The sequence below is a fragment of the Zalophus californianus genome, chromosome 13, assembly GCF_009762305.2.
Source record: "Zalophus californianus isolate mZalCal1 chromosome 13, mZalCal1.pri.v2, whole genome shotgun sequence".
NCBI lineage: Eukaryota > Metazoa > Chordata > Mammalia > Carnivora > Otariidae > Zalophus > Zalophus californianus.
The window spans coordinates 84,297,592-84,550,603 of NC_045607.1; the positions used below are offsets into that span (position 1 = coordinate 84,297,592).

The window sequence follows — 253,012 nt, forward strand, 5'->3', positions numbered from 1 at the left end:
ATAAAGAAACACTAATTTCTCCAGCATTAGTGGGGAATTACCCACCATGGGGATTAAGAGATGAGTGCCCTTTTAATCAAAGGATGAGAGACCCGCCCTCAAATAACTGGGGTTGGCTAAGGGTCTCACCCAGCTCAGAAGAGCAAGCCCGCAATGAGAAGCCATTCCTTCCTGCATTACACAATGCTGTGTTTTTAGGTTAATCCTCCAAGGATATTACGGTAACTTCCAATGGTTAATGAATAGCTTCTAAGTGCCTGCTTCACTTAATTGTCCAAAGGCCAGTTGGTCCCAGAGCATATAAAGCGTCGAGCTGGCTAATGACAGCATTCTCTCTGAGCGAGGAAGCAGGGGAGTGGAAGAGTTCCAAAGGAGCAGGGATGCAGAACAGAACTAGTCTCGTTCTCTGTGCCCTTGCTCTCCTGATGGGCTTCCTGATGATCTGCCTGGGGGCCTTCTTCATTTCCTCAGGATCGATATTCAACTGTCGAGGGAAACTGATCCTGGCCTATATGCTTCTGCCACTGGGGTTTGTGATCCTTCTGAGCGGAATTTTCTGGAGCACCTACCGCCAGGCAAGGGAAAGCAAAGGGGTGTTCACCCATGTGCTCAGAAGACACCTTTCTCATGGGGCACTTCCCCTGGCCACAGTTGACAGGTATGTACGGGGAAGCCAGAGGATGAGGAAGGCTGCAATGGGGCCGGATTCTGGAAAAGCAGAATGAACTTAATCCCACTGTGGAGAAATACCCATGTCCTGCAGGGCTGTATGTCTCGAACTGAAGTTTTCCTGTTGGGATATTACTCTGGGCTTAGTCCTTAGGAAGAATGGTGTTGCCTCTGGGGAAAACCATGAAGTAGAGGGTATTTAGATCTGAAAAACCACTTCTCCCCCCCACTGAAAACCTACCTAAGCCAATAGAAGAGGCCCAACTCTTAGGTTCTTTTTTTGTATCATGGAAGCTGTCCTTAGAGGCAGATTGTGGTGAGTTATTGCCCATAATCCGGCTACCAGGTTATAAGGAAAGGAAGTTCCAGACCAAATTCTGCCATACAAATGGCATTGTATGAACAAACAGGCATTGAATGAGTCCTGCAACCTCTTCATGAACTCAGTGAGGTCCCAGCTTACCGTCTTTCTAGGTGTTCTGATCACACCTTGCATGACAGATTTATTCAAGGCAAGGCAGTTAACATTCCAGTGGTAATTTGGTTAACCTTACCACCTCATACCCATTATGATGGCTCTTACTTATAAAAACACACAGAAAACAACAAGTGTCAGCAAGAATATACAAAAATCCGAAACCTAGGGGAGACCAGGTGGCTCAGTTGGTTAAGCATCTGCCTTTGGTCATGATCTCGGGGTCATGGGATCGAGCTCTGCATCGGGCTCCCTGCTCAGCTGGGAGTCTGCTTCTCCCTCTGCCATCCTCCCCCCCCTCCCCCACCGCTTGTGCTCTCTCTGGCTCTCTCTCTGTCTGAAATAAATAAATAAAATCTTAAAAAAAAAAGTCCAAAACCTTGTGCACTGCTGGTGGGAATGTAAAATGCAGCAATCATTTTATGGGAAATGGCATGGAGGTTAAATACAGAATAATTACCATTCGATCCAGCAATTCTACTTCTGGGTATGCAGACAAAAGAATTAAAAGTGGGAACTTGAACAGATAGTCGTACACCAGTGTTCATAGCAGTATTCTTCATGATAGCCAAAAGATGGAGACAACCCGAATGTCTGCCAGTGGACGGATGGATAAACAAAGCGTGGTCTATCCGTACAATGGAATATTATCCGGCCACAAAAAGAAGGACGTTCTGACACGTGCTAGAGCATGGATGAACCCTGAAGACATTATACTAAGTAAAAGAAGCCATTCACAAAAAGACAAATACTGTACGATTCCACTTACATGAGATATCCAGAGCAGTGAAATTAATTCATAGCCAGAAAGTGAACAGTGGTTATCGGGGTCAGCGGGGAGGAGGGAACGGGGACTCATTGTTTACTGAGTACAGAGTTTCAGTTTGGGATGATGGAAAAGTTCTGGAGAGGGATAAGGTACCGAATGCCACTGATCTGTACACTGATCTATACACAGTGGTAAATCTAATGTTACATATATTTCACTACAATAAAACAAAATTCAGTTCACGTTATGGTCAGTATCAGACAACCAAACGCTCCTAATTCTTGGCTGAACACAGGACCATTTAGGGATAAAACTTCAGGCATCATCCTCAAGACACAGGCTGTAAGACTCCATAAATTCTTCTGCCCTCTACATCTAAAATATCTTAGGTACTCCACGTATCTTGAATATAAAAAATTTTACCCATGAAGGTTGATTTTTGACATTATTATGCTAATTAATAAGATGCTAATTACAATAACCAACCCCCATTTCCAATGTTTATTATACTAGCTGGCAAGGTCTCTGGGTTTGATAAAAGATTAAGATAACTAAAGTGATCACGGATGGTGCTTCTTGAGTGATGATTTGTTTTTTCTTGTATAAATGTTAGATGGTTGCCTCCAGAGTGTGAATTCCTGATAAGAGTAACTGATTGCAGGGACGCCTGGGTGGTTCAGTCGGTTAAGCATCTGCCTTTGGCTCAGGTCATGATCCCAGGGTCCTGGGATTGACCCCTCTGTCAGGCTCCTTGCTCAGTGGGGAGTCTGCTTCTTCCTTTCCCTCTGCCTGCCGCTCCCCCTGCTTGTGCTCTCTGTCAAATAAATAAATAAAATCTTTTCAAAAAGAAAAGTAACTGATTGCCTACAGGAGGCAGCTTAAATTTACTAACATCACACCACGCCGTGCTATTTCAAAGGGATCTGTGATATGGCTATCGTGACACCCCATTGAACTGTCTCTTCCTATTGCATCTAAGAGATGCCCAACCTACCCAGAATGGCCAGGAAGTCAGTCAAGAAAAGGTTGCATTTCTCAGAAGCATATGCATTCAAAATGGGGACCCATATTGAGGTGTCGGAGCAAACAAGTGTGCAGTGGTGGACCTCAGAGCCCTGGGAATGTGAACCGGTCGGGGGGCAGATGGGACTGGAAGAGCCGGATGGGATTTGGGGGCAGGTGGCCGTCATCCTGGAGCCTTTCAAATCACTCCAGGGAAACAGCTCACCTTTCTGTCTTCAGTGTCTTTACAAGTGTGCCCTGTGACACTGCCTTGGCTATTCTGAGTGAAGGCTGAGATTTATGCCGTACAGTAGACCACTCCTTCAGCTATCTGGCTTTGCGCCTGGTAATATTTGGAATGGAGCTGTGGCTACAAGTGGCGGGCCCTGTTCTGTTGTGGTTACACACCATAAACACTCCCCGTGGGCACAGAGGGATTCGCTCTATAAATACACAACTCAATCAAGCTCACCTTCACTCTTCCTCACCTCATACCACCCCCGGTCCCATTCATGGTAGAGAAGCCAGAAGGATTTAGTAATTAGCAACATTGGGCAAGATGACCAATGAATACATCACCTTTGGCATGAATGGCTCCTTTTGCCATTGACCTTTTGGCATGGAAAGGGCTGCCAGTGAGATCTACATGAAGTTGTCAATTGAAATGGTTTGAGAAATGAGTATGTTTTTTTTGGAAACTAGTCACTGAGACTTGAAAGAGTGAGAAGAAAGAAAGAAGCATCAGATACAGTTGAGGAGACAGAGCTGGGTTTTTAAAAAGTTTTATTAGAGCGCCTGGGTGCCTCAGTTGGTTAAGCGACTGCCTTCAGTTCAGGTCATGATCCTGGAGTCCCAGGATCGAGTCCCACATCAGGCTCTCCGCTCAGCGGGGAGTCTGCTTCTCCCTCTGACCTTCCCCCCTCTCGTGCTCTCTATCTCATTCTCTCTCTCAAATAAATAAATAAAATCTTAAAAAAACTAAATAAATAAATAAAAAGTTTTATTAGACTGTAGTTGACACACAATGTTACATTGGGTTCAGGTGTTTAACAGCGATTTGACAAGTTTATACATTGGTTTTCACTCATTATTTTGTTGGCTAGGAGGATTTGAAACAGTGAGCATGAATGAGGTGTGTGTGAATGGGGACAAGGTCATGGATGGACTAACTGGGTGTAGGGAAGTTGAACAGCCGAGGCCCCCCCACATCCCTCACCCTGGTGATGATCTCACACTAAAAGTCCCTGGTTCCCATGAGGGAGAGAGAGGAAATAGCTTGGAATAACCCACTGGGAAAAACAGGACTATAGAGGCACACATCCGATGGCTGATAAGGAGGGTTTTGCTGGAAGAGCGGCACATTTTTTTTAAACTGGTGATGCCAGGGAAGAAGTACATCTGTTTCAAAATCAATGTTTCTTAACAGTTTCACTTCACACAGTGTGATTTGAGAGAGGCAGGCATATGCCTCTTTGGCATTAACCACTTAAATAACACATGTATGTTTGTGGCATTTTGATCCCCAGGCCAGATTTCTACCCTCCTGCGTATGAAGAGAGTCTTGATGCCGAGAAGCAACCTTGTCCTGCAGAGGGAGACGCCTTGGATGTACCTCCACCTCTGTACACAGAGATGGGCCTTGAATTTGAGGATGCAACGGATGCCCACCCTGAGGCCCCACCTTCCTATGACGAGTCTGTAGCAGGTGGGGTGCTGGCAGCCACACCATTGCAAGATGCTGAGGGGCAGAGCCGGGGATGCTGAAGCAGGGGACACGCCCTCGTGCTCAGGATGCACCTTCATGGGCTACAGCTGCTGATAATAAACGTGGCCACTGGACTATGGGAGGGAAAGCGTCTTCTGGGACCCCCAGGAGTGCCTGCCGAGGAGATGCTGGGGATGACTGCCGTGCAGTTCCACCGATGTGCTTGGCCTGAAAGGGCTCCAGAAGGGTGTGGTCGGCAGCCGGCAACATTTCAAAGGATTCGCACTAATCCCAGCCCAGGTGGGCTTTGGGACTGCTTTTAGAGCTCTGCTCCAAGAGGCTTTTGGCTCTCACTCTCAGCCCGCAGGGGGAAGGAATAGGTGCTGCTCGTGGGGCAGCCAGCCACCTTCAGGCACTGCATCACCCAACAATCGCAAAAGGAAAGCAGGCTGGAAACAAAGGGTCATTGTGGTTTAATCTGCGGCTTTGGTTGGCTGGTGTCACAGTTCTCTCCATTCACCGTATTACCAGAGTGGCACCGTAATTCGCATTGTGGGAGGTGTGCTCTTGGAAGCCATGAATGTTACTTCATACTACTTAATTTTAATTATGTGTATTTTACTTCTACGTGGAAAACAACTACAATATTTCCTTTCAAAATGGCTCGAACACAAAATTTTCAATGAATATCTTAAAAACAGGATGGTTGTACAGCAGAGATGACAAGGTTTCTTGGAGACTCGAGTGGGACAGACATAACACTTAAAATTCATAAGACAGAATACAGAGGGGAAAACTGTACTAGTCATAAGTTGTATTAACATAGATTTTGACGTAAATATTCAAAGGCATTAAAATATCCATGTGTATTTCAACAAATCCCCCCCCACCCCCGCAAATCTCTAGCATCTGAAAGAAAAGAGACTATATTGTAGTACTTTGATCCTTAACCGAAAATTCTTGGGGGTCTCAAGATACAGACCCATATGCATTTTTAGACTTGGGACATTTATTTTAAAAACCACGGATTCGTCCTCAGCTGTATTATATTTTATTACATGTTTTAACACACGAGGACATGTTGGGTGGCAGGGCAGTGGGAAGAGAGGCAGCCTGATGTTTTAGAGCTTGGACAAGAATCTTCATCTGTCTGGGCCTCAGTTTCTTCCTCAATCAAGCGAGGAATTTATGCTACGATTGTTATCTAACAATTAGGGAATGTCTTTTATATGACAGGTTCTGTGCTGTGAACTTTTTTGTGCTTTTTGTTTAGCCCTCATTATACCCTTCAGAAGTAAGTGCAATGGTTAGTCCCATTTTACAGATGCATAAACTGAGACTTTGAAGGCATTGAGAAACTTTGCCAATAGCGTACAGTTGTTTCCAGTAGAGGGGCGTGAGTGTATTTACTTCAAACATTTGTGCTAGGTTAGCCCTGTCTTAGCTCCCTTCTCCCACGGAGCAGTCTGGACTTCTCTCCAGATTCAGAAAGTGGGCCCCATCAGGAAGTGGAGCCCCAGGATTGGTACAATACCTTACAACCCTTGGGGAAGCCAGAGAGCTTGCTCTAGCATTCTCTTTTATATTTTTTAACTTAAAAAAGACTTAAAATTTTTTCATTGTCGTTGACATATAATAGGGTTCTCTTTTAACATGTAAATACGCCCTCCATGTTTTCTGCCTAGGAGCTTGGCCCCCACCTCTTTGTGCAGTTTCCTTCTCTCTGATCATTCCATCGATGATGAATAGTGGCTCCTACTGGTGACAGGCAGCCCTCAGTGAATGGGCACATTCAGTGCCCATTTGAATAGTGGTGGCGAGGATGAAGAGCTTTCAAGGGCTGTCAAGATGGAATGGGGCCTCCATGGCCTCCTCTTCCCATTTTTGCCAAGTGCACAGATGAAGCATGTCCTGACAAATACGCAGGAAGCCACATGAAAGGAAATCCTGGGTCTTTTACATGAAACATGCATTTGGGCATCTGGGATTTGAATCCTTGACCTCAAGGGCATAACTGGATATGAAGGTCACTCATGGCTGTCCAATGGGAAGGTGACCATTTCTTAGCAATGCAATTTATTGCATTGCAATTTATTAGACATCGCATTTCTTAGCAATGCAATTTATCTCTTTCTATCCCTCTACTGAGATTGTTACCCTGAAATTTTCTCTGGGGTCTGAACACATCCATGGGCCTTAACCAACTCTGTCACTAGGCTTTCATCCAGAGTTTGCATTTGTCATAAATGGATTTTTCCAACTTCTGGTAGTCATATGAAACATGTTATTTTTGGTTTACATAAGAAAATTGTTTTGATCTCTTTACTGCAGTAAATTTTGTACTTAAACTTCCCTCTCTTTCATCTCTGTTTTGTATCAGAAAAAAGAAATCAATAGGGGAACGTAGTCAAAGATTGATTCTCCATGCAGAACTAACAAACCATCCAGATGAGTTCATCTTTTTGAAAACCCAAACATTACTGAACATCAACTATTGATTTCAGAAGATAAGCCAGGTGCTTTCTGAAAAGAAGTACTACTAATAGACATTTATTGCTTTTTTGAAAATAGATGTACTCTGAAGCCACCATCAAGGACATGGGTGTTACTCCAAACAAATCCTACCTTTGAGAGGCCCAGCAATTAAAACCCGCTGGGCAAGGCAGAACAAAAGCGTTCTGTTGTGCTTAATAAGAATTCACTGGCCACTCCTATGGTACTTACTCAAGGAGGCAGACATTGTATCCAGTCTCCCTCTTTAAGTTTATGGTACATACAGTTAGAGGTGATGGATGGAGAACCACAATTCCCTGAATGGCAAGGAGGGCACGGAGACTGTGAGAGAACGAAGAGGCAAATACTCACTACAGTCTTTGCTCATTCCCTTCTCTCACACGGGAATGGTAGGCTCACCTGTCAACGACGATGGGAAATTCTCGGAGGTGATGGCTCCTCCACTATTTTCATCTTACAACCTTCCTCTGAGTGGTGGCTCTAAGTACTCCCGCCATCCCCCAGAAGGTGAGCATGACAAGGTCAGTTACAGAATACATTATGCTGCATCTTTTGCGTATCTGAGATGTAGCGTGTGTATTTTTGACCTCTCCACTCCAAAACGCGCAAGTACTTTTACTGGCAATTCTACCCATTCCTCAAGATTCTACTTAAACACAGAGTCTTCGGTGAGGTATCTCCCCAGCTTGCCCATATTGCAGGGCACCTACTAGGTGCTAAAAGTCACGAAAAAAATGATAAAGACATGGATTTATAATGCATACCTTCATCATATTCTATAATTTTCCATGACAGGTTAGGCTGATTCACATACCAAGTGGGCCGCGAACTGCATGAGCCATTTCCACCGATAAGGGCTCCAGCTGGTGGGAGTGGGACAGGCATCCACTAAGCTCTGCTGCCTCTGATCATCTCTTGCTGTCTGTAACTGTTGAAGGGCTAAACACTGGTTTACTGGCAGTTACATCATTTCGAAAGGTGCACGATTTCTCAGGCCCTTCTCCACTCCGGGAGGGAAACCTCATCAAGGCAGGTGTCTGGGATGTCAGTGTCCACGTGTTTCAAGACTACCCGATGCATGATCAAGCAATAAAATGGAGTCACCTGTTGGGCACTCCCCTCTCCCGCAGGTGCTTTTCAAATTCCCCACACCTGCCATGGCTGATGGCTATCACTGCCAAAGTAAATCCCATGCCTTACACGGACCCACAGCTGGCCAATCAGAAGTCAGCACACCATTTTCCCCGGGGATGTCTATATTACCTGCAGAGAACACTGGATCGGCACAGCCAAGCGTCAGCCCACTGTGCCGCCGTGGGACTGGTCATCGATCTGAGGCTTCCTGTGTAGAAAGCCTTCAGGAAGGGGTGCCTGGGTGGCTCAGTCGTCGTTAAGCCTCTGCCTTTGGCTCAGGTCATGATCCCTGGGTCCTGGGATCGAGCCCCGCATCGGGCTCCATGCTCTGCGGGAAGCCTGCTACTCCCTCTCCCACTCCCACTGCTTGTGTTCCCTCTCTTGCTGTGTCTCTCTCTGTCAAATAAATAAAATCTTAAAAAAAAAAAAAAAAGGCTTCAGGTCATGTCCAAGCCTGGTCAGCCCGAGGTGCCATAAAAAACTATTTGTTCTGTGAATCCTGTGGATAGAGGCTGCACCTTGGATCAGGAATACTGGATAAACATTTCATTTTTTTAAATTTTTAAAAATTTTTTGTTATGTTAATCACCATACATCATTAGTTCTTGATGCAGTGTTCCACGATTCATTGTTTGCGCATAACACCTAGCGCTCCACGCAGAACGTGCCCTCTTTAATACCCATCACCAGGCTAACCCATCCCCCCACCCTCCTCCCCTCTAGAACCCTCAGTTTTAAACATCTCATGTTAATGATGGCTCCCTGCCATGTTCAAGGTCAGCTAATGAACCCAAGAATCATGAATGAGGCAAAACAATTTTTTGTTCTAAGGGACTGGTGGACCCCCGGTAGGATATTTAGAATCCATGGTCCCGTCCCCTGAAATGCCTCCCTGGCACATATACACACATTTCCAAACACTGCTCTGGTTGGGAACCGCTGCATTGTAGACACTGTTGCTTGTCATTGTCCTGGGGGCACACGGTGTCGCGAGTGAATCCCTCGATATTAGCCCATCACAAGAGTGGCCCGGCAGTTGCCACACTCCATCCACCCTCTCCTCTAGGACTGTCTTCTGTGGTCCCCACAAAAGTCTCGGACCTCTCCAGTCATTTACTCTTAAGAAAGGCTGGTGGCTGGAGCTTCATCTTTAAGACATAAAGACCATTACGTGCAGAAGAGTGACTTCCTGCCTTCCACCTCTCCCAAGGAGAAGACAAGAGGACTAGCAGGCATAGCTCAGCCAGAGAAGCTCGGATTTTATGTAAAGCAGAAATAATACCTTGGCAATGTGAATCTGAGCAGGTTCCCGAGAGAAAGGCTGTGTCCCAGAGCCACCACAGGATCTCCCCTTGGCAACCTAGCTAAGAAAAAGCTCTGTAAAAATCGGTGGTCATGCAGCTGCTTCTTTCCGTAGCTGGGCCCAAACGTGTGCTCCACCTGCTATTTCTACCTCTGTGCCTCCTGCACTCGCGCTCATCCGCGCCATTCTCTCCCGAGACCCAGCGCAAGCCTCCCCTCCAGCCATCCTACCTCGCAACTCTGTCTTTGCTCTGGCTACGTGGACGCCTCGTGAAATCACATACGTAATTACAAGTCTCAGGAAACTCCACTCTTCGGGAAACCCCTCAAGTGCTTAGTGTCCTGCCATCTCAGAGCTAATCCCTCTGCGTGTTCCCATAGCACATTGCTGGCGCCTCTACTAGAACATTCACGTCCTCCCGCTTCTTCGTGTACGTATGTCCTAGCCTCCTGTGTCCACATTCCAAACTCCTGGGAGCAGGAATCCTGTTTTGTGTATCTCCTCGCTGCATCACAAACAGGACTCTGCAGAGAGTAGTCGTTCAACCAGCGTTTGTTGAATGAATGAATGAATGAATACTTGGGCGGCTGGGCACACAGGCTGGAAATAAAAAAAATAGATTTTTAAAATGTGGATTACCTTACATTTGAACTTTGAAACTGGAGATGATTCAAAGTTCAGCAACTTGAGAAAAAAACACCTATTTTCTGACCTGGAGCTAAGCTTTAGAACGCATCCAACTGCACGGACCCACACAGAGCCGAGCAGTAAACGGACGGCCACCACGGACCCCACGTAAAGCTTTAAGGCAAATGACATGCATGGTTGATAAATTCCATGACTTTAGAATCTCTGCTCGAAGCCACCCTCTGTGATTATGAAACGAAGATACTTACGATGAAAGACCAGTTGCCAATTTTGTCTCTGCTGGCTCCCAAAGGCAGTTTTGAGCCATCTGCCTTTTCTGGTCCCACTTACGTAATAAATTCCCAGGTCCTAACAACGAAAGCCAGCCCTTGCCAGTGTTCTGAAAGACAGACTTATCAAAATGTGACCACCCATGGCAAGACAGACACGCAAAAATCCACAATCCATGTGTCAGGTTGAAATCAGGAATTTCTTTTTTATTGGCTACTACATGTCGGAGCAAGTTTCTGACAGAAGCAGAGATAGAAAGTGGCCACAAATCCCTTCCCAGGAACGTCTCCCTGCTTGCGCTCATCTTGACTACAGCAAAACCCCCTTGCTTCACGGCGAAAGAGCACCACGTCATCTGTGCTAATGACAGGGTGAGTGAGAGGGTCGTTCCCAAGGAAGCAAAACACACGCAAACAGGTCCCACGCACCGAGTGTCCCAGCTGGGTGCAGACAGAGGCTGCTAGAGCTGCAGTATCCTTCTCCTGGGCACGGCGAGCCGGCTGTGACCTTCTGGTTTCCGGCAGGGGTGCCGCCCTCCCCCACCCCTATCTCATCAGGTCCTTAAAGACCACCAATAAGGTCTTCTTCCAGCAAGCACTCTGTTCTCTACTTTGCTAGCATTTCATGGTCTCCTTCTAGAGCCACTGTAAGATCTGAACTGGGTCTCAATGACTGCTTTAAAACAGGCCCTTACTGGGAGATAAGGGAGTGGAGAGAAAGAGACATAGCAGACATGGTGGTATTTTGTCTTCCCAGGAGGAATGAATATAAACCCCTGTATCACGCTACGGGATGTCGTCAAGGGAGGGCCGGTGAAATGTTAAGCATTCATCTGCAGCGTCCTGCCAAGAAATGGCTTTCTACCTGCACAATGAATGGCTGAATTTGAAGGAATGCAGCCGGCTTAAGAGCTAGAATAGTATTATTTACAAAACAAGAGAGGTAAGCACCCTTGGATGTGTTTCGTTGAAAGTGTGCCGTGGTGATCTGGAGAATGCTTCCGAAAATGTCAGAGCAGGTGGCACGGGCACTCGGCAGGGGATGGGAGGGAGTGGGCCATCCGGTGGCCAGAGGCCGTGAGGAGTCCCACACCGTTCCCCCTGGGAGACTTGACCCCGGATGGAAAGCTAAGGCCTCCACCACGCCAAGGAGAGTCTTCCTAGGTCTGCCCAGCGGCACCCGTGGCATGCGGGGAGCCTAATTCTGGCAGTGCGCTCTGTGCGTGAGTTCAGAACCTTTCCTCACCTAACACCATGATGGACACCTTCCCGGCCCACTTACTCTTTCTCAAAAGGTGAGGGTCCTTTGTGTGATAAAATATAGATACCAAATGATAGTGCAGCTTTAACAGACAACTGAAGACACTGTTGCATTTGGAAGAACGGACCCAAACCCAAACAAAACAGATTTTTCTCTCTTCCCACCACCCCTCCCCCACCCGCCAGCAAATTATCGTGTGTGTGTGTGTGTGTGTGTGTGTGTGTGTGAGTTTCAAAGTCATAAAAGGCACAAACAGGTAGCAAGAAGGTGTGGGTGAAGTGTCTCCCGCCAAGCGCTCTCTTTTGGCCCTGGTGACTGATCTTTCCTCCATTCAGGTGATGACTGTGGGGCCCCTCCGGCCGGTTCTCTCATGAATCTGGGATATTTTCAGCGCGATGGCTATAAGAGGACTCAGCACGGCCTGGAAAAGGAGGGGAAAAGTCTGTGAACAACTCATGTCAGTCACAGGAGGGCCACTGTGATTGGTTTCTGTCACAGCATCTGGATTCAACTCCAATTTGCCGCTTAAAGACAGAGTTCCCACTGGCTGGAAACCTGTTCCCTAAACCCTGGTTCCTCATCCATAAGAGGAGAGTAGAGTGGGTAGGGCGCGGTGAGGGGGGGCGCCAGGGGAGGAGATGGTCTCCAGAGTTTTGTCCAGCTCCCCCAAAACACCGATCTCAGACAGGAACCCACCAACTCAACTCTTAGAGCACCGGGGCATTTCAGAGCTTTGTGAATTAAGGAAGTTCAGAAAACCCCCCAGTCTTCCTCTCCTACTCTCTCCCTACAGCATGTACACCCTGCCCAGACACGTACACGCATGAGAACTTGAGGGAACACACTCATTCTCCAGCCTAAGACCAGAGGCCTGCAGAACCTACTATCTTGATGTTTCATAGAAGACAGACCAATCCATGGGCTAGTGCTGCAGAAATATCTACTCCTTTCTTCCCATCAAATAACACGGTGGCTCATGAGGTACCTCCGTGTCCCTCAGAAGGAGGGGGGTTTAGAAGCCTAAGGAGTAGATTCTCAGAAAGGCAAAGGACATGGAGAGGAGAATCATTTCTTGCCCTCTAGCTGCTAATCATTTCACAGGAGTGAGGCACTGTTTTCCAAAGTGTGGAAAACATACTCATACACACAGACGATACGGGAGATTGTTTTAGATGGTGCGTGGACATGACATTACCTACAAAACAGTGAGAAAGTCACCCCGTTTTCCATTCTTCTTCCATCCAAGAGGATGGAAGAATTCCATCGAATTCATCGACGGAATTCGATGGAATTCTTCGAATTCTCCTCGAATTTCACCGAGGAGAAACTCTGTTGGCTGCCAATCTTTAATACATGAACCCAAACAGAGCATGCCTCAGGCAAGGGTAACCTAGATGGAAGGTAATATCACCGTATATCTTAGTGAATTCACTTTTGTGAATTCAATTTTATTTATAAAGGGATACTGTTTTTTTTTTTTCACATAGATGCGAACTTTCTATAATAAACAAACAGATTCAAGTGAAAACAATGTAAGTCCATTGAAAGGACAAATCCTAATACAGGGATACTCATGGAAGAGAAGTTTAGGAAATACTAGCAGAAGGGAAGAAACCAAGATACCATGTTGAGAAAAATAAAACCTGTCATTTTTGAGAAGGGAGAGGGGGATTCTGCTACTTGCAACCCTCCCCTAAGCCTAATAGGTGCAGGGGATGAAGGGAATGCATGCATTCTAAGCAGACAACAAGAGCACAAGCAGAGGCCCAGGGTCTGAGGACCAAGCACAGGCAGGGCCGTGTGTCCTGAATGGAGTGTATACACATGGCAGTCCTGAGTAACAAGTGAGCAAGCCTTGTTTGGAGGGATGAAAACGCCAGGGCAAGGCATGAGGATTCAATTCATTAGGCAAGGGGACATGCTGGAGTTGTCTGAGTTAAGGGGTGACATTATCAGAGCTGTGCTCTGGAAAGATTGTTCTAGAGGTAAGTCCAGGAGTTTAACACACTTATGGCTAAATGGGTGAAATCATCATACTCTGTGAAGATAACCAGACAGAGAAGCTCAAATATAATCTTGGAAGCTAGAAGGGAGATGAGAATCTTGAGCCATTTCATCACAAGTGCACAAGCCAACTGCACTTCCCTCTCCTTCCGTATCCATGAACATGGCATACAGAAACAGAAGGTTTTATGTTCTTTTAATAACACTCCTGGTGCCCAGAAAAATTTCCTACTGGCACATTCTGCGAGGTCATATTCCACGTGATGCCCATATAGGGGCATCTGGATCCTTGAGGAGCCAAGCATCCATTTTGTACGGAAATCAGATTATTAGCTTTCGTTGCCTTTCCTGTCTTCTCTTCCCTCTCCTCACACCCCCAGGTTTTTTGGGCTACATAACTCTTCATTAACACCTATAAAGGAGGTTAAATAAGGACAGAGAACAAGAATGAAGTGAAAACTCAATCACTTTAACTGAGGCCCTGGAGGGCAAATAAAGATAAACTTTATCCCATCTATTTAAGAAAATGCAGTGAAATTGAATTTAAACTTAAGAACTGAAAAATTAAGACATGTTTTGTTTCACGTCATTGTGAATTTCAAGATCAAAGACTTTCAACTCTACATATTTAAGTGACGGTGGCTATTGGCAAGAGGGAAGGGAAGCACAGTTTTAACCAGTACCGTAAACCCTGCCCGAGTTCTCGTAATGGATTTCCACCGAACTCGGAAGATACAGCTCTGCTTTCCATTTCTTCTGTGAAACATCCTGATTGATGTCCATAGCACAGGAGCTGTCTGTGAACCAGTCCGTCTCTTTCTGATATGCTCACCTACTGCCTCCAGCAGCTGAGTTATGTGCTTATCAGGAGTCAGCTAAATTTGTTCCTCACTACGTAACACACGAGCTCTTCTGAATAGGCACTTAGACTACATGTAAACCAGTGAGATATGAGTATACACAGGAAGGGTTCTTTCTATGAAAATTAAGTGGAATGTTCTGGAAAGAATTAGGTAATGGCACTTAGCTACTCCTGTGAAATTAGTATGAGTGAGATACAGTGAAGTATTGGAGAGGAATAAAAAAAAAATGTCTAGAAAATTCTTTCCTCAGATTGCTTCCTAAGTGTCTTTAAGTTCCCGCTCAGTATAAAGAAATTAAAGGTGAACATTACTGATGAAATATGAATGGGAATCTATTCAAGAGAGATAATGACAACACAAAACAGTGTCAGGATTTTTGCGGTCCTGTTTTTCTTCAGAAATCACAGCTTTGATACATGGGAATCCCAGACTCTCCTCTCCTATCATCCACCATCCACCATAGAAAGGAGCAAGGGGAGATGAATTATCCTGAGACAACTGGAAAGGCCCTCAGAATCGGGAGTGAGATGAGGAGTTAACAACGAGAAGCCTGTGGCTGTGAGATATCTGAGGTAGAACTGGAAGCACAGAGCTCGAGAAGCAGAGAGGAACACGGGATGATCTAGTTTTGAGATTCTCTTGTCACAGACGAGGAAACCGAAGCACAGACAGGAGCCCTGAGGGGCCCCGGGGCCCATGTCCGTTTGGTGGCTGAGCTAAGAACACAGTAACACCTCCTCTACTGCTCTTCCCATCCCACAATGCAGAATACAAGGAATGAGAGGGAAAACAGAGTGGATAAAAGGAGTGAAGGGGAGAGATGAGGGGACAGTGGGACCGTCACCTACTGCACCAGCCAAGTCCCACCTCAGATGAGGGGTCAGACAGGACTGACCAGCCATCTGCACCGACCGAGAACAGGAGAGCAGTGCTGGTTAGATGAATGTATCCGACATTCCAAGACCATTCTTTGTGAATAAAGAGAATAAACTAATGGAGACTTTAATGAATTAGGAACGTAGCATCTTCTTTCTAGGAAGTGCCTGACACAGCTTTTCTATGCTCAAGAGTAAGGAACAGTGAGTGCCCCTCTTGTGGCAAACTGAGTTGGCAGCGTATCCATCCAACAGCGCTCTCACTCGGGCTCCAACGTCCTTCCTCCATCTCGGAGAGTCGGGAGGGTATCTGTTGCCATCTCCAGGTAATAAGCCTACCAGACTAAAGAGGGATTAGGAGCCTGTCTTGACTTAAAATTTGGATGCTTTGTTTATTACAGGTTTTAACTGCACCGATTTTGATTTTTAAAAATATTGCATTGCAATACTTCATTTGATTGCTGAGGTGTTTTGGTGCCTCTTTAAATTTTGCATCTAGCTAACCTCACCCTAGGCCCGGTCCTGTATTAGGTTTTAACCTATTCGTGTTCCCTGGAAGCACAGAGAGGGTTTTTCCTTTCCCTCTTTCTCCCATCTCCTCTTACTTTATGTTGCTGTGGTGGTGGTTCTGATCCATGTGCATGCAAATTAGGGCCATAAAAACAAACCCTAACCAAATGAACTTCCCCTGACCAGCAATGGACAGGAGAGGTGTAAATGATCTGAATGTCACAAGACTCAAAGCAAATAGTTAACTGATTTTTTGGAGAAAAACAAAACCTAACTGGAAACACCATCATTTATTAAGCCAGATTTGTCAGAATTTGTGGAGGAAACCCAGCGCCGGGCTGGCCTTGAGGAGGAGGGAGCATTCGGATGGTCAGGAATTGTGGGTGCAGGGAGGCGGTCGCAGGATAATAGTACTTATCCTAGCTCCTCATTCGGGGCAGATAATACCACCCAAGAGAAGGCAGATCACTCACCAGCAGAAGACACAGACCTAGTGCCAAGAAAATAGGAATTTATAACAAATGCCACTTTCTCCTCATTCTTAGGGGTAGCTTGCATCAACACCCCCACTGAGCGGCCTGACCTCCTCTCATGATTTTATTCCAACATTTGGTTTTAGTCTATATGCTGTTTGCTTAGTTTTAGGCAGTGGTTCCCGAACTTCAGCATGCATCAGAATCACCGGGACGGTCTGTCAAAGCGCAGACTGCTGATCCCCTCCCTGAGCCCCTGATCCAGGAGGTCTGAGGTAGGGCCCAAGAATGTGCGTTTCTAACAAGGTGCAGGTGATGCTGATGTTGGGGATCCAGGGACCACACTTTGCAAACCACTACTCTAAGGCGTGCTGATTCCTCTACCTGTCTAAGTTCTTTGCTCCAGCCCAAGGCTCAGTTTTCTTGCTTGCATCACACAATTCCATCCCCTGGCCACAGCTGACTGGACCAGGAGTGGGTCCCTGACCTTTAGGCAGCCATCAGAGGCCTGCCAGATGGCCAGGGACAAAACTTAAACGAGCTGATTGGATTCTTTCCCTCAGGGGTTAAACTGATAGGTAATGAAAGAATGAGCCAGTTAGCAGTGGGAGCTAAATTAACCACGAGGTTATAATTGATTAACCATGAGGGTATAAGGCGCCATGGTAATCCAGGGGTTGTACGAAAACAGGGACTCTGAGAAAGATGACAAAAAGTTACAAGAAAGCAGAAAGAAACCAGAGAGCAGAGGGAAATAATGAAGAGTTGGTGGAGAGAAAAGAATGGTGTGAATCCCAATAATCTCTCAAGTAAAGGTCCATTCACTCCTGCCTAGGGGGCTGAGTCTATAACTCTGCTCGAGGTCTGGTCTCTAGGACCTTGGATTTCTTGAGCTAACCTTGGTCTCTGTGTGCCCTAAAACAAATCAAAATTTTAAAATGAATGAAGACAAAGTTACATTAATCCAATAAACTCACCCAAATTATGTTTTTCTTGGATCATTTTGAGGTACCATCATGGCTCAGCTTTTTACCACCAGTGAGAAAAAGCTTCCTTCCTTATAAAAACAAAACTTCTTGCGAACCCAAATTAATTCCTCATCAACTCAGCTCAGGGCCGCACCAGCATACCCCACTAATGTCTCCAACAGCTGGGCCGGAAGTGCTCTTTGGTGAGTCTCTCTCTCCTCACATTCAAACCCATCGATCATATTTCCACCGCGGCTCCCCATCCACCCACTGCTCTTCGTCCCATTGTTCCCTCCTTAACACAGTCGCCCGCATCCCCTACCTGTTCTTAGCCTCACTACACTGAGCTTTTCGGACCAGACTCACTCATGACGCCCTCCCGTAAAAGTACCAGATGATCCCTCCCAAGTCCCGGAAGATCCCTCCCAAGTCCCGGAAGATCCCTCCCAAGTCCCGGATGATCCCTCCCAAGTCCCGGAAGATCCCTCCCAAGTCCCGGATGATCCCTCCCAAGTCCCGGAAGATCGCTCGAAGGCTACTCTCAGTCCCTCTTGGCGTGGCTGTCAGGCTCTTGATGGCTGGGTCTCACTCCCTCCGGTGGGCAGAATAATAGCCCCCAATATGTCAGGTCCAAGTCCCTAGAGTCTGTAAATGTGATCTTCTTTGGGGGAGGGGGGAAGGTTCTTTGCAGATGTGATAAAGTCAAACACCTCGAGATGAGGAGATTTTCCGGGATTATCCAGCTGGGCCCTAAATGCAATCATGGCTGCCCTCATGAGAGAGAGTCAGAGGGAGATCGCATACACACACGCACAGAGGAGCTGGTGGACATGGAGCCAGAGGTGCGAGTGACGCAGCCACACGTCCGACAGCGTCAGCAGCTGCCGGAAGGTGGAAGAAGCAAGAAGCGTTCTCTCCCAGAGCCTCCAGAGGGATTGCCAGCCTGCAGACCCCACGATTTCAGAATGGTACCCCCTGAGCCAGGAGAGATCCATTTCTATTGTTTGAAGCCCCCCAATCTGGGGGGAGGGGGACGGTGACAGCAGCCACAGGAAATGACGCTGCCCTTCCTTGCCACGAGCCCTCCTCAGTCTGCTGCCTGCCCCCTTGTCTCACGCCGCTGCACCCCTGAAACTGTGACACGCCCCCTCCCAGCCTCTCGTCTCCACTTCCACCTGGTCGTTCTGTCAGTTTAGAACCTGGTTGCAATCTCACCCAGCCCTCGAGGCCTCCTTCCTGAGATCTTCCGACAACCCCACCCCACCCAGCTAGGCTCCCTCCATTCTCCCGACCTTCCCTTGCTTCTCTGCTGATTGCTTTTTATCTTCACTTAGAGGAATTTGTAGAGTTGTTCCCCGCCCCCCCCCCCCATTCCTCTACACACTTCCCACTAAACTCTAAGTGGCTAGAAGGCAGAGTTTTCTTACGTATGTCGGTTTCCCCTACAATATGTGTCTTGCCCATAAGAGTTGCTAAAGAAAATGGCGGGTTTGGGAAATTAGGTAATCAGGTGAGTTGCCCAGTGTTTAAGGCGGTGGGTGATTACCGAGAAACTACCCTGTGTTTGTACCCCCTTCATCAGGAAGATCCAGCAGGAAGAGATGAAACTGTCCATCAATTCCCCCACCTACCTGTTCCTCAACCCAAGGGAGAGGCCAGGTTTGTGTCTCTTAGGCCAGGAAGCCCTCTCCACTTGGGAAGGGTTACTAGGTTCTTGGGGCATTCGAATTAACACTAAGTATTAACGTGGATCAAGGGCTGGGGTGAAGGCTTCATCATCCAGAGCTGAGAGCAAAGGAAAGTTGTCAAACCCAGGAATACAGGAAAGGAAAAAGACTCGGTGTTTGGGAAATGGTGGGCACCTGAGCCCCCTTGGATCAGCAATGCCGAGGAGGGAGGGAGGCCTGTGGGCAGTGGCAAGGACCACGGGGTTAAAGAGCCCATGCCCCTGCTCAGAGCAATGCCCCACACAGATGGCAGGGACAACACACAGACGTGGTGTCACAGAGCAGCAGAGGAAACCCGCATTCTCCCCAGGATGGCAAGCACCCTCTCCAGGCCTCTGTCCCTTCTGCACGGTCTTCGATGTTGCGGAAAAGGGACGAAGCCCCAGATGGCCACTACGGAGCTTCCTGACAACTCAGGCTGGGGTGACCAAGTTAGAGACCGTCTGATCTGTACACCAGAGCAGTGTGACATTTCTTGTATCCCAGGAGTTGTGGAGTAATTAGTACCTGTTAGGATTATAAACTTGGAGTCATCCTCTGACTTTGTTTCCAATATATCTGAGCACTGGAGACAGCTTCTGATGATAGTGCCTTTTAAATCCTGAACACTCACACAGTGTGACAGAGAGAGTCGAGGACAGGGATCTGTGATCCCCAAGCCCACTTTAGAAGGGCTCCTGCCCATAGGGGTAAGTGGGGGTGGAAACCCATCCCAAGCCCATCTCAGAAGATGGCGAGAGGTGGCATCTTCCCAGAGGAAGGGGCGCCTTTGTCTTCCCACTAAGATGCCATCCGCCAGCCTCATCATCCTGGACACTTTTTACAGTTTGCACAAGGGTGCCCTAGAGGCTAGATGCCACCCTGGCTACAATAACCCCGATTTTAGATAAGAAGAATGACTGGCTATTTTAAACCCATTTGGGAAACATCTAGAACAGGAATTATTACTGAAAACAAAATGAAATGTTTTTCCGGATAAAAATTAAGGGTGATGGGCATTAAGGAGGGCATTGAAGTGATGAGCCCCGGGTGTTGTATGCAACTGATGAATCACGGACCTCTACCCCAGAAACAAATGATACACTATATGTTAAATTGAATTTAAACAAATAAAAATAAATTTTAAAAAAATAAATAAAAATTAAGTGGAAATGCTAAACACTGCAACATTCTGCTCTTTATTACAATCCATACAACCATGGCCCTGACTTTAATTCCTTTTTCATGCAACACGTCTACCTGTCTTGGTCTACAATAGAACTAAAATTAGCCAAAATGGACACTGTGAAAAATGACCACGTAAGTCTGAATTTTGAGCCCAACACTGAAGGAACCATCGATCTTGTCACTATCAGAAGCCTGGCGTCCACAAAAGCTCTCCTCTGAGGGGCAGAGAGCCATCCCAAGACATCAGCTGACGAAACACTCCCAAAGAAGTTCAATCAAAGTGGAAACTACACAAGCCCTTTGGATTGGCAGTGACAAGTCTACTAGAAACCACACTGACCAGGCAGACCCGGCCCCCTTCCCCACCACCCTCCCCACTCTTGCGACTGCGGTAAGAGGTGAAATGCAGCCCCTAGACTGCAAATCCAAAATACAACAGAAGAGTCACGAAGCTGATTTTCCTATCTGTTCAAATGTGAGCTCCATTTGGCTCCAGACTCAGAGGTAGCTGCAGAGATGGTGGGAGGGGCAGAGCCAAACCACTGGCACCGATGACAGGCATCAGGCAGAGTCTCAGCACCCCGCCTTCATCCTGTGCTGCAAACACAGACCGACATGCAAGATGTGACAGCTTACGTTTCAGAGAACTGCCCCCTGGCCACTCTTTCTCTCCCTCTCTTTTCTCTCCTCTCCCTTTCGAGCCTCCTTTCTGCCATCAAAGACATTGTGACAGGCTGGGAAACGATTAGTTGGTTCAGATCGCCACAATTTCTGCCCACCCTCCTCAGACACCCATACTGTGTCTTCCACGTTTCTCTTCGTTCAGCACCTTCACAACAGACTTCAAGGGTTTCCTTGATGTGGAACACACTTGCCAATTCAGAGGGAAAGTACGGTTGCCCACCCTGCCACCGCCACTCCGGAATTGTTAGCAGAAATACAACCGCATGATGGAAAGCAGGGGCTAAAAACAAAACAAAACAAAGGACCACTGTCCAGTTGGTGTTGCTCAAAGGACTCTCCTTGAAAGCATTTACCTCTTGTTTGTCCCTCTGTTCCAACCACTTCCAAAAGCCATGGTCCAGGTCATAAGTTACTTCTTAAAAACACGGTTCCTAGGGCTGGAACAATAATGAGGTTCAGCCTGGCTTTCTGCATTTGGATGCCAGGAAGCCTTGCGCCTGAGAAATGGGTTAAAAGCTTCAAAAGAAATTCCCCAAAGGTTGGTCAGAAGACTGTTACCTAAGGACAAGGGGAGAAGCATCATGGATGCTACTCTGGGCTCCCATCATGGTGATGCCCTCTTGGTGCATCTGGGGACCAGTCAGGGAGTGTAGAGCCCTGGCAAGCTCCCAAAGTGATTCTGATGCATACCCAGGTCTGAAGACCACACTTAAAAAGGGTCACGCTACTTATTCTAGAAGGAGCGGTCCAGAAGAGTGATTACAAGCACGGGCTCTGAAGCCCAGTGGCCGGGCCCTACTCCTTGCGTGCTGTGCGAGCTTGTAAGGCACCTACCCTCCATGAGCCTTCGTGCTGTGTGCACAAAAAAGGGGACCCTGACCCATAGGGCAGCTGTGAAGATGAAATGAGCTAATGAACAGGAAACACTCAGAACAGGCATGGCACACAGTGGGGGCAGGGGTGGGTAAGTATTGCTGTCAACCTCCAAACCAGGAACTGAATGGAGCTAAGCCCGGAGCACCGGCCATGCCACTCACAAGGCTACGCTGGGGTATACAAGGTGGCAGTCCATGGCCACCCAATCTCCTCTGCCATCTCTTATTTTTGCTAGCCCAAAATGTGTGTGTGTGTGTGTGTGTGTGTGTGTAAATATATACATATATTTTAATATGAACTGAACACCTTTAGATGGCACGCCAGTTCTAACCAACAATTCCCTCTGTTTTATGCCTGGCTGTCCTATGCACACTGGTGAGTTATTTGCCTGCCATTTGAATTTCTGACTCCAGGGTTCGCCATGGCGTGCATGCCCTGTCACAGGAAGCTGGGTGCTCTAAGTCATGTGATGGGTGGGAGGTGTGTGGGTGTGAGGGTGACACACATCCACAGTGCTGCTTCTGAGCATGCCTTTTGCTCCTGAGTGTGTCTTCACACGGAGAAGAGATCTATGGGTATATTACCAGAAAGGTCCCAACGGGGCTTCAAGATGTGCTCAAGCCATATCTTACACCCTCTTCACCCTGGAAGGGCATCTGGGCTTTATGGCTACACAACCCAGGGCCCCATATGGAACCTATACCAAGACAATGGGGGGTATCCCTAAAGACCAGTGATTCCTAGATACAGGCAGTCGTGGGTTTTTCCTCAAGGGGCACTTCAGGATCATGAAACCCCAGCCATCTGGGAGCCCCCCCCCGACCTCCCCACATCTCCCCAGATGTGTGGTGTTCACTGGACTTTTACATATGGTTTGTGTAAGAGAATCTGAACACATTCACATACTGGTTCACATTCATCCAAACTAGCTCACATTTTTTTTTTTAAAGATTTTATTTATTTATTTGACAGAGAGAGATAGAGAATGAGCAGGGGGAGCGGCAGGCAGAGGGAGAGGGAGAAGCTCCCCACCGAGCAGGGAACCCAACATGGGGCCCGATCCCAGGACCCCGGGATCATGACCTGAGCCAAAGGCAGACACTTAACTGGCTGAGCCACCCAGGCACCCCCAAACTAGTTCACATTTGTATGCTTCAAAAAGATTAGTTAACAGATATTTGGTTCCAAAGCCCTCATAGGTCTAGGCTCAGAAAAACTGTTCACAATAACAACTGTAAGCTCCATTTCTTTAATGGCATTAGTCAGTCACTTTGGTACCCATTAGAGCACACACTGGTACCTGGCGTTCCTCTCCTCCCTGACACAGGTTGAACTTCCAGGTCCTTCTACGGCCTTCTTTTAACAATTTCCAGCCACTGGGTTAAAGGTGGAGGAGATGTACTCAGAAAACTATAAAATCCTCATGAAAGAAATTGAGGAAGACACAAAGAAATGGAAAAACATTCCATGCTCCTGGATCAGAAGAACAAATATTGTGAAGCTGTCAATGCTACTAGAGCAATCTACACATTCAATGCAATCCCCATCAAAATACCATCCATTTTTTTCAAAGAAATGGAACAAATAATCCTAAAATGTGTATGGAACCAGAAAAGACCCCGAATAGCCAGAGGAACGTTGAAAAAGAAAAGCAAAGCTGGCGGCATCGCAATTCCGGACTTCCAGCTCTATTACAAAGCTGTCATCATCAAGACAGTATGGTAGTGGCACAAAAACAGACACATAGATCAATGGAACAGAATCGAGAGCCCAGAAATAGACCCTCAACTCTATGGTCAACTCATCTTTGACAAAGCAAGAAAGAATGTCCAATGGAAAAAAGACAGTCTCTTCAACAAATGGTGTTGGGAAAATTGGACAGCCACATACAGAAGAATGAAACTGGACCATTTCCTTACACCACACGCAAAAAATAGACTCAAAATGTTTGAAAGACCTAAACGTGAGACAGGAGTCCATCCAAATCCTAAAGGAGAACACAGGCAGCAACCTCTTCGACCTCAGCCACAGCAACTTCTTCCTAGAAACATCGCCAAAGGCAAGGGAAGCAAGGGCAGAAATGAACTATTGGGACCTCATCAAGATAAAAAGCTTTTGCACAGCAAAAGAAACAGTCCACAAAACCAAAAGACAACCGACAGGAAGGGAGAAGATATTTGCAAATGATATATCAGATAAAGGGCTAGTATCCAAAATCTATAAAGAACTTCTTAAACTCAACACTCAAAGAACAAATGATCCAATCAAGAAATGGGCAGAAGACATGAACAGACATTTTTCCAAAGAAGACATCCAAATGGCCAACAGACACATGAAAAGGTGCTCAACATCGCTCGGCATCAGGGAAATCCAAATCAGAACCTCAGTGAGATATCACCTCACACCAGTCAGAATGGCTAAAATGAACAAGTCAGGAAACGACAGATGCTGGTGGGGATGAGGAGAAAGGGGAACCCTCCTACGCTGTCGGTGGGAATGCAGGCTGGTGCAGCCACTCTGGAAAACGGTATGGAGGTTCCTCAAACAGTTGAAAATAGAGCTACCATCCGATCCAGCAATTGCACTGCTGGGTATTTACCCCAAAGATACAAATGTAGGGATCCGAAGGGGTACGTGCACCCCGATGTTTATAGCAGCAATGTCCACAATAGCCAAACGGTGGAAAGAGCCAAGATGTCCATCGACAGATGAATGGATAAAGAAGATGTGGTATATATACACAATGGAATATTATGCAGCCATCAAAAGGAATGAGATCTTGCCATTTGCAATGACGTGGATGGAACTGGAGGGTGTTATGCTGAGCGAAATAAGTCCATCAGAGAAAGACATGTATCATATGACCTCACTGATAGAAGGAATTCTTTATCTCAGGAAGCAAACTGAGGGTTGCTGGAGTGGTGGGGGGTGGGAGGGATGGGGTGGCTGGGTGATAGACATTGGGGAGGGTATGTGCTATGGTGAGTGCTGTGAATTGTGCAAGACTGTTGAATCACAGATCTGTACCTCTGAAACAAATAATGCAATATATGTGAAGAAGAAAAAAAAGAAGATAGCAGGAGGGGAAGAATGAAGGGGGGGAAATCGGAGGGGGAGACGAACCATGAGAGATGATGGACTCTGGAAAACAAACGGAGGGTTCTAGAGGGGAGGGGGGTGGGGGGATGGGTTAGCCTGGTGATGGGTATTAAAGAGGGCACATTCTGCGTGGAGCAGTGGGTATTATACGCAAACAGTGAATCATGGAACACTACATCAAAAACTAATGATGTGATGTATGGTGATTAACATAATAATAATAAAAAATTAGTGGAGGAGATGTGGTCGTTTTCAGTCAAAGCTCTTCTGATTACAATAACCAGCAAAGTTCCAGATGCCCGGACCCTAGACGACAAGCAACATGGAGGAGAGCACCACCCAAGGTGTGGTGAATATATAATGTGAGTAAGAAATAAACCTTAGTTTTCACTGGTGGTTTTAAGACACTGAGATTTTGGAATTGTTGGTTACCATGACATTATCCAGCCCATTCTGGTGGGAATAAAAACACTATTCCCTAAAATGAAAGCATTTCAAAAACAATTTCCAGGGGTGCCTGGGTGGCTCAGTCTTTAAGCATCTGCCTTCGGCTCAGGTCATGATCCCCAGGGTCCTGGGATCGAGCCCCACATCGGGCTCCCTGCTCCGCGGGAAGCCTGCTTCTCCCTCTCCCACTCCCCCTGCTTGTGTTCCTTCTCTCGCTATTGTCTGTCAAATAAATAAAATCTTAAAAAAACAAACAAAAAAACTAAAACAATTTCCAAATCAGAAGGTAGGAAAAAAAAGAATATGCCTTGGAAACTCTATGCTGCTGAGCCATCTTTTGCTTTTAGGTGTGGGGCCATCTTTTTTATTATATCTGATATTCTGAAGCCAGTTAGAAGGATAAGATTCCGAGGTAGCAATTTTAAAACATGGCTTCAAATCCTGTGAAATTCTTCCCATTAAGAGGTGGGAAGAATTTCCCTCTTGTCCCTCTTCCCTTGAAACCTGGCAGGCCTGCTCAACCAATAGAGTTGCAGACGTGCTGGTATGTGACTTCTGAGCCTGGGTCACAGAAGGTTCTGCAGCTTCCCCATATTGCCCTGAGCAATGCTATGTGTGAGAAGTCTGACTCTCCCATGGCCAAAAAGTGAAGAGGCCTCCAGAAGATTCCAGGTCCCAGCCATTTGAGTCCCTCTCAAACCTTCCAGTCTTCCCATGGAAGACCCCAGACATCATGGAGCAGGGGTAAGCCACCCCGCTCCATCACGTCCAAATTCCTGACCCATAGGGACCATGTGCATGCGGAGATGGTTGTAGTGTGCTGCTAAGTTTGGAGGTGATTTGTTAAGCAATAACAGCCGGCCAGAGTAAAAGGCAAGCAGTCTCAATAGTGCTTTGGGCTGATCCATTGCTTGACTATTCATTAGGTGGGGAAAGGCAGCTCAGGCGTAAGTGAAAGGGGAGAGCACATAGTTGGTGTGTTGAATGCATGAATCAGTCAGGCTTGCGTTTAATTCCAGCTCTGACACCTTACTAGACAAGGTTCTTCATCTCTCTGTGCCTCATCTTGAAGTTGGGAGGCTAATAATAATTCCTGATTCACACGGTTGTCATAAACATGAAATGAGATACAACATGGCCCTCGGCAGCATCCCCAGCCCTGCATTCAGGGCTCTGTCACTGAAGGCGGCCACGAGGCTTTGCTTGCTAAATACACAGCTTCCAATTACGAACATCAAATTCAGGCCTGCTCTTGCCTCAGCAATCTTGGAAGCCAGAAAGTGTTATGTTTCCCGGCTGGGTTTAGGTCAAAGGCAACAGAGTTGGCTCCACAGCCAGACGGAGAATTGATTCACTGGCTTTGCCAAAATCTTGGGAAGAAGAAATGCTTCCTTTTGCCTTCATCCATAGTTTGTGCCTTGGGTTCTAAAGTTTTGATTCTTCTTTAGCAATTTTTTTTAAGTAGTCTCCCTACCCCGCCTGGAGCCCCACGTGGGGCCTGAACTTGACCCTGAGATCAAGACCTGCGCTGAGATCGAGTCAGATGCTTAATAACCGAGCCACCCAGGTGCCCCGAACAATCTTTAATAGCTGAGCCTGAGTACCCACTATGTGTGGACCACTACTCTAATTCATGTTTTGAGTTAATCTTCTTAAAGGCCTATGAGGTAAGTGGTATGATCCCCCTTTTACAGATGAGGAAACGGAGGCTCAGGGATGTTACATAACTTGCTCAAATTCACACAGCAGACAAGGGGCAGAGCTAAGCTCCAAACCCAGTCAGTGCCTTGATTTTAATTGCAAAGGTGTGGGGTATCTCAGTACCCTAGACTGACCTTCTCACTTTTTTTTTTTTAAGATTTTATTTATTTATTTGACAGAGAGAGACACGGCGAGAGAGGAAACACAAGCAGGGGGAGTGGGAGAGGGAGAAGCAGGCTTCCCGCAGAGCAGGGAGCCTGATGCGGGGCTTGATCCCAGGATCCTGGGATCATGACCTGAGCTGAAGGCAGGCGCTTAATGATTGAGCCACCCAGGTGCCCCTGACCTTCTCACTTTCAAAAAAGTTTAAACACAATTTGTCTTCATGCCTTAAAAGTTTCTCTGTTCCAGGTGCACTATTTGAAAACTGCCTTTTTGGGGCACCTGGGTGGCTCAGTTGGTTAAGCAACTTTGCCTTTGGCTCAGGTCATGATCCCAGGGTTCTGGGATTGAGCCCCGCATCAGGATCCCTGCTCAGTGGGTTTCCTGCTTCTCCCCTCTCCCCGCCGCCCCCCCCCCCCGGCACCAGCCCCCACCGGCTTGTGTGCTCTCTTCCCCAAATAAATAAAATACTTAAAAAAAAAAAAGAAGATTGCCTTTTTAAGAACTATGGAACATAGCCATCACCAGGAAGCACATAAAAGTTACACACACAAATTATATGTAAAGTTGATGCTTGTAGTTCTGGAGGCCCAGCCTATCTGAACTCTAAATGAATTCGTCAAATTCAGCACGCGTAGCATACCTCCAAGATTGTTCTGCAGTTAAAGGGCTCTCTCTGGATTCCTAGCGGCAAAACTTTTATCGTGAATAGATGATATAAAAATGCATGTTGCCAAATGCTTTTCCCTATCCATTCTGTTACTACTTTCTCTTCTTAATTGCCTTTGTGGTAGTACTCTGGATTACTTCATTCCCCAGCATATAGTTAATTTTTAGATGCGTTCCTGTGGCATGCAAAGAATTTATATGTTGGTGCTTTTTAGTGTAGTATCTACATATGCCCATTGAGTCAGGCATGTTAATACTGTTGTCCAAATATTCTATAGTTTAATTTTTGTATCTACTTGTTCCAGTAATTGCTAAGGGGGTGTTAAAATATTCCAGGGTGATTGAAGATTTCTCTATTTTTTCTTAGGGTTTTGTCAATTTTTTGCTTTGCAGTTTTAAGATTGTTAGGTCTAACTGGGGGCATTAAACCTTTGATCATTATAAAGAGTTCCTCTTAATCTTTAGCAATACTTTCAACCTTTATCTGAAACAAAGCTAGATTTTTGGTTATTATGTGTATATACCTTTTATTAAAGCATGGGGACAGAACCCGTGGGCAGAAAGAGCTGTTTATTTGCATGTATCTTTGAACTGTCAAATTTTCTATTTTTTTTTTAAGATGTGTCTCTTGTAATGCGCTTTTGTCTTTTTAAAAAATCTAGACTCTGTCTTTTCCCTAGGGCATTTATTTCACCTGCATTTAAAGGAAGCATGAATATATTTGTGTTTAATCTTACCCATCTTACATGCTTTTTGACCCACCTGTTTTTCTTTCTTCTCTTGGCCTTTTTTTTTTTTTAAGTTGTGTTCTCTGTGTTTTCCTTTCTTAGGTTGGAAGCTAAACCCTCTTCTTGTATATTTTTTGTGATGGTTACCTAGAAATTGCAAGACGAATCCCTGACTTATTAAGGTCTAATAATGATCTATGCCTTTACTTTCCTCCCAGCTCCGTAAGCATCTTAGCACACCTGAACCAGGATTCCTCTCGTGATGCTTACGGCTATTTGTGGCTGTGTATTCCACTTCTCAGTACTAGAACATGCTAAATATTTTCAGCACTGGAAGGCATTTTTATTCATGTTTTATACAGCCAATGTTTATACAAATCGACCCTTCTTTTCAGCCTTTGTTTGCTTTTCATTCCTCCCAACTGAAGGATGTCCTTGAGAACTTGTTTTTTGTGTGGGTCTGAGAGCAGCCTCTTTGCTCAGTTTTTGTTGCCTAAGTGTCTTTATTTTGCTCTCAGTTTAGAAAGATCATTTCTCGACTGTCAGTTCTTTTCGTCTTCTGATTTTCAATATTGCTGTTGAAAAATTAGTTGTCAGACAACGGTACCTTTGACTTTTATTTATTTTTTGGCTGTCTTTGATTTTCTGCAGTTTTAGTCTGATGTGTCTAGATGTGGGTTTACATTTATTTATCCTGCTTGGGCTTCTAGAACCAGTGGGTTGATTTCTTTTGGTTCTGGAAATCTTCAGCTATAATATCTTCCAGTTTCACCAATATGCCAGTCCCTCCTCTCCTTTTGAGACTCCAGTTAAACTCTGTTACACCTCACTGCATCCTTCACGTGGCTTACCCTCTATTCTGTATTTTCTATTGATTCTGGTGCACATCGCTTTGTCTCTTCAAGTGCCTTGTCATCTTTCAAGGTGGTCTGGCCATTTTGTTCGAAAAATTGCTTACAGAAATAACTTGAGACTTAGAATAGCTTCCTCCATCTTCAGAGGGAGCTTGTTGTTCAGAGTTGTGGATTTAGAGCGCTCTGGACTGCAGTCTGTACTAGATACTTTTGGGATGATTCCCTTTGAGTTTACAATGGAGAACAGGGGTCAGTGTGCCAGGATCTCTGCCTTGGGTGAGTTCTTAACTCTAACCATTTTTCCTTCAGCCACATCAATCTGCCACACGAGTGTGCCTCTTAGCTGCCCCCCCCCATTAGTCCTTTGTGTGGCAGGGACAGATGGTAATAGACCAGGTTTCCACCTGGACCTGAGGCCTGTCACCCACACCTTATGTAATTAGCCAATAGCAGCTTCTCCTAGCACCTCTCCTTGACAGGCAAATACCTTAGCATAGAAAATGCTCTGGCTCATTTCCCTAAGCTCCAACCTTTTCCCTATTTGACTTACCAACTTATTATGTCATTGGTCACTGATGCTTTTCCCAAAATGCTTGTATATATTTCTTTCAGCCTCTTTTTTTTTTTCCCCCCCAGAGGGAGCGCTGGATTGAATCACCTAGCCAACAATTACTAGGAGTCCTTCACACAGGGCTTTGCTTTTTTTGTATTCATTTTCCTGCCAGTATTTAAAAATCAAATTTTGATGTGAGGTGGTATCTCAGTATGGTTTTGATTTGTATTTCCCTGATGCCAAGTGATGTGGAGCATTTTTTCATGTGTCTGTTGGCCGTTTGTATGTCTTCTTTGGAGAAACGTTTGTTCATGTCTTCTGCCCATTTCTTGACTGGATTATTTGTTCTCTGGGTGTTGAGTTTGAGAAGTTCTTTATAGATCTTGGATACCAGCCCTTTATCTGATATGTCATTTGCAAATATCTTCTCCCATTCTGTAGGTTGCCTTTTAGTTTTGTTGACTGTTTCCTTTGTTGTGAAGAAGCTTTTTATCTTTTTTGGGGGGGGTACTAGCAGTATTTTATAATTTTTTTTATTATGTTCAATTAGTCAACATATAGTACATCATTAGTTTTTGATGTAGTGTTCAACAATTCATTAGTTGCATATAACACCCAGTGCTCATCACATCGCATGCCCGCCTTAATACCCATCACCTAGTTACCCCTTCCCCCCCTACTTCAAGAATAACACCCCTTCCCCCTCTCCCTTCTGTAACCTTCTGTTTGTTTCCTGGAGTCCAGAGTCTCTCATGGTTTGTCTCCCTCTCTGATTTCTTCCCATTCAGTTTTCTCCCCCTTCCCCTATGGTCCTCTGCACTATTCCTTATATTCCACATATGAGTGAAACCAGTCAGAATGGCTAAAATGAACAAGTCAGGAAACGGCAAATGGTGGCGGGGATGCGGAGAAAGGGGAACCCTCCTACACTGTTGGTGGGAATGCAAGCTGGTGCAGCCACTCTGGAAAACAGTGTGGAGGTTCCTCAAACAGTTGAAAATAGAGCTACCGTATGACCCAGCAATTGCATTACTAGGTATTTACCCCAAAGATACAAATGTAGTGATCCAAAAGGGCACCTGCACCCCAATGTTTATAGGAGCAATGTCCACAATAGCCAAACTGTGGAAAGAGCCAAGATGTCCATCAACAGATAAATGGATAAAGAAGATGTGATATATACATATACACATACACACACACATACATACATACAATGGAATATTACTCAGCCAACAAAAAGAATGAAATCTTGCCATTTGGACTGCCGTGGATGGAACTGGAGGGTATTATGCTAAGCAAAGTAAGTCAATCAGAGAAAGAAAATCATCATATGTGGAATTTAAGAAACAAAACAGAGGAGCATAAAGAGAGGGAGCGAAAAATAAAACAAGACGAAATCAGAGGGACAAACCATGAGACTCTTAACCATAGGGAACAAACTGAGGGTTGCTGGAGGGGAGGAGACGGGGGGATGCGGTAAGTGGGTGATGGGCATTAAAGACAGCACGTGATGTAATGAGCACTGTGTGTTACGTAAGACTGATGAATCACTGAACTCTACTTCTGAAACTAATAATACACCATATGCCAATTAATTGAATTTAAATAAAATAAAGTAAAATAAATCAAATTTGGGGGCACCTGGGTGGCTCAGTAGGTTAAGCATCTGCTTTTAGCTCAAGTTGTGATCCTGGGGTCCTGGGATTGCGCCTTGTGTCCGGCTCCTTGCAGGGGGCCCGCTTCTCCCTCTCCCTCTGCCTGCTCTTCCCACCCCACCCCCCTGCTTGTGCTCTCTCTGTGTCTAATAAATAAATAAAATCTTTAAAAAAAAATCAAATTTCATGTGAAAACCCAGATGTCTAAAAATCCAGAAAATCTGGCCACCCTGGACTCCTATATTAATAAGGCGATACCTGGAGAGAGCAGTGTCCCCACAGAGTTCCTACTGTGCTCTGTTGCCTTAAAACTAGCCCGAATCGAAGATGTGCCGCTTGTCTTGGCGGCATCTGAATTTGCTACCACGGAACAATCAATCACGGAGCAGAAGCAGTGAAATTATTTTGATATTAATGAGTATACAACTTACCTGCACAGTCACATATCCAGGAATCTAGGACATCCTAATTACAATTTTCTTTTTTTCTGAAATAGAGGTTCTCATGGTAAGGAGCTTGAAGATGGCGAGGGAAGGTTGGCAGATTTGTGCAAGAAGTCCAGGAGACTTCTGGGGACCGAAGGGACGGAGATCCCCTCCCTCACACCACCCCCCGAGACTAGGTTATTCAAATTCTCAGCATGGACTGCGCTGACCAGGATGAAGATGCAGGACTAGAATCCAGGAACGGTCTCCTCTCAAGCCAGCCCCCTGGGGGCTATACCAGAGCCTGGCAGGGCAGCCACGTGAAGGAAGCCACAGAACAGAGCCACTGAGACCCCAGGCCCACCTGGGCAGGAAGAACTCCTGGCTGAGGGAGCCCGCAGAGGATGGGTTCTTGTCCTCTCCCTGCTGAGGCGCTGCTAAGGCCCAGGAAGCTAGATGGTGGAAGCCCAGCCCCACCCCTACCTCCAGGCCCACCCATGCCCCCCAAGGGCCCACCTGGGGTGGTGATATGGCTTCTCCTGGGAAAAGTGAAAGTCTCTGCATTTCCCACAGCTGCCATGGCACAGCCCACTGGATAGAACTGGTTTCAGTCAGCGTTGTGGTGTTCCCTAGCTTCTAGAAGGTACAGGTACAGCCTTCTAAGAGAGGACTAGCCCTTTGGAAAGGACTTGAGGACATATACGGGGTAGGGCGTCTGAAAGAGAGACTAGACTTCCCGCTACTCCAGAACTGTGAGACTCAAGGACTGCACCTGAGAACTCTCAGAGGATGCGCTGGGGGTGCGGGTGGGGTGGCGCACATCGACGGTGTGCCAGACCAGGGATAGGCACCCTGGTTACTCTGCTTTCTTTTACACAGGTGGGTGTGCAGCCCCAAAGTTCTGGACAGTTAAGACCATGGTCTTTGGGCGATGGACTCTGAAAAACAAACTGGGGGTTCTAGAGGGGAGGGGGGTGGGGGGATGGGTTAGCCTGGTGATGGGTATTAAAGAGGGCACATTCTGCGTAGAGCACTGGGTGTTATGCACAAACAATCATGGAACACTACATCAAAAACTAATGATGTACTGTATGGTGATTAACATAACAATAAAAATTTAAAAAAAAGAAGAAAGAAAAAAAAAAAGACCATGGTCTTTGGGGTCAGAGTCTAGGTTCAAATACCAGCCACAGTACTTAGAAATAGGTTATTCAAATTGTCAGGGATACAGTTCTCTCGTTTGTAAGACGTGGATGGATGAGTACCTATCACATTGGATTGGGATGAGAATAAGACATCACAGACACAAAATGTGTAGCTTTCTACCTAGCCGGTGTACAGGATACATGGGATACATATAATGAACACTATTATTATTATTCTTGAAGCAGGAAGCCTGGCTTGCTAGAACAGCAAGGTGGGTGGACCAGCACCCAGTCCCAACAGGTTGACCTTTGGAAGACAGACAATATTCCCTTTGGGCTTCTACTTCCTTGCCCATAAAATGAAATTCATATTATCTTTCCTGATGGAAGATCAGATAAAAAAAAAAGGATTAAGAACAGCAGAAGCATCCTAGCTCTTTGAACGAAAGGCACCCCAAGTCACTCCCGTCAGAAGTAACACCTCTCTGCATCAGAGAGACAGGCCCAGCCCCAGGAAACCTCGCCTTCCCCGGTGTTTGCACCACAGCCCCATCTCTCCAGCCGGAGGGAACGCAATCAGGCTGCAGTTGGACAACATAATGCTGAAAGCAGAAGGAACAGACGTCACTGTGCTTGGAACACATCCCTTAAGGGTGTATCAGTTTCCGAAGCTGCTAGTTAGCAAGGACTGTTACACGAAGCGTGAACGGCAGGAGCAAAGTGGAAAGAACATTTCTATGGGGCTGCCTGAGTTGCAGGATGGAGGCAGGACAGCAGAAAAGTCATTCACACCAGGCACTAAAAAGAGAGAAATGACCCTCTACTTGAAGAGAGATTCTTCTTCGTGATATAAAGACTTATCAGTGGAATTTATGGACAGTTCATATACATGTTACGAGTGCAGTGACTGAGCATTTCTTCCACTTTTGACGCAAGAACATGTTCTTTTGGACTTTGCCTGTAAGACTTAGCTGCCATATAACCCTCCAGTATTTTAAGTACATTACTGACCTTTACCTAGTAATTGAAATAGTGCTAGACTGTCTACCCACACTTTTTAGCATGTCTCCCTATCTCAGCAAAATCAAATTAGAACTTTATTTACTTCATCCCTGGGTTATTTTGAATCGCTCAGTTTCCCTGGTATAACCGTGCAAAGAAAACACAGTCTAACACTGCGGAGTTGATACCAAGGCAGGGTTTCTATGGAGATGCAACGTGAAACTGATTTTCTTGTTTCGCCTTTTGTCAATTATCTGAGAAGCAGAAACAGGTCTTCAAAGGGCTTGGGATATTTGTCTGAGTTAGATTCTATACTTTTTGTAACTTTCTAAAAGGAGGAGGGAAGAGCAGGGGCCAGTCACCCTGCTTCCTAGTGGCTTGGTATTCGAGGGATTTTTCTGCTCTAGCAGAGGTGGAAGTAAGGATCATGAAGGTCATCATAGCAGGACTTCTAAAACTTGACTGTGCACATGGATTACCTGGGAAGCTTGTTAAAATGCAGAATCAGATTCAGCAGGTCTGGCAAGGGTGGGAGAGGTGCAGAGAGTCTGCATTTTAAGAAGCAACCAGGTAATGGTGATGCTGATGCTGCCGGTCCTTCGGGTAGCAAGAGTTTAAAATGCTGATAGAAACATTCTAAATTACAGCTGCTTTTAAGCTTTTTATCAAACCTTATTCATTAAAAGGATGATGATTGCAAATTCTGAGCAATATCGGAATGAAACATATCATGTGACTGTAAGTCTAGGTCAGGGGCTTGATTCACCAATATCAAAATGCCCACATGGCTAAACAAAGTATAAAAAAATGCACAGCTCGGGGGGAGGGTAGCTCAGTCAGTTAAGCATATGCCTTCGGCTCAGGTCGTGATCCCGGGGTCCTGGGATCAAGCCCTGCATCAGGCTCCCTGCTAAGCAGGGAGCCTGCTTCTCTCTCTCTCTCTCCCTCTGCCTTTCCCCCAACTCTCTCTCGCTCTTGCTCGCTCTCGCTCAAATAAATAAAATAAAATTTTTATTTAAAAAAATAAAATGTGCAGCTGGAAAACCTTAGTAAATCATCCAAGCATCTTAGGGTTTGTCGTACACCACACTGGACGTCCTAAATGTAATTTCTGAGGATGTAACTAACAGCAAACAAAGTACAAAAAGTAACAATAGACTTGTTGCTTCCTTCGGGGACTCGGGGCTTCTTTAGTGAATGGGTTTGAGGATCAAGGATAAAGCATCTGAAGTGCAAGAGCGCCTCCTACCAACTCCTGGAAGCCCCATTCAGCTCCACAGTACAATGTCAAGGTTCCGGTAGCTTCCCGCACCTGCGGAAATGCTTCTCAGACATTCCAAGTATTCTCCAGAGCTCTCCCTCATGCTTTTCTTTTTTCATCCCACTTAGCCACAAATTCTTCCTTAATATTTTTCCTTTTTCTTCCAAAATATAGTGCTGCTCATCTGAAAATTATCTGTAAGCAACTGCTTTAAATAGGAAGAAGAAACTTTCTTCGAAAAATATAAATAAAAAACCTACAAAAGGAATTGAATTTCATGAATACAAACATGCTCTAAGACACTTTCCTCTCATGTTTCATTGCAACCAAAAGCCAGGGAGTTCAATCTCTGAACGTCAAGTTTGGGGATTTCCAGAGATATTTGATACTTTTTCTGAAAACTTGATAATTTTTATCCATATATAAACACACACACACAGGAATACAAATGTCATTTTACCTTTTATGAAATGTATTGTTTGGCCAAACTCACTTTGATGTATGCTTCGGTGAAAGAAATCAGAAATCATGCATCATGTTTAAAAATCTATAAGACCAGGTTCAGCATACTATAGTCCGTGTCCAGCTCACCACCTGGATTTTATACAGCCTATGGGCAAGAATGGTTTTTACATTTTTAAATGGTTGAAAAAAAATCAGAATATTTTGTGACACATGAAAGTTATATGCCATTAAAATTCGATATCCATAAATAAATTTACTAAATGATTTATGCATTGTCTATGGCTGCTTTTCTGCTTCGATGGCAGTTGAGAAGTCACAACACAGACCATAGGACTAATGTGATGGGTTGAGTTGGGTCCCCCTCCCGAAATTCCTATGTTGGAGTTCTGACCCCCAATCCCTGAGAAAGTGACCTTCTTTGGAGATAGGGTCTCTACAGAGACAATCAGGTTAAAATGAGGTCATTGGGGTGGGTCCTAATCCAATATGACTGGTGTCCTTCTAAGAAGGAAAAATCTGGACACACACATACATAGAGGGAAGATGATGTGAAGAGACAGAGAGAGAAGAAGGCCATCCACAAACCAAGAAAGGTCAAGCACAGATCTTTCCCTCGAAGCCCTTAGAAGGAATCAACCCTGTTAATGCCTTGCTCTTGGACTTCTAGCCTCCAGACCTGGGAGACAGTCAATTTCTACCGCTTCAGCCACCCAGTCTGTGATACTTTGTAATGTCAGCCCTAGCAAACTAATACAGCCAGCAAAATTTCAAAGTATTTACTATCTGGCCCTTTATAGGAAAAGCTTGTTTATACCTCTTCCATGGGACTCGTTTTTTGCATTGAATACTTTGAAGCCGGCAAGCACCTCATAACCAGCAACAGAGATTCCAGAATCTTCTCTCCAATGAGCCTACACGTTGCCTCACACCTGCTCTTCTCTTTAAATCATTTCTCTCTATACTATATGTTGGCTAATTGAACATAATAAAAAAAATCATTTCTCTCTGGCAAATGAGCTGGGAATAACCAACCAATTGTACGCCATCTTGGATAAAATAGGATTATTGAACAACCCCAACTCAGTACTTCTTGCTTCAAGCCAGGAGGGCAGCAAATTTGTTCCATAAGCCCCGTCAGTGTAGGGATTCTAAAGGATGGGAGGAGTGAGAGGGGGGAACAGAAAGACAGGTAGAGAATCTCAACTTCACTTTTGAACCTTTCTAGACAGTACAGCATATCTAACACACCACATCACAAGGGCCCGGGCACCCTCCTGTAAGACCAAGATCTTTAGAAGCTGCCATTTCTCTTAAGACATCATCTCCCACAGATCCAGGTGGCCTTCAGAGAATTTAATGGGAAAAGACAGGACAAGTTAATTCCATTATAAAACAGGTTACTAATTAGTCTGAGACTCTTTGATCCTCACGTGATCAGAAAACTAGTCAACACTGCTAGTAATAAAAATAATGACAAGAACAATGATAATAGTAACTAACATTTACTAATAAGCATTTTGTATGTGCCAGGCATTGTCCAAAACACTTTGTATGAATGATCTCATTTAATAATCACAACAATCCTATAAAATAAAAAGTATTTTGATCCCCCTATCACTGAAAAGTAACTGAAACTTACAGAAGTTAAGTTACCCAAGATCACAATACTGGAAAATGGCACATGTAGGGCTCAAGACCAAGGATGCATGATTCCAAAGCCCAACCTTTGAACAATGGGCCATTGGGCCAAAATCTTAGTACCCCCAAGCAATTTTATCCACTTGAAAAAGTGTGGTTTTCTCTTTTCCTCTCCATATTATACAAGTCTTTTACTGTGATGCTTTGACATCTTGGGGCCTTGCTGATACTGCAAGGGACTGCCCCTTCCAGGGTTAGCTAATTGCTAGAGATAGCAAATGGGTGCCCTCGTTACACACCTTTCATATGCAGACCAAGTGATCCAAAGTCCTATCTCCAATCATCTCCCGACAGGGCTCTCATATTCTGGGCCACTCTCTACCAGCCCTCATCACCCATGGGCCAGGTATCAGACAACCAGGGACACCCACCTTCCCCAGAGCCTGCTGAAAATCTTCAAACTAGCGAATCCTAAGCCTCCTTACACTGCCTGGTCTCTTCCTTTCTATGGAAACCACAATGAAAGCTCTTAGCCCACATTTCCCCCTACTCCTTCTGCCTCATAACTGACCACGGTGTTTCCCCCTGTGGCCCTGCATGGAGTGCTGTGCCGCTCCTCTTGAGAAGGGTGACTAACGAGCTCTCCTTTCAATGGCAATTGTCATCTGATCTGTTGGCCTCACCATACCTGAATAATAATAAAACCCGTATACTAAAACACTCTCATAGCCTCATTACCTCCCACACCCCTATCATTAAGTCTAGAATACACAGGCCCCAACCTACAAACAGTACCTCACATGATGATTTCTATGAACCAAAATGCTTAGAAATAAAACCCAAAGCAAAAACAAACAAACAAAAACCCATAAAGCAAGAATTTCATAAAACCCTTCATTGTTTTCTCTCATGCTTAAGACCTAAGCATTCTGGTATGGAAATGCTGCCCTTCTGGAGTTTGTCAGATGGCCTACCTTTCCTGGGAGGCAAAAACAAAGGAAGGGGGAACTCCCTCACGTGCATCTTCAAAGGGCTTTCTCTTTTGGGGATTAGGATGTCAACTTAAAATCATCTAAGAGCAGACAGGAGAGCTAAAACAGGCACACTCCTCCCCTCAACCACCCACATCATCATATGTTCCCCAAGAAAAATGCGTGACCACGGCGGTGAGCCCAGGCAATGCCTCCTCCTGATGCTGCTTGAGTGCATGGTCTAGTCCAGAGCCTTCTCCTGAAGGTCACGGGCAATCTCCACCTTCACCACCACCAGTATTCATTTACCAAGATACACTTTTATTTATGAGCAAAGCAAATGATTTACTATCCACCAAAGAAGGGCACCTCTTCAAAGAAAGCCTGAATCACCACCAGCCAATGAACTTTGGGTAGCTTTTTGCTGAAGGGCACAGAAACTTGGTTGTGCTATGTATCTAGGCTGGAACAAAGAGGATGCTGGGAAAGCCAGATTGTGCTAGCCACAGTTGTCAAACCCATTCATCTGGTGAGAGGAGTTATGGCCAGTGACCCTGTGTACTTGTGTGACCAAGGCAAATTCATTCATGCTCCCTTTTCAGGCTGAGTAAACAAGATCCTGCAAGACTCTGTGATTTGTGGACATAAACAGTGCCAGGTTAACCAGTAGTTGGTTAGGCATGTGCTTTGGACACAGCAAAGCAGAGACACCAAAATAAACAGCATCATAAGGCCAAAAAAAAAAACAAAAACCCCAAATTTTGTTAATTTCCTTACATTTACTTTCAAAGTTAATTTTATTTTTGAATCACGTATGGGGAGATATTATTGTTCTATTTTTGAATTATGTATGGGGAATTATGTATAGGGAAACAGGGAGGGGGAAATATTTTTTTTTCCAGAGCTTTGGATCTCTAAACCTTCATTTAAAATTGACTCAAAGCCAGGATTAAGGCACGACTTTCAGTTCTTCTGCTTCTTAAGGCCAGCAGGTTCTTGGGATAAATTGACAATGTCAGATAGCCTTCAAAGATTTGGAATAAGGGTCTCTTTTGTGCTTCCTCCAAAAAAGGGGGATTTGAGCTAGACTCTGTCTGTGGGCTCAACATGAGTGGTTTACAGCAGCAGTCAGCTTTCATCAGGGCACACACTTTCCCACACATGCTAGAACACCCACTCAGGACCGTGAAGGGAGTTCTGATCCCAGCAGAGGCAGGGAAAGGCCCATTGTCATCAAAGCCCTAATCATCCCTGTACCGTGACAGACACTAGCCCCTGCGAAACACCTGCCAAACTCCCAGTCCAAGGGAGTTTTTCACACACCAGCAGATGATCACCCCCAGTTCTCAGTTCCAAGGAAAACAACCCATAGTAATAGCAGAGCATGAGTCCAGATTGCAATGTCTAAGGGAGAAAAAGAAGGACTGTTTCGCCCACACTTTTTAGGAGGCTATTCACCTAAGTGAGTAGAAATAAAGAAAACCCATACATCTTGGCTTCTTTCTCAAGTTTCATTCAGTTCCAAGGGACGCTGATTTGTCAACACACAGCTGTACTAAATTCCTTTCTATGCCACTAGAGGGAAATCTAACCCACCTGACCAGAACTTTTTTCTTCTTTCCTTTTTTTTTAAATAATTATCACAAAACCCCAATTTTAAGGTTCTAGAAAATGTTGAGACATTGCCTTGTGCGATCCTTTCCACGCCTGCCTATATTTAAAAATTATTTGAATCTCTGCGGTCCTAGAGACTTGTAGAAAAGCACAGACCAGCCATCTTCACTGGGCAGGTGCCCTCACAGTTGAGAAATTGTTCTAACAGTCAGTCTGAATCCCTTCCAGTTCAGCTTGAGTTTATTTCACCAAATTACATATTCCTTAGTTATGGAGAACAGCTGGTCATCTTTCTCTGCATCATATTATTCTTTAAATTCCTGAGGACCTCCAGGTCATGCCTCTCTTACAAGCAAAATAAGCCAGCTCTTTAACTTGGCCAGAGAGTGTATATCCCAACCCTTTAACCACGTGTTTCTTTTCTAAACTCTCTCTACATCACTGCACCCTCCTCCGTATTTTCAAATTACAGCAAGCACAGACTAAACTCTGAGGCGAAACAGAAAATGAAATATTTCATCTTTTTCTTCATGTATGGCTATGAATAAATCTCTGTGCAGATTTTCTTTTTAAATAACATGTTTTTGATATATATGATGAATCCAAAATCATGTGTGTGCATCTAAACATGTGTGTATATATGTACATACATTTACAAACATACACACACACGTACATACATAAGCATCCATGCATATACATATACACACATGTATACATTTTCATCTCGTCAAGAAATTGAATACCTGAGTATCCATTTATATGTCATTTCTGAACTCCATTGTTTCTAGCTCTTCAGCATCACGCATATTATTTCAGTTTCTAATTTTATTCTCCTAGTTTTTAACCACTCACTTTAGACCCCTGTTGAGTATAAGTCCTAACATGTATGTAGAACATTATTTTTTAAGTAATTTTTTAAAACCTATTCATTCTCAATTCAAATTAAGGGAGAGAAACCTGGTTGTTTTCAAAGCACTCACATGTATCCACATCCATAAGTGTGGTCTAAAAACAATAACAACAACAACATATATTTTGTCTTTCTCTCTGGTTCCAGGCACAGAGCTCCCCAAATCCTTTGAGCTTCCTAAGTGATAGGAGTGGATTTGTTAATTTGCCCCTTTCAACCACACCTGAGTTTATGCTGATGGGATGACTCTTGTGGACCCCAAGATGGCTTCAAAATGAGGGCTGTAGCCTGAGGAACCAACCAGGGGACTAGAGGGCTGGAAATCCCCGCCTCCCAGGAAGGGAGAAGGGCTGGAGGTTGAGTTCCATCACCAGTGCCCAGTGATTTAATCAATCATATCTATGTAATGAAACCTCTATAGAAAACTCCTAAACAGGGTTCAGAGAGCTTCTGAGTTGGTGAAGACCTCCAGGTGCTGGAAGGGTGGCCTGCCAGGAGAAGCCATGGGAGCTCGGAGCACCCTTCCCTCCATACTTTGCTCTATGATTCTCTTCCATTTGGCCATTCTTAAGTTGTGTCTTTTATAATAAACCACCAATAGTAAATAAAGTGCTTTCCCGGGTTCTGTGAGTCATTCTAGCAAATTACCAAACCTGAGGAGAAGATCACAGGAACCCCTGAATTTGTATTCTAATGGGCAGAAATGTGGGGAAACTGGGCACGCCATTTTCCACTGGTATCTTAAGTGGGGGCAGTCTTGTGGGACTGAGCCCTTAATCTGTGGGGCCTGGGCTAACTCCAGGTAGTTAGTGTCAGAAGTGAATTTAATTGTTGGGTACCCAGTGGTGCCTAAGAATGAGGGAATTGGTTGGTGTGGGAAAAAAATAAAATATATATGTATCTCAATAAGAAAACACTGAACTAAGGCTCCAGGTGCAGCCTTGGGTTCATGCACAGGTAAGAGGAAATCCTCCCTCCCTTGGACCTCAAGGATTAGCAGGTTTTATTAAGACCTAGTTTGACTCTCCAATCCAGAAATTACCTGCTCCCTGAGTATTAATGGCTCCCTGCAACAGTTTACTCACCCGCCAAAGCAGGATGATAATTCCACCCTGGGGGGGCCCCGCTGGAACGATTAATACAATAATGGATGGACCTAAAGTATCGAGAATGGTGCCTGGCACATTGTAGGGAACCTTAAAAATGACAACTGATTTTATTCAAACTTTCAAGCATAGGCGAAAACCGAGGATAGCACCAAGGTTCATACTGAGTACAGAATATTTCAGTCTCTCATGTGATATCATCAGTCTGAGATATTCCAAAGTAATTAGCACCGAATATTTCATTGGTTTGGCAAAATTCTGTTGGGCATGTACCATCTGCCAGGTAGTATTGTATGCACTGGGGATACAGTGAAGAATACTGACAAAGTCCTAGCCGCCTGGTGTTTACATTCCCCTGGGAGAGACACAATAAAACAAGTAAATATGTATGTGAGATGGGGGTAAGTGCTATGGAGGAAAAGTAAAGCAGGGTGACAAAGATCAGCGGTACTTGAGTGTCGGTGATTTTACGTAGGGTGGCCAGGGGAGGCCTCATTGAGAAGGGGGAGGGCTAGCCGTGCAGTTATTGGAGGGAAAGGCATTCCAGGCAGGGGAGACAGCCGTTGTAAGTGTCCTGAGGCAGAGTATTCTTGGCACATGCACAGAACAACAGCTGGAGCGCAGAAATAGGACAAGACATAGGAGATGCAGTCAGAGGGAGAAGGGGACCATTTCCAGGAGGGGGCCTGATACCACGGTAAGGGTTCTGGCTCTTCTGTGAGTGAGATGGGGTGCCACTAAAGGATTTTAGTGGCGCAATGAGGGGATCTAACTTTTTTTTTTTTTAAATCATTCTGGTTGCTGTGCTAAGACTAAGGTATGGGTGGGGAGTGGGCAAGGGTGGAAGGAGGGAGACCAGGTAGAAGACCAATGCAATAATCTAGAGGCCAGAATACTAGGTTGGCCCTGGATAGAAATGGTAGAGGTGGCAAGGTGGGGCCAGACTCTGGTTGTGCTTTGAGGGTCACGTTGGTAGGGTTTGCTGTTGGAGATGGGATATGATATAAAGGTAAAAATAAACAGTCAAGGAGGATTCCTAGGTTTTTGGCTGAACCTGCCACTTCCTGAGTTGAAGACGCTGAAAGAAGCAGGGGTCTTCTGGAGGGAGGAGGAACAGGGGGAGGCTGACAGGAGGTCACTTTTGCCTAAGTCAAGTTGGGTGGGATACCGGAGAGAGAAATCCAGAGGATGGTGGCCCATGCACATAAGGGCACCAAAAACAGGTGTTGCATTGCTTACAAAGTTAAAGAATTCAATGACTTGTCTTTAAGGCTTAGCAGTTCATCTAACTCTTTGCTATTTAAAGTGTGGCTGCTGGACCAGCAACACAATATTGCCTGGGAGTTTGTGAGAAATGCAGACTCTCTGGCCTTCATCAGACCGAGTCAGAATCTGCATTTTTAGCAAGATCCCCAGGTGATTTAAATAAACACTAAAGTTTGGGAGCACTCACCTAATTTGAACCATCTGGGAAACTGTTCAAAAATGCAGTCCCCACCCTAGAACAATTAAGGTAGAATCTCTGGGAGTGAGGCCCAGGCCCAGATAGCTTTACCAAAGCCCCCAAATGGTCCTGGTGTGTAGCCTGGGTTGGAACCACGGATCCAACTCCTCGTTCCTGGCACGTTCCCTCTGTAACTACTAGGCTTATGCTGCTAGTGCCCTCAGAAGCCCATCTCTGAAGAGATGGTCAGATTTAGGGTAGCATGAAGGTATGTAACTAGAGTAACCCAAGTTCTGCTTTATTTGGGGCAGTCTCAACATAATTGTTATTAGTGCCCCCTTTCACTCTCAGATGTATCCTGGTTTAGGTGAAAAATCATATTCTCCCAATGTAACACAAAATGGCTCTGTACTTAATATTTCTGGATTATAAAGTCATAATAAGAACACGTAGAGCAAAATGGCCACCAGCTCTTGGTTGGACAGATGAATTCCCTATATGACTCCTGGTGCTTAGATAATTGGTTCTTAAAGTAGTCTATATACAGACTATCAGAAATACATAAATTCCCTCAACTGTAAGGAGGGTCGGGGAAAACTGGTCTCCTTCCAAAACTTGGGGTGGGAGAGGGTGCGGTTTTACTCTGCAATTAAAGTAGCAAAGCCAACTGTTGATTAGCCACAAGCTCATTATCAGGATGTGATTATCCAGCCCTTAACACAACTTCTTCCTTTTCCTTTTGGATCTTTTATTGTTCAGGAGCTACTCCACCCTCAGGTTCAAAGGGAAAAGGAGAGAAGGTAAATAAAAAGTTAATTGAGCAGTCCTGCTAATAAGCTTGGTGGGAAACAAAGTGAAAAAACAATGGGACTGTTTCTGGTCACCTGTGAACTTAAATCCTTTTGGCTCATCCCTTTTTCCAAAATTATTACCAGCTGGTTTGAGGGCTTGTTGAAGGTCTACTGAGTGCCAGTAAATTTAAAGTAATCTTGTATTTTCAAAACTATGTGATCTTCCAGAAACGGGTCTTGAAGGCTTTCCTTCCTGATTAACCAAGAACACAGAGCAAGGGCAAGGCAAGCACCTTCTCCTCTCTCCAGAGCCCCTCATCTTCTTCCTCCCCTCACCACCCATTCCTAGAGGTAGATGGACAGAATTCTTTAAAAATATTTTTTGATGTAATTAAATTATTTTACATCATTTAAAACAAATACCATAATAACTGTTGTAAAAATGGACCCAAATAAATCTATAGGCAGGAGCAGGGACTTTTCCGCACAGAGACTATACCACAGATTTTCCTAGCTGCATCCCCAGGATGGTTACAAACACTTTTATGAGGCAACCACAGTATTAATATTTCAAACATGTTCTGTTCCCATGTGTTTAAAATGTCTGGACCAAAGTGTCCACTGATTGATAAATGGATAAAGAAGTTGTGGTATACACACACACACAGACACACACACACACACACACACACACACAGACAGAGACACAGAGGAATATTACTCAGCCATAAAAAAGAATGAAATCTTGCCATTTGCAATGACATATACGGAGCTAGAGAATATCATGCTAAATGAAATAAGTCAGTCAAAGAGAGACAAATACTACATGATTTCATTTATATGTAGAATTTAAGAAGCAAAACAAAGCAGCAAAGGGACAAAAAAAAAAGGAAAGAAAGGAGCAAATCAAGAAACAGACTCTTAACTATAAAGAACAAACTGGCGGTTACCAGAGGGCAGGTGGGTGGGGGGATGGGGGAAATAGGTGATGGGGATGAAGGAGGGCACTTGTGATGAGCCCCAGGTGATGCATGGATTTGTTAAATCACTATATTGTATACAGTGTATTGAAACTAATATAACACTGCATGTTAACTGGAACTTAAATAAAAACTTTAAAAAAGATGTATGGACAAGAAACTCTTCATGCAAAGTACAATAGCCAGATGCTGAGAAGCCAGTTGAAGAGAACTCTCTAGTCCTTATGCTATTGACTGGAATGTAGGTGGGTATTGAGTTAAGGCAGGTAAAACACGAATACCTGTTGAATTAGACAAGTTTATCAGTGGATTCTCTACACATTCAAGAGGTACTTTACTGGGTGTCTGGGCGGGGGATGGGTATTTGTTCTGTTTTCCGGGCTGCAAATTGGAACAAGCTAGAAAGGAGGAAGAGGTCTCTGCAGTTGAGGAAGCAACACAGCTGGTCTTTCCCCATCAGGCCACAGATCAGTAATAACCTCCCAGTAGCATGCTGTATCTTTGATAGAGATCAAAGGCTTAACAGTTGACCAAAGGCTTTTCCTTCCAGAGCTCTTCAAAGGCAGAAGCTGGGGTCCTGGGAGGCAATGCTGTAGGGAGGCCCCGAACAGTCAAACTTAAGTGCCTAGGTGTGATTCAGCAGTGTTGAGACAGGTGAGTCTACTGAGAGTCTTCTTCCTCTTCCTTAGGGGTGTAGATGTCTTTTCAAACCTTATTCTAAATTATACCTTGACTTACATGTATTATGCAACAGGGCTTCAGTTGGTGAGTCAATGATATAAGGGATTTTAATAAGGAATTCTAGCTTAATGTAAAATTTTGAGCTGGATCCTGAGCTAAACACAGTGAGGCCCAGTTGGGCAAGACCCTCGCTCATAGTTAAAAAGGGAAGGCAGATTATTGATCAGAAGAACATGATCAACAAAAGGATTCCTCAACCATTCAAAATGGCAAACTCTTTGAACCAACAGGATGGAAGATAAACAGTACTGGCCACTGAAACAAGCATTACTTATGTTTTCTGTACCCACAGACTGAAGCAATACTTCACACACAACCTTCTAGCAGCAGGCCTATGGAGGTTTGCAGCTTCAAAGGAAGCTCTGAAAAAAAAAAGTGGCACCACTTGGCTGTTATGGAACACTTCAGAGAGAGACTCACTTGTGCACAGGATTGTTTTCACACATGTCTAAAGGCCCAGATGTCACACTCCTGCAGTCAGTGTGGAAGGTAAATACAAATAAGCAAGTATCATTACTACTTATCATAACTACTTACCCTGTGCAAATAGGGAAAAGAATGTTGAGAAAAAATAGCCTCGAGTCAGAGTGAGTCAGAGTTGGTAAAGCCAGGAATATCATTCCTCACCCTGTATGTAGCTCTGGAGTTTTAGGACCTTGCTTTAATCTCCTATCCCAACATGAAAAGTAGAAGGGTTTTACATGGAAAGAGAGGGTAAGCCTCCAATTCTTGCATGATTTGGTACTATCTTGGGTGAAATGTACTCACTGACAAATTATGTTGGCAGGGCGTGGCCCATCCTTGCATGGAAAGCCTGTGATCCTGACCGGAAAGGGCCAAGGACCTTATATTAGCTTCATGTTCTTAGCTCCCAGCCTCCTAGACCTCTACTTCCCCATCTGAGATGATCTGACCCCAAACAGATCTTCTGGTTCCATCATCAGCTATAAGGATCCATGGCACCATATTTATCAAGTTCTTTGAGACTCTCCAAAGAAAGATACCATTTTAAGAAAAACACTAAACCACTAAGAAAGAAAGAAAACCCTTTCTGGGTCTCATTCTAGGGCATAACTTTGGCAAATTATCACTGGAAATTTGGAGTAACTCTAAAATGAGAGGCAGTAAGTTTTTCTTTGCTTCTCTACTTCTCCACAAAGGCAGCTCTGCAGATGGAGCCACTAGTTCATCTCAAGGAATCACCTCATCAAGAACTCTGCTTCAAAACCCAGGGTGAAGTAAAGACCAAGGGGGGCAAGGGACAGCCCGCAGTGTAGCTGAAAGTATCCGACATTATGGTGGGTCCTTTCTGCTATTAATTAATGTTGCCTGCAGCTTTAATGAATGTAAGAGTGAGGATGCCTACGGTTAAGCTATTTGTAATTTTTTCTGAGTTCTTAATTAGCCCTATTGTTGACAACATGAAGGGGCTTTGCCAAACACAGGGTGGCCCGGCCTTGGCTGATCTAGCTTAGCCTCCCTTAACTTTAAATGCAGACCAGCCCTCGCCCCTCTTCTTAAGAGAGACTGGGCTCTGCAGCAATCTCAGACAGGGGGGCCTGCGTAGCATCTACACTTGCACCTCAAGGTCACAGTCCAACCCAGAGTTTGCCAAACACCTGGAGATTCATTATTTACATGCACAGAGTCAAGGCTCTGAGGAGTTGGACCAGCTTGACTCTAACTAAACATTTCTCTATCTATACAAGGTGCTTTTTCTTGAGGTCGCCCCAATTCAACAAACTGTAGAACAATCAAGAAAGGCAATTCACTTGGGAAATGCTGGTCTAAACTCATCATAGAGGCTAGAGCCCAAATTTTCTGTTCCAAACAGTCATGAGTGAGTGAAATTTTGTCTGCAGTTACCGTAAACTCGTCCTTCAGCTGCATCTATCAATATGGAACTGTGATTCCAGAAAGTAAAATCACCCCCACTAAAGGCCCACAAGGGCTCCCTAAATCTTCCAGGAACGATGAGACACACAGTGCTGAGGGTACCTGGGGCTCCTGGTCATGACCACTGGGGTCCCTCTCGTAGCTCTCAGCATACAGTCTGACGGTGGCCCGCACACCGCTGGAGGAACTGAGCCGGAAGATGAGCCGTGATGCATCTGAGAAAATGATCCTCAGGCCCTGAGACCAAGAACACCCAGAATGGATCAGAATGGATCAGTGAATAAAGGGATACACAGGTAGTAACAATTAATACCCACGTGTGGTTAATGTTGGGGGAGACTTCAGGGCAAAACTATGAACAGATGCTCAAGTTCCTTTGGTCAGGAGATGTGGGAGCCAGAGAGAGGTGGAGGGACAAGGAGGGGATGATACTTAATAATTGTCCCTGGGTCCAAAGTTTGTCCCTTAGGAACCTGCCGGATGCCGTGGGAGTAGGCAATTTCTCTATTACAGTAAAGCAAACTGCCTGTGTTAAGCTTAACCCCACGTGATACTAGGCTCTGCTTTAAGTTCATCTCTCTTGATTCTTTCCTTGTGCCCACATTCCCTTGTAGCAACCAAAGCCTACAATGACATGCTCAGGTCTGGAGCCTCAGCTGGGTTCTGGGCTTCCTGCGTACAACCCCATCCCCTTAGCTCTGTCCTTCCTTCTTACTCTCCCGCCTGGCCGCCAGGGTGGTGGGGGGCAGAGCTGCAGAAGTATTAATGGGTTCTTGGCTCAGAAGGCCTCCGTTCTCTGTGCATCTGTTTTCATTAGTGGCAGGGATATTTGAAAAATAGGACCGTAAGATTATATTGTAACGCTTGTTGAAGGAAATTTGTTTTCTTAAGACAACTGATAAAGCCCTTGGTATAAATAAGCATATTGGCAAGGGCCAGAGGAAAGAAGTAGAGGAAACAAAATAATTAGTCTGGTCACTTATTATTTCTGAAAAAGGAGAAGTCCCAGGCAACTTTGACATCAGACATTTTCCCTAAGAAATTTGCCCTTAGAACTCGTCTGGCCTTAAATCATGGTTGTTAAGAATAAGCCATGATTAAAAATATACCTGCCATATAAATCTGACTGCCAATCCCTTACCTCACCCCCATATCTGCTGGGGTGGGGTGGGGGCCACTATATTCCATCTGAATGGTTTTCTGCTTTTTAAGTTTTGTAGGCATATTTTGTTCCAACCCCAAAACAACAGCCTTAGTCTCTTTTGGAGCGATTCAATGTCGGCCACGATTTGTGTAACAAAACTCATCTCTCTCTGATACTAGTTTTGCAAATATGATGATACTAACCAGGATTCATTCGCTGGGCAAATATTTTAGAATAGCCCCTGGGGATCAAGTCCTGGGCTAAGCCCTGAGGATATGAAGAGAAAGACACAGTCCTTGCTCTCCCTAAGCCTGGACTAGTCACTGCAACCATATTACAAGGAGCAGCAACCGTTTTCCTAATAAGAACCTTCTGCTGCTGGAGGAGTGAATACTTAGGACATTCCGAAGGGAGTGTATGCCCCAATTCCCTACTACCCAGTAAGTATCCTAGACCAAATTATGTTCAGACAACGAGGCTCCAAAGGTTTCATAACTGCATCCATGGTCATGTTTTTACAAACTCTTCCAAAGCTGGTTATTTCTTTATAAGTTGCATTCCCCTAGTCACCATATATGGGACATATGAGTAGGTAATTGGTCACTCACGACTATGGGTTATGCAAAAGTTGGTTAAAGCAATATTTAAGGCCGAAGCCCTAAGCCACCTATTCTTGTAGATTCCAAACCACTTGAGGCCACCCCTTCCAATGACCACCCAAACTCAACCCTTTCCTATAGCTTCCATTACACCATGAATGTGATTAACCAATAATTAATAGCCCCAGATTCGTATGCAGCCAGTGGGAGGCATTCAGGAACTCAGGCCATAACAAACCGTCAACATGTATTATCAACTCACAACTAAGCTTTTTTACAGTGAAATTATGTTATTTTTTTTTCCCCTTGTGGGTCACCATATTTTTGGCTGTACTTCTAGAAAGCTGGTTAGAATCTACATCTGGTAGCCTGGAGTAAATTTTGCGCTTGAAAAGATGATAAAGGCATGCATGAGATACTGCTGATGGTCCAACCTCTCTCTTTTCTAAGGAACCAGCCAGGACATCTTACCAGAGAACCCCTGTTGCTTTGTGAGACCTCCAAGTGAGAAATACCACAGTTCTCCTCCACATGACAGGACAAAAGTTCTAGACCCAGCCCAGTTCTGTGCTGCATTAACCCCAGTTCCCTGTCCATTGAGTGTCACTATGGTGTGCAAAGATGTACTGGCTTGCTTTGGTGTCTGCATGTTCTTTCAATGAACTTAATGAATGTGCACCCTGAACACGAGCCATTTTTGCTCCAGCATGCATCATCACCTACTTTCAATTAAGTTACAAGGCCAGAGTCACCACGGAGCAAGACTTGCCAAGTTTCTAAACGTTCTGTAATTCCAACAAAAGCATACCAATCATACATTTTGCTTTTTTAAGTATTCAGATTAACCCAGGGGTTGGCAATATAGTTTGTCAGCCAAATTTGACCTGCCAGCTATTTGTATAAATCAGGTTTCATGGGAACACAGCCAGCCCTGTTGCCTTATGTATTCTCTAGGGCTGCTTTTGTGTTATAACTGCAGAGTTGAATCTATATGACAGACACTATCTGGCCCACAGCAGCTAAAATATTTACTATCTTTTACAGAAAATGTTTGCTATCCCCTGGTATAAACCCTTACATTATCCACAACATGGAATACTTAGTCTTCAGCTCTACCCCAGAAAAATATTTTATCTATGTGCCTTATCAAAATCCCAAGAAAGAAAAATTATGAAGGGTGTCGAACCCAGGCACTTCCCCAGGTATTCTAGCCATAGATTGATATGGACGTATATGTGACCTGCATCAACTTACTTCTGACTGACTACTCATGACAAAAATGGGTTTATTAAATCGCATTTTTGTTTCATGTCCTCCCTTTCCTTGCAGGGTCTACAGGGTACTGCCTTATAAAACCCACTTTTGCAGTCACTCTAGGAATATTCTTGGAGACTGTATAAAATTCCACATGAGACATTTCCTTAAGAGCCAAGTGTTAGAAAGCCTCTCCTTCCCTGAGGAACTGGTATTTTTTTGTCTCTCTAACAATAATAACTAACCATAGTTCCCTTTTCAATATGGCTGCCAGAACACTTAATGCCAAATTTGAGGTTCAGCCCAAGCGGATCCTTATGACTTGCATAACTATGAATTTTTCTTCTGTTCTTGACTCTCTACTCTTATTTATGTTTTTCCCCAGTTTTGATTTCTGTTTCTTATTTATATCCTAACAACTTCATTATGCATGTTTTTGCTGTCACAAATCCTCCTAAAGAAACAAGGCCCAGCTAAAGATGAATAAAACAAGTTCCCATCTCAGCCTTAACCCTAAAGTGTTGGAATTGCTGAAATGGGTCTTTGTGTCCTTCATAAGGCTTATAAGCTCTGGTAGGGCAAAGCCTTATGTCCCTTGTTCACCATTTATTCCCACAGCTGGCACACAGTAGGCCCTTTGCAAACACTTCAGTGAATGTCACTGCATGTTTGACACCTGGAGTGAGCACCACAGGAGTGCCTCTTTCCACGTTTAAGGAGGGCTCACAGGACAAATGAAAACACTTAGGTTCTCCATCAGTGAACTGGGGTAAACATATTTACCTTGAAGGGTAGTCGTGAGTGATGCTGTATCTACTCATCCTTCATTTTTAAGGCAAGCGTCCGTTTCGGCTAAAAACAATGGAGCTGAACCATGATAGGTTCCTGTCCCCACTTGTGTGATGTTAGACAAATCATAAGCCCACGGGTTGCAAAATTTGCTGCACACTGGAATCGGCTGGGTTCTTTCAAAAATATTGCTATCTGGCTCTTACCCCAGACAGTGTAATTTAATTTGAATAGGTTATGACTTGGGCACCGGGATTGCCAAAGCTCTCCAGGTGATCCTACGGTGTAGCCAGATGAGGACAGCCCAGTAGTAGCCACTTTTGTCTGGGTCACCTGCCTCACGGATCAAGTGCCTGACTATAGTACACGTCAGTCTTAAGGAAGATCCCTTTAAGATCTCAGGTTTCACCCGTATACTCCCATTGGATTGGAATCTCAGGAGGACCGCAACATGGTGAGGAGGTGCTAATAAAACACCTTGCGGCTGTGTCCTGAAAGCCTCCTCCTAATGCCTTGCCAACAGCAGAACCATTACAAGAATCTCCTTTGAGCCAGCTGACACTAAGAACTTTTAGCACAATCTCTTCGGGGATTCCTAAAGCAACAGTGAAGGAATCCATGCCACCTCTGTAGTTATAGCAACAACAGAGGCCAGAACGTCCAGGATAACATAACAGCCACAAGCTCAAAGAAGGGGAAGAGATGCTGTCTTCCATGCTAAGATCATGTTAATTATGGAGCGGGGTATCAAAGGGGCACTGTCAGTGCCAGCCTAGCATTTTCTTCCCATTGAGCGCCTGCAGTTGTATGCCTCAGTGACAAGAGGCGGGTTTTGCCCACCCTAGCCTTGTCCCAGCACTGTTAAAGGGCCATGCTTTCTTGCAGGTTTCTCCACCCCCAAATCCTCCGACGTGCTTCCATGTATCACTAGAGCTTTTGCTTTTCTCCCCACATTTGCCCCTCTCTGATTTGCTGCCGTGGAGAGTCAGTTTGGAAATGATAAAAGGGTGGAATTCTGTCTCAGCTTATCAGCTGGTGGTCTTGGGCAAGTCACTTTAAGCTCTGTAAGCCTTAGTTTCCTAAAAAGGGATGAAAAACAATACAGCCTGGCTCCCTGGGTTGTTGTGAGCATCAGATCAGAGAATATATGTGAAGAGTGCTTTGAAAATTATAAATCAGTCTATAAATACCATTCTTATGTTAAGCTTTTAATGAAAATGGTACTATGCTCTTAGTCATCCAGCCTTCCAGATTTTGCAGAAGATTGCCAAATAAAGCTTGAATGGTGATGGTTTATGGCACATTTATTTTTAAATTAGGCAGAATTAAGATTAATTTTATTTTAAGGACTATGCCATGTTCTCTGAAATCACTACTAAACTCATGGATCTGTTACCATTTATCTTCTCCATCCCTCCCACTGAACTGGCTTCTTGGACCATAAAATGTCCGTTCTAAGTTGATCTATTTAGACATTAGGGTCCTGAAGGAAGGACCTCAGAGTCATCCAGGCTACTTCCTCCCTTCACTGGAAAGAAAGGGGAAGTTAAAAACTGGTCAAGAGAGGAGCCAGAACTTTAGGTCTTCTGACCCCAGGCTTATACTTTTAGGTTGAACCATATGACACTGCTGAGAGTCACACATTGCTTCTCGTGACATATTTGAACAATATCTCATATGTTTTCTATGGTCCCCCAAACAAGCACAGAGCCTTACGTAGAGCAGGTATCTGATAAATGTTGGATAAATAAGTGTTGGGTTTGTTTTTTTTTTTTTTAAACGCTTGTGTTTTTAAATCAATGCAGGGAAATCTGCAAGTTGCTAAATACACACAGAGCTGCCAGATGTTTGTTTGGAGACCATAGGACATGTTGCAGCCAGGCGGGGAAGGAGGAACTGTACATTACCAACAGTTATTTGGCAGCATCCGACCCAGTCAAATACGGACGTAGGATGAGTTCCAGGGGAACACAGCACATGGCCCTGAAAGCTAGTACAATGTCACATATACAGTCAGTTGGCCACACCAGGCACGTGAACCTGGAGACAAGACAGGCATGGAAGAGAGAGACTCTTAAACTTAACTCACATGTTATCTCCCTTGGGAGATCCCAAAGATTTATCTGGAAAGTTTCAAGGTGAAAATACTGCTGTGTAACATCTGAACCATATTTTGTAGAAGAAAGCATGCAGCCTCTAAAGCAGAAGATTTGGACTGGACAGAGCACTCTCTCCATGAAAAAAATGAACTAGAATTACCCATTTTTCTTTGTTGAAGTCATAGAGTTAGCTGCAAGCATGAGTTCAAAAGGGGTTGAGCAGGGCAGCAGCTAGTCCATACTGTGCCCTCATAGAGATGACAAACAGGAAAACAAATTAGAGAAAAGTATCTTTCCTCTGGGCTGGCCTGGACTTCAGCTGCTCCTCCCCCATGAGGCCAGGAGCCTTTGTGCAGCGCACTGACTGCACAGCCATTCCCAAGTGCCCTCCTTGCTGGGAGCAAATTCTCATCTAGTCTTGTTCACCACCAACCCAGCTCTCTTGGAGACCAATAATTGCAAATAATTATTTGGGGGAAATCAAGGCCCAATGACTTCCTAAGTGCTCTTTTAAAACACCCGCCCAGCAAAAACCACATTAGGTGATGTGAGTACTGCGTGGAGAGAGAAGACTTAAAAATTAACCAGATTCCAACTATCAAATTTGGAACAATGGAGCTAGGTCACACAGGTTCCATTTCCCTTTGTCTTTGGCCAAAATGGCTGCTGATCCCTGTTCACTCAACACCAGGCCCAGTTCTGGGATATTTTGGAATCAGACATACTTCACCCAGACAAAAGGGGTAGCTTCCTCTCTCAGTTCCTGTGATAGTCCATGGATTTTTCCTTTAATATTTATGTTTCCTGGTGACGGTCACCTCCTGACTACGCACAGAATTAGTAGTTTGGTAGGAAGTAACTATGATGTCATTTATTCCAGAATGCTCAGATTCTTATCACACATCTTAGCGGGATTCAACTACCAGCATTTTGGAAGATAGTCCCAAAGCAATCAACTTATGGCAGGGGAAGGTGCTTCATCATAACAAAACTCCAATGAACCAGAAGCAAAGGAGTAAGAACTTCCTAACTAATCAGAAACACTGTCTCCCTCTCCTTATTTCCTAATCAGCCAATATGTCCTTAAGAAGCAATGAATATGTGTTTGGTCTCTGGAAGACAAATAGACAAAAATCACAGGAAAAGTAGCTATTGTTAAAAAAAAAAATTTTAATACACGGTTTTCTTTTTTTAAAAGATGTATTTATTTATTTAAGAGAGAAAGAGAATCCACACAGACTCCCCACTGAGTGCAGAGCCTGACGCGGGGCTCGATCCCAGGACCCTGAGATCGTGACCTGAACCGAAATTAAGAGTCGGATGCTTAACTGACTGAGCCGCCCAGGTGCCCCTAATACATGGTTTTCAAGGTGTCCTACCAAAAGGCCCGGCTGTATTTATTTAGCACAACTGCAATGTTGTAGAATGAACACCGAAGTAGAGAATTCTAAGTATTGTAACATCCCAATGAGAACACTATTGCCTATAGGAAATCCCAGTTCTTTATCTGGAAAGCCAAACAATGGTTTAGCTACATTAGATTGAAGAAAGCCTTTAGTCTGACAAGATGGTTTACCCTGGGCCAGTTCCCACTCATTCTTCAGGGCACAGCTTAATTATCACCTCCTCGGAGCCCTACTTGAGGCGAGCTTCCCCCGCTATGCCCTCCCAGATAAGTTCTTTCTCTGTAATACTGTTCAATAAACCCTATAGTGATTACAAGTTTAACGTCAGTTTGTCTTCCCTGCGAGACTGTTCTGTATGCCGGTGTATCCTCAGTGCCCAGCAAGCTGACTGGCGTATAGTAGGCGTTTGGTTAATATTCAGTGAACGGATGAAGGCATGAATGAATCACACTTCCACTATATTCACTGTATTGTACTAAATACAATACTGAAGGAATATATATTTATTACAAGGATTTTTTTTTCAACATCACAACTTGCAACAGAGAAAGGATTTCTTCACCCAGATTTTATCACAGTATACATGTAATGACAACACCTCACTACCTAAACATTTCTGTCGCTCAACAGAGGAGGACTATTTGTAGGTACTAACTTTCAGAGTCAACTAAACTCCATAGGTGGGATAATCAGCATGACTGAGATGATTTTTTTAATTCCACTTTGAGATGCACAAGCCACACTCCAGCAAGTGGCATAGTACAGAGATAAGGTGTTCACAACAGTCTCTCCCTTGGTTCATTGGTTAGAATGTGAAGAAAGCTGAAGGTTGACCAGCTAACTCTAAATAGAGAACTCAGTCCTTGGCCCCTAGATTCTCCAGCTAACACCAATCAGTTGTCTTCATATGATGCCCCCAGAAACGAGGTCATGATAAATTTCTCTCTCTCTGCGTACCAAGGGTAGTAGCACTGCGGTATATATTAAAGCACCAAAGGCCAGGCTAAAATGTGATTTCAAGATTGCCAATTTACTTGCTTCATTGTTTCTAAATATTGAACTTAAAAAATGCAGACACCTTCTTGCATATTAAAATAACAACTCTAAAAGCGAATTGACTTTGCAATCAGTCTTCAAAGCGTGCTTTTTCTCTGAACTAATTTCAAATGGTTCTTTTTTCCAGGTTGAGGACAACATCAAAATGTTTCCACACAGGCTGCATAATTTGAAGAGGTATTAATAAGCTGAGAGTTAGCCTGACATAATCCAATTGGATTTGGTTTTCCACATCAGGTAACTGGTATGCTTTTATTTACATCAGGTTTTTTAATATCAGCTGAACTGTTACCAGCAAATGACTTCAGCACTGGTGGAAGTTCATGATTTTTTATCTTGTTAAGCAGCAATACAGGCATGGGACAAGTCATGAGGAGAGACTCAGTTCCTTAAATTTTGCTCCTGGTATCAGGGTTTCTCTCTTCAAAGGTAATTCTCAAAATACAGGTCATGGTTCCGGATCGATGCCCACCCTAGTAGCCATATGCCATCACTTGATGCTGGCACCATCTGTCATATTGTCCATTTTTCACACCACCAGGATTGGAGGATTCCTTCTGTCAAGAGCTGGAAGAGTCTCATAACCATGAAGCACTGAGTGGGGACTCCGGGAGATTTCAGCTACAAGGAGGAGATGGGGAGGATAATGATAAGAGGTAATCTGGTGCTGATGATATTCCTCGGGTTGTTGATGGTTAAGGAAGAGAGAGAGTGCCTGGCACTATGGGAAATCTTGATGTTTGTACAAGGAACTCATCCTTGAGGAAAGAGTGGGCCACCTGCCAAGCCTTAAGGAGCTACCCACCTGTCCCTCATCTTTCCCATCTCTTTACGAGGCATAAGGTGGGAATCTCTTGAATTTGTTGGCAACTGGGTCAAACTGCTCCCTGCTCTCGTAGGAGCTACTGGTTTATTTTTCCCACTCCTATTTGAAGAAGCCATCATCATTCATTCATGTGACTAGATTTTACCTGAAAATAAACAGTGACATACCCTTACGGGACAAGAAAGGATGAACTGCAGATGTTGAACCACCTCATTAAATTGCTATTTCTAAATCAGAGTTCCTCGTGAGTCCCGCTTAATGGAGGACACACATCAGCTTTCCTCTTGGCACTCAACATCATAGAAACATCAGCCACTTGGAGGCAGCCATGGTAAATTCCATGAGACCTGGAGAGGCCACGGGAAGCCAGTGGGGTCCCTGGGAATTCAAGTCAGGGGTTTAATCCTTCAGGGGTTTCCTTCTTGCTCCTTAAATGACCCCCACAGGGTCTCACAGGCAGAACAGACTTTGCTGAACATTTCCACAGCAGTGAAGTAGATAGGGGGCAGGACTTACCACTAGAACAGGATTTTAATTTCATTTTGGATGGAGGAGCATTTCTTTATTTCTAGAGATATATGTGAAACCACTTTTATCCCCACAGTCCCTTCCCTGACTCTAACCCCAAATCAAGGACAAAAAGGAGACTGAGCTGCCTTAAAAAACCTTTTTCTTTCTGGACCAAGTGGGATGGAGGAGATGAGGGGGGAGCAGACTTAGGGAAGGCAGAGAAATGTGACTTTGAATCAATTCATAGATGACTCAGAAACTGAGGAGGCCTCCCCATGTCTTCACATGACACCCTGCAAAGTTGTATTCTGTTCAGTGTTGTTTTCCCTGCTTTTCTCATCATATGTGGCTCATTAAATATCAAAATCCTTCTTTCCCAACGATGCTCTTTTAACATAACTTCTTTTAGTCAACCATTTATTAGTGGTTATTATGTATCAGGACTTCATATGTATTATCAGATTCTCCCAAGGGCTATATGCAGTAGCCACAAAGATTATTTCTATTTTCACAGATAAGGAAAGGCACAGGGACGTTGAGTAACTTCCTAAGATCACCCAGCAAGGAGATGGCAGAGCTGATTCAAACCCAAGACTTGCTGATCTCAAGGCTGTACACTTGAACGCCACTCACACCCTTTCCTCAAACTGAGACACAGTCAAGTTGAGGACTCTGGCAAGGCGGAAGCAACTGATATTTCTTGAACATCAAATGGATACCAGCCACTGTGCCTGGGGCTTTAGAGGACTTTCTCTATAACCCACCTTCTCTATAACCCTATATGATAATTATTACCAAAATGCCACCTGCCCGCCCCAACAAGTTGAGAAAAGAGGAATTAAGTAATATGCCCAAAGTCACTGATCAAGGCAGTGACAAAGCCAGCCTTCAAATCTATGTCTGCTTGACTCCGACATAATACAACACTGGAGAAGCCACAGCAATCTGCTTCCCACAGCAAACAGAGATGCTGCATTATAATGTTTCCTTTGGGTTTTGCTAGGCAAGGCATACTTTGTTTGTCCTTATAGGTCAAGTCTCTTCCAACTTAATTTTAAAATAATACATAATTTAGTATATTATTTTAAATTGCAGTATTCTCTAACCAAAAAGACAGATAATAACAAAGGTTGGCAAAAGCGTGCAGAAACTGGAACCCTCATTTACTGCTGGGGGGGATGGAAAGCAGTACAATTGCTTTTGAAGACCATACGGCTGTTTCTTGGAAGGTTAGACCTAGAGTCACCATTTGACCTAGCAATTCCACTCCTAGCTACACAGCCACAATAACAGAAACTCTATGTTTGCACAAAAGCTTTATGTGAATAGTCACAGCAGCACTATTCATAATAGTCAAAGAGTGGAAACAGCTCGGGGCACCTGGGTGGCTCAGTCGGTTAAGCGGCCAACTCTTGGCTTCGGCTCAGGTCATGATCTCAGGGTCCTGGAATGGAGCCCCGTGTAGGGTTCCATGCTCAGTGGGGAGCCTGCTTCTCTCCCTCTCCCTCTCTCTCTACCCCCCACTCGTGGACTCTCTTTCTCTAAGATAAATAAATACATCTTAAAAAAAAATGTCCATCAGCTGAAGAATGGGCAAACAAAGTGTGGTCTATCCACACAATGGGACATTATTTGCCAATAAGAAAGAATGAAATACGGATATGTGAACCCTAGAAACACTCTGCTTAGTGAAAGAAGCCAGTCACAAAAGACAACATAGTGTGTGGTTCCATTTATGTGAAATATCCAGAATAGGCAAATCCAGAGAGACAGAAGGTAGGTCAGGGATTGCCAGGGTTGGAAATGGAGATTATAGCTCACAAGTACAAGTTGCTTTTGGGGGTGACAAAAATGTTCTTCAACTGACTGTGGTAATGATGGTACAACTGTATAAATATACTACAAACCACTGAATTGTACACCTGACATGGGTAAACTGGATGGTGTGAGAATGATATCTCAATAAAGCTGTTATACATTTATATTTAAAAAAAAACTGCTCCAGGGGCGCCTGGGTGGCTCAGTCAGATGTCCAACTCATGATTTCAGCTCAGGTCATGATTTCAGGGTCATGAGATTGAGCCCCACGTTGGGCTCAATGCTGGGCTTAAGATTCTCTCTCCCCCTCTGCCCCTCGGGCCCCCTTCTCCCTCTCTAAAACAAACAAACAAAAAATCCCACAATGCCCCATGACAAAAACCAATTACTGTGCATTTAGTAGGCTCTCCTGAAATATCTATTGAATGAATGCGCCGAAGTGCTTTATGGCTATTTAAAAATAATACATGTTCATTTAAATTCAAATATGTCTTTTAGGAGTAGATAGATGGTGCTTGCTTTACAACAATGTCACATGAAGTGTGCCCAGACTCAACCATCCCTGGAACCAAGTACTGATGATTTCTGACTTCTCAGGGGGCGCTGAGATGTGGGCTTCGGTGGTAGAAGTTTATCAACAGCCCCACAATGCAGGAACTCTCCCTCTGTGCCAACAGGACCAACTGCAAGAACCATACATGACTCACTGACGATGAGGATGCTGTTGAGTGTTAACTGCCTCCCCAAACCCTCAGTGAGCCAAACCCAGAGCAGCGGGGAAGCTCCAGGGTGGCTCAGGACCACCAGCTAATAAACTGTCACTTGGGTCTTAGAATCTGGGAAAATGAACAACAATCTTCCTTTGTTGCTAAAGAAACTCCGAGAGCAGCTCCTGATAGCATTTACTATTTATGGCCACATTTGAGCTAATATGAAAGAGTATGGAAAGAAAAAATAGTAAGTTCCAGGGTAAAAATGGAAACCAATATTGAGGGTTGCAGGGGAGGGGACATGGAATAAATAGATGTCTGAACTTGAGCTCTAGCTGTGGAGTTAGCCTGATGTGAACTGTTAAAAGAGCCAAGAAAAAAGGATATGAATGGTGAGTGCATTGGGGAAGAAACAAGGTAGAGTATGAGTGGATTTAACAACAAAACAAATTAGCTCAACAGACAAGCTTCTCAGGAGCAGATAGAGTCCAGAACCCAGCACTGACTAGATAATCTTCTCAAGGAATGGTTTTCAAGCCTTCCTCACCAGGGGAAAAAACCTCCCAAGAATAATTTAGAAAGCACAGATTTTATGAGCCTTGGATTTACGAAATGTTTGTTCTGATGTTCCTTTACAAAATGGAAGTAGGAATATGGTACAGAGTTGAAAAAGATTCATCTGAGGCATAGAGGCTCTGAGATGCCACGTGCTGAGCTCCTGACTTCACATCTCCGAAATTCACTAGTGTTATTTTGGAAAGGATTCAATCTCATCTACAAAAAAGCATCCTCGTGAGAAACAAAACACAACTACAAAAAACGTAGTGTGTACTCCGTGTATGAAGGATCGCTGGGAGCTATTGTGTCTTTTATTTCATTGCCTTTCTAAAACAGCTCTGTGAGATAGACATGCTACAAATGAGGAAGGAACTGTGGCTCAAGGAAATGAGGCATCTTTCCTGAAGTCAAATAACTGGTAAGTGGGGCAGGGAGAGGATGTGCTTCTGAATCTTCAAACTTCTTTTTTTTCTAACTTTTTAAAAAAACATTATTTATTTATTATTTGAGAGAGAGAGAGAGAGAGAGAGCACAAGCAGGGGGGACGGCAGGCACAGGGAGAAGCAGACTCCCTGCTGAGCAAGGAGCCCGATGCGGGGCTCAATCCCAGGACCCTGGGACCATGACCTGAGCCAAAGGCAGATGCTTAACCAACTGAGCCACCCAGACGCCCCCTGGCTCTTCACACTTCTTAACCACTCTTATCTCCACTACCCTACACCTTCCCGAAGTAAAGCAGTCATCAATTTGTCCATCCATGGAAGGCCTTCTAGAATGAAAGACTAATGACATTCTGACTGAGATGAAAGACCACCATGAAACTCAGCAGACCAGAGGGAGAATACCAAGGAAGTAATAGGAGGGCTCCAGGCTTTAGAACATCTACAAGTCGGGGACCCCAAAGAAAGACTATGTGTGAAATATTAGTCAAAATAAAAAGATCAGTAACTACCATTACATCTAGTCCCCCGAATCCTACAGCTTCTGATGTATTTTGTTGTCTGTTCTTGAAGAGTGTACCAGAAGATGAGAATCTGGGGATTTTAGAATAGAACTTTTCTTAACATTACTCAGTGTCTTATTTGAACTGTAAATGTTGAAATGTGCTCCTAGAGTGGTTAGTTTTTGCCACAGCCAATAAACACACAAAATTGAGAAGAAAAAATATTTGTAATAGCTTTCGACTTTTCTTACACAATTCGCACAGATGAGACCATGACAGAAGTTGTTGATTTTGTCACTGACATTTTGTAATCATTCTCCACCATAAATCTTCCTTTTGGGTTTGGTGGGACAAGTTTTCCCACTGTTTCTTCCCCTACAAACCCATCTGGGTACGCTCCTATCATTCTCAATGACATACGATCATAAAAGGGGAAACACACCTGCACTTGACAGGGGTGCCAAGGAAAAGCAATATCTTGCCCTGGAAACCTTTTCTGAATCCGCAATGAGCCCTCAGGCTGCAGACATTTCAGAAGGAAATATTGGGTGTCTATCTATGTGCCGTTATTAGCCTGTCAGTTACAAGCAGAAAGAATACTGGACAGACAGGGCGCTATGTTCAAATGCATCCTCTGCCGTGAATTAACTAGGTAAGTAACCTTCACCAAGGGCTTTCTTCTCTCCTGGCTGCAGGCTCTCGTATGTCTAATGAAGCGCTCAGCGTAGAGCAGCCCTACAGAACTCTCCAGCCGTCGGACACTTTGGCCCCTGGCTTTGCCCTTTCTGGTGATTTCCTAGCAAGTACCTGTTTCTTGGTCACCGTGCCATCCACGGGATCCACATATTCAAAGCAGTCTGTTTTTGCCACACTGTAGACATGGTTTCCCACGGCGAACTGCTGGCCGATGAAGGACTTGTCCGTGACCAGGGCCTCCAGGTCCCTCATGATGTAATATGTTGTCTTGGGCTCTAGCCCCTCATAGTCAAACCTGGCGAGGGAAGGCAGGACACAGGGTGAAGACAAACCTAATCAGAGAGCCAGCAATGGGGTGGACGTCTCAAGGTCACCTCATCACTGGTTTTGTTTTCCTGGAAGAATGGCACAGAAAAGCACCCCAACTGGTCCCCACGCTCTTCTACCTGGCCCATATAACCCAGGCCCTATACAGGAGCCCAAGTGATGTTGTAAAAATCACATCAAGTCATGTCCTTTCTTTTAAATCCCTCCCCAAGTGCCCATCACGTTGAGAACAAGACTCTAGCCACAGGCCATAAGGCTCTGTGGGATCCGGCCCCATCTACCCCCTTGACTTTGTCCCACTCTCGCCCTTGTTCCCTATGCTCCAGCCACAGGGGCTTCCTTTCCAGTCCCCAGAGACACTTTGCCCTGTCCTGCCTTTGGGCCTTTGCCATTGCCGTCTGTTCCCTCAACCTGATATATTCTTCCCCCGACCATTCGAATACCTGACACATTCTCCTCCGTCACTTTTCCAACTTAGTGTCACCTCCAGAAAGTGACCTTCTCCGACCATCCATTCAAGATACTTCCCTCTATCTCTCCCTCTCTCACATCACTGTTGATATTTTCTTGTAGTCGTCATCCCGATCTGCATCGACTTGGTGTATTTGTTTCCTTATTTCTTATCTGCTTTTGCCCACACGAACCACAAGCTCCAGGAGGGCAGAGACCTTATCTGTTTTGTTCTCTGCTGCTTCTAGTAAGTGTTTACCAAGCAGTGGGATGAAAGATGGGAGGAAGGGAAGGGAGGGAGGAAGGAAGGAGAGAGAGGAATCAAGGGAGGTGAAGAGAGAAGGAGGAAGGGACCTCAACGTACCATAAAACTCTCTTGGAAACTTGGAAGAAATACCACAATTGTTCCATTAAAAAAAAGTCCTCCTAGCCAAGAACATCAAATGTAACAATGGGGCTGGGAGGTGATTAGGAAAAAAAAGACTAAAAATAACACCCATCTCATTTGTTGTGGCAGGGTTTAAATACCATAATGCATATCAAGTAGTCGGCCCAATGCCAGACACCATTGCTTAAAACTATTAATTGAGTTTATTCTTAGTCACTACCATAAGGAAACTGTAGAGTCTTTCCCAGTGTCAGGTAGTCTTGACCAAAACTGAATGGCACACCCAGGGGGGTCTGTTTAAGAAGGAAGCCCTCGAGGGGCAGCTGTGCCCAAATGGCTCCGGTGGGATCTCACACTGTGCTCTGTGTGACACGGGGACCAGATGTGAGCTCCCAGCCAGCTGAAAGAAGGAAGACTTGAATCACTGTTACTTTTTCTTCACCCAAGATCTTTTAAGACTTTGAGTAAACATCAGGGTATTAGCCAAAATGGAAAACATGGAACGATGCCATTTCTAGCAGTGGGTCCCCTTGTCCCTGTATCTCTGTCTTGTAATCTCTCCCTCCTACATGGATGTGCCCTCCCCAGCTTCAGAAACAAAACAACTGGGAACTCTCTCAGAACATTCTCAGCAGTGCGTGTGTTCTGAGCCTAAATTCTCTTTAAAGATAGTATTCTGGGGGAAGATCAAGACCCAACCAAGCAGAGAGGGGCAGGAGGATGGGATAGAGGGTTTATTAGGGGACAGAGGGGCACTGAAAGAGATTCAGAGGTTGAGAAAATCCACTAAGGGGACAGTTCACATTCGGTCTATGGCTGAGGTGGTCAGACCAGCCTGCCCAAATGCTCATCTTCATACACAAGCAGACTCTGCAACGGCCCCCCCTTCGCTACCACAAACTACCCCCTCTGACCACCACAACACACTTTCAAGGGAGGAAATCTTGCAATGGAGAGTACCTTCTAGGGTCCACTCACACAAGGAAAATCATCTGGGTTCCCAGACACAACTTCAGGCTCAGAAATAATTAAAAAAAAAAACAAACAAAAAAAAAAACAAAAAAACTGTGTGATTATCTCCTCCCCACCAAAAAGAACAGCCTAGAAGTCATTTTATTCCACAAGGATCTCTCAACCTACATCTGCTGGAGGCTGGAAAAAAAAAAAAGTGTTTACCCTTCATTCTACTTATACCCTCGTCCCTTTTTCTTTATCTCTGGGATCTCTTTGGACAGAAATCTGAAACATAAGTCAATGTTCTAAAGAATTTACATCTCCATTGCATTATATTCTCTAATATGGTATTTGTTATGAAAAAAGTAATTATCATGTAAGCTCTTGGCCACACAAAAAAAATGAACTATATTATAAATACACTTATCATAACATCACATCTTCAAAACACTGGCAGAAAGCTAGATAATCACTGCACAAATTATGAGGAACACATCCCTAACTCAAAGTGATCTCACTAAGCCAGAGGTTGGCAATCATATTTTATCAGGTTGGACTTTTTTGGAACAGCTTCGTGAACAAAAGTTTTGTTGTGCCAGTTATTTCCCTGGTATGCCAAAAAGGCCCACAAGAATCAGGGTATTTTGGCACTAGTTAGAAATACTAGTAAGGAGGGGCGCCTGGGTGGCTCAGTCGTTAAGCGTCTGCCTTCGGCTCAGGTCATGATCCCAGGGTCCTGGGATCCAGCCCCGTATCGGGCTCCCTGCTGAGCCGGGAGCCTGCTTCTCCCTCTTCCTCTGCTGCTCCCCCTACTTGTGCTCTCTCTCTCTGTCAAATAAATAAATAAAATCTTTAAAAAAAATAAATACTAGTAAGTAAAACAAATGCCCACTTGCCTTGAGAATATTTTATGATACAAGGAATCATTTGAGGGGCGCCTGGGTGGCTCAGTCTGTTAAGCATCTGCCTTCAGCTCAGGTCATGATCCCAGGGTCCTAGGATCGAGCCCTGCATCAGGCTCCCTGCTCAGTGGGGAGCTTGCTTCTCCCTCTCCCACTCCCCCTGCTTATGTTCCCTCTCTCGCTGTCTCTCTCTGTCAAATAAATAAATAAAATCTTTTAAAAAGAAAAAAAAAAACACAAGGAAATCACTTGAGGTGGGGTTTTCAGGCAATTAACAACCTCTGCCTTCTTGACTAAACTGGAGAAAAGACTATTAGGGCACTGTCAACATTTCCCAGAGCACTGCAATCTTTTTGACAGTAATGAATCCTATCACGGGCTTTCTTATTCTCTGATATTTATCTAAGTAAATGACTTGTTAAGAGAAGAAACAATCACCTTATAAGGGAAGTCTAAGGCTTTCTTTCTGTTCTTAAACTCTTAAAACATAACTAAACACTCAAAGTAGTTAACTATTCATAAACAAAGCAAAGGAGCCACAATTTCTGTTTTCCAAACAGAGAGAGTCTCTGAGGACACCCAAGGATTCCCTTGCCCCATCCTCAGGTTCTCCACAGTTAACATCCTTGCCTATCACTGCTCCCCCAAGACCATGGCTTGGTACCAGGAACACAAACCTATCATACCTAGGTACACATATCTAGCAGGCAACCAGGCAGCCAGAAGACTCTGCCCCCTCACTTATTTCAAAAACAGGAAAGTAATATAGACCCGCCCCCCCAACCCTGAGCTCTTAGCCAGACCTTTGCCCTCCCTCCCTCCCAGGGTAACAGTTCCCTCTTCTGTATCTCCTTTCACAGGGACAACACTTTAGCAAAAGGTGGGGCTCCTGAACCCTATGGCCCCTTCAGAGGGTACCTTAGACATTGTTGGACCGTTAGCGGGCAAGTAAGACAGAGGGAAGGAGAGGATTACGAAAGCAGTCCGACCTGTCACAGCTTTGCCTCTGCCTCCCTCCCTTGATAATTATGGGTGGAGAACTAACAAGGAGAGCCCCCGATTGGACGATAAAACTGTCATGGGCACCAAAGGACTTTCAAGGTTCGGCAGTTCAGAGTCCCCCTTGGAATGGCTGCCCACCTCATAGGCATGGATGAAAAGATCACAGAGGAATGTCACTAGGGGAGGGGAAATTTATGCCTTCCAGTCTGGATGTCCTTGACAGGACCCCCAAACACCTATCAGGGGCTCCAGCCCCTGTGTTCCTCAGACCGTCCTGAAACCTGCCTCCTTCTTAAGGTTCTAGCCCACCGCTTTTCTTTAAGAGCAGTTCCCCAGGGTCCCTACCCTTCTCACCTGCAATAATAGTGGCGGCCAAATTTGGCCCAGTGATCTCGGACGATTTCCTCCACACTCTGCTTCCGGGCAGCCAATATGGAAAGCCAGACCAAGACAGCCCAGAGGCCATCTTTTTCCCGGAGGTGATCGGAGCCTAAGGAAGAAAGAAGTATGCTGCTGAGGAATTGTTCCTGGGGGAAAAGTAAAAGCTAAATGAACTATGAAGACCAGTTAGCAACTGAATGTTGAAATGGTTGGATATATTTATCCATCGTGATTAAATACATGTCCCATCATATACTTGCATTTCCAAAAAATATCCAACTGAAATTCAAATAACATAAAATACCATCAAAAAAAATAAAATACAATCCTGGAAGTTCTGGAAAGTACCAAAGAGCCAAGTTGACATCACATTTGCCCAACACCATCATTCATTCATTCATTCATTCATTCAGTAACTTGGTGATCCATACAATAGACCAAGCACTGGTCTAGGTGCTAGGGATACAGCAGGGAACAAGACAGCTCTTTATTCATAAAGCTTGAATTCAAGTAGGTAGAGACAGGCAACGGAAAAGTAGATGAGAGAACAAGAAGCATTAAATAAGGACAAGGGCTATGCAAAAAAGTCACGGAGTATGACAGCAGCAAAAACTCTATTACCTAGAGTGTAGTGTAGTTTATCTACAGGAGGGTTAGTGGTGGCTTTCCCAAAAGATATGCTCACCCAGATCCTGTGAATGTGACCCTATTTGGGGAAACAGTCTTGCAGATAGAATTAAGGACCTTGAGATGAGATTATCCTGGGTTATCTAGGTGGACCTTAAATCCAAAGACAAGTGTTTTCCGAAGGAGAAGAGAAGACACAGAGAGGAGAAATACAAAGGAGCAGGTTATGTAAGGAACTTCTCAAACTCAACACCCAAAAAACAAATAATCAAGTCAAAAAATGGGCAGAAGACATGAACAGACACTTCTCCAAAGAAGACATACATATGGCTAATAGACACATGAAAAAATGTTCAACATCATTAGCCATCAGGGGAATTCAAATCAAAACCACACTGAGATACCACCTTACACCAGTTAGAATGGCAAAAATTGACAAGGCAAGAAACAACAAATGTTGGAGAGGTTGTGGAGAAAGGGGAACCCTCTTACACTGTTGGTGGGAATGCAAGTTGGTGCAGCCGCTTTGGAAAACAGTGTCGAGGTTCCTCAAAAAGTTAAAAATATAGCTACCCTATGACCCAGCAGTTGCACTACTGGGTATTTACCCCGAAGATACAGATGTAGTGAAAAGAAGGGCCACATGCACCCCAATGTTCATAGCAGCAATGTCCACAATAGCCAAACTGCGGAAAGAGCCGAGATGCCCTTCGACAGATGAATGGCTGAAGAAGATGTGGTCCATATGTACAATGGAATATTACTCAGCCATCAGAAAGGATGAATACTCACCATGTGCATCGACATGGATGGGACTGGAGGAGATGATGCTAAGTGAAGTAAGTCAAACAGAGAAAGACAATTACCATGTGGTTTCACTTATCTGTGGAACATCAGGAACAGCATGGAGGACATTAGGAGAAGGAAGGGAAACATGAAGGGGGGGAGTCGGAGGGAGAGACGAACCATGAGAGACTATGACTCTGGGAATCAAACTGAGGGTTTTGGGGGGAGGGGGGTGGGGGGATGGGTGAGCCCGGTGATGGGTATTAAGGAGGGTACATATTGCATGGAGCACTGGGTGATATACGCAAACAATGAATCATGGAACACGACATCAGAAACTAATGATGTGCTGTATGGTGACTAACATAACATAATAAAAAAATTTATAAAAAAAAAAAAAAGACAGAGACAGAGATTGGAATTATGCTGCCTCCAGCGAGGGAACATACGGAGCCACCTGAAGTTGAAAGAGGCAAGGAAATGTTCTCCCCTAGAGCCTTCAGAGGAAGGATGACCCTGCCAACACCTTGATTTTGGACTTCTGGCCTCCAGGGCTATGAGAGAATAAATTTCTGTTGTTTTAAGCCACTCAGTTTATGGTAATTTGTTATGGCAGCCTCAGGAAATGAATACAGGTCTTCAGATGATGACATCTGAGCTGATACATGAGAAGGAGTCGGCCACGCTGAGATGTGGGGACAAAGCTTTCCAAGCCAAGGGACAGCAACCACAAGGTCCCCGATGCAGGAATAACCTGGGAAACTGGGAAGCCTAATCCTACAGCTACTCCATAGAAGGAGAAGCAGTTCATATCGTGGCATTCACACGAATGATGAATGCCAGCTGAACAGGTAGGTTTCTGAGCAAAAAAGAACCAGAAGGAAGTGCAGAGGCCCACTCAAGCACCTGTCTATTGGCCAACTCTAAGCTCTCTCCAAAATGAATAGAGCCCCGAATACAAGGCACATGTAGCAGCGTAAGGAACATGGTGTAATGGGAAAAGCATGGGAAGGCTTTGGAATGAGGGTTTGAAACCAAACTCTTGCTAATTCCCATGTGTGTGAGAAGTTGTTGCAAAGTTATTAACCTTTCTGGGCCTCGACTTCTCATCTGTAAAATGAGGATACTGTCACCAATCTTGTGGAGTTGTCCTACCAATTTAATCAAGTCCAGAGGACAGGCTCTTGAGTCAGTTTGCTCATGTTCAAGTGCTGGCTCTTTGTGTGACTGGCTGTTCTCATCTACAGCATAGGGACAATGATGACTCACACCCCACAGAGTTACTGTCAGGGTGAAGTGATTACACATGCCTAGGTATTTAGAGCACTGACTGGGATGTCACAAGTGACTGTTGTTGCTGTTCATCTTACCATTGGTAATTCACACAATGCACCAACATGGTGCTAATTCCTTAAGACACACTTTAAGGCAGATTGTTCTCAGTTATTCATATAATGTTATCCTCTGACACTAGCAATAACCCTATCGTAAGAATGGGGACTGGGACCAGGGGCTGGACCATCGCTTCTTGCAATAGAGCAATGAGAATGGACAAGAACACTCTTCAGTTTCAGGGCTACGAAACATACATAGAAAATCAAAAAGGGAGACCCGATGTCACCAAGCTATTTAAACCTTGGAAATGGGATGAATAATACTTTAGTTAAGTTAAACATTTTTGACAACTTCTCAATGAAGCTATGAGCCATTTGCTCTTGTTACATTTATGGTGTTAAATGTTACAAGCTTTTCCTCAAAAAGGAAACATACGACCTTGAGAGAGCAGTGAAGATATTTAAAAGCAAAAACAATCAGTTTTTGGTCTTCCTCTATGCTGATGATCTGCTGATGACACTTTTAGACATCTGGTTGCCGCTGCCTCTAGGTTGAATGGACCCCAGGCATTAATCATCACACCAGGGGGTGACGCTCATCTTATCCAGAGAACTCTTCACACTGCTACAAAAATGGAAGAAGTTTGGAAGATGCTGGGCTGGCTCCATGGCTAAATGCCAAAAAAACAAGTCTAGGAAACCCTGCCCGATGGGATAATGTCCTTTTATAGCTGAAAAATCACTTTTATTTACTGGCTAGAGAAAAATACTCTTTTGTTTTAAAACATGGGCTTCGCATACCTTTGCATTTCCAGCTGGATTATATTACCTGGAGACAGAACCATTAGATGCTATTAACTCTGTGAAATAAGATGTCATAATTTAGTGGTAGAAGAGACATAGTTCTTTTAGCAGGACTTAAAAAAAACACATCTCGCCCCTTTGTCACCAACTTCACAGTAGATTGTGAGTTGGCTTCGGATATACTTGCCTACAAGTTAAACATCTGCCAAAATTCATAAGGGCCCATAATGATCTAGTAAAATTGCGCTCTTTACAGCTTTCTGAGGTGGGGACAGAGACACTGATGATGCTGCATTTACACACGTTTCCCTGGATGCTCATGGTATGCTTTGGAGAGGGTTTGGGGGATACAACCTTCTTTTTAATAATTCTTTAAAGCAAATGAACTATAATGCCATATCAGTGATAGGTATATTAAACAAGAAATGCAGAAAACACAAAGGTATAAAATGGTTTTCTGAAACCCCACCATAAACAGTAAAAACAGAGGGGAAAGCTGTTCACATTATATATTACATGGCTAATGCACTTCATATTTATAAATATTTTGAGTCAATGAGAAAGAAACACCCCGACAGAAAACTGTGCGGAAGGGCACAAATGAGCAATTTTTCAAGAGAAAAATATTAACAGTTAAAAACATTGGAACAAATGTTCAGTCTCACTGTGGTCAAATCTGTAAAATGGGATAATATTTGGAGACTACCAAATTAGCAAAGGTCAGTTAGGGGAAGAAGAATACCAGTACCAGTAAGTATTAGTATAAATGTGTGCAGTTTGATAGCATAATTTGGCAAAAATAATCAATAGTCTTAAAGTATCACCCAGCTTTGGACCCAGCTATTCTATTTTTTTTTTTAACCTTTAGCCATAACAACATTTACTAAAATAGCTAAGAGAAGAGAGGAAAATTGGAAAAATAGATGCTAATCGTTAAACATCAGGATAATTGTGGAAAATCCATCCAAAAGCTTGTTTAGATGTTTTCATAAATGGAACAAATCAGTTTACCAAGGAAGTATATTCAGTATACTTTTATAGCAAAAGATATGTAGATATGTCTATATATGTGTGCACAGGTAAACAACAGGAGGACCACCTAACCACTAACAATAGTTAACTCTGAAACGGTAGAATCACAGGTGTTTTCTTCTTCTTCTGCCCTATTTCCAGAAGAAACATGTGTTTTTTTTTTCATTATAAGACATTTTCGGTGGTGGGTAGAAATTCACATTTGAAGCCATTCATTTCCATTTACCAAAGAGCCAGGGATATTACAGGGATCGCTACCACTTATGAACAGGTGATAAACTTTGAACCTATCAATCATCCCATTTCTCATTTCTTCCTCTGAGTAACAGCTTTTTAAAGCACAGAGACTGAATATGCTCCCCCAACCCCCGCCATGGGTCTCACAAATCTTGAGATTAGAATCAGGAATGTCCTGTAAGGTTTTAGTAACTCACAGAAGTTGAGGATGGGGAAGGAAGTGTGCAGCTGAGCTGTCAACATCGGCCTTGGGGGCGGCTAGGGAAGCTCATCGTGTAGCCTACCTTTAGCTTCACAGCAAAAATGGAATGAAAAGTACGGGGAGTCCCCTATACTCCCTGTCCTCACACAAATACAACTTCCCCCACTATCAACATTCCCCAGCAGAGTGGGACATTCGTTATAACTGTTGAACCTACACTGAAACATAATTATCACCCAAAGTCCATAGTTTATGCTAGGGTTCACTCTTGTGTACAGTCAATGATTTGGACAAACATGGCAAACTACTAATATTTTTGCCATCTTCATAGTTATGCCTTTTCCAGATCACCATATAGTTGGACTCACACAGTATGGAATCTTTGCAGTCTGGCTTCTTTCACTTAGTAATATGCATTTAAGGTTCCTCCATGAATTTTCATGGCTTGAGAGCTCATTTCTTTTTAGCATTGAATAATACCAGTACAATTTTTGAAGCTTGCTTCCGCTGGTATCCCGGCCACCTGGTTGGGGACCTTGCCAGGAGCTTTTAGCCATATTCTCAAAGCCCAAAAGTACCCTTCACCTTGTCTTCCTCCATCCAGGCCAGCCCAGCCTAAAGCCTAGAGAAGCTGCCATTCCCACCCGGATACCAGAAAGAGGGCACTCAGCTCTTTCCCACCAGGACTCCAGCAAAAATAGGTACAAAAAAGAGGGTCAATTTTTTTTCTCATCAGAAATATCCCTAACTTCCCCTCCACCCAAATTCAACTTTGATTTTTCTCAAGTTTTAAAACCATATGACTTTCAGCTAGGAAGTACACCAGGAAGTACAGTGGCCTCATGAAAGGGGGAAATAAAGAGCGTACTCAGTCTCAAAGGGATTTTCTTCGAATGGAAATCCCAGCATGGGCAAATCAACTCAATAAAACATGACACAAGTTCCTAACAGATCAAGTCATCTCAGCTGAGACTCAGATCAGGAACATCTGAACTTGTCAATTAGGAAACTAGACATTATTGCGCACCTTTTGCAGGCCCCAAGCTGGAACAGGGGTTATGATTCTCAATCCAGGCTGCGCATAGAATTGCCTAAAGAACTTATTAAAAATACCAAATACCAATGCACAGGCCTCATTCCTGACCACTAAAATGATCATTTTTTGGCAATGGGGCCCGGGCATCAGTAATTTTTTTTTTTTTTTTGAAGTTCCTCAAGTGATTCTCATGGGCAGCTCGGGTTAAGGACCACTGCTTTTGGAGAAGAATAATCAAAATAGGTCCATGTTAGGGGCCGATTGCTTAGGGGTAGCAACTTAGGCCTCTTCCTCTTTTTGTCCAAATTTGGTGCTAAATGAAAGTGGCCTCTGGTCTCTAGTTCGGTGGATGCCACAGGTCCTGCTCGGGTGGGTGGCTCTTGCTGGAACCAGCATCAGGATTATGGTCTCTCCCTGCTCCCCCCCCAGCCTTTTTTTTAAGATTTTATTTATTTATTTGACAGAGAGAGACACAGCGAGAGAGGGAACACAAGCAGGGGGAGCGGGAGAGGGAGAAGCAGGCTTCCCGCGGAGCAGGGAGCCCGATGCGGAACTCGATCCCAGGACCCTGGGACCATGACCTGAGCCGAAGGCAGACGCTTAACGACTGAGCCACCCAGGCGCCTCCTCCCTGTCCTTTTTGTCTGGAAAACTTGCGAGGGTTTTGCCAACTTTGGGGTAACCAACTCGTCCCAGTTTTCCTGTGACCTTCCCAATTATAGCAGCAAATGTCCCACCCCCCAGAAAACCTCTCAGTCCCCGGCATGCCAGGATGGGTGGTCATCTAAAAAGAAGGGCCACTCACTCCAATCAGTCCCTGGTGATTTTTAGGATTCGTGCATGTTCAGCACATACGGTAGCATCACCGCTCCCGGAACCAGAAGTGACAGGAGGTATATGCACTTGCTCTCGGAGGAGGATTACAAAGTGAGATAAATTCCATTCTTAGAGGCATAATAGCAAGGCACCAGACACTAGACTCAGTATCTCACACATCCATTGTATTCCATTATCCAATTTACACAACAGCATAGCTCCTTTTTACAAAGAAGAGACTGTGGTTAGACCATTTGTATGAGGTCACACAGCAACGAAGTGGTGAAAACAAGATTCAAACCTGGGCAGTTTGGCTCTGACACAGACGGACTTCGTTACTACCAGCAAGCCCAGGAACCACAGTGGTCCTCGGGGGCTGCAGGATGACAGAGAAAATGCCCCAGGTGACTGGAGCCAAGGCAACCCTCCTGAAGATGTGGGTCACAAATGCGCACTTCTTCCTTTGCACACAAGACGGTCAGGAAAAGTTGCTGATTTCCCTTTTCTTCTTTTCTCAGATCAATTCATCCTTCCATTTACAAATGCAGTTTCCCCTAGTTGGTGGGGAAATTCTCCCCGTCCTCTTTTCATCCACTCAAGACAAGGATTTGTCTTTTTTATAATAGCAGAGTTAGAGGAAAATTGGGAGACACCCATTGCAGGTGATTCTGAGATTTGAAAACATGCTATAGAATTGTGACAGGTTGGTTTTGGAGTTTTGTTTTTTCATGTCTCAAATCGCTTATGTTCAGCTTTTTAAATCTTGCCAAAAAGCAAGGCTCATGGAAAAATCGCCACTTTTCCATGCTTAAATATAAATGCTTTTTCAAAAACAAATGCCCTAAAATTTTCATCAACTGGAGAACAAATTTATTCTGTATATAAGCAGGTCAGGATATAAATGTCCTGTGTATAAGAAAGGTAGGAAGGCAGTAACTGACCAAAGTAGCTCATCTGGGGCTGTGGTCAACATGAATCCCAATGAATAACACTACGTGGCAATGAATTTCATGATTATAATGATTATGATGATGATGACGATGACCATGATGACAGTGTTTGACACAAATATCCTGCAGGGCATTTAGCTAATATCCTGACCATGGCAACACCCAATAAGCTCCATGAGGGAAAGGACTGTGTCTGAAATTACTCATCACTCTCTCCGGGCCCTGGCTCATAGAAGGTGTGCAGTAAATATTCGTTGAGTGAATAAATCAATGACTGAGTGAAACTTTAGCATGTAGCTTGATCTAATTCACTGGATTCACTCCTCACTAAAAGTAGCTAGATAGCGAGAAGCCACCTGGAATGTTACATTGAAAAAAATGTTACAGATCATCCCACTGAATATTCATCTTATAAATGAGGAAACTGAGGCCCAGAGAAGTGAAGCAATCTACGTAAGGTGGTCCAACCACATAGAGGGGGAGTCAAGATTGGAGCCAGATCTGTCAACTCCCGGTCTGGTGTTGTTCACATGACACCCATTCTCCCAAGTCCCCTGGCATACACTCCATCCCCATCTAAAAGCATAACCACAGGGGAGGAAATGACCCCTCTTCCTGCCCTGAACCGGGGGCAGTAGGGTACGGGGGAGCCAGTGAGACTGGGTTTGAATCCTGACTCTGCCAGTGTTACCTAGACCACTGGCTTGACCTTCTTCCCTAAGCCTCAATGATTTTCCCCTTATCTGGAAAATGAGGGGCCCTTATGGTCCCTAATTCACTTCATTGTTGAGAAGTGTCTGTGAAATAATGTATAGGAGGCCCTAAGCATGGTATCTATCACTGAGGAGGTACTCAATACATCAGACGTATTAGCATGATTTCATTAACACGTGCCCCAGGGCAGTCAAGCCATCCACCCTGGAGGAGGTGAGAGCATTAAAAATACGGTGGCCAGCCAGCTGACACAACTCTCTCTTGTGAGCACACCAGCATAGGAAGATAAGGGACAGTAGGACCTCCTAACTCATATGTCCCGTCCTGTTTCTTTGTCACCAGCACTGATGAAAACAACACGACTCCCTGAGAACTGCCCCTTGACAGGTCATAAGCTGAACTGGAAGTCATTCCGGTGGGTTTATGGTCTGCACTACAAGGCTGAGGACCTGTCACTCCATAGTCATCACACTTTGTTCTCATGGGGTCATCTAGCAACGAGTAGAGAGCAGGTGGGGAAGCCTCCAAGCACCATTTTAGGAACTGCATCTTAAACACCAAGGGATGGGCCCCCTTGTTAGAAGTCCCTTAGTAGACACTGTGGACAGAGAAACCCTTAGCTACGGACCGCGATTTCCCAGGATTCTCGGTCCCAGAGTGCCCTGGTAAGTGTGGACACAGCCTCTGAAACTCCTTTGTTTCTGCTCCACACGCAGGCGCCACATTCACCCTCCCTCGCCACTTTTCAACAGCCTGGGGGATGAATTGAAGGGTCAATGTGACTGGAACCGGGGAGACCCCAAGAACAGGATTTTATGTGATGGGGACATTCTTCCCTCTCCAGGTGGAGCTCTGTGTCCCAGCACAGGAGTAGAGAGTTTGTGCAGGGTCCAGAAGGGAGTTTTGGTTTTCAGTCTTTACGAGGAGGCTGTTGGGGATGTCAATCATGGCGCCTCGGCACTCTGGCCTAGCTTAGATTGAATTGCACATGTGCGCACGGTCTGTCCCAACTAGCCCAGCAGAGAAACCGCTCTCCCAGCACTGATGGTCCTGTCACCACAGCCTTCTCACATCACATCTGCTACCCAGACAGATTTACACAAATTGGCCCCGAACAGGAGAAGGAAACATGGTAGAACCTCAATAATCTGAAATTCACATGTCCACGGGCCCCTTTCTCTGCCCTAGAGACTGAACTGACGTGGAAACAGCCAAATGTAGAGTTTGTGATCATCTAAATAGGGAATGGACTAAAGTGTTCCTTTATTTTACCTTTTTAAAAATGTAAACTATTAAGTAAAATCACTGTATAAATAAGGGACGGTTAAATCTATGCAAGATTTGATCAACAGCAATACTATGAACCCAGTCTTGAGTTAGGATGTACCTAGGTCATGTGTGAAGCATAAACAAAGGAGAAAGCATGGCCTTGAAAATGTTGTAAATTATATAACTATTAGGGGAAATAAAATGTCCTTTCATAAAGCAACTAGAGAATAAGTCAATAATATTAACCATAAGACTATACGGCAGAGAATGTCTGTGTGGATGGCTGTAAGAACTTAGTACGTAACAAAAGATCACTGAAGCTAGAACCTGACCCGCCACTGAACATGTGGCTCTTTACAGGTAATTGTCAGCAACCACACACACAAGAAATAAACAGGTAAATAAGATAAATTGCAAATAGTTAACAGTACTTAACATTTAAAATCTATTCTTTAACACAGGTGTTGATAAGGAGTCTTCCCAGAAGCACTTTGTTAGCTATTAATTTGTGCCGACAATTACATGATGACTGAAAATATCAAAATCTTAGTCTTAAATTTTCTATAACTCTGATTTTACTATAATTCATAATATCCCTCCCCTCTCCCTACCAGCTGCTCTATATTTGTATGGTTTTGTCTTTCTAAACCCTCCCAAATCCTGGGACAGAAGTGCCCAGATCTCCAGAAATACATCCACTCAAAACTGCCAAAAATATAACTACATTAATAAGGCAAAGAAGAAATACCAAAATGGAAATTCTTTGTTTCTTCCTTATTTCTTTCCTTCTATCTGTCCACTTTCCACCCATCGTTCGAGCCTTCCTTCCATTCTTTCCTCTTCCTACCTTAACTTCCGTCCATTCCACCATCGCTTTCTATCCTCCCATCACTCCTGCAAACACTCAAGACCTGCCATATACCAAAGAAACAGAGCTGAACAAAAGAGTCATGGCCCCTGTTCTCAGGACATTTAGGATTTCTGCACAGCAAGGATCAAGAGTAGATCCTAGATCGAGAGGGATCTAACCAATCTCAAAAATGTGAAATTACTTGTGACACGGAATGCAAACATGGGCTAGGTTTCTCCCTTTTGTGCTAGAAACTGGGAAGATGTAAAAATAGCCTACTTCAAGAGCACCAGGCTGTACTCCAAAGTTCACAGTGGAAAAAGTTGGTGTGACAATGATGGACAAGTCATGTTGATGCCAGGAGACCTGGATTCAATTCCAAATCTTCAGAGAGAGAGGGAAGCATACAGAAGGTTTAGCAATGCTCTGGCACATACTAAGTCTCACTCAAAGTGATTATTATTATTATTATTGTGAAAAACTCAACAGAGAGCACTTTCTTGGAAACAATACACATTGTCGTATTGCTTGATTTTATTCAACACATTTGTATGGCTATTGACATTAGCTTTTTAAGAATATGTGATCAACGTAATAGTAATACTCAAAGTGATGTTCAAGTTTAGAGCTCATGCAGGCTTTCCCAAACACAACAATTCTTCAGTGTCACTTGTAAAGGAAGAAGCTTTAGGCTGTGACAATTCATACATTCCCAAAATGGTATGACTTCTTAGAAAACTGCTGTCAATGATGGAAACCAGAAGAACATCAACCGATGCCAAAACAAAAAACAAAACAAAACTTCAAAATTTTTGGTTTTATAGATCTTAGGTTTGGTTGTTTCATGTATCCCCTTTTGTGTATGGGAACAAGTCCAGATTCCTTCAAATTTGGAACTTTAGAAAAGTAGCCAGAATGCCACTTAGACGAACAGTTTTCTTCTCTTTACATCTGAGAATTTATAAAACGTTCTTCTTTCTCTCTGTAAAGGAGTTTTCCAAGGCTCTTCCCAGCAGGTGGGTGAATACCTGGTCCCAGCACAAAAGGTGATCTGGCTTAAGGGACTTTGGCTCTCTGACAGAGCCAGAAATACAGGTTTCCTATTGTCCAGGACCTGGACCTTTCCATAGGAGAGAAGCCTGAACTCTGATCCTGTCACCGGCTTGTTACCTTGGAATGTTCTAGGAGCTCAAGGAGCTGGCAAGGGAAACCTCCACTCACGATCTATCTTGCTCGTCTTGGAAAAAAAAGCTTGACATTCTTGAGCCTGAGTCAGATCCATATTTTCAAGCTTTCTTGGCACCAAACGATGCATTCCTAGTTGGTACACAGCTCCATGCCCCAGGGACAAAGGAAAAGGCCTCCGCTCGAGAAAGCTTGGGTACATTTTCAGAGCACCTCCCCAGCTGTAGATCTAAAACCTTTCCGTCTGTCCACTTTCTCCTCCCTTGGATCACTTGCTTCTGAAAACTGTATCTCAAGGTAGATAGGGGGTTCCTATGATCAGCTGACTTTTACAGACTGGAACTGAGGGTCAGAGAGGCCACGAGGCTTGTTGTAACTGGCAGGTAAGAGTCCTTCTTGGCAGGTACTCATCAGCCTCACATTTTTGGGCCTCTAGACTTCCTGGACCATACCCCATGGCACCTCAAGGATACTCTTTCTACCAAACTGGATGAAAAAAATAAATACTGGTTTTCACTAGAGCAATATTTCTTACTCCTGACTGCACATCAAAATCACATAAGGGGGGTCCTGGGTGGCACAGGCAGTTGAGCGTCTGATTCTTGGTTTCGGCTTGGGTCACCATCTCAGGGTCATGAGACTAAGCCCCGCACTGGGCTCCAAGCTCAGTGAGGCATCTCCTGAAGCTTCTCTCTCCCTCTCCCTCTGCCCCTTCCCACACTTGCTTGCACACACACATACTTCTCTCTAATAAATAAATAAATCTTTTAAAAAAAATCATACAAGGGGGTGCCTGGGTGGCTCAGTCATTAGGCGTCTGCCTTCAGCTCAGGTCATGATCCCAGGGTCCTGGGATCGAGCCCCGCATCGGGCTCCCTGCTCGGCGGGAAGCCTGCTTCTCCCTCTCCCTCTCCCACTCCCCCTGCTTGTGTTCCCTCTCTCGCTGTGTCTCTCTCTGTCAAGTGAATAAATAAAATCTTTTCCAAAAAATCATATAAGGACACTTATTTAAAATGCAGATCCTCAGGCTCCACCCTTCTAGAGACTCCAAGTAAGAGTAGGATAGAATATATGTATTTTTAGCAAGTTTCCCAGGCAATTCTGACATACCAGCTCAGGGCTACTCAGAAACTGGCATTAATAAAACCTGTAAGAGCAGAATGAAACTACTTTCCCCTTATAAGGCAGAGTGGTCCCACTCCTCAGGCCTTTTAACAGTCCCTTACTGTTGGGTGCCTGCAAGATGCAATTAGTCATCGCTTTCATCAGAAAGACTGGTCAGCATGGTGGAAAACAGCACACAGTGTAGGGCAGGAGACCAGGCTTTTAGTTTAACTGTAAAGTCATTCAAGTGGGGGCCTTTTCCAAGCCCTGGGGCCCTGGGTGAGTCACTCAACTCCTTCTCGGGCTCAGGAGCTTCTTCTGTCAAATCAGGCTCCTGAGGCAAATGTCACCCGAACCTGACAAAGGGTCCTTGCGCTCCTTAAAAGGAACATGATAAACAAGTATAATGGTGAGAGACTTTTAAAGTTCCCTCCTAGGCCAGCCTACAAATTGCAATCAGCATCACTGAGAGCAAGGTTTGCTGAAAGGTGTCTGTTAGCAGACCTCCCTCCAGTGCAGACCATGGTTCCCTAGTTCCCGTTGAATCACGTACCCGTGTCTAAGCCAGGCCCATGGAATTGTCCCCTCCTCACTTGTATTTCTGGCACCGCTTCTTGATAACCCCTCCTCTGCCCTACCGTAGATGTCAGAGGTTAGTGAACTTCGGCCCACATGCCAAATTTGGACTTCGGTCTATTTTTGTAAATAAGTTTTTATTGAAACAGCCATTCTCATTCACCGATGTATTATCCATGGCTGCATTTGTGCAACAGTGGCAGAGCTGAATGTGAGAGAGACAATACGTATCCTCTTGGTCTGCAAAACCCAAAGTATTTACTATCCAACCCTTTACAGAAAAAGTGTGCTGACTTCTGCGACAGCCAGTCTTTTTCAGACATTTTTGGCCATGACCCACAATAAGCACAATTTACAATGAGACCTAGTATACACAAAGATATTTATGTGTGTATTTATATAGACATATTTCTCAGACTAATATTTACCTTTACTAAATGCAATGCATTCTAAGAGGTTTCTAGTCTATTCATTTTTTTTTTTTTTACAAAAGCTGTCATGACATTTTATTAATTTCCTGACCAAATGAGTCTTGATTCATATTTGGAAAACACTGCTTTAGACAAACTGAACAACGGGCTACTTGCAACACATGTCCCCTGCTCTCCAGCCTCTATTTCTTTCTTGGCATTGCTCCCTCCATCTGGCAAGGCCTGGTCCTTTCATCTCTATGTATACAAATCCTTCCCATTCTTTAACAACCAGCCCAGCTTCCATCCCGTTCCTGAAGTCTGCTTTGAACCTCCAGTCCCAAAGCATTTTCTCATCTCCCACAGCATTTTTTCTCTTCCTCTCTTGTAGAAATTTAAGGTTTCTGCATTGCAGAACAGTCATCTATTTTTAATCTGTGCATCTTTCTAATGATGTACTCAAAGATCTTGAGTTTCTTAAGGGTATGGTCATAAGCCTTTTGTATTCTAAATACCATGCAATACAGTGCCTTGTACTGTGTAAGTACAGAATAAATGTTTATTAAATTGAAGTAAGCAAATATTTGTTACTAAGGGTATAATATGGTTTATGCATGTAATATTTTATCCTGCAAAGTTAAAGCCTGTCAATATATGATTTGTTGTAAGTGCTCAATAAATGCTTACAAGACAAAGGGAGGGATAACCTGGGCTTGCCAGTATCCATTCCAGTTACTAGATTTGTGTTGTTAGAGAAGGCATCACAGCTTGGACTGACCTAAGCACAACTACCAGCCACACATTTTGAGTCTAAACAGTAGCACTTGAGAGAGCTTGATACAGTCTCTCCTTTCCCAAGGAAACAAAAACGTACACCATCACTCCCAGACCATTAACAGTAATGCCACTAGCGTAGATAAGAGAAGAAAATTCCCCAGAATAAAATTTCTTCAGGAATCCCAGCATATCCTGAAATGCTGTCATTATAATCAGGTCAAGTGGTTTTACTGCAATCTGTTTAACCATGACCAAATAGGACTTATTCTCAGGAATTCAAGGATGGTTTGATATCAGCCAATCCATCATGGTATTTCATTACATTCATAATAAAAGAGAAAAAAGTATTCATATATCACTAGATTCTGAAAGGACACCTGATAAATCCAGCAGCTGTTTCTACAAGGTTCTAAGTAAAATGAAAATAGGAAAAAAATATCTACATAGACCTGATAGAGATTTTACCAACATTAAGAAGCAATCACCGGGGTGCCTGGGTGGCTCAGTCAGTTGATAATCTGACTCTTGATTTCCGCTCAGGTCATGATCTCAGGGTCATAGGGCTCTGCACTCAGCACAGAGTCTGCTTGAGATTCTCTCTCTCCCTTTTCCTTTGCCCCTCCCCCCAAAATAAATAAATAAAATCTTTTAAAAAAATTTAAAAAGCAATCACCAAAACAGATGGTAAAATGTTAAATCCATTTCCATTAAAATCATGAATTATCACAATTATTATTTAATATAATTCTGAAGACTGTACCTAATGCAGTAAGAATATGACATAAAGGGTAAAAATAATAGAAAAGGAAACATACAAAGTCTTTTAGTCACAGATTATATGACCGTATACCTTTTAAAAATCACAAGAGATTATAGAGTTTTCAGAAAAGAAAATATAATTAATACTAGAATGTCCTAAGGTGGTTGCAAAAGAGAGAAAAGAACTCTCTATATAAGCACCAAAGAAATTAGAAAAATAAGGATATCAACATTAAAATCAAAGCTGTTAAAAGCTTTGAACCAGTTTCTTCAATTAATAAATTAGAAAGAGAACATGTGAAAGGGAGATATGCAGATTAAAAGATACTTAAGAGGTATCAACCAGAGGGGGCGGAGCAAGATGGCCGAGGAGTAGGAGACCTGGGTTTCCTCTGGTCTCAGGAATTCAGCTGAATAGGGATCAAACCATTCTGAACACCTACGAACTCAACAGGAGATCGAAGAAAAGAATAGCAGCAACTCTCTGAACAGAAAAGCGAGCACTTTCTGGAAGGTAGGACGTGCGGAGAAGTGAATCCGAGGCGATATTCGGGAGGATAGACGGCGGGGGAGGGGCCTCCGTCGGCCACTTCTGGCAAGTGCTAGAGCTGCGGAGCACAAAATCGGACGTTTTAGAAGTCGGCTCTGCTGAGGGACATCGCTCCAGTGGCTAAGCGGGAGGTGGAAACCTCGCGGGACAGTGTGGTCTCAGGACCCTCGGGGTCACAGAAAGACCGGGGGTGCCTGAGTGCGGCAGAGCTCCCAGGGATCGGAGCGGGAAAGCCGGCTGCAGAGACGGAGCCGAGGCGCGGGCTCTCAGCTCGGGGTTGCCATAAACTGTGATCTGCGGCCCAGTCAGGACACGGCTCCTCCAGCAGGGACCCAACAAGCAGCAGAGCCGGGGAGACTCCCCTTCCTCCTCCAGGAGGAGCGGCGCGGGAGCGCACCGCAGGGATCTGCTGGGTTTGGATACTACACACGGGGTCAGGTGCCAGAGATAGAAACGCTCGATCACAGGCCGGGTGAGCACGGAGTGCGGCCGGAGACCGGGGACACAGGAGTGACTTCTTTTCTCTGGGGGTGCACTGAGGAGCAGGGCCCCAAGTTCTCAGCTCCTCCGGGCAGACATTGGGAGGCCACCATTTTCACCCTGGTCCTCCAAAGCTGTACCGAGAGCTTGGAGGGAACAAAAGCATCGGAGAGCAAACCCGAGCAGCTTGCTTAGCCGGGACCGACAAGGGCAGGGCAATTCCGCTTCCGGCAAAGACATTTGTGAACCACGGCAACAGGCCCCTCCCCCAGAAGATGAGCACGAACAGCCAGCAAGCCAAGACCAAGTTTACCGATCAAGGAGAACGGGAGAACTCCAGCGCTAGGGGAATACTGCACATAGAATTCATGGCTTTTTTACCATGATTCATTAGTTTTTCAAAGTTGATTTTTTTAACTGTTTTTTTTTTTGATTTTTTCTTTTTCCCTTTTTCAACCAACATTTTATCAATCCCTTTTAAAAAAATTTTTTTTTATTTTTCATTTTTTAGAGTCATATTTTATCCCTTCATAGTAGTTACCCTTATTTTGGGCATATATATATAAGTTGTTCTCTCTTTAAAATTTTGAGATACAGTTTCTTCTAACAGATCAAAATATACCCAAATCACTAGTGTATGGCTTTGTTCTAGTCCCCTGCCTGATCACATTCTCTCCCTTTTCTTTTTTCCTTTTCTTCTTTGTTTTTTAATCTTCTTTCTTTTCTCAAACAACTTCTTATCAATTCCTTTTATAAAATCTTTTACAATTTTCATCTTTACACTCATCTTCCATCCCTTTAGTGTATCAACCCTTATTTTGTACATATATAAGTCTTTCTTCCTTTAAAATTTTAGGAGGCGCTTTCTTCTAACAGACCAAAATACGCCCAAAATCTAGTGTGTGGCACTAATCTATACACTAGTCTGATCATATTTGATCATATTCTTTTTGTTTTGTTTTGTTCTGTTTTTGTTTGTTTTTATCTTTTTCTTTTTCTTTTTTCTTTTTTTCTCTTTCTTTCCCTTTCTTTTCCCCTGGTTTCAGGTCTTTTCTGATTTGTATAGAGTACATTTGCTGGGGACGTTGTTAACCTGTTAGCATTTTGTTCTCTCATTCATCTCTTCTCCTCTGGACAAAATGACAAGACGAAAAATATCACCTCAGCAAAAAGAACAAGAGGTAGTACCGTCTGCCAGGGACCTACTCAATATGGACCTTAGTACGATGTCGGACCTAGAGTTCAGAATCATGACTTTAAAGATACTAGTTGGGCTTGAAAGAAGCGTGGAAGTTATTAGAGACACCCTTCCTGGAGAAATAAAAGAACTAAAATCTAACCAAGTCGAAATCAAAAAGGCTATTAATGAGGTGCAATCAAAAATGGGGGCACTAACTGCTAGGATAAATGAGGCAGAAGAGAGAATCAGCGATATAGAAGACCAAATGATGGAAAATAAAGAGGCTGAGAAAAAGAGAGAGAAACAACTACGGGATCACGAGGGCAGAATTCGAGAGATAAGCAATACGATAAGACGAAACAACATTAGAATAATTGGGATCCCAGAAGAAGAAGAAAGAGAGAGAGGGGCAGAAGGTATATTGGAACAAATTATAGCAGAGAACTTCCCTAATGTGGGGAAGGAAACAGGCATCAAAATCCAGGAGGCACAGAGAACCCCTCTCAAAATCAATAAAAATAGGTCAACACCCTGACATCTAATAGTAAAACTTACGAATCTCATGAGACAAAGAGAAAATCCTGAAAGCAGCTCGGGAGAAGAGCTATGTAACCTACAATGGTAGAAACATTAGATTGGCAAAGACCTATCCACAGAGACCTGGCAGGCGAGAAAGGACTGGCATGATATCTTCAGAGCACTAAAGGAGAAAAATATGCAGCCAAGAATACTATATCCACCTAGGCTGTCATTGAAAATAGAAGGAGAGATTAAAAGCTTCCAGGACAAACAAAAACTAAAGGAATTTGCAAACACAAAACGAGCCCTCCAAGAAATATTGAAAGGGGTCCTCTAAGCAAACAGAGAGCCTAAAAGCAGCACAGATCAGAAAGGAACACAGACAATATACAGTCACAGTCACCTTACAAGCAAAACAATGGCACTAAATTCATATCTTTCAATAGTTACCCTGAATGTAAATGGGCTAAATGCCCCAATCAAAAGACACAGGCTATCAGATTGGATTAAAAACCAAGACCCATCGATATGCTGTCTGCAAGAGACTCATTTTAGACCCAAAGACACCCCCAGATTGAAAGTGAGGGGGTGGAAAACCATTTACCATGCTAATGGACACCAAAAGAAAGCTGGGGTGGCAATTCTTATATCAGACAAATTAGATTTGAAAACAAAGACTGTAACAAGAGATGAAGAAGGACACTATATCCTACTTAAAGGGTCTATCCAACAAGAAGATCTAACAATTGTAAATATCTATGCCCCTAACATGGGGGCAGCCAATTATATAAGGCAATTAATAACAAAAGCAAAGAAACACATTGACAACAATACAATAATAGTGGGGGACTTTAATACCCCCCTGACTGAAATGGACAGATCATCTAAGCAAAAGATCAACAAGGAAATAAAGACTTTAAACGACACACTAGACCAGATGGACTACACAGACATATTCAGAACATTCCATCCCAAAGCAACGGAATACACATTCTTCTCTAGTGCCCATGGAACATTCTCCAGAATTGATCACATCCTAGGTCACAAATCAGGTCTCAACCGGTACCAAAAGATTGGGATCATTCCCTGCATATTTTCAGACCACAGTGCTTTGAAACTAGAACTCAGTCACAAGAGGAAAGTCAGAAAGAACTCAAATACATGGAGGCTAAAGAGCATCCTACTAAAGAACGAATGGGTCAACCAGGAAATTAAAGAAGAATTAAAAAAATTTATGGAAACCAATGAAAATGAAAACACAACTGTTCAAAATCTTTGGGATACAGCAAAGGCTGTCCTGAGAGGAAAGTATATAGCAATACAAGCCTTCCTGAGGAAACAAGAAAGGTCTCAAATACACAACCTAACCCTACACCTAAAGGAGCTAGAGAAAAAACAGCAAATAAAGCCTAAACCCAGCAGGAGAAGAGAAATAATAAAGATCAGAGCAGAAATCAATGAAATAGAAACTAAAAGAACATTAGAACAGATCAACGAAACCAGGAACTGGTTCTTTGAAAGAATTAACAAGACTGATAAACCCCTGGCCAGACTGATCAAAAAAAAAAAAAGAGAAATGACCCAAATCCACAAAATCATGAATGAAAGAGGAGAGATCACAACCAACACCAAAGAAATACAAACAATTATAAGAACATATTATGAGCAACTCTATGCCAGCAAATTAGATAACCTGGAAGAAATGGGTGCATTCCTAGAGATGTATCAACTACCCAATTTGAACCAGGAAGAAATAGAAAACCTGAACAGACCCATAACCACTAAGGAAATTGAGGCAGTCATCAAAAATCTCCCAACAAACAAAAGCCCAGGGCCAGATGGCTTCCCAGGGGAATTCTACCAAACATTTAAAGAAGAATGAATACCTATTCTCCTGAAACTGTTCCAAAAACTAGAAATGGAAGGAAAACTTCCAAACTCGTTTTATGAGGCCACCATTACCTTGATCCCAAAACCAGACAAAGACCCCATCAGAAAGGAGAACAACAGACCAATATCCTTGATGAACATGGATGCAAAAATTCTCACCAAAATCCTAGCCAATAGGATCCAACAGTACATTAAAAGGATTATTCACCATGACCAAGTGGGATTTATTCGTGGGCTGCAAGGTTGGTTCAACATCTGCAAATGAATCAACGTGATGCAACACATTAACAAAAGAAAGAACAAGAATCATCCGATCCTCTCAATAGATGCAGAAAAAGCATTTGACAAAGTACAGCATCCTTCCTTGATCAAAACTCTTCAGAGTATAGGGATAGAGGGTACATACCTCAAGATCATAAAAGCCATCTATGAAAAACCTGCAGCGAATATCATTCTCAATAGGGAAAAGCTGAGAGCTTTTCCCCTAAGGTCAGGAACGCGGCAGGGATGTCCACTATCACCACTGCTATTCAACACAGTATTAGAAGTCCTAGCCACAGCAATCAGACAACAAAAAGAAATCAAAGGCATCCAAATCGGCAAAGAGGAAGTCAAACTCTCACTCTTTGCACATGATATGATACTGTATGTGGAAAACCCAAAAGACTCCACCCCAAAACTGCTAGAACTCATACAGGAATTCAGTAAAGTAGCAGGATATAAAATCAATGCACAGAAATCAGTGGCATTCCTATACACCAACAACAAGACAGAAGAGAGACAAATCAAGGAGTCGATCCCATTTACAATTGCACCCAAAACCGTATGATACCTAGGAATAAATTTAACCAAAGAGGCAAAGGATCTGTACTCAGAAAACTATAAAATACTCATGAAAGAAATTGAAGAAGACACAAAGAAATGGAAAAACGTTCCCTGCTCATGGATTGGAAGAGCAAACATTGTGAAGATGTCAATGCTACCTAGAGCAATCTACACATTCAATGCAATCCCCATCAAAATATCATCCACTTTTTTCAAAGAAATGGAACAAATAATCCTAAAATTTGTATGGAACCAGAAGAGACCCGGAATAGCCAGAGGAATATTGAAAAAGAAAAGAAAAGCTGGCGGCATCACAATTCCGGACTTCCAGCTCTATTACAAAGCTGTCATCATCAAGACAGTATGGTACTGGCACAAAAACAGACACGTAGATCAATGGAACAGAATCGAGAGCCCAGAAATGGACCCTCAACTCTATGGTCAACTCATCTTTGACAAAGCAGGAAAGAATGTCCAATGGAAAAAGACAGTCTCTTCAACAAATGTTGTTGGGAAAATTGGACAGCTACCTGCAGAAGAATGAAACTGGACCATTTCCTTACACCACACACAAAAATAGACTCCAAATGGTTGAAAGACGTAAACGTGAGACAGGCATCCATCAAAATCCTAAAGGAGAACACAGGTAGCAATCTCTTCGACCTCAGCCGCAGCAACTTCTTCCTAGAAACATTGCCAAAGGCAAGGGAAGCAAGGGCAAAAATGAACTATTGGGATTTCATCAAGATAAAAAGCTTTTGCACAGCAAAAGAAACAGTCCACAAAACCAAAAGACAACTGACAGAATGGGAGAAAATATTTGCTAATGACATATCAGATAAAGGGCTAGTATCCAAAATCTATAAAAGAATTTATCAAACTCAAAACCCAAAGAACAAATAATCCAATCAAGAAATGGGCAGAAGACATGAACAGACATTTTTCCAAAGAAGATATCCAAATGGCCAACAGGCACATGAAAAGGTGCTCAACATCGCTTGGCATCAGGGAAATCCAAATCAAAACCTCAATGAGATACCACCTCACACCAGTCAGAATAGCTAAAATTAACAAGTTAGGAAACGACAGATGGTGGCGGGGATGTGGAGAAAGGGGAACCCTCCTCCACTGTTGGTGGGAATGCGAGCCGGTGCAACCCCTCTGGAAAACAGTGTGGGGGGTTCCTCAAACAGTTGAAAATAGAGCTACCCTACAATCCAGCAATAGCACTACTGGGTATTCACCCCAAAGATACAAATGTAGGGATCCGAAGGGGTACGTGTACCCCAATGTTTATAGCAGCAATGTCCACAACAGCCAAACTGTGGAAAGAGCTAAGATGTCCATCGACACATGAATGGATAAAGGAGATGTGGTATATATACACAATGGAATATCATGCAGTCATCAAAAGGAATGAGATATTGCCATTTGCAACGATGTGGATGGAACTGGAGGGTGTTATGCTGAGCAAAATAAGTCCATCAGAGAAAGACATGTATCACATGACCTCACTGATATGAGGAATTCTTAATCTCAGGAAACAAACTGAGGGTTGCTGGAGTGGTGGGGGGTGGGAGGGATGGGGTGGCTGGGTGATAGACATTGGGGAGGGTATGTGCTATGGTGAGCGCTGTGAATTGTGCAAGACTGTTGAATCACAGATCTGTACTTCTGAAACAAATAATGCAATATATGTTAAAAAAAAAAAGAAGAAGAAGATAGCAGGAGGGGAAGAATGAAGGGGAGTAAGTCGGAGGGGGAGACGAACCATGAGAGATGATGGACTCTGAAAAACAAACTGAGGGTTCTGGAGGGAAGGAGGGTGGGGGGATGGGTTAGCCTGGTGATGGGTCTTAAAGAGGGCACATTCTGCGCGGAGCACTGGGTGTTATGCACAAACAATGTATCATGGAACACTACATCAAAAACTAACGATGTAATGTATGGTGATTAACATAATAATAAAAAAGAAAAAAAATTAACAAAAAAACAAAGGGGTATCAACCAGTTATAAAGTAAGATCTGTTGTATCCCAATCGGAAAAAAAAACTATTAAGGAAGGGTGAGAATAGGAGAAATTATTAAGAAATTACTTTTGGAGCTCCACTTCTGCATTTCCGTTTAGGATGTGGATATCAATAAGAGAATGTCACTCCTGCCCCACTAATAAGAAAAGGCCAGGAACCTACAAAATCAGAACTTTTCTTGAACTCATTAGAAATATGAGGTCATAAGGCAATAAAGTAAGCGACTCCCAAAAGGTGACAAGCCCCTTCAAGAAGAAACAGGACACAAAACCATCTCTCCTTTGGCAGATCACAGAAAAAAGAGAATGCTTCTATAAAAGTGAAAAATAAGAAGTCACTTAAGAGTTTCAAAAATGCTTAAAGGCCAAGAAGAGCCTATCATGTTGGTTTAAAATTGCTAGGAGTCCCAGATACAAGGGACACATTTCCAAGTCATTTCCCACAAACCTTCACTGGGTGCTCACAAAAAAGACGGGAGACAGAGAAGCAGACCTAATAATGTTGGCATGCGGCTGAGACATAAGCATGAAGCCCTTCCAGGTCTCCAAACCTTTTTTTAATAGGAAACAAAAGGCTTAAACTTTTGGATATATGAGTTGCAAACTTTCTCATCCCAAGAACCCATGCAAAAATCCACTGTTACTGGAATAGGGATTGAACTGAAAACCCTCTGCCCTTGGGAGGAAGGGTAGGGAAACTTTTTGGACCCAGCATCTTACTCCAATACTAAGCAGAGATCTGCTGCCACTAGAGAAGGGTCAAGCACCTGACAACAGAGGTCTATCTTGTATCACAGACATGCGGGCACTGTTGAAAGCTGCAAATGAAACAGAAACACTGAAAAATGTCCTCCAGCACCCCATCTTTCCTTTTGGCACACAGTAAAAATATCCCACTTCTGGAAGAATTTAAACCCTATGCAACACTAAAAATTAAAATAGAAACAATAAAATCCAAACCCAGCTCAACTCCTGATTAGATTAATTTAACCTTGCATAGTAATGGCCTGAAAAAAGAAGAGGTATGCCCATTTCTGTGTATAAATATTTTTTACTTGAAAAAAAATAAAAAACAAATATTGTTTACCTGAGTCTCTATTGTTCTTATATACATTCTGTCCAGTATTCAGTGATAAATTATGAGATACAGAAAAAGCAAGAAAGACTAAACCATTGCTTTATTTCTCGATAAAGAGACACCGGGTTCAGAGAGAAATCAGATATTAGAAATAACAAACAGGGAGTTTGGAATAACTATGTTTGATATGTAAAATGATCTAATGGAAAAGGTAAGCAACATATTAAACAGATGGGGAATTTTCTCACCAAGATGAAAATTATAGAGTCAGAGAGAAATGCTGAAAATAAAAAACAATATCAGGGATGAAGAATTCCTTCACTAGGCTCATCAGAAGACTGGACACAGCTAAGGAAAGAATCAATGACTAAAAGATAATGACAATAGAAACTACCTAAACTGAAACACAAAAGAAAAAAAAAAAAAGCAAAACCAAACAGTATGTGTAAAGAGCTCTGAGACAACATATGGTCACAAATCATCTAACACATGTGTAATCAGAATCTCAGAAGAAGAGAGAAAGAATTGGGAAGGAGAAATATTTAAAAAGATAATGACGGAGAATTTTTTTTTAAAGATTTTATTTATTTATTTGAGAGAGAGAGAGAATGAGAGATAGAGAGCACGAGAGGGAAGAGGGTCAGAGGGAGAAGCAGACTCCCCGCCGAGCGGGGAGCCCGATGCGGGACTCGATCCCGGGACTCCAGGATCATGACCTGAGCCGAAGGCAGTCGCTTAACCAACTGAGCCACCCAGGTGCCCCATGACGGAGAATTTTCTAAAATTAATGAAAGACAATAAGCAATAGATCCAAGAATCCCTCAAACCCCAAGCAAGGTTAAAAAAAATACCTAGATATATTATAGTTAAACTATTGAAAACAAAACATAAAAAGAAAATATTGAGGGCAGCCAGAGGTAGGGGTTGGGAAGAGTTTAAACATAGAGCAACAGAGACAAAAACTGAAGCACCCTTCTTGGAAAGTATGCAAGCCAGAAGACAATGAAGTAACATCTTCAAAATACTGAAAAAAAAGAAATGAATTTTTAACATCTTAGATGTGATAGTAGTACTGTGGTATTACATATTTTTTCTCAACAGCCTTTATACTTAAAGATTCACACTAGGGATTGTTTCACACTAACCGGAGAGGAGAGCTCACCTCGTAGATGAAGGTAGAGATAAAGCAAGATTGACCATGAGTTGACGATGATTGAAACTAGGCGATAAGCAGGTGGGAATTCAATGATATTCTCTCTACTCTCATACAATTTTTTGAATTGCCATAATAGAAAATTTTGTAAAGAAATGGAAATTTTAAAATATTTTTTATTTGAGTACAGTTGACACACAATGCTACATTAGTTTCAGGTATACACATAGTGATTCAACTTCTCTATACGTTATGCTATGCTCACCACAAGGGTAGACAGAATCTATCACCATACAACACCATCACAATACTACTGACTATATTTCCTATGCTGTGCCTTTCATTTCCATGACTTATTCATTCTATAACTGGAAGCCTGAATCCTCCACTCCCCTTCACTTACTTTGCCCATCCCTCTACATCCCCTTCCCCTCTGGCAACCACCAGTTTTTTCTTTGTATTTAAGAGTCTAGTTTTTTTGTCTCTTTTTTTCTTTATTCATTTGTTTTGATTCTTAAATTCCACATATGAGTGAAATTATACAGTACTCTGGGTCCATCCATGTTGCAAGATGGCAAGATCTCATTCTTTTTATGGCTTAGTAATATTCCACTGTGTGTGTATATATATATATATATATTCCACATTTTCTTTACCCATTCATCTATGGATAGACACTTGGTGATTTTGCTTTTTGTTTTTTTATTCATTTGTTTTGTTTTTTAGATTCTACACTTGATCTTAGCCAAAAGGCCAAGAAACGATTGTGTTTTACATTCCACATATGAATGAAATCATATAGTATTTATGTTTCTCAGACTGACATTTCACTTGGCATAATGCTCTCTCAGTCTATCCATGCTGTTGCAAATGGAACAATCTCATCCTTTTTATGGCTAATATTCCATCACACACACACACACACACACACACACACACACACACACACACACACACACATCTTCCTTATCCATTCATCTGTCAATGGACACTTAGGTTGCTTCCATATCATGGCTATTGTAAATAATGCTGCAATGAACATAGAGGTGCACATATCTTTTCAAATTAGTGTTTTCATCTTCTTAGGGTAAATACCCACCATATACAAAAGTAAACTCCAAATGGGTTAAAGACCTAAGTGTGAGACCTGAAACCATAAAAATCCTAGAAGAGAAAACAGGCAGTAATTTCTCTGACACCGGTCACAGCAACATTTTTCTAGATATGTCTCCTAATGCAAGGGAAACAAAAGCAAAAATAAGCTATTGAGACTACATCAAAATAAAAAGCTTTTGCACAGGAAAGGCAACCATCAACAAAATGAGAAAGGCAGCCTACTGAATGGGAGAAGATATTTGCAAATAATATATCTGATAAGGGGTTAATATCCAAAATATATAAAGAACTTAGGCAACTCAAGACCAAAAAACCCTAAACAATCTGATTTAAAAATGGGCAGAGGACCTGAATAGACATTTTCCCAAAGAAGACATACAGATGGCCAACAGACACATGAAAGGATACTCACATCACTATCATCAGGGAAAGGCAAATTAAAACCACAATGAGATGTCACCTTACACCTGTCAGAATGGCTAAAATCAAGAACACAAGAAACAACAGGTGTTGGCGAGGATGTGGAGAAAGGGGAACCCTCAACGCACTGCTACTGGGAATGCAAACTGGTGCAGCCACTTTGGACAACAGTGTGGAGGTTCATCGGAAAATTAAAAATAGAATTACCATATGATCCCAAAATTGATTTAAAAAAGAGAGAGAGAAACATGGCCAGAAGATATGAGTGTATCATTGCACATATCCCATCAGGTTTCTCTGATTTTTTTTCCTCTAATTATCTCTCCCCATACATAGCCTTTGGTTCACAGTGGGGTCACAGGTCTCCAAACTGGGGTCACACAGGGCTGCAGCCACAGCCGCCCTCTCCAGTGATGTCACCCCAGCAAAACCTACCAGTGCCAAAGCTCTCTTCTCCACACAGAGAGCACCGTCCCGAGTCCATCAGATTGGAGAAGAATCTCCATCCCGCTGGGGTCTCATATACAGGGACCTTCATTGATTTGGCCACTCTGAAAAATGAAATTCAAGGCAACAGTCAATTCATATATCTCTTCTCCTTTCTTTTCTCAGCACAGAAGTAAGTCTTTAGAATTTATTAATTCTATAACTAGATTTCAGAACATTCTGGACAGTGTTGACATTTTTCAGGATGTTAAAAGCCATAAGGTAGAAAATGATAAATAATCTATTCCAGTGGTTCTCAGTTTTGCTTTCCCCATAATATAGAAAATATTGAATTAATGTAGAGGATATTCTCACATTTATGTTTCCCTTCTATAAATGTTCCTTTATCTTCACGGTAAGATCCCACTTGGGGATCTCAGAATCTAAATTAAGAGGGAGTTTGGGTCTAAGCACATTGGAATATTGTTTGACAATATCTACTAAAGATGAATATACACATATCCTATGACCCAGCAATTCAACTCCCAGAAATTACTAATGACATGTAGTGGACACTGTGGTGTACAGCTCTGCTTCACTGCCCCCCCCACCCCCACACAAGGACTTTTAGGATTGGAAAACTCATTCTACCAGCTCCTAGAAATGTTGATGGCTAACAGCTCACAGACATGGCCTCCACTCTCTGCCAAAGAGAGATGTCACTCTCAAAATCATGCTTCCTTTCCTGGGTCAATCCACATCCAATGGCTGGTAAATGGGGATGTATAAAGGTCTAGCCTCCTTGCACCTGTTTGGCACAACTCTGTGGGACCATTTCAGCTCTAGAGCTCCCCATAAGTTGACTGAGGCCTTTGCCAAGACTGCACTGCAGTCCAGTTTCTCTCTTGGGGTCCTAGTCCCCTTCCGCGCTCCCCCATAGGTACTGATCTTAAAGACAACTTTGGTCTTGACGGCAGAAAGGAATAAACTTCTTGCAAGCAAATCTCTCTCAGGGCTACTACCTGGGGAACCCAGTGTGTGACATTACTCAACAGAATATATACACAAGATTTTACAAAAATGATCACAGAATCACAGTTCGTAAGAACCGAACAAACCAAATGTCCATTGAGTAGGATGGACAGATGATTTGTGATATATAATGCACTACCATAAATTTCATGGAACAAACTTGCTACATGCAACAACTTGGATGAATCTCACAAACATTATGTTAAGTAAAAGAAACTGGGAACAAGAAAATATACACTGTATTGTTCCACATAGATAAACTTCAAGAACAGCTAAAACTAATTGGTGCTGTCACAATTCAGGCTCAGGGGATCAGAGAGGTCAAGTGTTTTGTTTAAGGTTTCACAGAGGTAAGAGGCAAAGCTAGAATTTGGACCCAAGTCTGCTTAATTTCTGCTCATGTTCCATTCCACCATATTATGTTGTCTTCCCACATGTTCTAAGAGATATGTAGAACTCAGATTATGTTGGGGAATGATCTGCTACTGTACCATTGACCTAAAGAGTTTCAGCTTTCCCACATGCAAGCAACCAAAAAGCAAAAACATCAAATGTCTGCCACCAGCAAGATTTAGTTTTTCAAAGGCTGTAAGTGCAGAGAAAGGAACCAGTGAGGGTATCTTGGTGAAGAAGAGGAAGAAAGGTGCACAGAGGACAAAAGACACAATGTAATAATGATTTCTTTAGGTTTGTTTTGTGGCCAGCTAAAGAAAAAAAATATCTAGAAACTCTTGCTACAGGAAAGTGAACACCTTCCCTTCCATAATATCTAAATATAACTGGATGTGTTCAGGATCTTGAAAAATTGTGTGCTAAATCTCTTTCGAGTTTGCTTTGAAACGAAGCACTTTTTAGATGTTCGGGTATTACATCAAAGGTTCTGTTGTTGTTGTTGTTTTAATGGGCTAAGAAAGATATACAATCATACTTCTAGCCTGGTAGGAACAATGAAGTAAATCCTCCCCGAATTGTAGATCAAAGGTAAATTTTCATAGCCATTAATGTCATAGTCAGAAGCTGAAGGAAGGGGGAATAATTCACACAAAAGCTTCCCAGAGTCAGCACATAGAAAGCCTAGGTCAAAATTAATGTAGCAAATATGAAAGCATATGATTACCAAATAGAATGTGCAACATGGAGTAGATGTAAGGGTGAGAAAAAGGGTAGAAAGTCTGGGGACATATATTTTCTAGCTAAAGCGTTCTTGTAGGTTCAAAGCCAAGTTGGCAGATCTGAAGGGAGGAGAAAGGATTTCCCTTGCTCCCACCCTTCCCAATTAATCACTGTCAGGAGGTCACCAGGCTGAGGGCTGAGGCTGGATTTTAAAGGACCGGATACTTCTATAACTAAGCCACGGTTGTAGCTACACAAGCTAGGATAACAATGTGGGTAATTAAATTCTGGGATCCTGAGCATGAGATGATTGTGCCCTAGAGTCAGAAAGGAATTCCCCTCCCGCCCTCCCTCTACTGAACCTGGGATCCATCCCCAACACTGCATTCAGCAGATATGCTCTAGGCTGGTTTTTGGCAGGAGACCCCTGGAGATTTTCTGAAAACTTAAAATGAAGCTGCTCCTAGTATCCAAAATCTATAAAGAACTTATCAAACTCAACACTCAAAGAACAAATAATCCAATCAAGAAATGGGCAGAAGACATGAACAGACATTTCTCCAAAGAAGACATCCAAATGGCCAACAGGCACATGAAAAAGTGCTCAACATCGCTTGGCATCAGGGAAATCCAAATCAAAACCTCAATGAGATACCACCTCACACCCGTCAGAATGGCTAAAATTAACAAGTCAGGGAACGACAGATGTTGGCGGGGATGTGGAGAAAGGGGAACCCTCCTACACTGTTGGTGGGAATGCAAGCTGGTGCAACCCCTCTGGAAAACAGTATGGAGGTTCCTCAAACAGTTGAAATTAGAGCTACCGTTCGATCCAGCAATTGCACTACTGGGTATTTACCACAAAGATACAAATGTAGGGACCCGAAGGGGTACATGTACCCCAATGTTTATAGCAGCAATGTCCACCATAGCCAAACTGTGGAAAGAGCCAAGATGCCCATCGACAGATGAATGGATAAAGAAGATGTGGTATATATACACAATGGAATATTATGCAGCCATCAAAAGGAATGAGATCTTGCCATTTGCAACGACGTGGATGGAACTGGAGGGTGTTATGCTGAGTGAAATAAGTCAATCAGAGAAAGACATGTATCACATGACCTCACTGATATGAGGAATTCTTAATCTCAGGAAAGAAACTGAGTGTTACTGGAGTGGTTGGGGGTGGGAGGGATGGGGTGCCTGGGTGATAGACATTGGGGAGGGTATGTGCTACGGTGAGCGCTGTGAATTGTGCAAGACTGTTGAATCACAGATCTGTACTTCTGAAACAAATAATGCAACATATTTTAAGAAAAAAGAAAAAGAAGAAGATAACAGGAGAGGAAGAAAAGGGGAGTATGTCAGAGGGGGAGACGAACCATGAGAGATGATGGACTCTGAAAAACAAACTGAGGGTTCTAGAGGGGAGGGGGGTAGGGGGATGGGTTAGCCTGGTGATGGGTATTGAGGAGGGCACGTTCTGCATGGAGCACTGGGTGTTATGAACAAACAACGAATCATGGAACACTGCACCAAAAACTAATGATGTAATATATGGTGATTAACATAACAATAAAAAATTAAAAAAAAAAAAAATGAAGCTGCTCATGCTGAGGGTCATCACCCTTCTTGACTGCTGCCACCATGTGTTGGAGACAAACATAAGAACTCACTTCCTAGGAAAGACCAGAGTATGAAGAAAAAGAAAGAAAATCAGTCTCGACCACAATTTTCCTGCAAGCGGGAGTTGAGTTCTGGTAATTAAAAAAAATAAAAACAGGGGCACCTCGGTGGTGCAGTCAGTTAAGTCTTTGACTCTTGGTTCCAGCTCAGGTCGTGATCTCAGGGTCCTGAGATTGAGCCCTGTGTAGGGCTCCACACTCAGCATGGAGTCTGCTTAAGATTCTCTCTCCCTTTCTCTCTGCCCCCTCCCTCCTCGTGCTCTCTCTCTGTCTCAAATAAGTAAACCTTTAAACAAACAAACAAACAAAAAGAACCATGGTGGATGCAAACTGCTCAGTGTGATTTTTAAACTTCTAAAAATGTGGCTCTGGGTTGGAAACAGCCTCAACTTATCTTTCCAACAGTTTCTCTCATGAAAGTCACTACAAACTCCTAATAACTGGACAATCTCTTATTTTTAAAATTTGCTCTTTCATTTTTGCTATTGTTGGCTACTCCTTAGTCCTTCTTCATGCTTTCCATTTTACCTGGATTAATCCTTTCCAATCTCTGTCAAAATCCTTCATGTTGCTTCAAGACCTATCTTAAATGCCCTGCCACTGTGAAGACTGTGGCAAAGGCTGCTAGGTGACCAACAAACCCATCTCTTCTCCTGGACACACAGCTGGACTATACTTCCCAACCTCCCTCCCAGTTAGCTGTGGCCACAGGGTGGAGTTCCAGCCAATGGAACTTGAGTGGAAATGACATACACCCTTTGCAGATCTGGCTATTAAACTTTCCCATCCTCCATATTCTTTCTCCTTCTGCCAGCTTACAGTGGACAAGCCGAGCAAACCCAGGAGCTATACATTGAAGATGGCAGACCCACAGTATGGAAGGATCCACGTCTCTAAATTACCATTTGGAGCAGAATCAACCACCAATCAGAAACACCTGTTTTTAACTTTTGATGACTGAGAATATTGTCTTATAGAAGCAGCTCCATTATCTTAGTCAATATAACCCTTCCTTATCATTACAATCAATCCAAAGTAAGCCTTCCTGCTACATTTCCTCTCACTTGGTATAGGTCTTTATGTTTACGTTGTCATTGCTGATGTTGTCACATCCTTAACACTTTTCTTCTACACACAGATACACACTACTGTCACCACCAGCATTAGAAATTCTTTGAGGCAGGAACTACATCTTATATACATTTATAGCTCTTCAATGTTTAGGATAATATAGCATGTTGTCAGATTTGCCCTTAATAAATTCTGTATCATTTCAGTTGACTAATATCTATTATTTAAGGGGTGTTATTGGATAGCAGGGGGCAAAGTATCTCTAATTTTGTGGTCTTTTTTTCTTGTAGTTTCCTAAAAATATAACTAAGTCATCTCTGCATGTTTTATTTACTTATTGACTTTAAAAGATTATTTATTCACTTATTTGAGAGAGTGTGAACGGGGAGAGGGACAGGGAGAGAGGGAGAGAGAGAATCCCAAGCAGACTCTGTGCTAAGCGTTGAGCTCCACACGAGGCTCAGTCTCACAACCCTAAGATCATGACCTGAGCCAAAATCAAGAGTCAGACGCTTACCAACTGAGCCACCCAGGCGCCCCACCATGTGTTTTATTCAAATTCGTCATTTTGAGAAAGAGAATTTCACAAGATGTTGATTAGTGGGATTATCAGGATGAGACAAAGGCATTTCTTGGAAATAGAGATCGCACAGATTTAGGGCAATGACTAACTGAAAATCAAAGGTGTGAAGAGCAAGAGAATACATTTTTCTGTTTTACCAGTCTGGCCATCACCCTACCCTCATGTGATCAAACAAGATAACAGATACAAAAGCATCCTAACCATACCCTAAAAGCTCACCAAATTAAGGGGGTCTGACATATCCATCTTTGTGCTTCCAGCACAATGCACGGTCACAGTCGCTATTCAAATATCTATTAACCTAATTATAAAGTACTACATCATTATGTGTGATATACTCTACTGGAATATCAATGATTAATGACTCTCTTTTAGCATGTGAGCCAAATAAAAAATGATTGGTTATATCAAGCACATGAAGCATACCCAGCTGCTCTTGGAATCCTACTTCAACAAAGCTGCAGTAGACTTAAAGAGAACAAGATCCAGGTTCCTCTTCTTTTGATTTATCTTCAAACGTCCACTTTCTTGAAAGCCAAGCAGGGCTCATGACTCTGTTTTCTACACACCGAACTCTTAGCCCCATTTTTAAACGCCCCCAATAGCATAGAGTAAATATTTGCATCACATATATCCAACAAAAGACTTACATGCAGTTTATATTTTAAAACTCTTATATAGGGCACCTGGGTGGCTCAGTTGGTTAAGTGTCTGCCTTCGGCTCAGGTCATGATCCCAGCATGGGGCTCCCTGCTCGGTGGGAAGCCTGCTTCTCCCTCTCCCTCTGCCTGCCATTCCCCCTGCTTGTGCTCTCTCTCTCTCTCTCTGTCAAATAAATAAATGAAATCTTAAAAAAAACAAAAAACCTCATACACATCAGTAAAAAAGGCAGATAAGGCAGATAACCTTTTTAAAAAGTCTTGGGCAAAAGTCTTAAACAGGCACTTTATAAAAGAGGATATTCAATTGACTAATTAGCATATGAAAAGATGCTCAATATCAGTAAAGATTATGTTACTGCAAATTAAAACCACAATGAGATAAGACTACACACCCACAAGACTAGCTGAAAAGAGTGGTATTGACAAGTGCTGGTGAAAATAGGGAATTCATGTATTGCTAAAGGAATGCAAATCAGTGCTGACTATGCATATTTATTTACGTGACATATTTACATAAAGGAGTAGCATAGAAGAGAAAAAATGAACAAGCTACCACTACACAGAAAGACATGAATGCATCACATAAGTATAACATTGAGTTAAAGAAGTCAGCACAGAGGAATATAAACTGTATGATTCAATTTACACATAATTCAAAGTAGAAAACTAATCACTGACATTGGTCTAGGCAATTATTTTTTGGGTAGGATGCTAAAAGCACAGGCAACAAAAGCAAAAATAAACAAGTGGGACAACATAAACCAAAAAGTTACTACATAGCAAAGAAAACTACCAACAAAATGAAAAGACAACCCACGAAATAGGAGAAAATATTTGCAAACCTTATATCCAGTAAGGGGTTAATATCCAAAATATGTAAGGAACTCTTACAACTCCATAACAAGAAAACAAACAATCCAATAAAAAAAAAAATGGGTGAAGGATCTGAAGAGACATTTTTCTGAAGAACGCATACAAATGGCCAACAGATATATGAAAAGATGCTCAATATTACTAATCATCAGGGAAATGCAAATGAAAGCCACAATGAGATATCACCTCACACCTGTTAGAATGGCTATTATTAAAAAGACAATAGATAAGAGCTGGCAAGGATGTGGACAGAAGTGAACCCTTGTGGGGCGCCTGGGTGGCTCAGTTGGTTAAGCGACTGCCTTCGGCTCGGGTCATGATCCTGGAGTCCCGGGATCGAGTCCCACATCCGGCTTCCTGCTCAGCAGGGAGTCTGCTTCTCCCTTTGACCCTCTTCCCTCTCGTGCTTTCTATCTCTCATTCTCTCTCTCTCTCAAATAAATAAATAAAATCTTTAAAAAAAAAAAAAAGAAGGGAACTCTTGTGCACTATTGATGGGAATATAAATTGGCACAGCCACTATTGAAAATAGGATGGAAGTTGCTCAAAAAAATTAAAAAATAGCTACCATATGATCCAGCAATCTGACTTCTGGGTGTATATACCCAAAGGAAATGAAAACAGGATCTCAAAAAGATATGTCCATGTCCATGTTCATTACATAATTATTTACAGTAGTCAAGATATGGAAACAGCCTAGATGTCCGTCAACAGATGAATGGATAAAGAAGATGTGGTATATATATACAATGAATATTATTCAGTCATAAAAAAGAAGGAAATCCTGCCGTTTGTGACAACATGGGTGAACCTGGAGGGCATCTGCTAAGTGAAATAAGCCAGGCAGAGAACAAAAAATACTCTACGGTATCCCTTCTACACAGAGTCCAAAAAAAGTCAAACTCATAGAAACAGAGAATAGATGGGTGGTTGTCAGAGCCTAGGGGGTTGGGGGAAATGGGACATTGGTCAAAGGGCACAAACTTCTAGTCAAGATGAGTAAATTCTGAGGATCTAATGTACAGCACAGTGACTGTAGTTAGTAATACATAATGTATACTTGAAATTTGCCAAGAGTAGCATTCTCATAAAAAAATAAGTAACTATGTGCTGTGATGAATGTGTTAATTAACTTGACTGTGGTAACATTTGTGATAATCATTGGTGACAGAAGTCAGGGCAGCGGTTGCCTCTGGGGAGGGAGGGAAGGAAGAAGTAGTAATTGGAATGGAGAACAAGGGAGCTTCTGGAGTGCTGTTTTGTTACTTGATCTAGATGTTAGTTACACAGCAATGTGCCTTTGTGAAAAGTCCTTGAGCGACTTAAGAGTTGTCCTTTTCTTTATATACCTTATACTTCAACAAACATTTATTTAAAAAAAAAAACGGGAGTATTTATGACTAAGTACACATTTGAATTGGCTATGTTTACATAATCCCAAGAAATAAACTACTGAAGATGGAGTTTAATAGCATTCTGGATATGCTGGTTAATGTCTAGCAAACATTTCACAAACCTGCCCTCGAATTAGCCCTTCAGTATTTTTGCATCGATGAGTTCACTCCCAGACCCCTTCTTTGATGTCTGGCACTGCTGGCTGGAGCTGCTCTCAGGTAAAAGGCTTGTGTGAGTTTGCACTTTAAAAGCATTTCTAAGGCAGCCTACTCAACTCACAAATATGAATTAGGCAGAATTCAGCTAGGCCTTGTTTTCTAATAGCCATCTTAAAGTCGACTTTTTTTTTTTCATTTAGTAAACCTTTAATGATTGTTCTTGAGCTATGATGCCAAGCATTGGGGATACAATGGTAAGTCAAACACACGTGGCCCCTGCCATATGTGGCTAATGGTCCAAGACTAACCAACACATATAAAATTGTTATTGGAACGTTCTGGGAAGGAAAGACTCTCAGCAGTTGGAGTGCGAGGAGAACTTCAGATAGTTAGGAATTCCTAAGAAGTGACATTTGACCTGAGATCTAGGGAATGAGTACTAGTCTTCGATGGGGTTCCCTAGAGGCAGGCCCTGAGACAAAGATTCCTCTACTAGAGATTTATCAAGGAGAGATGGGTAAGGGTTGGGGAAGCAGGACAGAGAAGGGGAGGAAGCCAAGCAATAGTGTGATCTCAGGCACAACTGTGCAGAGAATAGCTTCAGCCAGACCCTTTCTTGGGACCCTAGATGGTAAGCCTTGCCTTAGAGTTGTCCTGATCTGTGACAAGCTTGCTGGTCTTTCAAACTCTCACTTAGAGCTATTGGTTAAAGGCCCCTGTGGAAGGAGGGCTTAAAGGCACAGGCATTCAAGTCTACTTTTAAACTCATCTTTTGGATGGAGCAACTCACACTTTCAAGTAAAATAAATATAAAATGGGAGGCTGTCATAATAAGATGATCACAAAAGTTTTTCATCCATATATGTAAACTTGAGCAAAGAGCTGCTTTTCCTGATCCCTGTAATACCTCAGCTTGGTCTAGACCCCAAAACTTACATATTAAATAATACCTTCTTTGCCTGTCCTATCAGGGAGGTTGTAAAGATCAAATAAGATAGTATATAACAAAAAGAAAGGGCTCTAACAACTCTAAAATGCCCTACAGAGTTACCACTTGACCACCGTCCTTTGTATTGGATTTTTCACTTAATTCAAAGGGAAATGGACATTTCATTTAAAGAATATTTACAGGAAAAAACAAAAGATAACTGCATGTCTCACGTTCCCCTCAAACTTCTAGATTTTGGCCAACTGTAGAACAAATAAAGGTTGGGTCTTTGCTGCTTTATCTAGAAGCTTCTGCACTTTCATTTTAGGTAAGTGTTATGGCAGAAAAATAGGATCCTTTTTTATTAGATTTTAAATTTTGTTAGGAAACATAAGGCAGGCATATTTCTGAGGATCTTGACATCATTTAAAAGAAAAACATTTTGGCTTTGGGAAATTGACCAAAGATCTAAGAGAAAAATATGTAAAACTGAAACAATCACAGGTTTACTCTCTTAAGCTAGGAAATTATCTGGAACCCTATGTCTGGGAATTAACAAGTGTCTGTTTACAATCTTGATGCTTAAGCACTTTGATGTAAACTCTTTCTGGTTCTAATTATTTTCAAAGAAGAAAAATTGTTGAAAGGCTAGGGCTGGTGAATTTTAAGCCCCAAGAGTTCCAGCTAAGCTGAGGGATAAAGAGACAATTGTCAGCGGTCCTTCAGATTCCCATAAGATCGCTCCCCCAACAGCAAAAAGTGAATGGTCTTCTTGTCTTTTTGTTTTCCTTTCAATTTTTGGTTATGTAGACACCTTACTGAAGCCTTTTAAAAAATGCCTATATAATACACTTGGAAGACTGAGAATCAACTCACTCCGGTAGACAAACAGTAATAAGAAATGATATGACAGTTCAAGGCCAGGAGATAATGTATCTCAGCAAACAAAACTTCTTCTCTTTCTTAAAACCTTTTCTTTCTTTTCTCTTCTGGATTCAATTAACATCTTTTCCTGGAGGGTATTATACAAATCTTACTGATCCTATGTCGTAAAATAGGAGAGAAGGGACATTTGGGCTTTGGACATGAAATAAATACACACTGACTGTAAATGGGTACTCATTCCAAAGGGAGAACAAAGCCCAGGGTAAACTAGTATCTGTATAATGCTGCATCGCCATTCTGTGGATAATGCCATGAGCAGAGATAAACATTGAAATAGGAAGGCATTAGCAGTTTTCCCAAAGCATACATCTATTCCTTGCTCTGGTGTTTTACGCTGGATTCAGTTTCAGCGTGCCACAGGGACCTCGGTGTTTGTCCTCAGTGTTCTATGAGCCTAAGTTTGACCCTAAAATGATTAATTTATATCTTTTCAGCCTAAATTTGGCAGAAGAGTTTTGGCAATCTATACCCACAGGTAATATGAGAAGGGGAAGGAAAAGAAGAATGAGCAGAATATTCCACACGTTGGGTCTAAATATAAGGAAAAGATTGATAAATTTAATTGCATTAAAATTTGTAAAAATTTCTATTAGTCAAAAACACCAAAAAAAGGAGATACGCCATAGACTGTGACAAGATATTTGCAAGACATAAAACTGAAGGATTAGGGGCGCCTGGGTGGCTCAGTCGTTAAGCGTCTGCCTTCGGCTCAGGTCATGATCCCAGGGTCCTGGGATCGAGCCCCACATCGGGCTCCCTGCTCCGCGGGAAGCCTGCTTCTCCCTCTCCCGCTCCCCCTGCTTGTGTTCCCTCTCTCGCTGTGTCTCTCTCTGTCAAATAAATAAATAAAATCTTAAAAAAAAAAAAAAAAAACTGAAGGATTAGTAGCCAACCTAAATAAAGAAGCCCTGTAAACCAATAGGAAAAACTCAACTGACCTAAGCAATTCACAAGAAAGGAAGATTAATTGGCCAACATGAAAATACAAAGTAAAGGAGGGAAATTAAAATTTAAACACATAGTCATACTCATCGTGTAAAAAAAGAAAAAAGAAAAAATCTAATAATACCAAGTGTTGGTGGGAATGTCATAGGAAAATGGAAACCCAAACACTGGTGGCAAAATTGTAAATTAGTACACTCACTTTACAAGGTAACTTGAGAAATCTTAGTGGAATTAATCATACTCTATGACCCAGCAAGCCCACCTCTTGGTATCTATTTTAGAGAAACTGGTATAAGTGTGCACAAGGAGACATGGTCCAAGGATGTCTATTACAGCACTGTTGATGAGAGAGAGAAAGAGCTAAGCCAGAAGCAACTTAATGGTCCATCAGTAGGGGACGTGACAAACTGTGGTTTGTTTATACACTGGCAAATAAACGGCTGTGATTCAAGGGCCTCAATGCATAGATTGTAAAAACAAACAAACAACAACAAAAACCACACACAAGGAAGAAATTAAGTGTGTATTTCTGTCTTGGAATACTATCTTAGATCCCTAGTATTCCAATTACTATTTCTCCCTCACTAGTTCAAATTGAAAACCTAGTGGGATATCATTCCTACTTCTAATAATAGGTTTCAGACATTTGCAACTCTGAAGAATTAATGGGAATAAATAACTAAGTGAAGAGCCCCTATACCATCGGGTTCAGAGAACCATCCAGAACCTGCCAGTGCAACCAGAGCACAGAGGAACTAGGAAGATCTTCCTTGTCCCATAGCTATGCCTCTGAAGGCAGAGAGCAAGTCCATGTACACTAGCTGTAGCCTGCCATAATTAATTGGCCTGGGCATTTCCCAAGATTCTCAGCCAGGGCTTTCCACTTGCATGGATAGAACTCAAAGTCAGCTGACCTTCTCTCCTTCCCCCCTCCCTTCTTTCCTCCCTTCCTCCCTCCCTCCCTCCCTCCCTTCCTTCCTTTCTTCCTTTTTAATTAAGAGATGGTGCTTATACTCAGTGTAGTATAAGCATTTCCCCCCTCCCTTTCCTCTTGCTAACCCATCCATCAACATTACAGAGAATTCCAGTTCTGCATATGGTTCTTAAGAGAGACTGTCATTTTTAGCTTACTTTAGGGAGTTAATTCTTGGTTCTTTGACAGAAGGAAAAGAACCTTCTAGACCAAAGCACTGAAAATTCTGGGAGGAGATGCCTGCCAGAGACACAAAGACCTTTAGATTTGGTGGGGTTCCCTCTGGGAATGTGAGCAGCAGCTGCCCATGCTGGTTTTGGAATACAACAGACCACACAAGTCATTCCTCTGGTGTTTTATCTCATGGGGAACTCTGACCTGTGGCCTAATAGATGAGCCAGGTTGCTGTTTCCTGGGAAGCCAGAACAAGTCATCAGGCAGCTCTTTCTAAATGGGCTTTGGGAAAATAAGCATTCATTAAGGGAAACATAGGCAGTCACCCACCTAACAAGTACCCCGTATTCAAGAATGCTCTTATCTTTCCAGGATATCCGTCCTTTACTCAGCAGTGAGTTTAATTTTGCCAATAAGGGTAAGGAAAGTCTATGCCATGTGACTTCTGCTCTAACATTACCTTGTCTTTAAAGACTTTGTTGGTTTAATGAGACATGGTTGTGAAGAAAGAAACTATTGAAAAAGTTGATGTCCTTTTGCAGGAAATGAATTTCAAGGCACAAGGTAAAGCTGAGTGGACAGCAGAGGCAGGCAGGCATGCACTGCCTGTGGGATCGGGTCCAAACACCCTTGCAGGGATGAGAGGGTGGGCTCTGAATTATGACTGCCTGAGTCCCCATCCAGCTCCACCCTTCTTGGCCCTGTGACCATGGCTAACTTCCTGAAACTCAACAAGCCCAGCTCTTGCACCTGTGAAATGGGATAACAGTCAAACTCCTTACTCAGAGAGGACTAAAGGGGGGTGATGTTTGGGCAGCCCCAAACACCCAAAGCAGTGCAAGATCTACTAGCGTTGTAAGCTTGACTGCTGCTGCTTCTGGCTCCCCGCTCATTCTCCCGCCGTACCCACTTAGTGTTCTGCTAGCACCTCCTGGAAGCACCACTCCCATCCTTGCACACATAATTCACTTAGGTGCTGATACTCTTTGTATCAGGAGGAGTCCCAACAGGAATTGTTGACCCACTTACGCTGAGTCATTTGAGGAGTGCTGAATGCAGGAACTATTCATACAGGTGTGGGCAGCAGAGAAAGGAAACATAAAGAACAGCACAGCACCCCAGGTCGAGCAACATAGAGCTAGCATTACCCCACCCTCAGATTCATTCCTGGAGTCCAGAGACTCAGAGACAGAGCTGGGTGGACAAGGCTATCTAGCAGGAGCCATGACCTTCAGAAGAGTCATGAGGCCAGCACACAGACTCCTCTTAGATGGATATAAAATGTAATTTACATTCCAAAACCAAGTCTTTCAAATACCAATGGAAGCAAGTGCATGAGACCACTGAAAGCTCAGGATAAGATTAAGTTACGACAGATGAATTTCCAAAGGGAATGGCATACAAAGGGCTGGGTGAAAAGAGACTGATTGCTTCTAATCAAGCGTCTGTTAGTTTACCAAGTCCAGTACTCTAAGTTTATTGTGAACAGGTAGGAGATTACGGTAGAACTGGCCTCTCTTTCCTTTTATGGGGTTTCTCAGAACTAAAGGCTTATTACACTGTAAAACTTCAAAGAGAGAGTAGGATACCCATTTCTCCTATTGACAAGGAGCACCGCATGGGGCTGACGTTTCATTTAGCATCTGCTGGAAAACACTGAGATGAACCAAGAAATATATTCCTTACAAGACTGTCGCAAGGGTGGCCTTCAAAGGAACTTACTCCCATTGAATACTCTGGAAGAGCAAGGGAGAAGGAACATGTCAAATAGTCTTAAGTCACATCAAGGATTCGCAGCAAGATGCCTTTCCCAAAGAGCCCTGAGAGACGAGAACTTGGAAATGCATCCAGGGAAGCAGAGACACTCCTCCTCTAGGTCCTGGATTGCAAGAAGCTCTGAGCTCAGCAGAGAGGGGCAGGCGGGGCATGACTAGTGGGTGTGGTTGACAGCAGGGCTCCGTGGTATCTGAGCGAGTCATGTGCTCTTCCCCTGAGCTGTCTGGTCCTGGGGTTCAGTCCCCAGGGAACCAGTGGGGGAAGAGGAAGGAGGAAAAAAAAGCAGCTGCTTGCGTTCAGGGTGACCCATACAGTGCCGGCCATAGCTGAGATGAACTCTCCCTCAGAGAGCCTCTTCCTAGTCGTCTCTGGGGAATGGAGACCAAAATAGGTTGGCGAGAACACACAGTTCCTGAAATTAACTGGAAAAGCAGAGACTCCCCAGGGAAATAAGAAAGGCACTCAACTGCCTTGTCTCCATTCTCAGAGTTCAAGTCGAGGGAATATTTATTGTTTATGTGTGTGGATCCATTCTGTATGAAGGCCACTGGGGGCTTAGAAAAAACTTCATCACAGAGGAAGGGTAGTGTCAGGAGAAGACAGGATGGCTTCTAGGCACTGAAACCATTGCACGGGTACAATCTTGTATGAAAGGAGTAATTCTCTTTAGGTCAAGATCCCACAGCCTACAGTGAAGGGATGACAAAGATGAATGGAGCAGTAGGAGCACCACCTTCTGTGCCAGCCCGGAGCTATAGCCCAAGAAAGGCCTTTTTGCTTAAAAGCACACCCTCTTTAAAATCCAATCATTTCCAGCTGTCACAAGTGTGGTAGCACCCTGCTTTTCTTAGAAAAGAGCACTTTCATGCCATCTGCTGAAACACTGTCATAATTTATATTCAAATGTAGGTATCCTCAATGTGAACACTGCTCCCTTGGATTGTGGTATCCTTACACAGTGTACATCCTGTGCAACTGTATGCAGCATGTCCATCAACCTCACCTGAATTTAGGCATCCTAGAAGCAACTGCTGTTAAGTCCCTTACCCACATTCCTGGTGTAGCGGGGGTGGGGGAGAGGGGTAGATCAGATCCTTCTCAATGATCATGTGACTGAGAGTAGACCTAAAAGCCTTTCACAGTCTTGGAACAGTTGAAGACACAGCTTTGAATGGCATATTTTCTTTTTCTCCAACCATATGGCCTGCCCAATAGCATTTGGTGGTTGGGAACTCTGGGAGCGTACATGCGTGTATGAGGCCTCACCCCATATCATACCAAACATATTAAAATACATCCACATCTCATATAGAAATCTACTTTTTGCTCCAAAAGAATCTTGAAAGGATTTTTCTAATTTTGTTTTTGGAATGATGAGGCAACAAGTCACTCCTTTAATTAACTATTGACAATCATTTCTCATTGATCATGCACACTCAGGAATCCTTTCAAAATGAGAAGATACACTCTACAAATGATTTTCAAGCACTGGAATGGTTTCTTGGATACTGAATTTGATGACAGGGTGACAATATGTTGCATTTCATACACATTAAACTAGGCAGTTACTCATGTTGATGTGGCAGTTTTCTTGATTTGGGAGCGAATAATTGTTTTCAGATCTGTAACTTTAAGTCCACAAAGACTGAAGGCCTGGGGCTCGGGGTTGAGAACGCGAAGGAGGGACGACATGACCCCGGGGCACGCGGGCACGTGTGTGTGCTGGGGGTAAGGGAGGGTGCTATAGCGCGTCAGACCCGTGGTTCGTTTCCTCAACAACAAGGTTTCAGGAACAATGCTTCATCTTGTCTTCCACTCTCCCCCCACAACATTCTGCCTCTTCCATACTCATTGTCAGAAGGTCCTACAAATTATTTCCGGACATTCCAACCCAAATTCTCTCAGCTAGCTCACGTTACCTCTGCCAATACCCAGTGCAGTTAATTATGCCCATCTGGGGAACCAGATCTGGATACACATATGCCCAACACACTCACCTAGCACGAGGCTGCCAACTGAGTTTCTCTGAAAAATCTCAAGGCAACGTTCCAAGGGTCAGAAAAAGAAATGATTATTCACTTGTAACAGATTGTCTAGCTGGATGAAATAGGACAGTTGTGGTGGGCGGGGGGAGGTTTATCCTCATGAAACCAGATATGCATTTTCAATCCACACGGAAGTAGCAAAGGGACTCCGTGTGATGCGAATGTTTATAAACGTGCAGGAAGACGACACCTATAGGGTGCCCAGACACTGTCCTTAAAGCCCAACCTAGCACCCAAGCTTGGACAAGTTTCCCTCCACGTTTTCTGGGCTGCTCGTGCTGAAGTTCTCAGCTTCTCCAAAGAGGCTAGTTCTTCCTACATTTTCTTAATACTAACAGTCACCTGGAGTACTTATTAAAGGTACAAATTTCCAGGCCACCCTGCTAGGGTATCTTGAAGTAGAGATCTTGCTTAAGGCCCGGTGTCTATACTCCTAGCAAGTAGTGATTCTTATTTGTAGGAGACTCTTACTTACTCTGTAAGTATCACACTGGCTTTGAATTCTGCCAAGCCTGGGTTCAAAGCGCAGCTCTTAACGTTTTTAATTCTGTGACCCTCATAGGCCAGCACTTATTCTTTCTTACCTAGGGTTTCCACATCTTAGAAATTGGAATAGTAATAATACCTGCCACCACTCCACTCCTCGCAAACCATGAGGACTGGCCAGATTGTCTCCTGGAAAGTTGCTGCGTGTGAGCTGCAAGGGCTATGATCTTGGGAGCCCTGGCAGAGGGGACTCATAGCTCAACTTGGCATTGGGCTATGCTTATGAACAGAAAAACACTTCGAGAACCCCCGACCTTACCAAGGAAAAGAGGGAAGTCCCAACTAACGCAGGTTTGTTAATGCAATCACCATGGGGCTCCCTGGGTGCTGGGTAGAAACCGGTAGGTGGGACCAGGGCTCTGCCTGAAGGTGCGGGGGCCTCGAGGAAGGTCACACACAGGCGTCCCTAAGGGTCTCCCCCAGGTTCCCTTGGCCTGGATGATTTGGCTACAAGGCCGAGGCTGGACTGGCCAGAACAGAAGGGCAGGCATTCAAAGGGCACACACTCATTTTGACCTGTCACGCAGGACTTTTGTTGTGTTTACCAGGAAATAAAGCTCAAGAAGGTGGAACTCAAAGAAGGGAGTGATGTAGGATTAGCGGTTGCCAGAGGACACAATCTTCTGTACCTATAGGTAGAAGCCCCTTTGCCCTTCGAAGCCCCTCCTTTTCCCTCTTCCCCAACTTAGCTGTCTCTTTCCCTTTGGATGTCAACCCAGAGCTGACCGCAGTGCTCTTTCCTCTCCCCACTTTTTGGTGCTCTAGCTCTAGGAGTGGGTATTTACTCTGGAGGAAGGGAGAAGAGAAGGAGCATAATTTACATTCGGTGGGTATCAACCTAGTACCAGGTACCATGCTGGGTGCATCCCCACACTGATGCATTGACACCTCCCGGCCACCCACCCCCAAGTCAGCTTTATTATAATCCTCCCGAGGCTCGAGTCCTTATTGCCCATCCAGGGAAAGTGCTCCAGCCCAGAGGCCCCACTACAGGGATGGTCTGAAGGCAAGACGGGGGTGTCCACCGGGGAGACTGTGCTGCACCAGACCTGAGAGAGCACAAGAGTCACTATGTCACTTGGCGGGGGCACTGAGGCGCCCTCAGAACCACAGGTTATTTCCATGGAATCTCTACAGGTTTGCAATAAACCCTTTGTTTGTCTTTGCTCGGACATGATTCATTTCCACCCCTGGCAACCCAAATGACTCGTTTTAAACAACTACTATCACCAGACTACGGACTGCAAAACCAGGGTACCACGAAATGAAGCAGTTCATCCAAAATGCTGTAAAACTGGTAAGTGGTCGGGCAGGGATTCAGGCCCTGACCTGCCTGATTCCAGAATCCACTTTCTATACGATGAATTGTGCCAAGACATTCCTCGGGGCCTCTAAGAGTACTTCTGGATGTGTGTGGACTATAAAGAAAATCCGTTCATAAAGAGTACAGGATCAGAGCAGCGGGAATCATGGAAATACTTGCTGTAAAGAGCAAAACTATACATTTAGTAAGCATTTACTATGTGCCAAGTACTGTGCTAACCACTTTAAAGTGAATTTAATTCCATTTATGTTCCCCATTTGTGGAGGAAGACTTTGGGGGTTCAGAGAGGTTATGTAACTTGTCCAAGATCTCAGAGCTAGGAAGAGAGAGCCCTGTGGTTTAAAGCCAGCTCTCTCTGGACTCGAGACCGCCCACGGTACCAAGTCGAACACTGTAGCCAGATGAGATGCATCTGGAATCTTCAGGAGACCGTGGTCACCTCACTGCAGCCATCATAACTATTTATAACCGGGAGGGGGCGGGGCAAGTGAACGCCAAGGTGCGTTTGTGGCGAGGTTCTCACTACAAGTCAGAAGGTCAAGTTGTAAGACGGGCTTTTAGTGAAAACTAAGATGCCAACAGCTCAGGGCAGCAAGCATGGTCCTCTGAGGCTTCCTCCCTCAAGCTCAGCGCCAGCAAACCCCTGTGATTTATGCTTCCAAGTGACACACAGCCTGCAGGCACCAAGACTGCAGTAGCGAAGAAAATGGATGGGCTGCCTGGGGATGTTTTCCCTGCACGCACCACGTTCCCTTAAAAGGCCTCGAGTGTATATACTGTTCTGACATGCGGGCAAAACCACATCGCGGCGGGGCCTCTCTTCCCCTTATATGGTCAAGTATTACCATGGCACCCTCCCTGCTAATTTATGAAGCACATGAGAGGAGGAATGTCGATCAGGAGATGTGGGGATGTTTCACCAGGGGGAGAAATATAAAGCTCACTCACTGGCAAAAGACGTACAAGACCAAGTGGAACAGAATGCATACTTGCTGAGGGTTTTTGTTTTTTTTTTTTAACTCTGAAGAATAAACACTTTTGTTCCTCTCTCAAATATCAATACGTCTTGAAGCCAAAAGAATATGCAGAGCCCCACCCCCCAAGTATCGGAGAAAGAGAAAAGTAAAGCAAGAATAAAAGCATGTAGAATTTATCCTTCATGCATTTGCCCCCTCCTAGCCTGGTCTTTGTCTCCCCACTAAACACACACACACACACACACACACACACACACACACACACACACACACACACACACACACACACTCTACATATACACAACCAATTAAGCATCTGAAAAGAAAGGACAATTTCATTTGAAACATAACACAGAAATAGGACAGAGGACCAGTCAGCTACAATGAGTTCCTATCTCCTATCTATCAAAGGCCTTAGCCACGTTGTTAGAAGCCATATGTCAAGTTTTCCCCATCCAATCTCTGTCCTAAGCCTGGAACCAGCAAAGACCAGAGGGTGTATCAGGTTAGAACATATGGGAAAGTGCTTTGTACATCATAAATCATCTGATGTCCACAGGTAAACACTATGGTAATGTCTTCTTAGAATGGTTGGTTTTTAAGTTACTATTTACTATTTTCATTTAATACACAAGTAGGTTTCTTAGATATATCCAAGTATAAGTTATGTCACTATTTAAACTGTGCTTGCCCTTGCTATAATTCACTATCATTGGGTCAGGATTCTGAATCTTTTCGGAGTGCATACTGGTTCAAATGACCAAATTCTTCTACCCAGCCTCAGAATGCCAAGGAATGTGTGAGTGTCCACTCTAGGTTTTAATGGCACATTGTACAAGCTAGTAGAGAAAGATTCAGGCTCATATAAGCACATATCCTTCACCATTTACAAACTCCACCTTGACTGAAACCAAGTACTTTAATTTTTTTTTTTTATTTATTTGAGAGAGAGAGAATGAGAGAGAGAGAGCACATGAGAAGGGGTAGGGTCAGAGGGCGAAGCAGACCCTGCTGAGCAGGGAGCCCGATGTGGGACTCAATCCAGGGACTCCAGGATCATGACCTGAGCCGAAGGCAGTCGCTTAACCAACTTAGCCACCCAGGCGCCCCGAAACCAAGTATTTTAAAAAAGCATTTAAATGAGGGCGCCTGGGTGGCTCAGTCGTTCAGTGTCTACCTTCGGCTCAGGTCATGATCCCAGGGTCCTGGGATCGAGCCCCGCATCGGGCTCCCTGCTCCGCGGGAAGCCTGCTTCTCCCTCTCCCACTCCCCCTGCTTGTGTTCCCTCTCGCTGTCTCTCTCTCTCTGTCAAATAAATAAATAAATAAAATCTTAAAAAAAAAAAGCAATCAGAGAGGGAGACAAACCATAAGAGACTCTTAACTCTAGGAAACAAATTGAATGTTGCTGGAGGGGAGGTAGGTGGGGAAATGTAACTGGGGGATGGGCATTAAGGGGGGCACGTGATGGAATGAGCGCTGGGTGTTATATGCAACTGATGAATCACTAAACTCTACCTCTGAAACTAGTAATAACTATATGCTAATTAAATTTAAATTTTAAAAATAATTTTTTTTTAAAAAAAGCACTTGAAGACCCCCAGACAGAAAGTCCAGTACAAATAACACTCCAGAAAACAAGGGACTACACTTCCTTCAACGTAACTCCCCAAATGAGATGTATTTAACGTGAAAGTGTAGCCCAAAGGTTCAACTTCTTAAAACCAGAAATTTAGGAATCGCAGCCTGCTGATACCAAGCACATGTCCTCATCCGAGAATGTTCTGTTTAAGATCCTCATACAGCTCACACAATAAGGTAAGCCATGAAGGTACGCACGGTACCTTCATAGTCTCTCTATCCCACAGCTTTGTCACATGACCGTATTTGAGGCAGAAAGAGTGAGCAGGGGTGAGGAGAAAATGCACGAGCCCTGGGCTGTTGTGTCTCAGTACACGGGCAAGTGAGCCCCTGGCCTCCCTGGAGTCCATCGTCTCCTCAGCATCTCCACACTGTCTACAGGGCTGAAGCGGGGGCTTTTAGAAGCATACCAATTGCCTGACTTGACACATTTTTAAGTACCTGCAGCTTCCACTAAGAAAATTCCCTTTCTGAGAACCAACTTATCTAAGCAAGTCTGTAGCCTTGACCACTTGCATCAGGATTACCAGGCCACTTTGAAATGCAGATTCTTGGCTCCATTTAGCATAACTGAATCCAAATCTCTGGGGATGGAGCCGTGGCATCTGCATTTTAACAAGGACATCTCCACCCGCCCAGACCCCATAAGATTCCTACGCACATTTGAGAACCACTGCTATAAACGCTCAAAAAAAAAAACCTGTTGAATTGAACACTATCTTATACCCAACTAAAAAAATACAATCCCAAAGTATACTTCTCTTACGATTTGTAGCAAAAGGGGATCTTCGGGAACAGCTAGTCCAACCTCTTCATTCTTTAAATCAACAAAGCAGAGTTCTTGGTAGAGTAACTGACTTGCCCTGGGGTCTCATGCCAGCTGATGGCAGAGCCCTCTGGGACCTCTGGTCCTGGGTCAGTCCCTAGGCTCTGCCACCACACCCAATGCCTTTCCCACCCCTCCCTGCACCACACCCATACCTAGCCACACATTCTCCAGGGGTGATCTGGAAACTGTTGTTTCTGCCTGTCCAATAGCCAGCCCCTTCTCTAAGAAATAGAACTTTGCTTTTGTAGAACTGCCCCCTTCTCCACTGCATGTCACTCAAGGTGATCCCCTCTTCCTGGGCCAAAGAGCAAGCATGTGATTGAACACAGACTGAGCACAAGCTGAATCTTGACTAAAGTGAAAATGGGGACAATGGATGGAGTTTCTTCCCTGATCCAGAGGGCAATGGTCTGAGGAGATTGTCCATATATAATTCCTGCCACCCAGGTTCCTGTTATTTTTGAGACTAGCTTTCCCTTTGATTCTGAGAATTACCCCTTATCCTTCCAGTGCATTCTTTTTCAGTAACCTAAAATGGGTCTTTTTACTTAGATGCCAAGAACCCTACTCGACCTCTGCTTCCTTAACCCCAAACCATAAATGTGTAAACATCTGATTCAATTTGATAGAAAGGGAAGTTGGGGTCAAATATCTCCTTTTTGGAAACAGAGAGTTTGTGTGTGACCTTGCAGTGGGATGGGTGGGGGTACGTTCCTGGAAACCCAGTCTCCATCAATACCCACCACTACACTCATTCCAAAAAGCCAAGTATTTTGCTTTTGATCCCCAAACACCTCACCCCCAAACTAAAAGGCTTAAGATACTATCTGTGCAGCTGAAAACAGAAATAGTCATGAACACACAACTGCAAAGTTATCCAAACGACACTTCTAAATAGTGCACGCGATCTCAAGATCCAGTGCCAAGAAGTTATTGGGCTCACCACATCTGCACAAGTAGACAGATCCCCCTCCTTGTCAGTCTGGGTTTTATCTTTAATGTCCTCTCCCCAGGGCAGCACTATGGTCCCTGACATGCGGTACATCTGTCTACAATTTCCACATAATAGGAGCAAGGCTCAGTTATTTTAAAGCCCCAAGTGCCATTAAGAGGTCTTTCTGCCAAAACACATATGGCTCTTTTGTTACAAAGCTATACAAATATTTGTGTTTTCTGTTTGACTTGGCAGCAATGCAAAATTTCAGACTCTCTACTGCTCTTGCTTTGAAACCATTGCCTGTCTCCTGCTGCAGGTTACTTACTAGTTATTGTGCTTCTTTAAAATAAGTTTGAACTTTTTGGAGGAGAGTTCCAGAACTCTGTTGCTTAAGAGGCCCACCATTGCGTAGTTGCTCCAGAGTAGTATACAGCCCAGACAGCACCTTAACATAAAGGGTGAAACTTTAAAAATATATTTTAAATTTTTTTAAACCTACAATAAAATGGGACTTTTGGGTGTGTTCTGTTCTATGAATTTTCATATATGTATAAATTCATGTAAACTAGCTTCACAATCAGGAGACAAAACTTTTCCATCACCCTCCAGAAACTCTCTCACACAGACACACTGGTCCCCCACTCCCAGCCCCTGGTAACCACTGCTCTGGTTTCATCCCTAGAGTTTTGTCTTTTTGAGTACTGTATAAATGGAATCACACAGTATATGACATTTTGAGTGAGGTACCCTTCACTCAGAATAATCACTTGAGATTCATCCAAGTTGTTGTGTGTTTTCCATTTTATTGTCAAGTAGTATTTCATTGCACAGATATATCAATTTGTTTATTCTTTCACCTGTTGAAGGACTTTGGGGTGCTTCCTGTTTGGGCAATATTATGAATAGAACTGCTACAAATATCTGTGTCCAGGTTTTTTTCTCTAGGGTAAATATATAGGAGTGGGATTACAGAATCACATGCTAATAATCTATTTAATAAGCAACTGACAAACTGTTTTCCAGAGTGGCAGTATGTCTCATTTTGCATCCCCCCCCCAGCAGTATATGAGATGTTCCAAATGATGTACATCTTTGTCATCACTTGGTATTAGCAGTATTTTTTTTATTTTAGCCATTCTAATTGTTATGTAGTCATATCTCATTCTGGTTTCAGTTTGCATCTCCTAAAAGCTAATGATGTTGAATATCTTTTCACGTGCTTATCTGACATCCATAAATCTCCTTTGGATCCCATTCTAATTGTTTCAACAGTTCCAACTCTTCCAATATGTTGAAAATATTATTGTTTCTCCCATGAATTACTTTAGCACTTTGGTCAAAAATCAACTGGCCATATTTATTCAGGTCTCTTTCTGGACTTTCTATCTGTTTCATTGATCTATATGTCTATCCCTTTGCCAATGCCTATTGCTTTCTTCTAATCAAAAAATGTGATTCCTCCAGCTTTATCTTCTTTTTCAAAATTGTTTTACTTGTTCTAGTTCCTTTGCCTTTCCATATAAATTTTAGAGTTGATATGTCTATATCTACCAAAGTCTTATGGAAATATTTATTGGAATTGCATTAAATCTATGGATCAATCATAATCAGAAGATAATGATTTTGCTACATTAAGTCTTCCAATCCATGGACATGGTATATCCTTTCATTTGGGTATTTTATTTTTTTAACAATGTTTTGTAGTTTTCAGAATATAGATTCTATATGTTTTGTTAAGTTTATAGCCAAGTTTTTCACTTTTTTGAGCAACTGTAAATAGTATTGCTTTTTCTCATTTCAGTTTTCAACTAAACATTGATGGCATATAGAATTACAATTGGTGGGGCGCCTGGGTGGGTAAGTTGGTTAAGTGTCTGCCTTTGGCTCAGGTCATGATCTCAGGGTCCTGGGATCAAGTCTTTTATTGGGCTCCCTGCTCAGCTGGGAGTCTGCTTCTCCCTTTCCCTCTGCCCCGACCCCTGGATGGTGAGCATGCTCTCTCTCTCTCTCTCTCTTTCTTTCAAATAAATAAATAAAGACTATGGACTCTGAGAAACAAACTGAGGGTTTTAGAGGGGAGGGGGTGGGGGGATGGGTTAGCCTGGTGATGGGTATTAAGGAGGACACATACTGCATGGAGTACCGGGTGTTGTACGAAAACAATGAATCATGGATCACTGCATTGAAAACTGGTGATATACTGTATGGTAACTAATATAACATAATAAAATAAAATTTAAAAAATATCTTAAAAAAAAAGAAATACAATTGGCTTTTGAGTGTTCACTTTGTATCCTCTGATTTTCCTTTATTAGCTTTAGGAATTTTTGGGGGGGATTTCTCAGGATTTTCTATGTAGACAATCATATCATCTGTGAATAAAAATGGCCTTATTTCTTCCTTCCAACTCCATATGCCTTTTAATTCCTTTCCATGCCTTATCATATTGGCTGTTACTCCCAGTATAATGTTGAATAGTAATGGTGAGAGTAGACAAACTTCTCTTGTTTCTGATCATAAGGGGAAAGCACTCAGTGTTTCACTATTAAAAATAATTTTAGCTGTATGTTTTTTGTAGATGCCCTTTGTTAGATTGAAGAACTAGTTTAAATAGATGTTGACTTTCTGTCAAATGATCTTCTGTCTCAATTGATATGAGTGTGTGGTTTCTCTTCTTTAAACTGCTAATATAGTGGATTGCCTTGATTGATTTGTGAATATTAAACCAGCCTCACATTCTCAGGATAAACCCAGATTTTTCTTTTTATATATTGCTGGATTTATTATGTTAATATTTTGTTAAGGATTTTTACATATATGTTTGTGAAGGATATTGATCTATATTTTTCTCTTCTCACACCATATTTGTCCGGTTTTAGTGTCAGAATAGTGCTGGCCTCGTAAAATAAGTTTGGAAGTATTCACCCTTTTCTGTTTTCTGGAAAAGATAATGAATTTATTTTAATATTTGGAAAATTCACCAGTGTATCTGTCTGCACTTAGAAGTTTATTTTGGGGGAGGTTTTAAACTATAGATTCAATTTCTTTAGCAGCCATAAAATGTTCAAATTATCTGTTTAATTTTGGGTGCGTGTTGATAATTTGTGTTTTTTGAGGAATCAGTCATTTCATCTAAGTTGTTGAATTTATTCATGAAGAGTAGTTTGTAGTGCTCCCTTAACAACCCTTTAATGTCTAAAAGCTCGGTAGTGATATTTTCCTTCCTGATATTTATAATTTGTGTATTCTCTTTGTCAGTCTTGCTGGATTATCAATTTTATTCATCTTTTCAAATAACTAGCTCTTGGTTTATTGATTTTTCTTATTGTTTTACTGTTTTCAATATCACTGATTTCTGCTGTGATCTTTTTTTTTTTTCCTCCTTGCTTTGTATTTATTTTGCTGTCTTTTTTCTAGTTTCTTAAGGTGGAAGCATAGATTACGATTCAAAAACTGTCTTCTTTTTAAATGTAAGCATTTGTTGCTACAATTTCCCCCCCTCAGTACTATTTTATCTGCATCCCACAATTTTTTATGAGTTGTATTTTCATTCTCATTTAGTTCAAAATATTTTCTCATTTTCCTCAATAGTTTCTTTTTGACCCACAGATTACTTAGAAGCATATTGTTTCATTTCCAAGTGTTTAGAGATTTTTCTGTTATTCTTCAGTAATCAATTTTTGTCTAATCCCTTTATAGTCTGGGAACATACTTTTGAATGGTTTTGACTCTTTTACATTTTGTTATTTTTGTTTGTTTTAATGACCAGGATTTGATTTACCTTGGTAAATGTTCCATGCACTTGAAAAGAATACATATTCTGCTGATGATTAGAGTGTTCTATAAATGTCAATTAGATCCAGTTGATAGATAATGTTGGTCAGTATTTCCATACCCTTGCTGATTTTCTGTCTAATCTGTCTTTGTCTATTCTATAAACTTCTGAGAGATTATTGATGTCTCCTCTCCAACTATAATTCTAGATTTCTCTATTTCGCCTTCCTGTTCTATTTATTGTTGTCCCATGTACTTTGAAGTTCTGTTATTCAGAGCATATACATTTAGGATTGTTATGTCTTTTTAGTAAATTAACCCAACGTAATTTTGGTTTTCAAAGACTTTGCAGTACAGTTGAGTTCTCAAAGTCTATGTATACAATTTAGGGTCAGATGTGCACATGCTCAGCTAAAGAATGAGCCTAGTACTTCCTAAATAACTTTAATAATTTCCCCTGAATCTATCCTCTCTTTTGATACTTTCCAGCTTCCTGGGGTTCTTTCTGGTACTCTAACAAGTAGTTGGGGCTTTATTTACTCTATTCTGTCATACTTCCCATGCCTGCCCCTGTTTCTATGAGGAGGGAGAACCAAGTGGTGGGAAGACAGGGGGGTGGGGAGAAGCAATGATGTTTTTCCCGACTCTCTCAGAACTACTTCAAGTTTGGGGTTCCTGCCAGCCATCTTACTCCTACTGCCACTGCTACCCCAGAACTGCTTGAGAACTACAGGACAACAGATGGAGAAAAGAAAGGGGAAAAAAAAAAAAAGAAAAATGGGAAATTTCCTCACACTCTCTCTCTGAACTAGAGAACTTTTCCTGGTGTTCTATCCATGCTGCTGTTGACTTCTGGGTTTCAGACTGCACTGAGGTCAAGCTGGAGGGTAGTAGACACACATAAAAGGGAAACTCATCACTACTTTGATGGTACTTTAAGTCCTGGTCTTCTTCCCCAATCTGCTATTATTTGATTTTCAAAGTCCTCAAATAGCTGTTCTGTGTGTCTGCCCAGGTTTTATAGCTGCATTCAGCAGAAGGCAGGGTGGATGGGGTGAGCTTACTCCATCTTATTCAAAACTGGAAGCACGGGGGAAGTTTTTTAAACATTCAGATTCCCTGGCTCCACACCAGACCTACTGGATCTACTCCCAGTTGGGGAGCTGAGAAGTGGGAGACAAAATGTAGATTTGAGGGAAGCACCACAGGAAATGTTAGATGCACATCTGCAGTTAGTGGCATTTCTTAGAATAAAGTCAAGCAGCTGAAGACTACCTGCAGCTGCTCAGGTTCTACCCTAGATCAACTCTGATAATGGCCAATGTTTAAGAACTCTGGGTTCTTAATCAGAGCCTGCAAATTCAAATGCCTCCACTGGCCACATACATAATATGTATGTTAAGCAGTCAGTTGGACCTATGACACCAGGGAATGATGGGGACAAAAGTGAGCTGGAGAGTCCAAGTTTGTTGGGGGCAGCCTCCACTATGCTCCAAACAATTATTCGTAGAGGAGAATGTGGGCCCAGTAGAGCCAGATGGCAATTTTTCAATAAAACATTAACATTTTTTATATAAAATTTCCCAATTTCTAAATGTCAGCAAAATAATTAAAAAATAAAACTGCAGGGCATCAGTTTCCTACTTTTGGGTCTAGAGAAAAACTGGTAGCCCTTCTAGAACTTGGTTGTGCGTATATAGTATATGTATGTATGTGTAGATGTGGGTTCATTTACATATCCCTTGAAAAATTTGGTCTCTATCCTTGAGATACCTAGAGATCCCTTACATGTCACAAAACTATTCATTGTTTGGAAACCTTGTGGTATAGCAACATGTGTAAAATATGACAACTTTTGGAAAGAAATATTCACCAACTTATACACTTGCCCGTGAACTGGGCTTCCTGAGGTATTACTAAAAACCCCTCCTTTTTAAGGCATATCATTTCATGGAACTTGTTAAGCTTCCTTTTCCCCACATACAATATCCTTTATTGGGGGGCAGTCTCCACTATGCTCCAAACAATTATTCCTAGAACAAGAGTAAATGAAACAAGGGGAGGAAATTAGTAAAAGAGAAAAATCTCAAAAAAGTATGATGAATTTCTGTTGCCAAGAAGTTTTAATTTGCAAGTCACTGAAGAGTATATGACATGTCTCATTTGACTTTAATTTCAAAGTAATGTGACCTGATGAGTAATTAGACAACGACTAATGAAGTGAAATGTATGCTATAAACATTTTCATATATAAACCTGTTCTTAATTATTATCAATAATACACCATATTTTAACTTTAGTGAAGAAACTCATTAATACAGATGAATTTCATTTAATTTACACTTAGTTCCAAACTGATTCACTTAACTGGTGAGAGCATATTGCTATCAAAGTTAAACACCTGAATGTGTCTGGAAATATATCATGCATGGCACAGAGTTAAAAAGTTTGGGCCTTGGAACCACATAAGTACAGATCTGAATTCCAGCCCCTTAAGTTACTAGACTATGACTTTAAACCTTGGTTTCTTCACAGTTAATAAAGAAAGTCTTTAACTTAGCTTTTCTGGTTGCAAGGAACAAAGTCTCGACTCAAGTTATCTCAAATAATAAGGTAGGATTTTGCAGGATGAAGTAGTTAGTAAGAATACACTTGAGAATGAGAACACAAAAATTTCAACCATGAGGCCAACGCCTAAAAGAAATCTAGGGAAACAATGAACAACCTGGCTTCAGAAACCTATGTTGTTCAGAATCCAAGGAGAGTATATGGTTTGTCATGTGTCTTGTCACCTCTCCTTCTCACTGGCTTCCTCATTTTTCATTTGATATGCACATTTAAACTTTACCTTGTAGGTTCTGTTTTCTCATTACTCTTGCTTTCCTGTAACTTCTCTCCACTCATGACCATAATGACCGCCCCCCCCAGATTCCTTCTACCTCAGGACCTACAAGCTTCTGCTCCTGCTCAAGCAGGATTCTTACATATCAAAAGACTAAATTCAAGATTATTAAAAAGAATCTGATAATGTTGGTATTCCCTGTTTGTGAAGAGCTTTTTGCTGTATTTCAAAGGATAATGACCAGTCTGTGAATAGGCCACATTGAGCTGGTTGTCCATTCTTGGACTAATCCATTAGGGCTCAGGTTCATTTATAAAAATCAAATTACTACCACTCTTTGGCATATAAGTAGCAATAACTTATTTGTGATGCGTACTCACCCTGATTAGGATCCAACGTCACAGAGGGATCAAAAGTCTAACGCCAGGTTTTGTACCTTGGCTAAGTAGCACACAGATTATTTATATCATCTTTTGTGTAGTAGGCCTAAAAGTAATCTGCTGATGCATATTCTAAAACATACCTGTATTTGTTTGAACAGATTTCAGATTTACACTTTATATTTACTGTGTTGAACCAGGATTGTTTCCTCAAGGGACTTGTAAGAGCAGGTAAATACTGTATTTTACAGAGGATGGTTCCAGACATCTATAGACTCATTCAACTAAGCAAGTAAACCTTAAAATCCCGATTACTCTATGTTTCCCCTTCTTTTGGCTCTGAGCCTTCAGTAAGCAGAAGGTTGAAAGAAACCAAACCAACATCTCTCCCAACCTCTCCATTTTATTTATGTATTTGATTTTTCCAAGGTTCAGTGAGGAAAACATAGACTTTAGATAAAAGATCACTATCACATGAGTGCTGTATCTAACTTGGAACTTGATTAAACCAAATCTGCTCATTGGCCAACAAGTCAAATGTGCCCTATCCAAGTACTGGGCAATGTTTAAGGGCACACATAAACTCATCAAAATCTGATGTGATTTGCCATCAAACTGATTTGAACTGGACAAATAAAATCTAGCCAAAATGGAAGTTTGTTCAGTAGTATCTCTCAGCTTTCAAAAAGCCCTAAAAGAAAAATTTACAGCTTAAATGTCTCAAAAGAATCTTCCGTGGGGAGTTAATGGATTTGTTTATTAATCAAAGTTCAATCAGGAGAACTTAAATTAGTTTGTTGCTGGCAATTTTAGAAAAGCAGATTTTTATATTGGTTTGGAACAGCCCTAAATAATCCTCCGAAACTAGGCAATATCAATTTGTAAAATGTAAGGTTCATGGTCCAATGGAACTCAGAGATTATCATCTGCTCCACTTCCCTCACTTCACAGGATATTCATTGCACCATCATGTGGAGAGTGAAAAGTTGGAAGTAACCTATATATCCAACAATAGGGGAATGACTGAGCACAACAGTCTATCATCATCCAATGAGATAAACAGTTGTTAAAAAGAATACAGTATACTTAAATATTCTGACATGTATATTCATGACAACTATAAAGTGAAAAAAGAAAAAATTTTCAAATCAAAGTGCAAGTATGACCTCATTTTTTGTTTGTTTAAAAACACAAATTAAAACTGTGTGTATGTAATGTTTGAAAGGCCACAGAACACTGTTAATAGTGGTTATATAGAAAGGGATTTTTAAAAGCAAAAGCATCACAACAAAAAGACCCCCTCAAGAATAATAAAATAACCCATGCAATATGCCAATAACCTGAGGCACAATGCGTGCAAGAGAGGTTCCTTGGCTGCCAACAGCTCACATATGAGCAACGGGAGTTCCCAGAGGTGCACTGGATGGGGAGGCTTTGGCTTTCCAGTGATGGCCAGCAGCCATCACCACCCCACCACTTTTTGATGTGGAAAATGATATTCTCTCCATCTTACATAAAGTGTGGTTCAAACCCAATTTTCATTCTCCCTAGCACTTCCTTTCTAACCAGCTGCCTCCTTTATCTATTCCTAGAGGGAAATTCTGGAAAACCACAGCAACGTCCTAGAAAATCTACCCTCCTTATGAAGTAGCATAGACTTTGACTCTTCCTTGTACATCCCACCCCCCCATATCTGTTATAATTGTAGAAGAATATTGTAAGTGTATTACCTGAAGTTTCTCCAAGCTCACATTCCAATGCCATGGGCTTGAGAACTATGGACGGGTTGCCTCTTTTGGAAAGCTTACCCTAAGCTAAGTAAAGCAAGAACATTAACAGCTGCATTAAATCCTTGTGTTCTTTTTAAAAAATGCTTTTGAGACACAGACAAAATTTATTATTGAGTATTCCTGGTCTCACTATGAACACTTGAGGCCTTTGCTCCCCAGCAAAGATAATATTGTCCCTGCCTGCTTAGTGTCTCCTCTTTGCCCACCCTCTTAAGAGATTTTTTCTCTCTTGCCAACTTAATCGCTGCATTCCTGTGACACAGAATCAGGAGAATAAGAAGAAAGAGGTAGGACACCAACAGGTGAAAAAAGAGTGGGGAGCACTGGGGAGTAGTGGAAGAGAGAAAGTGGAGAAGAGAAGCTCCAGGTGGGCTCCAGCAATGAGAAAGTAGTAGGGTAATAAGAATCTTAGAGAAGATGGTTAGGATCTATATATTGATCCCCTTTAATATGTTCTGAGAACTGCAAGCAAAATATAGAACCATTTTCATTTGCTTTTCATTGTTTCTTTGAAGTCACACTGCTCTGACACTTGATCACATAAGGACAAAATTTATTCAGGCTCTAATACATTCTAGAACACGCAAGTATGATACTCATAAAATTGTTTTTAAAAGAGCCAAGGTGAGGATCAATATGAAAACAGCAGATTTGAACAACACTATAGACCAAATGGACCTAACAGATATATATAGAACATTCAACCCAACAGCAGTAGAATATATGGTCTTCTAGAGCAAACACAGGACATTTTCCAGGACAGATCATGTTAGTCCACAATACAAGTCCAAAGAAATTTAAGAAGATAGAAATTATATCAAGTATAGTTTTCACTGTGATATGGAATTATAAATGAGTAAAAGAAGGAAAGCTGGAACATTCTTAAATACATGAAAATTTAGCAACATGCTTTCGAACAACCACTAGATCACAGAATAAATCAAAAGAAAAATTTAAAACTGTCTTGAGACAAACAAAAATAGAAACAAAGCATCACAAAACTTATGGGAGGCAAAAAGAGCATTTCTAAGAGGAAAGTTTATATTATAAATGCACACACTAAGAAAGAAGAAAGATCTCAAATAAGCAACTTAACATTATGCTCAAGGAACTAGAAAAAGAAGAGCAAATGAAGCCCAAAGTTAGCAGAAGGAGGGCAATAATAAAGATTAAAGAAGAAATAACCAAAATAGAGAATAGGAAAACAATAGAAAAGATGAACAAAATTAAGAGTTGGTTCTTTGGAGGGAAAAGATGGTGGAGGAGTAGGGGACCGTATTCCAACTGGTCCCCGGAATTGAGCTGGAGATCTACCAGACCATTCTGAACACCCACAAAATCAGCCTGAGATATAAGAAGATAGATCTGGATCTCTACAGACAGAATATCGCAGGTAGTTGGTTCTGAGGTACGAAGCAGGGAGCCGTGATTCCGCGGGCAGATATCAGAGGATAAGTGGAAGGTGGAGGGAGGCCAGCTGTAGGGATCCTACACTGCCAGTGAGTGACAGCCTCCCACGCTGGGGACGGGGCACAGACTCGCAGACCGGTAGTGGCGGGGAAAGGACTTTAGGGCAGCCCCGCAGACAGATACCCTGAGCGGCAGGGTTGCACGTGCGAACTGGGGGTGGCTGGCGGTTTCAGAAGCACAAAGGGCAGAGATGTGCCCTGACCGGGAGGCAAGGACTGCGAGCGCTGCTGAGGGGCGCACAACCCAGGACACTGCAGTTTATAGCAGCACAGACAGAACCAGAGATAGTCTTGCCTGGAAAGCTCACTGAAAAACAGACTCTCTGCTTTGAGGCAGAGGGTTGGAAATGCTCTCTTCGGCTCTGGCTCTCAGAAGAGATGTGGAAAGCCACCAGGGAAAGCTGCCAGAGAACAAAAGCCCCAAAACACCGGTTTTCACTGAGCCCATCCCCCCCCACAGGGAGCAGGGCAACTCTCCCCAAATAGGGTTGCCTGAGTACCAGTGTGGCAGGCCCCACCCCCAGAAGACAGGCTGAGAGAACAAGAGGCCAGCAACCCTAAGGTCCCTAGAAAACAGGTGCATCTTGCTTGGGTTGTAGTCAATAACTTGGACTCTATACATTCCCTCAACCACCCCTCAACAAATGACAAGGAGGAGGAACCCCCAAAATAGGAAAGACTCAGAGACTATGACTTATGCCACAGATTTACAAATGTATTCAGGTATAACCAAGATGTTGGAGGTGGAATTCAGGCTAGCAATTGTGAAGACAATAGCTAGAATGCAGAAATCGACTAATGGCAACATAGAGTCTCTAAGGGCGGAAGTGAAAGCAGAATTGGCAGAGCTTAAAAATGCTATCAATGAGATCCAATCTAATCTAAATAATCTAACAGCTAGGGTAAGCAAGACAGAAGATGAATTCGTGACCTTGAAGACCATTTAATAGAGAAAAAAGGGAAAAGAGGAGGCCAGGGAAAAACAACTCAGAATCCATGAAAATAGAATCAGAGAAATAAGTGACACCATGAAACGTTCCAATGTCAGAATTATTGGAATCCCTGAGGGGGTGGAGAGAGAGAGAGAGGATTAGAAGATATATTTGAGCAAATCGAAGCTGAGAACTTTCCTAATCTGGGGAATGAAACAAACAATTGTGTCCTAGAGGCAAAGAGGACCCCTCCCAAGATCAAGGAAAACAGGTCAACACCCTGGCATGTAATAGTAAAACTCACAAATCTTGGAACCAAGGAAACCATCTTTTTTTTTATAAGTATTTTTTTAAGATTATTTATTTATTTATTTGACAGAGAGAGACACAGCGAGAGAGGGAACACAAGCAGGGAGAGTGGGAGAGGAGAAGCAGGCTTCCTGTGGAGCAGAGAGCCCAATGTGGGGCTTGACCCCAGGACCCCGGGATCATGACCTGAGCCCAAGGCAGATGCCCAACAACTGAGCCACTGAGGCGCCCCTCAAGGAAACCATCTTAAGGGCAGTTAGGGGGAAGAGATTCCTTACGGACAGAGGGAGGAACGTCAGAATAACATCAGACCTATCCATAGAGACCTGGCAAGCCAGAAAGGCCTGGCAAGACATATTCAGGATACTAAACGAGAAGAACATGCAGCCAAGAATACTTTATCCGGCAAGGCTGTCACTGAGAATGGATGGAGAGATGCAGAGTTTCCAAGACCCGCAGAATCTGAAAGAATATGTGACCACTAAGCCGGCCCTGCAAGAAATATTAAGGGGGGGTCTTATAAAAGGAGAAAGACCCCAAGAGGGATATACAACAGAAATTTACACGGACAATCTATAAAAACAAGGTCTTCACAGGCAACATGATGACAATTAATTCATGTCTTTCAATAATCACTCTCAACGTGAATGGCCTAAATGCTCCTGTAAACCGGCACAGGGTTTCAGATTGGATAAAAAGACAGGACCCATCTATACGCTGTCTACAAGAGACTCGTTTTGAACCTAAAGATACATCCAGACTGAAACTGAAGGGATGGAGATCCATCTTCCATGTCAACGGACCTCAAAAGAAAGCTGGGGTAGCAATTCTTATATCAGACAAATTAGATTTAAACTAAAGACTGTAGTTAGAGACACAGAAGGACACTATATCATTCTTAAAGGGTCTATCCAACAAGAAGATCTAACAGTTGTAAATATCTATGTCCCCAAAATGGGAGCAGCCATCTACATAAGCCAACTGTTAACCAAAATAGTCATATTGATAACAGTACATTAATTGTAGGAGACCTCAATACTCCACTCTCAGCAATAGACAGAACATCTAAGCAGAAAATCGACAAAGAAACAAGAGCTTTGAATGACACACTGAACCAGATGGACCTCATAGATATATACAGAATATTCCACCCTAAAACAAGAGAATACTCATTCTTCTTGAGCGCACATAGAACATTCTCCAGAATAGATCACATACTGGGTCACAAATCAGGTCTCAAACGATACCAAAAGATTGAGATTATTCCCTGCATATTCTCAGACCATGATGCTTTAAAACTGGAACTCAATCACAAGAAAAAATTTGGAAGAAATTCAAACACTTGGAAGCTAAAGACCACTCTGCTCAAGAATGTTTGGGTCAACCAGGAAATCAAAGAACTTAAACAATTCATGGAAACCAATGAGAATGAAAACACATTGGTCCAAAACCTATGGGATACTGCAAAGGCGGTCCTAAGGGGGAAATACATAGCCATCCAAGCCTCAGTCAAAAAAATAGAAAAATCCCAAACTCACCAACTAACTCTAAACCTTAAGGAACTAGAGAAAAAGCAAAAATGATGCCTAAGCCATGCATTAGAAGAGAAATAATTAAGATTAGAGCAGAGATCAATGAATTAGAAACCAGAAGCACAGTAGATCAGATCAACGAAACTAGAAGCTGGTTCTTTGAAAGAATTAATAAGATCGACAAACCACTGGCCAGACTTACCCAAAAGAAAAGAGAAAGGACCCAAATTAATAAAATTATGAATGAAAGGGGAGCAATCATGACTAACACCAAGGAGATAGAAACAATTATTAGAAATTATTATCAACAATTATATGCCAATAAACTGAGCAATCTGGATGAAATGGAGGCCTTCCTGGAAACCTATAAGCTGCCAAGACTGAAACAGGAAGAAATGGACAGCCTGAATAGGCCAATAACTCTATGCCAATAAGCTGAGTAACCTGGATGAAATGGATACCTTCCTGGAAACCTATAAACTCCCAAGACTGAAACGGGAAGAAACTGACAACCTGAATAGGCCAATAACCAGTAACGAGATTGAAGCAATGATCAAAACCCTCCCAAAAAACAAGAGTCCAGGTCCTGATGGATTCCCTGGGCAATTCTACCAAACATTCAAAGAAGAAATAATACCTATTCTCCTGAAACTGTTTCCAAAAAAAAAAAAAAAGCAGAAACAGAAGGAAAGCTTCCAGACTCATTTGATGAGGCCAGCATTACCTTAGTCCCCAAACCAGGCAGAGACCCCATCAAAAAAGAGAATTTCAGACCAATATCCCTGATGAATATGGATTCCAAAATCCTCAACAAAATCCTAGCTAATAGGATCCAACAATACATTAAAAGGATCATCCACCACGACCAAGTGGGATTTATCCCTGGGATGCAAGGGTGGTTCAACATTTGCAAATCAATCAATGTGATAGAACACATTAATAAGAGGAGAGAGGAGAACCGTATGGTCCTCTCAATTGATGCAGAAAAAGCATCTCACAAAAATATAGCATCCTTTCCTGATTAAAACGCTTCAGAGTATAGGGATAGAGGGAACATGGCTCAAGTTCATAAAATCCATCTATGAAAAACCCACAGTGAATATCGTCCTCAATGGGAGAAAGCTGAGAGCCTTTCCCTTAAGATCAGGAACACGTCAAGGATGCCCAATCTCGCCATTATTGTTCAACATAGTACTAGAAGACCTAGCAACAGCAATCAGACAACAAAAAGAAATAAAAGTATACAAATTGGCAAAGAAGAAGTCAAACTCTCTCTCTTCGCAGATGACCTGACACTTTATGTGAAAAACCCAAAAGACTCCACCCCCAAATTACTAGAACTTATACAGCAATTCAGTAATGTGGCAGGATACAAAATCAATGCACAGAAATTAGTTGCTTTCTTATACACTAACAATGCAACTGTAGAAAGAGAAATTAGAGAAACAATTCCATTTACAATAGCACCAAAAACCATAAGATACCTCAGAATAAACCTAACCAAAGAGGTAAAGGATCTATACTCTCCAAACTACAGAACATTCATGAAAGAAATTGAAGACACAAAAAGATGGAAAAACATTCCATGCTCATGGATCGGAAGAATAAACATTGTTAAAATGTCTATGCTACCCAGAGCATGTCTATACCTTCAATGCCATCCCAATCAAAATTCCAATGACATTTTTCAAAGTGCTGGAACAAACAATCCTAAAATTTGTATGGAATCAGAAAAGACCCCGAATCACCAAGGAAATGTTGAAAAAGAAAAACAAAGCTGGGGGCATCATGTTGCCTGATGTCAAGCTATATTACAAAGCAGTGATCACCAAGATAGCCTGGTACTGGCACAAAAACAGACGTATAGACCAATGGAACAGAATAGAGAACCCAGATATGGACCCTCAACTCTGTGGTCAAATAAGTTTCGACAAAGCAGGAAAAATTATGCAATGGAAAAAAGACAGTCTCTTCAATAAGTGGTGCTGGGAAATTGGACAGCCACATGCAGAAGAATGAAACTCGACCATTCTCTAACACCATACACAAAGATAAACTCAAAGTGGATGAAAGACCTCAATGTGAGACAGGATTCCATCAAAATCCTAGAGGAGAACATAGGCAGTAACCTCTTTGACATCGGCCATAGCAACTTCTTTCAAGATACAGCTCCAAAGGCAAGTGAAACAAAAGCAAAAATGAACTTTCGGTCTTCATCAAGATAAAAAGCTTCTGCACAGCAAAGGAAATCAGTCAACAAAACAAAGAGGCCACCCACAGAATGGGAGAAGATATTTGCAAATGACACTACAGATAAAGGGCTAGTATCCAAGATCTATAAAGAACATCTCAAACTCAACACCCAAAAAACAAATAATCAAGTCAAAAATGGGCAGAAAACATGAACAGACACTTCTCCAAAGAAGAAATACAAATGGCTAACAGACACATGAAAAAATGTTCATCATCATTAGCCATCAGGGAAATTCAGATCAAAACCACAATGAGATACCACCTTACACCAGTTAGAATGGCAAAAATTAACAGGGCAAGAAACAACAAATGTTGGAGAGGTTGTGGAGAAAGGGGAACCCTCTTACACTGTTGGTGGGAATACAAGTTGGTACAGCCACTTTGGAAAACAGTGTGGAGGTGCCGCAGAAAATTAAAAATAGCTACCCTATGACCCAGCAATTGCACTACTGGGTATTTACCTGAAAGACACAGATGTAGTGAAAAGAAGGGCCATATGCACCCCAATGTTCATAGCGCCAATGTCCGCAATAGCCAAACTGTGGAAAGAGCCGAGATGCCCTTCAACAGATGAATGGATAAAGAAGATGTGGTCCATATATACAATGGAGTATTACTCAGCCATCAGAAAGGATGAATATCCAACTTTTACATCAACATGGATGGGACTGGAGGAGATGACGCTAAGTGAAATAAGTCAAGCAGAGAATGTCAATGATCATCTGGTTTCACTTATTTGTGGAACATAAGGAATAGCAGGGAGGACATTAGGAGAAGGAAGGGAAAACTGAAGGGGCAGAAATCGGAGGGAGAGATGAACCGTGAGAGATGATGGACTCTGAGAAACAAACTGAGGGTTTTAGAGGGGAGGGGGGTGGGGGGATGGGTTAGCCCACTGATGTGTATTAAGGAGGGTACATATTGCATGGAGCACTGGGTGTTATAAGAAAACAGTGAATCGTGGATCACTACATCAAAAACTAATGACGTATTCTATGGTGACTAACATAACATAATAAAATAAAATTTTAAAAAAGAGTTCTTTGAAAAGATAAACAAACTGACAAGGCTTTAGCTAGACTCACCAAGAAAGCAAGGGAGGGGACTCAAATCAATAAAATCAGAAATGAAGAAAGAGACATTACAACTGCTACCACAGAAATACAAAGGATCGTAAGAGACTACTGTGAACAACTTTATGCCAGCAAATTGGACAACTTAGAAGAAATGGAAAAACTCCTAGGAACATACAACCTACTGAGACTAAATCAAGGAGATATAAAAAATGTGAACAGACCAACAAGTAAGGAGATTGACTCAGTAATCAAAACCCTCACAACAAAGAAAGCCCAGGATCAGATGATCCCACTGGTGAATTCCACCAAATATTTAAAGAAGAATTAATACCAATCCTTCTCAAACTCTTCCAAAAAAACTAAAGAGAAGGAAACAATTCCAAATTCATTATATGAGGCAAGCAATGTCCTGATGCCAAAGCTGCATAAGGACACTACAAGAAATAAAACCTCAGACCAATACCCCCAATTAATACAGATACAAAAATACTCAACTAAATGTTAGCAACCCAAATTCAACAGCATATTGAAAGGATCATACACCCCTCCTTGATCAAGTGGGATTCATCCCTGGGATGCAAAGAAGTTCAATATATGCAAATCAATCAATATGATCCATCACACTAATAACACAACAAAAAATAAGAAAATAATATGACCATCTCAAAAACGCAGAAAAAGAATTTGGCAAAATTCAACATTCTTTCATGATAAAAACTCTTAACAAATTGGGTATAGAAGAAATATAGCTCAAGATAATAAAGATCATATATGAAAAGCCCACAGCTACCATCACACTCAACAGTGAACAGTTGAAAGCTTCTGCTCTAAGATCGGCAACAAGACAAGGGTGCCTACTCTCAGCACTCCTCTTCAACAGAGTATTGGAAGTCCCAGCCAGAGCAATGAGGCAAGAAAAAGAAATAGAAGGCATCCAAATAAAAAAGGAAGAAGTAAAATTGTCTCTACAGATAACATGATCTTATATATAGGAAACCCTGAAGACTCAAAAAAAAAAACTATTCAAAAAACTATTAGAACTAATCAATGAATTCAGTAAAACTACAAGATTAACATACAAAAATCAGTTGTGTTTCTATACATTAACAAAAATAACGAAAACAATTCCATTTATAACAGCATCAAAAAGAATAAAATTCTTAGAACCAAATTTAACCAAGCAAGTAAAAACTCTAAGTATACTGAAAACTGTTAAACACCGATGAAAAAAATTGGAGAAGATACAAATAAACAGAAAGATACTCCATGATCATGATCTGAAGGAATAATATTGTTAAAATATTCATACAATCCAAAGCCATCTGTTGATTCAATGAAATCTCTGTCAAAATTCCAATAGAATTTTTCAAAGGAATAGAAAACACAATCATAAAACTCTTATAGAACCACAAAATACCCTGAAGAGCCAAATAGTCTTGAGGGGGAAAAAACCCCCACAAAGATAGACACATCATATTTCCTGATTTCAAACTATATTACAAAGCTATAGTAAACAAAACAGTATGGAACTGGCATAAAAATAGACACATACACTAAAGGAACAGAAGAGCCCAGAAATAAACCCATGTTTATACGATCAACTAATATATGGTCAACGAGGGAGTTAAAAATACTCAATGGGGAAAAGACAATCCCTTCAATAAATAGTGTTGGGAAAACTAGATATTTACATGCAAAAAAAATGAAACTGGACACCTATCCTAAAACACAAAAATTCACTTGAAATGGAGGACTCGAAACCATAAAACTCCTAGAAGAAAACACAAGGAAAATGTCCCTTTATATTGGTCTTGGCAATGATTTTTTTGGGGGGGGGGCGATGGCACCAAGAGCACAAGCAACCACAAGCAAAAATAAACAAATGGGAATATAGCAAATTAACCCACGTCTGCACAGCAAAACAACAACAACAAAAAAAAAAAACCCACAATTAAAATGGAAAGGGAACCAAAGGAAAATGCTTGCAAACTATGTATCTGATAATGTGTTAATATCCAAAATACATAAGGAACTCATAAAACTCAATAGGAGAAGAACAAACAGCCCCATTAAAAAATGGGTAAAGGTCCTGAATAGACATTTTTCCGAAGATGATATACAAATGCCAACAGGTACATGAAAAGCTGCTTGATAAACACCACTAATCATCAGGAAAATGCAAATCAAAACTACAATGAGATATTATCTCACATCTGGTATAATTGCTGTTATCAAAAAGACCAGAGATAAAAGGTGTTTGTAAGGATGTGGAGAAAAGGGAACGCTCGTACTCTGTTGGTAGGAATATAAACTGGTACAACTACTATGGAAAACAGCATGGGGTTTCCTCAAAAAATTAAAAATAGAAATACCATGTGATCCAGCAATTCCACTTCCGGGTATTAATCGGAAAGAAATGAAATCACTATCTTGAGATATCTGCACTCCTATGTTCACCACAGCACCATTTACAGTAGCCAAGACCTGGGAACAATATAAGAGTCTAACGACAGATGAATGGATCAAGTAAACACACACACACACAAATATTAGTCAATCATAAAAAAGTAGGAAACCCTGCCAGTTGCAACAAGATGGATGAAATTTGAGGGTGTTATGCTGAATGAAGTAAGTCAGAGAAAGATAAATATTGTATGATCTCACTTATATGTGGACTCTAAAAAAACTGAACTCATAGAAACAGAGATAGATTGGTGATTGCCAGGGGTGGGAGGCGTGAGAGGGAGGGAATGGGGGAAGGTGGTCAAAGGGTACAAACATCCCGGTTATACGTTCTGAGGATGGAATGTACAGCATGGTGACTATGGTTAATGATATTATATTGTATATTTGATTTTTTTATTATGTTATGTTAGTCACCATACATCATTAGTTTTTGATGTAGTGATCCATGATTCATTGTTTGCGTATAACACCCAGTGCTCCATGCAGTACGTGCCCTCCTTAATACCCATCACTGAGCTAGCCCATCCCCCAACCCCCTCCCCTCTAAAACCCTGTTTGTTTTCTGGAGTCCAGAGTCTCTCATGGTTCATCTCCCCCTCTGATTTCCCCCCCCTTCATGTTTCCCTTCCTTCTCCTCATGTCCTCCATGCTGTTCCTGATGTTCCACAAATAAGTGAAACCATATGGTAACTGATTTTCTCTGCTTGACTTATTTCACGTAGCATAATCTCCTCCAGTCCCATCCATGTGGATGCAAAAGTTGGGTCTTCATCCTTTCTGATGGCTGAGTAATATTCCGTTGTATATATGGACCACATCTTCTTTATCCATTCATCTGCTGAAGGGCATCTCGGCTCTTTCCACAGTTGGGCTATTGCGGACATTGTGGCTATGAACATTGGGGTGCATATGGCCCTTCTTTTCACTACATCTGCATCTTTGGGGTAAATACCCAGTAGTGCAATTGCTGGGTCATAGAGTAGCTCTATAGTTGAAAGTTGCCAAGTGAACAGATCTTAAAAGTTCTCACCAAACACACAAAAAGTGGTAAGTATGTGAGGTGACAGATGTGTTAACCTTATTGTGGTCATCACTTCTTAAAATATTTGGATATCAAATCATCACATTTGTACCTGAAGCTTACACAATGTTGCATGTCAATTATATCTCTATAAAACTGGAGGGAAAAAAAAGCCGTGGTGTAAAATTTATTGCTAAAAACTATATATTGAGAAAGTTTAAATTTTTGATGCATACATGCAAATTATGGTTGTTTATTCTAATTTCAATTAGCAATAATCACGCCTCAGATAAACCTCATTGGCTGTGATACTGCCTCTGTGCAAAGATGATTATTCTAAGTTCAAAAGACAACTTAAATTCAAATAAACAATTAAATGAGAAAGTAATCGTCTGATTAAAAAAGAACAATTGCCTAAAAGTTTTCAAACTTTCTGGCTATCTTAATTTCTGATCATAAAAGTAACAAGATATGAGAACCCAAGTACATACACTTCTAGGTATGGGAAAGCAAATCTGAGATTTCCCTTATAATGAGAAAGTTAGGGCAGCTGGGTGGCTCAGTCAGTTAGGCGTCTGACTCTTGACTTTGGTCATGATCTCAGGATCATGAGATCGAGCCCCACATTAGGCTCTGCAATGGCATGGAGCTTACTTGAGATTCTCACTCTCTCCTTCTCCCTCTGCCCTAATTCCCTCTCTCTCTCTAATTAAAAAAAAAAAAAGATAACAACAGAAGTTTTTCAATTGGGTTTTGCCTTTCAAAGAAAGCCCAAAGTTGTTAAGAGAATAAAACTAACAATAACCAACCCAGATACTGTTCCTCCTCCCAGCAACAAAAACATTGAGTGGTAGTCTAGATCACTGGTATTCTTCTTTGTGTAACAGGACTGTGAGGTTCACGTCCGATACCTGGCTCTCGTTCAAAGGATGGGTGTGGAAAACAGGATAAAAAGAAATTGTCTCAAATTGCAACAGTGTAGATTATCTCTAAGATTTTAAACAATGACGGCTATTAAACCCTGGGATAGAGGCCTGAAGAAAAACTGTGGCCTGTTCTTCTCCAGATGTAGGGACAACCAGAATGCATGCTCTTTAATCTAAGACACTGTAACTCATAGGAACCAATGAAAAATTGTACATGGAGGAGACTTTTCACCACCTAGTATGCTATTCATTCCAAAATACATCTGTTTCTTTTAACTTTAAAAAGACTGACAAAGACCATTGTCAGGCAGTGAGTTTTGTCTTTTGTGGGATATAAGAGCAACAGATACTGCTTGAAGGGCGGTATCAACTGGAAGTTTGGATTAACTCTCTGATATGTTTTTTATAAATTTTGTGTTAGTGGGAAGTACAGTTAAGTGTCACTCTACCACTTTAGACTCTGAGTTGATATTCTGGTTGGTTGGTTGATTAGCTGGTTGGTTGGCTGTTTTCAATATGTGCTTGTCTTAACTGCTTAGAAATGATGAAAAAACAAAATTCACACAATGGGCATGAATTTAGTTTAAATAGAGGTCTGTCTCTTATCAGAGGCAGAGAATATTTTCTTGAGATCCTTAAGGTAATAATGGTAAACAATACTTATTGGAAGCTTACTACATGCAAGGAACTGTTCTAAATGCTTTAGAGTATTAACTTCACATAAAAACCTTCTCCAAGGCTGGTACTGTCCTTATAATAGTACAACTACTGAGCAGACACTGAAATACTCCATCCATATACCTTGGACCACTGGAAGAACTGAAACCAAAACAATTTCATCTTCATTTTGCAGATGAGGAAAGCAAAAGATGGAAAGGTTAGATTTGCCCAAGATCACCCAACCCGTATGTAACAGAACAGGCATCTGAACCCAGCACTACACCATGGATGTCACCTCCCCGGTAATGTGGTCATGATTTTATGGGGAGCACTCTCCAAAACACAAATACTCATACACATTCCATACATTTCATTGGGTGTATGTGCCTATGAGATTGCAGAACGTGAAAGACAGAGCTAGCAACTTCCAGAGGAAATGGGGTCTCCTGCAGTTAATTTGAATGCACATTAGGAGCCAACATTTAAAAATGAGAAGCATGGAGCAGAGTTTCCTCTCACAGGCTGCTCTTGGAAATCCTGATTCTGTGCAGAATCACAAACTCCAGATATATATTTCCATGCTCCTGACAGGTTATTAGCTTGCAGTTGAAACAGAAGACATGATCTTGGCTCAGGGGAAATGGGAATTAGCATGCCTGCCTAAAAGCCAGTCAACAGAGGTAAAGTAAAAACTATACACAGGCACTTTCTAAATAGGAGCTGAAATGGAGAAGTTCTAAAGAATTTGCTCAATATAAATTTGGGATAATGAAACCAGCTATGGGTGGCCAAAAATAAATCCAACACTTACCAAAACTCTAGCTATACGTGCACATGTGAATTTACGACCAATAACCCATGCAGCACAACTGAGCTAGATCCATCCCCCGGCTGACATTTAAAACTTGCTGATCACTGACACTGTCTCAAACACAGAAAAACTCCTTAGTCCCCAATATGATCACTGGTTAAGTGGTCATCTTGGGCAGATAATATTTTTATGATTAAATAAGAACAATTAATAAATGTTAACAAATTGGGTTTCATCTCTTGGTAGGTTCAAGTACATTTATTTTTATTCAACTATACAGATAAGTGCACCACAATGCACACAAAAAGATGTATAATTTTTTTAGCCAAATTTGGGGAGCTCTTCAACAAAGCACTGTAAAAGGAAAGCTGTAGCGTTCTAACTCATAGAGCAAACTCCAAGTCATTGCTCAATAAGGCACCATAAGGCAATCCAGGGTCTGAAAAACTTGTCAGAGTTCTCTGAGGGTTTCCACAGAAAACAACGGTATTTAGAATTTTGGATCAGAGCTGCCCTCTTTGACACTCTCTTGACAATCTCTGCCCTCAGACTTCAAGCTTAGCCAACACGACGAGAGGCTTCATAGTAGACCCAAGGTTGGCTTTCTGTCAGCCTTCAATAAATTACATAGACTCCCAAGGAATTGATTGCAAAACAACCCAGAGTTTGAGGCCAAGGAATACTTTTCAGAACTATTTGCTCCATTTCTGCTCCCCTTATCAAAGTTGTGCAGCAAGAGGCAAGGAGGGTACACACAATGTTTAGACATGGATTGATTCATACACGAGTCAAAACCCCCAAACTCTGATCTTCCCTGAATTGGCCTGAGGCCCCCAGCATCCATGGCCACAGCAGGTGGCCTCGTGATGCTCAAGAGGATCAAACAGGGATTTTCTGCTCCAGAGGGGATTTGGAAGCCCTCCCTACCCCTGCTGTGTCAAGGAACTCTGTTTTCACATCCTGGCTCTTACAAAACAATCTGGAGTTCTTTGACACAGGATATGCTTATCCAACAACACAGCAGAGGCCCCTTCTGTCATCCCAGCCTCTGTTACATGATCTTGGTTATAGAATGACAGATATTAGAGTACAGATGATTAAAATATTTGACCAGAGCGAGGGCCCTCCCTGAAATCACATTACATGCGTCAAGCCAACTTCACCCCTTAACTCCAGATTGAAGACCAAAGTCTTCCACTCCCACTGGGGACCCAGCTCTTAGGGCAATGAGACCACCTATGCTGCATCTGCCTCTTTGTCTCCAGTTTCTAGGACCAGTGTCTGGCATTTTTAATAACTCTTTGACGAATGAAGGCTTTGGTAAGTCAGGTGATTATAAGGAGCCTATCTTGTACTAGCCCTCCGTTCAGTTTATTTGCACTAAAAAGACACTCGCTGCGATCTTAGGACAGGACAGGCCACACAAGGGTGCAAAGGTGATTGGGACAGTCCTTCCCCAGAGGACCCTGAAGTCTAGGGGAGGCTTCATAGTCAAGTGTTTTTGATAGAGCGTGAAGATGGAAATATGGCCACCAAATGCAGACTCTGAATCCTGCTGGACGCCTGTAAGAAGGCATTTAAGCACTCTGTGACATTCTAGGAAAGTTACCAAAGGGAGGGGTTTTTGGATGAGGGGGAAAGCTCAAAAACAGGATAGATAAAAAATGTTCATTCATTTTGACTGCATAATCTTTCCTCTGGAACTCATCCCAGGGAAATTCGTCCAAAAAAAAAAAAAAAAGCGCCTAAATGTACAAAGACGTTTTTCAGTGTATTATTATAATAGGGAACAACTGTAAACCATTTAAATGTCCATCAATAGGGGGAAAGCTAGTAAATTATAGCACAACCATAATGTTAGATGGAAAACGTAGAACACAAATCTGAATGAGGTACTGTGATTGGAACCATATATACATGAACAAAGATCAGAAAGGAGCTAAAAATAATTGTATGTATATGTAAGGAATCTGAAGGCTACAAGTTTCTTTCACATATTTTCTTACGGGATACTTACAAAAATCCTGGGAAATAAGTATGATAATATGACAATGAAGGCACATTTTCTTTTTATGCATGAAGAATGAAGATTCGGGAGAATAAGTGACTTGTCCAAGGTCAGAGTAGAAAATGTAAACCCAAGAAACACACCTAATCTCAAATTCCTTCTTTTCATTGTACTACTCTGCTTCTGGAGAATGAAAACAGCTGTGGGCTAGTGCAGATGAAATTTTCCTAGTTTTTAATCCCTAGAATGCTTCTTTAAATATTTTTAAATGCTTTCACTAGTAAATCTTAATTTTAAAAATATAGCTCAAATAGGATAGAAGGGTTTTACACAGCAAACAAAAATAACCTTTGCTGCAAACCAAGTGTTATTTTGTTTGTGTGTGCGTTTACCTAAAACAGAAAATCAAGAAAATGTGAATCCTAGTCTGTTTGCAATGCAAATTCATTTTGATTCCCATTATAGAAAGCCATTTTAGACATCCCTTGTCACTTTTTGTGTCCTTGGTTTACTGACAATGAAAGTTAAAACTTTGTTTTAATTTATTAATCAATAAAAATCGGTAAGGTGTTACCATACTGTTTGACCTTTAAACACAATTACTTCAAGATGGTTTTCTTCCCACATGCCAAGCAGATAAACATTTAACCTGAATGTCCAGCACTGAGATATTCTGGATGAAGGGTATTGCTAAAATATAGGTATCATAACTCCAAAATAGGACCATGCTTAGGACAGTATTTGATCCCACCCCAACATTATCTGAGAGTTCTCTCTTGATTTTTTTCTTTCCACTATACATATTAAGAAATACAATAGCAATGTATATTTGCAAAATGACATGTCTACTTCCACCAACATAGGTAAACAACCGAAAGCCCCCACCACTCCCCATTACCAGCAATAATACTATGAAATCTCCATTACTCTAAACTTCACCTCTCTCCCCCTTTCATGGTGGATTGGACTGTTACCTCATCACGAACCACATGGGACACTTTGGCCATGAGCCTTGCTGGCCATCTTTTGAAAACAATTCTGCTACTTGGGTGTTTCTACCATGTCATCAAGGGGGATGCCTCTTTTGCCTTTCTCTTGTTATCTATTTTCCCACTGCTATAGAAGTTTTGATAATTCCCACTTGTTACTAAACTTGTCCTTTTGCCTGCCAAAGGACAGAAAACAAGGCTGAGGTTACCTACATTAGAAAGAGCACACAGAAAAATCCTCAGGAAAGATCCATTATAATTCTCAAGTTAATTATTTCTTTGGAATAAGAAACTTCCCTTTTTTATTGAACAACAAATGAATAGCTAGGAACTTATATAAAATTTGCCTTGCTAGAAATGTGTTTCATCACATGATTATATTAATTTCAGATAAGGAGGAAGAAAGTCAATTTTGGACATCAGAAGACAGGTCTGAGCAGGGATTGTAACTTGAAATAGTATCAGATTTGGAATGGACCTTTAAAATCAAATAGGTTCAACCTCCCTCCTAATATAAAATCCCTTCTGTAAAATCTACGACAAGGGAGCAGACTGGCTTCTCTGGGTTTCTGAGCTTCCTTTTCAAGGATGCCCATGTAATCCCTTTGCAGAGAAGCATTAACAGTTAAAGATTCTCTTATATTAAATCCAATTTCCTCTCTCTCAAATTTCCACCGGTATGCACCCTCTAATTAAATACAGAATAAACCCATTGCTTTTCTGTTTGATGGCTTAGATTAAGATTTGGTTCCCAAGGAACCCTAGTGTTCTAAGAGATGTTAATAGGTACACCTGGGTTGGGGGTTCTTTGTTCAAACAACTTTGGGAAAGACTGCATTCTATAGCCCTCAATTAGAGAATCACAGGAACCAGTTCAAGACTGTGAAAAGTTTGAAGGGAAAACTATCTTTATTTCATCCCTCTTCAAACTGATTTTGTCTATGGAACCCCTCTGCCTTGTTTCGGAACACCATTACTATTTCTCACGAACAGTGTTCTGAGAAACACTTTGTGGGAAATGCAACGCTGAGTCTTTTCTAGCCTCAACCCTCAGGGCTCGTCAACAGCTCTACATAGGAAAAATTTCCAGACACTTCCCCATCCCTGTTCATCATGAAGTCAGGAGTGCTTGCAGGGTGAGCATGGGAGGACACGAGTGAGAAGAGCTCTGAATGAAGTTAGAAGACAAATGGCCACAGACTGTGTCCGCTTCTGATTTTGTCAAGAGACATGACATCTGCATGGGTTCGAAAGGAAAACTCAGCCTCCCGAAATTCAGCCAAGGCTTCCCCATCTAGGCTCATTCTGCGTCCCTATGGCTGTCCTGGGTCCCTAGCCAGTCCCTGCTCCTCCCACGCATGGAGAGAAGAAGGGGAAGGAGGAAGGATGTATGTGCACCTGCGCACTTCCCACTCAAACTGCGCTGTGGTATTGCAGGCTCTCTCTTACTTTTCAGGGAATGCTCAGGGGTCTTTAAGGACCTCAGCTCCCAGAGAGGAGAGACAGAGAAAAATGGCCTGCCTGAAACTGCTCTCATCTTCCTGACTATGCCCGCTACAAACTGGGACTGTGCTGAGCTCCTCAGGCCTGCCCCTTCCAGCTTTCTCCCTTCAGAAAAGCTCTGCCAGCCTAGGATTTTCACCCTTTTAAATTCAGATTACTGTGTGCTCTTTTGCCTTTGTAGAACGCTTTTATTCTACTACTTATTTTCCTGTGAGTGTGCCAATTTATTTTATTTCCTTTAATTATCTCATCTACATGTTTACCTTTTTCTTTTTCCTTTCCTAAATGGGAAAGAGGGAGCACCAAAGCGTGGAGAGAATCTTGAGGATCAGTAGTGCCACCAAGAGGAAGGAGGTGGGGGGCGGTAGCCTCACTCCATAATCTGCTTCAGTCTCTCCCCAAAACTTAACTAAACATGAACATAAACTGAGTCCCTGCTATGTAAATGCAGTTTCAAGACAATTCTTCTAGACTACCTCCGAAAAGATTATGATGCCTAAAACCCCCCTACGCAAACATTTTGGCGTCAGTTAATGTTATTACGTATCTCATCAAATCATCAAATCATTATTGTATTAAAATCTCATCAAATCATCAAATCATTATCTTATTGTTGGGAATTTTTCCTCTTACTTGCTCTGTCAAAAGTCAGGAGAATTGCAGCAAGTTCCTTCACTACTATAGAGTTTCTTTAAAAAAACTGAATCATTTCTTTATATATTTTGATGCTGTAATGGGATACATAAATATTCATGAGTTATAAGCATCAATTAAAATTATCTCCGTGGCTTTATTTAACATTTTCCTACCTTGATTTTCGCTTTTTTATTTTTGCTCCTAATTTTTATATGTCTTTGCCTGACTTTTTACTTTTAACCATTTAAACTCCATGCTGAGAGCCTTTGCTTTTACTGAGATATTTTAATTCATTTATGCTTATAAATGGACACCAATGGGGGACTTTCTTCTGTAATCTTGCTCTGTACTTTCTCTACTTTATACTTCATTGCTAATTCTGTCTACTGCTCTAGGGTCTCAGTTTTATTGCCTTTATTTTCTTCAGTGATTTAGCACAAAGGCATCCCAGTCTTAATTCTATTTATGATTCATTCATTCAACACATATCCGTTGAGTACTTAGCAGATGCAGATGCTAGACAACCTGCTTTAAACACCAAAAAAAATTATACTCAGAGTGCAATGTTTCATACAAGGCTAAGAACAATTTTGTTTACACACTAGCATTTAAAAGGTTGGTGTTTGCTCATTTAATCAACAGACTTTTGTTGTTCATTTCCATTCTTAAGATAGTGTATACTAAGCTAAAACTCATCACTTGACTCTCACTCATTCTGAACCTCAATACAGAGGTTCTGAAGTCTTTCCACAGATGTAACTGAAATGTTAAGATCTGAGGGACAAAAAGGCAAATGTGGAACTCTGACATCTCCAATCCTTTGACTAACTTCCTAAGATCCAAAGAATTCTTAACATGCGATTACAACTGCCTTTTGGAACTGGAAAACCCTTTATTTACCTAATACAATGCAGTCATTTAAAATCACCCTTGACCTTCCATGATGGAGAATTTAGAAAATAATACCCTACCCTTAATTTTATCAAGGCAAACAATGACTCAAATAAGATAACACACATAGGAGAACTCAGAATTAATCATATGTAAATTTAATATTAATGAGCCCAGATTTAGATTCCAGCTTCTCTCCATATGCTTTCTGTAAAAGCAAGCTTGAGTTTCTTTCATTCATGTTTACTGCATGATGATAATAATCTTATCCCATTTTATATGCCAGGACCTGGCAAACTCAGACACTATAAAACATCTGGTTGGTTACTCTAAGTTTTAAAAAAGGGTTTTAGGGAGAAAAAACTTTTGTTAAGCAAACTTTAAAAAAATTTACTCCAGAATATTAGACCCCAAACTTAGCTAAACTGCTTATTTTTTTTAAAAAGCTTTATTTATTTATCTGAGAGAGAGAGAGAGAGAGAAACCGCGCGTGCATGAACAAGGGGAGGAGCAGAGGGAGAGGGAGAGAAGCAGGCCCCCTATTGCACACGGAGCTCAACACCAGGCTCGATCTCACAAATCTGAGATCATGACCTGAGCCAAAATTCAGAGTCAGACGCTTAACCAACTGAGCTACCCAGGCGCCCCTCGAACTGTTTATTTTTTTTGTAAAACTTTTATTTTTTTTAAGATTTTTTTTTTTTATCCATTTGACAGAAAGACAGTGAGAGAGACCACACAAGCAGGGGGAGTGGGAGAGGGAAAAGCAGGCTTCCCACTGAGCAGGGAGCCCGATGCGGGGCTCGATCCCAGGACCCTGGGATCATGACCTGAGCCGAAGGCAGACGCTTAACGACTGAGCCACCCAGGCGCCCCTGAACTGCTTATTTTAAAAGTGCTCAAGCAGATTCAGGGTACATTCAAAATATAGTTAACTCTGTTTTAAAATAAAGTAACCAAATTTATAGACCTATAAATTTGCTCAACATTCGTATAAATTCTCTATCATCTTTCTTCTCTACAAATTGCTGGTAGCCATGTCTTCATCTAATATCTATGTATGAAGTAAACATCTTGTATCAGCCAGAGTCCCGTGGAAAAAAGCAGGATCCAGGGCGCCTGAGTGGCTCAGCTGGTTAAGCAATTGCCTTCGGCTCAGGTCATGATCCTGGAGTCCGGGGATCGAGTCCCACATCGGGCTCCCTGCTCAGCAGGGAGTCTGCTTCTCCCTCTGACCCTCTTCCCTCTCGTGCTCTCTATCTCTCATTCACTCTCTCTCTCAAATAAATAAATAAAATCTTAAAAAAAAAAAAAAAGCAGGATCCACTCCAGGTATTTCAAACAGAAGGAGCTTAATATAGAGAATCAGTTCCCCAGGAGACGGAAGAGTAAGCAGCCAAACAGGGGAGGTGAGACCACCCAGAGAACTGAAGCATCAGGAAATGGCCAGAACCTCCAGGGCTTCAGGGACAAGAGAAGCTCAGATGCTGGTGCCATCGGACTGGAACGAGCTCCACACCTCTGGGGTAAGAAAGGGAGCCGGCAGTAGACAGGGACCTGAGGGGCGATGCTCTCTGAGACACAGGGCAGAGCAAGGGTAGGAGGGCAGAGGGGATCTAAATGCAAAAGAAAATGAACATAACCCACCTAACATCATGTTTGTCACACTATGCACCCCAACACGGACACTGGCACGCCCACCTGAGCATGCGCACGCACCACATTTGTCACACTATGCACCCCAACACGGACACTGGCACGCCCACCTGAGCATGCGCACGCACACACATCGCCTCACGTTCATCTACCTTTCCGTAGCCTTGTCTTCCAGAGAAGAAGCTACCGATGGCCAAAGCGTGGATCCCAAGTTCATATTACTTCTTTCAGAACTTTTAGGATCATCATAACACCTTACACTTTTATAACACTGTACTGTTTCACAAAACATTCAAAACCATCCGTGCATTTTTATTTTCGTGTTCACAACCACCACACGAGGGAATCCATGTGGTACAGTTCTCGTTTTCCAGATGAGGCAGTGCAGAAAGATTAAGGCACCCAATGAATGCATCACAGAGTCAGGTCCAAAGTCTGGGACTCTTCAGGCACCAAGACCAGACTCTCTATGTCCCGCCTACTGGTGAATGCCTGAAGGTCACAGGTGTGCAAGGTACTCTCTCTGGGCTTTAAGTCGCTACATCCAGCCAGAGGTGAATAAACAAGGCAATACTAAATTAATCACAGGCAATAGTCAGGCTCTGGATCAACTTTATGGCTTCACGTTACCCATTTAAAAAAAATTCATCCCAGCAATAATGTGTATAGTGCGCGACAACTTACAAAGTGCCTCCCTTTCCCTCCATTTGATCTAAATAATATTCCTGAAATACATCATAATAACTACCATGTAACCAACTTGCCCGCATTGTGAGTGACTCAGCTCAAGGGCAGTGGGGCCCCCCTTTTTATTCCTCAGAGATAATATGAAACTCGTGGCCTGCTGCAGGAGTTCAAAGGGGTCCGTTTCCCTCCTTTGTGCCCAAGATCACAAGTGGAGGACTCTTCTTCCAAGGTGACCTATTTCTATTTGCCCAACCACAAAAGCCCAGACAACAGAGTAGCTCTGGCTTTGCATTTGGAACAGCACACACTTCTGAAGTTTGCTGCTGAGAGCCACACAGTTCCCAAGTGCTTGGCGTCCCTGCGTCAGGGCTGGGCTGTGCCTGCCCCCAGCACCTCGGGGACAGCCAGTTCCTATTAAATAGCTGGGATTCCTCCCGGGGCGCATTTGCATAAAGAGCTTGGTGGTAACTTGATTTGGCCTGCTAGCACTGACAGCTCTGAACTCTGGGGTCAAGACACTTTCCACGCATTTGGCAACTGTCTTTGAGTGGGACTGCAGCTCAAAGGTGGCCACGCCATTCAGGATGGAGCATCGGGGCCCAACTGCCACCATCTTCCAGCAGAGCTAGTGCTCAGCAGAATGAACAGGATTTCTCAACAATGACAGGTGCTCCCAGAATTCTCACACGAGGGGAAAGGGCCATCTCCAAAGAGACATAAAGCCTGCCCTAGAAGTGACACTGAAAATTCTCTCCTTTCTACTACAAAAATGTTCTGTCTTGGCTCTGAGGGTACGCATGCGGGTGACGACATTTCTGGACTGGGAACACTTAAATGGTAATTTAGAGAAGTGACAGAGACCAGTTCCCATGAAATGCTTCTAAGCAAAGCTAAGTGTGCGAGAGGATGATGTGCAGAAGAGCTAGGGGGATGCTCCCCAGCCCTAGGCTCACCCCCTCAAGTACAGCCTCTTCCGCCTCAGCTTCAAACCGCCCAGGTCTCCTCAGGAGCATCTGTACTCACCACCAGCTCTTCCTGACCAGGATCCCCTTCTCCTTCTAGACACCTGGCTGGTGGTGGAAAGGGAGAAAAAGGAGCAAAACCAGGTCTTGGAGCTAATCATTAAGCAAGCCTATTTGTGTTCAGCTGTTTAGCCTATACGATGTCCAGTGATGGGTACTCCATATTTTTACTGAAAATTACCAACAGCCGCAGAGCTTTAAAACTTAAAAAAAAAACCTACAAAACGCAAAACAAAACTCAAAACATATTACCTACCTTCTGTTCATCTTCTTCTCTCTCAGACAACTAAACGCACACACCACAGTATCTATATCTCCCTCTTAATTCAAAAATAATAAGCTATGGAATTGAGATCGATTATGTTATATTAAATCAAATTGATTTCATAAGACTTTTTAAATTTGACTTTTCTGTCAAAATCCCGAAGCATAAGTTTATTTCTACACATACACTGGGGGTGGAGGCACCTGGTAAAGTATTAAAAGCAGAGGTTACAACCACCGAGAAACAGGCCACCTGATCCTTACCATGGTATTCTCTTTTTTCAGTCAACCCTAAAGCTCCCAGAAGCCTGGTTCCTCAACACAGTATTGGTTTCCCCTCTGAACTTTGTCTTCCACCACCTCCTTCCTCTCTTCCATGCTGACACCCCAGCGCAGAGGCTCTGGGGCCAGAGGAAGGGTGCAGGGGGGTGCCAGTGGGAGGGTATTGGGGGGACAGGGGAGGACCTGCCCCTCCCACCACAGCCCCAGGCTCAAACCTACTCCTGGGGTTCAGTCGGGATGCGTGAGGTGCCACAGAAGGTGCCGCCCCTCACAGAGCAGGTGACCTACGAGCAGTGAGTCATCGGAGGCAAGGTGAGAACAGAGAAGCTTGCAGCCATGACCAGGGGGCCGAGTTTTCTTCTTTGCTGAATACAAAGCATCCTTTCTCCAATCTTCCTTTCGGTCTAGGACAAGCTATCAGTGACAGGGTCTAATTTCCAAAGAGCTCCTCTCTCAGACTCTCACACCCTCAATGCTGCAGGATGTGAACTAGAAGTTCTGCAAGCTAAAAATACCAGCACTTGTCGGTGAAGCTGAGCACAGAGGCAGAGGCGGGTACAGAGCGCAGAATGCCGTTGCCTGAGCCCAAGCAGAGTGGGGGGCGACAGAGACCTCCCCCGCCACCCCAGGGCAAATCCTCAGGGGACTCCTTCCTCTGGGTTCACAGAGATAAATAAAAAAGCATTCCAGTTCTTTTGCCCAGTGAAATGGGGCACTTGGGCTGGGCAGGCAGGTCCGACCTCTGTAGTTCAAACAAGCTTCAGGTGCCTTTGGTCAAACCCAGCAGACAAAACATGGGATCCTACAAGCAGGGGTGTGTAAGAAAACTGTAACAGAGGGATGTGAGGGAGAGAAGGACAAAGTGGACAGAAAGGCCCTCAGGGACCCCAAGAACAGCTCTGGCTCTTGTCAGGACAGAAACAGAGCAAAAAGGAGAGATCGAAGGCAGGAGAATTAAGTTGCCTGCTCCCTGATCGTATCAGACGTGTGCGCCAGGCAGGGAACAGTTCCAGCTAGGGGTTTCCATGACACAGACATGAAATTAAAATAACCCAAGAAGCCAGCTACAGGCAAGAGACATGGTCCAACTGAGGTAGAGCTAGGAGGCTTTTCTTGGCTTCCTCCAAGGTCTGGTGCCTGCCACCAAGTCAAGGAAGACGTGGGCAGCCCCCCAGGAGAAAAGTCTTTCCTGATAGCCAGGAAAAGGAATAAGGCCTCAAGTGAAGAGGGTGAGGTAAATAGGTTTTGAAGGTAGGTGCTGACCCAGAATTGAGCAGCATTTATAGGCTTTCTGGCCTCTTCCTGCCTGGTTAGGTATAACGGGTACTCTTTTGCAGCATTAATTTCTCTTCCTAATGTAACTTTGTGGTCAAAGATATTGATCATCTAGTTTGGATATTGTCATGAATGATGGAAATGAGAGGATCAGTGTGCCATGAAATGGATCACCCAGGGTACTTAATCCAACATTTTCACAAGTGGAGACCCAGCATGAATATTTCACCCCCCACCTCCCACCCCCCACACCCCAGGGCTCCCTTGTTCTCGGACTCTCATTATTGCTTTCCTAAGGTCCCTTGGGTTTGGCAGGGGTCTGGGGGAGAAAGAAGAGTTCCCTGGGGACTTGTGCTTCTCAGCACAATTCATCTGAAAGCTTGTGATTCCTCTGAAGGCTAAAAGCACTACCCACTTTCAATCAAGGGACCTCCAAACAGAATTCTGTCACTACTTCTCACATTATTTGGGCCAGGAAAAGCATATTTCATAGGACTTTCTCCTAACCCTAATTTAATAAAATTGTACCTCCTTCATCCAGCTTTGCTGCCTACAGTATAAGGACACCCAGCAGACCTGTATCCATCAAGGGGGTGGTTGTCTTATCAGAATGAAGAACTTTGCAAGAGAATGGTGTCCTCATTGGATCTGAGCTTGCCTGGACTTCACACCTCGCACTGGTATTTGATCCTGGCTTTCCAGCCAACCTGCTAAACCCCACGAGGACAGAAGAAATCTGTCAACATTCAGAGCTGAGGAGGAAATGGCATTTTTGAGATAAAATTCCCTTCATGGCAGATGTTTACTTAGCCTTATCAAGTGTCTTGCCCCAACAGGGTGGCATGGCAGATTTCATAAAATAACGAAATCACACACAATCATGAAAGCTTTTAGAAACACCTCCTTTCAGATTTCCTGCTTAGAGGACCCCAAGATAATGCCCTAAAGCTGGACACATTTTTGGACACACATGTAAAGATTCTCTGCGTGCCTTAATTTTCTTATTACCAAATAATTGGATCTGCATGTTAAGGGGAAATCGTTGGGGCCTTCAAATGTATCCACACCAAATGAGAAGAAAGAGAATGTACCTGATGTCTTAGTTTGGGTTCCCCAGAAGCAGACTTGAATCCTGAAACAAGGAGTCAAGTGCACATAGTTGGGTCTGTGGGGAGACGTGGGGAGATGAAGGAGCCCAGGTAGGGGAGAAGGGAGGTAGGACAAGGAAGGGGAGAAAGCCACGAAAGGCCTAGTTCTCAAGCCAGTTACCACTGTAGGTGACTGAAACTTCATCCTCCATGGATACTGGGAGCCTGTGAAAACACATGCCTCAGGATCTTACGGAGGGGCAAGAGAGCTGGGGTATTTACACACCATTTCTCATCAGGCACTCATGTAGGAGTCCCAGTAGAGTTATCCCTAACTCCTTGGGACTCAAAGCATTTCACCTGATATTTAATTTTCTCTTCTTATTTCAGTTTTTTGCGTGTGTGATGGCAGGGCATCACTGGCTAACCAGTAATCAGATAGGCAGAGTATTTGTGGAAGGAATTCTCAGATCCTGCATCTCCCCATAAGCATGGACAATTTATTTCAGATCTGATAGCAGCTCCAATCACTTTGGATGTAGACAACATTCAATGCACACCAGCCCACATCTGCACTGGCCACTACTATGATCTGAATGTTTGTGTCTACTTCAAGTTCATATGCTGAAACCTCAATGCCCAAAGTGATGGTATTAGGAAGTGGGGCCTTTGGGAGACGCAACAGTCATGAGGGTGGAGCCTTCATGAATGGAATGAGTGCTCTCATAAAAGAGACCCCAGTGAGCTCCTTGGCCCCTTTCACCATGCGAGGACACAGTGAGAAGTCCACACTCTGGGAAAGGGCCCTCACCTGACCATGCCAGCACCCTGATCTCAGACTTCCAAACCTCCAGTACTGTGAGAAATAAATTTCTGTTGTTCATAAGCCACCCAGTGTGTGGTATTTTGTTATAGCAGCCTGAATGGACTAAGGCAGCCAGTCATTTTAAAATCTTAGCAACAATACTGACTTCTTCTGCAATAGTTTCTAGGTCCCAGAAAACACAATTTCTATTCTGAAAGAGGATAGGATTAATTCAATTAAGTTTAATCCAACAAAAATGCATCTATGTATTTATGTATTCTCTGCCTAAAATACTACTTAAAGTACAATAAAGAGAAAGTTGAAAAAAGCATATTCCCTGCCTTAACAAATTTATAATCATGAGTTGAGGCAGAAATATACAGAAATACTATGAAACAAGGCAGGTTAAAATTACTTAAAAGCATAAATAGAATGCTCTACACCACCAAGGAGGGAGCAATAAATTCCAACTGGGTGGAAATGAAGAAAATTTTCTGGAGAAATGAATGTGAGTCGTGTATAAGTCAAGTCAGCTCCTGAGCCGAACAGTGACCTCTCTGCCTGTGGTCAAGGCCATGGCTTCAGCGGCCCACGTTCCTATGGCCCAGAGGATTCCTCCAGGTTGTAGGCCATGCTCTGAATGCCCCCAACGGTGGTCAAGTGAGCCCAGTTCCAATCTTAAAGCTCTTACCTGAATTCCCCTGAAGGCCTTTACCCAGTTGGATAACCACTTGCCAGCCTTTGGATTTGGGGTCTCACTTAGCACTACCTCTTGGAACAAGCACCTCAGTTCCTCTCCCTGAGGGCTGTCAGCACATACCACATTTCCCAGAGCTCAGCCTGGGTCACTAGGTCTGAAGACCTTTGATTTGGCCCATGGTTTTCCATCCACGGCCCAGGTTTTGCATGTGAAGAGTAACTGGATACTAGACAGTGCTAGGTCTTGAATGACCACCAAATAAAAGCAAATACATGGACAGGAACCCAGACAGACTTCACAGGGAACATAAGAAGGTCCAGAGAACTGTGTCTCCATTACAGGATGAGGTCCCAGCACATAAGATGGTGGCCTTTCCTTATCCAGGCCTTTGGCTACGTTTCCAGCATCATTCCTTACCACTGGTTTATTTCTGTATACCTCCCTAAGTCCTGCAACGGACGCTCCAGAAACCACGCTTATCAGTCTCCTCATGTGTCTTAATCATTTATGCCTCACACCCTTTTACTGATTGTTGTCCACTGTCTGGCATGTCCTTCCAATTCTCCTTCCTGTCCACCAGACAAACTCCTGATCTCCAAATCTTCTATTCAGCCTTAAAATACTCTCCAGACACTTCCTCTCCACTGAAGTCTTCTCTCCCCAGTATCCTCCAATGTTAAGCAAAACGATTCCTCACTTCTCTGTGTCATCAATGTGCCTTGTACCTATTATTTCCATAATTTTTAGTTTAGTCATCTGTACCTCCTCTCAGGCTCTGAGATTCTTTAAGGCAGAGAATGTGTCTTATTTCCTTGCGGACCTCCCCTCCATGCTGCACATAGTACCCGGCACAGAGCAGTGCAGACACCAGCCTAACCAGGGAAGATACTGGAAAGAGAAAAGAAATGAGTCTGTCCACATGGGATGGGGCCAACATCTGGAATACACATACATTTGGGTCACTAGGTAGAAAATAGGCGAGAGAGAGGAGAAAGTAACCAGTCAGAGATCTTTTCATTGACCTTCATTTGGGCCTGCTGCCAGAATCAACAAAAAAGGACTTGGAAGCTTCTGGATTTATCTCAACTGGTGGTGTGAGTGGGCTCCAGTGATATAATACATGGCCTTTTCAATATTTTTTGGCTGAGCAATACCAGAAGGGGTATAAAAGGACCTTGGGGTGCCTGGGTGGCTCAGTTGGTTAAGCGACTGCCTTCGGCTCGGGTCATGATCCTGGAGTCCCGGGATCGAGTCCCGCATTGGGCTCCCTGATCAGCAGGGAGTCTGCTTCTTCCTTTGACCCTCCTCCCTCTCATGCTCTCTGGCTCTCGTTCTCTCTCTCGCAAATAAATAAAATCTTTAAAAATAAATAAATAAAAGGACCTTGATTTTATCTGAATGTGACTGTGGTTTTGTTGTTGTTGCTGAGAATATCCACACCTATGTCCCTTTATCAGTCGTTCACGATGCCTAGGACTTTACTGGCAGTAGAATTTAAAAAATGATCATGGAGAAAACGTGGGCTCAGTACTATGAATCTACACTTCACATTTTATTAGCAGCATAATCATTTTTTGAATGGTTAGTATCAGAGATGCACTGATATAGTAAGTATACTTTGAATTCCTTGAATTCTCCAGAGGCAAATTTTAAGTGTCAGACACCAACTTTACTCTTTCAAATAATGAAAAATGAGGAGCCCCCGGGTGGCTTAGTCAGTTAAGCATCTGACTCTTGATTGTGGCTCAGGTCATGATCTCAGGGTCGTGGACTGAGCCCCATGTCAGGCTCTGTGCTCAGCTTTTCTGCTTGTCTGCTTGCGATTTCCCTCCCTCTCTCTCTGCCCCTCCGCACACCTGCACATGCACACTCTCTCTCTTTCTCAGACAGATAAAATAAATCTTAAAAGAAAAGAAAAATGAGGCAGGTTTCCCTACAAACCAATTCTATAACGCTAATGTAACAGCATCTTTAATTAATTCTAGGTAGTGATTCTGAAGGTGGGGAGAGGAGGAAGATAGGCCTTAGAGGGTAGGTGATGGCCTCTAAGGTTTTGTGAGCGTGAGTGGGTGAGAGTCTGCATCTTTGCACACTTGTTTCCCAGGTATTTTGATACCCTCAGGGAGGATCATCCTCCACAGGAAGCCATTCTCACTCATGGGAGTGGAAGTGGTGGCAGCGTTAAGGTTGATAAATGACCACTCACAATTGAAATCCAGAATGGAAATGTGCCAAGAGAGAGAAAACATGAAGGAAAAGAGATAGAGAGAAATGAAGAGAGAGCCAGGTTTGGAAGGAAAATAATTCCTTCTAAAAAGAGAAATGGCCCCAGGATACTCTCAAATAATGCTGCCTGTTATGTCCATGTTTTGACAAATGGGACCATATTGTCCTGCCTGTCCAAACAGCCCTGATCTCAGGCCCAGCTCTGGCTGGAGAAATGGAGCCCACACAGTAACAACAGGCTTCCTACCACATTGATCGTGTTGATGTTGGAGCAGATTAAAGCAGATGTTTCCTGTCAAATCTCTCCCCAAAGAACATATCAGCATCCTCAATCTCTTCAAGCCACACATAAGACCAGGGGCCTCCATGCAACTGGATTTCTCCCTAGCCTCACTGTTCCGTTTGTTAGGTCAGTTATCCCTAAATAACTTAACGTGCTCTGGAATACTATGTTCTTCTCATAAATGGAACATGCATGGTACATCATTTTATAAAAGGAAGAAACCATTAAGAAAATGGTCCCTAAAGCTAGTTAGAGGGAATATAATCCCTGACATGTGGCCATCATGACCAGCCGACATTCCTGGCTTAAAAATACCTCACATCACTTGTTGAGGGGAGACCCCAGAATGTGAGCCCTGAGAAGATCTAGAAATTCCCATGGAAATGGGTCCCATCAACAAGGGGTGACTCATCAATTAAGGAAAACCCAGCCAGCCACTTGTAAAGAAAATCTGGCACTGCTTCCACAGTGCACCCTTTCCTATTTTAGGAAGTAGAGAACACAGAGTAAACAGAATGTAGGAAATACTAGCATGTGATATTTGTCAGAATCAGACTATAAATGTCTGTGAACTCTAAGATTCTCAACCAAGACGCCATGAAGCATAGTCTGTGTGAGGTTCATTTCTAGTTGCCAGAGACACTCTGACTTAGAGAAAGCACTTTCTTCAACAAACAACTTCATAAAATTGAAAACTTAGGGGTGCCTGGGTGGCTCAGTCCATTAAGTGTCTGACTCTTGATTTCATTCGGCTCAGGTCATGATCTCAGGGTCCCGGGATCAAGCCCTACACTGGGCTCCATGCTCAGCAGGGAGCCTGCTTGTCCCTCTCCCCCGCTCCTCCCCCCTCCTCTCTCTCTCATAAATAAAATCTTTTTAAAAAAATTGAAGATTTAGAGGAGGAAGGGAAAAATTAGGTAAACTATAAGTAATAAAATAGCTAATATTCATTGAATGCTTATTCTCCGCTGATCGCTTGACGTGTTTTCCCATCTCAGTTGCATGACAACCTGATGAGGTTAAGTACTCTAATTTTCATTTAAGAGATGAGAAAACAAGCACAGAGAGGTTAGATAACTTCCCTACATTTGCACAGCTAACTAATGGCGGATCTCACACTTGAACTCAGGTCTCTATGAATCCAAAACTCATGCTTTTTTCCACCACCCTGGAGCACTTTCTTGCACACAATGGACAGTTTCTCTAGAGTATTTTCTCTTTTCCTGACTTGACTCATCCCTGCTTACCACAGTGAACCACTGAGGTCAAACCATTATATTCAGCTTAGAAAAACAGCCGTAAAGAATAAAATGTGCCGCTGTTCTCAAGGAGCTCATTCAAGGGTTTCCCCTGAACAACACTTATAACCTAAGAGAATAAAAATACTATTACAGCCACAAGTCCTGATCTCAATCCAGACCAATGTAAATGCTTTCCTCTCAGCACCCTCATGGCCCCTATTACTGCATCCCTCACACTGTATTTTTTTTTAAAGATTTTATTTATTTATTTGAGAGAGAGAGAATGAGAGACAGAGAGCACGAGAGGGAAGAGGGTCAGAGGGAGAAGCAGACTCCCCACTGAGCAGGGAGCCCAATGTGGGACTCGATCCCGGGACTCCAGGATCATGACCCGAGCCGAAGGCAGTCACTTAACCAACTGAGCCACCCAGGCGCCCCTCACACTGTATTGTTAAGTGTTGCTCAGGATATTGGTCCTTCTCACTAAATCATAAATTTTTCTTTTAGGGTAAGTATAAATTATATTCACTTATAACACTATCTGACCCAGAGAAGGTATTCCATAAATGCTTACTGATGAGTAAGTGAGAAAACTCACTGACATCAAAGACAATGGTATCTTCAGGGAAACACCCATAATTCTAGAATGTTCTTTAATGGTGAGCAAATGATATAAATGAACTAGCAGGTACTGACAGTGACTTACCTGAAGTCATTCATACTGATTTCCTCATTAACAGAACCGTAACTTTATTATTCATCGTCAATGAAGGTGAAATGGAAAACATTTTTCTTACTTTAAAAAGACACATAAATAAAAAGCAGTCCCTCCGAACCATGAGAGACTATGGACTCTGAAAAACAAACTGAGGGTTCTAGAGGGGAGGGTTAGCCTGGGTGATGGGTATTAAAGAGGGCACGTTCTGCATGGAGCACTGGGTGTTATATGCAAACAATGAATCATGGAACACTACATCAAAAACTAATGATGTAATGTATAGTGATTAACATAATAAAAAAAAAAAGCAGTCCCTCTTTTTCCATCGGACCATATCATATGTGAGGCAAATAGACAGAATTGCTGTAGTCTTTCCACAAGGAAATCTCACCAGGATAAAGACCACACTCGGGGTGCCTGGGTGGCTCAGTCAGTTAAGCGTCTGCCTTTGGCTCAGGTCATGATCTCAGGGTTTTGGGATTGAGCCCTACGTTGGGCTTCCCACTCAGGGAGGAGTCTGCTTCTCCCTCTCCCTCTGTTCCTACCCCCTGCTCGTTCCCTCTGTCTCTGTCTCTCTCTCTCTCTTTCTCCTGTCAAATAAATAAATAAAATCTTAAAAAAAAAAAAAAAAAGACCACACCCTGAGGATGACAGAACCTGGCTCCCTGCTGAGGCAGTGAATTAGACTCTCTTGAAATGATGTCAAGAAGTATGAGATACATTTTTCCCCTACTATTAGGTCATTTGGAGTTCAGTTTTCTGTTACTTGCAACTAGAAGTCACCTTGCTTCCTTCAAAATTTTTGTGGCCAGATCATAACTCCATAGGTAAGGACTGGTGTTATGTCAGTGGGTTTCTCCAACTATGAGCAACATCTGCTTATTTATAAAATGAAGGAAATAATACTTTTCTCACTAGGTTCTGAATTGCTAGATCTTACAACTTTTCTATGGTGGATAATCCTCTTCTCCTCCTCCTCATTAATATCATCATTGTCATAGTTTATGTCATTCTCTTTAGTCCAGAGAAATAACAAAAAAAGATTTTAACAAGTCAAATATTAGAGAAAACAGTATTTTATATCTGCACAGACTACCATATTCTACACAGAATGTTTAAAACATCATCTAAATGGGGCGCCTGGGTGGCTCAGTCAGTTAAGCGCCTGCCTTTGGCTCAGGTCATGATCCCAGGGTCCCGGGATCAACCCCGGCAACAGGCTCCCTGCTCAGCAAGGAGTGTGCCTCTCCCTCTCCCTCTCCCTCTGCCCCTCTCCCCAGCTCGTGCTCTCGTGCTCCCTCTCAAATAAATACATAAATGATCTTTTAAAAAAATAATAAAAAAATATCATCTAAACCTATGGCAGAGAACGGCTAGTTGTCACTCTATAACCATTCTCGTCCTCTTTTTTGACAAGAAAACCCTTGATTTTGAGCTGCACACCTTGGTCCTTCAGAATGAAGACTCCATTTCCCAGCTTCCCTCCCAGGTAGGCATATGATTTAAGTTCTGGCCAGTAGGATATAAGCAAAAGTGTTAATTGTCTGCTTCTGTGAACCTCTTTGAAAGATATATGGTATATGTATCTGCCTTTCCCTTCACCCTTCTTCTTTATCCTTACTCCAGTAGCTGCCTAACATGCAAACATGGTGGCTGGAGCTTCTACTGTCCTAAAACATGAGGGCAAGGGCTATCCCAAAGGGAGGCAGAGCAATGAGCCAGAAGGAATGTGGGCCCCTGGAAGCTCTGTGGGGAAGAGCCTCTATACCAGCCCTCACCATTTCCTTTCTAGACAGGACAAGCCAGGCTTTGAGGAGTGACGAGAATCAGCGGTAAAGTCAGATGTACCAGATGCTCACACACTTACAACTCTTTTTCTGCTGTGTGTTGTTGATTTTTTTTCCCCTACAGCACCTCCATGAGCTCTCTCTCTCTCTAGTGAGCCCCACCCAGGCTCAGTGTCATGCTGACCCGGAGCCACAACACAGCCTCTGTCTCTGAAAGCGGTCCTCCGATGGAAGTTTCCTCTACAAATCCAATGGCCTTGTCCAAATCAGCTCTCATTCTCAAATTTCCCCTGGCACCTACCTGCTTTGGTAAGATTCATGTAAACAAATTCCATTTGGGGTTTGCCCTTCCACGTCCCAAGTCTCTCCCTGGTATGCCAGAGGAATCAGTTACTGGCTTTGTAGCTAAAAGGGTTATAGAGGAGCTTATGACTTTTTAAAAAGTCACTATAAAAGCAGGAAGTGACAATGACAACAATAAATTGAGATTGAATGCTGTTTAAAAAGGAAATAGCTGGTGTCACATTAACAAAAAAGAAAGCCATTTTTGTGAATCTCTCCTCTGTCCTCTCATCCCCAGGCATGGGCATATCACAGGGCAATTCATTTGGTCATGGTGTTTCTTTTATTTTACCTTTTTAGCTTTTGGTTAAACTACTGAACAGATTAGGAAATGGGCAAGCCCTTACAAAATGCACACAAATCACATTATATGCTTTAATAGGATGTGTATACAGAATCAAAATCCTACCATCAGAATTAGTGGTAGAGAAAAAAAGCTTGAGCTTTGTATGGAGGTTTAATGGTTTTGGCCAGGATACAGACAGACACAAGTGTATTTTAAAAGAAGAGAAAGAAACCCTATGTTTTCTCAGAAAGACTATTTTTCTAAAGAAATAAGGCTTCCAGGGTTCAATATGTGTTCCAGAGAAGCACTTGACAGAGTGAACAAAGATCTTCCAATTTGTAACAACTTTTAGAGGATGTTAATAAGCGTCTATAGGAGGCTCACTTCAAACCTGAAGACACACACAAACTGAAAGTGAAAGGATGAAAAAAGCATATTCCATGCCAACAGAAGCGGGAAAAAAAAAGCCAAGTTTGTAATATTTATGTCAGACAATACTGACTTTAAAACAAAGACCGTCAGAAGAGACAAAGAAGGACACTACATAATCATAAAAGGGTCAATCCAACAAGAGTATATAACAATAGTAACTATCTATGTACTCAACATTGGACCACCTAAATACATAAAGCAAATATCAACAGACATAAAGGGAGAAATTGAGAGTAAGACAATAATAGTAGGAGACCTTAACACCCCATTTACATCAACAGATAGATTATCTATGCAGAAAATCATTAACAAAACAGTGTCTTTGAATGACACATTAGACCAGATGGATTTAACAGATGTATACAGAACGTTCCATCCAAAAACAATAGAACACACATTTTTTTCAAGGGCACATGGAAAATTCTCCAGGATAGATCACATGATAGGCCACAAAACAAGTCTCAATAAATTTAAGAAAAGTGAAATCACAGAGATATGACTTCATCTTTTCTGACCATAATGATATGAAACTAGAAATCAATCATAAGGAAAAAACACAAATACATGCACTAAATAGCCAATGGGTCAATGAAGAAATCAAAGAGGAAATAAAGGATGCTAACAAAACGCAGAAGATCAAAAAGCAATGGGTTTAATACTGGATACCTACCTGAAAGTTTCCATATACACATAAAAAGAGCTAAAGAAAATTAACAATCATTTGGGGCACCTGGCTGGCTCAGTTGGTGGAGCATGCGACTCTTGATAATTGGGGTTGTAAGTTCAAGCCCCACATTGGGTGCAGAGATTACTTAAAATAAAAATCTTTAAGAAAATTAACAATCATTACTTACAAAATAATCTGAAAACCTACCAAATACAGATATTTGAGGTTCATACAGCAGTTTTCTAAAAGTGTGAGGTACCCACAAAAAGGAGCACCACCTAATCACTATTATCGACATGGGGGATATGGGATCGAAGTGTAGCCACTGATCAAGTCCTACTTCCTTAGTAGAAGAACTGGAGACTAGTCATTAGAATCCACTGTTCATTCTTGAGTTTGTTACCTATAAAACTCCATTATTGTGTTAATAATAGCTAACATTCATTGACCTCTTACTGTAGACTGGCACTGTTCTAAGCACTATCCATATATTACCTCATTTAATCCTTAATGAGAGAGGTGCTATTATACTCCCATTTAACAGAGGAGACCCTGATCAGGGAATCAGCCCAAAGTCACATCCAGAGTAGAGGAGTCAGAATTCAAACTTGGATAAGTCTGAACGTAGAGGCCAATGAAGAAAGTACCATGTTTCATTTTGTGCATGAGCTCATTTGCGTATGCTGGCAGGCATCCATGTTTGCACTCCTTAACTTATGTTCTCTCTCTTTCCTACTCCTAAATATAGGTAGTAGAATCTGTGGAAGACAATCTGTAGGATATGTCATCGTCAATGATTTGAAACACTCTCCAAATCTATCATTAACATCAGATTGAAGTCATGAATTTCTCTAAATCTAACAGAATACTTGACACAGAGAATATAAAGTTTGTTGACTATGAAGTTTGATAGAAAAAATAAAGGAGGCAGAAGAGAAGATGAACTCCATCCATTATATCCAGAACCCAGCAGTGTGCTTGGCATGCAGCAGGTAATAAAAAATGTTGTCTGAAAAATGGCAAAGTGGAAGGTAGGTAAAGAGAGAGGGAGGGGAGGGGTGCCTGGTTGGCTCAGTCGTTAAGCGTCTGCCTTCGGCTCAGGTCATGATCCCAGGGTCCTGGGATCGAGCCCCGCATCGGGCTCCCTGCTCCGTGGGAAGCCTGCTTCTCCCTCTCCCACTCCCGCTGCTTGTGTTCCCTCTCTCACTGTGTCTCTTTCTGTCAAATAAATAAATAAAATCTTTAAAAAAAAGAGAGAGAGAGGGAGGGGATGGAGGAAGAAAAGAAGGAAAGAGGGAGAGGTCAAGAGAGATGGAGGAAGGGAGGGAGGGAGGAAGGGAAAGAGGAAGACGGGGAAGGAAGGAAGGAAGGAAGGGAGGGAGGGAGGGAGGGAGGGAGGGAGGGAGGGAGGGAGGAAAGAAGGAAGGAGTAGAGAGGAGAGGATTGGAAAGAAGGAAGATGAATCCATGACCATATTATACAAGGATCATAGGCAAGCACCGCCATTCTAATTCCAATGGCACTGTCAGTTATTGGTAAGCAGCAGAGGGCTGGCAGGGGTATGAGAGGTAACAAGAAGGGCACCTTGAGTTCTTAGCCAGGTCCTGAGTTCTCCTTCCAGAACTGCACCCCAATGCCCTCACCTAGCTTCCATCCTTCTGCACCCACTGGGTCCCAAATTGCTGCAGTTACTACTCCCTTCTGGAAGGAGAAAAAAGATCTTGCTTTGGAGAACAACTGCATCCATTCTTGGTCATTTGGTTTGGGAAAGAATGACAGTCCTCCCAGCTCCACCTAATGAGGGGGAAGGGGCTTGAGATTTTCAGCCTATCCTAACCCCCCCATGGCCCTGGTGAGTCAATGGGTCAAAGATGGTACAGACCCCAAACAAAATCAAGACTCAAGGAGATGTTTTCAGTTGTTTCTTTCTAGAAAAGCTTTGTCTCATAGATGAAAGGAAAGGGAAAGGGAAAGGGAAAGGGAAAGGGAAAGGAAAGGAAAGGAAAGGAAAAAGGAAAGGAAAAAGGAAAGGAAAGGAAAGGAAAGGAAAGGAAAGGAAAGGAAAGGAAAGGAAAGGAAAGAAAAAGGAGAGGAAAGGAGAGGAAAGGAAAAGGAGAGGAGAGGAAAGGAAAAGGAGAGGAGAGGAGAGGAGGAAAGAAGAAACCGTTCATCCTCATAGACAAGATTGTATAAGAGCGAGAAGTCTGAAATCCTGCAGATATTTGCTCCCCCAAAGTGAAAGCTTGGAGAGCCAGAGGCAGGGAGCCTGAGGATGAGAGTGATGCCTTCTCAGGCAGAGCTGACAGCACTATCCAGGTCAAGTGGACGTATCATTTGAGCTGCTGGGGCGAGGTTCACCTGCGGCCACCTCTACTTTAGTTCTGTGGGCCAACACATTCCCTTTATTACTTAGGCCCAGCTTTGGCTGGTTTTCTCTCATTTGCAGCACAAAGATCCTGATAGAGTCTCTCTGTGAGTCCTAGATAGAGACCTTGCATTCTTAAATACAAGCACCAACTCATCAAAGAGTTTTCCTGCATGCTAGAATATAAACAACTGATGCAATCGAGGACTCTAAAAGAATTTAGAATTCCAAATGACAATTTAAACCCCAGGCAGAAACCTGAGCAGGGGCAAGATGAATGGATACTCAGATGTGGATTCCACTCTCCCCTGTATAGGGCACACAGACAGGGGCTGACCAGATTTCTTGTCTTTTTTTTCCCTATGCACGGACATCTTATACCCAACTCCTAACACATTATTTACCAAAAGAACCGATTATACCTAGTCGGTATATTTTATGTTTCTGGTCATCAGTGTTGTCTGTCTGAGATGAAAAACTCTGAGAGAGAAGGAATTCTATCTGCTAAACCCACTTTATAGAAAATGTAACAGAGAAAAGCCGTTGAAACCTGATCAGTGTTTTCTCATGTGGCCACTGCTGATCTTACTGCTTCAAGCAGATCCCGAGGCAAGGGTATAAAATTCAAACCTTACCTTGAACTCCAGTCAACATTTTCCTAGAAGTCTTAAGTTAAAGCCAGGGATTGCTTCTTTCGGAGCTTTACTGAACAGTAGTGATGTTCAAGGTTGAAATTTACAAGACATCTTGGGGTTGAAATGAATTATGCTTGTCTGATGTCATCTACCACTTTTTGGGCAACATACGTTCCCATACACACACACCCCAACCCGCACAAATGATTTACACTTAAGATACAATCAGAACGCCTTCCTGCTCTCAACAATTAGGATCAGTAAAGAAATTATTAGATTTGGAATTAGTCTGATACCCATCTTCACTGCTTCTTTCTTGATGGGTGACCTTGGGCAAATTGCTTAACCTTTCAAAATGATCTCTCTCTTATAAATAAAATGTCAATAATAGCACCTGACAAATACTTCCGAGGATTTGGTAAAAATTGAACAAGGTACTATAATAGATTGCATTGTAAATAAAAATGCATTTATCCTCTTACTCTTTGCTGAGCTGACAAAACTTTTGGGCAGCTTCTTGATTCACCCGGTGCATCTTTCTTAGATACTATTGTTCCGTTAGCCTGATGAGTAAAGTAAGATTGATGATATTTAGCAATCCATTTAAGTAGTATTCCAACAGGCCCACCTTAACACTAACCTTTGAGATTGGGGATTAAAATCCATTTTAAAACTTTTTATTTTTTTGGTTAGAGTTACAAAATCCATTTCAAAATATAAAGCACATACAAAAAAAATACACGCCTTTTTCCTCCAAAAGAATCTTCAAGCCTAGGATGATTTATCATTATCCCCCTTCATTTAAAATCATCGTTAAGTGCCAAATTTCTCTGGCAGCTTGGCAATGCAGATGGCTCAGAATTAAGCTGGGTTATCCTATCTTCCTTATATCTTTTATGCCAATAAATTTGACTAATGACCTTGAAATATTAGAACCTCCGACTCTAAATGTAAGTTGAGCCTTTTCCAAAGAAGAAAAGAATTTCAGGTAGTCTATCGATATTCTGGCTCACCACAGAGAGAAAAGGAGTGCAGAGATTCCAAAGGCCACCTGAGTCACCTGAACCTGGCCAGTCTATTAAATTCCAGCCTTGATGCTAAGAACTAGAGTTGATTTCTGACCCCAAACATAAAGGAAGACCCAAGAGAGGTGCTTTGTTTTGTTTTTAAATAAATAGGATTTGATTCTTTTTATCAATTTTATCACAGTAAAATTTACATAAAATAAAATTCATCAATTACACAGTTCCAAGAGTCTTGACATATATACATACTTGTATAATGATGTATGTGTAACTACCACCATAATTAAGGTAGTTACTTCATGCTTCTTTGTAGAAATGAATGGGACAAGGGGCACCTGGGTGGCTCAGTCAGTTAAGCATGTGACTCCTGATTTTGGCTCACATGTCATGATCTCAGGATTCTGGAACTGAGCTCCATGTCTGACTCCACACTCAGCAGCGAGACTGCTTCTCCCTCTCCCTCTGCCCCTTCCTACTGCTCATGCTCTCTCGCACTCTCTCTAATAAATAAATAAAATCTTAAAAAAATAAAAAGAAAGAAAGAAAGAAATCCCTCCTTAAAATGGTCTTTAGTTCCCAATTACCCAGGGCAGTGTTGAGGGGCTTCTTTCAGTACTAGCTGGGTCCACCAATGGTCAAAGTGACCTGCCAAAGGCCAAAGAGGGCCAAGAAGTGGAAGCGCTGAGGATAAGATGCTGGACACCCTTGGCAATGACCATACCTTTCTAGAAATGAAGCCAAAGAATGGCAAAGAGTCCTTGCAAATGTAGTAGGCAAAAGAGAGCTGACTTCTAAAAATGGCTTGTCTTTCAGTTCACGTTGGAGAGTGATGATGACTACATATTTTGGAACTCAGATTACTTAATGCTTATACAAAATTGTTTTTCTGACCAACTCTAATAGCAAAAACCAAAGATGGCTCTGAAAAACTGAACAAAAGATGGTTTATCCAACAGCTCCAAAGCTCTTGTAGGTTCTAGTCTTAAAATGTTAACAATTTGTTCCTTTCCCTTTAGCCAATTAATTCATAAATGCCCTCTACTAAATGTACACATGTTATCATGTGTTTATCAGACATCAACTCTTAGAAACACCAAGTAATGGGCTTCAATCTTTGTTTGCCTCCTTTCCTGTAAGTGAACACAAAAACCATACAGGAAAGTAATACGAGGCATTCTCTAAATGTCCTAGGAAAAATATCCATTCCTCATCCTACTCACTAGAGCAAGGAATAAATAATCCTGAGCTTAAGTTCAGGCTGTGGTGAGTTTGTAATTATTGAGCAGGAAATAACTGCTATGGGGTTGCTTCCTTTTGTCTTACCTTGATGAAGCTGTAATCAATACCCCTGTATCATTACTACAAATCTGACTCACTACAAAGTTACCTAAATGTAAATGAAAACCATAAATCAGACACAGTTTTATTATAGTCAAAGAAGACCATGTAATTATACATCATTTATTTTCTTCTTATCATTCAGATATACCTTCCCGTGCCACCAGGTGATGGTTATCGACAAGTCTACTTTGTACAAAAGTCAAAAGAAAGTGTGTTGGTAGTTCACAGTACTTAACTTTGAGAATTCTGTGATTAGATCTGTGCAGTTCTAGTTAATTTTTCTTCCAAATGAAAGGTATGCAAAAGGGAAAAAAAATCTCATTCATTTAAGAAGTGCTTATTGAGATGAGAACTATTCTGTGCCAAGCACTGGTTAAAAACTTTGCCCTTCATGGGGCTCGCTGGACATTAGGAAACAGACAAGTATGTGTTTTCAATGCCTGTGACATTTGTGATAAAGTGATCTATGAATAATCAGTTCCACATGGTGCTTTGGGGTGGAGAGAACACAACACCAAAAGAGGACTTAGTAAGAAGGCGATGCTTGACTCTAGCCTTGAAAAATAAGGAAGGACAACATGGGATGGGGTGGGGTACGGGGAACACATTTCAAGGAAAGACAGCAGCTTGTGCAAAGGCCCAGCAGTGTGAAAGGCCATTGAACTTGGGGAACTGTAAGCAGCACAACACATCTACAGGGCAGGGTAAAAAGTGTAGGCAGGAGTGAGATTTTCCTAAGCAGAAAATTATGCATGCTTTAGAATCTGGACATGAGATCTCATTGGAGATCCAGGAATGGATATCTCATTGTCCAGGTATTTGACGCTACCAACAGATTTTAAGCAAGGGAGGGAGAAGTATGGATTTTTGCTTGGGGTGGTTCACAATGTGAATGAAAAAGAGGAGGTCTGGAGGCAGGGAGACCGGTTAATAGACTATTGCAATAGTTCAAGCAAAAGACTATGAAAATCTGAACTAGGAAAGTAAAAGTAGGCATGGGGAAGAAAGAATGGTTCAGGGAACATTTAAGTAGCTTTTCTGACAAAACTCAGTGATTAATGGTACCGTGGGAATAAGGAAGAAGTGGAAATCTAGGATTATTCCAAGGTTTATAATTTGGGTGACAGGTGGTTCACCCAGATAGAGCAATTTTCAGGGAAAATAGGAAAAGTTGCTATTTATACATATTAAATTTGAGTTGCCCACACAGAGCTGTCTATTGACAGCAATCTGGATATAGAGCTCAGCGGTAAAATTTTCATACAGGATATACTTGAACCTATTTATCTACTGAAGCATAATAATTCCTATCATTCTGTAGCAGAAACAATGTATGGGAGACTAAGTAATTAGATATTAGCTCAGATCACTATCTCTCCCATTACTCTGGTCCATCATGACTGATCTTAGAGACAAAAAAACACAGATCCAAGGACGCAGTAAAAACCAAGGTCATTGTAGATCAGGAGATACTTGCATACTTATAGGATTAACATTGTCTGGATTCCAACAACCAGCTGAATATATTCAAGATAAAGCTACAGTACATATTTCAGACTGGGGATTGGCAACAAATGGCTGTGGACTATATTCTGAAAAATAAGCATTTTCACATGTATCGGGGGCTATTTCTAATCCCAGCATCATAGCCAGGTCCGGCTGCATGTTTCTGATATTTGGTCCTACCCACAACCTCCTCTAGCTGTCCTTGCCTGGCTAACCCATCTAAGGAGCAGGCTTCATTTCCTATGAGCACATGGTAAAATTCGTATCTATGTTTTCTCTTCTTATTGTTCGTCTTCTCCATCAGACTCTAAGTTCCCCCAAGGCAAGGGACCATGTCTAGGACACAAAAGACCCTTAGTAACTATTCTTGAGTGAGTACATGGTGAACAAAAGGGGTGGCACAAATAGCCAAGAAAAGGTAGAAAAGGATTAATTCCCTTCACCGCCACATTTATGGTGGTGGGCCTTCCATGGCCTCCCTTCCAGTCAAAACATACTTTCTGGATCTGGATCCATTGCAGTGTACTCAAGGATGCTGCTAGTGGTGTGTGAGGCTGTAAATAACTCTAATGAGAAGGGCTCAAGTCTTCATGTGTTTGCCTTGTTTTGCACAGCACTCGGCACACTCCCAAGCACAGATGGGCTCTTCATAAATATTATTGAAGGATGATGACACAGAGGATTATTTAATGCTTCTGCATGGAGTGGAGACAGACCTCGGGCCACAAATATACTTTTAATGTGCTTTACTTCTCAAATCATTTGAACCAAAATGATTTCAGCCTCACAGACTCATCTGCAACTACAAATCAGACACATTCAGAGGGAGAAAACTCCAAAAGAATGCCATTTTCAAGACTGAAACTGCATTATTCTGGGGTAAATGGAGTCCTTGTTTCAGTAACACTGTAAGAGTAGAAATTAAAGACCCTGAAAGTCTTCCCTCAGGGAACAACGATTATCTATGAACAATGACATTTTGCCTGAATAATTCATCAGTTTCAAGGGTGCAGGCCCCCCCTGATTCTGGAATCCCAAGAGTTTAGGCAAGTGCACCATTTAATGTGTCTCAGCTACTCAGTTGTCATTCTTCTGGGTCCTGGCACTTTCAGGCACATTCCAATGATTTTATTCATTTAAAAAAAAAACAAAAAAACCTATAAGGTAAACCAGGGTCAAGATAAGATTTTGAAGCTGTATTTTTTTTTATCTAAGAAGAAAGAAGCTCATAAAGTGTCCATCATGAGAATCCACCTGGGAGCTACCCAAAAGATCAAATACCCAAAACAAATCACCACGTCAGAGCCCCACAGGATTCTGGATCCCAACCAGCAAGCATGAATAATCCTTTTAAATGGTCACTTACATATCAGAACAGGCCCTTTGTGAAATTTCTAAGCAAGGCCTCTGGTTTCCTACTGAAACAGAGTTTTACTGGGAGGGAGAGGACAAAGTGAAATCAAGAACTGCCGGGAAATGTCCGGGAGAAAAGAGGACAAATGGTTTTTGTTGTCAGAGTGAAACCTGCCTCTCCTGGCCAGGGTTTGGAAGGTTGCTGGCTATCCCCAGAAGAGTTGGGCAATATTCTCACCTAGTTTCTCAGGGGCCATCTTGATCCAGTGGTAGTTACTGGGCAGATGGAATTGTACACTAAAGACCCAGTTTCAAATCCTGGGTCACTTTCTGATTAGCTGTGTAACCTTGTACAAGTCACTTAGCCTCTCTGATACATGGTTCAACATCTTGAAGATGGTGAGAGGCATGCCTTCCCAATTACCCACTAAATTCATGCAAAGATCAAGTGAAATCAAATGTACACAAGTTCTTTCTAAATTATAAAATTCTGTAATAAGTGAAAGGTGGTATTATTAAATATGCTCCCATAAATATTAAGTAACCTACGTAGCAATCAGGATCCTGTATGACCCTGAGTCCTCAATGTCTAAAGATGGCTCCATTTTTGCCTTTTTCTCCACAGTTTTACTGAATCCTTTTTTTTCTTCCTTTTTATTGGAAGGATATAAGCAAAAGCAAATGGAAAAAAATGTGGAATAATACACCCTACTCTTTGGTGCCACTAGGCACTGAGTGTGGATTGTAGCATGAGCTTGATATCACAGTATCTCCTGAGGGAGAGAAGTAAAGGGGGGAGCATCCAAAAGATTCTTCCTGGTGGAAGATTCCAAGGTCAAGATACAAAAATCAGTTGTATTTCTAATTGCTAGCAGCAAACAACTGGAAAATTAAATTTATAAAACTATTCCACTTATAATAGCATTGGAAACATAGAAAATAATCAGAAATAAATTTAACAAAAATTGTGTGAGACCTCTACAGTAAACCACAAAACATACATAAGAGAAATTAAACTAGAAAATATGTAAGAGAAACTAAAGAAAACTAAAAGGAAGAGATAAACCATATCTGTCAACTGGAAATCTCAATATTATTAAAATGCAATTCTCCCCAAATTATTCTATAGATTCTACGCAATCCCAATCAAAACTGTCACAATTGGTAGACATTGACAAGTTGATTCTGAAATGTATATAGAAATACAAAAAAAGCTAGGATGTGTCATTTTCTTAATTTGGCCAAAAAGAAAAAAAAAACACTTGGGGGATTCACTTGATTTCAATGTTACCTTAAAGGTTTAATAATCAAGACACTATAATATTGGTATAAGGACAGGCAAAAAGATCAATGAGAGAAAATAGAGAATCCTGAAATAGACCCAAACAGAGGGTCTATATGGTCAACAAAGGCACCAAGAGGAAAGAAAATTCTTTTCAACGAACAAGGTTGGAATTACTGGATATAGGGGAGAAGTAAACCTTGACCCCCGCCTTTCACCACACACAAAAATTAATTCAAAATCATCATAGACTGAAATGTGAAGATTAAAACTACAACAATCCTAGAAGAAAACATAGGGAAAACATCTTTCTGACCTTTGGGCAAGCAGAGACTTCTTGTAGAGGACAAAAAGTATATACTAACTATACAAGAAAATATTAATAAGTGAAACTTCATCAAAATGTAAAACTTCTGCTCATCAAAAGGCACCACTAACAATATGAAAAGGCAAGCAACAGGCAGGGAGAAAATACTTGCAATACATAGAGCTGACAAAAGACATTAGCCAGAATATATAAAGAACTTCTATAAATCAGTAACAAAAAAAACCTAATTTTTTAATTGAGCAAATGTATATGAACTGATACATAACAAAAAAGTTACACAAATGGACAATAAGCTTATGAAAAGGAGCTCAACATCACCAGTTATGACAACGATGCAAACCTAAGCCAAAAGAAAAACGAAAATTTCAAAGCACACAAGGCTTACTTGGCAGGAGACTTACAGGATATAAATGTGCATCTGGGACTTCTGTTTTAAGGACCGCAGTATCTTTTTGGCTTGAGGACCATGCATAGGGGTTTTTCCCTCATCCTCATCAAAATGGAACCACAAACCACCATGGTTTGTATGTATAGTTTGTGGTTTACAAACCATCTATCTTTGGAATAGATACCAAAGACTCAAGGAGACTCAGAGTGAGGTTCAAGAGATGCCTCTCCACCCCACCCCATCAGATCTTGCTTTTAATTTCCCTCTTCTAAAAGATCTGCTTCTCAACAAGCTGCTGACACCCCAGGGTCTTGACCCTGACTGCTCTCAGAGTCAAAGTATACAAAGATCCCCAGGATATAAGCAATGTGGGACTGGTATCTCTGGAGGATATGGAACCACACAATGATCAGAGCATGTCCACATCGTCCCTTCAACTCAGCAAGGGTCAACACCCAAATGCTACTCGCACTATAGGGAGAGTCAGGTCAGCAAAAGCAGCTGAATGTCAAATCGATACCAAGTGAATTTGAGTGTAAGCATGCCAAAGAATGGGCTCTATTTGTTAAAAGTGGTAAGAGGCTTGAAATGCAACTCCAGTTTCAGCCTTAGTCTCTGAGAACCTTTAGGAGAAAGATGAAGTTCCCATTTAAAAGAAAAAAATCAAAACCAATTAAATCTATGTGAGGTGGGGAGGGGAACCCACATGGCTGGAGGAGAAACACCCTGAGTTACAGAAGCCAAGGGTTGGGGAGCAGGCCTCAGGAGCCCAGAAGAGCTCGTTAGGAGTCCTGAGTTGTTGGGTGAGAACAGAGGTTCTCGGGGTGGCGGGGGTGGGGGGAGTTGGCACGCAGCAGACAAGTGCATGCCCTTTATTCTGGCTGCCTGGCACATCTGCCCCATTTTCTCTGGCTCCTGCCTGGACAGCGTCTTGCTTCTCATTTGTCGTCTCTACTGAGGCCTGGAGCAGAACAGCCCTGGAGCCCATGCCCTGCTCCACAGCTTAAGGAGTCTCATTTGCGCCCCACCCTCAGGAGGAGGCCTGGCCAGTGGTCAGCCCACTATCCCATTGGCAGGGGAGAAGAGGAATGGATCCCTTGTCCTGCCTTCTCATTCTTCCCACTGAGGCTCCACTTCCTGGGGTGGTGACTGTGCTGTGGGTCCCTCTCCTCATCCTTGTGCAGCCTCATCTCCTCGCTTCTGAGGATGGGACCGAGGGCAACGTGAAGCACGGAGGAGGACTTGAGGTTAGAGGGCATGACTAACATAGGCCTCACCTGGGGAGCTGTCACCTGGAAGCCTGGGCAGCCAAGGGTGTCACATCAGCACCTGAAACTCAGAGTAAGCCCTGCAGCTTCCTCGGAGGCCCCTGTCCCCTCTCTGGGTTCCTATGGATCTTACAGTCCCACCACCCCATGTGAAGTAGTACTGCAGAGTCATTAAGACCATGCACTCCGGGGGCGCCTGGGTGGCTCAATCGGTTAAGCGTCTGACTCTTGATTTCAGCTCAGGTCATGATCTCAGGGTTGTGAGATTGAGCCCCACGTTGGGCTCTGCACTGAGTGTGGAGCCTGCTTAAGATTCTCTCTCTCCCTCTCCCTCTGCCCCAACCCCTGCTCTCCCTCTTTCTCTCTGCCGCCCCCCGACCCCCGCTCAAAAAAAAAAAAAAAAAAAAAAAAGACCATGCACTCTGGAGCTGGAGTGGCTTGGTTAGAATCCCAGTTCCACCCTTGCTAGGCCCTGATCTTGACCAAGTTATTTAACATCCCTGTACCTCAGTTCCTTCATCTGTAAAATGAGCTCACAGTGTAGTTATGATGACTACCGAGTTTACAGAATGGGCTTACAGCAGTGCCCAGCACAGAGTTAGAAAATCAAAATCAGTAAGGAAACGGTACTGGCAAAAAAATAGACATATAGATCAATGGAACAGAACAATAAAGAGCTCAGAAATAAATCCATGCTTATATACTCAATTAACCTATGACAAAGGAGGCAAGAATATACAATGGGGAAAAGACAGTCTCTTCAATAAATGGTGTTGGGAAAACTGGACAGTTACATTCAAAAGAATGGAATTGGACCACTTTCTCACGCCATGCACAAAAATAAACTCAAAATTAATTAAAAACCTAAATGTGAGACCTGAAACCATAAAACTCCTAGAAGAAAACATAGGCAGTAATTTCTTGGCTGTCAGCCACAGAAACATCTTCCTAGATATGTCTCCTCAGGAAAGAGAAACAAAGCAAAAAAAACTCTTGCACAGTGAAGGACACCATTGATAAAACAAAAAGACAACCTACTGAACGGGAGCAGATATTTACAAATGACATATCCAATAAGGGGTTAATATTCAAAATATATAAAAAAACTTATTCAACTCAATCATAAAAACACAAATTATCCAATTAAAAGTGGGCAGAGGATCTGAATAGACATTTTTCCAAAGAAAACACCCAGATAGCAATACACATACACATGAAAAAATGCTCAACATCACTCATCATCAGGGAAATGCAAATCAAAACCACATGAGATATCATTTCATACCTCAGAATGGCTAGAATAAAGAAGACAAGAAATAACAAATGTTGGCAAGGATGCGGAGAAAAAGGAACCCTCATGCACTGTTGGTGGGGATGGAAATTGATACAGCCACTGTGGAAAGAGTATAAAAGGCCCTCAAAAACTTAAAAATACAATTACTATATGATCCAGTGATTCCACTATTGTGTGTTTACTCAAAGACAATGAAAACACTAATTTGAAAAGATAGGCGCACCCCTATGTGTATTGCAGCATTATTTATAATAGCCAAGATATGAAAGCAACCCAAGTGTCCACCCATACATGATGGATAAAGAAGAAATGGTATACATAGAAATGGAATATTACTCAATTATTAAATGTAATATGATATAATGCTAAGGGAAATAAGTCCATCAAAGAAAAACAAATACCATATGATTTCACTTGTATATGGAATTTAAGAAACAAAAATAAGACACAAACAAAACGCCAGACTCTTAAGAACAGAGAACACACTGACGGTTCCCAGAGGGGAGGTGGTGGGGGGTGGGATGGGTGAAACAGATGAAGGGTATCATGAGTACACTCATCATGATGAGCACTGAATAAAGTATAGAATTGTTGAATCATATTGTACACCTGAAACTAATATAAAACTATATGTTATTTATACTTCAATTTTTAAAAAAAGGAAATAATATTTTGTACTCACTAGAATTGCTAAAATAAAAAAGACTGGCAAAAAAATGAGGCACAGAGATCACATGTCTCTCAAGTTCCCACAGCTAAGAAGTAGCAGAACTAAGGATCAAGTTCAGGCCACCTGATTCTTCATGCCTCTACCAAGTGCACTATAAAGGTCTCTAAGTTCCCATACTTCCCACAATTCCCAGTGAGGCAGGGGAGAATGAGCGACAGCTAATGATGAGGGGGACACTGACATCAGAAACCTACCATGAAGTTCTTCACGGTGACATCCTTGCTTACCTGTCCAGGGCCGTGCTGGTGGGCATACTCCTCCCAAACCCTCGAACCCCCATCTGACGGAAATATGGAATGCAAGAGAGGTTGGCAGCAATGATGGCCAGTGAGTCAGAAGGGCTCACAAAGAAGCCATTTCGGCCTAGAATCATATAACGGTCCTGTCAGAAGGAATGGGTGAAAATGATCAGACAGAGGCATCTGCTGCTAGCACGCCATTCCCATAATCATCACAAGCTACTCTACCACCATCCTATAAACAACCTAAAACAGTTTGAATGAAGCCAAAGGGGGCATGAGAAACCTTCTTCTAAATTCCTGAGTATCGTAGGGCCCAGGACCTTGACACAGTTAGGAATGTGTCCCACCTGTTGAAATGTGGATGACTATCTCAAGCTTCAGTACCCTCCATATACTTATACAAGAATTATTGCTGAAATACCTTGTTCCTCAAGATGGCAGTTTTAACAAAACCAACCATAAATAAAGATTTATTGCATGAATTTTTTTAAAAGAAATAACCTTTTTATAACATAATGATACCCTGGAACTAAGAAAAGTAAAAGCTATTTAATTGCAATACAGAAGAGCCATTAAAAAGAAGAGCAGAGGCAGAACCAGTTAGGGTTCAAATGCCCCATACGTATCAGCCAGCCCCGTGAATTCTCTGGATTCCGATGCTTGGCTTATTAGCTGGTAAAAGGGTCAGCAGGCAGGGAAATTTCCTACTTACCCCATCAGCATCAAATGCAGCTCCGAATCCATATTCTCCTCCTTTCATAGCTTCCAGAAGGGTTGTTGCATATGTCAGGTTTGGGTCAGGATGCTGCCCTCCAAAATCTTCCAAGGGAACACAGTTTATTGCAGAATTGGCTGGAGCTCCCAGCTCATCACACAAGACTTTTCTCACATAGGGTCCCATGACTAAAAAGAGATAAGTGGCAATATGAAATCTTTGCAGAAACCCCTGAGAGTGCTTCTGTTCTGGTTAGAACAAGAAAGACCATTTAATAGCAGAGGATAAAAATTCTACAAGCTTTGTCAAGACACAACACAGAGTAATACTTATTTCAATTAAAATTCACTGAGTACCTACCATGTGCCAATTGCTGTGCTGGGCATATAGGTGTATCCAATAACCAGTTACATAAAATTTTTCTCCAAAACTTTTCTAATATGTTGCCAGAAAGAAATCAACTACTTAATAATGATCCATGGTGTGTTGCCTTTTATGTATTTAAAAAAATTGGCTAAATATAGGCAAAAGCACTAAAGGCTCTAGGAATGTTCTTTGTCTCTGCAATCATTTTAACTCTGCCAAGTATATAATTGGACACTGTAAACCACGGAAGCATATAAAACTAAGCATATTTTACAAAATAATTGCTAAGAAAAGGTATTTTCCAGTTCAACACATTTACGGAGTGCCTAACATGGAATTCCTAAGTTAAGAATAGAAACATCATATTCAAGGGATGCAAATCACACTGTTTCTACATTACTGGGTTCTTAATCCATTAGTGGGATGAGTCAAATCTACAGGTGATTGCAGTGGTAAGACTGGTGCTATGCAATGGATATTTATGAAATAATTAGATCCAATGGCTTATGAGAAGAAACAACCACAGGTAAAGTTTCACAAAAGAGGTAGCATTTCTGGAGGGACGTGAAGAGAGAATATAAATTTGATAGAGATGGGGAGTGGGGATGCCATCCAAATGGAAAGGACATTATGAACAAGGGAATGGAGCCTGAGTTAGAACATACAGCAGATTTGGGGACCAGCATGTAATCTGGTTGGCTGAAATATAGGTAAAGCATTGTTTTCCATTTAATTTCCACTAGTACAACACAACCCTCAAACACTGAATATCTTTTGATTTTGCCTGTCCAGCACTTATTTCCCCTTCCTCTAGTTGCAATATTTTGGGATTCCTTTGGAGACTAAATGCCTTCCCCATCTTAGTTCTTATGGCTAAATCCCACTTCACCCAAGACTGAGAAGGTGACCTAGGTCTGCCCAATCAATATCCTCCAACCCTCAGCCAGAGTAATTGATTCAGAGACAGACATATAGTATAAGCTAGGCAATGAGGCTCAAAACCAGATATACTGATCAAAATATTTAGAAAGAGAAACTGTCTTCCCTCTAGGCCAGATGATGCTAGGGCAAGAACCTGAAAAATCCTTTTCTGGGGAATATGATCAGCCCAATAAGAAAGAAGAAAAAGCCCAACCAGATGATCTCAGAGTAAAGCCCATGGAGGATGAGCTCCACACGGGCTCAGATCTCCCAACAAAATTTTTAGTGCCTCATTCTTAAATGCGCCAGAGAGCCAAGGATCACCAAACTTTTGAAAAATGCAATTAACATGAGATCAAAACAAAAAGAGTAAAGAGCAACCTAGAGGAAACAGAAACTATACAGAGAAAAGAAAACTTTTAAAATATATGTCAGCGATATTTTTTTGTAAGTGTACTTTTTCATTACATAATGCAGTTAGCATAATTATAGGATATTAAATATTTTCAAATGTAAAGGTCCATAAAAAACAATTTTCTTGGGCGCCTGGGTGGCTCAGATGGTTAAGCGTCTGCCTTCGGCTCAGGTCATGATCCCAGGGTCCTGGGATCGAGTCCCGCATCGGGTTCCCTGCTCCTTGGGAGCCTGCTTCTCCCTCTGCCTCTCTCTCTCTCTCTCTTTCTGTCTCTCATGAATAAATAAATAAAATCTTTAAAAAAAAAAGAACAAATTCTTTTTAAAGATTTTATTTATTTATTTGAGAGTGAGAGCAAGAGAGAAAGAGAATGAGCCAGGGGAGGGGCAGACGGAGAGGGAGAAGCAGGCTCCCTGCACAGCAGGGAGCCTGATATGGGGATTGATCCCAGGACCCTGGGACTATGACCTGAGCCCAAGGCAGATGCTTAACCGACTGAGCCATCCAGGTGCCCCCATAAAAAAAAAAAAAAAAAAATCTTACAATTAAATATATAATTGGCTTAAAATACAGATGATAGGAGAGGAGGAGCAAGATGGCAGAGGAGTAGACCTGTTTCGTCTGGTCCCAGGAATTCAGCTAGTTATCAAACCATTCTGAACACCATTCTGAACATTCTGAAAAACTCAATAGGATAGCGAAGAAAAGAATAGCAGCAACTCTCTGACAGAAAAGCGACCATTTTCTGGAAGGTAGGACATGCAGAGAAGTGAATCCGAGGCGATATCTGGGAAGATAGAACGCGGGGGGAGGGAGCCTCCATCAGCCCCTACCGGCAAGTGATAGAGCAGCGGAGCACAAAACTGGAACTTTCAGAAGCCTGCTCCGCTGAGGGACATCGTTCCAGTAGCTAATGGGGGGGGGGGGGGTGGAACTCTCGCGGGACAGGGTGGTCTCAGGACCCTCGGGGTCACAGAAAGACCAGGGGTGCCTGAGTGCGGCAGAGCTCCCAGGTATCGGAGCGGGGAAGCCAGCGGCAGAGACGGAGCCGAGGAGTGGGCTCTCAGCTTGGGGTTGCCATAAACTGTGATCCGCAGCACAGTCGGGCCATGGCTCCTCCAGCAGGGACCCAACAAGTGGCAGAGCCGGGGAGACTCTCCTTCCTCCCCTGGGAGGAGCGGCACAAGAGCGCACTGCAGGGATCTACCGGGTTTGGAGATTCCATAGGGGGTCGGTTGCCAGAGATAGAAATGCTCAGTCACAGGCCGGGTGAGCAAGGAGTGCGGCCGGAGACCGGGGAGACGGGAGTGATTGACTGCTTTTCTCTGGGGACTCACTAAGAAGTGGGGCCCCGAGTTCTCGACGACTCCTCCGGGACAGAGATTGGAAGGCCACCACTTCACTCTGGCCTCCAAAGCAACCGGAGATTACTTAGCCCGGCCCCCAGCAGGGGCGGGGCAATTCCGCCTCCAGCAAAGACATTTAGGAACCACGGCAACAGGCCCCTCCCCCAGAAGATCAGCAAGAACAGCCAGCCAAGACCAAGTTTACCAATCAAGGAGAACGGCAGAACTCTAGCGCTAGGGGAATACTGCACACAGAATTCATGGATTTTTTTCCCATGATTTTTTAGTCTTTCAAAGTTAATTTTTTAAATTTTCTTTATGTTTTCTTTTTCTATTTTTTTTAATTTGTCTTCTTTCCTTTTTCAAGCAATATCTTATCAATCCCTTTTTTTAAAATCTTTTTTAATTTTCATTTTTAGAGTCATGTTCTATTCCTTCATTGTAGTTAACCTTATTTCTTGTATATATATAAGTTTTTCTGTCTTTAAAATTTTGGGATACAGTTTCTTCTAACAGACCAAAATATACCTTAAATCGCTAGTGTAAGGTTCTGTTCTAGTCTCCTCCCTGATCACATTCTCTCACTTGTTTTTCTTCTTTCTTTTTTCAACCAACTTCTTATCTTATAAATTCCTTTTATAAAATCTTTTATAATTTTCATCTTCACAGTCATATTCCATCCCTTCATCGTATTTACCCTTATTTTAGTACATATATAAGTTTTTCTTTCTTTAAAATTTTGGGAGGCAGTTTCTTCTAACAGACCAAAATATGCCCAAAATCTAGTGTGTGGCTCTGATCTATTCACCAGCCTGATCATATTCTTTTTTTTTCTTCCTTCCCTTTCTTTTCCCCCCATTCTCAGGTCTCTTCTGATTCGTTTAGTATATATTTTTCTGGGGTCATTGTTACACTTTTAGCATTTTGTTCTCTTATTCATCTATTCTCCTCTGGACAAAATGACAAAATGGAAAAACTCACCTCAAAAAAAAGAACAAGAGGCAGTACTGACTGCCAGGGACTTAATACGGACATTAGTAAAATGTCAGAACCAGAGTTCAGAATGACGATTACAAAGATATTAGCTGGGCTTGAAAAAAACATGGAAGATACTAGAGAATCCCTTTCTGGAGAAATAAAAGAACTAAAATCTATCCAAGTCGAAATCAAAAAGGCTATTAATGAGGTGCAATCAAAAATGGAGGCTCTAACTGCTAGGATAAATGAGGCAGAAGAGAGAATAAGTGATATAGAAGACCAAATGATGGAAAATAAAGCAGCTGAGAAAAAGAGAGATAAACAACTACTGGATCACGAGGGCAGAATTCGAGAGATAAGCGATACAATAAGACGAAACAACATTAGAATAATTGGGATCCCAGGAGAAGAAGAAAGAGAGAGAGAGGCAGAAGGTATATTTGAACAAATTATAGCAGAGAACTTCCCTAATCTGGGGAAGGATACAGGCATCAAAATCCAGGAGGCACAGAGAGCCCCTCTCAAAATCAGTAAAAATAGGTCAACACCCCAACATCTAATAGTAAAACTTACGAGTCTCAGAGACAAAGAGAAAATCCTGAAAGCAGCTCGGGACAAGAGGTCGGTAACCTACAATGGCAGAAACACTGGATTGGCAACAGACCTATCCACAGAGACCTGGCAGGCCAGAAAGGACTGGCATGATATATTGACAGCACTAAACGAGAAAAATATGCAGCCAAGAATACTATATCCACCTAGGCTGTCAATGAAAATAGAAGGAGAGATAAAAAGCTTCCAGGGCTTTTTGCAAAAAGAATTTGCAAACATGAAGCCAGCCCTACTAGAAATATGAAATGGGTCCTCTAAGCAAAGAGAGAGCCTAAAAGCAAGATAGACCAGAAATGAACAGAGACAATATACAGTAACAGTCACCTTACAGGCAATACAATGGCACTAAATTCCTATCTTTCAATAGTTACCCTGAATGTAAATGGGCTAAATGCCCCAATCAAAAGACACAGGGTATCAGAGCAGATAAAAAAAAGAAAAGACCCATTGATATGCTGCCTGGAAGAGACTCATTTTAGACCCAATGACACACCCAGATTGAAAGTGAGGGGGTGGAAAACGATTTACCATGCTAATGGACACCAAAAGAAAGCTGGGGTGGCAATCCTTATATCAGACAAATTAGATTTTAAAGATTTTTTTTTTAATTTTTATTTATTTGACAGAGAGACAGCGAGAGAGGGAACAGAAGCATGGGGAGAGGGAGAGGGAGAAGCAGGCCTCCCGTGGAGCAGGGAGCCCAGTGCGGGGCTCGATCTCAGGACCCTGGGATCATGACCTGAGCCGAAGGCAGATACTTAATGACTGAACCAGCCAGGCACCCCAGACAAATTAGATTTTAAACCAAAGACTATAATGAGAGATGAGGAAGGACACTCTATCCTACTTAAAGGGTCTATCCAACAAGAAGATCTAACAATTGTAAATATCTATGCCCCGAACATGGGAGCAGCCAATTATATAAGCCAATTAATAACAAAATCAAAGAAACACATCGACAACAGTACAATAATAGTGGGGGACTTTAACACCCCCCCCTCACTGAAATGGACAGATCATCTAAGGAAAAGATCAACACGGAAATACTTTAAATGACACATTGGACCAAATGGACTTCACAGATATATTCAGAACATTCCATCCCAAAGCAACAGAATACACATTCCTCTCTAGTACCCATGGAACATTCTCCAGAATAGATCACATCCTAGGTCACAAATCAGGTCTCAACTGGTACCAAAAGATTGGGATCATTCCCTGCATATTTTCAGACCACAGTGCTTTGAAACTAGAACTCAATCACAAGAGGAAAGTCGGAAAGAACTCAAATACATGGAGGTTAAAGAGCATCCTACTAAAGAATGAATGGGTCAACCAGGAAATTAAAGAAGAATTAAAAAAATTCATGGAAACCAATGAAAATGAAAACACAACTGTTCAAAACCTTTGGGATGCAGCAAAAGCGGTTCTAAGAGGAAAGTATATAGCAATACAAGCCTTTCTCAAGAAACAAGAAGGGTCTCAAATGCACAACCTAACTCTACACCTAAAGGAGCTGGAGAAAGAACAGCAAATAAAGCCTAAACCCAGCAGGAGAAGAGAAATAATAAAGATCAGAGCAGAAATCAATGAAACCAATGAAATAGAAACCAAAAGAACAGTAGAACAGAACGGGAAGATAGACCATGGCGGGAGGGAGCCTCCGTCAGCCCCTACCAGCAAGTAGGAGCTAGTTCTTTGAAAGAATTAACAAGATTGATAAACCCCTGGCCAGACTTATCAAAAAGAAAAGATAAAGGACCCAAATAAATAAAATGATGAAAGAGGAGAGATCACAGCAAACACCAAAGAAATACAAACAATTATAAGAACGTATTATGAGCAACTATATGCCAGCAAATTAGACAATCTCGAAGAAATGGATGCATTCCTGGAGAAGTAAAAACTACCAAAACTGAACCAGGAAGAAATAAAAAACCTGAACAGACCCATAACCGGCAAGGAAATTGAAGCAATAATCAAAAATCTCCCAACAAACAAGAGCCCAGGGCCAGAGGGCTTTCCAGGGGAATTCTACCAAACATGTAAAGAAGAATTAATACCTATTCTTCTGAAACTGTTCCAAAAAATCAAAATGGAAAGAAAACTTCCAAACTCATTTTATGAGACCAGCATTACCTTGATCCCAAAACCAGACAAAGACCCCATCGAAAAGGAGAATACAGACCAATATCCCTGATGAACATGGATGCAAAAATTCTCACCAAAATACTAGCCAAGCGGAGCCAAGTACATTAAAAGGATTATTCACCACGACCGAGTGGGATTTATCCCTGGGCTGCAAGGCGGGTTCAACATCCGCAAATCAATCAATGTGATACATTAATAAAAGAAAGGACAAGAACCATACGATCCTCTCAATAGATGCAGAAAAAGCATTTGACAAAGTACAGCATCGTTTCTTGATTGAAACTCTCACAGTGTAGGGATGGGGGGAATATAGCTCAATATCATAAAAACCATATGTGAAAACCCCACAGTGAATATCATTCTCAATGGGGAAAATAGGTGTTCAGAATGATTTGACAGCTCTCTAGCTGAATTCCAGGGACCAGACGAAACTAGGGTCCCCTACTTCTCCACCATCTTCCTCCCTTCTCCTCAGTAATATTTTAATAGCAACCAACAAGATATGGTAGAATGGCTAAAATTGAAAAGACTGACAATACCAAGTGTTGATGAGGACATGGAAAAACTGAAGTCTTCATACACTGCTGGCAATGCAAATTGTACAGCCACTTTGGACAAAAGCTTGGCAGTTTCATATAAAGTGAAATATGTACTTGTCCTATGACTCAGCAATCCCAGGCCTAGGTATTTATCTAAGACAAATGAAATCATGTAGCCCATAAAGACTTATTCACAAATGTTTATAGCAACTTTGTTTGTAGTAACCAAAACCTGGAAATAACCATAATTATATCAACTGATGACTAGATAAACAAACTATAGTACATCCCTACAATGGAATACTACTCGGTAGTAACGAGAAATCACCACTGATACATTCAACACCATGACTCTATCTCTAGAATTTTATGTGAGTGAAAGAAGCCTGAAGAAAAGGGCTTTACATATTTTATGCTCCATTTAGATGGCTTTCTGGAAAAAACAAAATTATCTAGGCAAAACCAGATGAGTGATTACCAGGAGCTAGCGATTAGGACGAGGGGTACAACTAAAAAGGGGCCACAAGGGAACTTGCTGAAGTGAGGGAAATATTCTATATCTTGATTGTCACAGTCATTACATGACTATATAGGTTTGTCAAACCTCCTCAAAGTGTATGCCTAAAAGATGTCAGTTTTACTGCATATAAATTATACCTCAGTAAACCTGACTTATTTTAAAAATACGACATTCATGAAACATGAAATAGGGCACTATTCATAAAAAAGTTGTGCTGTGAGAAAATATAATATTTTACATGGCTCAGCAGTGGTTCTGATAATGTAGACACTGGATACTGATCTCACCAAACTTATGATATAATTGGTTGAGGGAAGTGTGCTTGGATTGAGTGAATGGAGAGGGTAAAAGAGAGCTACCAGCTCATCTTCCATCGTATAAAGTCAGTGATGCCCAAACTGAAACTCAACAAGGAGAAGTATATTCATAGTATTTAGTAATAGAGAGATAAATACTTTAAAGAAAAAAGTTTAAAATGTTAAAAAAAAAAAGTTGCCTCTGTAGGAAATTGGGGGGAATTGGGCCTAGATTTTTTTCATAATAAACTTTGAACTACTTGATTGTTTAAGCTATATGTGTGTACAGTGATCAAAATGCATTTTTTGGTGGGGGGGGCACTGATGGCTCAGTCGGTTAAGCGTCTGTCTTTGGCTCACATTATCTCAGGGTCCTGGGATCGAGCTCCGCGTCGGGCTCCCTGCTCAGCGAGGAGTTCTCTCCCTTTGTCCCTCCCCTCCACTCATGCACTCTCTCTCTGAAATAAATAAATAAAATCTTTTCAAAAATAGATTTTTTTTAAATGACTACAGTTAACTATCCATTCCACGCTTGAATAGGCATAGTCTCCGACTCATCTGTTCACCACTACCTTCATTTGCTTCAAAAGAGAGAAAGTGCCAGGGGAGGGGAATGGGGGGGTGCACAAAATGCAGGAAGGGGAGTGGGAGGTCCAGGCTTCCAGTTATGGAAGGAATAAGTCATGGGGACAAAAGGTACAGCTTAAGGAATATAGTCCATGGTATTGTAATAGCATTGCATGGCGACAGACTACATGTGTGGTGAGCAGAGCATAACATACAGAACTGTCAAATCACTATGTTGTACACCTGAAACTACTGTAACATTACGTGTCAACTACACTTCAATTAAAAAATGATATATTTTTTTAATCTAAGAAAAAAAAAGAGAGAAATTAAAACCCTGAAGTTTTCCAGAACGTTCCAAATATCTGAACATAAACACATTGTGTGAATATCTATGAATCCAATCTTCCTAATAATCTCAGAAACCCAACACAGGTAGAGGTCTCCTTAACATCCATAACATCTAGTCCACCAACTGGGAGAAGACCACGAACTTACCTCCGTGCATCGCATCAACTCGGATCTTCAGTTGGCCAGGCCCTGTCAGCAAACTCTTGATGGCATTGAAGTCAAAGATGGTCCGAAGGAGGTTGAGATAGATATCTACTGGGTCCACTATCTCCACTAAGGATAGGAAAGCAAATGGAAACATCATTGACCATACCCATAAAGCATACTTAGAAGTGTAAAAAAGAAATCACCACCCTCACAGCATGAAGTTCTGATCACAATTCCATCATAATCCTACCCATCATGGAGGAAGCCAAGTGTCCACTTGTACGCTAAGTCACAAATTAAGACACATTCAAGATCCTACCAACTTTCCCAGTCACAAATGGGTAGACATAATACAAGCTATACATTCCTCTCTGCAAATGAAGAATCAACCACAAAATAAAGTAGTGAAGATAAAACTGTGCGCTTTTATCCCACCTTCCTTCTACCACCTCCCTTCCAAAGAAGGCACACACCTCCATGCTAGGGGGTCTCTTGGCACACCCAGGTGCCTCTCTTGTGGGGCTCGGCCAAGAATGACTCAGAAGGCTTCAAACAAATCAAGGAGTGACTTCAGCAGTGACCCTTATTTTCTAAATGCCATTGTGCCCACTAAATCCAGGGTTAGAATTGGTGATGAAAGATATATTCCTGAGTTTGTATGAGTCTCTTGTGTGCCCAATCCAGTACCCATTTCAGGGTGAATGCCAGATATTTAGAAATCCTCATTAAACACAAGTATTCTTCAATGTCTGGTACCACCCAGTGACCGGGAATCCCAAACTAGTCTTTTCCATTTATTTGACAGATACACACAATGCCAAATATTCATTACATTTTCCAAACTTGGCCATCAGCATATAATTAATACTAAGAACGTGTTTTCCTAGAATAGTAAATACTTGCCTCTTTAGGCACTAAAAGTTGTCCATAAGCCCTGCTTTTAAGTTCATAATTAAATTTTGAAACATATGTATGTTGTTTTTCAAATTTTTCAAATATTGTACTACTTTGGAACTCCGAAACACTTACACCTGCACTAAAGATATTACCAATCCACCTTTAATAATTACCAGTAAATTCCAGGTATAATATCTAATGAATGGAACTTTAATATGTTATATGAAAATATCCCTTCATCTGGTCAAACACCCATCTAAAAATATTTTTCCTTGCACTTAAAGCAATGTAGTATATATGCCCATTCAAACATAATGTAATAATTTTTTGATGAACACAAATCATTTTTAATCTTTTGGCCTGAGAGGGGTATTAATTTATACAATAAATTAAGAATTAATCTGTATGAAATGTATACCTAAAAATGGCTAAAATAGTAAACTTTGTTATGTATATTATACCACAATAAAAAAATTAATCTATGAAGTAAAAGAATACATTAGAAGTCTTACTCCACAATATAAGGTAATATTTCTGGCAATTTCATTCTGGTTCTTTAATTCTTGAACCACTTGCCTAAATATACTTGGGATTCATAGCAGATAACACATAGTAGACAGAAATGTAAAAAAACAAGGAAGCAAGTAGAATTCAGTGAAAACTGAAAGTTCACATCAAATAGTTCATGCTCTAGACCCCTTAAGGTGAAATGCCAAGGAATGATGTATTTCCAATTAACTCAAGCCTTGCTCAACATTTAAAACAGCAAGAACACAGCACATAAATTATCCCAAATGGTTATCTCCAAGTTCTTCTTGGGAGCCAGGGAATTCTTCTACCCACCTCCTGTTATCCACAGCATTTTAGAAAACTCATCAAATTAGCAATATGGCTGCAGAAACAGCCTGAATCTGAGCTCACCAAAGATACGGGTCTCTTAGACAGGTATAAAAATTGTGAAGATATCAATAGTAAATAAATCATTCATAACGTCTTCCTGATGGTAATGCCTGATTTTTCCCAGTCATCATACTGTCCAGTTTTTCCAAACATATGTAAACAAGCATATTTAAATCCATTTGTTTCATATAATATATCCCCTGTTTACAGTTGTCAAACCACTGTGTGTGCATGTGTTTGCATGCTCCCAGCTAGATTAATAAAAGGAGGCACCATTGTTTCCAGTATCACATGGCTTCCGGTTAATTTCTGCTGCTTAGCTAAGCAAGCAACTGACTCAGAATCCTTCACGAAAAAGGTAGTAGTGTTGGCTTAACAGTGTGACCCCTCAACAGTCCATTTCAAGCTCTTTCTTGCCTGTCCCTCAAATGCCATGTGGCTGCAAGCCTGGTATTTAATCTTTTTAGCTAAATTAATTTAATTGTCAAATAAGGATAACATCTTAACACAGACTGTATTTCAGCATATAGGGCACTAAAGGAGTAACAAGTTGGTTTACGGCTAATTGTATACGTTCTAGGAAAAAGCAATAGGATAAAAGAGGGGGGGCATAATATGCATATACATGATATTAGTGATGTTATATTGTTCAATATTAATCTGTAAAATTAAAAGTTATAATCTGAGTACTTCAGAAGTTTCAGTCACTCTCTAGTATGGGATATTTGGGGCAATTTCATTCTGTGCTTTGCCTCAATCCATTTGGTACTTACTGAGTTCCTTCATAAAATCTCCTCACCTAGTGCTTGGTATGGAATGGGGGATCCTTTGCACATTGAATCAAGTTGAACAGCATGGTCCTGACTTGGAAAAAAAAAATGCCTACCTTCCATGGGAATTTTTAATAACCCCATTACCTTGTTGGTTCCCTCCTTAACTACATAAAATATTCCAGCATCTTCACTGTAATTGATTAGAAAAGTGAAGACATGTTTTGGCGATTCACGTCCTATTCTTGGAATGCCATAAGGGAGTCAGCTATGATGTTTTTCCTATGTTGAAAGTGATCTAGAGTTTGAGAAGTCATTTTTGAAAGCTGCCAGTTCTGAGTATCTTGGCTGCTCTCACTTCCCTGTACACAACAGTCATATTACATCTGCTTATCAAGTCACTCCCCAAAGAGATAAACCAATCACTTTAGTGTGTGCCCACCCCCCATCCCAGAAAGCAGAGTCACCTCCACCCATGGAGTTATTCTCAGTTCTTCAAAATATAATCTATTACCTCTAAATGGCTTGAATTTGTTCTCCAGGTCAAATTCTTGTCTTCCAAGCCGAGATAGGTCAATTCGAAGATCAGGGCATATGGCATATTCCTCGATTGTTTTGCTGATCTGATAGATTTTGTCTGAGACCACATCTGGTGCAGGACCTACATTTGGAAACAGCACACCACCAAAAATATGTTTTTTTAAAAAAGTGTCTGCAACTTCAATCAGAGGAAGGTTATCTCCTTCACCACCAAGCAAAAGAAAGATTCATTTGTTCTCCAAACAATGGACAACAGTTCACCATTCAATTAGCCTCCATATTCCTTGTGTTGTATTCATCCATGATGGAGGAAATTTGGTCAGCCTCACCTGTTCTATGTAGGCTAATAACCCATATGTTTGTTTGTCTGAATCCACTTCTGAGCAATGATACAGCTTCCCTAAAAATAGTTTCACACCTGCCAGGGAGACCCGGTTATGTAATCAGCTTTTTTCAGGATATGAGACACCAACAGGATATGCACTTGACAGAAGTGAGGGATTCCAGATTTAAACTGCAGCCTCCCAAGTGCACCTAGAGAAAGAAAATACGACTTCTACTCCCAAGTCTGCTCCCTTGTTGAGGCAGGAGCTTGCCAGGGTTAACCGTTTTCCCTAACTCACGCTCTCTAGTGACTTCCAAGATTTTAAAATGAGGGTTAGCCAAAAATATCTGATGTGTTTCCTCACAAGGTCGAGAGGACAATTAGGATGTGAAAGACTTTAAATGAACACGAAATCAACAGTTGGTCCACCTTCCAATTTTCTTTTTAATTTTTGTATCTTACTGCAAGTCACTTAAGATTTCTTGCAACAAGTCTGGGAATCAAATGAGTACACTGAAAGATCTGAAATATCAATAGATAGGTTTTGTATGAATTATACTCACCAACTCTACTGTAACTTTCAACTGAAAAGAAATCAAGAAATAATTTATTTTCTATCCCAATCCTTCAAGCTACACTGTTCAACAGAGTAGCCACTAATGATATGCAGCTATTGAGCACCTGAAATATGGCTAGTGAAATCTTGATACGTGCTGTGATTGTAAAATACATATCAAATTTTGAACAGTTCATAGAAAAAATCTAATAGATTGCATTTAACTTTTACAGCAGCATGCCAAAATAATATTTTCAGTATACTAGGTTTAAAAATGCATCGTTCATTTCACCTTTTGTTTTTTACTTTTTGATGTGGCTACCAGAAAGTTTAAAATCATCTCTGACTCACAATGTATTTCTATTAGACAGTGCTGCCTTAAAGCATAGCACTGTTTTTGTCTCCCAAGAAATGCTCGTTGAATGTATAAAAAGGAACAGCACCTAAACACACAAATTGTACACATTAACTGTGTGCAGATTTTTTTTGTCTATCTATTATATCTGAAGAAAGTTGTTTTAAAAATAAATACCCCCATTCTAGTGCATGGGAAAGAAGCCTAGTAGATTTTACCCATATTTCCTTGTCCTTTAGGAAAAGACTGCAGAGAAACAAAAACAAAAACATGGCCTTCCTCCTCCACTCCTCACCATTTTTTATCCGTCTGCAAAATGTAAAACAGTAAATAGTCTTGTTCAGTCTTTGCGTTTTTTATGCTTGTCCGATTAGAGAATGCATGAATATCTCCCTGCTCCGTTAGGTGCCACACTGTGTTCTTTGGCTGTGTCCCTCACTTTTAAAAAGCCTGATTTAATGACAAAGTACACCGGTTTCCAAAAGTAAAACAACTTCTAGCAAGTTTGTTTCCTATGATGCCACTCAACCACTCGGTTGTTAACCTCACAGTTCATCAACAACTTCTGCATCCATCCACCACTCCCAAGTTCCTTGACATCTTCCGCTCTAATGAGTTTTCCTCTTCATTTTAGTCAGTGGCTGGTAGAGTCATATCTTAAGTATTACTGTCTCTTGAAATCCTTTCAAAAATACCAAATTTGAGTGTCCTCAACCCACAAATTCCTTATCAGCCAACTACCCTACTCCATACGTCTGCTGAACCTGCCCTCTCCTATAGTGATACTTATTAATCATCACTTGATTAATCCCAGTCTATCCGTCCATTCTAGTTTCACTGGTCTCTATTCTCAGGACCCTAAGGTCCACCATATGAGCCATACCTTCGTTAGCATAATAACATGAACCTACATTTATTGAAACTTACATATACCACCTTTCACACTTTACATGGAATTCAGCACTCACTAAAAGCAGATGAAGTAGGAGTTATTATTACCCTCATTTTCCAAATGGGGAAACTGAAATTTGAAGAGATGGAGATCCTTTTTTTTTTAAGATTTTATTTATTTATTTGAGAAAGAGAAAGAGAAAGAGATAGAGAGAGAGCATGAGAGGGGAGAGGGTCAGAGGGAGAAGCAGACTCCCTGCTGAGCAGGGAGCCCGATGTGGGACTTGATCCCGGGACTCCAGGATCATGACCTGAGCCGAGGGCAGTCGCTTAACCAACTGAGCCACCCAGGCGCCCAGAGATGGAGATCCTTAACCAAGATCCTATCACTGGTAATAGATAGAGGCTGGATTTCGAATCCTAATAGTCCGATGTCAGCTCAGACACCCGTAACAAGTATAAGCCGCCTTGAGGCTATGCCACACCTACACAGTCATTCCCCAACCCTGAGACATCACCATCATCTGCCCCCACTGCTGCAATTTCCAGACTCCCACATATTGCTGGAGGTAGTCAAAAATTATACCAATTGACTCCCCCTAAGAATGAGGCTACTTAGCTTTTTGACTTCTCATGTATGAATCATCAACACATTTCCCAGAGTACCTTTTACAAAATACATCCCAAGTCCTTTCTCTCCTTGTCCCATTATCTGAGCAGGCAATTTTCTTCTTACTTTCTTTTTGAACAGGTATAGCAATTATCACCCCTAACTTTCATTCTTTACCCCTCAGAGCTGTTTTCTTCCCCATCCTTGCCTTCTCTTTCAGAAGTTCTGCCCTCTTCCCAGAATCTAGGCTCTAATTGAGCGCCACACCTTACTAATTCTGTGACACTGGTCAAGCTTTTTAAAACATTTTATTCCTCAGTGACTTCATCAGGTTGTTATGAGGATGAAATAGGATAATGTATGTAAAGTTCTGAGTATGGTGCCCAGCACACTGTAAGATTCTAAAAAATCCAGTATTTTTATTATGAATTCCATTTCCCCTCTAGCATCTTCCTCTCTACTTAAAAACATGCTCAGAATGGTCCTGTCCTCTAAATGCACTTTAAAAGCAACATAGTTCCGGATGTATTCTATTTCCCTGGCTGTGCCTACTAATTCTGTGGACACTTAGCTTTCTTTTTTTTTTTTTGAAGATTTCTTCATTTATCTGAGAGAGAAAGAGAGAGCGTGTGCAAGTGGGGGGGGGAGCAGAGGGAGAGGGAGAGAGAGAGAGAGAGAGAGAGAGAGAGAAAGACTCCCCTTTGAGCACAGAGCCCAGCAAGGGGCTCAATGCCAGGCTTGATGCCAGGATCCCAAGATCATGAGCTGAGCCAAAATCAAGAGTTGGATATCCAACCGACTGAACCACCCTGGTGCCCCAAGACACTTAGCTTCTTAATTAATTCAAAAAAAAAAGTATCTATATGAACACAATGAAAAGAGATGAATGCCTCTTCAGGAAAAAGAAATTATGGTAAAATTGATTCTACTTTGAGTAGGAAGAAACCAACTGAATCTTTCTTTGCCATTAGGAATGTTAGCTTCAGTAATGACGCCAAGACGATGCAAATAAGAAGAATTAAGCGTTAAGAGAGGGATTTTCAATGCAGTTAAAGGCCAAATGATAAATTCAATCTCCTTCCTCTATGGCTGAATAGGTCTCATTTCCTCCTGTAATTTATTCTACAAAATGGGTATTTAAATAATATCTTCTCCCTTTATGTCTCATAGGATATCATAGAGAAGACTGAGATGTTCTTGTAAGATATGAAATCGTATACAAATTCCAAATGCTTACTTGAAATCCATTTAGCTTGGCAACTTTTATAACACATTTCTCTATGAATTGCCATTTTCTGAGCCCATTCAATTTCCTGTGTTAACAGCATAGAGAATAACTGAATATTGCCTATTTTTTTTCCTGAAATCCTCAGTAGTTGCTGCAAGACTAGATGTGGGTCCTAGGTATGCTTTCTAATGAAGCAAAACTTCTCGAAGAATAGGACACGTCATAAGGTGTTTTTTTTTAAAACACTTGATGTGAGTGAAGTTCATTTGTTTGGATAATGTCCAAAATGGCTGCAAGGAGGGAAATAATGAATATTCTGGCCTAGGCCAAAAATAATTCATAAAGGTTACTGTTGTTGGTTAAAATTCAGCTCCTACTTTTGTATAAATGCAGACTCAGTGTCCTAGACTAAGATTAAGAGACTTAACAACGAAATGCAATGCATAGTTCTTGGATGCATCCCAGTTTGAGTAAAACAGCTCTAAATAACATTTTGGACACAACTGGAAAAATTTGAATATAGATTAGGTTTTAGATGGTATTAGAGAATTGGTGTTATTTTGTTACATATTTTCTTAGGTGTGATAATGTATTTATGTTGGAATGTCTTTCTTTTTAAGAGATGTATTCAGAAATATTTAGGTGTAAAACGTCTTCATGCTGTAATTTACTTTAAAATCCTTTAGGGGAGAAAAGTGCAAAATGGAAAAATGTATATACATTAATATGTGTGTGTGTATATATATGTATATACATTAATATAAGAAATAGTGAAATAATTCTAAGCATTTCAGCGAGAGAAGGTCAACAATGTAGGAAAGAGAGACGTCTACAAGTTATGCTAAAAAATCATTTTTCTGGCCTTGAGCAGCCATGTGAACTTGAGCAAATAACAGCCTCGTGGGGATTTCTTCATCTATAAAATGACAGGAATGATCTAAATGACTTAGAGGGTCCGTTCCAACTTTAAAACCCAGAGTACTTCCATATCAGATAAGCATCCATTATACAACCATTTCACTGTGCTAAGGAGGGCAGAGGACCAAGAGACCAAGGGGATTCAAGATCCCATTAGGCCACTTCCTTGTCATGTCACCTCAAGGGTTATGATGGTTGATTTTATATGTCAACCTGACTGAGCCTATCTGGATGCCCAGATATTTGGTTAAACCTTATTCCTGTGTGTATATAGGGCTGTTTTTGGATGAGATTAGTATGTGAATCAGTAGACTGAGGAAAGGAGAGTGCCGTCCCCAGGGTAGTGCCCTCATCCAAGCCACTGAAAGCCTGGACAGAACAAGAGGCTGAGTGAGGGAGAATTCACTCTCTCTGCCTGGCTTCCAGCTGAGACACAGTCCTCTCCTGCCTTTGAACCTGGACGCGGACTGGAACTTACACCATCAGATCTGCTGTATCTCAGGCCTTTGAACTCAGGCCAGAACTCCGCCATCAGCTCTCCTGGGTCTACAGGTCTCGGGCCTTTTAAGCCTCCATAATCACAGGAAGTGAGCCAACTTCCTCTCTGGGCCCTGGGGCAGGTGAGGCTGCGTGCAGGCCCTTAAAGAGCTATCCCTCAGTTCGCTACAGACCTTAGGGTCAAGGGCAATAGCCTGCTGGTCTTCAAAGCCAGATATTTTGGGGGCTCATCTCTCAGGTGTCAGTCTTTTTAAAATATTTTATTGTTACGTTAATCACCATACATTACATCATTAGTTTTTGATGCAGTGTTCCACGATTCATTGTTTGTGTATGACAACCAGGGCTCCATGCAGAACGTGCCCTCTTTAATACCCATCACCAGGCTAATCCATCCTCCCACCCCCCTCCCCTCTAGAACCCTCAGTTTGTTTTTCAGAGTCCATCGTCTCTCATGGTTCATCTCCCCCTCCGATTGCCCCCCTTCATTCTTCCCCTCCTGCTATCTTCTTCCTTTTTTTTTTTTTAACATACATTGTATTATTTGTTTCAGAGGTACAGATCTGTGATTCAACAGTCTTGCACAATTCACAGCACTCACCATAGCACACACCCTCCCCAATGTCTATCACCCAGCCACCCCATCCCTCCCACCCCACACCGCTCCAGCAACCCTCATTCTGTTTCCTGAGATTAAGAATTCCTCATATCATACGAGGTCATATGATACATGTCTTTCTCTGATTGACTTATTTCGCTCAGCATAACACCCTCCAGTTCCATACACTTCGTCACAAATGGCAAGATCTCATTCCTTTTGATGGCTGCATAATATTCCACTGTATATATATACCAAATCTTCTTTATCCATTCATCTGTTGATGAACATCTTGGCTCTTTCCACAGTTTGGCTATTGTGGACATTGCTGCTATAAACATCGGGGTGCACGTACCCCTTCGGATCCCTACATTTGTATCTTTGGGGTAAATACCCAGGAGTGCAATTGCTGGATCGTAGGGTAGCTCTATCTTCAACTTTTTGAGGAACCTCCATACTATTTTCCAGAGGGGTTGCACCAGCTTGCATTCCCACCAACAGTATAGGAGGGTTCCCCTTTCTCCGCATCCCCGCCAACATCTGTCATTTCCTGACTTGTTCATTTTAGCCATTCTGACAGGTGTGAGGCGATATCTCATTGAGGTTTTAATTTGGATTTCCCTGATGCCGAGCGATGTTGAGCACCTTTTCATGTGTCTGTTGGCCATTTGGATGTCTTCTTTGGGAAAATGTCTGTTCGTGTCTTCTGCCCATTTCTTGATTGGATCATTTGTTCTTTGGGTGTTGAGTTTGGTAAGTTCTTTATAGATTTTGGATACTAGCCCTTTATCTGATATGTCATTTGCAAATATCTTCTCCCATTCTGTCGGTTGTCTTTTGGTTTTGTGGACTGTTTCTTTTGCTGTGCAAAAGCTTTTTATCCTGATGAGGTCCCAATAGTTCATTTTTGCCCTTGCTTCCCTTAGCTTTGGCGATGTTTCTAGGAAGAAGTTGCTGCAGCTGATGAGGTCGAAGAGGTTGCTGCCTGTGTTCTCCTTTAGCATGTTGAGGGACTCCTGTCTCACATTTAGATCTTTCAAACATTTTGAGTCTATTTTTGTGTATGGTGTAAGGAAATGGTCCAGTTTCATTCTTCTGTATGTGGCTGTCCAATTTTTCCAACACCATTTGTTGAAGAGACTGTCTTTTGTCCATTGGACATTCTTTCCTGCTTTGTCAAAGATGAGTTGACCATAGAGTTGAGGGTCCATTTCTGGGCTCTCGATTCTGTTCCATTGATCTATGTGTCTGTTTTTGTGCCAGTACCATACTGTCTTGATGATGACAGCTTTGTAATAGAGCTGGAAGTCCGGAATTGCGATGCCACCAGCTTTGCTTTTCTTTTCAACGTTCCCCTGGCTATTCGGGGTCTTTTCTGGTTCCATACAAATTTTAGGATTATTTGTTCCATTTCTTTGAAAAAAGTGGATGGTATTTTGATGGGGATTGCATAGAATGTGTAGATTGCTCTAGGTAGCATTGACACCTTCACAATGTTTGTTCTTCCAATCTATGAGCATGGAACTTTTTTCCATTTCTTTGTGTCTTCCTCAATTTCTTTCATGAGTATTTTATAGTTTTCTGAGTACAGATCCTTTGCCTCTTTGGTTAGATTTATTCCTAGGTATCTTATGGTTTTGGGTGAAATTGTAAATGGAATCGACTTCTTAATTTCTCTTTCTTCTGTCTTGTTGTTGGTGTATAGGAATGCCTCTTATTTCTGTGCACTGATTTTCTATCCTGCCACTTTACTGAATTCCTGTATGAGTTCTAGCAGTTTTGGGGTGGAGTCTTTTGGGTTTTCCACATACAGCATCATATCATCTGCAAAGAGTGAGAGTTTGACTTCCTCTTTGCTGATTTGGATGCCTTTGATTTCTTTTTGTTGTCTGATTGCTGTGGCTAGGACGTCTAATACTATGTCGAGTAGCAGTGGTGATAGTGGACATCCCTGCCACGTTCCTGACCTTAGGGGGAAAGCTCTCAGTTTTTCCTCATTGAGAATGATATTCGCTGTGGGTTTTTCATAGATGGCTTTTACGATATTGAGGTATGTACCCTCTATCCCTATACTCTGAAGAGTTTTGATCAAGAAAGGTTGCTGTACTTTGTCAAATGCTTTTTCTGCATCTATTGAGAGGATCATATGACTCTTGTTCTTTCTTTTGTTAATGTATTGTATCACGTTGATTGATTTGCGGATGTTGAACCAACCTTGCAGCCCAGGGATAAATCCCACTTGGTCGTGGTGAATAATCCTTTTAATGTACTGTTGGCTCCACTTGGCTAGTATTTTGGTGAGAATTTTTGCATCCATGTTCATCAAGGATATTGGTCTGTAATTCTCTTTTTTGATGGGGTCTTTGGTTTTGGGATCAAGGTAATGGTAGCCTCATAAAACGAGTTTGGAAGTTTTCCTTCCATTTCTATTTTTTGGAACAATTTCAGGAGAATAGGTATTAATTCTTTAAATGTTTGGTAGAATTCCCCTGGGAAGCCATCTGGCCCTGGGCTTTTGTTTGTTGGGAGATTTTTGATGACTGCTTCAATTTCCTTAGTGGCTATAGGTCTGTTCAGGTTTTCTATTTCTTCCTCTTTCAGTTTTGGAAGTTCATACATCTCTAGGAATGCATCCATTTCTCCCAGGTTATCTAATTTGCTGGCATAGAGGTGCTCATAATATGTTTTTATAATTGTTTGTATTTCTTTGGTATTGGTTGTGATCTCTCCTCTTTTCATTCATGATTTTGTTTATTTGGGTCCTTTCTCTTTCCTTTTTGATAAGTCTGGACAGGGGGCTATCAATCTTGTTAATTCTTTCAAAGAACCAGCTCCTAGTTTCATTGATCTGTTCTACTGTTCTTTTGGTTTCTATTTCATTGATTTCTGCTCTGATCTTTATTATTTCTCTTCTCCTGCTGGGTTTAGGCTTTATTTGCTCTTCTTTCTCCAGCTCCTTTAGGTGTAGGGTTAGGTTGTGTATTTGAGACCTTTCTTGTTTCTTGAGAAAGGCTTGTATTGCTATATACTTTCCTCTTAGGACTGCCTTTGCTGTATGCCAAAGATTTTGAACAGCTGTGTTTTCATTTTCATTGGTTTCCATAAATTTTTTTAATTCTTCTTTAATTTCCTGTTTGACCCATTCATTCTTTAGTAGGATGCTCTTTAGCCTCCATGTATTTGAGTTCTTTCCGACTTTCCTCTTGTGATTGAGTTCTAGTCTCAAAGCACTGTGGTCTGAAAATATGCAGGGAATGATCCCAATCTTTTGGTACCGGTTGAGACCTGATTTGTGACCTAGGATGTGATCTATTCTGGAGAATGTTCCATGGGTACTAGAGAAGAATGTGTATTCTGTTGCTTTGGGATGGAACGTTCTGAATATATCTGTAAAGTCCATTTGGTCCAGTGTGTCATTTAAAGTATTTCCGTGTTGATCTTTTCCCTAGATGATCTGTCCATTTCAGTGAGGGGGAGTGTTAAAGTCCCCCACTATTATTGTATTGTTGTCAATGTGTTTCTTGATTTTGTTATTAATTGGCTTATATAATTGGCTGCTCCCATGTTAGGGGCATACATATTTACAATTGTTAGATCTTCTTGTTTGGTAGACCCTTTAAGTAGAACATAGCGTCCTTCCTCATCTCTTATTATAGTCTTTGGATTAAAATCTAATTTGTCTAAGGATTGCCACCCCAGCTTTCTTTTGGTGTCCATTAGCATGGTAAATGGTTTTCCACTCCTTCACTTTCAATCTGGGGGTGTCTTTGGGTCTAAAATGAGTCTCTTCCAGGCAGCATATCAATGGGTCTTCTTTTTTAATCCAATCTGATGGCCTGTGTCTTTTGATTGGGGCATTTAGCCCATTTACATTCAGGGTAACTATTGAAAGATAGGAATTTAGTGCCATTGTATTGCCTGTAAGGTGACTGTTACTGTATATTGTCTGTGTTCCTTTCTGGTCTATGTTGCTTTTAGGCTCTCTCTTTGCTTAGAGGACCCCTTTCAATATTTCTTGGAGGGCTGATTTCGTGTTTGCAAATTCCTTTAGTTTTTGTTTGTCCTGGAAGCTTTTTATCTCTCCTTCTATTTTCAATGACAGCCTAGCTGGATATAGTATTCTTGGCTGCATATTTTTCTCCTTTAGTGCTCTGAATATATCATGCCAGTCCTTTCTGGCCTGCCAGGTCTCTGTGGATAAGTCTTTGCCAATCTAATGTTTCTACCATTGTAGGTTACATATCTCTTCTCCGGAGCTGCTTTCAGGATTTTCTCTTTGTCTCTGAGACTCATAAGTTTTACTATTAGATGTCGGGGTGTTGACCTATTTTTATTGATTTTGAGAGGGGTTCTCTGTGCCTCCTGGATTTTGATGCCTGTTTCCTTCTCCAAATTAGGGAAGTTCTCTGCTATAATTTGCTCCAATATACCTTCTGCCCCTCTCTCTCTTCTTCTGGGATCCCAATTATTCTAATGTCGTTTCGTTTTGTGGTATTGCTCATCTCTCGAATTCTGCCCTCACGATCCAGTAGTTGTTTATCTCTCTTTTTCTCTGCGGCTTTATTTTCCATCATTTGGTCTTCTCTATCACTTATTCTCTCTTCTGCCTCATTTATCCTAGCAGTTAGTGCCCCCATTTTTGATTGCACCTCATTAATAGCCTTTTTGATTTCGACTTGGTTAGATTTTAGCTCTTTTATCTCTCCAGAAAGGGTCTAACAACTTCCATGCTTTTTTCAAGCCCAGCTAGTATCTTTAAAATCACCATTTTGAACTCTAGGTCCGACATCGTACTAACGTCCATATTGAGTAGGTCCCTGGCAGTTGGTACTGTCTCTTGTTCTTTCTGTTGAGGTGATTTTTTCCATCTTGTCATTTTGTCCAGAGGAGAAGAGATGAATGAGAGAACAAAATGCTAACAGGGTAAAAATGTCCCCAGAAAATATACTCTAAACAAATCAGAAAAGACCTGAAACTGGGGGAAAAGGGGAAGAAAGAAGAAAAAGAAAAAAAAAGATAAAAACCAAAACAGAACAAAAGAAAAAAAAAAACAGAATATGATCAAATATGATCAGGCTGGTGCATAGATCAGCGCCACACACTAGATTTTGGGCATATTTTGGTCTGTTAGAAGATAGTGCCTCCGAAAATTTTAAAGAGAGAAAAACTTATATATGTTCAAAAATAAGGGTTAATACAATGAAGGGATGGAATATGACTGTAAAGATGAAAATTATAAAAAATTTTATAAAAGGAATTGATAAGAAGTTGTTTGAAAAAAGAAAGAAGATTTAAAAAGAAAAGAGAGTATGTGATCAGGTAGGAGACTAGAACAAAGCCATACACTAGAGATTTAGGGTATATTTTGATCTGTTAGAAGAAACTGCATCTCAAAATTTTAAAGAGAGAACTTATATATATATATGCCAAAAATAAGGGTAATTACTATAAAGGGATAGAAATTATGACTCTAGAAATGAAAAATAAAAATGTTTTTTAAGAAAGGGATTGATAAGATGTTGGTTGAAAAAGGGAAAAAGAAAAATTCAAAAAAAAAAGACAGTTAAAAAAATGAACTTTGAAAGACTAAAGAATCATGGGGAAAAAAGCCATGGATTCTATGTGCACTATTCCCCTAGCACTGGAGTTCTGCCGTTCTCATTGATCGGTAAACTTGGTCTTGGCTGGCTATTCTTGCTGATCTTCTGGGGGAGGGGCCTGTTGCCGTGGTTCCCAAATGTCTTTGCCGGAGGCGGAATTGCCGCGCCGTTGTTGGTCAGGGCTAAGCAAGCTGCTCGGGTTTGATCTCAGGAGCTTTTGTTCCCTGCAAGCTTTCCGCACAGACTTGGGGGACGAGAGTGAAAATGGTGGCCTCCCAATCTCCGCCCCGAGGAGCCGAGAACTCGGGGCCCCGCTCCTCAGTGCGCCCCCAGAGAAAAGCAGTCACTCCCGTCTCCCCGGTCTCCGGCCGCACTCCGTGCTCACCCGGCCTGTGACCGAGTGTTGCTATCTCTGGCTCCCGACCCCGTGTGGAGTCTCCAAACCCAGCAGATCCCTGCAGTGCGCTCCCGCGCCGCTCCTCCCGGGGGAGGAAGGGGAGTCTCCCCGGCTCTGCCGCTTGTTGGGTCCCTGCTGGAGGCGCAGTGGCCCGCCTGGGCCGCGGATCACAGTTTATGGCCACCCCGAGCTGAGAGCCCGCGCCTCGGCTCCGTCTCTGCAGCCGGCTTCCCCGCTCCCATCCCTGGGAGCTCTGCCGCACTCAGGCACCCCCGGCCTTCCTGTGACCCCGAGGGTCCTGAGACCACACTGTCCCGCGAGGGTTCCACCCCCCGCTTAGCCACTGGAGTGACGTCCCTCCGCGGAGCCGACTTCTCAAAGGTCCGATTTTGTGCTCCGCGGCTCTAGCACTTGCCAGAAGCGGCCGACGGAGGCCCCCTCCCCCGCCGTCTATCCTCCCGAATATCGCCTCGGATTCACTTCTCCGCACGTCCTACCTTCCAGAAAGTGGTCGCTTCTCTGTTCAGAGAGTTGTTGCTATTCTTCTCTTCGATCTCCTGTTGAGTTCGTAGGTGTTCAGAATGGTTTGATCCCTATCCAGCTGAATTCCTGAGACCAGACGAAACCCAGGTCTCCTACTCCTCCGCCATCTTGCTCCGCCCCCCTCCTCAGGTGTCAGTCTTAAAAGCTGGAGTACCCAATGTAGAGTAAAAACCCCTCCTTCCTCGGAGAGAAGTTCAGCATTCTGCATTCTTTCCAGGTGGTGGATTATTTCGCCAGCAGTGAGGTTTATGGTGAGGTTGTGTCGCAGCCTCTCCTACCCACTTTAACATAGTTTCCCTTTCATTTGCCCTGTGTAAAGGGGCTGCTCTGCTAGTTTTTAGGGTTTTTTCAGAGGAAACTGGTCTATATATCTGTAGATTCAGTGTGTCCATGAGAGGAGGTGAGTTCTGGATATTCCTACGTCACCATCTTGAACCAGAACCCAGCCAATTCCTTATAATAAATCTCTATATAGCCTACTCTTCTGTGCCTCTAGGGAAACCTAATAGAGCCCCTCACTGGAACTTTCTGAGCCATTTCCCCTCCACCTTGCTTGTCTACCATCAGAGGGTCATTGTAAGACTACGATGGCTGGGGCACATGGGATGGCACAGTCAGTTAAGCATCTGACTCTCGGTTTTGGCTCAGGTCTTGATCTCGGGTTGTGAGATCGAGGGCCACATCAGGCTCCGTGCTCAGTGTGAGTCTGCTTGAGATTCTCTCTCTCCCTCTCCTCCCTCTGCACCCCCCCTACTCTCACACATGCTCTCCCTCTCTCTGAAATAAATAAATCTTTTTTTTAAAAGATTTATGTATTTATTTATTTATTTTGACAGAGAGAGAGAGAGAGACAGCGAGAGAGGGAACACAAGCAGGGGGAGTGGGAGAGGGAGAAGCAGGCTTCCCGCTGCGCAGGGAGCCCGATGCAGGGCTCGATCCCAGGACTCTGGGATCATGACCTGAGCCGAAGGCAGACGCTTAACGACTGAGCAACCCAGGCGCCCCATAAATAAATCTTTTTTAACAAATAAAACTACAACGACATAAGAGGACAGAAATCAGGATGATTAAGGCATATACTAAGCCACATACCTCCATTGGCAACATTGAACTTCACTCCAAACTCTCCCCCTGGCCCTCCAGGGCAATGGCTGGCTGTTAGGATGATTCCACCAGCTGCCTTGATCTTCCTGATGATGCAGGAAACAGCAGGTGTCGACAAGATGCCATTCTGTCCAATAATCAGTCGTCCAATCTAGATCAGCCAAAGAAAAAAATCAATCCAGTTACAGGGGATCAGAGGCATTTCATTGGGAAGTGCCCCAGGCTCTGTTAATAGACAGTAAATCACTTGACAAAAGGAACTGAGTGGGCTTCAGGTTAAGGGGTGAAGGAGAGCTCTGGCATTGTCTTTATAACACCTTTGGGGCACCCACATCTAGCAGTCAATTATCAGGCTGCAAACTGGATCTGCCTCATTGATATTTAGTAGTTTGAAACATCCGCTTTTGATGACCAAGAGGTTAGCTTGAACTACACAAGACGTTCTTAGTTTGTTACTGGCTTAGAAACTCTACACGTGAACATGCTAGAAATTAGAAGAAAAAAGAAATGGAGTGCTTCTCTGCTTCACCCCCTTCCTCTCTCTTCCTCAAGACAAGCTCATACAGGAGGGACCTGGCTTACTATAGCCTCGTCATACAGCGGGTGTATTTAACTGCCCTCGGAACGACCACTCTTACGAAGGCAAGACTTATTTCTGCCACTGACAACATGTGCTGGAGACACCAGAAAAAACTCCCCAGTCATGCTAGGCAGAGATCTGGAGGTCATCCATGGGTGTGGTCAGAGTCTTCCTAGAGCTACAAAATTGACTTTAAAAAAGAAAGCCACATAGCCCTGCCGAGTATTACTCAGTATGCTTTGTCTTAAAATAGAGACCAACGTCATCCAATCCAGTGGTTCTCAAATGTTACGACAATTCAGAATCTGAATGAAGCCTTAAAATTACCAATACTCAAGCTCTACAGGTGATTTCCACGTTCAGCCAAGCTTGGTGATCAAATCCCCTTGTTAAGAATCAGCAGCACGGCCATCACCTATGAGCTTGGTAGAAATGCAGAACCTCAAGGTCCACTCAAGACCCACTGAGGAAGAATCAATAAGTACCTTAACAAGATCCCCTCCCCACTTCCAGCTACTTCATTTGTCCATTAAAATGTGAGAAGTACTGCTGTAGCCCACAAGCCAAGGTAAGCACTAGCATCCAGCTCAACACCAAAATTGCTCTGGCACCAACTACAGCATTGCTAGAAGTAGGTCACTGACCAAATATGAAAATGAGGAAAATACAGGAAAAAATGTACAAAGAGCAAACACAAGAGCTCCAAGAACAAAACAGTCCTGGGATGATTTAGTATGGAAAGACCCACAACATCCCCAGAGTACATATTTTCAAGTGGAGGAGACAGTTTATAAACAAATAAGCCTAATAATAATATTTACTAGTTCGATATGTATTGGTAAGGAAATCGGCAGGGTTCTGTGAAAGAGAATAATGGGGTGTCAATTTTAATAATAAAAGTAAACATGTTAATAAAATAATAGCTAAGGGAGCTTGGATTTTTATCCTAAGTGCAATGGGAATTCATTGAAGAGCTTTAAGCAGTGGAAGTGATGTGATATCTACATTTTAAAAGATCACAGAAATGAGTAGTCCAAATGATCTTTTCAGAAAGCAAGTCATATCGTGTCAGCAAAATATGTCAATGACAAACCCAAAGTAAAGCCAAAGTCATCATCATATTCTTTAAGGCCCTGCATGACCTAACCCCCATTACCTGACATCCTCTACTTCCCTCTCTCCTCTGCTCCAGCCACATTGGTAGGTTTACTGTTCCTCAAACACATCAAGCATGATCAGGGCCTTTGCATTTGCTCTTTCCTCTGCTTTGGACACTCTTACCCAGATATGCATATGCCTCCTTCTCCTATCCTTTGGGTTTCTGTCCCAATGTCAACTACTCAGAGATAGCACCATTGGCTGACCAATATAACATAGCACCCACACATCCCTAATTTTTCTATTTTCCTCTCTTTCCTTTACCTTGTTTTAATCTTCCTTATTACACATATTGCCACCTAATATTTTCCATATTATTCGTTTACTTATTTCCCAGCTATACAGAAGCTCTAAGGGCTTTGTTTCATCCATTGTTATATTTTGAGAACCTAGAACAAATCTAGTCTGTAGTAAGATCACAATAAATAAGTTGAATGAATTCACCGAAAAAATGAATGAATGGCTGCTATGTGAGAAATGCATTAGAGTGACAAGAGCCAAAAGAGGAAGATCAGATGGAAGAATATTACAGTGGAGCCGAGTGTGGACAGTGTCTTGGACTAGGCTAGAGGCAGAAGAAATAAAGAGAAGGGATTCTATTTGAGACTCTTTTTTGGAAGGAGAATGAAAAGAACACATAGTTAGAATGAAATATAAAAGAGAGGAACTCTGGTAGCAAGCCTTCAAGATGGCCCCCAATGATCCTTGCCTTCTGGTATTTGTGCCTTCGTGCAGTCCCCTCTGAATAAGTCCCACAGTGAATAAGGCAGAACTGGTGATTGGTAGAACACTGTAGAACTGAGAGTGCATGACTTCCAAGGTGAGGCCATAAATGACACTGTAGCTTCTACTTTGCTGTCTTGGATTGTTGACTCTGAGGGAGACCAGCCACTCTGTCATGAAGACATGCAAGGAGCCCTACGTAGCAGCCACCCAAAGGGAGAGGAACTGAGGTCTCCTACGAACAGCCAGCAGCAACTTGCCAGCTGTGTGAGTGGGCCGTGTTGCAATGGATCCTCCAGTTGCACCAAACGTTCATATGACAAAGCCCCCACCAACATGTGACTGTGACTTCCTGAGAGTCCCCAAGTCAGAACAAACTATCTCCTGTGAGTAAAATAAATATTCGTTGCCATGTTAGGACATAAGTTTTGTCATAATTTCTTGCACAGCAATGAACAACTAATACAAGGGCAGTGAGGAAAAGAATCTACTCCCAGATTTCTACCTTTAATAATTTAAGGGATGATGGTGTCATTTGTCAAGATGGGAAAGACATTGGGCAATAATTATACTCATATTGTTATCCAGAGCCATAATAAATCATGTTCCACATGCTCTTGTTAAAATTTATTTAGTCATTCAACTCATCTTATTGAGGATTACCATGAAACAGGCAACGTCGAAGACCCTACAGATACAGCAATAAATATGGTTTAGTCACTGCCCTCAAGGAGTAAGTCTGTAGGTTCGTGAATCTAAAAACTACTTGTAACCTTTGTTCATATTTTTCTGTCTCTCCCATTTTTAAGAATTGCTTGTAAAGAAACAACCGTTAAAGGGGGAAGGTGTGGGCGCCTGGGTGGCTCAGTCAGTTAAGCAGCTGACTCTTGATTTCAGTTCAGCTCTTGATCTCAAGGTTGTGAGTTCAAGCTCCATGTTAGGCTCCACTGGAGCCTACTTAAACACACACACACACACACACACACACACACAATGTAAAGTTATATTAACTTTGGGGCTAGGACTTGGAAAAAATACAGAAATAAATATATACAATTTATTTATCAAGTAGTTGAGATTATAGACCAACTTTTTATCTTAACCAAATTTCAGTTATTTCTTGTTTGAAAAGGTAATATATATTCTGTTTAAGAAGGTTAACGTGAGGGGCACCTGGGTGGCTCAGTCATTGAGCATCTGCCTTCGGCTCAGGTCATGATCCCAGGGTCCTGGGATCGAGCCCCGCATCAGGCTCCCTGCTCAGCGGGAAGCCTGCTTCTCCCTCTCCCACTCTGTCTCTTGCTGTGTTCCCTCTCTCACTGTGTCTCTCTCTGTCAAATAAATAAATAAAATCTTTAAAAAGAGGTAATGCTGAACACTGTATATAAATTTAATTGTGGGACATCTCAGGCAATAATAAGGGCTGGAGGAGCTGCAAGAGCAAGTGATAGAGCTTCTTCTAAAGTTAGACATGAAAAACCATGAAGATACTTGTATCCCCCACAAATCCTCCCTAAAAGGGGACTTGAGCAGAGAATGATTTTAAGAATCAAGCGGTAGAATGACCTAGTCTGTGAATACTGATCAGCCTCCTTCCCCTGTAGCCACTCCTGTCATTGACCAATGGGTTCAGGGAAAAAGTGATCATGGTGGCAAGGAGGGAGGTTATACACGGACTCAGCAACATGGATTTCCTCTTGCCAGCCTGGCTACAGCCACCAGTGGGCACCCGACAGAAACCAAAACTGAGTCCCTAATATGGCACCATTCCCGGGGTGATCAGCTAACCACCTGGTTGCAGGTTGACTACACTGGGACCACTTCCATCGTGGAAGGGGAAGACCTTTGTTCTTACTGAAGTGGACACACAGAAAAGAAGATACACCCAGAAGAAGAAGCACTGTGAAGACAGGCAGAGATCAGAGTAAAGCGGCCACAAGCCAGGGAATGCCAAGGAATATGGCAGCCACCACACCAGAAGCTAGAAGAAGCATGGAATGGTTTACCCTTAGAGCCCCCAGAGGAAGTATAAGACCCTGCTGGATTTCAGACTTCTGGCCTGCTAGCAACTGATAAAAGAAATATAACCTTTGGAAGCCCTGTTGTTTAAAGAAAGAGCACTCAATTTCAAAGTTAAAAGATCTAGATGTGAATCTGGCTTCCACCCCAGAGGAGGACAAATCACTTCACTTTTCTAAGGCTTCTTGTCTTCATCTGCAAAGCTGAGAATCTTAAGATGAGATCCCATAAAGAAAAACCCTTTGTGAAATTAAGCACGACATTAAGTTACCATCATCCTCTGCAAACACTTACTTTTTTAAAAAGATTTTATGTATTTATTTGAGAGAGAGAGAGGGAGAGCACAAGCATGGGGAGGGGCAGAGGCAGAGGGAGAAGCAGACTCCCCACTGAGCAGAGAGCCTGATGCGGGACTCGATCCCCGGACGCTGGTATCATGACCTGAGCTGAAGGCAGAGGCTTAACTGACTGAACCACCCTGGCGCCCTACCCTCCTCAAACAGTTAAAATTCATTTTATTTATTTATTTATTTATTTTGAGTGAGAGGGAGAGGGAGAGAGCATGTGGGCAAGTGTGGGGAGGGGCAGAGGGAGAGGGAGTCTCAAGCAGACTCCCCACTCCGCCACAGATCCTGGTGCAGGGTTTGATCTCACGACCCTGAGATCATGACCTGAGCTGAAATCAAGAGTCAAACGCTTAACTGACTGAGCCACCCACTAAAATTCACTTTTAGACAGCAGGTTATCCCTTAAGCTACCATTTCACTTTCCAAAAAAAGTCCTAGAAATACTACCTCCGCCAACGCAGCAGACGATACCTTGCAAGAAGAAAATGGTCTACTTACATAATTAGCCTTGCGTTTGTTTAGGGCATTGGAGCAGGGAGCGTCTGACTTCTACTCCTGAGTGAAACCCAGACCACAATAGGGAGTAGGGGGGCGGTCCACATCAAGGCGTCCTGCGGCTGCCTCCCCGACCCTCCCCTAGCGGGCATTGGGGGAATCGCCACTCCCATCCCCATTCGGTCTGGCTTTGGCTGGAGGAAAGGGAACCAGAGTGGGCTGCACCCGCTCCCGGGCAACATGTCCTTCCGTTCCCACTCGCAAAGAGGCGCGAGGGGGCCCCTAATGCCCTGTCACGTACACACACACTGGGCGGTACACACGTATGGCTCCCAGGATCCACAGGAAGCCACGTGAACACTATCACACTGGTGCCCGCAGACCTACCTGAGGCACATGCTTTCCCACACACACAGATACACAGACAGACCCAGCTTGAGCTTGTTCCTACCCAGGCAGGACTTCCAAAGGCTTGGGCAAGAGAAGATATAGCAGGGCCCAGCGTGCAATTAGCCACATTGCCCAGGGTGCCCTTACTTAATCATCTTTCTCTGTCTAGTCTCCTAAACTGATGTCGGTACCTCCCACGGATGCTTCAACCTCGCCTGGACTGCATCATTACTGCTCCACCCCCGAATGGGAATCAGTGTGCCCTCCACATGCCACGGACCAGTGTCCTGAAAAGAGAATATTTTATCTCAGAAAGCTTTCTCCCAGCCCGGCCATTTCTTTACACTGGGCACCCTATACAGCTAATTTTTAAGATGATTTTCTTTCTCAGGGCACCTGGGTGGCTCAGTCAGTTAGGCATCTGACTCTTGATTTCAGCTCAGGTCATGATCTCAGGGTCGTGGGATCGAGCCCCTGCCTCCGGCTCTGCGCTCAGTGGGGAGTCTGTTTGAGGTTCTCTCGTTCTCTCTGCCCCTCCCCCCAATTTCTCTCTCTAAATAAATAAATCTTTTTAAAAAATAATAATTTTCTTTCTCATATCTCCCTCTTTCAGAACACTAACAAACTATTCTTCTAAATTAGATTTAGCAATGAGTTCAGTTTCTAATTAGCTCAAAGTGCTAGAGAGCAGTGATGGGCAGCTGAAACCCCCAGGCTAGGGTCTCAGAGTAGAGGCAGATTTTTTACTCCAAATGAGTTTCTCCCAGGAACGTAACACTAATGAACGCAGGATTGTTTTCATGTGTGAACTCCCTTCACTATGACTTCCCTCCTATGATTTCCTTTGAGCTTTACATAGTCATTTTTTTAAAAAGAGTCCCAAAGAGAGACAAGGAAAAGTAAGCATGACATTCCCCAATATCCTCCACTCACTGTGTCATATCCCTGTCATTCCCAAAGTGAATCAGAGAGCGAAGAGAGCCATAAACAGAAGCTTCCTTGATGGGTCCCAGAGTGTTGTGCGGACCACACAGCCACAACCACGGCCATCTCCAAAGTGCACAGAAAGCCATATACACAAAGATGCCTGTTTCCTGTCTTCATAGTTAAACAAAAACCAAAACCCACAAAGCAAGCCCAAAGCCAAGCCGCCATGATGGCAGGGCTTTGGTCCCAGCTGTCAGAGGGGCGTGTCAGCCTTTGTGCAGGGCTGCACATGAGTAAGCCCGAGATGGCTAAGTGGAATTTTGAGAAATAACAAACTCAAGACATGGATGTGGTTATCCAAACATCAAGGGACTTCTCCATTTGCACATGGATAATGATGCAGTTATATGCTTTGTTACATGGAGACCAGATGGGAGCCACTGAGCCCATCCTCAGCTTCCTGTCCCCCTGGAAGTCTTTACACACACACTTTGGGGCTGGAAGGAGAGAGGAGAGTCTACCAGAATCAAACCAAGACAGATTGTTAGGACATTCGGTCCCTAACACCTGAACAGGTGCAGAAAAGTCATGGGCACCCAGAAGTTTGGCTCAGGTTCTATTCCTCCACCAACTCACCAATTCTGGAGATCTCATTGAGGATCAGGCAACTGAGCTTTCCTTGGGTGCAAAATGGGGGTGGTGACATTAGAACTTATGTCCCTCCTAGTAATTAGGTAATTCAGCACTTGGAAAATACTGAAATCTTTGCCTTGATGTATAGGACTTGGCTCACTGAAATAAGAAAGGATCTGTTTGTTGTTATTTTATGAGGTGCTTAACCCAACTGAAGACCTGCAGAGGAACCACTGGACCTACCTGGGTCAAGAAGGCAGAGTTGAGTGCCCTGAGATAAACCGGGATTTTCATGTCCAATGGGCAAGGATATAAAAACTGCCCTTGCCTCCTACTGGCTAAGTGACTTCAGGCAAGATCCCCCTGTGTCTTGGGTTTGTTATTCTAAAAGATGGGAGGTGAGAAGAGGTAACGTAAGCAAGCTCCAGTTCAGTGTCTTGCACCAAATAAAGACTCCAGGAGCTTCCATTGCCTTCCTTCCTCTTCCTCGAGCCATTTCTTAATTCTTATGTATGAATTCCTTAATTCAGTCATTGAATGAATCTGTTGTTGTTTTGCTAACCTACAGTGGTTTTCTGATTACAAATATATATGTAAACATACATACATGTTCCTTTTTTGGACATCTAGGAAGCACACATAAGCAAGAAGAAAATAAGAGTCATCTCTATATCTAAAAATGAACACTGTTCACATTATGTGTGTACCCTTTGTGTCTTGGTATCTCTGTTTCTCTCTCTCTTTCATTTACATATTTCCGTATTTTTACAAGAGGGATTATTTGTGTCATCTACATCTTTCACTTAATATATCCAGCCCGTCCCTGGTGTCTATGTTTCTGTGTCACTAAATACTCTCCCACAATATGATTTTAGCACATGTAAAGTCTTCCAATATTTAAATGTAGCATCATTTACTGACCAATATAAAAGTGCTTTTTGGGGCACCTGGGGGGGCACAGTCGGTTGAGCATCAGACTCTTGGTTTCGGCTCAGGTCGTGATCTCAGGGTCCTGAGATCGAGCCCCATGTCTGGCTCTGAGCTCAGCGCAGTCTCCTTGAGAGTCTCTCTCTCCCTTCCCTTTTGCCTCTCCCTCCCCCATCTGCATGCATGCATGCTCTCTTTCTCTCTCTCTCTTTAAAATAAAATTTTTTAAAAAGTGTTCTTTTACCTGAAGTTTTTACTTGTGAAACTAAAAAATGTTTGAGTACTAAACACAGGCTATGAAATAAATTAAACTGAATATAGCTTGGCAACAATGAAATAGCAAATTAGTTGTAACATGCCTACATAAATGCAATGTCTTCTTTCTTCTTTAACCACCAAGGCTGCTCACTGAGAAACTGCTGAAGTCCATGGTAAGGAGCGACAGGACCAGGTCTGTACCCTCACCTTGACCTGGATCATTTCATTTTCATATCTGTGCCTCTGACTTGCACTATCCGCTAGGATATGCTATAACCTGCTACCTTACCCATGTTGTTGGGCTCACTGCAGAGAGCTGCTCTTACAAGACACATTCTCGCCTAGAACAGTATGATTTCTTCTACTTATATGTCTTACTATTGGCCCATCCAACTCTAGCCCAATTCTATTTATTATCCTAGAAACATAGGTCATTTAGGAACACTTAGCCACCTCCTTTGGTTCTATGTAGTCTTCCAACATTCCTGACATCTGGCCTACTCTCCTGTTGAAGACATCCAGGGAAGAAGATATGTATTTGGGGGCGGGGGGGGGTATCCTGTGCACATGCATACATACATATGCTACTTGATAAACCCTCTAAATGTTTAAAAACACTTTCCACCTGGCACCTTCATAGGTAGACAGGAAATATATATAAAACAAAGCTATATATATAACAAAAAACTCAGTATCTTTGCCATCTTTATAGATAGAATATATATGTGTGTGCGTTGCCTACATATTCCCCCCCCCAAAAAAACTCAATGTCTATAGCCATGTGTTTTTTCCTGAGTAGTTGTCACAATCAATTAAAATGCATTTATGTGGCTTTTAAAATAAATTCCATCAGACCCGTTTCTGTCTGGTTGGGAAACAATTACTGCCCATTTGCTAAGTGCCCCCACTCCTCATACTATGTTCCAGTGAACTAAAGACCTCTGGCAATAATAGATTTACAACTCAGCAAGATTAAACAATTTACCGTTATTTATGACAGCAGGGCTGGGTTTTCTGTATTATATTCCACATTAGCATCTGTCACTTTACATTTGGGAGATCCTGTCCAAAAAAAGATTATGCCTCTGAACCAAACATTCGGCAAGGCTGCGGGAACAGACACCCTGACAAACATCCTGACAAAATACTTTAATGCATCTCTAGCGTCGGCAGCTGAGCATTTTCAGACAACTCAGCAGATTAGCGTGGAGTCTCTTAGCCTCTGCTTGCTCTGTTCCTCTCAGTAATCTCTCACATGGCCCAGTCCATTAGGCTTGAAAATCCTCATGAAATGAGCAGATTAAGATCTGGCTTCAGTAGGGGAGGGGGGGTCTACTTGAATGCAACCGGAGCCTCAGAAAGGTTTAAGGTGGAAAAGCATGGCATTGACTCAGCTCATTCATACCAGGAAATAATGCACAGACCCCGCAAAAAAAAGTCCTTGGAGTTAAAGTCTATGCCAGAGCAGCTGTTGCCACCTCAAGTACTGTGGCAGGGTGTGTGTGCATGAGCGAGAGTGTGTGTGTGTGTGTGTGTGTGTGTGTGTGTGCATACAGACATGCACACACACTAGGAGCGAGGATGGGATGGCGACTTCAGCAGTCACCACCCAAGCCTTAGCCCACAGCATGGAAGAAAGCCAAACGTCAAGAGGAAGCCTTACCAAAGCAACTGGGATCACCACATCAACAGGCACCTTCTGGTCAGTAAAGTTACTGAGACTACAAAGCACATATGCCCAGGTCCTCTTATTCTAATCAGAGGAAAAGAGCTTGGTAATAGTTGTCTTATGAGAATAAATAAAACAATTGATTATAATCCTCCCAACAAACATGGAAGATGTGGGGGCAAGTGGTTTTACTTTCCCTATTTGTATAAATGAGGAGACCAACCCTGGAAAGCCACTTGACTTCTCTGCACTCATACAAGTTGCAAACGGTAGTACTGGGATTCAAATCCAGACCTTCTCCTTTTTTCTTTATTATTTTTTCCTGGTGTGTTTAATCATGAGAGCAATGCACACACCATGTATGAGCATTTAATAAAGAGAAGTATATGAAGTAGAAAGAGAAAGGATTCTCCTTCCCTACCATACACAACCACATACCCATACCCCCTACCATACACACACCACAGATGTATTCACTGTTAACTGTTAACTAGAGTTATGTTCTTCCAACCCTATTTTCTATGCCTACATTATAGATTTGTTTAATGTGGCCAGAGACCCAGGTGACATTTTTAACTGAGCTGCTTTATTAAGTCTTGGGATAAAGCATAATGGTGTTTATTGAAAAGACAGTCACACATCAGCAACATTATGTGTGAAACTTGCCTGAAGAATTTTCTATAAAACATCTCTTCTCTTTGAGCCCTCTGTGAACTCTGGAAGTTTGATAGTTTCTATAGAGATGAGGGATAGAAGTCGGAACTATATTCTTCTTAATCTACAACTGCTTTGTTTTACTGAACAAACTATCATTCATATCTTTTTCAGGTACTGTATAGATCCGCCTCCTTTGTTTACGGGTTTTAATGCCTCAGTGTTATGCTCATGTCATGCATTAGGTACCTGTTTGCTACTATTGAACATATAAACTGTTTCCAAGGTTTTCTTTTTTTTTAAATAGGTTTTATTTATTTACTTATTTATTTATTTGCCAGAGAGAGAGAGAGAGAGAGAGAGAGAAGAGCACAAGCAGGGGGAGCAGCTGAGGGAAAGGGAGAAGAGGCTCCCCACCGAGCAGGAAGCCGGATGTGGGGCTCGATCCCTGGACCCTGGGATTATGACCTGAGCTGAAGGCAGACGCATAACGGACTGAGCCACCCAGGCGCCCCTGTTTCCAAGGTTTTCTTTTGCAAAATGCTGTGGCAAGTATTCCTGTATGTAGACATTTCCACGTTTGTATTAGAAAATTTACAGGATAGATTCTCAGATTAAGGGACTGGTGGATTATTAGACAAGTACTCGATTCATTTTGATACACACAGCTAAAATGCCTGGACAAAAAGTTCTATCGATTTAACTTCCATTCGCATGACAATTTTCAGACATTCATACCAGCTCTGAGTACTTTCGGTTTTTTTCAAATTGATGGATTGTTTTTGTTTATATTTTTCCAGTTATTAATGAGGACGATCTCCTTTTCATATGTTCGTTGTTGTAGTTGACAATATTTCTTTTGAATTTTTTGAATTCTTTACTGATTTGGAAAAGCTTTTCATATGGTGTAGATATTAACCATTTCTTATAAACTCTGGTCTTCTGATTTCAACTTCTTTTCTCTTTCCATTAGAAAGCCTTAAATATAAAACTAGATACCCCTAGCTACAAAAGAGGACTCTTATTGGAGGAAAACAAAAGAAAGGCAATAATTAAATATTACATTACAAAACACCTATAACCAGAAACTTGGAAAGGGAAAGAACAATTTCTGTGATTTGATGCCAAGAAGAAGGATTTCTTTGAATTTCCTGAAAATTTTCTCTTCGTACAAATACAAGCATCACTCCAAAATTTGACCATCACTAAAAATGTAGGAGATGAAAGATTCAGAAAATGTGGATTTTAACATGTCTTGTGTATATTCTAGATATCCTCTTATTCACAACTAGTGAGAGTCAAGTCGGATGAAAGGGCCTAAACTTTTTCCTTTGGCTCCACAAGTATAAACATTAGAGGCATATTGGCCAAATCTTGAATGTTTGCAATTAACTGTCAAAGCTGTAGTCTAACAAAGGACACTGAGTTTTCTACCTTCAATTTAAAGATCCCTGGGAAATTAGATCTTTTCCCCCCCCTGCCTATTATTCTCAAATAATCCTGTCCAAATCTTACCCCAGTATTTGTTTACATTACTCTTGTCTAACAGAAGAGTGGCCAGGGCCCAAAACATGAAGGGTAAGGTGAGGAAAGTCAATACCTATGCTTAGTTTTCTCAAAATTAGGTTCCAACTTCTATCCCTCAAGTCTGTACAGAAACCATCAAACTTCCAGAGTTCACGAAGGGCTCAAAGAGAACAGATGTTTTATAGAAAATTCCTCAGGCAAGTTTCACACATAATGTTGCTGATGTGTGTCTGTCTTTTCAATAAACATCATTATGCTTTATCACAAGATTTAATAACTCAGCTTAGTTAAAAATGTCATCTGGGTCTCTGGGCACATTAAACAAAGCTTAAAATAACCCACCCCAGCAACTGGGAGGGCCCAGCTGTTCTTAAAACCTCTCCCGTTCCTTTTCCTTCCCCATAAAAAAAGTGAATGACGACTTGAGGCTAAAAGATTCAAGAATGAGCTAACTGAACAGGGAGATAGATGGAACCAAGGGCACCCTAAAATTGGCTATTGCCCATATAATAGATTTCCCATTTCCACAAGTCAGGGATGGGGATTTGGGAAGGGAAGCGAGAGAAAGTTATGACAAGCTCTTTAGGGCTTTCTTGTATATTACAAGCCCGCCCTTCCTAATGTCTGGGCCATAGTAACTCATTCCATTCACCTATTCTGCAGTGAACACCAGTAGAAATACAGACCAGTCACCACCCAGTTCTTTTTCCCTTCTGGAGACAAGACCTGACGCCAGCTCATCCCAGAATTCCAGATCCATCCCAGTAAAGAAGGCTTATATGTTGAAACACAGGCTCCCCCTCCTGCTGCCTACTTCCTCCCTCCCTACATCCCACACACCGCCATATTCCACTCTGCCTCCCTTCCAAATCCATGCTCCTTTTCTTTGTTCCCCAGAGAGCTCTAGTAAATGTCAGGGCAAATGCACTCCCGTTCTTTGGAACAACCACCTTTGCATGGCCCACTGGAATCAAATACGACTGGTACAAACACCCATTTGGAAGGCACACCCAAGTCCCATGCTGACCCAGCCTTCTTCATACCATTGCACTTCAACCTCCACCCCTAAAAGATTTCACAAGGCATTGAGAAGTTCTTGTAAGCTGAACTGATTCCGTAAGCTGAACTGTATGCTAATATGATTATTACCATTGCTGATCATCATATGGCCAGCATAGTGTGCGGCAAATCAACAAATGGATTTTCCCTTGGCTAAAACTTGGACCGGAGTTATAAGTTGTTTTATTCAATACATGCAGTCAAATCATTATTTTGTGAGATATATTCAGTTGACCATAATAATATTCCCTTACATTTCTTAAAGCTATGGATGTTACATAACACTTTCATTTGATTCCCAGGATAACGCAGCCATGCTCTCATAACCAATTTATAGATGAGGAAACAAGTGGTTTCTAGGTATTTCAAGAGTCTGAAGCATTTGCTCGGCAGCCTGTATGGCAGAGCTAGGAAAAGGAAGCAAGCCTTCCAGCTGCTGATACAGTGCTTTGTCTACCATACCTCATTGTCTCAAGTCAAAAGAGAGTGTGGTTATCACATGAAGAAATCTGGTTTGGGTTTGCCAAATATGCATTCACGGTGTTTGGTGACCTACGTTTATTTAACTTATAGTTGCTTTTGGATGTAACAGTCTGGATCCATAAAAAAAAAAAAATTCCACATTTTAAATGCTGAATTATAGAGCTGTGCTATCCAGTATGACAGCTTTTAATCACTTACAGTGATTTAAACTTAAATTTTAATGAATTAAAATTAAATAAAATACAAGATTCAGTTCTTCAGTCACACTTGGTACATTTTGAGTGTTTGATAAGCACATGTGGCTAGTGGCCAGGATAGATTACAGAACCTTTCCATCATCTCAAAAAGTTCTAAAAGTTCCATCAGACAGTGATGATATATAGTGTCATCTCCAGAGACAGAAGACTTTAGAAAGTCAGAAACATCTTCAGGCAGACATAGTGCTGCCATCTGTCCAATATTAAAGATATTTTAGGACTTAAAAAAAAAAGATTAGAACAAAGAGGAGAAAGAGAGAGATGCCCTTAGTCACAGACGGATTCACCGAGAAAAAGGCAAAGGTGTTTATTCATAATGTAGCCATTATTTACATTTAGCTCTTGAAATCTTTAAGAGAGTAAAATAAATTGATACCTAGAGGATCTAAACCCCTGAAGAGTATCTGAAGCAAATGGAAAAAGAAATAGGATATGGTGATTAACATAATAATAAAAAATCACTTACTTACAAACTAAGTTTAAATTAGTAACAAACTAAGTTTTGCAATTCATTTAAATGATGCTAGTTACTCTCATACTTAGTAGTTATTTTTCTTTTGGCCCATATGTTATGACACAGTCTATATCTTTAAAAGAGAATAAAAATACTTCTGGGGACTTTTTAAATAAGTTCACACAGCCATATAAAAATTACAAAAACAGGTAAAAATGTCTTCTCACTTATTTACAAATTCATTCAAATGGATTATATAAAAATTCAGGAGTCCACAGTGATACTCAAAAGAGCAAAAGCAAAGCCAAACAAATTCATGTGTCAACAGGGGAAGTGGCTATTTCACCGAATCCTGACTCTGAAAATTGGTAATTTAAAAAGGGAAAGAAATAGGGCGCCTGGGTGGCTCAGTTGGTTAAGCAACTGCCTTCGGCTCAGGTCATGATCCTGGAGTCCTGGGATCGAGTCCCGCATCGGGCTCCCTGCTCAGCCGGGAGTCTGCTTCTCCCCCTGACCCTCTTCCCTCTTGTGCTTTCTATCTCTCATTCTCTCTCTCTCTCTGAAGTAAATAAATAAAATCTTTTTTTAAAAAGGGAAAGAAATAAACATATATTCTGCTTTTCTAGAAGGAACTATATTACGGGAGAGCCCAATAGTGAGGAAAATACCCAATTTTTAGAAAAATGCTAGCTGAAGCATGTAGATGGGATTAGAGGATTCAAAAATCATTTTGAAACTGCTAATGAAATAATCTACTCAAGCCAGGATGCTAAACAACTGAGTAAAGTTTGACTGGAACTAGATATTCATATGGTACAAACCTCGCCCCACAGGCTACTGGCCAGTGCCGAGGGGGAAAAGCCTGGAAAACAGAGGCAATCACCACAACAGCCCTATAATCATCTCAGTATCATGAACAACTGGTCATCCAGAGATTGTTTCCTGACACGATACAACATGAATATACACCATCGCCTACAAAATAGTCTTGCAAAAAAAAAAAAATTTTGTTGAGCCTGAATCTAATTAAGCCTTTAGAACCAATTTCTAGTTACACCCCCCCACACACACAGGCAATATAATGAAAAGTTAAATGACACCATTAAAAAAAAATCAGAAAATTTCAGAAATGGGGAGCAGAGGGGGGCATTCTACAAGACAACCAATCGACCCAGCCTCTTCAATAAGTCAATTTCATTAACAAAGAATAAAAATAAAGAGGGAGATATTTTCTAGGTTAAAGGAGATTTAAGATATAACCTAGTGCAATATGTATTCCTTGATTAGAAGAAACTAGTTTGAAGAAACAGCGACAAAAGACATTTCAGAATAACTGAGGAAATCTGAATGTGGACTGGGTAATAAATGAAGAAATCCTTTTTTATTTTGTTTGGGATGATAATGATATTGTAACTATCAAGAAAGTTATTCTTGGTTTTTAGAGATCCCTACTGAATTTAGGGATAAAATGTGTAAAATGTCATTTTTAAAATATACTTTAAAATACTTTAGCCCTCAAAAAAGATGAAACAAATATAGGAAAAAGTTAACAGCCTAGTGTATGGGCATATGGATGTCATTTCTCTATTCTCTCCACTTTTCTGAAAGTTTGAAATTTTCATAATTTTACAATAAAAAATTTTTTATCCCAAATTGTACAGGGTATATGTCTGGGAATCTATTTCAAACTTTATGATATACTAAAACATAAGTAGTGCAGTTCATCATTTTGGAAATTTCAAACTTCTCTTCTCCTCTAGCAATTATATAATCAAAGAGCAACTATAGTTTGTTATATTAAACTGCTTAGTAAAATTAACTTTTTCTATCAAAACCAAGATTTTTCAGATACAGAGAGGCAGCCTACCCACTCAGATTCAAGTCAGTTCAAAGAAAATAAATTCTATTTTTCTACTGTTTTTCTAGCCCATTTATGAATACCCAATGGGAAATCAAGAGGGGCAAAGTTTTTAGAATCAAAGGTCCTCATTCTTGAGTGTAACTCTACGGGCCAAGTCAGGAGACAAGTGCATTCCCATTAATTTGCCATCATTCAAGACCAATTTTGCTCACGGTAAACCCCTTTTCTCCTGAAGCCAGCCTTCTGATTGTTCACTTTGCTTGAGCAAAAAGCCCTCAAGAAGATGAACAAAATGAGGAAAAGACTGGTTAAAACTTGCTGCCTGAAACTTTGATAAATGTTGACCATTCCCTTCACCCATACCCACCCATTCTAGAAGTAATACTTTCAGATTATTGAAGAGATGGTGATTCTGGGTGGATTAGGACTTGTCATTCTGTCCTTGTAACAACCGTGAGGTTAAGCATGGCTCTATTTTAACCATTTATTAACATGCTAACTATCTCCTAAAATAAACTCCACCCTTAAAGTTAATAAAATGTAGTTACCAGAGAAGACCCATTGAAGTAACAAGTTGAAGAGTCTTCATGGGAACGTGTGCCAAGAAATAAGAAAGCATAATAATACCTTGCCCCTGCAAATCGACAACTGTAGCTTCAAAAATATCCTCACCCACAATAAATAAGTGGATGTTTCTCTCATTCGCTGGAAAAATTGGCCCAGGAAGGAGCATAAGGGCTGCCCCAGCTCTCCCAAGGCTCCTTATTCTCCATCACCCCACGGGAACAGCTTTGTCAGACAAGAGTAAAAGACCATTTGTCAACCTTTCTCCAACTCCCTGATTCAAGCCAACTTTTATCAATCCCAAGTAAGGAGCCAGAGAGAAATACAAGTCCTGTATCACCAGCTGCATCATCTGCTGGGGTTGGAAATCCCAGCTCCACCACCCATGTCACCCCTCGGCGCTTTTCTCCCAATTGCTTTTGGGTTCTTTTATTTAGGGAAAAAAAATCCACTTTCCCCACCCCTAAAACACTGAGAGAGGGGAATCAGAGTAGACAAACATGGAGCGTGGACAACACCAAAGACTGAAAAACAAAAAGAAAGAAAGGAAGGGAGAAAATTAAAAGGAGGGGCTCAGGAAGGAGAAAGGGAATCCACAAGCCAGACAGTTGTTTAGTTTCACTTTTTTTCAATGTTCGCACTCATTTATACATCTGTAGGCATTCCGCTTAAATGTACTATGTGTGGGGATCTGACTGTATGAACAAGGCTGAAATGACTCTTTTAGACATTTCTCACAAAGACCCCTGAAGTGAGGTCTCCCTCTTGCAGAAGTCCACAGAGGCTGTGGGGTTTGGGAAGGAGGACACAGGGGTACGGGTTGATGCCAGAAGGGGTTTCTAGTTGTAGGACAGAAAGGAAGGAGGGAGAAGGAGAAAAACCCAAGGTCTGCAGAGGTCGTGGGAGAAGAGAGAGGAACTGAGGATGAAAACTGAAAGGGAGAAGAGGTACAAAATGCTGTCAACCGCCAAAGAGCCTCTTGCAGAGAAGTCAGGAATTGCTTTAAGAAAGGCATGGCAAGTCTCATTTCAGATCATTGAGAGATAACACCTCCCCCAACACACACACACACACACACACACACACACACACACACACACACACACACACACCACTGAGAGCCCAGGCTGTATGCCATCAAAGTGATCTCCACCCCAGCTCTACCCCAATCAGATTAATAGTGAAGTAATTCCACTGGGTTAACGAACCACGTATATTAAAAATCTTTAGGGTCTACTCTTGCCAAACATGTCAGGGATCCACACTGGAGTGTGTGTGTGTGTGTGTGTGTGTGTGTGTGTGTGTACGCACGCGTGTGTTTGAGACAACACTACTGTTAAATCTGGCAGAGCCAAAATTTAGGGGGGAAGAAGAGAACAGCAGATAGGACACAGGAGAAAAAAGAAGGAAGGGGGTAACCACTATGTTGGCAGCTTAGGAAAGAAGTGGGGGGAGGGAGGGTAGTGAATGCGGTCAGAATAGATAGTTTTAAAGGGTTGGGGAAGAGAAGGCCCAAAAGGAACGCGGGCAGGTGCGGGACGTGGGCAGAGAGCCGGGGAGGGCTCAGGGCGATGTGGCAGGTTCCCTGGAGGCGGAACCTTGAAGGCCTTTCGGGGACCCGGGAGGAGAGGACCTGGGAGAGCCAGGGGCCAGGGTGGCGGTGGGGGTGGGGATGGGGGTCGGACGCGGGGCGGCAGGCTGGAGGGGGCAGGGCGGGGCCCGCGCACAGCGGCGGCGCGGCGGGAGGCGAGGGTCGGCCGGGGCAGGTCACTCACCCCGTTGGCCGCGGCCATCTGCACCACGATCTCGGTGGCCGTCCTGCTGAAGTACCTGCCGTCGCTGCCCACCACCATGGTGCAGCCCTGGCGGTCACGCAGGTCGATGGACGACAGCACGCTCTGGATGAAGTTGGGCAGGTAGTTGCGCTGGCCCTCGAAGAGGCCGGTGGGCCGCCGCAGTCCCCCGCCGCCGGCCGGCCGCTGGTCCTCGTAGGGCACGGTGGGCACCGTCAGCACCGGGATGGGGCTCCCCTCCATGGCGCCTCCTGGCCGGTCCTGCCGCGGCTCCCGGGAGCCCGAGGGAATCTGCAGCCCGCCGGGCTAACCCCCCCCCGCCCCCCCCACCGGCTTGGCTGCGCGCCCGGGCTCCGCCTCGCGCCCCGGCCCCGGCCCCCTCCGCAGCCGGCCCGCGCCCTGCGCCCTGCGCCCTCCCGCGGCACCGACAGTCCTCCCTCTCCGCGTCGCCCAGCAGAGTTCGGCCTCTACCTTCCCAGAAAGTTTGCTCCCGTCCAAATCCCTCTCCAGCCGGATGGCGCGAGGCGCCGGCAGGATCTGGGCCCCAGCTGGACTCACTCTCGGGGTGTCCCAGGGCCGGCTAGCCCGACCCCGGCGACCCTGCTCGCGCGCCTGGCCCCAGACTTTCCCAACGATCGCTTCTCTCCGGGAGCACACCCCCTGCTAGAAAACAGCCCGGAGGGTGGGGTGGTGAGAGCTTGAGCAGGATTTGTGGACCTCTCCCAGACCCCCACTCCCTCTTCCCTCCCACCGCAGCCCTGTCTCCGGGTCTCCCTGCAAGTGAGCCGTTAACAAGCCCAAGTTTCTCTTTTGAACAAGGACAAGGGAGGGAGTTGGGAGGGGGCTGAAACTTTTGCCACCAGCGAACAGCCCCGGCCAAAAATAACCCTGGAAAGGCGAACTGAGAATTGTTATCTTCTGCCAGTGCTGAAATTGGAGGCTGAGCGTTGCATGTGTGTCTGTGTGTGTGAGTACACACCCCACCACTACCATTTGTTGCAGGGAATCACAGACTGTCAGGCCCTTCAATCCAGCAGGACCCATCCAACCATCCACACTTTTCCCTGGGCTCTCTCAAGGCAGCGAGATCTGCAGCGTGGAAACTTTTCTTCCCCTGTTTGTTGTGGTGGTTGCAACAACAGCAACACAGACGCGTACTTCTTTATTCTTCTTACTCCTCTCACCCTCCCTAGCCCAGCTCATGCTTAGAAACAGGCTGGCCCCACACTGTATTTGTCCACACTACAGAGCTCCTACCCGGATCAATCATTTTCAAGAGGAGAAGTGTAAAGCCCTGTTTAATGAATGAATAAACCCAAATTCAACAAGGACAGAGTACCAGGAACTCTTTTGCGTCCCTTCCATGCGCCTTATCCTGCAGGGGCTAGGGATGTTCTGCCTTGTCTGCATAAAGTCCACCTAAAACCCAAAACCAAGAAATATTCCATAGAAAACAGAAGTGAAGAGAGAATGCATCAAAAGGATAAAATCCAAAGAGGAAAGAAACAACTGTTATTTGTTTTTTTGTTTCTATCACCTTTCACCCTCCAAGCATTTTTGCACCCACTAAGGTGACTGTCCTGAAATCTCTTGCTTCTTCTCCTCCCCCCAAATACCCTCCACTGGCTGGGACCAAACTTGACTTGCTGCAGGGTTAGAAAGTGTTTGATCACAGTAAGATGAGTGTGAATAGGAGCTCACACTTACATGCTGTTTTGCAGTTGGCAAAAGGCTTTGCATCTGTTTTCTCTTTGGAGACTCAAAACAAAAGAAGAAGGAATGGCATTCATATCATTCCCATTTTACAGATGAGAAAAGGGAGGTTTTCTGGGAGATCGAGGGAGTGGGTGAGATGGCATGTGCAGTCAGTCCGAACTCTTGTTTTTATTAATACCATTGAAGTGTGATGGGGAAACCACTGAAGCCACCAACAGAATCCTGTTGGGACTTTTTAGCTATCCTCTTAAACACCAAAGTTGGGTTGTCATTGTGTTTTTTTAAAATATATTTTTGTTTTTGTTTTACCTCCACTCTCTCCTTGGACCCTCAAGAGCCCATTCCCCTGTAGCAACCAACAGACAGAACCTCAACACTTCTAAGGATCTGTGTATATCCCTATGGCACAGGGGTTTTTAAATCACTGTCTAATAACATTTTCTTTTGCAAGGAAGGGCAGTATCATTCCCAGAAGAGAAGGTAGTAAATCCTCTGCTCCAGTAAAGAAGAGAAGGACTCAGCCTCCAAGCCTCAGAGGTGACCAGAAGATCTACTCTTCCATCTCTCCACCTCCAACCTTGTTTCTCCTACCAAAGCCCAGCCCCTTCCACAGGGCTAAGGGCAAGGCACGCACATCTCAGACAAGCTTTTACAGTTTTACCAGCCAAGAGGAAAACCTCTTCCCTTGGTTCTGATCCCCACATCCCCAAAGACTCTGGTCCAGCTCAAGGCAATGTGCCCCACCACATAGCCAGACCCCACAGTGTCTTTGGAGTTACGCCAAAGTAAGCGGGTGTTGTTCCCCAGAGGGAGGAGAGATGGGTGAGCACCATAATTGTCCCCCGCGTAAGTGACACTTGCACCTATCAAGTCTTTCAAAACGTATTGTTCTTTTCGCTAAAGTCATACAGCACTTTGCATCGCTGATAAGGAATGCTTCACAGGCTTCTCTCCTCCAGCTGTATGTGACCTTGGAATAATTCCTTAACCTCTCCTCACCTGATATCCTCACTGCGAAATAAGAATCATTATCATCCTCACCTCACTGGTTGTTGGGAGGATTAAAGTACTTGGTATATAGTGTCTGACAAACAGGCATTTGATGAATGTTAGACGTTCATAGTATCGCCATCCATATCATACTTATTGTTATTATTAATGTCCTCTCCCTCAAGGAGTAACTTACATCTTTGTAGACCACCACTGTGTGGAAAGGGTCTTTGGGAAGAGGCGATATTCTATACACATTGGTTGAATGAATCTGTGGTTTTTGACAATGTTAATTCAAGATATAGAGTAAATTTACCCTTGAAACGTACAAAAAAGTTTATGAACTAAAGAAACCTCTTCAAAGCTGTCCTCAGAATTGGTCAAGTTAGTTCCAATAACTGTGTTACAGTGATGGAGAAAGGAACCTGAGAGGGCCCCACAGAAGAAATGCCTTGTCCTTAGCTGCTCACTGGTAAAATGAGAAGGTCGGATTAGATCAGTGTTTCCCAAAGGGCTTTCCTCAGAACATGACTGCCTCCCACATGCCGCACAAAGCAAGAGCTACATGGTCAAGCAACTTAAAAATCCTACACACTCTACCTCATTCTTGGAGCGTTACAATGCACATTTTCATACTAAAAGCTCTGAGAGTTTTTAAACTGGTGCTTCTCTGCCTAAACTCACATGCCCAGTTTGTCTAGGCAAAGACTCAGGTTAGCTTTGTGACTATAGCCTGGTGACAGCCCCCTTTCCCCCTTCAAGGGTCCCCAGGGGGCTAGGGCGGGGATAAAATACATTTTCCTGATTTTAAGGGGCCGGTCACCCCTTTGTGCTGTGTTCACACTTCTCTGCGGTGTGGCTTACAATGAAGGGGAGCCCTTTTTGCCGAGGTGCCTCTCAGCCTTCTCTGAGCCTCTAGGGAAAGGCATTTCACTGAGAATTCCTGGTACGTAACAGGAGCAACTGATCCATCCTTCTTTCCCCTTGGGACTTCCTTGCTCTCGAAAAGGTGTCAGCTGCCATCTTGAGAGAGGCTACACTAGCTGCCTCAGCCAGACCTGCATTTCCCACAAAAAGAATTTGGGGGGAGGGTCAAATAAGTGTTGTAGATTCACAAAGCACATTAGCATATTAAAGACCGTGAAGTTCCACAGAAAAGAAACCTATTTAACTTTAACCTAGCATTTCCACATCTTACCTGACCATGGTAAAGTAAGGTCTTTTGCAAAACACCTATTAACACATCAAAGACATGAATATTCCATGAAACACTTTAGATCTCTGGGGTCCCTTCCAGCTACATCATTCTATAATTTCCTTTTTCACTTGTGAGGCATTAAAAGATTAATTTCTCTCAGGCTTCCATGTATGAACTTATCAGAACGTGCCAAGGGGAACAGGTTGAATTGCCCAATTAAAAAAAAAAATACCCTTGAGCAATTTTGAGACTTAAAATGAATTAAATATATTTATAGATAATTTTATTTTATATGTTCTGTTCTTCCATACACCTCCCCCCCCCGCCCCACACACACACGCCACCATTCTTCACCCACTGCTGGCAGGAAAGACTAGCACGCATATTTGGCCCATGGTAATTACACACCCCTGTTCAGGCAGGGTCCACGTCTGTGCACACAGGCAGTGCTAAAAACAGGCCGTTGACTCACTGACGCTAAGAGCAGAAGAAATACCAAAAGTACAGGACAAGAAGCAGAAAAGCAGGTAGAAAATCTCCCGGGTGGACATCTTGGATGTACTCTTTTTAATCCACCCCAATAGTTTCTGGTCATGGGGAAAGTCAACTACTTATTTCTCCTAAAACACACCGCCTTCCACTAAGCCTTCTGTTCCCCAGCAAATGAAATAACATATCACAATTCCAACAGAACTTGCTGCTTCTCTACCTCCCTCACTAGAAGGCCACTGAGTGAATGTTCAAGTGATGGAAAGGAACATATTGCATGTGTATCTTGCAAACGTTTGTACACTGATCTCTATGTTCTTGTGTGTCAGGCTTCAAAACTCTGTTTCCCACCTTCATCAATGACTGCCTGTGTGGCCTTGGACAAGATGCTTACCCTCCCTAAAGCTCAGTTTCTGCATCTGGAAAATGAACATAACGTCACCTATCTCCCATGGTTGATCATCATATTCAGAGAGCTAATACTTGCAGATTGCTTAGCATGGAGCCTGGAACGTAAGTATTGTTATTATTATTAAATGTCACCATTAAATAATTATTAAAATAGTACTAACATAATTCCTATTACTATAATAATGATGATTCTGAATCTTTGTATCAGACAGGATTGTCTTTGACGGCGGCCATAGATTATGGCTAATTAACCTTTTCATCACAATAGCCAGCATGCCATCACTTGCAAATTAGTGAACTCCTATTAAAGATGAAAAAAAATTATTTTAACTGACCCTTAAGTGTTTTGTAAGCAACTGTGCAAAAAGAGCCATCAGCCTAATACGTGGACTCTTCAGTTCTCCCTAGTTTGGTTTTGGAGGTAGCCACGGGAAGCCCAGGAATACAGGAGTGCTGTTAGAAATCCCCTGAGGCCCACATGAGAAGTTGATGGAAAACTCTTACAGGTGTGGTCTCCTGACTACGGTGTGCTCTGGCCCCAACTCTGAAAAGCATTTAATGTTCATTGACTAACTTGTAAAAACTGTGGTTTGGGGAGAGCAAAAGGTTGCATCTCAATTCACTTTTACCTAAAAATAATCGGCCACCGGTCGGCCAAAACTGAATATTCCATCTCCAGGGGTCCCCACGGTATCTAGAAGCATCAGTGATATACAGGAGCAGATGGCTGACAAGTTTATAAGTCATCTTATCAAAATGCTTTATTTCATAAAAGGTAAGAGATTTTCTAAAAGTATCTCTACACTTTTTTAATAGTTGAATTTTGTTTTTAAGGCTTCAAAAAGTAACAACTTAGGTCTTTATTATAAAGGAAATGTATTTTCCATGTTCCACTAACATTGCATTGCATTAGTCATTTACAACCATAGCCTACATGGCATCTTTCTTGGGTTTTGGGTTTTAGGAGGGGATCCCCTCTCCCCCAATATATGGCCAATCTCTGAATAAATACCTAACATTCCTATGTAAAGTCCTTTTTTAGAAAGCTATTTTATATCCACCTACATCACACAGTTAAATATCAAGTATGTCGTACTAGCCAGGATTCCTCCCTTATGAATGGATTTTTTTTTAGCCATGAAGTCTGGGTCAATTTGCATGACTAATATGAAATACTGTGTTACAACAGCCAAGATATGGACACGAACCAGGATCAACGGATAAAAAAGATGTGATACATATACATGCATATATACATACACACCCACACACATACAAGGGAATATTATTCAGCCATAGGAAGAATGAGATCTCACCATTTATGACAACATGGATGGATCTAGAGGGTAAAATGCTAAGTGAAATAAGTTAGTCAAAGAAAGACATACCGAATGATTTCAACCATATGTGGAAGAAACAAAACAAAGAAAAAAGAGACAAACAAACAAGAAACAGACTCTTAAATACAGAGAACAAACTGATGGTTACCAGAAGGGAGGTGGGGGGAGGGATGGTTGAAATAGATAAAGGGGAATAAAGTACACTGAGTAGGGGCCCCTGGGTGGCTCAGTCAATTGAATGTCTGCCTTCGGCTCAGGTCATGATCTTGGGATCCTGGGATCAAGCCCTGAGTCGGGCTCCCTGCTTAGTGGGGAGCCTGCTTCTCCCCGTCCCCCTGCCTGTGCTCTCTCTTTCTCTCTCCCTCACTCTCTCTCTCAAATAAATAAAGTCTTAAAAAAATAAAAGTACACTGAGTAATGTACAGAATTGTTGGAATATTAGATCATATACCTGAAACCAATATAACATTGTATGTGAATTATACTTCAGTTAAAAAAAATACTGGGGCCCCTGGGTGGCTCAGTCAGTTGAGCAGTGGACTCTTGATTTCAGCTCAGGTCATGATCTCAGGGTCCTGGGATCGAGCCCCAAGTCCGGCTCTGCACTCAGAGAGAGATTGTCTCTCTCCCTCTGCCCTTTCCCCTGCTCACGCAGGTGCGCACTCTCTCTTTCTCAATAAATAAGTGAATGAATGAATGAATGAATGAATGAATGAAAAAGAAATACTGTGTCATCAGGGCCAGTCCATTTCGGGTCTGCAAGCAGATGTAGATGTCATTGTCAGCCCCTCTGGGCCAGCCCAGGCCCTGTACAGGTCTCACTCACCCATGTGTCAGGAACCACTGTCCCCAACAATTCTACATGCCATGCCCATGGAGATCAGTTTTCCCCATGGGATGCCTCCAGTCTTTTGTTCATTCCCTCAGAGCACATCCACAGAGGGCACAATTGATTTGAAAATTAACTCAAGCACATAGAGAAAAATAACTCAAGCCCACAACAACTGCCTTCTAACCTGGGGTTTTCTGGACACAATGTTTTAACCCCAAAGTGATGCCGATGATCAGGGTTTCTTGGATTAAAACATGACCATCAACTTCAACCAGAAGCCCATGGGCACCTTCATTGTTCAGCATTTCTCTCCCTCTTGTTTCTAATATTTCCCTGGAAGCCAGGAAAGGGTCACTTCTCATTTCTCATGCAATTGATTTTTCCAAATTTCAGCAGGGACTGAAATCAACAGGGAGGTTTGTACCCAATAGCAGTTGTCTTCGTGTATCTTAGTGCCCCAATGAGTGTGACTTATGTGGGGACATCATTGGTGAGAATAGCTCAGAGATAAACAATAACCCTTCACCGCGAACCCTACCAGGTATCCAACGTAGCATTCTACTCCCTTACACTGCATCCAAATTTTTGACAGATATTAATTATTGGGATTCAAGAATGAGGAAATGGAATTTCTGAGAATTATCAGGGACTCCAGAATTCATGTTATTCCATAAGTTTTGTAACACTTTACTTAGATACTTTTGAAAAATAAATAGCCACAGGATGCCTGGGTGGCTCAGTCGGTTAAGTGACCAACTCTTGATTTCAGCTCAGGTCATGATCTCAGGGTTATGAGACTGAGCATCTGTCTGGCTCCATGCTTCGCGGGGAAGGGAGTCTGCTTGGGATTCTCTTTCTCCCTCTCCCTCTGCCCCTTCCCCCAGCTCATGTGCACACACGCTCATGTGTGCTCTCTCTCAAATAAATAAATAAATCTTTAAAAAAAAGAAAAGAAAAAGAAGTAGCCATAATAATAAGCATAGAAGCATATGGTTTTTGGTGCTATTGTAAATGGAATCAATTCTCTAATTTCTCTTTCTGCAGTTACATTGTTAGTGTATAAGAAAGCAACTGATTTCTGTGCATTGATTTTGTATCCTGCCACATTACTGAATTGCTGTATGAGTTGGGAGTGGAGTCTTTTGGATTTTCTACATAAAGTATCAGGTCATCTGCAAAGAGAGAGAGTTTGACTTCTTTGCCAATTTGAATGCCTTTTATTTCTTTTTGTTGTCTGATTGCTGTTGCTAGGACTTCTAGTACTGTGTTGAACAATAGTGGTGAGAGTGGGCATCCTTGACATGTTCCTGATCTTAAGGGAAATGTTCTCTGCTTTTCCCCGTTGAGAATCATATTCCCTGTGGGTCTTTCATAGATGGATTTTATGAAATTGAGGAATATTCATGCTATCCCTATACTCTGAAGAGTTTTAATCAGGAAAGAATGCTGTATTTTGTCAAATGCTTTTTCTGCATCAATTGAGAGGACCATATGATTCTTCTCTCTCCTCTTATTAATGTGTTCTATCACATTGATTGATTTGCGAATGTTGAACCACCCTTGCATCCCAGGGATAAATCCCACTTCGTCATGGTAGATGATCCTTTCAATGTACTGTTGGATGTTATTAGCTAGGATTTTGTGGAGAATTTTGGCATTTATATTCATCAGGGATATCGGTCTGAAATTCTCCTTTTTGATGGGGTCTCTGCCTGGTTTGGGGATCGAGGTCATGCTGGCTTCATAGAATGAGTCTGGAAGCTTTCTCTGAGTCTGGAAGCTATTTCTATTTTTTGAAACAGCTTCAGGAGAATAGGTATTATTTCTTCTTTGAATGTTTGGTAGAATTCCCCAGGGAATCCATCAGTCCCTGGACTCTTGTTTTTGATCACTGCTTCAATCTTGTTACTGGTTATTGGTCTATTCGGGTTGTTTATTTCTTCCTGTTTCAGTCTTGGTAGTTTATAGGCTTCCAGGAATGCATCCATTTCTTCCAGGTTGCTTAATGTATCAGTATATAGTTGTTGATAATGATTTCTAATAATTGTTTCTATTTCCTTGGTGTTGTCGTGATCTCATCCCTTCCATTCATAATTTTATTAATTTGGGTCCTTTCTCCTTTCTTTTGGGTAAGTCTGGCCAGTGGTTTATTGATCTAATTAATTCTTTCCAAAGAACCAGCTTCTAGTTTCGTTGATATGCTCTACTGTATTTCTGGTTTCTAATTCATTTATCTCTGCTCTAATCTAAATTATTTCTCTTCTAATGCATGGCTTAGGCATAGTTTGTTGCTTTTTCTCTAGTTCTTTAAGGTGTAGAGTTAGTTGGTGAGTTTGGGATTTTTCTATTTTTTTGAGTGAGGCTTGGATGGCTATGTATTTCCCCCTTAGGACCGCCTTTGCAGTATCCCATAGGTTTTGGACCGACGTGTTTTCATTCTCATTGGTTCCATGAATTGTTTAAGTTCTTCTTTGATTTCTTGGTTGACAAAACATTCTTAAGCAGAGTGGTCTTTAGCTTCCAAGTGTTTGAATTTCTTCCAAATTTTTTCTTGTGATTGAGTTCCAGTTTTAAAGCATTATGGTCTGAGAATATGCCGGGAATAATCTCAACCATAAGATACCTTGGAATAAACCTAACCAAAGAGATAAAGGATCTATACTCTAGGAACTACAGAACACTCATGAAAGAAATTGAAGAAGACACAAAAAGATGGAAAAACATTCCATGCTCATGGACCGGAAGAATAGACATTGTTAAAATGTCTATGCAGCCCAGAGCAATCTATACCTTCAATGCCATCCCCATCAAAACACCAATGACATTTTCCAAAGTGCTGGAACAAACAATCCTAAAATTTGTATGGAATCAGAAAAGACCCCAAATCACCAAGTAAATGTTGCAAAAGAAAAACAAAGTGGGGGGCATCACGTTGCCTGATTTCGAGCTATACTCCAAACCTGTGATCACCAAGACAGCATGGTACTGGCACAAAAACAGACACATAGACCAATGGAACAGAATAGAGAGCCCAGATATGGACCCTCAACTCTATGGTCAAATAAGTTTCAACAAAGCAGGAAAAAATATGCAATAGAAAAAAGACAGTCTCTTCAATAAATGGTGCTGGGAAAATTGGACAGCTATATAAAGAAGGATGAAACTCGACCATTCTCTTACACCATACACAAAGATAAATTCTAAATGGATGAAAGACCTCAATGTGAGACAGGAATCCATCAAAATCCTAGAGGAGAACATGGGCAGTAACCTCTTTGACATCAGCCGCAGCAATTTCTTTCAAGACACGTCTCCAAGGGCAAGGGAAACAAAAGCGAAAATGAACTTTTGGGACTTCATCAAGATAAAAAGCTTCTGCCCAGCAAAGGAAACAGTTAACAAAACAAAGAGGCAACCCACAGAATGGGAGAAGATTTTTGCGAGTGACACTACAGACAAAGGGCTGATATCCAAGATTTATAAAGAACTTCTCAAACTCAACACCCAAAAAATAAATAAGTCAAAAAATGGGCAGAAGACATGAACAGACACTTCTCCAAAGAAGACATACAAATAGCTAACAGACACATGAAAAAATGTTCATCATCATTTTAGCCATCAGGGAAATTCAAATCAAAACCACACTGAGATACCACCTTACACCAGTTAGAATGGCAAAAATTGATGAGGCAAGAAACAACAAATGTTGGCGAGGTTGTGGAGAAAGGGGAACCCTCTTACACTGTTGGTGGGAATGCGAGTTGGTACCGCCACTTTGGAAAACAGTGTGGAGGTGCCTCAAAAAAATTAAAAATAGAGCTACCCTATGACCTAGCAATTGCACTCCTGGGTATTTACCCCAAAGACACAGATGTAGTGAAAAGAAGGGCCACATGCACCCCAATGTTCATAGCAGCAATGCCCGCAATAGCCAAACTGTGGAAAGGGCCAAGATGCCCTTCAATAGACGAATGGATAAAGAAGATGTGGTTCATATATACAATGGAATATTACTCAGCCATCAGAAAGGATGAATACCCAACTTTTACATCAACATGGATGGGACTGGAGGAGATGATGCTACGTGAAATAAGTCAAGCAGAGAAAGTCAATTATCAGATGGTTTCACTTATTCGTGGAACATACGGAACAGCATGGAGGACACTAGGAGAAGGAAGGGAAACATGAAGGGGGGGAATCGGAGGGGGAGACGAACCATGAGAGACGATGGACTCTGAGAAACAAACTGAGGGTTCTAGAGGGGAGGGGGGTGGGGGGATGGGTTAGCCTGGTGATGGGTATTAAGGAGGGCACGTACTGCATGGAGCACTGGGTGTTATACGAAAACAATGAATCGTGGATCACCACATCAAAAACTAATGATGTGCTGTACGGTGACTAACATAACATAATAAAAAAATAATAAGCATAGAATCACTCTTCTATAATAGGAGTATATGAAAAGCTTCTGTGGTCTTTTTTAAAAAAGATATTATAACAAGTACATGGCTTATTATTATTATGAACCAATAGATTGTGACAAGATTATAAAACCCAGTAACATAAAAATGGTCTCTACCTAATACAGGCACAGGATAATAGAAAACATTCAGAAGAAATGAATAAAATAAAAGCTAAATAAAAATCATTTAGGAATTGGAAAGTAATGCCAACATAGTTAAGTGTTATCACTCTTTAATTGAAAATTTTAGCCCCACAAAGCATCAATTGTTCTCTTCAGTAGAATTCAAATAATGTAATAGTCAGATCTCCTGGCAAGGTTAAGAGCACCACAGAGACGCAAATGTCAGAATAGTTGACTTAAGGCCATATTTTGCTTCCAAAGCTGGTGTTTCTTAGAACACCATGCATGTAAAAAGTACTAGCATATAAACTTATTAATGTTTATCCCCAAGACTGACTCACTATCCGCAAGGCCCTGAACACCCACTTAGAGCAACAGATACAAGAAAGTCCCACTGACAGTTCTCTCCTATGGCTCCTGTCCTCAGCCCAGAAATGTCAACCTTGACCTTTGACTCCTTGCATCAGTGTTTCCTGCTCTTGGTTTCAACTTGAAGTCAGTGGATTTCTTCAAACCAGCAAGGTCTCTATATGGACTACTAAGCTTTAATTCTCCCAGGAGAATGATAACACGTCTTCCATTTTTCCTGATTTCTCAACCGATTTTACTCAGAATCCAGAATTTGGGAATCCATATAAATTTCCCAAGAAATGCCAGGAAGGAATTCCCAAATGGAAACACTCTTTGTTCCTTTTCAGAAGAAATCATCAACACAGAGCTTTCCTTCTCATTTCCACATTTTCTCTGCTCACTCATGGTTGTCTCCTCTTTAGGTGTCCAGCTCACAATTTCCCCTCTGCTGGGAACAGCCCCAGTACCGTGGGATGGGCTCTCTGTGGTTATGAACTTACTACATAACCCTGCATTCGTGACAAAATAGAGGGGGTTGGTCCAGGGAGGGATATCTGGCCCAATTGGATTCTCTCACTGTCTCTGGAATTTGAAGAGTGGAATCAAGACATAGAGAGACTGAGGGTCACTTTGATTTGACCATGTAGATAACGTGTGAGGGAAGGATTAAACCCATAGCTACCTGGGGCTCATGTCCCAGGAGCTGCCCTGAACCTCCCATTTTCCAGTCATGGGATAGATACTTAAGATGCCTCAATATTCTTCATTAAATCTTTCCATGGTTTAAGCTAGCCAGAATTAATTTCTGTTGCTTTCAACCAAAAGAACCTTAGCTAATACATCAGTATTCCCTGGTCCAGTTCCTCTAATTTCCCAGGAACAGGAGGAAAAAATGCCTTACTGATTTAAAAAAGTGATAACCCAGAATCCCATTTATATAACATTTAGGAACATACAAAGGAATGCTCTGTACAGTTTATAACACACACCCATGGGGTCCGCACACAGATTGTGAACAGCGTGCACGTTTACGGCAAGATCATGGCTGTCTTGGGGGGCAGTGGTAACATGGGCCAGGAAGAGGCACAAGTGGACAGTTATGGTAATGCTTGATTTCCAACTGACCCTCTAACCCAGTTTATCTGGGGCTGTTGAGTTTACCTTTGTTATACCAGCATGATCCTCACCAGCAGCCCCTTCTCTCTCAGAGGTACCCCAAATTGGATGAAAAGTTCCATAGCCACCCCTTATGAACATTTTAAATAATTAGAGAAAGAGGGGCGCCTGGGTGGCTCAGTTGGTTAAGCGGCTGCCTTCGGCTCAGGTCATGCTCCCAGGGTCCTGGGATCGAGCCCCGCATCGGGCTCCCTGCTCAGCCAGGAGCCTGCTTCTCCCTCTTCCTCTGCTTGTGAACTCTCTTTCTCTTTCTCTGTCAAATAAATAAATAAAATCTTTAAAAATAATAATAATAATTAGAGAAAGATACTTCTATGTTCCCATATGTTTGAAATGTTGTATAACACAAATGCTTTTTAAAGTTATTACGTATACATTAGATAGCTGCCAAACCACCTTAATTTGATACCCTAACCATGAATCCCTCTAGAGCATCTTCCTCACATAATATTTGTGAGGATTAAGTGAAGTAAGCTCTAAGAAGCGCTCATCAGTGGCCTGCACTGAGTAAAAGCGAGCCACCAGCAAGGTGGCATTTCTTTATGTAAACCAAATTCCTGGTAAGTTACTTAGGGATGTTTTAATTTTAATATTTTATCTGCATTATGCATTCATATGGTCCAAAATTCCATCCCTGCCCCTGCTTAACTCCCTGGAGGCAACCAAATGTTTCCAGATTTTTTATTATATTTCAAGAATATCCTATGTACATAAGAACAAGGAGCTTGTGTGTGTGTGTGTGTGTGTGTGTGTGTGTGTGTGTGTTTTGAAGCTCACAAAAACTCTTTCAAAGACTCTTTGAAAAGGGGCACCTGGATGGTTCAGTCAGCTAGGCAGGTGGCTCTTGAATTCAGCTCAGGTCATGGTCTCAGGGTCCTGGGATCGGGCCCCTTGTCCGGCTTCACACTCAGCATGGAGTCTGCTGGAGGATTCTCTCTGTCTCCTTCTCCCTCTGCCCCTCCCCGACTCGTGCGTGTGCTCTCTCTCTCTCTCTCTAAAATAAATAAATAAATCTAAAAAAAAATGGCTCTTTGAAAAGATATCATTATTACTTCTATTGTACAAATTGAGGTTTGGAGAGATTAAGTGACTTGCCCAAGGTCACAGAGCTAGTAAACAGCACAACCCTGATTTAATTCTAACCACTACCTATATTGTCCCAAATACTGGAAAAAGTGGAAGAAGAATTAATCTCCTAAATTAAAGGCATATGTGAGGCACTGAAGAAGCAGTCATTCACATGTCAGGCTCACTTGGAAAGCTAAGTTACCCAAAACTCTCTCTCCATGTCATATGAAATTTCACCATTTCAGATTTTTTACTTAGGATCTTAGGTCTGCTCTTATCCAAGAAATCCCTAATTAAAATAAAAACAGAACTCTTGGAAGGCTAAACATGTGCCAGCAACCAGGAAATCTGCCAGCCCCCTCTTCCTAAAGGTAAGGCACCGAAGCAGACCGAACGAGCAGGGGGCATCCTTGAGCAATGGGGACAAGAAACTGAAAGGCCAGACAGGATGTGACAAAGAAAACCTACCTGGGGGGCTTTCCCTTGAACCTCCCTAACTTTGTTTTACTAGGTTCAGCCCCTGACCGGCCACCAGAAGACTAGCCCATCTGAGTTGTTTTTTAATACGATGATGACTGTTGATTTGGTCCCTTCATCCAATATGCATCTGGCTCTTCTTTGGACACGCATTGCCAGGCCGAACTGTGAGCGGTTAATTCTCCCACACGGGAACCTGAAGGTTCTGAGTCTGCCTAGATTACTTGCGATAACACCTGCCAGCCTATATCCTGAGTCCTGGGCAGTCCTGCCGCAGCTCCCCACCCCCCAGCCCCCGTGTCTCAAGCTTTTGCTATCACCCAGCCTTTAATACAGCAACATCCAACCAAGTACCTGGTATCCACACGCAAGAAAACCCATATGTGAACTCAGAAACAACAGGCCAAATTGTGTTTTCTGTCTAAAAAGGATGTGTAAGAGCTTCATTCAGGTGACATCAGAGCCCATCCCCAGAATCGACGCGAAGCTGATTCCAACAGAAATTACGGATGGAGGGAAAAGAGAGGTCAGGCCTTACCTTGGAAAGCGCTGGTGATTGGCTCAATATGGTATAAAATAGTTGTTTCTGAGACAAATACTTGCCTGATAGTTTGGATATTGTTTGTACAACCAGAAAAAGCAGTCATCAGTTGAGGGGGGAGGGATGCGTTGCCGCGTGAGTCTTAGCACAGAGCTATCTATAGTTGCAAGGGAAGGCAACGTTTTCATCCAAAGTGAGTGCCTTTGTCTTGGCTGGTTATTGTAAAACTGACAGCTTCTAACTAAAGTGTTGAAGTCCATAACCACCTCTTTCTCCGTCTTTCCCATCCTCCCATAGGGCTTCCGCTGCACAAAGTCCCCCCTTAACAACCCTTTATGCTAAAACCTGCCTCCCTGAGGAGAGTATTCCAGAAAACAGAAGACACGGTTCAGGAGGCTTTTCCTACTAAAAGTGCAGCTTTCCTTTAAGTCGAAAAAGCTCACAACCAGTTCCTAATGAAAAACATCTGAACCCCCAGGTCTTCCTACAGGCAAGACAATGCTTATGCTCCCTGCTCGCTCCATTCTGTATGCAACCCACAGCTTGCTTGCAAGAAACAGAGCCCGCCAGGAGAGCAACAATCCACCAGACCCTGATTTAGCAAGACATTTCCATAGCATACCCCCAGCCAGCTGGAAATCCTCCACTGCTTTTGCGCACAGACCTAACGCATCTCGCTGAATCTCCTGATTTAAAAGTCTAATTCATTTCACCAAACGTGTGACAGGAGGAAACCAAGTATACCAGCCCTCTCCTGCCAGACTGCCCCTACCAAGGCTCCTGACTTCTCGTTCTATAAAAAAATGGTACGGATATGTTATGGAGGAGGGGCCAGCCCAGTGGTCACCCCCTTACTAGGGCCACAGAACCGTGACTGATGACGCTGACGGAAAAACAAGTGTATCAATGACCTCCCCCACTGAAATCACTCCTCTGTGGGAAAAAAATAGTAAGTCTAATGTCTTACATTCATATGAGATAAGCACTGCAGACTACAAAGCTTAAAAACGTGACTTACTTTCTCTAAAAGGTGAGCTACTTGGAGATTCAATGTTTACCCGGCAGAACCCTCCTGGAGCCAGGGTAATGAAGCTCAGCTATCCTGAGGGGTTCTGGGAAGAGGGAGAAGGTAAAGAGGACTGCCAGGGGTTGGTGACTGGGGGAAGGAGCCCATGAGAGAAAAGGAAGTAAATCCATTCGCTGATTATAAAAGTAATACACACATACATGCAACTATCCTAAAATACATGCATACATACAGGTTTTTTTTATGGTATGGCTTAAAAAGCGGAATCAGCCCATAATGGCCTCTCTGGTTCATCATCAAAGCACATCTTCTTTTCTCCTTTCCTTGCACCTTTCTGGGCTTCCCGCCTCCCCGCCCTCCCGTGTTTTGTTTTGTTTTGTTTTTCTTTTTTTTTTTCTTCTTTTCTTTTCTTGTTTTTTTTTTAAGATTTTATTTATTTATTTGACAGAGCCAGAGACACAGCCAGAGAGGGAACACAAGCAGGGGGAATGGCAGAGGGAGAAGCAGGCTTCCCGCCGAGCAGGGAGCCCGATGCGGGGCTCCATCCCAGGACCCTGGGACCATGACCTGAGTCGAAGGCCGACGCTTAACAACGAGCCACCCAGGCGCCCCTTGACTTCTTTTATATAAAAACGATCATTCACTTTCTGCCGTTTGTGGCCCCCTCCCCCATTTCGCCTACGCTGTCTATTGACATCACCAGCTGCCCCGCCGCGGGGTGGGCGACCCCAGAACCCTCCGCTTCCCTCTCAGGTTTGAACAGAAAGCCAGGTCCAGAAGGCACCTCTACATCACCCATACTGCTTCATTTAACTTTTTATAACATCTAAGAGAAATCTCAGGATTGCAAACTAGGAGTCAGAGCTGCCCCCACGGAGTCTCAGTAGGAGGAGAGTATCATACGAAGAAAGTTTATTTTAGTAGACAAAAGGAATAGGCCTTTTGGTATCAAATCAGCCTCTGAATGCACGGAGGGTACGGATGGCACGTGCACACGAGGAAGATGGTCCAACAGCACCACCTACAGTAAAGAGCCGTTCAGTGCAACGGAGCCAGTCCGTGTCAGCAAAGGAAAGCAAGCTGGGGACGTGGCTCATCAGAAAGACTGACCTCCCCCACCCCAACCCCCGCCCCCGTCTCTGCAGGACGACTGTGCTGGTGACAGGAAGCCAACGCAATTAGTTTGTCATCACTTGAAGGGAATGCACAGATGCCAGCAAATCCTGCGGAGGAAATGTTAATATCAGGTTCTGCTGAACAAGGAACGACTCCTAATTGAGCCAACTGATTTTCATCAAGAGGCTCTTGGTGCCTGCAAAGACAGAGCAGGGAACCCTGCATTCCATCTGGTGTATATAAATAAAGCATTTCTTCCTCTCTAATCAAGGCTCTCCCCGAAACGCAAACAAATCCAGACCTGAGGCACTGCCTCTTCCAGCTTGTAACTGACTTGCTTTCAGGGTTTCCAGGTCAAAAAGAAATATAGTACAAAGACGCTTTCTCCTTGGGGATCCTACCCAAATTCACCCAGTCTGTTTCTTTTCCACAAGGAGCAACGAAGCCATCAGATTTCCATCCTCCCTTTGGCTCCTTCTTGGTTAAAGTAAGATAAATCTTAGACCTCTCTCCAGATGGCAGGTTACAGGCGAGGGAGGCTTGCCTGGAAAGTCCTCTCCGTGCCTCTGTATTTGAGCAAGCCAGAATGGAGAGGTGCAAGCCAGTATGGCTGCATTTCAAGTCCCCAAGCCCTACGATTAAAAAGGGAGAATTTTCCTTCATCCATTTCTATACAGATGTTGGTGAAAGAGGGGGCGCTTGCGTCACTTTTTTTATCGGCTACGTTAAATTCATCTCACACAGACTCTGCCTTCACTTTGCCTGGATAGACCCAATTCAGGGCACATTTTCAACAGCTTTAACACCCTCAGATCGAAGGGAAGAATCAGCATTATGAATAAGTTCAAATAAAGTATTTTTTAATCCCATTTTTATTTTTAACACACCCCCTCATCCAGGTGCTATAATCAGGTGGGATCATAAACCTTGACTGGACAAAGACACTATTAGGAAATGCTATTCTTACAATTCAGCGTCTAACTACACTTTTAATAAGCCCTCAGCTCTTCCCTTCTGTATTCCCCATTAGACACCCCTCCTCAAATTTAAAATCATAGATACCAAAATGTTACGTCTACAGAGAACCTGGTGAGTGCCCGATTGTGTCATTTCACGGGTGAGGACGCTGAGACTGCCTGATCGTGTCATTTCACGGGTGAGGACGCTGAAGCCCAGAGGAGGTTGAGTCAATAAAACAGAAAATGACCAGTCGACAAGCCCCACACAGGCTCAGGGCAGAGGCTGAGGCACAGGGTATGGTTGAATTTTGCTAGATTCCTTCCTGCCTCCTCACTTAGGAATCTTAGAAATTCTTATTTTGAGTCAGAGTCAGTGACTTTCAGATTCGTTGAGCTCTGTCCTAATGGGCTGCCACAAGGCATCCTTATAACATAACTACACAAAGACCGTTTAGTTAGTTCAAGAAATCAGCCCAGGTTGGGGTATCTGGGTGGTTCAGATGGTTAAGTGTCTGCCTTCGGTTCAGATCATGATCCCCAGGGTCTTGGGATCGAGCCCCACATCGGGCTCCCGTTAAGTGGGAGTCTGCTTCTCCCTCTCCTCCTGCTCCCCCTGCTTGTGCTCTCTCGCTCTCTCTGTCAAATAAATAAATAAATAAAATCTTTTAAAAGAAAAAAAAGAAATCAACCCAGGCACAAGAGCCTGGCTCCTTTCCTTATGTCTGGTAAATGTGGCCAATCCATTAGAATTTGTCAGAATAGAAACTTTTGACTTTCCCTGGTTGTGATTTGTTGCATGAATGAATTATTGTGTTAGGGCAGCTTTCCTAGCTGTTAGTGAGCAAGACTTTTTTTCGTATCATCCTACCTTCATTAATTTTGTCTGTTGATGACCTCTACGATTATTTATTTAAAGGGCCTCACTTTCTAAGTGCAGGTAACATGTCTTTTAAAAGGTAGCTTTAGGGCGCCTGGGTGGCTCAGTCATTACGGGTCTGCCTTCAGCTCAGGTCATGATCGAGTCCCACATCAGGCTCCTTGCTCAGCGGGGAGTCTGCTTCTCCCGCTGACCCTCACCCCACTTGTCCTCTCTCTCTCAAATAAATAAATAAATAAAATCTTTTAAAAAAATAAAAGGTAGCTTTATAGCTGCTATATATTGAAGGCCAGGATCACTTGCTTTAAGTGAAGTACTCATAATAAACTCACAACTATTAAAAATGTTAAATCTCCACACACTCTCTAAATTCATGGGATACATGCCTATACTTGGGAAACAACTCTGCATTACTCATTCAGTGTTCTCAACACCCCTATGAGGGAAGTAAGGAGGACAGACGTTGGCCCGGAGAACTGAGGTGGCAGTCCAAGCAAGATGGCCACCGGATAAATGTAAACCATGACCAGGAAGCCAGGTATAGGAGTGCTGACGGTACCAACTCCATCTTTGGCCCGCCATCTTGGTCATGTCCTCTCTTGCAGCTACTTGCTCTGGGCCCCTTGGTGATTAATATATGTACCTTAGATATAGCCGCCAAGGCTAGGATGGGGGGAGCTTTGCTTTGGCCCTCTGTAAATTTGTAAAAAATAACAGTCTTTCTTCTTCCTGACACAAATGGTACCACGAGATCTAATGAAAAGTTAACTGTCAATTAGGTGCATGTGAACCCTTTGATCTCACTACGACACCCTTCTGCATGTCCCCTCACTCTATAAAATCTGTGGACTGAGGTCCAGACTTTAGCCCTGGGTTGTCACTTGCTTGATCCCCCCGTCAGTAAGTTATCCTGAATAAAACTCTGTATATCTTGTATGGAGTCGCTGCTTTGTTTTCCAGTCTCAAAGTGCCTTCTCAATGAGAAGACTGTCCCTCCTCCTCCACCCTCTAACACGGATCTACTAACCCTCAGTTAATGCTCTTTCCTCTAAGGGAAGAGCACTAACCCCATGTCCTTGTTTCTCCAAGTGTGGTTGGCGATCCAGAAGGAGCAGTATGCCCTGGAGACTTGTAAAAAATGCAGAAGCTCAGGCCCCATCCCATTACTCAATCAGCACTTGTATTATAACATGAGCTCTGTTGATTTAAGTGAACAGTGAAGTTTGGGAAGCCCTGGTCTGGATCAACGGTTCTCTAACTTGGCAGCATATTAGAATCATCTGGAGAAACAAAAAATACTGATGTCTGGGCCCTACCTTTTGGAGATTCCGATGTAAGTGTCTATGCCTTGGCCTGGGAGTTTTTAAAAACTCCTTGGCTTATAAAAAACTGGCAGGTTACAAATGAGGAAAGTCTGTACGGCCAATGTTAAGACACAGGGGTCTAGATCAGTTGGTCTAGAGCTTTAACTGACTCAGGACCACCTGGAGGGCTAGCAAAACCACAGATGGTCTGGCCCTACCCCCAGAGTTCGTGGTTCTAAGAGGCTCCCATGGGGCCTGAGAATTTGCATTTCTAACAAGTTCCATGCTGGTGCTTTTGGTCCAAGGACTGCATTTTGAGAATCCCTGCTAGCAAGGTGGACCATACAAGATCAAAGCTCAAACTCATTCCAAGAACTCTTCTAGGCCAATAGACAAGAGGCAGCTGAAGCAAGCATCTTAAGAGTGGGGGGGGGGGAACTGAGTCATAAAATATTTAAAATATTCCATCCACACTCTCGTATATTCCTATTTCTCTCACTGTTAAAATGCCATGATGTACTTCCCAGCTTGCTTGTTTTCATCCTTCATAAAATAACTTTTCCACCAGAACGAGGTCCAAACATAAGTCGTAAAAATATCCTGGGAGACAGCCCCTAAAACAGCAGGAGTGGGGCTCAGGGTTCCAGCCCAGGTGGGCAGGTCGCGGCCATCCCCTGCTTCTGTGAGGAGCGCCCCCTGTAGTTCTGACGCAGGTGGTGCCCTGCTTCTGACACTTGGCTGAAACCAATGTTCCTTTGGTTGGTTTTATGTTCTGGAAGCCATCCCAAAACGCTCTGAGGAATCCTAGAACCCGTTACCACTAGGAGAGCATGTTTGCCTAAAATTTCTTTGCCTTTGCATCAGACCGATGATAGGGCCACAAGGCGAAGACCAACGACTACAAGACCTCTCTTTTAAAATCATAGTTAATTCACGGCACGTTATCATTATCAGTCTGTGCAAAGCCCCTCTCTTGTTTTATTCTTCCCCCTCTTATCTCTGACCCCCACACTCCTCCCCCCTGCCTCTTAGGTAACCTCTCTGCTAGATATATGTCCTTAAATGCATGCATCTCTGTAGGAATTGGTAGGGCTCTTGTGTGCACACGTGTGGCTTTAAATCATATAATAGCATCATATAAAGTTTTTTTTCTTATCGTTGCATTCAACATCATGTTTTTAAGACCTACTGATGTTGCTTTACGTCCACCTAAGATACACCCATCACACTTGGCTTATTGAGAAGTGGTCTTCACACATCCGTTCCTCACGCTGAAATCAGCATGCTTTTGCGTTGGAGATTTCTGGACTAAGCAAGATTGTTTGCTGGAGTTAATTTGACACCAGATGCATTTATCCCTCGTTTAGGACTGCAACTAATTCCTTTCCGCCCCATGTGGCCGCGCTCACTAGCTGGCATCACAGGTGTCTTCTTTAAAAAGAAAAAAATTTTGTTCCTTGGTTTCCTGACTATACCCCAACCCACCCCCATTTTTTGGCTCTTTTTTTTTTTTATGAAGTGTGCACTAAAAAGCATAGAGATGGACTACTCCAAGAGGAAAGTCTCTCTATCATCTATGATTTATCCTTGCTTAAACAAGATCATTCCAGCCTACAGAAAAGGGTTTCTTTTTTAATAAATAAAAAAGTTACCCCAATCTTGGATCACAGATTACAGGTCAAAATGAAAAAACAGTCAAATTGCTTATCAGAGAATGTCTTGTTCTTGCTCTTCCTTGTAAATAATAAGTCCCCAACCAAATTCTCCCAAAAGGGAAACTCCCACCAACATGCATGAGGAGGGAATTTGGCTCATGTAATAGCACTTAATTTAAATGCATAATTTCCACATGTACATGAGAGATAAAAAGAATGCTTCTTTGGGCCTGTTTCCAGCCCAATCTTTCAAAATATGTGAAATCCTATTTATTTATCAACTGTACCCCATAAAGTGATAAATATAATATACCAAGATTTTAAAAGCAAGCAATATTTTCAAGATTCTGGAATGAGCCCTTCACAAATCTGTAGCAATAAAATATTAAAAATAAGTACCACGTGTTACATGTTTATAATGTTCCAGGCACTGTTCTAAGCGTTACTCCTGCATTTTCCCATTTAATCCTCATAAATCTATGACAAATTCTTTCTAATCCCTGTTTTTAGAGATAAAGATGGAAGTCTCAGAGAGAAAAGCAAAAGAAAACTTTAATCCCATTATGCAAGATTAGCTCATCCCCCCCCAAGCCAAACAAGACACTTCTCCCTCCTAAAACACACTCTTTTACTTCTCTCCCTCCAGCCTCCAGCCTCCCTCTCCTGTTGGACTCCGACGCTGGCCGACCTCTGGATTTCCCTGTGTGTGCCCACACCACTCCGTGTTGTCTCCTCCCTTCCCTCAACCCCTGCCGTCTGGTGCTCTGTAGCAGGGACCTTCGCCAACGCAAACTTTGAAACTCCTTGAACCCTCCTTTATATCCTCTCCTGCCTTGACTTCTTGGGGACCAGATGCTCATCCATCATAGCACTTGTGATGGTCTCTGAGGTGGCAGGGTCCTGGTGAGCATACCTGGGATGCACTGAGGCCACTCACCTCTCAGAACATGTCATCTTTCGGCCACTCCAGCCTGGTCCAAACCTTCCTGAAGTCAAGAACACAAGCCCATGCAAGCCCGTGACATTGGCATTTCTATTGAGAGAGAGAGAAGTACACAAACATCCAGATTCAGAGCAGGACCAGGAGAGATTCCTAAGTCCTCTGGAAAAACACGGAAGACCAAACACAACTCTTTGTGTCAACTTTGTCCCAAAACCATGAAGGGGAGTTTCTAATGACCGAAGCTCATAAGGACAAACAAAATTGGAGATGAACTGTCAGCAGAAGAGAGAAGTCAACAAAGTTTTAGAAGCTGAAAATTGATGAGAGGAACTGTCCTAGTCGGCCAGAGACTATGAGTTAAATCGGACTTTATGACATGGGCCCTACAACAGGGGACTTACCAACATTACAGAAAATATCTTCAATTCTATGTTCTTAAACATTATAGAAACCTGGTTCAGATACATGTTATCAACACAGCTTCCTTTTCACTTGTTCTACCAAATGTCTTGATGTCATGATCAGTGACTCTGTCTTCTTCTGACTCCATATCTCACAGCGATGGTACCCCAGGATATCTGAGGAACTCTAGACCCTCATAAACTCCAGTGACCTGTTCCCAAAGTCACCCCAAATAAATACACGGTGGGAGGGAAAATGGTGAGCCTGCTATGCATAGTTCCAAGACTACTCCCCCACCCTCCAACCCTCCAACCCTCCACACAAAATCACCACCTTAAGCCCCTTTCCCTTTTGCACAAAGTCTGAAGTGACCACTGGGGTCTCAGCTACTGATTCCTGCTCCTTAGGATTCTGCCTCAAGTGAGCATGTGAGCATCCTTCCCTCCTTTGAAAATCATTCTCATGCCCAATCTGAGGAATCATGCTTTCTTTTTTTTTAAAGACGTTTGGATTTCCTTTGAAGACAATGAGAATGTTTTTATTTATTTATTTGATATGGAGAGAGAGGAAGAGAGAGCACAAGCAGGGGGAGCAGCAGAGGGAGAGGCAGGCTCCCCACTGAGCAGGGAGCCAGATGCTGGGCTCGATCCCAGGACCCTGAGATCATGACCCAAGCTGAAGGCAGATGTTTAACCGATTGAGCCATCCAGGTGCTCCTCATGCTTTTGTTCATATATTTGTTTGCCTCTGGACATTGTTAAAAGCTATTCCTCAAGCCTCCTGTCTCAGCCCTTTGTAGTACTTGCCACAGGAGGAGCACCTGGTGATATTATTTGGGGCTTACTCTCAATACAAGTGGAGGGCATAATAGTAACATTTATTCTTGTGAAGGCTTTTCTAGAGTTATATCTGAAATAACTTCATCAGAGATATTCCTTCTGAGGCTATCACAGCATAGACTGTGTTTAGGGAAGCTAGAAGCCTGGAAAGTTAATCTGTCAGATAGTCTCTCTCAGGAGCATGGTGACTGAGGGTTTGATTGCTGTCAGAGGGCCCAAAATGCTTCTCGAAGTGCTGTTAAATCAACAGGAAGCCATGAACATTATGCTCAGAAATGCAAACATCAGAACTTAGATTTTGGCAGGAAAGTTTGGACTCCAAATTGTGTTGAATTGCCCTGAGTTTAGGCTGCATGATATAATAAAAAGAGCAAGTTTTTTTGAATTTCTGGATAGGGTTTTGAAGCCCAAGTCTGCACGGTGATAAAAATACCAGCCTTGCACGCTTGTGTCAAGAATCAAAAGTTATGGGGCGCCTGGGTGGCTCAGTCGTTAGGCGTCTGCCTTCGGCTCAGGTCATGATCCCAGGGTCCTGGGATGGAGCCCCACATCGGGCTCCCTGCTCGGCGGGAAGCCTGCTTCTCCCTCTCCCACTCCCCCTGCTTGTGTTCCCTCTCTCGCTGTGTCTCTCTCTGTCAAATAAATAAATAAAAATCTTTTAAAAAAATTTTTAAAAAAAGAATCAAAAGTTATGGGGCGCCTGGGTGGTTCGGCAGTTTGAGCGGCCAGCTCTGTTTCAGCTCAGGTCATGATCTCAGGGTCATTAGATCAAGCCCAGCGTTGGCTCCCCGCTCAGGGTGAAGTCGGCTTAAGATTCTCGCTCCCTCTCCATCTGCCCCTCCCCCAACTGGTTTGCGCGCATCTCGCTCACCCTCTCTCAATAAATAAGTTTAAAAAAGAAAGAATTGGGGCATCTGGGTGGCTTAGTCGGTTAAGCAACTGCCTTCGGCTCAGGTCATGGTCCCAGGGTCCTGGGATCGAGCCCCGCATCCGGCTCCCTGCTCAGCGGGGGGGGGGGGGGGGGGGGGGGGGCTGCTTCTCCCTCTCCCGCTCCCCCTGCTTGCGTTCCCTCTCTCGCTGTGTCTCTCTCTGTCAAATAAATAAATAAAATCTTTAAAAAAATGAAAATAAAAAATAAAGAATCAAAAGTTATTATCACAAGAAAAAAATGTTAACTACATATGGTGGTGGATGTTAACGGGATATACTGTGGTGATCATTTCACAATATATGCAAATATCGAATCATTACACTGTACACCTGAAAATAATACAATGTTACATCAAGTGTACCTCGATAAAAAATCTTGCATAAGTTAAAAGTAGAAAATATATATGGGTCTTAAGAAAATAAATATCCAGGGAGCCTGGGTGGCTCAGTTGGTTAAGCGATGCCTTTGGCTCAGGCCATGATCCTGGAGTCCCGGGATCGAGTCCCGCCTCGGGCTCCCTGCTCGGCAGGGAGTCTGCTTCTCCCTCTGACCCTCTTCCCTCTCGTGCTCTCTATCTCTCATTCTCTCTCTCTCAAATAAATAAATAAAATCTTTAAAAAAAAAAAAAGAAAAGAAATATCCACATCTAATAACAAGGTAAGGGCGCCTGGGTGGCTCAGTCGGTTAAGCGACTGCCTTTGGCTCAGGTCATGATCCTGGGGTCCTGGGATGGAGTCCCGCATCGGGCTCCCTGCTCAGCAGGGAGTCTGCTTCTCCCTCTGACCCTTTTCCCTCTTGTGCTCTCTGTCTCTCATTCTCTCTTTCTCAAATAAATAAGTAAAAGCTTTAAAAAAAATTAGCAGGGTAAAAAAACTTTCTCTTACTTTATATAAGCTTCCACATGAATTATCACATTGATAATGGACATGAACGGGAGTTTAAAAAAAGAATATTAAATATTATATGTAAAAGTGTTCAGCTCAATGAGTGTTACACAGTAGCTGTTCAGTAAGTGATGGTCACTGCTTTTTGTTTGTCTAGAGAGAGGGAGAGAGAGAATAGGAGAGGGGCCGGGAGAGAGGGACAGACAGAATCTCAAGCAGGCTCCACACCCAGCATAGAGCCAGATGCAGGGCTCGATCTCAGGACCCTGAGATCATGACCTGAGCCGAAATCAAGAATCGGATGCTTAAATGACTGAGCCACCCAGGCGCCCCACCACTGTTTTTATTCTCACTTGGGAAGTGAGCTTCAAGAGCACCTCCAGGAGGGTCCAGATTTTCACCAAAAAATAGCTTAAAATCTTCTCATACACTTGAATAAATTTTGATTCAATTGAGGTCCCTACAGTTCTAGGTTGTAGCATGGAGAAAAGGCAAAACGTTATAGAAGCAGGAGTTACTCATCCACTGCCTTATCAAAACAGAGTCTCTGATTTCTAAGGAGATTGACACCAACCAGGATGAGTTCTGTGTAAAAAATGATTTTCAGTATTTGTGGCACCTAAAAAATCCAAACAATTTAGTATTGCTTGACTTGGAGCCCAGCACCAGAGTATTTCTTTTTTTAAAAAGATTTTATTTGTTTATTTGAGAGAGAGAGAAAAGGAGAGCGAGATTACGAGCAGGGGGACGGGTAGAGGGAGAAGCAGACTTCCCGCTGAGCAGGCAGCCCCACACAGGACTTGATCTCAGGACCCTGGGATCATGAGCGGAGCTGAAGGCAGATGCCCAACCGACTGAGCCACCTAGGCATTCCCACCAGATTATTTTTAAGAACTCTTCAGTGACTCTAGTTTCAGCCAGGATGAAAACCCACCAAGCTTTTAAAACAAAAATGAACTATCCGATGAAAGATAAGAATTTACTCCTCTAGGGGCACCTGGGTGGCTCAGTCGGTTAAGCATCTGCCTTCGGCTCAGGTCATGATCCTGGGGTCCTGGGATCGAGTCCCATGTCAGGCTCCCTGCTCAGCGTGGAGCCTGCTTCTCCCTCTCCCTCTGCCCCTCCTTCCTGCTCATGCTCTGTCTCTCTCGCTCTCTCTCTCAAATAAATACATAAATAAAATCTTTAAAAAAATAATTTACTCCTTTAAATATTTGAAATTTCTTCCAAATCACCCGAGTCTCATTGTATTTGCTGCTAAATCACTTTCTGAAAAGTGGTCAAGAACTGGGAACCAACAAAGCCATCCTTCAGTAGGTGTGTAGATGAACTTCGGCACATCCAGACAACGGACTATTATTCAGCACTATAAAGAAACGAGCTGTCAAGCCAGGAAAGGACAAGGAAGCACTTTAGATGCATAACACTAAGTGAGAAAAGCCCGTCTGAAAAGGCTATATACTGTATGATTCCCACTACGTGACATTCTGGAAAAGGCAAAACTATGGAAGCAATGAAAAGATCAGTGGTTGCTAGGGGCTGGGGGAGGGAGGGATAAATAAGCAGAACATGGAGAGTTTTAAGGGCAGTGAAACTACTCTGTATGATGGAATAATGGTGGATACATATCCTTATATAGTTGTCAAAACCCAAAGAATCTATAACACCAAGAGTGGACCCTACTGTAAACTATGGACTTTGGGTGATAATGTGTCAGGGGAGGTTCACCAGTGTCACCAAAGTCCCGCTCCAGTTGGGGGTGTTCACAAGGGGGGAGGCTGTGCGTGCGGGGGGAGGGGGAGCAGGAGGTATACGAGAAATAACTGTACTTTCCACTCAAGTTTGCTCTGACCCTAAATATGCTTGAAAAAAAATGAAGTCTATTTTTAAAAAAAGAAAGAAAGAAACCAACAGTCTCATGGAAAAGTCCTTAGGCCAAAGTCACAAAGATGCACATCCTTACTTCCTCTGAAATGCACGGGCATGTGATTTTGATCGGGGCAAAAAAACGTGGATTAAAGTGATGTGGCCACTTCCCATGGAAGCTTTCAAAGCTGCCACACACTTCACCATGCCCAGGTCGCTGACTAACGATGCCTCATGTCAGAACAAAAATTAAACTCGTTTGTGTTCAATCACAGGTCTGGAGATGGTTTATTACTGCAGCGCCACTGGTATCTGCTGATTAAGATGCTACAGCTTGAGACTCTGAATGGACCTCTTTGATCTCAGGGTTTCTCAGGCTCAGTACGAGTGATGCCTGGGGTTGGGCGATGCTCTGCTGTGGGAGTTGTTCTGGGCATTGCAGGATGTTGAGAGGCATCCCCTGGCCTGGACGCCCTGGGGGCCAGCAGCACCCCCTTCCCCAGATGTGACTACACTTGTGTAGTCTGGTTACTTGTGTGAGGTCCCTCTAAGAAGTCCAATTCATAGGGCAGAAAAAGGAATGGTGGTTGCCCGGGGCTGTAGGGGAGGAAGGAATGGGAGTTATCTTCGAACGGGTACAGAGTTTCAGTTTTATAAGATGAAGAAGGGAACACCTGGGTGGCTCAGTCGGTTAAGCATCTGCCTTCGGCTCAGGTCATAATCCCGGGGTCCTGGGATGGAGCCCCATGTTGGGCTCCTTACTCAGCGGGGAGCCTGCTTCTCTCTCTGCCGCTCCCCCTGCTTGTGCTCTCTCTCTAATAAATAAATAAAATCTTTAAAAAAATAAAATATAAGATGAAAAGGGGTCTGGAGATGGTCAGTGGTGATGGTTGCACAAGAGTGTGAACGTGCCCCGGAGCCATTCACCGAAAAACGGTCAAAACACTAAATTTTATGTTCTGTGTATTTTGCCACAATTTTTAAAAAATAGAAGGGGCAAAAAGGTCTCCAGACATTGCCAAATGTTCCCCCTGGGGGACAAAATTGCCCCTGGTTGGGAACCGCTGTTCTGGCGGTAGGGGCAGCTCGTTGAAACAGACGTGTGAAAACTCAGGGCCAGGGCTCAGCTGCTTTAGCCCATCAAAGGTTAGAATTTCAACTCTCCTAAAACGACTTTCATCTGCTCAGATTTTAGGCCAGGCCCTCCACAACAATTACACAGTTTGATCCAGAAAAGGCTCCTGCACGGATGGACCCAACACGGATAGGATAGAACCAAGCTCTGTTAACAACTCTTACACTGTTCTGCATTTCTCCCTGCAGCTGATAAACAGAATACACTAGGGATTTCATTCCGAGTAACTCTTCCCCAAACCTCCCAATTGCTCTCACAGACTCTTTGAGCTTAAGCGGTGAAGGGGGAGGGTGTTGAAGCAGAAGAGAGACCAGAGGGGCTCCCCAGCACGGGTGTGATGCGGTCATTTGACAAGTGTTCTTGGGGAGTATTCCGCACACCTGCTGCCCAGGGCTGGGGATGGCTCTGCTCTCCGGGGACTGCATGCCAAGCCGACCTGGAAAGAGACCCCCAGCTTCGTATACCCTCCTCCTCTAGCCCCACCCTGAGTTATCTTTTTATCTCAACACTGGGGCTTCATGCTCCCCGCTCCGTCCTTTGCTATAAGGAATCCTCCAGATGGCCGTATCTAGGACCATTATTACAGGGAGGGTAACGACAGCACTGGTGAACACTTGTCTCCAAGACAGGGACTGGCTTTCTTGATGACGGGGCTTCTCCCTCTGGCCATCATGAACATTTTCCCATCGACGCCGAACCCGCTCCCCCAAACCTCTGTAACAGGCACGAACCGACTGGGTTCCCAAGGCCAGAATCCTTAACTAATCCTCTCCCCACAAAGTGGGACTCCGTTTCTCAAGCTGTTGTTTCAGCGGCTCACTCCAACATCTGCTCTTGATTTGCTGAATGGAGCACCTCCGACTGGCACAGAGTTGCGTTGTTATGCCTCATCCTGCCCCGCTTGGTGTCCCCTCTGCCCTCAGACCCGTCCCTGTCTGTCTGCGGGGCTCACCTCGCCCCCTCCTGCCCCACCCCGTTCTGCCTGCCCACCGTGGACCCGGCACCTGGGCTCCAGGCCCCCGCCCCTCAGGGACTTGTACCATCGCTCTCAGCCCAGAATCCTTAACCTCTCCATCCCTAGGGCTCCTGCATTTATTCAACAGTTTAAGACTCTTCCATTTTAGGGGGGGGGGATCTTCTCTTTATTCCTCTCTCTCCAGCTTCTTAAAGCAAAGTCCACACTCTTCCTTGATACTTATTTACCCCTGTAGTGGGGTGATCAGTGCCCCCCCGACACAAAATGTATGTTTTTCCCAGGAAGCTCAGAGTGTGACCTTATTTGAAAATAGGGTTTTGCAGATGTAATTGGTGAAGTTAATAAATCTAAGAAGAGGTGAGGAGACACGGCCAGCGCTCAGGGAGAAGGCCACAGACTGGGGCATTGCGTCTACAAGCCAAGGAACCCCAAGGGTTGCAGGCAGCACCAGAAACTAAGAGAAAAGCTCAGAACAGACATTTCTTAGAACCTTCAGAGAGAGCACGGCCCTTCTGACACCTTGACTTTAGACTTCAAGCCTCCAGAACCAGGAGAGAGTAAATTGCTGCTATTTTAAGCCCCCTGGACTGAGGTGCTTTGTGGTGGCAGCCCCAAGAAACTAAGACACCCCATAAGGCACCATGATTTTCCTTCTGGCTCCGAGATCCTTCTGCATGTGACCAGCTAGTACCAAATTCAGTCTTCCTTTGATTTGACCTTTCTGGGCTCCCACTACTCATTTAGTCCTTGTTGCTCTTCCGCATCTGTAACATGACTGGCCCCTAGTTCTCCTCGGCATCTTCTCGGCCCCCCTGAGTTCCCCCACCCACACAGCACCTCATGAACAGGGGTGTCCTACGTTCGTCCCCACCTGTCTTCTCCTCTACCCATGCCTCATCTGAACACCAGCTCTCCCGCCTCCCCCATGCTGACGGGTCCCCACACCCCCTGCCCAAACCACTCTCCTGAGTTCCGGTTTTCAGTCTCCTACTGCCTCCTGGACTTCCACCTGGCGCTTGTACAAGCCCCTCAGATACTCCATGGCTAAGGCAGAACTTCATCTGGAATCCCCCTCTCGAACACACCTGCTTCTCCCGCTATAACCGTGTGTCCGCGCAGGGGCACAAGTCCGATGCCTGGCCTCTCCCTGGACTCTGACTATACCCTTCACTGCGCTCACCACGCCAGAGAACACTACCCAGCAGCTAAGTGCACCCCCTCCTGTCCATCCCCACTGCTGCAGCTTTAACTCACACTCTCACCACCTCTTGCCCCTAGCAGAAATCCCTACGAGATCCCATGTTAATGCTCCTCTTGGGGAGAAGCCTTCTTATACCATCTTGAGATCAGTCACTTCTGGCTTCAAATGCTTTAGAGGGTCCCGGTTGCCTGTAGGACACTGTCGTTAGCACAGCTCGGCTCAGAATAGTGAGGCTTCTTAGCAACTGGCTCTCAGGAGTTGAGAGCGAAGGGACTCCGGACTCAATTCCAGGATCTATCACATACTTGCTGTGTGGCCCTGGGCAAGGGACCTACCCTCTCTGTGCCTCAGATTAGATTCCTCCTCTGTAAAATGAGGACAATAATAATAATACCTCCCTCACTGGGTCTTTATGAAGATTAAATTTTGGAAGTGCCTGGAACTGCGTCCAGCCCGGGGTAAGTGAGCACTAAATATTCACTCTGTAAGTACTGCTTTCCGCTCTCCTTTCCATATGGTATGTACATTGTTCTCCCGCCAGTCAGAATGAACCTCGAATTACACTCTGTTCCTCTGGTTCTTGGCCCCAACACAGAGCGGAATACCATTTTCCCCCAGCCTCTCATCCCAAGTACCCAGTGAACAGACTTCAAGACTCAGCTCCTCTGGGAAGCTGCCCTAACCACCCCTCCACTGGAGTCAGACGTGCCCTTCACTGGGCCTTCATTCGGTTCCTTGTGCTCTATCGCAGAACAGATCACACTGGATCATGCAAAGTGCTTTCTCTCTCTGTGTCCACTCCTTCAGGCAGGACGTGGCCTTACTCATCTTGGCAGTGCCAGCCCCTGGCACAGAGCTGGCTCAGTAAAGGCTGTAGAATTAAGTAATGATGCATATGGACATAGAGTAGACGTGGGGTGCAAATGTGTCGCCAGCCCCAGGGATAGTCTGGTTGGAACCACGGTCCTGATATAATTATTAACAACACCCCCTTTCATTTTCAAAACTGTCTCCACATGCAGAGTGAACTGTAAGGTCGCTGTAGGCGGGAGGGTTACACTCCTCACCCATCAGACCCAGTCTCCCTTGGCTTAACGACTGTTTTGGAATGCCTCATGCACTGAATCAACAAAATGGATCATAGAACCTGAGTAGAATGGAATTCCCAAATAATCGATCGAAGGCAAAAGAGATTTAAAGGAAAAGTAACTTAAGATACAATTATATGTCTTTTGATGTAGAAGTGCTTGGGTAAACGACTTCTTCTGGCCAAGATGAAGCCACAGAGACCAAAATTTCCCTCCCACCTGAAAGAGCAGAAAACTAGACAACATATATGAAGACACTGTAATGAAGCAGTAAAGGACAGGGATCACCCAGAGATGGAAAACAAATCAGGGGAGCACTCCCACTGTCCCAGCTTTCTGTCTCGCGAGGGGTTCCTGGCCACAGCCCAGGGAGCGGGTGCAGACAGAGCTCAGAGGTCTCCCTGACTTGAGAAGACAGAGCTGGAAGTCCCGGAAGGCCACGGTGGCTAGACCACGCAGAGCGGGGTACTGGGCAGAGCTGCCTCCAATACTCATCCCCCTCGAGTATCCTGCAGAGTACCAATCCGAGAGCATGCATGTGAGAGCATGCCTGAGACAGGAGAGAGAACCAACCACCAGGATTAAAGGGAACGGCGCCAGGTGCTCACATGGGGCAGGATTAGTGCCTGGGGCTGTCAGCCAGAGTGGACAACCTCGATTCACAAGGCTTCAGGTACTCATGAGGCTTTGGGTTCTGC

At 42.7% G+C, this 253,012-nt stretch overlaps 2 protein-coding genes, 1 long non-coding RNA gene and 1 other non-coding gene across 5 annotated transcripts; 2 read left to right on the forward strand and 2 right to left on the reverse strand.

Annotated features, from left to right (window-relative positions):
* Positions 1 to 330: 330 nt before the first annotated feature.
* On the forward strand, positions 331 to 6,968 carry TMEM252 (transmembrane protein 252). The gene is made up of 2 exons (XM_027614335.2): positions 331 to 658; positions 4,442 to 6,968. Exons 1-2 carry the CDS (start codon positions 381 to 383, stop codon positions 4,677 to 4,679), a joined length of 516 nt encoding a protein of 171 aa, XP_027470136.2. The 5' UTR covers positions 331 to 380; the 3' UTR covers positions 4,680 to 6,968.
* A 3,701-nt stretch (positions 6,969 to 10,669) lies between these two features.
* On the reverse strand, positions 10,670 to 220,252 carry PGM5 (phosphoglucomutase 5). 2 transcript variants are annotated; one of them, XM_027616805.2, is made up of 11 exons: positions 219,920 to 220,250; positions 201,148 to 201,310; positions 187,511 to 187,657; positions 184,430 to 184,555; positions 175,218 to 175,408; positions 174,491 to 174,645; positions 94,115 to 94,230; positions 66,945 to 67,080; positions 62,679 to 62,862; positions 48,262 to 48,396; positions 10,670 to 12,170 (listed from the first exon to the last, which is right to left on the reverse strand). In XM_027616805.2, the coding sequence occupies exons 1-11, from the start codon at positions 220,178 to 220,180 to the stop codon at positions 12,081 to 12,083; spliced, it is 1,704 nt and encodes a 567-aa protein (XP_027472606.1). In that variant the 5' UTR covers positions 220,181 to 220,250; the 3' UTR covers positions 10,670 to 12,080. The 2 variants fall into 2 exon arrangements, with proteins under 2 accessions (XP_027472606.1, XP_027472607.1); XM_027616806.2 differs by lacking the exon at positions 48,262 to 48,396 and having other exon boundaries at positions 219,920 to 220,252.
* On the forward strand, positions 54,954 to 58,745 carry LOC113935066. The gene is made up of 3 exons (XR_003523885.1): positions 54,954 to 55,059; positions 56,634 to 57,162; positions 58,357 to 58,745. It is a non-coding gene; the product is annotated as an uncharacterized LOC113935066 (long non-coding RNA).
* On the reverse strand, positions 136,759 to 136,892 carry LOC113935219. Its single transcript, XR_003523965.1, has one exon. It is a non-coding gene; the product is annotated as a U4 spliceosomal RNA (small nuclear RNA).
* Positions 220,253 to 253,012: the final 32,760 nt, after the last annotated feature.

What these genes read in the sequence shown, in the direction of transcription:
- TMEM252 (XM_027614335.2), top strand. Translation starts at nt 381, where the DNA reads ATGCAGAACAGAACTAGTCTCGTTCTCTGTGCCCTTGCTCTCCTGATG. An exon ending in CCCCTGGCCACAGTTGACAG is followed by an intron (nt 659 to 4,441) that starts GTATGTACGGGG and finishes TTTGATCCCCAG; the next exon opens with GCCAGATTTCTACCCTCCTG.
- PGM5 (XM_027616805.2), bottom strand. Translation starts at nt 220,180, where the DNA reads ATGGAGGGGAGCCCCATCCCGGTGCTGACGGTGCCCACCGTGCCCTAC. An exon ending in AGATGGCCGCGGCCAACGGG is followed by an intron (nt 201,311 to 219,919) that starts GTGAGTGACCTG and finishes TGGCTGATCTAG; the next exon opens with ATTGGACGACTGATTATTGG. An exon ending in ACCAGCACGGCCCTGGACAG is followed by an intron (nt 94,231 to 174,490) that starts GTAAGCAAGGAT and finishes TTCATTTTTCAG; the next exon opens with AGTGGCCAAATCAATGAAGG.